Source organism: Chrysemys picta, chromosome 4, assembly GCF_011386835.1.
Source record: "Chrysemys picta bellii isolate R12L10 chromosome 4, ASM1138683v2, whole genome shotgun sequence".
NCBI lineage: Eukaryota > Metazoa > Chordata > Testudines > Emydidae > Chrysemys > Chrysemys picta.
The window spans coordinates 33,137,566-33,425,923 of NC_088794.1; the positions used below are offsets into that span (position 1 = coordinate 33,137,566).

At 44.9% G+C, this 288,358-nt stretch overlaps 5 protein-coding genes and 1 non-coding gene across 52 annotated transcripts; 3 read left to right on the top strand and 3 right to left on the bottom strand.

Annotated features, from left to right (window-relative positions):
- The first annotated feature begins 10,756 nt into the window (after positions 1-10,756).
- LOC135983248 (uncharacterized) lies at positions 10,757-34,494 on the top strand. Its single transcript, XM_065594049.1, has 2 exons — positions 10,757-10,761; positions 33,704-34,494. Exons 1-2 carry the CDS (start codon positions 10,757-10,759, stop codon positions 34,362-34,364), a joined length of 666 nt encoding a protein of 221 aa, XP_065450121.1. The 3' UTR covers positions 34,365-34,494.
- Positions 34,495-52,023: 17,529 nt separating this feature from the next.
- TRNAA-AGC (transfer RNA alanine (anticodon AGC)) lies at positions 52,024-52,096 on the bottom strand. Its single transcript has one exon. It is a non-coding gene; the product is annotated as a tRNA-Ala (tRNA).
- Positions 52,097-52,470: 374 nt separating this feature from the next.
- PPP6R3 (protein phosphatase 6 regulatory subunit 3) lies at positions 52,471-183,930 on the top strand. 47 transcript variants are annotated; one of them, XM_065594606.1, is made up of 27 exons: positions 52,678-52,809; positions 75,301-75,432; positions 86,629-86,790; positions 94,087-94,214; positions 97,586-97,818; positions 100,150-100,336; positions 103,443-103,580; positions 108,975-109,040; positions 109,525-109,637; positions 110,127-110,240; positions 112,591-112,720; positions 122,306-122,458; positions 128,028-128,177; positions 128,944-129,008; positions 136,911-137,026; positions 138,473-138,558; positions 144,190-144,276; positions 148,401-148,498; positions 150,756-150,810; positions 161,495-161,625; positions 162,883-163,001; positions 164,740-164,893; positions 167,301-167,407; positions 168,424-168,574; positions 172,252-172,269; positions 172,571-172,693; positions 182,447-183,930. In XM_065594606.1, the coding sequence occupies exons 4-27, from the start codon at positions 94,203-94,205 to the stop codon at positions 182,496-182,498; spliced, it is 2,658 nt and encodes an 885-aa protein (XP_065450678.1). In that variant the 5' UTR covers positions 52,678-52,809; positions 75,301-75,432; positions 86,629-86,790; positions 94,087-94,202; the 3' UTR covers positions 182,499-183,930. The 47 variants fall into 47 exon arrangements, with proteins under 47 accessions (XP_065450682.1, XP_065450689.1, XP_065450690.1 ...); XM_065594611.1 differs by lacking the exon at positions 75,301-75,432 and having other exon boundaries at positions 52,660-52,809; positions 94,087-94,293; XM_065594605.1 differs by lacking the exon at positions 75,301-75,432 and having other exon boundaries at positions 52,671-52,809; positions 94,030-94,214.
- Positions 155,151-157,361, bottom strand: LOC135983359 (uncharacterized). Its single transcript, XM_065594652.1, has 2 exons — positions 156,686-157,361; positions 155,151-155,731 (listed from the first exon to the last, which is right to left on the bottom strand). Exons 1-2 carry the CDS (start codon positions 157,230-157,232, stop codon positions 155,241-155,243), a joined length of 1,038 nt encoding a protein of 345 aa, XP_065450724.1. The 5' UTR covers positions 157,233-157,361; the 3' UTR covers positions 155,151-155,240.
- A 4,445-nt stretch (positions 183,931-188,375) lies between the features above and the next one.
- On the bottom strand, positions 188,376-205,685 carry LOC122173346 (sodium/hydrogen exchanger 11-like). The gene is made up of 5 exons (XM_065594050.1): positions 205,626-205,685; positions 203,066-203,236; positions 200,385-200,513; positions 191,553-191,614; positions 188,376-189,783 (listed from the first exon to the last, which is right to left on the bottom strand). Exons 1-5 carry the CDS (start codon positions 205,683-205,685, stop codon positions 189,672-189,674), a joined length of 534 nt encoding a protein of 177 aa, XP_065450122.1. The 3' UTR covers positions 188,376-189,671.
- Positions 205,686-271,948: 66,263 nt separating this feature from the next.
- Positions 271,949-274,476, top strand: LOC135982975 (uncharacterized). The gene is made up of 2 exons (XM_065592000.1): positions 271,949-272,907; positions 273,875-274,476. Exons 1-2 carry the CDS (start codon positions 272,331-272,333, stop codon positions 274,348-274,350), a joined length of 1,053 nt encoding a protein of 350 aa, XP_065448072.1. The 5' UTR covers positions 271,949-272,330; the 3' UTR covers positions 274,351-274,476.
- The last annotated feature ends 13,882 nt before the right edge of the window (positions 274,477-288,358 follow it).

The following is a 288,358-nucleotide window of genomic DNA, read 5'->3' on the forward strand; positions in this document are numbered from 1 at the left end:
CTTTTTTGCTGATATAAGCAGCATCTACACTAGAAGGGTTCACTGGTATCCCAGCAAACCTTTTCTAGTGCAGACATGGGCCTTGCTAGCTGTGACTGAGTTGGATACATGGGACTGATGCAGCTTTGCATTAGAACTGCTTTTGAACTCACAAAACAACTGCTTGTTCTTTCTGGGTAGCATATGTGCAGGCTCGGAAACCCAGGAAGGCAGCTGGTTTTAGAAATGAGTGAAACATACAAGTACAATAAGGGATTGCTGAAGAAGCAAGATGTCCTTTTCAGAGGATCTTCCTAGGAGAGATTTGAGGAGCTAATGCCACTGAGAGAGAGCGCCTTTCTAAAAGGAATCCTGGGACATGTGTTCTCTCCCCCTGTAAGATAAGTGCAGGCAAGCTCTGTTGGCCTTGGTTAAGTTTGCTTGCAGGCTGTGAGCTTCTCTGTTCTATTTGATTGCATCTGGAAATCATTTCCCTCATGTGGACTGTTTGTTTTGCTTGCCTCTAGCAGGAAACATGACAGCATCTGACCTGCCCATTGCCTGTGAACAGCTCTTCCCTTCAGTCTGGAATTGCTCGTGCTCTGCTGTTTATTTCCTAGGGAAGATATTGACGTTAGACTTGCCCTTTTGTTCACAGCCATAGCGGGTATCTCAACAAGCACCTGATCTTCAAACAGTTTGGCTGTTAGTAGGTGTCCTTTGGTGGCACTGAAGGTAAGTTTATGCTTAGCTGTACCTGGTGGGGATTTGGGAACACAGTGGGGTTAATTAACCTCTGGAGATCTGAGTTCTTGAGTGACACGTAGTGATGGGCCCCAAGGAACAAAATGTGCATCCAGAACACCACAGTTTCAGCAACGTTCATCTGTGGATTCAAGTCCACCTCTAATCACAAGTGAAAATGACTTTGCTGGCCTGGCCCTGTGGGTGGCGTGCAGGACAGGAGTAACGGGGTGCTGGAAGTCAGGCTTGAGGTGCGCTGACAGAACAGAGTGGAGAGGAGAGCGGGACTGGAAGAGCAGGATTGAGGTGCACCTGCAGATTATGTGGAGAGTCAGAACTGGAGCAGCAGGGGGTGCTGCAGGACTGTGCTGTAGAGTTAGCAGAGCTATGATTGGATGGTTGCACAAAGTCTATCTGCATTAGGCCTGCTCTAGTCAGCTCTATTTATTGCTCGGTTGCACAAGCACCAAATTTACCCAAACAAGAGAGAGAGAGACTGCCCAAGCCCGGGAGTTTCATTGCTCTAGTAACTGCCTCTCTTGAAAACCTGGCAAGCCACCACCTCCTCAAGAGGACTGGGATTCAAAACATTTGTGTTTTGCTGTGCAGGATCCGTGTGTTGTTCTGATTGGTGAAGTGATTGGAGACATCCTTCTTATAAAGCACAGCAGAGGCTGGAAGTGACTGTAAACAACCCCATATCCTGAATATGTGGGTTAGGCCCAGCCTCTTCAGACTCACCAAATCCAATGAGAATACATAAATAACCAGAGCCGTATCTGCTCCTGGCCTCTGTATTTAGACAGGTGTTCATCCCAGAGAGCTGTTTTCCTTCTACACCTTTCACCAGCTCATGCCATAAATCCCCCTTCTCTGCAGAGGTCTAATAGGTATAAGCAACAAATCAACATGAGCAAACCTCCAAAGGTTTGACAGCTTGAATGTTAAACTCATACAAAGTGGCCGTTTCCTCCCCATTTTCTCCCTTCATCCTACCCTCCTTACTCTCATTTGCCAATCTAAACAGATCCTGCTCTGTGTCTTTGACCCGGATCTGATCCCTCTCTCTACAGCAACTCTTTTCCACCAGGCTTCCTACCTTTAGGGTTGTTGCATCCAGCAAGGAGGGAGTCCTTGAGTCTAGTAGACTCTGCCTTCTTCTCGGGGTCCCTGGATCATATTTGTTCCTGGAACAAATTGCCCAGTTGCCCACCAACTAACTTGAACATGCTCAGATCTGGCGATGATACTGCAGTAACAAGCCAGGCCACACTTATACAAACCCATAATGGGGAAAGGATGGCAGTAAACATGACAGCAGAATGGGTTCTTCGAGTGACTGCTCATGTGTATTCCACAATAGGTGTGCATACTCACCACATGCACCAGTGCTGGAAGTTTTTCCCCTAGCAGTACCCATAGGGGAGCGCCCCGAGTGACCCCTGGAGTGGCGCCGCCATGACGCAGTATAAGGGGCGCTGCATGCTCCCCCCACCCTCAGTTCCTTCTTGGCACTAGTGAAGGTGTGTCTAAACTGTTCTGCTCCAGCTTTGCTGTAGCTTCCCTCTTGGACTTTGTTAGTTCATAGCTAGTAGTACCTGTAGTCGAAGTAGTTTTTAGTTAGATTAGTGCGCCCAGGTCGGGGCATGCCCTGTGCCCCGGCTTTAAGTTATGCGACACTTGCAAGGGCCGATGCCAGTGAGTGATCCGCACACGGACTGTTTATGCTGTCTGGGAGAGACCCATCTCAGCGATTACTGCAAGATTTGCAGATCCTTGAAGCCTCGGACCAAGAAGAAGCAGGACATCTGGCTCCGAGCCATTTTGATGGAGTTGGCCTTGACCCCGGCACCGTTGCGCCGCTCCAAGTCGGTGCCGAACACCACGGCGTCGGTGTGCGGTGACCCTTCGGGGCCCTCCACCAGGCGGCACCACTCCCCATCCACGGGGCACTCCAAGAAGAGGTCTTCTTCGCCGAGACACCAGAGCAAGACTGGGGGAGAGACTAGACCTGCGTTGGGCAGTTCTTGGTCCCCATTGGCCTCCCAGTCTCCAACTCAAGTTGAGTGGAGTAGCCCGGCCCACTCTGAGCCTGCCTCCCTGGATGTCTGGATGCCCTCCATGCCGGAGGCCCTGCAGGCAGTCTGGGACGTTATGTCTCTGCCGGTACCAGGGGTACCAGCATCACTGGCTCCCCGGTCCAGAGGCAAGCAGCCGCTTGGATCCCCACAGTCGCTGCCTGGATGGTACCAGTCATGGTCTAGGAAAGGTTCCCGATGCCATTCCCTGCCCAGGGACCACCCCGTGCGCAGTCCGCGCTGGTCCCCACCGACCCCCACCAGGTTGTCTGGCTGGGTACCGACTGGCAGGGGTAGACCTCGCGAGGAAAGCATGTCCCGTCGACACCGGGTCAGCCGGCACTGGAGGTCCTCATCTCCGAGAGGCCACCGTAGCCCATTGCAGTATGGGTATCAATGCCATTCCCGTTCTTTGTCTCACTCAAGGTCTCCGCCGCGGCACCGCTGGCACCTTGCCGTCGCGGATCCGCCCATCGGAGCCGATTGCGGAGCAGCTGCTACTGGCAGTACTCTTGCTCCTCCATGCCGGGATCATGATCTCATGGTCGGCACCGTTCCCAACGCCACCACTCCTCCTGGTCCTGGGATAGCAGCAAGTCGTATGCCAGCCTGGCCTCCCTTCGCAGTCGTCAGTTGTTGGGACAGGCTAGTCAGGCTGAACAGCCTGCTCCCCCGGTGCCACAGCAGGTGCAGTGGCACCGGGCTCCTTGGCCGGCACCATGGTACCAACGGGCCCCGTGGCCCCTGACGCAGCCCCCGGTGGTGGCTCGCTCAGTGGCCGGAGCCTCTGAGGCACTGTCAGCCTCCCAATCTCAGCCTCCCAGGAAGGATTCGGTGGAGCGCTCATCTCTAGTCTCGCAACCAGAGGGGGACCTAGTGGTGGGACCTACGGCACCGGTGGGTAAGCAGAGTACCCCACCCCCATCCTCATCTTCCCTGGATGAGGCGATCACGGCCCCTCCTCTGCCTGTCCCACAGGAGGATGCTAAAGCCCACCAAGAACAACTGAAAAGGGTGACATCAAGTCTTAACTTTCAAGCCGAGGAGGTGGAGGAACCCTCGGACTCCCTCTTCAACGTCCTCTCGGCTTCGGCGCCGGGAAGGGTAGATCTCCCACACCATGAAGGGGTGGCAAAGATTTCCAACATCTTGTGATAAACCCTGGTTTCTTTGCCCCCCATTTCTAAGCGGGCAGAATGGAAATACTTTGTACCTGCCAAGGGCATGAATTCCTGTACACCCACCCTGCCCCCAACTCCCTAGCGATGGAGTCGGTCAACCGCAAGGAGATGCAAGGTCAACCAGCCCCTACTCCTAAAAATAAGGACTCACAGAGGCTGGATCTATTTGGTAGAAAAGTTTATTCATCCTCCAGTTTCCAACTAAGGACAGCGAACCACCAAATTCATGGACTCCCTCCAAGAGCGCAACAAAAAGGAGTTCAAGGCTCTGGTGGAAGAGGATACGGCTGCTGCAGGCAGATTCTGATGCCATAGATACGGCTGCAAGGTCCATGGCCTCCGCGGTGTCCATGAGGAGGGCGTCGTAGCTCCTGCTGTCTGGGTTGTCCAGTGAGGTGCAGAACTCGTTACAGGATCTTCCGTTCGCTGGCAAGGCCCTGGTTGCGGAACAGATGGACATGAAATTGCACGGCCTGAAAGATTCCTGTAGAACGCTAAAGACCCTCAGCCTCTATGTCCTGGCACCGGCCAGGACCAAGTTTAAGCTGCAGCAGACTCCCACCCAGGCCACCCACTCTAAATATGAGCCCCCTTATAAAAGGCCAAGGGACTATAAGAAACGCCCACAGTGGCAATCCCGGTCTGCACCCCAACCCAGGCCCTCCAATAAAGCTTCCCTTCTCCAACCGGTTTACCTCTACCCCACCCACCCTCCTCAGGGACCCCTCTCATGAGACCCTGCTCGAGCAGGAGGTGAGGCGGCTCCTTGGCTTAGGAGCAGTGGAGGTGGTACCAGCAGAGACCTGGACCAGTACGTGGAAAAGTTCAAGTTTTGCATGGTCTCTCTGGCCTCCATCATCCCCTCCCGGGATCCCAGGGACTGGTACGCCACCCTCGATCTGCAGGACACGTATTTCCATATTCATATATTTCACGGTTGGGCAGGAACAGTACCAGTTTACGGTACTCCCATTTGGCTCCCTCAGATGTCAGGGAGTCCAGATCTTCCCCTATCTCGATGACTGGCTGGTCAAGGGCAGCTCCAGGTCGCAGGTGCGGGAGCACATGGCGCTCCTTCTGTCCACATGTGCCACTCTGGGCCTGCTGGTAAACGACACCAAGTCCACGTTAGTCCCCATGCAGCACATAGAGTTTGTCGGGGCAGTTCTGGACGTGGTGTCGGTTTGGGCATCCCTTCCACCAGATAGATTCCAGACCCTAAGGGGGCTCATCAGCACAGTCACAAGGTTCCCCGTGACCACAGCCAGAGCGTGCCTATCGGCATACATATATCGGCGTACACGTATGTGGTTCATCACCAAAGACTCAGGATGCAGCCCTTCCAGCTCTGGTTGGCCTTGTTGTTCTCCCAGTCCAGGGACAGGATGGACAAAGTCCTCACTGTGCCCGAACCAGTGATCGCCTCTCTGCGATGGTGGTCCTCCCCGGGGAACATGCTCCATGGAGTTCCGTTCAGAGGCCGGCCTCCATCTGTGGAGCTCATGTCTGACGTGTCAGGCCTGGGGCGGGGAGCCCATGTGGGGAACTTCAGACCCAAGGTCTGTTGTCCATGCAGGACCTTGCCCTGCATATAAATGTCAAGGAACTCAGGGCAGTCCGTCTGGCATGTGTGGCCTTCTGCTTGCACCTGGAGGGCAGAGTGGTCAGGGTTCTCATGGACAACATGGCCTCAATGTTCTACATCAACAGGCAAGGCGGGGCCCGTTCCTCAGCCCTCTGCCAGGAAGCCCTCAGGCTGTGGGACTTCTGCATAGCCCACGATATTTACCTGGAAGTCCACCACTTACCTGGTGCCCGGAATTCCCAGGTGGCTCTCCTGAGCCAGGACTTCTCCTCTCAGCACGAGTGGTCACTACACCCAGAGGTGGTGCACAGGCTTTTCCAAATGTGGGGCACTCCCCAGGTGGACCTGTTTGCAACCTGGCAGAACCGCCGGTGTCCCTGCTTCTGCTCCAGGGAGGGTTGGGCGTGGGCGCCATCTCTGATGCTTTCCTCCTGTCCTGGTCCAGCCGGCTGCTCTATGCCTTTCCCCGGATCCTGCTGATCGGCAAGGACTTGCAAAAGATAAAAACAGACAGGGCCCGGGTCCTCCTGATCGCCCCGGCATGGCCCAGGCAACATTGGTATGGGACTGTCACGAGCCTGGCAGTCGCTCTGCCGTGATCATTGCCGTCCCACCCAGACCTGCTATTCCAGGACAAGGGCTGCCTCCTCCACCCCAACCTAGTGGCATTCCACCTCACGGCATGGCTGCTCAATGGTTAGGCCTGGAGGAGAGGACGTGCTCGGAAGGGGTTCAGCATGTCCTGCTGGAAAGTAGATGCCCCTCCACATGTTGGGCCTATCTGGCTAAGTAGTCTCGGTTTTCCCGCTGGGCAGCTGATCGGGGCGTTTCGCTTGTGGCTGCTCCGATTCAGCTCATTTTAGACTATCTCCTTCACCTTAGAGCCCAAGGTCTAGTGCCCTCATCTGTCAAGGTGAACTTGGCAGCCATATCGGCCTTCCACCCACCGGTGCAGGGCCACACGGTGTTCTCCCATGGTATGACTGGCTGATCCCTTAAGATATTGGATTGTCTCTTCCCATACGTTAGGCCCCCAGTCCCGCAGTGGGATCTGAACTTGGTGCTCACCAGGTTGACCCCCCCCCCATTTGAGCCACTAGTTACCTGCTCCAGGTAGCACCTCTCGTGGAAGATAGCCTTCCTGGTGGTGATCACATCCACTAGATGGGTCTCAGAGCTCCGGGCCCTGACCTCTGAGCCCCCGTCAGAGGTGGCTCCAGGCACCAGCGCAGCAAGCGCGTGCGTGGGGTGGCAAGCCGTGGGGGGCGGCGTGCCAGTCACCGTGAGGGCGGCAATCAGGCAGTCTTTGGTGGCATGCCTGTGGGAGGTCCGCCGGTCCTGCGGCTTCAGCGGCAATTCAGTGGCGGGTACGCCGAAGGCGTGGGACCGGCAGTTCACCCGCAGAAATACTGCCGAAAGCTGCCTGACTGCCGTGCTTGGAGCGGCAAAAAACATAGAGCCACCCCTGACCCCCATACATGGTGTTCAATAAGGATAAGGTCCAGCTCCAACCACATCCTTCGTTCCTCCCCACAGTGGTCTCTGCCTACCATATAAGTCAGGACATTTTCCTGCCAGTGCTCTGTCCCAAACCCCATGCATCCAGTGAGGAGCGCCGCCTCCACATGCTGGATGTGAGATGGGCTCTGGCCTTTTACCTGGGCTGTACAAAGCCGTTCAGGAAGTCCTCGTAGCTGTTCATCGCCTCGGCCGAGCGCATGAGAGGTTGGTTGATCTCCAGTCAGCGGCTCTCCAACTGGATCACCTCATGTATTCATACCTGTTGTGAGGGCGCACTCGACTAGGGCGCAAGCCTCGTCAGCTGCATTTGTGGCCCATGTCCCCATCCAGGACATTTGAAGGACTGCCACATGGTCTTTGGTCCACACGTTCACCTCACATTATGCGATCAGCTCCCAAACCGGGGAGGACGCTGGTTTCGGCAGTGCTGTACTCCATCCCGAGAGTCTGTGAACTCCTACCCACCGCCAACAGATATAGCTTGGAATCACCTATTGTGGAATACACATAAGCAATCACTCGAAGAAGAAAAGACAGTTACCTTTTCCATAACTGGTATTCTTCAAGATGTGTTGCTCATGTCTATTCCACATCCTGCCCTCCTTCCCCTCTGTCGGAGTTGTCTGGCAAGAAGGAACTGAGGGTGGGGGGAGCACGCCGCGCCCCTTATACCGCGCCATGGCGGCGCCACTCCAAGGGTCGCTACGGGTACTGCTAGGGGAAAAACTTCCAGCACCGGTGCACATGGTGAGCACGCGCACACCTATTATGGAATAGACATGAGCAACACATCTCGAAGAACACCAGTTATGGAAAAGGTAACTGTCTTTTCCACTGTGTAATTCATCTGCCAACCCAACTAGATCTTGTTTTGAGGTGAAAGAGTAATTGCATTCCTGATCCGAAATCACCAATCACTGTTATTGTCAGAGTTGAAATGCGATTGTAAATAGATGAAGGATCTTTGAACAGACCAATGCAAGAAATAACTAAACGAAGGGCCCTTCTACATTACAAAAGCAGCCAACGGGACTAGACACCACATGGTTAAAATCTGTACAGGATCTAACCACCCTGATTCAGGAATCACTGGGTGAGATTCTGTGACCTGTGTTATGTAGGAGATCACACTCCATGATTATAATGATCCCTTCTGGCTTTAGATCTATGAACTGCATTGTGTCACAAGACTGACACTTTAGAGGCGCCATGTACCCTGCATCTATAACCAGAGATCTGGTTACAATCCAGCCAGCTCTTGAATTAGTTACACTGCAGTTAAGGACCTATTCCTAGCACAAGACTAACCCATGCCAGTGCACATTCAAGGGTTCTAACTCAGCGGGGGGAGGGCTGGAGAGGATGAATGGGACAACATGGTTATGGAATCATGTGGGGGCATCAAGGTATAATTCTGATAATGCTAAGTGACTCTCTTCTCAACACAGAAAAGCTCAGGTGCCTCTCTGTAAAAGGTTTCTCCGCCCTTGAGGTTTCCTTAACAGAATCTGGATTGGGAACAGCAGCATTTTGAATGCAGTTGTTTTTTTTTTCTGACACTGGCCTCTGGTAACCACTAACCACATACTGCGAGCTTAACTAGTCTGAGGAGATTCTGCATGTGGCACCTCCAAGTGTTGACAGTGCTAGGGAAAGAAAAGGCTCTCCAAAGCACATTGTATTGGAAGGGACTAGCATGAGGTGATTGGTCCCAAGTCTATTCTGGGGAAATGGATGGAGTTAAACCAGTGCTGAAATGGACCCATCATTATTTGGGGAGGAAACCTTGCTTTCCCAGAAGTCTCTGTTCCCTTAGTTTCTGGGGAAGTTAATTAGGAAGCCTGGAGCACCCCATAAGCAGCAGAGGTAAGTGGGGTGGGGGGACTACAGCAATACCTCTAAACTAGGGATAAGTAAGCGTCAAAAGATTTGGAGGTTTGGTTCAGAGGAGTTAGGCTCCACAATATTCAGATCAGCATCCATTCTCCTCCCTTCTCCTCAGCTTTCTTTCCTCTGACTAGTGTCAGCTCTTTGGCCCTAGGGCAGGGGTTCTCGCAACAAATTTTTTGGTGGCCTCAGAGTGCAGCCACCAACTCTTGCTGATGGCCGCACTGACACTTTTTCCTAAAATTATTTATTTTTCCTAAAGTTAATAAAGTAATATGCACATATGTAACCCTTCTGGCAGGTGGAGCCAGCAGCAACAAGGGCCGGGTTCAGTATCTAGGGGTTCCTTTTCAACAATACAACACAAAACCGGCTCGACAATTGCACACTACCCCCTGGGTGCCTCTAAGAGGCAATACTTCCCCTCTCGCAAGCACAGAGTCTGAGTGTAGCAAAAACTTTTAATAAAAGGAGGGAAGTAACTCGGCATTAATTTGGGAAAACACTGCAACTAGGGTTCATAAACCTAAACCATGAGCAAAAGACCCACCCCCAAGTAAGTTGGGCAGTGTCCTTTTCCCTTCAGGTTCTTAAGTCCAGTAACCCAAAAGTCCCTTTAATGTGCCCATCCCTACTCTGTACCTCACTCACAGTTGCTGTCTTTGGCCAGTGCAGCCCCAGAATTCAAAGGTTCATCCGTAGAGTTCACCTCCCACCCTGGGTGCAGAAGGAGGAGGAGGCACCTTACATGCTCTACTGCTCTGGCACTCGCTTGTTGCCCCAACGGCCAATTGCCGCACTTCTCTGTGGGGCTCTGCTCTGTCCCTCTCCACGAGTGTCCCTGATGGCCACTTGTCATACCTCTCCGCCAGCCGCCCTGCTGGCCGCTTGCTGCACCTATCCACCAGCTTCCCGCTGGCCACTCACCAAGATTTCTTCAGGGCTCCCCACTTAACACAGCTCTCAGTGATTTCAACTGTTAGTGGGGGAGCCCCACTGCTGGTGCACACTGGGCAGTCTCTTGCAATAGAGACACTGTCCCAAAGTAGGTCTAATATTTAGAACTAGGTATCAGTGATTTCAGCTCTGCAGCATGTAACAAGACTCTTATTTGGATCTAAATTAGCTCTTTTATTATACCATGGAGAGAGGAAGGGTCAAATGGTGTCTAGGACCCTTAAGCAGGAGTCCACACCACCAGGTACAAGCACCTGTCCCCACCCTCTCTCAGCTTATTGGGCTTTGGAACCCATGTCCCCTGCCTAGCGAGTGCTGTTCAGTTGAGGGTGAGTCCCTCCATTGGGGTATGCCAGGTACTGTTCTGCTGCCCTCGATGCACACAGCAAGGATAACAACCCTTTATTACTCCTGCCCCAATAACAAGATTGGGGATCCAACTGTGACACTCTGTATTGCGGGGGAACACCCTGCACCCCCATGTTCATCCTTTAATATGACTGTGTAGTATCCAATGCAAAGTTTGTCACGTTGGGTGTCTTTGGAAGGCTCATGATGCACTGAGCATTGTTGTTATAGTGATGTTATAGGTTGTAATTTCATGTATATAGTTATGAGGCTGAAAATGTGTTCTCATGGCTTAAAACAAGCCCAGGCAAAACTCTCCAGGAGCAGAGGGGCAGTTCACACCTCATCGGGGCATGTATGGGACAAACCCAGCCCAGCCTCACAGGAACAAAGGATATTGGCCTAAGCAGCAACAAAGGATCTGTTGGACTCCCGAGTGATTCACCCCCCGTTCCCTTGGTCAGTTTGGGACTACGATGAGGTAATGGTCACCTGATTCTGAAGGGCAGGGGGCAAAGCCAAGAGGGAAGAAAGAACATGATAAAAGGGAGAGACGTTTGCCATGCTCTCTCTCTCTCCCACCTCCATCTACAGACATCACCACCAAGTGACTGAAGTGCTGATCAAAGGGGAGAGCCTGGCTGAAGGTGAGAACCATCGAAGTTTGTAAGGGCACTGAAAGTGTTAAGATCAGCTTAGAATGTGTTTTGCTTTCATTTCATTTGACCAAATCTGACTTGTTGTGCTTTGACTTATAATCACTTAAAATCTAACTTTGTAGTTAATAATTTTGTTTGTTTATTCTACCTGAAGCAGTGTGTTTGGTTTGAAGCGTGTCAGAGACTCCCCTTGGGGTAACAAGCCTGGTACATTGTCAATTTAACAAAGAAATTGACAAACTCATAAGCTTAAAGCATCCAGCGGGCATAATTGGACACTGCAAGATGGAGGTTCCTAGGGTTATGTCTGGGACCAGAGATATTGGCTAGTGTCATTCAGTTGCACAATCCAAGCAGCAGCTGGCCAAAAGTGCTCACTCATGTAGCTGGGAGCAGCTTACATGCCAGAGGCTGTGCGGGAACAACCTGGGAGTGGGGGTTCTTACAGCAGAGCAGGGTAAGACTGGCTCCCAGAGTCGAGGATTGGAGTGACCTAGCAGATCACCGGTCCAGATAACACCAGAGGGGAACGTCACACCAACACCAGCCATAAGTGATCATTTGGGCAAGCAATCCCATCATACTGAGCACCTAGGCAGGGTGGGTGTGTCCATGCAAACAAGATCAGCTCCTGAAGTCCTTTTCCACGGCTCACCACTAGATGTCAGGGGAGAGCTCATTCAGACTCTGCTTAGACCTATATACATCCAAATCATTGTAATGTATTTATGTAAGGTTTAGGGTTGTTGTTTTTCAGACTCAATAATAAAAGTCATGCACAGTTATCTCTATTCTTTACTGAACCTAACAGAATAGAAACACAAATAAGGTGCTTTGCACATTCTTGCCTTTTTTATTATTGTTTCTTTTGATTTTTTGGTAAAAGTGGTTGTCTGTATAACAATTCTGAAGTAAATTTAAAAATGCTTGACATAATAGAAGTCCAAATAATAATGAAAAACATATCTGGGTGGCTTGAGTCTGGGGAGGGGAGAGGAGAGAAGGCATGGCTGCGGCTGGCCCGGGACTCCTCCGGGCAGGTGGGGGGGCTCGGTGTTTCGTCTGGCCCAGAGCTCCTCCGGATGAGGTGTGGGGGGGCGCTTCAGGCTTTGGCCAGCCTGGGGCTCCTCCAGGCAGGTGGGGGGCCAGGTCTCGGGGCTTTGGCCAACCCAGGGCTTCTTCAGCCACGGGGCACAGGGGTATCATTCAGGGCTTCTCTGGGTGGGGGCTTGTAGCTCCAGGCACAGGGGGTCCTGGGGCTCCAGCTGCCGGGGGGGAGTGCAGACAGAAAGGGGTGGAGTGACGCGCTAGCCTCCCCAAAGGGAGGCTCCACGCACTGCCCATGTGCCAGCCACTCACCTCCTGTGGCCCTCCCTCCTCACTCCCCAACCTGCCACTCACCTCCTCACTCCCCTGCCACAAACACCCCCCTGCCCATCACGAGAACTCCTGCTCGCTGGTGACTCACTACTCACCTCCTCACTGCCCCGCTCACTGCCAGACCCCCCTGCTCACCTCGTCACCCTGCCACTGGCTCGCCTCTTTATTCCTCCGCCAGAGCTCCCCCGCCACTCGCCTCGCCGCTCGCCTCCTCACCCTCCCCACGCCCCTGCTACTCACCTCCTCACCCCCTGCTCACCTCCTCACTCCCCCGCTCACAGCCAGACCACCACCCTCCCTCCTCAGCCTGCTGCTGGGTCACTGCTCGCCTCCTTTCTCCTCTGCCAGCCCCCCCACGCCACTCACCTCACCACTTGCCTCCCCACCCCCCCGTCCAGCCCCCACTTGCCTCCTAACTCCCCCTCTGCTCGCAGCCAGACCCCCACCTGCCCTCCTCACCCTGCTGCTGGCTCACAGCTCACCTCCTTACTCCTCTGCCAGGACCCCCCTGCCACTCGCCTCTTGCCTCCTCGCCCCCTCACCCACCACTTGCCTCACTGCTCGCTTCCTCACACACACCCCTGCTCGCTTCCTCACTCCCCTGCTCGCAGCCAGCCTTCCCCCCCCACCTCCTCACCCTGCTGCTGACTCACCGCGCACCTCCTTACTCCCCCTTCCCACTGCTCGCCTCGCCGCTTGCCTCACCTCCTGCCTGCTGCTCGCCTTGCCGCTCGCCTTCTCGCCCATCTTGCCGCCTCACCTTGCTCCTTAAGCATTGTGTGTCCCACCTGTGTCTCCAGAGATGCAGCGCATGCAGGAGCAATAGGGAGAAAGGGGAGGAGATGATGATCCCTCACCCCCACTGCCCAGGAAACTGCCGTTGGCTGCAGGGAAACCCCTCTGGTGGTCACGGCCACGGTGGCTGCATTTGAGAAATGGCACCCTAGGGTGTGGGGGATATCAGTCAGTGACCTCTGTTCTGCCTCTTCTCCCCTCCCCTCCATCCCTGTCCGCAAGCCTCCAAATCCCCTGCCTAATCCCCTCCTTCTCACAGAGAGCTGGCCTTGCAATTGTAGAGCTGTAAACTACTGGAAGGGAGGGAAAACCAAGCAATTAATTGTCTCTCCTTCCCCTCTCCCCTGCTGGATGGGGAAACTGAGCCTGCCCATGAGCTGCAAGTGATGCAAGGCCACAAACATTTGTTTGAATTGCTCAGGCTGGTCTCACCAATCCCTACCCAAGCTTTGTTCTGCTTCCTATATTCTTCAGCGAATATTCCTAGCTCACTATTCGGTGTCCACTTTCAGCAGTTCTTGCTGTGTTTGGCCCACGCTGGAAGAAGGGTGATAAGGGGCAGTGCTGTAAACACTTTGTGGTTCCCTGGGGATGTGGTTATCATTGGCAATCACAGCTACTTTCTTTTCCACTTCTGCCTGAGTTTGGGACATCCAAGTTTCTCAGCGTGAGGCAATAAACAGTAACAGTTTCTTACATCATGCCTCAAGGACAGTGCTTTCAATGGAGGCACTGCAGCGCTAGAGATGCCGATGGGCTGGCTCGGAGACTCCATCCCTGCCAGGGCAGACAGGATTACAGCCTGGAGAAATGGGCATTAACCCCAATGTGCACAAAAAGGAAACTGGAAAACAGAGCACATCCCATCTGGCTTTTCTCTCCCGTTTGCACCGGATTCCAGGAAGGCTTTGGCAGATGGGATTGTGGTGCCCCCTAGTGGCAAATGAGCAGCACTTTGGCCATGTTTTATGCATGTATTTTTAACATTTACCTATTAAATAAGCTAACCACCTTTTCCCTGAAACATAGGAAGAAACTTTGCAAACAAAAAGCTAAAAAAAACCCCAAACAAACAAAAAAAAAACCCTCCAACAATTGGCTCAGAGCTGCCACCATTCATCAGGGAGCACCATAAGCTATATAGCAGTTCTCTCTGTGAGTTGTGAGAGTTTTAAGATGCAGTGGGGGTGAAGGTAGGGAAGAAAGGGTTAAAGGATTGGGGGAGGGACGAGTTAGAGTTACCAGATGTCCACAGCTAAAATCTAGGTCACCTATTTCTGCCTGGTGGGATTTGGAAATTGACACTACGTATATGCACAAACAAAGGCAAATAATATGACAAGGGTAAAACTGTTCTAGTTTTAGGGTATTTCTATCAGGCTTCTGAGCACAAAGGGCTCATACAACAATCTGGCATGTATTTGTTCCAAGTGAATACAAGCGTAGCAATTAAATTGGAATATCTAGTACAAAGTAAATGTTCTTTAGCTATACATATATGAGCATGTTTTTTAAAAAAAAATAGTGTGCTAACAGCACTGGAAACAGCTCTTATTTCAAAGAGGAAATGAGATTGTGTGGTTGCAGCATTGGACTAGGACTTAGAAGATCTGGGTTTAATTCCTGGGTCTGCTATAGATTCTTTGTAGGTCTCTGGTCATTTCAACTCTCTGTGTCTCAGTTCTCCATCTGAAAAATGAGGTTAATAGTACTGCCTTACCTCACAGGAGAGTTATGGGGTTCTATGGTGATGGGAGCCATATAAGTAGATAGATAATTGCAAGTGCTTATGGCTTTCCGGGAAGTTTACCCTTTTGATTGAAATTCAATGAGAGTTTTGGAGAGGGAGAAAAGGAAATTTTGGCATAATGCTCTTTGGCCAGTTTGGAGCAGAGCATTTTGTGTATAGTTATGGTCTCCCATCTGTGCAGCAAAATAAACATGAGAACTGATTGTGATTGACATGGAAGCTGCTTCCTTGGCTGGCTTAATTGGTACTGAAGCGTCTAGAAACTCTTTCGTATGGTAAAGTGGTGAAGAAGAAAGTGCTACGGAACTTCGATACTGAGAGGTTTCAATTGTTAGATTGACTACAATAGGAATGATCTCATGAGTGCCCTAAAAAGCCCTTTTACTTTGTAAATTTAAAGAGTGAAAATGGTACCAGCTGTTTGAAATTTCAAACAATTTGGAATGGGTCTATTATTAATCAGTGTCCAGATAGACTTTTGTATCGAGCCTAAGCTTGGTAAGCATTTGTACAGTTATCAGTAGCTCTTTAGAGGGGAACTGCTTTAGAGCTTTGCTGGTGTGACTTCCTTTAGAACCCCAAACTACAGTCCTTATGATGATAACAGCTGAAGCATAGAGTCCTAACTGTACTAAAATGTGAAGAACCTTTTAACATTTGACTAGCCTGGACTTTAAAATTTCACACTGGCTGTAAATCAATGCGCATGATGGTTATCCAAATTCCTGATACAGGTTGTCAATGAGGATAACCTGCCAAAGATCTGGAGAATGTCAAAAGTGACCACCCTTCTAAAACCCAGAAAGGACCCATACAATGCAGCAAGCTACCAATCAGTCTCTCTGCTGTTTGTCATCTTCAAAGTCCTGGAGTGGTTTATCCTCCAATGTATATGTCCAGAAGTGGAGGCAATTCTCAGCGTCAACCAAGCTGAGTTCCAGAAGGGTTGAAGCACACGTAATCAAGTTCTAGCCCTCGCTACATATATAAAAAATGGGTTTCAACAGAACTTGAAGACAGGAGCCATTTTCTGGAAGGTGATAGCAGCCTACAACACAGTATGGCACTCTGGTCTTCTGATAAAACTATCAAGAGCTCTCCCAGTATGGGTGGTGGACATTGCTGAACTTCTACTTCATGACAGGTGTTTTTGGGTACATAGGGGAGATAGAACAAGTGCATGGAGAAGACAATCCAATGGCTTACCCAAAGGCGCCGTGTTTGTACCCACCCTGTTCAATCTGTACACAAATGGCCTGCCACTGACTCAGTCACACAAGTTTATCTATGCGGATGAAATCTGCTGTGGTATCCAGTTGCACTCTTTCACCAAATTGGAGAACATCTTGAACACTGACCTGGCCAAGATGGCAGACTACTATAGCAGTTGACAACTTCAACCAAGTGGGACCAAGACAGTTTCGAGCATCTTCCACATCCACAACACAAGCATTAAATGTGAGTTAGACATCTTCCTCAATGGAAAATGACAAACACGAGGCAAAACCGGTCTACCTTAGTGTCACACTGGACTGCTCTTTGACTTAACATGACTATCTAAAAAAGACTGCTGCCAAAATCAGGACCAGGAATAATCTAATAAACAAATTAGCCAGTGTGACCTGGGGCACAGATACTTTGCATATCGGTTGTGCTATTCCTCAGCGGAATACTGTGACCCTCTGTGGGGTCATTCACCTCACACTGAATTTGGTTGATGTCGACTTGAATTTGACCATGCATATTATCACAGGCACACTGCGCCCGACTCCTATTCCATAGCAAGCAGTTCTGAGCAACATAGCCCCTCTACACATTTGTTGCAGAGATTCAGCCAGACTGATGGAAAAGCTATGGGCCAATCCAGGTCTGCCACTGTGCACGGACATTTTCAGTCACCCCAGATCATGACTTACGTTGAGGAGTCCAATGTGGTCTCAACTCCCAGATCAGAATCTGACAGCAGCAATCCTATAGCACTATGAAATGTTTGGAATGGTTTCCTTGTCGCTGATCCAACCGTTTGACTGCCAGGATTGACCTGCCACGTCACTTGTGGATTCTGCTGAACAAGTTCCAAACTGGCCAAGGAATATGTGCAGCCAACCTCTACACAAAGTCTGCGTGATGATCCTCTTTGTCAATGTGGTCTCTGTCAGTCAATGGTGCATGATGTCAACGAGTGTCAACTAACCAGACTTCATGGTGGCCTTAGGGCCCTTCATTCTGTTGATGAAGCTGCTGTTGGGTGGGTTGGCAAGCACTGCAAACACTAGAACAGGGCTGGCCAAACGTACTGACCCTCCAAGCCGCATATGACAATCTTCAGAAGTTCGAGAGCTGGGGCACGCTTGCGGGGCTCAGGCCTTCAGCCCTGCTGGAAGTGAGGTCTCGAGGCTTCAGCCCAGCAGGCATGCCCCGCAGGGCTGAAGCCCCGAGACCCCCCTCCCCATTGGGAAGAAGCCAGAGGGGATGTAGGTGGGGCACATATGGGGTCACATTTTTGCCAGGATTTGCTGGCCCCGCTTGGTCACATGGTGCTGCCAGGCCCCGTCCCTGCAGGGCAGCTACTGGAGCCGGCAAGCTGGGAGCTGTGGCCATGGGGAGAGGCAGTTGCAAACAGCCGGGAGCTGCAGGGAGAGCTGCTGCCTCTTCTCACTGAGAGCTCAACCTTCCCCCCCACATCCCCAATAGCTTAAGTCATGTCCCCCCTAGGGTTACCATTCGTCTGGATTCCCCCGGACATGTCCGGCTTTTTAAGCTAAAAATAGCATCTGGGGGGAATTTGTAAATGTCCGGACTTCCTCCCCCCCCCCCCCCATGCAGAGCACGCGCGGCTAACAGTGCAGCCGGCCGGATGGTGCCACTTACATGGGGCTCCGACAGCCAGAGAGAGCCCCTCCTCCGCCTTCCCTGCAGCAGAGATCACTCCCTCCCTCACTCTCTCCCTGCATTTGCAGATCGGCTCCGGCAGTCTGGAGCTCCTCCCCCACTGCTGCCCAGCGTGCTGGACGAGCGGCTCAGGCAGTTCCTGAGCAAGTTCACCGAGACATTAGGCGAAGAAAGGCCAACAACAAGGGGGCCAGGGGGTCGGAGAAGGGGCAGGGAGGTTTTGGAGGGGGCAGTCAAGAGATGGGGGGGTCGGGAGTTCGGGGGGGGCTTTCTGGGGGTGTGGATAAGGTTTTGGGCAGTCAGGGTACAGGTAGGGGGTAGGGTCCTGGGGGGCATTGGGGGGGGTCTTAGGAGGGGGCAGTTAGGGGACAAGGAACAGGGAGGCTTAGGTGGGGGGGGGGTTCTGGAGGGCAGTTAGGAACAGGGGTCCCAGGAGGGGACAGTCAGGGGACAAGGAGCGGGGGGGGGGGATGTTTGGGAGTTCTGGGGGGGGGGGCTGTCAGGGGGCAGGAGTGGGGAGAGGGATTGGAGCAGTCAGGGGACAGGGAGCAGAGGGGTTTAGATGGGTCGGGAGTTTTGGGGGGGGCTGTCAGGGGGTGGAGAGTGGTTGGATGGGGCGTGGGAGTCCCAGGGGTCTGTCTGGGGGTGGGGGTGTGGATAAGAGTTGGGACAGTCAGGGTACAGGTAGGGGGTAGAGTCCTAGGGGGCCAGTTAGGATGGGGGGAGGGTTTCAGGAGGGGGCAGTCAGGGGACAAGAGGCAGGGAGGCTTAGGTAGGAGTCCTGGGGGGCAGTTAGGGGTAGGGGTCCCAGGAGGGGGCAGTCAGGAGACAAGGAGCGGGGGGAGGGTTGAGGGTTCTGAGGGGGGGGAAGTGGGAGGGGCAGAGGCGGGGCTAGGGTAGGATGGGGCGAGGCTAGGGCAGGACAGGGGCGGGGCTCCTCCCGTCCTCTTTTTTGCTTGCTGGATTATGGTAACCTTAGTCCCCCCCTTACCCTCAGTGGCCCCTCCTGCAGCTCCCAACTGTTTGCCGCTGCCTCTCTACATGGAGCTAACATCTGGGAGCTGCAGGAAAGGGCTACTGAAGGTAAGGGGAAGGCATGACACAAGCTGGTGGGGCAGACAAACTTTTAAATTGTGCCCCTCCACTCTCAGCAGGCACCAGTTGTCTATGGCAGAAGCGCCTAGCCCCATCATCCTGCCTGAGGGCAGAAGCCCTGAGCTCCCCACACCCCAGTCTGGTAGACAGAGAGCGAGGGGGGGCGGGAGGCTGCTCTGTAAGCCACACTTTAACTGTAAAAGAGCCGCATGTGGCTCGCAAGCCAAGGTTTGGCCACCTCTGTGCTAGAAGAAGAAGAATGCGCATGATCACTTGTGGAGATATTTGTTTATGGAATTCTAAAAAGTTAATTGGAAAATGGTCTGGCCCTGCCACTGGCCTGTTGTGTGACCTTGGCTGAGTCATTAATCTTCTCTGTTTCCTTGCAGAAAACAAAAGGAATGAAGCCTCCTTTCCCTGATCTCATCAGAACCTATGTGCAGTTCTGAAGCTCCTATTCAAAGTGTAAGATTTTTAAAAATCGATTAGTCAGATAATCTTCAGTCTTAGGTTGTATATCAGAGATTCTCAAACTGTGGTCTGCGAGCTCCATTCAGGTGGTTCATGGATAATTCCCTCTAAGGTGTGCACCTGGGCAGCTGCACATGAGAGAATGAAGGGCCACGCACCTATTAGTGGAGCCATGCCTGTTCAGCTCCACTAATTAGGTGCCTGGACCCTGGAGAAGATACACATGTAAGGTGAGGTGGTGGCCTTGGGGGAATAGGGGGTAGGTGGGAGGGGGTAGTGGGGTGAGAAGAGGGGGTGGGGGGAATTTGGGACATGCAGGGCTGCGGCGGCCAGAGAAAGAGGCAACTTCCCCCAGCTCCAGGGCTGTGGCTGCCAGGGAGAGACGGCCCTCCTTCCCAGCCTCAGCTTGGGGGCTGTCACGGTGGGGGAGAGAGGAAGAAACCCCCCTTCCTTCCCAGCCCCAGCTCGGGGGCTGCTGTGGCAGGGGAGAGAGGGCACAACCATCACATTAGAAAGGTAAGACTCCTGATATTAAAATATGAGTTGTGTGCTTTTATTTGTAGAACAAAAAAAAAGTTAATTATTATTAAGGTTTTTTTATATAGCGCTTTTATCCAAAGCACTTTACAATAGTTAGCTAACAGTACAAACAACATTTGGAAAGATCATTAAGTAGTCTGCCGAGACCCTTGGCAATTTTCAAGTGGTCCGTGGAAAAAAAAAGTTTGAGAACCACTGCTCTATATTAAGACTAGATGAACCCATAAAGCTAGTAGTCCCTTTTGGCCTTTTTTTTTTATGTCTCTGCTTTGTTCTTTTGCCACATGGTGGCAAAAAAAACCTACCACCACCATGAAAAAAAAAAACCTATATTTTTAATGTTTCATAATTTAAATCTGGTAGAAAATTCTACCTTGGCCATAGACCTCAATACTAAGGCAAATATTTCTTTTTTGTGTGGATTTTAAAGGGGAAAGTGGGGACCAGAACAACAACAAAAGCTTTCAATCTCTGCTTCATAAGATGCCCTTAGGTGACTATTTCCTGTCTTTGCAGGAAGTTGGCGTGATGATCTACTTGGCGTATCTAGATACTCTAATCCTATGCTACAGTTACACAAATGTATGAACCAAACTGCTGACCTGCAGGCAATCTGGCCAGGGAGCTAACGGGCACATAATGTATACTATTTCCAGATTTGGAAACCACCTTCATTTTTCTTGAGAAGCAGCAGCAATAAGGTAATTTTTCCAGTTTGTTTTTCTCCTCACTTATTTAATCATTTTAGCTATTAAAATATTATAATTTAGGTTTAGGACTGTCAATTTATATTGGTCATGTGATCATAGAAGTAATTAGCACTGCTGCCAAACTTGAAATTTATTTTTCTAGAGGTAACCAGGTCACGATAATCAATATACACCCTACATGTAAAGGAGATGACGGCATCAGAATAAGTAAGGGTTTCCCCTCAAGTCTGTTTTTACACTATGGTAAATATATCAGAGAGAGTTACATCTAGATTAATTTGTCCATTTGCCTCCCAACCATCTTCAGCTGCTCTCCTCTTTGTATTATCTTTAACTGAGAATTGAAGGGCTGCTTCTTTTTTATTCTGCTCCCGCATTGCCTTATACTATAATCCTTTTAGATCTCATCAAGTAGGAGAGAACTTGGATGAGAGACATCTGGAACTCTCAGCTGCTGAAGGAAGGAGCAATGATCTTCCCTCAGAGCCAATAGTGAACCAATGTCTCAGCATAATAAGGCATTTTGCACTGCTGGATGTGCCATCTTTCAAATGAGATGTTAAATTGTGATCATTTAAGATCATATAGGGATTCTTATAAGAGAAGCCATGTCTTAATCCCAGTATACTAGTCAAATTACATCACTACATCCAGTTTACCTAAATTCTACTTATAATTTAATTGGATATCATACTCTTTTCATTTCCAGCCTTAAATCATTATGTAGCGTTAAACAGCGGCCACATTTCAGCTCAGAAGTGGCTGCACTGCAGTGATAGTTGACATCTGGGTGTTGTGAGGTTTAATTAGTTCATGGTTTTTCAAGGCGCTTTAATAGCTTCAGCTGGAAGGCGTTAGAGAAGAATAGAGACTGCGATTTTCAAAGGGAGTTAAGACAATGGGAGTTGGGTGCCTAACTCCCTTAAACCCCTTTGAAAATCTTCATGTAAGTGTTGTTATTTCAAGTGTCTTTGATTCATGTCCCAGCAAGAATGGATTTTAACACTGAGCTCCTCCCCAATAAAAGGGGGTAAGGAATTATTTAAAAAGCAATACAAACAACCTTCCCACCAGAAAATGAAACTATAAAACAGGCAAATAAAGCAGCCTTCTCAGAATGAGAATATCCATCAGAAATGAGTGAAGGTAGGAACACGTCTAGCACCAGCTGGATCACAATCTCAAAGGCCAAAGCGATTCATAGCCCAAAGAGATTTTTCTTTCGCTATTTGGAGAAGAGAGGGGAGAGGTAGTGAAGGACTGAACCATAAGAAAAACATAATCTCTGTCTTTAAGAAATTGACGTAGGAATGAGCCTGGAAGTTCTAGATCAGTAAATCTGACCTTGATATTAACAAAACCCAGAAGACAATGAGTTCACTGACATCAAGAAAACCATGAAGTTGAGAACTCACCAGTATTACAATCCCTTAAGGGGAAAATTTCTAAGATGGAAGACACACAAGGACAATCTGAAAGGATTTTGACATGGTGATGTAGATCATCAATGCATGAAGCTTATGTAAGTAAGGTGTAAGGCTTCCATGACTAGAGAAAGAAGTGAATGGCACATAACAGGAAACTGGAGCAGGACCAATCCTTTCTGTCCAGCACATAAATGACTTGAAGGACACGACCATTAAAGGGGGGGAAGTGTGGTCTAATGGCCAGGATACTAAACTGGGACTAATGAGCCCTAGATTCACTTCCTGGCTCTGCCACTGACCTGCTGTGTGACCTTGGGCACATCACTTCACCTCTGCACCTCTGATTCCCCTCTCACTCTTTGCCAGTTTAAAGGGTGCAGTCTCTTCAGGGCATGGGCTGTCTCTCACTATTGATTTGTACAGTGCCTAGCACAATGGGGGCCCCAGGCTCAGCTGCTATGCTGTCCTATTTGTGATAGGTACATGGCATTCCTTGAGAGGTATTGCCAGCTTTGAATAAAAGCCAGATGCCTGTATTCTGCAGAAAGTTTAAACTACATCCTGTGGCCAGGCCCTTTAGATTTCTGTGGCACTTTTGTGCATCAGACTAGAAATTTTCAGGCAGCTTCAGATAAATTAAAATTGTGGTTTATTAAATACAAGAACAAATAATGCCTTCACTAGAGCAGTGGTTCTTAATCTTTACTGCAGCCTGCACCCCTTTGGTTCTCAAAATACGTTCTCGCACCCCTTATCGAAAATCAAAATATGTTCTCGCACCCTTTAAACCTAGATATATTTTTGTTTGTATATTACAGTAATCGTTAAAAATGTATAATGTTAATAAATACATAGTTTGATGAAACAAAGGAGTTGTACTTACATGCCTGTGCTTAATTTGTGCACTATAGTATTCACGGTGTTATTTAGTCTAACGTTGAACTCAAGTTCATTGTGCCTCCAATTTTCAATGCGTCACACACAGATTTTCGTACGGGCAATTCATAACTGTGTTATAGAAATTGTCATAGGGGAAGCTGGAGGTTTGGGCAGTTGCACAGATGGCATTTGGGGATTCTGGCACCCAAGAAAGGCAGCATTTTTATGAACTCCCTAGATTTTTACAGACCTTTATTTTTAAAACTCACCTCACAGGGCAGCACCTGTTGCCTGCAATACAGCATGTATGCCAATAGCTGCAAGAGAGGAACAGGTCACCTCACGTCTCTCTCTCTGGCTACATCTATACCTGGTGCTAGGGCTGTGATTCCCAACTCACGTAGACATATTCATGCTAACTCTCCTCAAGCTACCATGCTAAAATAATAGTGCAGCCACTGTAGCACAGGCAGTGGTCATCGATGGAACAGGCTTGCCACACCAAGTATAGACCCACAGGTCCAGGTGTGTTTGTACTCAGGGCAGATAGCCTGTGCCACCATTTGCCACTGCCCATGCTATCACAGCCACACGACTATTGTTAGCGGGCTAGTTCAATGAGAGCTAGTGTGAACGTGTGCACAAGCTGGGAATCATGCCCCAATTCCAAATGTAGGTGTAGCCTTTGCTATAACAGGGATGTACATTTTTCTAAAAACCCATCTGGATTGCTCTATGTAGCTCCCTTCCTGCTATTCTGATTTAGCCATCTTGTTAGAAAACCTTAAGTTATAGCTTAACCACTGGACCATGTGGAGAGTTCCCATGGGCATCTCATCCTTGGAGTCACTCCAGTTAGGAGCAGTGATGGAAGTCGATGCACGTGCTGCTTGCTGCCTCATCACCTATTACAAATCAATAGGACAGCTCAGAAAGGCAAACATCAGGAACTCAGGCCTATCAGCAAATGAAGGATACCCAGTTAAGGGCTCCAATGCTACACAATGCAAAGTGCCACAGGCTACAGCACCTAGTTCTGCCTAAGGCGAAAAACCCAGGATTTCAGGACTGTGCAGACTACAGAAAAATGTTAAGTGGGTTTTATTTAAAGGCATTTCTAGCTTTCTCATTATTGTAATATCTGAGCAAAAAAATTAAAATCAATGGAGTGCTCAGGTTCTATAGTCTATTTGGGTGTGCTGTCTTTAGTATGTAAAGGTTCTGTGAAAGTGAAATGAATTATATTAAAGAAATAGAATGAATTAAAGAATGCTGTATGTACCTTTAAGTAGAAATGAGAAATGCTGCAAGCCAGGGGGGCAGGAAAGCAGACATTAACTGCTTAACTTGCCATTTAAGGGCAATTGGTGAAGCATTAGTCTTAGATCGATAAGAGTTAACAAGGAAGCAGGATATGCATATTGTGCTCCATGCATATTTTACAATTTTGCTCTCTGTCCCTTTGTTTAGTTCGCACCCTTTTATCTGTATAAATAAGACTGTTTGAATCTTGCATGGAGGCTCACATTATCTGAATGTATTAGCAGAGCGCTGTGCTAATAAAACAGAGTGGTCTGACAAACTATGAGTCCCGAGTCTAACTTTGACAATTTGGAGGTTCCACCGAGATGGCAACCGTCTTCACTGGGGCTGTGTGATTCCTGACCGTTTTGTAGGACGACCGTGGTAGCCGGCACCTGGGCATTTGGCCCGAGCGGTCCTTCTCCTGAACGGAAGGGTGCACGACCACAGTGAGGTCTACGCCATCGAACCTATTGGTTCCAAATAGCGAAAGAAAAATCTGTTCTGGTAGGGATCCCGGGATCTGACATCAGGAATCTGGTCAGGTAATTATTTCTGTGTTTTGTCCGGACTGAGGACTGTCCTGTCTCTGTGTCTATCCGTCCTCCTGTGGAGTGTTTGAGTCTGGGTGCCATCTCCGTCCGGGGATCGGCTGACCAATGGGTTCCTGTCCCTGCGGTCTGAGTGAGTGAAATCTGCACAATCGCAGCCGCATCGCACCTTGGGTAAAACCCTTGGTGTGAAAGCAAGGGCGATTGAGTCAGTAGCCTGTGAGGTCCTTTTGTGTGTTGCACCGGGCATCGCTCTGACGAACCCGAATTTCCTTCTTGTGTGATTGGTGTGTGTAAAGTCCTCTTGTATTGGTAACCAGACGTCTAAGTCGGGACAGTTCCCTAAAGGAATGCCGGCTCAGTTTTAGGAAGGGTCCGGACTCCTGTAAATTTCTGGAAAAATGGTCTAGGCTAACTCAGGGAGATCCCAAAACTCAGTGGCCACTGTTAAAACCTTGGAACAAGGACCGAGTGGACATCTTAAAAAACAAACTCGTTCAGCCTAAAACTAAATTGGCTAAAGGAGAGGTTAATTGTTTCATGCAGTGGTGGGAAGAGGCAAATCGTAGGTGGACAAAATCAAAACTCGCCTCTCTCAAATATTCAAATAATAAATTAAAAGCTTTATTAAAAGACTCCTCTCCCACCACCAGACTGAGCGCTCCCCTTCACCCTGTTCTCTGACAAAAAAAACCAACCCCGGATCGATCCCAACTCCCTTCATACTCCCCTCTCATTGTAAAAAGGATAAAATGCCCCTTGTTCTGTTCCCCTTCATTGTCTGCCTCAGAAACTGATTCTTTAGTGTTCCATTACCAATTCAGCAAGGAGGGTGGGCTCCTCAACTAGCCCCCAGCCTTCCTGGTCCCTTTCCTTAAGCATTTCTTTCAAAATTGTGAAATGACCACAATATCACTCACAAAAATGGTTCATTGGAAAAAGCAGGATTGGGCCCAGACAAGCAGGCAAGCAACAGATAAAGAAACTAAAAAAAAAAAAAAACAGGTTGGAAGCCCTAAGGGCATAGTGTCAGGAGTAAGTGCAAGTATGAACCCCTGGAACAATACTTAAAATGGTGAAATCTGAGTTGATAAAGGTGTCATTTTGGGAAATAAACAAGTGATTTAAGGAAAGAGAGTGAAAAGTTAACTCTACAGAGGCTGGAGAGAATTAAACAGTTAAACTTTGTGAAAATGTTAAAAAGGATCTTGTTAAAAGAATTCTTGGTTTCTTTGCAGCCATTCTAAAGGAAAAATGGGCCCTTTTCCAGAGGAATGTCTGTAAATAATCCAGGTAAAGAGACTATCTAATTAAAATCATTTGACTATGGACAATTGAGTCAAATTTGCTAAAAGAACATAGGGGGGGTTCTATTGGAACTTAACTGCCCCAAATGTATAAAGGTAATGTAATCTATGTACAGCTATGTAAAAACAAAGCAGTGTAAGAGGGATGTTAAGGGAGAGAAAATGTGTATATATCTGTCTGTCTGTGGGAATATGTGAGGTTTGTAAAACTCCTGTTTTGTAAGTTTAAGATAAATTGGTTTTGTTTTGTTTATAATGCCACTAAAAATCCATTTGACTCTTTAATTCAAAGTTGCAAAACTGACAGACCTTTTTGCCAGACACAGGTAATCAGTGTTGGTTGACTTTGAGATTTGGTATTTAACCCTTAAGGGGTAACTTGATTCTTTACAACATTTAAATGTTTTCAAATAAAGACCAAGTCATGACTGCAGCAGGACAGTCAAAATCAGAAAAATAGGGAGAGATTCTGGATTCTGTTTGTTTGTTTGTTTTTGTAACAAAATAGCAAATGAAAGCTGTAGGAAAAGAATAAAGACAGTGGCCCTCTGAAGCAACAGCAGGGGTGAGGTGCACAAAACAAAAAGAAGCAATGTTAGAAACACTGAGCCTTAAAATGGCTCTGTGTAATCAGACTGTCACTTTGATAAGGGTACATAAAACTCTGTAAGAACAAAAGAAACAGTTACACCTTATGTAAAAATTAATATGGCTAATGTTTTAAAAGTTAAAGTATAGAAGGAATGTGCAGACTTGTGCAGTGTATATTATAGAGGGGGTAAAAGAAATGCAAACGAAACATGCTACTTAATTAAAATCCTATTAGGGCTCCAAAGGAGCCACAATAGACTGTGTTTTCTTTTTCAGATCTGTGTGTGTTTTGGAAGCAAGAGTTAAAAGTAATCAAAACTCTGGTAAAAGTTAATTGTGTTCCTTTTAAGACAGAGTCTCTGAGCTCTGCTAATGGTTTTGAATCCAAAAGCCAAGCCTGTGTGGATGCAAATTATCTAACTGATAAAGGAAGTGAGAGAACTGCCAGCACAAAGAAGTTGCAGATAAAGAACATACCTGGTCAGCAAACAAATTGTCTAAATAAAAGGCACCGTATAACAAGATACCTTTAATTAAAATAAATTTAATGTTAATAAGTACCCCTGTAACAATGTATAGTGTGTATGATTTTTGGAAAAAAAAAATCCTTTATGGTAATGATGCTTTTCAGCTGTTACCTGTGAACAAACTTAAAGCTTAATACAGCAGGAAAGACATTGTAACCTTGGTCTGCTGTAAAGGGAAAACTGAGGTACACCACCTCATGGATTTAATGACTGAACAGTGGGATAATTTCCCCATAACTCTTAAAAGATAGAAGCCATTAAAACCTGGCCTGCCTATAGAACAAAAACACAGGAAAATATGGAGGTAATTCCTCTTGTTTTGCCTGCAATCAGCAAGGGTATTTGTAAAAGAAAGGAATATTTTAAGCAATAATGAATGCCACCCCAAAAGGGGTAGAAAAATGTTATTTTTGTCTTTCAGAAAAAGCTAATATCAGCTACAGGACAACCTAATAAGAAACAAATAAAAGTGGGTATGCTTATCCATGCATGTTGCTCCAAAGCCCTGTAGTAAAGACATCTCACTAGGATCCTGTATGTGGGATAAAATGAATAATGAGACCAAAGTACTGTATAATGGGCTATGTGTATGTGTTAATTCTTGGGGGGGGGGGGGGGGGAGGGGGGGAAGTGTTTTAAAAGAATGGAAGTGTTAGCAACCTTCCAATAGACAAATGTAAATGTAATGCAAGTAATGTGTTTACAAAAGGTAAAAAGGTAACATAGTTCCTAAAACAAACAAAAGGGCAATGTGGGAAACCGAACCATTCATATTATACATGCAAATGGCAACATGTTAAGAATTGCCACTGCAGAAAGACATAATAGCTTACCATTGGTATAATATATTTTCTGAATGGTCTCCCACAACTACTGGCGTACTAATGTTACTAACCCTAATTGTTTTTGATTTTAAATTGTCTGTGTTTAATTGGAATGTTTGCAATGTGCTGTTGGATAAAACAAATGTATGCAAAGCTAGAGCCACAGGCCCAAATCACCTCCCAGTATTTTCTATTACGTGGACTAAATAAGAAGTGACACTGGCGATTAATAATCTTAGTGTCAAAAGGGGGATATGTAGGAGCAGGATCTTATAATGTCCCATAAGAATTAATGTATGATTTGATTTCATCCCTGTCAGCCACCCTTTTTGAATAGCAGAAAGGAATGACAGACCAGAACAATCCTTATGACTGATTATGGTCACCCTTTTGTTTTAGAATAAGTTATAATGTCTACTATGGTTTCCTATATGTATTACAAAGTAGGCCTCTAGTTAAATATACATTTCTTTGTTTTAAGGTTTAGTAAGTAAGAAACAGGATTCTCTATTGTGTCTATGTTAAGTAGATTAGAGGAACATTGAAGGCCTGGGTCTCAATGTAAATTGTCTTGGTTATTGATTGTAAAACTTAGCAAGGTTTAATTTGCAATGCCTTTTTGCTCCATATAAAATACTATTGTTTGTATTCTCAATCTGTGTGAATAAGGAATGTCTGCATCAGGAAAAGATAAGGTGTGAAGGCCATTGTTATAGCCAGAGTCAAGGAAGAAGAAGTAAAGAGACTTAAAGGACATCAAAGGATCATCAGGTACTGCTTATTATCCAGATGGCTGTTAAACTGTCTGGCATCACAGCATGCATACATGCTTCGCAGTGTAAGAAGGCACCCCCCAGCAAACCAATCACCTCAGGACCACGCTGTTAGGTAAAAAAGCAAGTCCTCACTCACCTCTCCAGCACCCGAGTTCGTGCGGAGTTGGTATGGGCTCACAATCTGTCAGAAACCAGACACCAATTCGTTGATCAACGGGCTCACACTATCCTTAGCTTGAAAGGCTTCAGAGTAAGTGTGGCAAATTTATTAGGGGTGAGCATCAATATTTATACACAGAAGTAAACAAAGTGATTAACAGATCAAAATGGTCATGCATAATCAAACAAGATTTTACAGGATAAAACAGGTTAAAATGTAAATTCAAAAAGAGAAAAGGGGAGATGGCTACTTAAGGGGAGGGGAGGTGTCATGAGTAGTTCGCAGGTCAGAGCTTCGGTTAAAAGTTCAGACAGAGACATCAAGTCTGGGTTAAGTTTAAGCTCATCAAAAGTTCAGACTCAACAACGCAGAGTCAATTTTGACTCCAGAAGAAGACGTAGAGGAACAGCCTGCAATACCTTACCATCTACGCTCTCGTAAGGGTTGCCAGAAGCAGACGAGGATCTAAAGCAAGGCCCAGAAAGAAGCAGTAGTGAGCCTAGCGCCTGCTGCCCGGTGGATGTAAAACCGTGACTGCGGTTCCCTCAGTTGAGGTTGTCAGAACCGGAAGGGCCTTGCCTCCAACATGAGCCTCTGGTGGCGCCTGTTCCTCGGCTGCTGGTGTCTTAAGGTCTGGGGAGTCCACAATGACAATTCTTTTATCCAGCACCAAGTGTGGATAGCTCAGACTCTTAATATTTCTAATTGCTGGATCTGCAGCCACATCCCAGCTCACTCTCAAGCTGGTGTTCCTGTCCTGGCAATCCCACTCAATTCCCCAGACCTCACTGAAGGACTTCATCCATTTAACAAAACATGGAACAATAATGACACTTGGGAAGCAGTGGGAATAAATGTATCTAAATGGATAAGTGTGGTGGAGGGAAAAGGTCATTGGTGTTGGGTGTGTAATGGGACAGGGCTGGATCTGGGAAAAAGTCATTGCCTTCAGCATATTGTGGCCAATGGTGTATGGGATTATTCGAACAAAACTAAAGAGTGGCGGGCCGGGTATGGGGATATGAATATTTTCTCGACCTGGGATCAAACAGAAAAATCAATGTTAGTGAAAACAATACAATCTTTCAATGCCATGCAAATAACACCACTCCTCGTAAGGAGAATTACCCTGTGCCCTTCGGCGGATATTACTCCTCCTTTGTAGGCACCTATGTGACAAATGGGTGCAACCGACCCTTCCCAGCCTTAATAGGCCATCATTGGGTTTGTGGGACCAAAGCTTATATTGTGTTACCAGCTAACTGGTCAGGTATCTGTTATCCCACCCGACTCTTCCCACAATTCCGAGTGCTAGGGTCTTTCCCACGAGAACATCTTCGTAATTTCAGGCGAAGAAGGGACTTATCAGATGCCCAATGGTATGTAAATAACATAAGCCCCTTGACCTGGGAAGAGGCCATTGGCGGTTCCCTTATCCCACCTGGGGGAGTAATACACCATGCAAAAAGGCTCCTAAGGTTACAAGCAGTAGTTGAAATAATGGCAAATGAAACCGGAGAGAGTTTAAAGACCCTGGCCAAAGAAACAGGGGCGATCCAACAGATGGCCCTCCAAAACCGTCAGGCATTGGACATAGTGCTGGCGGCCAAAGGAGGGACCTGTGCTCTCATTGGAAAATAATGTTGTGTGTTCATACCTGACGACACCAATGAGGTAATAGATTGTGCTAGTCACTTAGAACAAATTGCATATCTTCCCCATGAAGAGCCAAGTTCTTTATGGAAGTGGCTAAGTAACCTATTCAATTTCTCTGGCATAGGAAACTGGTTGTTTCAGGGAGCCCTGACTATCCTGTGTGGAATCCTAATGATTTTTGTATGTTTTCAGTTAATCTCCTGTTGTATCCAGAATTGTGTAAGGTATGCCACCCAGGAGACTGCATCAAAACAGAGTGCTAATATGATGATGTTAAATATCACTGATGAACGAAGAGATAAAGAACTATTAATATGTGGAACCCAGTAATTGTTGGTCTTTGCATAAGCTTGACCAAAAGGAGGGATTGTGAAAGTGAAATGAATTATATTAAAGAAATAGAATGAATTAAAGAATGCTGTATGTACCTTTAAGTAGAAATGAGAAATGCTGCAAGCCAGGGGGGCAGGAAAGCAGACATTAACTGCTTAACTTGCCACTTAAGGGCAATTGGTGAAGCATTAGTCTTAGATCGATAAGAGTTAACAAGGAAGCAGGATATGCATATTGTGCTCCATGCATATTTTACAATTTTGCTCTCTGTCCCTTTGTTTAGTTCGAACCCTTTTATCTGTATAAATAAGACTGTTTGAATCTTGCATGGAGGCTCACATTATCTGAATGTATTAGCAGAGCGCTGTGCTAATAAAACAGTGTGGTCTGACAAACTATGAGTCCCGAGTCTAACTTTGACAGTTCCTTATTAAAGTGTGATTAGGTGACCAGAGGTCTTTGGTCATCTGGTGTTGATAAATAACATATCTAAGTTTTGTTTTGTTAATAATTTGTCTAGGTTTCTAGGAGGTCACTAATTACTACGATATCTGATGATTTTTACTACTGTATAATGAATAGTGTCTTGAATGGGCAGTGAAATTTTAATATCCAGTTTTCCAGACTCCAAGACAAAAGCGTGTTTATCACGACAGCTAATTACACTTAGGGTATGTCTATACTACAAAATTAGGTTGAATTTATAGAAGCTGGTTTTATAGAAATCGGTTTTATACAGTCGATTGGGTGTGTCCCCACATAAAATGCTCTAAGTGCATTAAGTCGGTGGACCGCGTCAACTTCCGGAGCGTTGCACTGTGGGTAGCTATTGCACAGTTCCCGCAGTCTCCGCCGCCCATTGGAATTCTGGGTTGAGATCCCAATGCCTGATGATGCAAAAACAGTGTCACGGGGGGTTCTGGGTACATGTCATCAGGCCCCTACCCCTCCATCAGAGCAACGGCAGACAATCGATTCGCGCCTTTTTACCTGGGTTACCTGTGCAGACAACATACCATGGCAAGCATGGAGCCCGCTCAGCTCAACTCAGCTCACCATCACCATATGTCATCTGGGTTCCGGCAGACGTGGTACTGCATTGCTACACAGCAGCAGCTCCTTGCCTTTTGGCAGTGGATGGTGTATTACGACTGGTATCCGTCGTTGTCGTATTCCTCAGTGAGTTCAGTCAGAGGCACCTGGGCAGACATGTTTTGTCTCCTGGAGACTCAGTCCTGCTGGCAGTCCTATTGAACCGTCCTGACGATGATGGCTAGCAGTCGTAATACAGCATCTCCTGCCAAGCACCCAGAAGATGCCGATGGCTATCAGTCATGCTGCACTGTCTGCTGCCAGCTTAAGATGTAAAAAATAGATGGACCAGATTTGTTCTGTATTAATTTGCTTCCCCCTCCCTCCATGAAATCAACGGCCTGCTAAACCCAGGGTTTTGAGTTCAATCTTTGGGGGGCCCATTCTGTGTGACAGTTGTTTGTGTTTCTCCCTGATGCACAGCCACCTTTGTTGATTTTAATTCCCTGTAAGCCATGTCGTCACTTGCCCCTCCCTCCCTCCCTCCGTCAGACAATAGTTTTGCGCCTTTTTTCAGCCCAGACGCCATAACACTGGGATCATGGAGCCCGCTCAGATCACCGCGGCAATTATGAGCACTATGAACCCCACACGTATTGTCCTGGAGTATATGCAGAGCCAGAACATGCCAAAGCAAAACCAGGCAAGGAGGCGATTGCAGCGATTGCAGCGCGGCGACGAGAGTGATGAGGAAATTGACATGGACATAGACCTCTCACAAAGTACAGGCCCCAGCAATGTGCAAATCACGGTGTTACTGGGGCAGGTTCATGCCGTGGAACGCCGATTCTGGGCCCGGGAAACAAGCACAGACTGGTGGGACCACATCGTGTTGCAGGTGTGGGACGATTCCCAGTGGCTGCGAAACTTTTGCATGCATAAGGGCACTTTCATGGAACTTTGTGACTTGCTTTCCCCTGCCCTGAAGTGCCAGAATACCAGGATGAGAGCAGCCCTCACAGTTGAGAAGCGCGTGGCGATAGCCCTGTGGAAGCTTGCAACGCCAGACAGCTACCGGTCAGTCGTGAATCAATTTGGAGTGGGCAAATCTACTGTGGGGGCTGCTGTGATCTAAGTAGCCAACGCAATCAAAGACCTGGTGATATCAAGGGTAGTGACTCTGGGAAACGTGCAGGTCATAGTGGATGGCTTTGCTGCAATGGGATTCCCAAACTGTGGTGGGGCGATAGACGGAACCCATATCCCTATCTTGTCACCGGAGCACCAAGCCACCGAGTACATAAACCGCAAGGGGTACTTTTCAATGCTGCTGCAAGCCCTGGTGGATCACAAGGGATGTTTCACTAACATCAATGTGGGATGGCCGGGAAAGGTACACGATGCTTGCGTCTTCAGGAACTCTGGTCTGTTTCAAAAGCTGAAGGAAGGGACTTTCTTCCCGGACCAGAAAATAACCGCTGGGGATGTTGAAATGCCTATCGTGATCCTTGGGGACCCAGCCTACCCCTTAATGCCATGGCTCATGAAGCCGTACACAGGCAGCCTGGACAGTAGTCAGGACCTGTTCAACTATAGGCTGAGCAACTGCCGAATGGTGGTAGAATGTGCATTTGGATGTTTAAAAGCTTGCTGGCGCAGTTTCCTGACTCAGATAGACCTCAGCGAAGCCAATATTCCAATTGTTATTGCTGCTTGCTGTGCGCTCCACAATATCTGTGAGAGTAAGGGGGAGACATTTATGGCAGGGTGGCCAGATTGAAGCTGAAGCTGATAGACTCGTCAGATAGAAGAGCGAAGTACAATGTCAGCCTTTTGAAGGATCATAAGATCAAGGAAGATTTTGGACTGACGCTGAAGAATAAGTTTTCAGTACTACAGGATCGGTCTGAGGAAGAGGAAGACAGTGTATCCAACAGATGGCAGAAAATGAGAGACACACTTAGGTCAGCATGCCAGGAAGTGCTTGGAATCAAGAAATACCAGCAGAAAGAGTGGATCACAGCAGAGACCTTGACTAAGATAGAAGATAGAAAGAAGAAGAAGGCAGTAGTTAATAACAGCAGGACTAGAGCAGCAAAGGCTAAAGCGCAAGAAGAGTATGCTGAAGCCCATAAAGTAGTGAAGAGGAATATTAGGAAGGATAAGAGAGATTATGTGGATGGACTGGCAGCAGAAGCGGAACAGGCAGCATACAATGGTAATATGAAACAGCTGTATGACATCACCAAGCGACTGTCTGGAAAGTTCAGCAAGCCAGAACGCCCCGTCAAAGACAAGCAGGGAAAGTCTATAACAGAAATAGAACAACAGATGAATAGATGGGCGGAGCACTTTGAGGAACTTCTAAATAGACCAGCACCACTAAATCCACCAGACATTGACCCAGCCAACGAAGATCAATTGTGATAGACCTACCAGAGATGAGATCAGAAAAGCCATCACTATGATGATGAACAGGAAGGCGGCTGGACCTGACAATATTCCAGCAGAGGCCCTGAAAGTAGATCTGGATGCTTCAGTGGAAATGCTGTACCCCCTTTTTGAGAAGATATGGGAAGAAGAAGTGATTCCGGCAGACTGGAAAGAGGGATACCTTATTAAAATCCCCAAGAAAGGAGACCTCAGCGATTGTGCTAACTACAGAGGAATCACATTTCTGTCGGTGCCAGGGAAGGTCTTCAACTGAGTTCTCTTAGAGAGAATGAAGGATGCCATCGATCCACAGCTACGAGATGAGCAGGCAGGTTTCCGGCAAAATAGATCATGCACGGACCAGATAGCAACGCTCCGCATCATAGTCGAGCAGTCTATGGAATGGAACTCCTCGTTGTACATCAACTTTGTTGACTATGAGAAAGCATTCGATAGCGTGGATCGAGAGACTCTCTGGAAGGTCCTTCGGCACTATGGCATCTCAGCAAAGGTGGTTAACTTGATTAAGAACTTATATGACGGCATACACTGTAGAGTGATCCATGGAGGGCAGTTTACAAACAGCTTCCAGGTGCGAACCAGAGTCAGACAAGGATGTTTGTTGTCACCATTTCTCTTTCTCCTTGTCATTGATCGGATTATGAAGACATCCACTTATGAGCGCAGGAACGGAATCCAGTGGACGTTGTGGACCCAGCTTGATGACCTGGACTTTGCCGATGTCTTTGCACTCCTTTCGCATAGTAAACAGCAGATGCAAGAGAAGACCAACATAGTGGCAGCCACGTCATCACAGGTTGGCCTCAACATCCACAAGGACAAGACCAAGATCCTCAAGATTAACTCCATCAGTAATGACCCAGTCACACTGAATGGAAGCCCTCTGGAAGAAGTGCAGTCCTTCACCTACCTAGGCAGCATCATCGACCAACAGGGTGGCACGGATGCAGACATCAAAGCAAGGATCGGTAAGGCAAGAGCAGCTTTCTTACAGCTCAAGAACCTCTGGAGCTCCAGAGAGCTGTCTTTGGCAACAAAGATTAGACTGTTCAATTCCAACGTGAAATCAGTCTTATTGTATGGAGCTGAAACCTGGAGGACAACTAAAACAACCACCAGGAAGATCCAGACCTTCATAAATAGTTGCCTTAGAAGGATTCTCCAGATCCACTGGCCAGACACAATCAGCAACATCTACCTCTTGGAGAGGACCCGTCAACTTCCAGCAGAGGAAGAAATTAGAAGGAGAAGGTGGGGCTGGATTGGACACACACTACGCAAGCAGCCAACCAACATCACTAGACAGGCATTGCAGTGGAACCCCCAAGGCAAGCGGAAAAGAGGCCGTTCAAGAAACACCTGGCGACGCGACCTTCAGGCTGATAGCATAAAAATGGGCTATACCTGGAACCAGCTAGAGCAAATGGCCCAGGACAGAGGACTCTGGAGATCTGTGGTTGACGGCCCATACCCCGATTGGGGTGACGGGCATGAGTGAGTGAGTGGGAGGTTGAGGCAAATCGCCTGGCCGCTGATTACGCGCAGCCATACACCAGGGCGGTTAGAAGAGTACAGCAGGGTGAGGTGTGCATCAGAGAAGCTTTGAAAACCAGTTTTGTGACTGGCCAGGCTATAGTGTGAACCTTCTGTTTGTTTCTCCTTGATGAACCCTCTCCCCCCACCCCCCGGTTCACTCTACTTCCCTGTAAACTAACCACCCTCCCCTCCCCCCTTCGAGCACCACTTGCTAGGCAATAAAGTCATTGTTACTTCACATTCATTCATTCTTTATTAATTCATTACACAACTAGGGGGATAACTGCCAAGGTAGCCCAGGAGGGGTGGGGGAGGAGGGAAGGAAAAGGACACACTGCAGTTTAAAACTTTAAAACTTTAACACTTATTGAAGGCCAGCCTTCTGATGCTTGGGCAATCATCTGGGGTGGAGTGGCTGGGTGGACGGAGGCCCCCGCACCGTGTTCTTGGGCATCTGGGTGAGGAGGCTATGGAACTTGGGGAGGAGGGCTGTTGGTTACACAGGGGCTGTAGCGGCGGTCTCTGCTCCTGCTGCCTCTCCTGCAGCTCAACCATACGCTGGAGCATTTCAGTTTGATGCTCCAGCAGCCGGAGCATCGACTCTTGCCTTCTGTCAGCAAACTGACGCCACCTATCCTCTTCAGCCCGCCACTTGCTCTCTTCAGCCCGCGATTCAGCCCACCACCTCTCCTCTCGTTCATATTGTGCTTTTTTGCACTCTGACATTGACTGCCTCCACACATTCTGCTGTGCTCTGTCAGCGTGGGAGGACATCTGGAGCTCCGAGAACATATCATCCCGAGTCTGCCATTTTCTCCTTCTAATCTTCATTAGCCTCTGTGAAGGAGAAACATTTGCAGCTGTTGGAGGAGAAGGGAGAGGTGGTTAAAAAAGACACATTTTAGAGAACAATGGGTACACTCTTTCACGTTAAATTTTGCTGTTCACATTACACAGCACGTATGCTTTCGTTACAAGGTTGCATTTTTCCTCTTATATAGAGGGCCTGCCGGTTTGGTGTGAAGGATCACTCACACAGTGCCAGGCAACAGAATTCGGCTTGCAGGCAGCCATGGTAAGCCACAGTCTTTTGGTTTTTTTAACCTTCATAACATGTGGGAATGGTTTCAAACCACAGCAGCCTCATTTCCCATACCAAGCACCCGTTTGGTTGGCCATTTAAAATAGGTTTGCAATGTAAAAGGAGGGGCTGCGGTTTCCGGGTTAACATGCAGCACAAACCCAACTACCCCCTCCCCCCCCCCCACACACCCAATTCTATGGGATGATCACTTCACCCCTCCCCCACAACGCATGGCTAACAGCGGGGAACATTTCTGTTCATTCGAGTAGGAACGGGCACCTCTGAATGTCCCCTTAATAAAATCACCCCATTTCAACCAGGTGACCCTGAATGATATCACTCTCCTGAGGATAACAAAGAGAGATAAGGAATGGATGTTGTCTGCAGGCCAGCAAACACCGGGACCATACGCTGCCATGCTTTGTTATGCAATGATTCCAGACTATGTGCTACTGGCTTGGGTTGGTAAAGTGTCCTACCATGGCGGACGGGATAAGGCAGCCCTACCCAGAAACCTTTTGCAAAGGCTTTGGGAGTACATGGAGGAGAGCTTTCTGGAGGATTTCCGCTCCATCCCCATACACGTTAACAGACTTTTCCAGTAGCTGTACTGGCCACGATTGCCAGGGCAAATTCATCATTAATCATTAAACATGCTTGCTTTTAAACCATGTGTAATATTTACAAAGGTACACTCACCAGAGGTCCCTTGTGTGCCCTCAGGGTCTGGGAGCACGCCTTGGGTGAGGTCAGGGGTTACTGGTTCCAGGTCTAGGGTGATAAACATATCCTGGCAGTTGGGGAAACTGGTTTCTCCGCTTCCTTGCTGTGAGCTATCTTCATTGTCTTCATCATCATCTTCCTTGTACCCCGAACCCGCTTCCCTGTTGCGTGATTCTCCATTGATGGAGTCAAAGCACACGGTTGGGGTAGTGGTGGCTGCACCTCCTAGCATGGCATGCAGCTCCGCGTAGAAGCGGCATGTTTGCGGCTCTGCCCCAGACCTTCTGTTTGCCTCTCTGGCTTTGTGGTAGGCTTGCCTTAGCTCCTTAATTTTCACGCGGCACTGCTGTGCGTCCCTGTTATGGCCTCTATCCTTCATGGCCTTTGAGACTTTTTCTAATATTTTGCCATTTCGTTTACTGCTACGGAGTTCAGCTAGCACTAATTAGTCTCCCCATATGGCGAGCAGATCCCGTACCTCCCGTTTGGTCCATGCTGGAGCTCTTTTGCGATCCTGGGACTCCATCATGGTTACCTGTGCTGATGAGCTCTGCGTGGTCACCTGTGCTCTCCACGCTGGGAAAACAGGAAATGAAATTCAAAAGTTTGCGGGGCTTTTCCTGTCTACCTGGTCAGTGCATCTGAGTTGAGAGTGCTGTCCAGAGCGGTCACTATGAAGCACTGTGGGATAGCTCCCGGAGACCAATAAAGTCGAATTCTGTCCACACTACCCCAAATCCGACCCGCAAAGGCCGATTTCAGCGCTAATCCCCTCGTCGGAGGTGGAGTAAAGAAACCAGTTTAAAGGGCCCTTTAAGTCGAAAAAAAGGGCTTTGTCGTGTGGACGTGTCCAGGCTTAATTCGATTTAACGCTGCTAAATCCGACCTAAACTCGTAGTGTAGACCAAGCCTTAGTATAATGTACCTAAAAATTAACTTACCACTAACATTGTTTAGAAGGGATCTGCTGGGTATGCCTAAATGATATTTGCTGACTGGATAATACAAACATTTTTAGCAGGGAAATATGTTTGGGACCTGCTACACTTTTCCTTTTTTCCCTTTTTTCTTTTTTTCCAATTGCTTTATTGGGATAAGGGCCAAATACTGTACCTAGCTTACACACTAATAAGGGACAAGCAAGCTCCCACATGCCACATGAACTGGCCATATGCTGGGTGAATCATCCTGAATGATGACTAGTCCACTAAAAAAGGGGATTGTTGCATCTTTTGCTTGTTACATGAAAATGACAATAAGAAACTGTCACAGGTCCACAGTTGGGTCCCAGATAATCATGTTTACTAAATATATACAAGTAAGGCCTAGTTAGATATACACAGTCTAAATGCCACTAGAGGGTTCACAAGTTATTTAAAGGTATTCTAAACTACAGGCATGGTAATAGGAACAACACCTATTCCACACTTGTGAACTGCTGTGGCAGGGGAATAACCCCTGTAAGTAAGACATACTCAAAGACTTGTCAGCTGATTTGGGCTCAGAGGCTTGGGCTGCGAGGCTGTAAAATAGCAGCGTAGATGTCCACGCTCAGACATCCAAGCTCAGACGTCTGTGCTGCAATCTTGTAGCCACACAGTGTGAACCCAAGTCAGCTGACATGGGCCAGTCATGGGTGTTTTGTTGCAGGGTAGAGATACCCTTTTGTTATCTCACCTCCATGCTCCCCAGCCCTAAGGCTTTTGAAGATGTAGCAGACCTCCCCTGGATAGTTCTGGATGCTGACCCATTATGGTTCTCCTCAGCCTCGCAAGATGTTTGGATGTTTTTTGGCTCTCCAGCCAATTCAAAGTCTTCTCCTTCTGGGCAGGGAAAAAATAAAAATACAAGAGTCCAAATAAACAGGCCTTCTGAAACTAAGTTTTTCAGCGCTCAATGTAGATGTTTTTGTTCTCCCCAGGGCTGACCACAGTCCCTATTACAGGGTTCAATAGTCTTTTACCTTCCTCAGGTTATCTATCCTTTTTCCTTAAGTGCAGAATCCACTGCACTACCTCTCCATGTGGCATCACAGGCTCCCCATAGGTACTGCCTCTACTATAAGTACCAGCCCCAGGACCTGGAGTCATGGGGAGTATTCTATCCTGAGCTCAAGATGGCCCTGCTCCAACTTTTCCCCAGGGGTACCGCCCACAACACCTGTCTCTGGTTACGCCCTTTTTCTGTTAAGGCACCTCCAACCTCCCTAAGACCTTTCTCTGGCTCCCTTTACACAGCAAACCCAGCATAGGTTCTACCCAAATCCTGGCATCCTTGTCATTCAAGAGCCATTTAACACACTGCTCCTCTCTCCAAATCTGCTACTTCACACACCTTCACACTATATAGTCTTATGTCCTGCTTCTGAAGCAGGCCTTGCTCCTTCCCAGCCACTTGCTTCTGAAGGCCTGACCTTAAAGGAGCTGTTACCTTGTAACAATAGCACTAGCCAAGCCTTTCCTGTAAAAAGGCATTTTGTTAGCTGAAGGTAACAGGTAGATGGAGTGTCCTAAGGTGGTGCTGGAGGGTTTACCACTGCCGTTGGGTTGGGAGTGCAGCTGTTCTGCTTATGACTGTCTCTACTTACTTATTTCCCCTTCAACAGCAACCACTCCCTACTGTAAAGCAGGAGCAGAATGGACTTCAAAGCTTATAGAGGGAGAAGACCTACACCAGTAAGAAGGAGAACTTCAGCTCCCTCTTCAGCCTACTTTCCCCCATCCACTAGAACCCATCTTTTATTACTTCTCTGATACTGCCTGAAGCTCCAGGCTTAGCAAATCAGTTTTTTTCTCCTTGCACCACTCAGTTATAATAAAACCCAACTGCTAGTCCTCCTGGACCATCAGCCCCTCACTTGCCAAAACCTCCAGAGGAGTAAATTCTGAATCACCTTTTTGCAAGCTTCAGCCTTGTCCAACTACCACCACCCTGGGCTGCTACATCTATCCATGCTCCCTGTAATCTTCCCCATCCCTTTCTAGGCTTATTTTTGATCCCCTCCAAATTTGCTCCCAACCATACATCTTAGATCACCTGAAAATCCACACTTCCTTTCCCCATTACTTCAGCTGCCCTGGCTTAGGTGGGACTCATGCATTGCATGATGACATCAGAGATGATGTGCCAGGGAGGGAGCCCAGGCTAGTTTTGACACAAGCCATCTCAGTAATTAGTCACCATGGTAAGAAACAGAGGGGTAGCCATGTTAGTTTGTATGCAGAAAAACAAGAAGAAGTCCAGTGGCACCTTAAAGACTAACAGATTTATTTGGGCATACGCTTTTGTGGGTAAAAAACCCCACTTCAGATGCATAGAGTGAAAATTACAGACGTGAGTTACCTTACAAGTGGAGAACCAGTGTTGACAAGGCTAATTCAGTCAGGGTGGATGTGGTCCACTCCCAATAATTGATGAGGAGGTGTCAATACCAAGAGAGGGAAAATTGCTTTTGTAGTGAGCCAGCCACTCCCAGTCTGTATTCAAGCCCAAATTAATGGTGTTAAGTTTGCAAATGAATTGTAGCTATGCAGTTTCTCTTTGAAGTCTGTTTTTGAAGTTTTGTTGTTGAAGGATGGCTACTTTTAAATCTGTTATTGAATGTCCAGGGAGATTGAAGTGTTCTCCTATTGGCTTTTTTATGTTACCGTTCCTGATGTCTGATTTTTGTCCATTTATTCTTTTACGTAGAGACTGTCCGGTTTGGCCAATGTACATGGCAGAGGGGCATTGCTGGCACATGATGGCATATATCACATTAGTAGATGTGCAGGTGAATGAGCTTCTGATGGTGTGGCTGATGTGGTTGTGTCCTCTGATGGTGTCGCTAAGTAGATATGGGAACAGAGTAGGCAACGGGGTTTGTTACAGGGATTGGTTCCTGGGTTCGTGTTTCTGTGGTGTGGTGTGTATTTGCTTCAGGTTGGGGGGGCTGTCTGTAAGCGAGAACTGGCCTGCCTCCAAAGGTCAGTGGGAGTGAGGGATCATTTTCCAGGATAGGTTGTAGATCATTGATGATGTGCTGGAGAGGTTTTTGCAGGGGGCTGTTCTCACTACAAAACGTGGCTGGCTACAAAAGTGTCTGGCTCACTACAAAAGCAATTTTCCCTCTCTTGGTATTGACACCTCCTCATCAATTATTGGGAGTGGACCACATCCACTCTGACTGAATTGGCCTTGTCAACACTGGGTCTCCACTTGTAAGGTAACTCCCTTCTGTAATTTTCACTCCATGCATCTGAAGAAGTGGGGGGTTTTACCCATGAAAGCTTATGCCCAAATAAATCTGTTAGTCTTTAAGGTGCCACCGGACTCCTCATTGTTTTCATGATAAGAAAGCATCTGAAAACCAGGCAATAATGAACTGGACTGGTGTGAAAGTTTCCTCAGGCTAATGTGTGCCTTGTTGGATATGAGAAGAGTGTCTTTATGCAGGTCCTGTCCCAGCCAACCCCACCAAGCCACTTTGCCTTAGAAGTGATAATAGGATCAGTGTTAGAAATGAGATTAGAGAACTGAATTTGAACATTTTGTTACAACTAAATGGATTAACTGGTAGGTTTAGTGAAGCTAAGCAGCCATGTTTCCCCCTGAAACATAACTATAAAATCATTGTTTAGAAGCTCTCCTCCCATTCCTTTCAAAGCTGCTTAGTTTACACATTTTTAATAAGACATTGGGCTAAATATTAAATCATTAAAATTCTTTAAAGGGCTCCTTCCCCCCTTAGTGGTTACAGGGCAAAGCCTTTAGTAGGGGTTGAGGTTAAATTGAAGGTGCTGTGTCTCCAGCTAACCTTGCTGTACAGCTGGTTTTAACAGATAAATTAGAGCAAACTCCACTCAGCTGGTAGACTTTTTTGTATGATAGCAGCTAATTATAAGAACCCTTAGAGGTTAGTTCCTTTTATACCTGTGTTTACCAAGAGTAACTCTAATTTTGTCTACACATATAAAGTTCAACTTAAATCAGTTTAAAAGAAATTTAATTAACCAATTTAACTTCCTATATGGACACTCTCATGTTGGTTTACTTTAAACAGATAAGGCTGGTTTTAACCAATATGAGTATCCAGTTGTGATGGCCACCCTCACAGGTAACAAACACAATAGGGATTGAACCAGGGACATTCAGAGCTAAAAATCACAAACTGCTAACTGCTTGAACTAAAGTTTGCCACAGTTTGTATCCTCTATTGATAGGCATAAAAGGGGACTTGTAACATATGCTGACCAGTGAGTTGCACATTCACAAAGTTGCACCAGTTTAACTAAATTGGCTTAAAATCTTTAGTTAAATTGGTGCTGCTTTCTGTGTGGACCAGATCTCTGTTAAAGTCACTGTAGTTACATGAAGCCTAAATTGCTATAATAAGGCACACTTTTCCACCACAAGCAAAGGTGAGTGGAGTTCTTACACCAACTGAACTAAATCTATTTTCACATCAGTACCACTTTTTTCTGTAGACAAGGCCTGTAAGGAGAATCTCTTTCTGTCTCAGGTACTTACATAGCCCCATCATGGTAGAATCTGAGCCTTGCACAATCTTTACTGTATTTATCCTCACAACACCTCCATGAGGTAGGCGCATGGTATCATCTCCATTTTACAGATGGGGAATTGAGGGTCAGCGAGATTGAGGCCCAGATACACAAAGGGACACTAAATCTCTGATTTACTCTCCACTGCAATCCACAAAACTCCAGCTCAGCTGCCACATAACCATATAGGCACCTAATCTCACTCAGCCCCTAAATTTTCCACTGTAAAAATTCCCTAAGTGTCTAAATTTCTGCCTCTGGGCATGTGCACTGCTTCCTCGCTCTAATCTCCTGCGATCTCTCTAGCTGAAAGTGTTCCACTTTGGGTAAATACAGTACTGAGAAAGAGAGACATAGGGAGACCCAGGGTCCAGTCTCCCTGCTCCAATGACTATTTAATTATTTATTCAAAGGGGAACAGCTTTAGTACGAGAAACTGAGGGAGCCTTACACCAAAAATATCCCATGCACAGTGGTTAGAGCACTCCCTTGAGAGATGTGCGAGACCTTTGTTCAAATGTTTTCTCCCCTGCAGGCAGAGGGGTAATTGAATCCAGATCTCCCATATCCCAGATGAAGTGCTCTAGTCACTGGGCTAAAACATATAAGGTGAGCAGTAACACCCCTTCCTCCAGCCTAAGTCCCTTTGTGGACCAGGTCTTAGTGATTTTTCCAAGGTTAGACAAAAAGTCTGTGGCAGCGGAGGGAACTGAACCTCAGTTTCCTAAGTGTCCTAGGCTAGCATCCTAATAAATGGACGGGTTCTTCCTCAGGCTCTTAGGATAACTGCACGTCACAGTTTGGCAGTTCCAGACAATTATGTTGGAAGACAATCTTGTCCGTTTCACTATAAGAGTGGGGAATGTCCCCATGAGCGGCATACCAGTTAGCGTCATTGCTGCTATGCTGTGTGAACTTGCAGCACTACCTCCCCTGACCAAAGACAGATTTCCATTCCTCAAAACTGCTTATCACTGCTACTCAAGTAGAGTGTGGAAATTACATCCACACACATGGGTAAGAACTGGAGTGAATCAAAATGAAGAGCCCTACAAGGCAGTGCTCCCCTCACTCTCCAGAGGGGTTGAGCTGGAAATGGCGGTGACCAAAATGGGGGCGGATGAGAAAGAAATTAAGCAACGTATCTAAATAATAAGAATAACCCAACATGGTTCTTGTTAGGGTAAATCCATGCTCTCATTAAAACCTTGGTTAAGCCAATTAATAACTAGATACAACACTACACACGATATTGCCACTAAGGCTATATCTGCTGATCCAGGGGTTCTTGGGAGCTTATAGCAAACTTACTGTATATGCAGCCTTTTATGCAACAGGCATTATGAAATAAAGCACCTGATGTGCTGGCAAGAGTTCCCGCTGTGTGAGTATCTGCCATAAACACACAGGTCAGGACATGCTAGTCAATTTGCAGTTATTGAAATCATGATGACTGCTTTTTCTTTTAAAAATTCCACCCCCCACCGCCCAGGTTTAAAGTAGTAAAACCCTGAGGAGCCAAAAGGACCTTGAGGCCTATAGCCCTATCTACATTAGCACCATTTTCAGGAACTTTAAAGTGGGTAAAAATGTTTGGTTTTGAAATGCAGATTTGATACAACACTGAATCAGAATTCAACCCCTACTCTAAGGAGTGGAGTGGCAGAGAAATTGTATGTACAGCCTTACCTCTCCCTCCTACCTTGTCTGTACAACATTCCATTGACATGTCAACAACCCCAGATATGGATACCCCACAATATGCAGCTTGAGCTCATTTCTGTTTTTTTTCCTCATTATTTACATCTTCCACCATCCATTCCCTTCCAAAAATGAAATTCACTCAATTTTGCTTATCTACTTTTAAAAAAATACCCAGAACTTTTATGGCAAAGAAGTTGGACTTATAGCATTACGGTGAGCACAATTAATATGCAGTCTGCTGTAATGTACGACTAGAAATTCACAGGGTTAAATTTTATACATATAGGAGAAGCACACAAGGAAATACATTATTGAAAATATTCTTGCTTTATTCTAGACAGTTGGTTCATGACAAGGTCCAGTCGTGTAGGACAACTGTTGATTCACCATCCTTTTGGTATGAATGGACAGCACACAGATCCAGAATGTCCTGTTATAAGTGTGTCCCATATGATGAGTTCAACAGAACTATCCTATCACTGAGTAATGTCTTCTCAGATCTGTTTTTTCTTTAAAATAATTAAATGATCTTTGTCTTTTAAATCTAATTAATATGGTTTAACTTCTTAGAAATCTTAGGACTCATGCAATTATAATAACAAATATAAACAAGAAAACAAAGAATCCAGCACCCCATTTCACAGTTGCGTTGTAATCCATAGACCACATTGCCTCCATTTACAAATGTGTAACTGAGCTACAAAAAGCCAAGACTACCCTCATAATTTTAAGGGAAGGCAAATGCTAAAGTTACACAAAGTTAAGCTCACAAAGCCTGTAATCCTCCACACAACATCCAAACATTTCATTATCCAACATCACAAAAAGCCTGCTGAGCACTAAGAGCAAGTTATTACTGCATGCCAGAACCTTGGGGGCACACAGTCAAATGGTCCACCAACGAAAATGAAATGCCATGACATGCAAAAAGAAGAGGATTTCACACAGTGAAATCACAAACTTGCTGCCAGTGTTGAGCTGTACTAAAGAAAGATACTTTGAAGAAGGGAGGTGGGGAGGTGACACAGCCCCAAGTTCTAGAATATGGGCCAGATTCTCTACTGACTTGAACCTGGTGTTGTCATTTACATCCATACAAAGTGGGTGTGAAATGCCATAGATCACAATGTTTACCTGCTGCGTCCGCAGATTTGGCCGATTGCGGCTCCCACTGGCCGCGGTTCGCTGCTCCAAGCCAATGGGGACTGCGGGAAGCGGCGCGGGCCGAGGGACCGACTTTGAGAAGCACTGATATAGAGCACTGTGGAGATGTGTACAGTAGGAGAGACCCTCAGACCATATCCTCACTAAGGCAAATGTTGCATATGGGGCAGGCTAACTGAACACTTAGATCAGTGGTCTCCAAACTTTTTTGATCGCGCACCCCTATCATTAAAAAAATTTTGAGCACACACCCCCATATATGTATATTTATTTATGTATAAATTGTGTACATGTACTACAGTACTAATATATTATGTAAATTATAAAACATACACAAAAATAGAAATTAAAAAAAGATGAGATAAAGATGAAATAAACAATATTTTAAAAATATTTTTTATTTTATTTATGAATGGTACAAAAAAACTTTTTACTCTCACTAAAAAGAATATTATTATTATTAATAATATTTTTAGTGAGAGCAATGTGACTGAATATGTGTAATTATTTTTGAAAATCTAGGTTTAATACTTTGTGATACAGCGATTCGAAGGTCTGGTTCTAAGTTCAGTTTATTTTGCACCTTGGTTTTAATGGCTGTTATAGCTGAAAAAGATGCCTCACAAAGATACGTAGATCCAAATGGAAGAAGTGCACCGTTGCCTGCACTTACTAAATCATGATACTCATTTTTCAATCCCATCCACCAATTATGCAAAGGTTTTTGTTGAAATTCGGCTAGTACATTTCCATCTTCCCTGATGTCAATCAGTTGTTCTTGCAAACTAATCAGAAGGTGTTGCATTTTTATATTTTTAACAAATGGGTTCAAACCCACTGAAACTCTTCCTTTGGAAGATTTTTAAACAGGTTAGAAAATTCTGTTTCCAAGTTTTTTAAGTGAGCAGATATGAGAGTTTTTATAGGTGACACACTTACATTGTTTTCGGCAACAACATCACATAACGATGGAAACATTTCCAAACATCCGTTTTCAAAATGCTCTCTCCATAGCACGGGTTTCTTTCAAAAAGCAGTTACTTTCTCACTCATTGTTAAAATGTCACCTTTACCTTGAAGGAACAGATTAAGTATGTTTATTTTTTCGAAAATATATGCTAGGTAGCATACTACTGACAGCCACTTGTCATCGCAGAAAAGGTCAGCAAATTTGGAACACTTGTCTTTTTGTAAAAGAAAAATGCATAACTCATCTTTAAGTTCGACAACTCCTTTAAGCACTTTGCTACGAGATAACCAGCGAACCTCTGTGTGGTACAAAAGATTTTCATGGTCACTCCCCATCTCATTACAAAGTATTGTAAAGATTCTACTATTTAAAGGTCTTGTTTTTATAAAATTAACTACATCGATAATATCCTGTAGCACTTTGTGCACTTCTGGCTCCAACTTCTTTGCTGCAATAGCTTGCCTATGAATGATGCAGTGAATGAATTTCATGCTATCTCTGTAACCTTACCCCGGAATCCTTTCTTTATTCCAGTCAAAGCAGCCGCTCCATCAGTGGTTACACTTGCACAGTTTTTCCATAAAAATTGTTTTTATTAAAGAAGTCATTTACTGTTGCGAATATATCTTCTCCGGTACATCTTTCCTTTAGTGGCTCACAAAAAAGTAGTTATTTGTGTATTTCATTATTGAAACAGAATCTAGCAAATACCGTAAGCTGAGACATGTTAGAAACATCTGTACTTTCATCCAACTGTATAGCAAACCTCCCACACTGCGTAATTTGTTCTAATACTTGTTTCTTCAAATCTTTAGCAATGTTTTCTATGCGTCTTCCAACAGTATTTGCTGACAAAGGAATGCATTTTAGTTTGTCACCTTATTGTTTTCCATGTGTTATTTCATCCATTTTTACCGCAGCAGGAAGAACAAGTGTTTCCCCAATAGTATGTGGCTTTTTGTCTTTCGCTATTAAGTAAGAAACCTCAAAAGAGGCTTCTAAACATTTATCATTAAGTTTAGTGAAATTTTGTAAAGTACAGGATTGAGTATCGCATGACTTTAAACATCGCTGAAAAAATTGTAGAGGTTTGTCTTCATGTTATGGATGTTTAGCTTTTAAATGTCTTGCTAATCGTGATGACTTCATACTATCATTAGCTAATATCTCAAGGCACAATATACACTTAGGGCGAGGTTCATCGTTAACGATAATGGATGTAAATCCATATTTCAAATAGTCTTCTTGATAATTTCAAATTTTTTTGGCCGACTTCTTGTCAGATCTGATTAGATCGTCATTGTTTCTACCTTGTAATGTGGCTGACGAAGAGCTTGTACTAGGAGTAGGAGAACTGTCAGCTCTGCCATTTTCTTGTTGTTTGCTTGTGCTCGCATTATTAGTATTATCTTCAATCCACGGTTTCTTTGCAGGAATCTTTTTAAGCCACTTGTCCATTTTGTGAGGGTTACTTTAGTTAAAACTAGATAATATAATCTGTAAATCCATTTAAGTCCGTAAATCCGGGCACACGTAAACTGCAATACGTCGCAATACGTTGAAAGCGAACGAACGAGTGAGGATGCCACTGTCAACCCCTCCGCATTGTGGAACTCCCACTCTTCCCTCAGGATACCTCGCAGGGCTGGCTCCAGGCACCAGCGTAGGAAGCACGTGCCTGGGGTTGCACACCGTAAGGGGTGGCATTCCAGCCAATCTTAGGGTGGCGCTCCTCCGGCCGCCCTTTTTTTATTTTTTCTCCGGCGGTGCTCTTCCTGCTGCGCCCCCCACTGGATCATCTTCCGCACCCCCCACTTTGGAGACCACTGCACTAGATTGCTACACCTAGTCTATACTTGACCATTTCTTCTATTCTGCACAAACCAATCCAGAGCTGCCTGATGTTACCACCCTTGAACTTTGTCCTAGGAAGTCCCTCTGAACATCATGCACACTTACCTCTGTCCGCTAGTGCAGTGTCATGAATACTACTGGCCTCATACTGATTCTCCAGGGCAAGAATGAAGTATACAGTAGCCTTACCTGTGTCCCCAACAGTTGACAAAAGCCACTGATATACTTGCCAATTTGGGGACTTCAAAAAGCAGCTTGCACAGAGGCAGAGAAATTTGTAGCCAGAAGCTGAAATTAAGACTCAGCTACTGGCTGATATTTCTTATTCCCATCACTACTCTTTTCTCATCCACTTTATCAAGGCCCTGAATCAGTAAGTAGCATACACACAGCGCTAGTAGAGCTCTCCCTGGCTTGATACTCATCAAGCTGCTGTGTTTGGGGCCCACCTCACTGGGCCCCATGTGGTTTAAGCCTTTTGAGTCTGAACAGATCCAGGCATTGCTTTGACTGGTCTCTCTAGGCAAACTATCGGGGTACAGATCCTCTGTCTTGCACCCCCTTCTGAAAGCTGGGGCCATGTAGTCCAACTGCCTAGCCCCTAGGATGAGTGCTGACCCCTCAGACTCTTCTGTAGCTTAAGCACACCCTCCCCCAGAACTCCAGCCGTGTGGGCACTCTGGGTTTACAGTTCATCTTTTCAGGGGCATGTGATAGTGAAGCAAACATGCACACACAGACTTTGCACAGAATTCTAAAACACCATTGCATTGTACTTAGATAAAAATGAGAGATCACAGATCTAGGCAAAGTAATATACACAACTGTATGCATTTGCTTGTCTTAGTTTCCTCATCATCGCAGAGTTCTTTGGCCTTAGCAGAACTATCAGAGGTGTCCAGGATCCCCCCTTCTGCACCTTTTCTCTTGAGAATCATGGAGTCTCTCCCTCTCTCTACTCCAAGTCAGCTTCCTTCCTTTCACCTTGGCTGGTTCCATAGTTAAACAGGGCCCCATACTATGAAAGCATGCCTGCCTCATCCTCTTTTCTACTAAAGCTTCCTGTGTCTGAGTCTTCTTTAAACTTCTGCTTTTCATCCCTATTTCTTTGTTCTGCTGCTAGGAATTGTCCACTCTCCACTTCCCCAGTACCCTATAGAAAAACTTAGTTGCATTGGTTTCCCTGGGCTTTCAGCCAAACCATTGTCCGAAAGTGTTTCCACCTGAACAAGCAACCAATAAAGGTCTAATGACCTACCATTGTCTCTGGTCTGTAGCTGGTTCTACAGCCCTGATAACAGATGGCTGTCTCCACATCCAGTGCTGTATGCAAGGATACAATAAGTTCATAACAATTTCATAGCATCAACCAGAAGTCATAAATTGTACTGTTACTTGATCTTGCAGTCTCATTCTTGGGTTAGCATAAAAACAGGTAGAATCTCTATAATGATTACCTGGGCATAGCTCAGTAACAGCAGAACATATATTATTACTGGAAGAGCAGACAGTAGGAGTTCCCCTCCTGCAGCTAGTGCTGACTCCAAAAAACACATTCACTTTTCTCCAATCCCTAGGCAGAAGGACCTTACTTGATCCCACTTACTTGGTCAGGGGACCTTGCCTTTTAGATAGGCAGGAAACACACCCTTTAGGGGATGTCTATGGATGTGCCCTTCCACTCCCAACTCTTAGCCAGCACAGTAACTCAGGTCCAGTACATAAACTGATTCTCCAAATCATCACAGTAAGCTATTTAAACATGTGCCTAGTTTTACACAATCTGACTAGTATGTAAAATTAATCATATATGTAATTGTTTTCAGGATCAGGGTCTTCAAACGTTCTGAGATGTGGTTCGGCAATTAGCTCCCTTTACTTTCTATCATACCCCTGATTTTTAAAATGTTAATTTAATATTTTTGTAGTTTCTTAAAATATCAAGTAAACTTTTAGTCCATTGACTTTTGTCCTAATAATATATCATGGTTTAAAAAATAGTGATAATACAGAATGGATCCTAAATACAAAACCATCCCATTATGAAAGAATAAGCTATTAAAAATACCTATCATGGTATCATAAAGTAGTACGCTAATCAAATATATTTTTTCACATGTCAATTAAATGTTTCATAGTGATATATTAGTTGACAAAACAAAATTAAAATTTTTGCCAAAATTGCAAAGCTGAGCTTCTCAGTGACTGCACTCATAAAATATACACTCAGTATGCCAGCTTTCTTTGCACAGTATGGATAACATAGTATGGCCACATCAAGTGTTTACAAATCATGAATCAGGCTCCCCAAAATCATGAGTTTAAAAAAATGCTCTTTTGTGCTCTTTTTATTTGCCTTCTGGTTTTCGAGCCTTAACATTTCATTTTTTTTTTCAAGGTTTTCTCTGTAACCATGATGATTGGAACCCTTTTTAAAAAATGAAAACTAAGATTCTCATGTAATCACGTCTCCAGGAGTTGGGGCTTTAAGAAAAACACCAAATATTGTTAAACTTGTGATAAAAATTGTGAGAGCTGGCAACAATGTGCTGCTTATGCCTGCAATTACCTGATTTAGGTATGGAAATCTGGGATCTGCAAGTGCAATTGGTGTGTGTGTATTAGAGAGATCCATTTATTTTAACAGGAGTGCACAGTACTGTTAAAAAATGCAACTAGCCCATGCCCATTTTTGCAGAACCCATTGAACCCAGGGGCTATTTTTTCAATATGATGCAACGGATATGGGAAAATTATTTTCAGTAGCCACTTGAGAGTTTTTCCTTAGGGCAAAATGTGCATGTGCAAATTGTTGTTATTGTTATTTTGTAGGACTCAATGGGGCACATGTGTATTTGTAAAGTTTCAGCTACTTTAGCTGTGGTTTGTCAAGGCATAGTCAGTTTAACAATCTATATGGGGAAATAATTAAATTAAACATCTGCAATCCATGGCTCATGGACTTTTAAACAACTAATTGAAGTCACGTTTTTTAGTGTATTCATAAGCAGGAAAGGAATTTCTTGAAAACCCGATTGTGAAAAACATACCACCTTCTGGAGAATGCGGGCATCGATCCCGCTACCTCTCGCATGCTAAGCGAGCGCTCTACCATTTGAGCTAATTCCCCAGGCCATTAAGCACCGTCTCAGCCACTCACACATAAGCAACCCCCTCATCGCGTGATCTACTCCTTTCCCCCTGATTCCATGAGCAGCAAGTTGTTGTCAGGCAGTTTCGCTACCTCCCTTCTCTGCTGAGGGCGTGGTTTCTTCCGTTGGCCAATGGGAAAGGGCGATGGGAGAGGCTAGTTTTGTGTTTGCGGCCCTCGGCTTCCATCCCGCCCTCTGTGTACCCCCATTGGTCGCACATCGGTCTGAGTCTTTTACCAGCTGATTGGTCTAACCCGGTTTATTTTTAAACTGTACTCGCGGCTCTGATTGGGTAAAAAACACGCCTGTCACCGTGACGTTAAGCTGTTGCTAAGGCGTGAAGGTGGGAACCAGAGGGGCCCACCCGGATGCCCTGATTGGCCTTCAGGATCCCGTTCAGCCCGCCCTCAATCCCCATGTAGTCCACTGGTGCTGTCGTTCATATGTTATTGGCGGCCAAAGGAAAGCCAATGGGAGACGGAATTTATGCTATTGTCCAATGGAAGTGTGATCGGTGGGGACCTGGGCGTGTCAGGGAAGTGTGATTGGCAGGCGAGGAGGGGGAGCGAAGGAGAGCTCATAGGGTCTGATATGTCTGCCATCTTGAAGTGTCGGTGATGGTGGCGAGCGCTCGCTTTCCCGTCTGAGCCGAGGCAGACCGGGACCCGTGACGGGAGACGCGCTCGCCGAGGTAGGGAGATCCGGGGGCCCCCGGCCTGAGTCAACTACCGCCGGGGGTTATTCCCCCTCCCTGACGCTCTGCTCCAATGCACGGGCCCGGTGAGCGCTCTCCTCCCCCCGCCCTGCGCAGGGGCTGGGGGGGGGGGGCGTCTTCCTGTTCCCCGGAGTCTGCGGGCTGGTCTTTGAGGCCTCCTCCCGCGATTGGGGGCCGTTTCCCGCCCCTCTCCCCGGTTTGCGCCTGAGGGGGGGGGGGCGGCCTTGTTTGCTCGCTTCCCGCCCCTAGCAGCGGCCTGGCTGAGTTGTTTTGCTTCCTGTGTAATAGGACTGTGTCGACCCCCTCTCCCCCCAAGTCCCAGGTCATGCCTTGGGCGTCACTGAGCGTGGGGTGGGGGCTTCCTAGGGTACCTTTTCCTCTGCGTCCCTCATATGCCTCGTTGGAGGGGCACTGACTTTACCCCCATATGGCTGCATGTGCGACCCCCCCCCGCCCCCACTTGCTTTCCAGCGATACTCAGAGGGAGGTACTGAATCACTAGAGACCCGGTGTTACTTTTACCGCCTGTTGCCTCAGTTAAAGGGATCCAGCTGTGTTCTCTCTGCTTGTCTTCTTACTACAGCTCTTCTCTCAAATTACTAGTTAGAACTGGGCGTGTTAGTTTGAGTTGCGGTCTTTCTGCGAACACCTGAACAACCTTTGAGCTTTGTCTCGAGGAAGGTGCGTAAAGGCCTGTCTCCACAGCGTAGCCAGCTCCCTGAGTCAGTCTATGTGTCCCAAGCCTGCAGACGCATGTTTCCTCGCTGAGTTGCACAGGTCAGGTGTGGATTTCATCTCTGGGTCAGGGATAGCTGCACAAGATAGATGTTGAAGTTGGGTAGGAGGAGGTGTGTTGTTATAACTGTCTTATGGGGTGTCATAGGATTTTAACATCTATTTTCCTTAGTACAAATGTCTTTATTATTCAACTAGCAGAATCCCTGAGTAATGCTGTTTTTTAATGGGCCCATAAACATTATTTTAAACCCCTCAAAATAAGAAACTTTACTTTCTTATTGTTTTGGTTCTTAGTAATTGTTGGGAAACTAGATGAATTATCAGAGGGACACTGTCAGGTTAAAAGAACAGGAGTACTTGTGGCACCTTAGAGACTAACAAATTTATTAGAGCATAAGCTTTCGTGGGCAGCCCACGTCTTCGGATGCATTATGCTGTAATAAATTTGTTAGTCTCTAAGGTGCCACAAGTACTCCTGTTCTTTTTACGGATACAGACTAACAGGGCTGCTACTCTGAAACCTGTCAGGTTAAAGTGTTCTTTCTAAAAGCATTCCGAATGCTCCTTAATTTGAAACTTGGTTTCCTCTTTGCTGTTATGCTCCTCAGTTTGGACAGTGAAAACAGACTAGTTATTGCTCTTATTCACACTTAATTTTGCTCTTTGTGTTTTAAATTAGTGCCTCAGTGGTTCATGTGCTCATTCTTAAAATCGTGGCAACATTTTGGCTAGTTCTAACTTAAAAAAAAAAAAAAAACCCTTGGGTTTTTAGTTCTCTTACAAAAAGTGAATTTTAGGCTGTACTGAACATGACAGTGTTTCCCTTTTAATTTTGACCTTTTCTTTAGTGCCTCAGAGTGCTTTCTGAGTAGAAAAGTGAATTGGAGCTCCAAGACTGTCCCATGATGTGCCTGGAGATTAGTATAGATGGGTATAAAAAGTAAGAAATAAACCTTTTCAAAATACCTGATTCTTTGGTATTATGTTGGAACTGTTTGGGATGTGTAACCAGTGAAAGCTGTTATAGAAGGCTTAGCTCTCTTCTGAGTAGATGTTAACTGGGTAAAGGAAACATGCCTCTACTCCTGGAACTTACTAGTTACAGAAAAGTTTCTGGATGCTGTTAGCTTAAAAATCAGAGGTTAAAACCTTTAACAGTGTTACTCTTGTTGAATCTTGAATGGAAGGAATTCTGATTATTCTTTACTATTTATGCTCTTCATTTACTTGTAAAACTAATTTTTCATTGATAAAAAATACTTTCAAGTTCACTGTTGTGTTTGAATTGCAAACACTGCATGAGCGCTTGTTTCTACTGGAATGTTAAAGCTAGGGAAAGGTCTCTAGCATTCTTTTTTAAAGGTATCAATTGATATTTTTTTCATAAAATATACTTTATAATGTATGTGTATGCATGATCATTTGGCTGTACATAATTTATTTGCCACCTAATAAGATTTGGATTGGAGTTGCAGTTTTAAAACTGAAGGGAATCTTAAAATTGTTCATTGGTGTCTAATTCTTTTCTTGTAACTACCAGATCCTTCAATACATAGTGTCTTTAAGGGGGGGGCTCTGCTCAGGCACAGTAGGCCACCTGCATGTTACGCATTGTAGGATTGGGGTGTAAATCACAAACATGTTTTTAGAAATTCAAGGAAAAAATAAGGAATCTCTTTATACGAGTGATTTCTTTCCTGTATCTGTAAGGCTCCTTGAACTTGTATGTTCATTTTGCAAAAAACGATAATTTGTGTATGAAATAACAGGGTGGATTAGTGATTTAAATCAAATTCATTTAAATCACTAGTCAGGAAGACTCAATTTAATCATGGATTTCTACATAAAAGTGCATTCTTGTTGGTTGTTATAACCTTAATATATATTCTTCACAATTCAGAGACAGATGTAGGTTTTATTTTTAGAAGGTACACACTATACATTTTTAAAGTGATTTATTTTGAAAACTTTTCAGATTAGTTTTACAGCTATATCAGAAAATGAATGATTGGTTATTTCATTTACCAAAGGTAATTGAAGCAGATAGTTCACCTCCCAATGACTTCATAAATATCTCCAATTCAACAGGTTAATCATTAATATTTGGAGGATTTTCTTGCCTGCTGTATTAGGAAGAGAACATCACCAGACAGACATTTAAATTGTTTTATTTAACTAAAACAATGATGTTATGTATTCTGGATTTTTTTCCTTCAACAGCAAACATATAATATTATAACAAAACAAGCATATGAATTTTTGAATTTAGTTAAACATTCAAGTTTTTTAAAATGGGGCTTGTTTTTGTTAATATTGTTTTTAACTAAAATAGTTAAATAAAATATTAAAAAAAACCCAAAAATTAAATCGACTATGTCAGTCAGGTCAATATGAGAAACTTGGCTCCTGCAGCTAACTCAGTCCTCTTACCTTCATTTTCCTGTTTGTTCCTAATCTGGAAAGGAAAAACAAGCTTTCCTGCTTTTTCAGGTCCCAAACGATTTCTCAATTTGGAATGAATTAGTCCAAAGGGAAAAAAATATTCTTCCAACACCGGCAGAAGAAGCGACTGCTGTTAAAAGTGAAATCATCACTTCAACAGTCTCTGAATCCAAGTGCTTAAGTGACTTCCACCAGTTCACTGGGGTGACTTTCTTTAGAACATCATCAGCAAACATATATTTCTTGAATGGTTCTTATTCCCAAACTGGGTCTCTTTTACAGCCTGCTGCCATTATAGGTTTTCCCTTCTAGTGAGAAAATGGTATGGTAGATCTCAAATCAATGAAGGCTACATTCAGAAAGACCTCAAGACTTCTGGAATTTGCCGCTCAAACAGTTTCACTTTTGTTTCTACTGCCTGTCCCTCCCTTCTCACATTTATCTCCAGAGTTGTTCTCCTTGTCCATATCTATTCCGCCCCAACAATCTATTCATTAAACTTTTTGAAACTTTGCACTTTTAGAGAGAGGTAAGGGATTGACTCTGTGTACACAAATTTGCAGAGGGACAATAGGATTTAGGTCTGTTATTTCTCACCTCTCTATTTATTTAAAAACATTTTTGCTGTTAACAAGCATGTTATCTCTGGAGAACAAATCCACAGTTTGAGAACTGCAAAACTAAGCATCTCTGATGGTATCTTCTAGACCAGTTGTAGGCAACCTATGGGGATGCAAGCTGATTTTCAGTGGCACTCACACTGCCTGGGTCCTGGCCACTGGTCTGTGGGGCTCTGCATTTTCATTTAATTTTAAATGAAGCTTCTTAAACATTTGAAAAACTTTATTTGCTTTACATACAACGATAGTTTAGTTATATATTCTAGACCAGAGGTCGGCAAACTTTCAGAAGTGGTGTGCCGCGTCTTCATTTAATCACTCTAATTTAAGGTCTCGAATGCCAGTAATATATTTTAACGTTTTTAGAAGGTCGCTTTCTATAAGTCTATAATATATAACTAAACTATCGTATGTAAAGTAAATAAGTTTTAAAAATGTTTAAGAAGCTTCCATTTAAAATTTAATTAAAATGCAGAGCCCCCCAGACTGGTGGCCAGGACCCAGGCAGTGTGAGTGCCACTGAAAATCTTCTTGCGTGCCGCAGATTGCCTACCCCTGTTATAGACTTATAGAAAGAGCTTCTAAAAACATTAAAATGTATTACTGGCAAGCAAAACCTTTAAATTAGAGGTTGCTAACCCCTGTTCTAGACTGAGCATGGAGTCCCATTCAGTAGATAGAAAGATTAACCTAAATAATCTATACGGAAGCCCCCGGAATCCCATAAGATTGGGGTCTCTAATCCATGAACTGTTGGAACTCATTTACAAAACTTTTCTTAAACATTACACGAATATATTATCTCATACTATAGAATTAGAATTTATAATCCCTATTCCATGATGAGACATTATAACTCAGATATATCTTAATTAAAACTATCTTTAGATAGCTTTTTTCCTCAAACATTTTATCAAAAAATCTGATTTAAATAAAAAAATTGGATTTTTTTTTAAAGTCATTGATTTTTATTCACCCTGTGAAATAATGACTTGTGCTACCGGCGTGGTTAAAGTCATTTTTGCCTGTAACACTACAGTAAAATTTTATTTCAGCTAAAAATGACAGTCACTGTAGAGTTTAGGTTAGAGATCCTTAAACTTCAGGAAAACATCCAGTTAAGCTAAAACATGTGAGATCAGGAATTTGGTGAAAGAGCTTTTTAGTCTCAAATGCTAATGTATTTAGGAAGACTAGTTAGAACTGAGCATGCATAATGTCTTGTAGTTTATGTGCGAACAAGTTAGGTTTACGCATAAATTAAGGCTAGCATATGTTATACTGTAATTTAGGCTATCATTCATAAATTCAGTGCAAGACAAATTGAACAGATTATTTTCTGAAGTGTAACTAGACATGTTAATTTTTTTTTTTTTTTGAGAACAGAGAACGTTATCTGAAAAATGTGCCATGCTTAAAATGACCTCCAAAGGGGAGAAACAGCTTGTAGAGACCTGGGCTCATTCAGAACATTTTCTGTTTGTTTTATACTAAAAATGATGCTTTGTTGGAAGGTCCTGTGGTGACTAGAGAATGACTCAAATAACGTCTCAAAACACTGAAACTTGAGCAACTAAAGGAGAAGGGATTGTCCCTTTAGTCTAACCATTTAAAATGCTTTGGTCATTAAAGTCAGAAGTGTTAAACTAAATGAATGCTTTGGCAAGGTGATTTCTTTAAATGTTCAACATCTTTGCCTCTTCAGTTAAGTTGAGAGCTCACAATATACAATGAGTAACTGGCTTGAATTCAACCTGTAAAACATTGAAATGTTAATCACAAGTGGGAAATGCTTTGAAGAACTACCTGGGTCACTCTTTCCCTAATTGAATCTGCCCTCTTTCATCAAAGTGGTGAAAAGCACTGGGGCTCTGTTTAACTCAGCAGTTAACCTAGAGTACTGGGTAGCATCAGTTCCGAAAAACGTCATCTTCGAACTCTATCTTTCCAGGAAACTTTACCATTCTTCCTAGATGAGGATTGGGCCATATGCAGATTGAATCCACTCTGTATCTGGAAGGGAAGGTGGAAGCAGCAGTATGCAGGATCCCATCACTTTAATTGGATGGCTTTCCTTAATGCATCCCCTGTGACCCGTTTCCTTCACTTGCTACTAGCCTGCTTCTGATCTTTAAGGCCATCAGTAGGTCAGGGTCCAGGTCCATCAGCAGTTCTACCTTCATCTGCGATTCTCTTCTCTCTTCTCTTCTCTCTCTCTCTTCCCCCCCCCCCCCCCCCCGATTAGTGTGCTCCTCTGAAACAACGTGACTTGCAAAACCTCGGATAAAGTGTATGAAAGCTGGAGATAAATTGTTCTTGAATGTTAGGCTGTGGAATGAGCTTTCAGTGGAGGCCAGACTTATCTAGTCAGACCACCGTAAGGACATGATGGAAAGCTTTGTCAGAAGGAATGGTTTTTCCACAATCACAAGATTGGTAGGGGGAAGGAACAAAGGAAACCCCACTTGTAACCCAAACAGAACCTCCTTTAGCAGGGGATGGAGAAAACTGAAAGCTCTTGAAATCACTCATTAATCTTGCTTGATATTCCTGTTATTTCTCACATGAGAGAACTGTTCAGACCTCTCTACATCAAAAAGAACCTTAAAGTATACAAGCACAATTTTTAAGTGCTCTGCAAATCATATTTAAAATAGAAATTTTTGTTGCAGATATTAATGTTCTCTCTGCCCCTGCCAGGAAAGCCATAGGGTACCTAACACTCAAGTAGGTTCAGGCTTTTACTATCATGGTCCAGTACAGACGTCCTGAAGGAATAAAGTTGCAATGGGCTGGGAAGTTTGCTGTCAGAGAGCAGGGCAATCAAGTAGAATGTATTGGTGAGCATGTTGTTCTACTGTCTTATTTGTCGATTGGGGGGGGGGAATGCTGGTATCCCTCCATGACAGTTTGCCTTTTAACTCTGGTGTATTTCATGTTGGATTGAAGAAATTGTTGGCTCTCATAAATTACCAGATCTTGTTGCCTTGCTTTCTAGTATATTTCTGAAAGCACATTCAAAATGGATTGGCTTCTGCGGTGGCTTGAAAGCAGATTTGAAAATATACGTGTTGGCTGGAAAGATGAGTTCCTAACCAATCAGCCTCCCTGTCTCTCTTTAAATTGCCTTCCCATCTGTTCCTCAATTTTCCCCCGTCTCTTCCTTTTGAATGCAAAAACTAATGCTGTGAGTGCTGTCTGAATTGTACTGTTGCACACTAGTGATGGCCGGGAGAGGTTTACTCAATAGAAGGGAGATTCAGTAAAAGCTGTGTTATCTGGCACTTTACCTACCAGAAAGCTCTAAAACTGGCATTTCTGATCTTCAGTAGGGTTGCCAGATGTCCAGTTTTCGCCTGGAACACTTGGTCAAAAAGGACCCTGGTGGCCATTAAAAGTCCAGTTGGCATGGGACTGGCAGGCTCCATACCTGGCTTCACGTGGCTCCCTGGAAGCGGTGACATGTCCCTGATGCTCCTAGGCAGAGGAACGGCCACAGCGATTCCGTGTGCTGCCACCGTCCCAAGCTCTGGCTCCACAGCTAACATTGGCCGGAAACCACAGCCAATGGGAGCTGTGCGGGCAGCGCCTGTGGGCGGAGACACCGCACAGAGATGCCTGGCAGCGCTTCCGCCTAGGAGCAGAAGGGACATGTTGCCGTTTGTGGGGAGCCGCCCGAGGTGAGCACCCCCTGGATCTAGCACCCTGAAGCCCCTCCCGTGCCCTGAGCCGCCTCCTGCACCACACCCCATCCTGCATCTCAGCCCCAAGCCCCCTCCCGCACCCAAACTACCTCCCTTTAAGTTAAATTTAATTTTTGACTTACTGGCACCCCACATTCCCCCAATATGCCGGATAACAAAGCTTTTACGGTACTTGGGGAATATGAGGCTGAAAAAGACCTAGGGATGAAACTGGACAGAACTAAGGAGTTGCTGTGCAATCTGTTGGCAAAATGGCAGTGCTATTTTGAGTACATTCAGAGATCCCAAAATGCAGACCAGTTGGCACCAAGGAGACTGAAATTCTTCATCTGAGGGCAGTTCAGTACTAGAAAACTATTGCTAAACAGTTAAGGAGAGATAAACAATCCATTGCAGTTTTAAATCTTATGGTCTAAGAAGGATCCTTTTAATATTCTTACGCACTTCTCAGCTTTATTAGGTTTCTCACTGCTGTACTGCTTTAAAATTTAATTGTCCAGTTAACTTGGAATCTTTAATGTCTTGGACTGTAATTCACTTGTATTAATGTCTTGACAAACTTGTTGGATAGCTACACGCGTTCAGAAGCAAATGCCTCAGGAAAATAGTAGGTATTTAATGGAAAGAGTATATAACAAATGCCAAGATTCGTCAATGTTCAACTTCTTATCTCTAAAATTATCAGGAAACATGAACATATCTGGGACATGTTAAAATAGAACCAGACCATCTGCTATGGCAGGCATCCCATTGGGCAGCTGTAAGAATATGTCAAAGAAGCTGACCAAAAGAATCTCTTCATTGACAAAAACTTAAAGGGAAAACTCATGGAGCTTAACATTGAGGATGTGCAAAGAGCAGCCTAGGATAGATCTGGATGGCACAGACTTGTTTTTGCCCTAAGAAACACTAGATAGTGTGGGAAGGATTGAGATTAGATTACATTCCTAACCCCAAGAGCAGATACTAGATGCCTGCTGAATTCTGGGGCATCCATTTAGGTGAGAAGACAGCATGCCTCCTCCAGCTGCTAGAAGTGTCTGCAGGCGTGCATGCACATGTGCTGGGCTTCTCACTGTGGTGCTATGTCTGTATTCTACAGAGGAGCTCCTGTCTTTCAGGTTAGCTTTAGTTAGTGCATGTCTGAAATTGGAGTTCTGTCTGTTTCTGCAAAGTGACAAATCGTCTATCGATTCTTTCCTTCTGCAGCTGCTTTTTTGTATCATCCTCTCCTGAAGTTCCTTCCTGGCTGCTGGGCGGGGAGCTCCCTTTACTTCCTGTAATCTTTCTCCAATAAATGAATGAATTATCAGTGTCTCTCTGCTTCCTATGGGAAGCAACAGCAGAAATCATACTAACTAATTCTAGGTAGTCTCACTCTACAGTCAGCCTCATTCCTGCTGTCAGCCATAGCAAGCAGTAGCATGATTGTCCTTCATCATATGTAGAGTGTGAAGCGTTATGGGGACCTGATCTTGGTTGGTGCCTCAGGGAACTGCTGCATTAAATAACTGTCTAGTAAGCTAATTGCTGGTGGTCAAGATTTGTCTGCTTCTGAGTAAAAGAAGGTGGTCAAGAAACTTGGCATGAGAATAAATGCAAATACATATGTTTCCTGAACCATGGTATAAAACTACTTTTAAGCTGTACTTTTGCTTGGCTCAGCCTATACCAGTTACTTCATTGTTTCCATTGTAACTAATGTATTTCAAGGTGGGAAACAGGAAGAACGGAAGAAGCAAAACCAAAATTTAGCTGAGGATTATGAGGGGTACTATAAAGCTATTGCCTTTCTGGGAGAACTGCATTAACTGGTTTGGCTCTACCATTTTAGTAGGATCATTAAACTGATGGCAATAATACTAATATTTAGCACTTAGGTTTTCTTCAGGGTCTCTCAAATGTCAACTAATTAAAACTTTACAGCTTCCCCTGCCATCTGGAGCCCTTCCTGTCGCCTTATATATGGTGGTGTAAGAATCCTTTGAGTGAGGAAGGCAGTTTATCCCAGCCTGTAAAAGCTACATTGTTGCAAGTATAGTGCTCTGACTGTCCTTTCAGGAACAAGACAAAATTCTAGAGTCCTTATTTATATACCTACATCTTCTTGTCTTGTAACATCAGTGCCATACAATCAGGGATGGAATTTGCCTTTTTACTCTGTCCATATAAACATTTGATAACTTTTATTTCTCAATGGCTGTGGCAGGTGCAGTTGTGCTTCCACTTCAGACAGCTTGGTTCTAAGCTGCCTAATACTCTCTTAGAAGGCATAAATGTTATCTTTTTTTCTTCTCCATTATACTCCAGACTGTAATAATCTCCTTTTATAGTGAGACTAAAACTATAGTTTTAGTTCCTTGTTTTGAAGAGAAGGTGATTCCCCCTCACTTCCTATTGGCTGGGAGAGATTTAACGTTTTTCTAATCTACAAAGCAAGTTGTTGTTGTCTTCCCCACCTAAAGTTTTTCTTTATATTGTCTACCATGGATTATGCCAATGATTACTGAAATGCAGTCATGCTTTGGGATAGAAAATGCCATTGTTCACCACTACCAGGAATACACTGAGAGGTAAAAAATACTTACTACTTTCCTGCCCCACAGTTTGGGGGTCTGATGGATAATCAACTGAACATGAGCTCCCAGTACTACACTGTAACCAGAAGGAGTAATGTGATCCAGATCCATAAATGGGAATCTCAAGTAGGAGTAGAAGTTATTTTACCTTTGTATTTGGCACTGGGCAACCACTGCTGGAATACTTCATCCAGTTCTAATGTCCACAGTTCCAGAAGGATGTTGATAATTGGAGGGGTTTAGAGAAGAGCCATGAAAATGATTAAAGGATTAGAAAACTTGTCTATAGTGATAGAGGGAAAGAACTCAATTTACTTAGCTTAACAGAGACAAAGTTTAGGGGTGTCTTGATCAGTCTGTGAGTACCTGTATGGGGAACAATCATAGGGACTGGACAGGACTTCAGGAGGTCATCTAGTCCAGTCCCCTGCACTCATGGCAGGACTAATTATTATTTAGACCAGTGGTCCCCAACCTTTTTGTGGCTAGTAGCACATTCATATTTTCAGAAGAGTGTGGCAGGCGCCAACAATTTTTCAAGGCTTATTTTGCATTTGAACATTAAACAATATGAAAAACATCATATATTTAATATTACATAATATATGAATCCAGAGAGAAGCCGCGAGGACAGAGAACACCGGTGCCTGCAGCCCCGGAGTACTCTGTCCCCAGCAGGCGCGGGGCCCTGGCTTCTCTCCCCTGCTGGGCACTAGGCGGGCCCTGCGCCTGCCGGGGACAGAGAACACTGGCACCCGCAGCCCTGGAGTTCTCTGTCCCCAGCAGGCGCAGGGCCGTGGCTTTTCTCCGGCTTAAGCCGCGGCCTCGCGCCTGCCAGGGACCGAGAACACTGGCGCCTGCAGCCCCGGAGTTCTCTGTCCCCGGCAGGCACAGGGCCGCAGCTTCTCTCCCCTGCTGGGCACTAGGTGGGTGCACATAAATGCCACGGCGGGCGCAATGGTGCCCTTGGGTACCGCTTTAGGGACCACTGATCTAGACCATCCCAGACAGGTGTTTGTCTAACCTGCTCTTAGAAATCTCCAATGATGAAGACTCCACAACCTCCCTAGGCAATTTATTCCAGGGAGATTGTGGAATGTCCCCTCTCAGTCTTCTCTTCTCCAGACTAAACAAACCCAATTTTTTCAGTCTTCCCTGATAGGTCATGTTTTCTAGGCCTTTAATCATTTTTGTTGCTTTGCTCTGGACTTTCTCCAATTTGTCCACATCTTTCCTGAAATGTGGTGATCTGAACTGGACACCATACTCCAGTTGAGGCCGTATCCACGTGGAGTAGAGCAGAAGAATTGCTGCTTGTGTCTTGCTTACAACACTCCTGTTAATACATCCCAGACCGATGATGTTTGTCTTTTTTGCAACAGTGTTACATTGACTCATATTTAGCTTGTGAGCCACTATGACCCTCCAATCCATTTCTGCAGTACTTCTTCCTAGGCAGTCACTTCCTATTTTGTATGTGTGCAACTGATTGTTCTTTCCTAAGTAGAGTACTTTGCATTTGTCATTCAATTTCAACCTATTTTCTTCAGATCATTTCTCTAGTTTGTCCTTATTTAGAATATTAATCCTATCCTCCAAAGCACTTGCAACCCCTCCCAGAGTGGTATCATCCACAGACTTTATCAGCGTGCCTTCTATGCTATTATCTAAATCATTGATGAAAATGTTGAACAGAACCAAACCCAGAACTGATCCCTGTGGCACCCCAATCGATATGCCCTTCCAATGTGACTGTAACCCACTGATAAGTAGTCTCAGGGAACAGTTTTCCAACCGATTAGGCACCCGTCTTATAGTAGCTCCATCTAGGTTGTATTTCCCTAGTTTGTTTAGGAAGTTGAGACCATATCAGAAGCCTTACTAAAGTCAAGATATACCACATCTACCACTTCCTCCCTATCCACAAAGTTTGTTATCCTGTCAAAGCTTTTAGATTCGTTTGACACATCCATGCTGACTGTTACTTATCACCTTATTATATTCTAGTTTTCAAATTGATTGCTTATTTGCTCCATTATTTTTCCAGATACTGAAGTTAAGCTGACTGGTCTGTAGTTCCCCAGGTTGTCCTTATTTCCCTTTTTATAGATTGGCACTATATTTTCCCTTTTCCAGTCATTTGGAATGTCCCTGGTCTTCCATGGCTTTTCAAAGATAATTGCTAATGGCTCAGATATCTCCTCAGTTGGCTCCTTGAGTATTCTAGGATGCATTTCATCAGCCCCTGGTGACTTGAAGACATCTAACTTGTCTAAGTAATTAACTTGTTCTTTCCCTATTTTAGCCTCTGATCCTAATTTATTTTCACTGTCATTCACTATGTCCCCTCCCCACCCCCCCCTTGAGTAACAGCCTCACCTAGCCTTGGTCGTCGTCTTGCTTCTAATGTATTTGTAGAATGTTTGCTTGTTACCCTTTATGTCTCTAGCTAGTTTATTATCATTTTGTGCCTTGGCCTTTCTCATTTTTACTTGTTTGTTTATATTCATCCTTTGTAATTTGACCTAGTTTCTGCTTTTTGTTTGACTCTCTTGAGGTTCAAATAATTGAAGATCTCCTGGTTATGTCAGGATGGTCTCTTGCCATACTTCCTATCTTTCCTATGAAGTGGGATAGTTTGCTCTTGTGCCCTTAATAATGTCTCTCTGAAAAATTGCCAACTCTTGAACTGTTTTTTCCCCTTACACTTGCTTCCCGTGGGATCTTACCTACCAACTTACATATGATGATTGGCTCTTCAATCTAGCAGAGAAGAGTATAACGCAATGCAGTGGCTGGAAGTTTGACAAATTCAGACTGGAAATAAGGGTGTAAACTTTTAGCAGTGAGAGTAATTAATCACTGGAACAACTTACCAAGAGCTGAAGTGGATTCTCAGTGACTGGCAATTTTTTTAAACAAGGTTCTCTCTCTTTTTTTAAATTAAAGATGTGCTCTAATTCCAACAGGAAATTATTCCAGGGAAGTTCTGCACCCTGCTTTATACAGGAGGTCACAGTAGATGATCACAACAGTACCTTCTGGCCTTGGAATCTATATGAAATCTTTTCAGCAAGAAACTTGCCACAGCTAGTTATGGGATCTGTACTATCAGTGTCTGCATAATTTGAGCTTAAAAGCAAACAACTCCATAGTTCTCAGGGTTATAAAGATAATGTCCAGATATAAACAATGAGGTCTGAGACTTGGGTCACTTCAGACAGCTCCAGTGTTCTTGACAGCTCATAGTTTCACACCACTGCTTAAAAAAAATCTAACAAGACTGATCCATTTTTTTGCTGCTATTTAGAGCTGGTGACAAAAAGCAAAAAATCAAGACTGATCACTTTTGTGCTGCTGCTCTGGGAAAACTGAACAGCAGCAAAAGTGAGCATTTTACAGAGCCAAATTGTAGTCTACAAAGATTTGCCAGCATAGCTATCTTGGTCAGGATTGTGGAAGATCACATCACTAACTGATATAACTATGCCAATGAAACCCCCTTTGTAGATGCAGCTTACACTGGCAGGAATCCTTTTGAGAGTAGAACTTATGAGGTTTGTGGAAGTGGCTAACTATGCCAGCAAAAACTCCTTTTGCTGCAGCTGCATTAGGGGGCATTGCTGGCATAGCTATACAGGCAAAGACTTTGTGGTGTATGCTAGCCCTCGTGGATAACAAAGCAAAATTGCTGGGGGAATAGTAGAAAAGAGATATAAAGCTTCCCCTTCCTGCAGCTATAGGAAGAGTTTCAAACCTTTAAGCCAAAGTCTGATACAAAAGAGTGAACTCTGAACAAATTCTAAAAACAGACTCTTGATAGAAATCCTAGTAACCTGCCCATTGTTGGCAGCTTGTGACATCTGGGTCCATTCAGTAGGCTATGGCTATTAGCTCTTGCTGGGGACACTCCCTGTGGTGGTTCTATTTATGGGTTTCTAGGTGTCTGGTAAATTTCGTAAACGATAGGTAGGGCTTGTCTACCCTACCATTTAAGTCGATGTAACTTATGTCACTCGGGTGTGAAAATCCACCCCTCCGAGCGACGTAAGTTACATTGACTTAAAAGTGGTGTCCACTCTCCCACCAGCATTGCTTCTGCCTCTTGTTAAGGTATAGTAATTATGCCGACAGGAGAGTACTGTCCTGTCAGCATAGTGCATCTTCACCAGATGCGCTACAGTGGTGCGATAGTGTAGACTTTTGCTTTTTGCATTTGCTTTTTAAGACCGTTGACTCACAAGGCCCATGACTCGAAATTGATAAAACAAATCAGAGTTCTAAACGGTCTTCTCAATATACAGCATAGATTTTCCTTTAAAGCTGCAACCCTCTTCCAAATCCTGGACTAGTCAGATGGCTTGGAAGTACCAGTGTGATACCCAGTGACTATTCCTCTTGCTTTTGGGCTGGTAATAATCTCCTGTTGCTTCAGTAATGAACACGTGATCTAGGAGTAACACCTCCTGTTTCTGCAGGCAGTTCAGTCCTGTTTCCAGTGACTGGAGAAAGCTGGCTACAAATAAGGTGGAAAGCAGAGGAAAGACTGTAGGGAGGGGTATAAGATAGGGTTAGAAAGCCCTGTCTTGATGAGGTTTGTGAGGAGTAGTAGGTCACTAGGACTAGTCAAGGTGAATCTTTCTGTGGCTTTTTGGAGGACATGCTGGCCCTAATTTAAGAAGAGACACTCCTAGGTTCTGTCTTGTGAATGGCTTGTATTCACTGAGCCTGTATGAAAATTGTTGCTCCAATGATTCCTTCAGAATGGTTTTCTTCTTCTGGAAACTATCTTTGTGTACAAAGGGATGTAGGTGCATACCATTTATTAGAAAGTGGATTTTTTTGTAAACTAAGGTGTAACTTCAGTATGTGTGTGTGTGTGTGTGTGTGTGTGTATATGTATATGTATATATATATATATATGTGTATATGTGTATATATATATATATATGTGTATATGTGTATATATATATATATATGTGTATATGTGTATATATATATATATATGTGTATATGTGTATATATATATATATATGTGTATATGTGTATATATATATATATATGTGTATATGTGTATATATATATATATATGTGTATATGTGTATATATATATATATGTGTATATGTGTATATATATATATATGTGTATATGTATATATATATATATATGTGTATATGTATATATATATATATATGTGTATATGTATATATGTATATATATATATAAAATGTTTAAGCAATGACAGATCCATTTTGCTGTAACATCCAAACTAAAATACTCCAGGATTTGTGAGCAAAATTCTGCCATCCGTAGCAGGATGTTCAGTACATCTTACCATCTGCCATTGTGCTATAATCTTAAACTGTAGCACACAAACACTATTTGATAGAGGAACAGAAGGGAATGAGGATCCTTTTAAATGAAACTCTTGAAAAGGCCTGTTTGTAGACCACTAACTTGTGGAATAGTACTTTAGACTATATATATATTTTTTTGTATATTCATGGAACCTGTTTTCTCTTCTAGAGATGGTAGGCATTATTTAATAACCTGCCTGTTTGGATTGGGTCTCAGGTATAGCTTTGTGTGGGTTGTAATGTTCATATTGATTCAGACTGCTGTAAGAAGTCTCTCTATATCATGCAGTCAGCAGATTATCAGATCTCCTGGGGGATGCTGTGCTGTCTTAAATATCCATTAATTGTATCCCAAAAGGGGTGTGTGCTTGACTTCAGAGATGTGATCAGACTGTTTCCACCTAGGGAAACTCTTTCTAATACCCTAAAAGTACTGACCCCAACCATTATTCTGGAGACCCCCACGTACAGGCTTGTGAAACTGTACCTCTGATATCCGAGAACTTGGCAAAAGGTTTAACTACCCTCTCAGCGGGTTATAGAACGGTAGTTGAATGTTCTTTAGGCAGATTGAAATCCTGCTGGAGATGTCTACAGACTTGTTTGTATTCCAGTGTTGTCAGTGCTGTGTGCATTACTGTGGCTTGCTGCGCTCGTCACAATCTTTGTGAAGCCAAATATGAGCCGTTTCCCCCTGAATGGACTTATGACAGGGATGGACTGCTGAACCAGTACACTAAGCTGGAAGGTGCACTTCCCACAGCTAGAGCTGGATGTACCTGGGCAACAAAAGTCAGGGATGCTTTGCGCTCCCACAGTATGGACTTACCTAGGCCAATGGAAGAAGGAGAATAGTACCTTTATGAATGTGCTTGTGTTGGGAAAGGGTTGATTGCTTGGGGGTTAGGAGGATTGATTGCCATGCAGTGTGTACTTATGGATCAAATGGGGGAGCGAGTTGAATCACAGTATAGATTGCTGTAAGGAATGTATGGATTGATGCAGCTAACTGTGTATTGAGAAAGTGTTTGCATACAAATTTCCACTTGTCCCAGATCGTGTGTTTACCTTTATTTGAAATACACTTTGTATGATGTGATGTGGTGGTAAGCTTTTTATTTTAAGAAGGTTTATAACCAACAAATACTTATTAGAAAAGCACATTAACCCGTTGCCAGACAGGCCAGCTGCCATTACCACACCAAAACACCAGTAACAAACAAGCTTTTTTTTTTTTTTTTTTTTTAAAAAAAGAACAAAGTGCATGAACAAGTATGTGGTTTCACTGTTTGAGCCAAGACAGAAACCACCTACTGTTGCATGTCCCTGGCCATTCTCCCATTCTTCTTTTCCTTTGCTGTGCACTTGGCACCAGGGGTGTGTGTGTGTGGGGGGGATAGAGATGTCCACAGGGGAGGGGGTCAGTATGGAGGACTGCAAGGGGCACAGTTGCCTTGCCCAACTGCTGAGGGACCTGATTGCATGGACCATCCATCCATAGAGTTGTCCAAGCTGTTCTTGGGCTGCAGCAGAGGGTACTGCAGTAGACACTTATGCTATGGTGCAGCAGGAACCGGTACTCTGGTAGGCATTAATGATAGCAGCCGCTCAAACAGCTTTCGGCTGAGATTTGTCATCCTCCTGTAGCTGCTGTTGCTGTTCTAGGAACTGTGAAGCAAATGTCTGCTCCCATGCTGCAATCCTATCCTCAAGCTGTGCAATCTTTCTGCTTGCCTCTCGCCTTACCTGTCCTCTAGCCATAAATCCCTCTGTCTTTGGTATTGGAGCTGCTTGTTGGCTCTTTCCAGTACTTCAACCATAAGTTAATCACAAATTCTTCTCTAGGAATGGTCTGCAAAGGTACGTTGACCCAGGCTTCTGCTGCACTGTGGGCATGCTGTGGAGTTACTGCAACTTGTTGAGGTCAAGGGGCTGGAATAGGACAAGACAAATAGCTCAGTGCAGGAGCACGGAAAAAATACTTGTGGAATTTCAAGGGCATTAAATCTTACTTTTTAAAACTGGACTTCAGGATATTGAGAGTGATGTTTCAGACCACAGAAGCTCCCTGGACACAGTCAGGTTAATCACAGCAAAAAATGGCAAGTTAAAAATCACAGCTGCTTTTTTTCCTACATGCTACAAAAGGCTTCTCTTTCATTTCAGGCATTCCACATTTTGGAGGACATAAGTTCTTGTGGTTGGCAGAGAAGTTATTCCAAGCTGCTGGTGGGAAGACAGCAGTGCATGCCACAAAGTATTCAAACATATAGCGCGTGAACAGCACATCTGTAAATGGAGTGGGGTGGCTAGTTACTGAGGTGGCCCTGGAAAATATGCCTATTCTCAGAAATGTGGCTACCTCTCTGGAGTTCCTGTTACAGGAAAAGCTTGAAGCTATCACTCCACAGGATTGGGTCAGAATTTGAGGCAATCAACTGGATGCTGTTAGATTCCATATGCCTTAGCTTGTTGTTACTGCATGCAAACACACAGTTCTGCTGTCATCCTGGTTAGTCCCCCTCCCCAGCATGTATCTGGACAAAATTCAAACCCCCAGTTGTATTTAGGAGAAATTTAATGACCTATGGACTAGATTTGTAAAGGGAACCCATTCCCACACCTCCACCCAGGTTTTCACTGTTTTCAGGTGGCTCGTTGCACAGTTGGGTGATTACAAATGGGCATGCTTATGGGAATGGCAATGTAAGGTTGCTGTTTGTTAAAAAATAATGTCCTAGCAAAAAATATGCCTTTTTGTGAAAATTCACTTTTCAAGGAGTTTTTTTTAACTGTTTGCATTTCCCAGTTGCCATTTTGAATTCCACAGGGAGAGAGGGGACAGTGATGGAGGGATGCCACAGTGCTGGCATGTAATCCTCCATTAGTGGAAACACACTATCTGGGGCTTGTAATATCTTTTGCAATGGTTCATAGAAAGGAAAGCCTTCCCATTCCTGTATTAATAAACATTAAAATGGAGCCAGAAACTTACCAGGCTCTGGGCAGCTGCTGCCTCTTTCATTTTTGCTGCCAGTTCCGTGGCCGTTCTTTCCTCGGGGGATGGGGGGCATCAAAAAGCTCTTCCAAGTACAGCTCCAGAATGTACTGCAGCTCCTACAGCAAAATCTCCTTTGGGACCAGTGTCATAGCAGAGTCACTCACTGGTCTCAGTTGGCGACTGCTGCTGGTTCCCCATAGTTCCCATGCTAGATTCCGGGGGCCCCAGGTTGCCATCCCAGCTGCCTAGGTCATCAGCACTGCTGTTAGCGCTGTACTCGGTGCAATGCCCAACAAACTCATCATAAAATGGATATAACGTCAGTAAGTTATCCAGGGTGTGCTTCTGGTCCCTGGTTTTCCAGTACTCTGGCTTGAGCTGTTTAATCTGCTCTCTGCACTGGTATGGTAAATTTCCAGTGCTGCCAGCTTCTTCATTGTTTGCTGGTATGTGTGGTCATTACTGGTACTCTTGCTAAAATCTACTATTTTTGCTTGCCTCGCACCAGAGATTAATCAAAATCAGGCTGTGTTCCCACAAGCATGAAGCAGCACGCTTTGCAAAGGACTTTCCTGGTCAGTATCCATTGCCAAAGCAGAAGATTCTCCCAAAATGTGTTTGCAACTTGCCGGGCAGAATAAATGGAAGGTTAAACACTGACTTGCCAAGCTGCTGTACTACAACAAGGGGGTTGCTTCCGTTTCCCTGGAGTCGACTGGTGACTCTTGGGGGAGAGAGGACAAAGGAAGAGGGCCCATGGGATTGTAGGATACTTCTGGTGGACTCCCAGGACCCAAGTTTGGGGAGGTCTGCATCTACCCTGCAGAGTGATAGGGCTCGAACCCTCTAACCTCATGGAGTCCTAGGACCTTGGGTCTGAACCTGAGAGATTCGTGTGTGGTTGGAAGGGGCATTTGTGCTCAAGCCTGAGTCTGAGCCCAGGCTTACATTGCAACATAGATATACTCCTATAGGCTGCAACTTCAGCTGCCAACCTGAGTTAAAAGCAGATTTGCCGTCTCTTCACTGTTTTAACTCGTTAGCTAACCTGAATTAAGAACACACTTTTCCCCTCCATGTAGCCATAATCTGAGAAGAACCACCACAAAATGACACATTTACCCATTTTGGGAAAGAGGCCTACCATCTGGGAGGGTAAACTCAGATCAGAAAAGGGACAGGTATTTTCTCATAAAACATGACAGCACCCTATATTTAAAATTTGTTTTCAAGCTGACATGCAAAGATTTTTTTTTTAAAATAGGCTTGTCTGTTTAGTCTAAAGGTGAATTGTTAGAGGAATTTTTTGTTTTGTTTTATCTGGATCAGTCATTGAAGCTTAGGTGTTAATATCCCTCCCTTCTCCCCCGCTAAATCCTCTCATCTCTCCATTGCTCAGTTTTCACTCAAGTTTTACGGTGGTAGCATTTCACTGGCTCTCCATCATAGTCTTTTGGGCCAGACAAGATCTGCATTTTTAATGTAAAATACGTATATGGTTTTCACAAAAAAAAAAAATCTTTTCAGGCAGGGCCGTTCTTACCCATAGGCAAAGTAGACAGCTGTGTAGGGCACCACTAGTGCTGCCCCAGCCCCACCTGTTCCTGCCCCCGCCCTGCCCCCACTCCCCTGAAGATTGCAGCCAGGCCCGACCCTGCACTCACCGGGAAGTGGAGTGACCCGGCCCCAGCCTGCTCTGCTCCCAGGCTTGGGGGGAGGGGGGAACTGCCCCCCAGCACTCGCCGCCAGCATGGTTGGGAGCCAGGCTGTGGCCGGGTCACTCCACTTCCTGCAGGAAGTGGCCAGCCCCCCTTTCTCCTCCCGTCCCCCACGGAGGACTGGGACCAGCCCCCCCTCCCGTGGAGGCCTGGGGCGGGGCCCCACACAGCCCCCCTGCGGAGGCCTGGGGCGGGGCCCCACACAGCCCCCCTGCGGAGGCCTGGGGCGGGGCCCCACACAGCCCCCCTGCGGAGGCCTGGGGCGGGGCCCCACACAGCCCCCCTGCGGAGGCCTGGGGCGGGGCCCCACACAGCCCCCCTGCGGAGGCCTGGGGCGGGGCCCCACACAGCCCCCCTGCGGAGGCCTGGGGCGGGGCCCCACACAGCCCCCCTGCGGAGGCCTGGGGCGGGGCCCCACACAGCCCCCCTGCGGAGGCCTGGGGCCGGGCCCCTCTCCCCGCTCCCACCAGCGGAGGCCTGGGGCCGGGCCCCTCTCCCCGCTCCCACCAGCGGAGGCCTGGGGCCCCACACAGCCTCCCTCCCCCCCCCGACAGGGCTGCGTAACGCACCAAAATAGCTAGGGACGGCCCTGCTTAGACAAAAGGACATAGGCCAACTCCTTTTTCCTTTAAGGGCTATTCCTGAATAATGCCATGTATAGACAACTCTTAATAGATCTGTTTAGTGAAGGTCAGTAAAGAAAAACTTGTATGAATTCAGGAAGACATAAACTCATTTCCTCCCCCTGCCCTCCCCTCCAAAGCTTTGTGCACCCACAGCTCCCATTTACTGCAACTGCATTTGAGTGTTCAAGTGTAGGAAAGATGGTTCAGTGGATAGAGCACTGACCTGAGACTCGGAGATCTAGATTTAATTCCTAACTCAGCCACAGACCTGTTACATGCATTCAAGAGATTTGCTTAATGTACCCTGTCCCTCAGTGCTCCATTTCACAAATGGGGATAATTGAGCAATTTATGTAGCTAAATGCTTTCTGTACTTCCTTTGCTTTGAACATGCATCTTTAGTGTAGCTCAGCATCATTAGAATGATATCCTGTTTTCACTAGCTTGTTACCATTGTGGAGTAAGTTAAACATGAGGGATAACAGAGCCCCTGGTCTGTGGCGGAGGAATTGTGAGGAGTGCATAGCACGGAGAGGATTCTAGGGGGTCTCTAAAATAAAGGGGGATGGGAGGGTGGGACACAGAACACTTTTGGGAAAGGGCAATGGCTAGGGCCCTACTAAATTCACAGCTGTGAAAAATGCATCACGGACCGTGAAATCTGGTCTCTCGTGTACTTTTACCCTATAATATACAGATTTCATGGGAGAGACTAGCATTTCTCAAACTGGGGTCCCGACCCAAAAAAGGATTTTTTTGCGGGGGAGGGTCGCACAGTTATTGTAGGAGGTTGCGGTATTGCCACCCTTCTGCACTGCCTTCAGAGCTGGGTGGCCAGAGAGCGGTGGCAGCTGACCAGGCTCCCAGCTCTGAAGGCGGTGCCCCACCAATAGCAGTGCAGCAATACCGTACCATGCTGCCCTTACTTCAGCCCTGCTGCCTTCAGAGTTCGGTCAGGACCCCTACAGTTACAACACCGTGAAATTTCATATTTAAATATCTGAAATAATGAAATTTACTACACCTCTACCCCGATATAACGTGACCCGATAACACGGTAAGATTTTTTTTTGTCTCCCGAGGACAGCGTTATATCGGGGTAGAGGTATTTTTAAATTCCTGTGACCCTGAAATTGGCCAAAATGGACCGTGAATTTGGTAGAGCCCTGTGAATAAAGCTTGCTGCTAAGTAAGTTGCAAGGAGATGTTGGGTCTTCTTTTTGAGAGGCGCTTCAGCATTGTGACTCTTGTATTTCCAGCAATATAGAGTTGTGTGTTTTATCTTAGATATTAAAGACCATTCTTAGGGCTTATCTACACATGAAAGTTAACTCTGATTAAGGTAGAGTGCACATTTAAAGTGAAGTAGCTGTTTCTGATTGTCTCCATGCATAGAAAAGATCATAGTGTTCCCACTGAGGGTTTGTCTAAGCTTATAGTGGTGCCGATGGGAGAGCTTCTCCCAGTGGCATAGGTACTCCACCTCCCTGAGAGATGGTAGCTGTGTCAATGGGAGAAGCCCTTCCCTCGACATAGCAGGGTCTACATGAGGAGTTGGGTTGGTATAACTGCATTTCTGAAGGGTATGAATTTTCCATACCCTGAGCAGCATAATTATACTGACATAAGTTGGTAGTGTAGACCAAGCCTCACTCTTAAACTGTTGTTGGTTTCTTTAAAGGTGACCTGAAAAGAACATTTGGCTTGTGCCTTCTTTGCTGCTTCAGGGGTTATAAAAACCTGAATGGTGTTTGGATCCGTGTTTCCTTATCTCTTGGATGAATCATTGACTGGAAGCTTTCACAGCTTTTAGGTGAAGAGGTAGGGGTGTTAGAACCATTCACAAAGAACTTTACTTCCACCAATTGTCTAAAACTCTTTAAGACTGTCAGAATAAAAATCGCTTCTCTCAATCAGGTCTCACTTCCTTGGTATATTTAAAAAAAATATATAACCAAACTCAAAAACGACTAGTTCTCTAGTCACCTATAGTCTTCTAGGATAGAGAAGACTTGAATTTCTGATGTAAAATAAAGTAGAAAAACTTCTTTTGGGGCTTTGTAAAACTTAATTTGTAAGCAATAAAGAGTACAAATTCAGTTTCTTTTTTGTTAGATTACCTTCAAAATAAGCTTTTTAGGTTTTCCATTTTCTCACTGCATTAGTTGGACCACTATCGGTTGGATGAATTTTTTTTTGATAAAAGGGTACTTATAAAAGTACCTCCTAGTCTGATTGAAGGCATCTAAATTAATACACAACAATACACATTAATACATCTGAATTAATACACAACCGTGCCCCAGTGCCAGATTTCTGGCAAGGAGTGTGTGTTTTCAAAAGGGCAACACTTAGTTCAGATGGCACCTTATTATAAATCCTGTTTTAGAGAGTTTTTAGACTTAGATCCATAAGACTGTCTTTAAAAAACAAAACAAAAAAACCCCAATGCTTCTGGACACCATCTAACAAATATTTCACTGCAGAGCTTGAAGCCCCAAAATTGCAGGCTTGTGCCTGTGCATGTGACCTCGAGAGTAGAAGTACTATTACTACTAAAAGTACATCACTAGCCCTATGACCTGCTGAACACCCTAGACTTCCATGACAGTGGAGGGTGCTTATCGCTTTTGCAGGTGGCAGTCAATAGCTTCCAAAGTCAGGTCTGTAAAGTCACATTTTACATATTTTGTGTGTGTGGTTTTAGAAAAAAAAAAAGGGGGGGGGCGAGCAAATTCTCTGAACTTCATTTGGCAGCAAATCGAATGATCACTATTCTTGTTTAGATTGGTGACAAAGTAATTGCAAGGCACACAGTTGCCACCTTAATTTGGATCAGTTTGCTTTTGATTTTTTTTTCTATTGCGCTTTCCTTACATCACCTTCTGATACTTTCTTGCTTATTAGCCAAAATGGTCAGGGACAACTCCATGCTCTGTGTCCCTAAACCTCTGTCTGCCAGAAGCTGGAACTGGACAACAGAATGGATCACTTGCTAAATTGCTCTATTCTGTCCATTCCCTCTGAAGCATGTGGCATTGGCTGCTGTTGGAAGACTCAATATTGGGCTAGAGGAACCATTGTTCTGACACAGCATGGCCATTCTTAACATGCATGGAGATGATTCTGATTGTGCACACCATTATTAACTAAGGCTACCTTCACCTTTGACCTTGACCTACACAAGATATGGTTTTAAGCCTTGTCTACGCTGTGTGATTTTTTAACCTGGATATAAGCTGCGGGGGTGGGCGGGGAGAGAAGAGAGTCATGATTTGCATTCTATCTATGCTAGGTATTTGCATTAGTGTAGCTATTCTGATGGGTAAAAACCCATTGTAGACAATGTCTTTGACTCTAGGAGAAACTACTGAATTCAGATGCTGTTACCACAGTTTCTTTTCCTTCTCTTGGTCATCATTTGATTAAGTGACTGGAAAATGTATATGACACTCAGAAATGAAGGTTTAAAGAGGGCGGAACAGATTCTTGACCTTATTGTAATATTTTGACAGTAATTTTGACTGCCTTCAGTATAAGTGTCTGTTACCTTCTTCAAGACTATTTTAGTAAGTATGCAAGTGTTTGCATACTGTGAAGCCTTGGGTCTTAGTGCTACATTTCTTAGTCTAAACAAATTGGAAATAGTGGGTTTTGTTTCTAAAACCTTGTGTGTAAGCTACAAAATATCTTGGTATTTGGAACTGGCTACCTTTTCTGCTAGAATTTTGATATAACCTCTTGTACACGTTAACTTCAAATATATTTAAAAGTCCCTGCTCGCTCAGCAAGTTCAGAAGACAGAACTATTAAAATGCTTAATGGGTTATTTGTTTTGTAGTATCTTTCTCTAGGCTGATATGCCTGTTGTTGGCATTATTAAAGGGGACCTACAAAAGATTTAAAGGTTTTCATAATGAAAATTCCAAAAAATCCTGCTCATCCTACTTGACCATAGAATATCAAGATTGTAAGGTCAGAACGTCTGTGTCTTTGCAGGAGGACTACTTAGGGCTCATGTGTGAGTTCTCATTTTAATGAAAGGGACAGAAGTGGTTAAAACTTCAACAATGCCTTCTTTAACAAAGTGTTAGGCGTGGACATCAGTTTTCAAGACCACAAATTTGCTTCTGTTTTAAAACATTCCTTTCCCCTCTACTTGGTGAGTTTTCAGCTTTTCTTTATGCCCTAATTGCACTACTTCCCTAGTTAGCACAGAAATCAGGTCTTGTCTAACCTGGTAGAGGCTTAAATTAAAACAAAACAAAACCGGGGAAACATCTTTGCGACTGCTATTATGTCATAAACAAAAGTGGACAAGGTAATACTTTACTCTGTTGCATGTCAATTTTGACATTCCTTCGCGTCTTGTCAAGATTGCTAAAAGCAAAAGTGATTGATAGATGGTTGTGATGTGTCATATACCTGAAAGGGATAGATCACCCTCAGATTTGCTTTTATTAAAATATAAGTTGACTGGATGAGTTGGTTTCCCTAGCACTCTCACTAGCAGTCCAGCGCTTCCCACAGTTTTTGATATCTGGCTTGCTCGCTGTTCCCTGCAGCTCACAGAGACAAATCAGTCTTGGAGCCCCATGCTCTGGCCATGCCCCTTCAAACTTCTGCTTCTTGCTTCCAGTTTCTCTGCCTCTGTGGTAGCATGTGGACAGCAGTTTTTACAGATCTCGCCTTGACATTTGTCTAAGGGTTTTTTGTCAAAATTTTGGACAGTGGTGAGCACTCTTCTCCTTCCCAGCCCTTCCTTCCCCTGGACTAGTTTTTTACCTGGGTGTTGGAAAAACCCTGGAGTCTCAGCTGTCATGCCTCCCTGCTGGCTCCTCTGCACCTTCCAGGTATGGTAGAGCAGCCAAAAAAGCACTGAAAGAAATCCAAATGGTGCTCCATCTGGGAGACTGCCCTCCCAGGCTCAGCAGACAGTAAGTTTTGCCCAGCCTGCACCCAGCATCCATAGCAGCTGCAACTCCCATTTGGGGAAAAATGGACAAGGAGTCTGGGCAGAGCAGGGAGAGACTCCAAGGACAAGGAGGACTCCAGTCAGCTGACGTAGGAGTTCCTATGAACCTCTGGAGAACACAGGGCAGACTTGCGAAGTCTCAAATTCCCCACTGCCCAGTCCTAAAATGAGTCCTGGGAAAAAACATTTTCCCAGTCTCCCTTCCTAGGGGAATGGGACTAGGAGGTGAGGCTCCAAAGCGATCTCATAAGAGGATTTCAGGCTCTCAGCAAGGCTAACTGCAAAAATCTCACCCAAGCTGGGAGAGAGCTTGTATGCTCTCTCTAAGTGAGCTAAAAAATAAGAGAGCAAAAGAAGGGAAGAAAGCATAAAAGCTCTAGGAGGTACGAGTCCTCTGACTCCCTTGTATCCTGCACAAAGGATGTTAAAATGTCAGGCTCTGATGCCAATCAGGACTGTGGAAAGACTCAGCAAAGGTTCCTCCCCCGCTGAGAAGTTCAAGGCTGCGTTCAACAAGGTTGGATCCACTGTTCAGGTTAGTGATGAATCTGAACAAAATCCCAAGAGTAAGCCTGAGCAAATGTCTCCCCTCAAAATCCTCCCCTGAGGTAATGATTCCCTTACGCTCCTCCATTGAGGAAGTAATTAGGGATGAATGAGATAAGCCAAACGAAGGCAAGCATGTTCACAAAAATGATCCTAGTTTTTATAGGATCCAGGACCCCAAAGTCCCAATTACTGAGATACCCAGGGATAATGCTGCCATAGGTTTCCTGGCTAAATATATGGTTATCTCCTCAAAAGGGGAGTTCTGTCCTAAGAACCCCACAAATAGGAAAAGAGGCCAATTTCAAAAAAGACTTTGAGGTCTCCTCAGCCTCCATCAGGGCATTCCTCGCAGCTACTTGCTTTGCCAAGGACATCTCTCTCCTGGCTGGAAATCTGAGTCCTCAAGGATCACACTGACTTTGGCTCTGTTTTAAAGAGAGTTTCCCTGCCAACAACATTTGTTGTGATGCCTCAATGGATGTGATGAGATTCTCAGCCAAAGCCATGACTTCTAGCTCAATGACCAGGTGCCACCTGTGGCTTTGTCCCTGGAAGGTGAATAGCCACTCTAGCAGGTGCTGTGCTCTGCCAAATTCAAGGGAGCCTTGGTTTTTTGGAGAGAAGCTAGTCAATGCTGCAAAATCTAGACAGTCCCTTCCGCACCATGCATTTGAGAGAGTGCAGACCGGCCTTTAGACAAGTGTTCCTTTCAGCCTTCATCCTCGCACAAATACCAGTGAAGGGGCAGCATGTTTTCCAGAGGAAAAAACATGGAATTTTGGCTTGGGGGAAATGCCCAAGGAAACTCTGCTGCTCCCAAGCCTCTTTATGAAAAAGACCATGGTTGTCTCCACCTAGAGCTGAAGCTTGGGGGCAGGATTTCCCATTTCCTGGAGTGATGGGTTGCTTTGAACATGGACCAGTGGGTCAGGGAGGCAGTTAATCTGTGATACTCCCTTGAGTTATAGGTGCCAGCCCATCCATTTTTCCTCCAGTCCCATATCTTGAATGACCCTATAAAGCGCAATCTAATACAGAAAGATTTCTCACCTGCTGGATATGGGAATAATAGCCTTCCCTCTGAAGAGAGATCCTTGGGGTTCTACTCAATCTTCTTTATTGTTCAGAAGTATACAGGAAGAATTAGAACTATTCTAGATCTCAAAAGATTCAAATGAAGAAAATAAAGTTTTGGATGGGAACCCTAACTTCTATTGTGTCATCCCTGACCCAGGGGGATTTTGTGATTTTTTTTTTTTTTTTTTTTTTTTTTTTTTTTTTTTTTTTACTGGATCTGGTGGATGCATACCTCAACATCTCTATCAGACTGTGCCATCACTGGTTCCTAAGGTTTGGATATCCGTATCCAATGCTTCCATTCAGCTTGTCCTTGGCCCTGAGGGTCTTTAAAAAGATGATCTTGGTAATAATACCAAGACTCAGGCCACAGGGGATTCATTTGTACTGCTTCCTGATGACCTCTTAATCAGAGCTCCATCCCCAAAAAAGGCACACAGAGCTACGTCCCCAACTTTGAATCTCATGTAGATGCATGGCTTTATTATCCACCCAGATAACTCTCTTGGGAGTGGACATAGACCCCTCAATTGTATGAATAAATCCATCTCTAAAGAGGTTCCAGAAGGTTAAAGATTGCCTCTTGTTGTTTTGGAACTGCAAGAGGCCCACTATTGCACTGATCTTCAACTGCTAGGCCTCCTAGTTTCATGCATACAGATGGTTCAATGGATGCAACCATACATCAGATACTTTTGAGGCTCCATCTTAAAGGTATGGAATTACTCTTTGGAATGTGTGAAAGATAAGTGAGGGTTCTGGCCCAGGTGATCAATTCCTTAAAATGGTGGTCAGCCATGGCATTTGTCCTCAAGGGCATGCCCATATGTGTTGCAGAATTTTTGATCCTCACAACTGACACCAGTCTGGAAGGTTGGAGAGCACACCTGGGGTCCCACACAGCTCAAGGCATCTGGAACCTGGAGAAAAGGATCCACAACAGAAACCACCTAGAACCAAGAGCAGTCAGGCTGGTACTGCAAAGGCTCCAGTCCAGCCTGGAGGGGAACCGCATTCTGATTCAGTCAGATAACGAGCATGGTTGCATATGTAAACAGGGAAGGAACAAGAACCTCAGCACTACACCATGAAGTAATGGAAATCATATGATGAGTGGAGCATTCTCTCCTCACCTTCACATAAAGGGAGACCTGAACAAGGTGGAAGGGCTCAGCAGACACAAGGTGCGCAACTCTGAGGGGTGCCTGAATCAAGAAGTCTGAGTTAATCATCCAATCATTTGGCCTGTCCTCAACTAACCTATTTGCAAACCACATAACTGTTAGAGACCAAAGTACGTCACTAAGGAAGTGGACCCCAGATCCAGGCAAACAGATGCCCTATCACACAGATGGGCACAAGGCGATCTGTCTGTTTTTTTTCCATCCTTCCTGTTACATTGCTTCTGAAATAAATGTAGTAAAACTTTACTAATTCTGGGTCACTGAGAATGAAAATGATGCTTAAAATTGTTGATTGGCTCTAGTTTTCAAGATATGCTATTGGGTCAGTATATACGACCCTTGACTTGGGAATGGCGGAGGATAAGTGAGTTGTAAAGGGAAGGGATCTCAATTTAAACCAGAAATGACTAAAATACATCTTTGACTGGATCTATGAATAAATCCATGACTGGGTTTGGACAGTACTTGCTTTTTAGGCAAAACAATGAATGATGCAATCTGAAGCTGGTATTGCGTCATACCTGATATGAATTGCATCATGTTATTCCTAGAAGTCATGGATGATGCAGTCATAACGAAGCTTACATCACTCTGCTGAACAAATTGCCCTATATCAGCTCTAGAAATCATACAGTGTCATGCTCTTATTTGTCAGTGTTTGATTTTGCAAAGGGACACACTTCTGTTTAGCCAAAGTGAGCAGAGATGCCTCGTACTTGTGTGAACAGTGCAGATAACTTCTGCTATGTTTGTGGTGAAGTGACTTTTGCATCACAAAAGCGCAGTATAGCCACTATGGTTAAGAAAGCCTATCACCTTTATTTTGGCTGCAAAATTGGAGATCAGAACAAGAGGTGGGCCCCACACATATGCTGCAACACTTGTGCAACAAATCTTCGCCAGTGGTTGAACAGGAAAAGGAAATCTATGCCTTTTGCAGTGCCAATGATTTGGAGAGAGCCAACAGATCATACCAGCAATTGTTACTTCTGCATGGTGCCTCCAGTTGGGAAAGGGGTGTCAACGAAGAAAAAGTGGACTGTGCATTATCCAAACATTCCATCAGCTATACGCCCAGTACCCCACGGAGAAGGACTGCCGGTTCCTGATGCACCAGAATCATTTTCACTTGAGTCAGACGAGGAAGAGGATGAAACTTCTGGTCCTGAACCATCAGTGTCACAGGACCCACATTTTCTCCCATCCTCCTTCTCTGAACCACACCTCATAACACAAGGTGAACTGAATGACCTTGTCAGGGATTTGGAACTACCCAAGAGTAAAGCAGAGCTGTTGGGCTCCAGACTACAGAAGTGGAATCTCTTGGCAGCTGATGTTAGGGTTTCCATGTTCCGTGACCGTCAAAAGGATCTTGTCCCATTCTTCTTCATGGAAGGTGATCTTGTAACCTGCAACAACATCTATGGTGTGATGGCAGCCCTCAACGTCGTTCACGATCCAGATGAGTGGAGACTTCATTAATTCATCGAAGACGAGTCTTAAAGCTGTTTTACTGCATAATGGCAATGTTTGGCCATCAATTCCAGTTGGTCATGCAGTCCATATGAAGGAAACCTATGACAACATGAAACAACTTTTGAGGTGCATAAACTATGACCAACATCAGTGGCAGCTTTGTGGCGATTTGAAGGTTGTTGCTCTCTTGCTTGGTCTGCAGACTGGATACACAAAGTACTGCTGTTTTCTCTGCGAATGGGATAGTCGTTCAAGAGATTCCCACTACATCAAGAAAGATTGGCCACTCCGACAGTCATTGGAGCCTGGGAGGAAAAGTGTTCAGCATCCACCACTTGTTGAATCAAGGAAGATTTTGTTACCACCCTTACACATCAAGCTGGGTCTGATGAAGAACTTTGTCAAGGCCATTGACAAAACACAAGCAGCTTTCAAGTACCTCTGTGGAAAATTTCCAAGGTTAAGTGAAGCTAAGATAAAGGAAGGTGTCTTTGTTGGTCCTCAGATTCGTGAACTTCTTCGAGATGATGCATTTGACCATGCACTGCGTGTCAAGGAAAAGACGGCATGGAAAGCCTTCCAGTTAGTGGCAATACATTTTCTCGGAAACAACAAGGCAGACAACTACAGGTTGTTGGTGGAAAACCTCCTCAAGGCATACAAAAGGCTTGGCTGCAACATGTCACTAAAGATACATTTTTTGCATTGTCATCTAGATTTTTTTTTCCACCGAACTGTGGAGCAGTGAGCGACGAGCATGGGAAGCGATTTCACCAAGACATTACAACAATGAAGAAACGCTATCAGGGCAAATGGAGCCCATCAATGCTTGCAGACTATTGCTGGACAGTGACAAGAGATGCTCCATTTAATGAATACAAGAGACAAGCCAAGAAGTGCCAAATAGACACTGAATAGGACTAAACTATGTACATAATAGTTTTTTGCCTTTTGTTTCATAATCAATTTTATTTATATAACCCTTTTGCTGATTTTGAAAGTGTTACATAAACAGGACAGGTGAAATATTATCATGTAAAGAACCATAAACACATGTGAAGACCTAGATTTACAATTTATGATTAAAACTCTATCTACACAATATACATAGACATAAAATTTAAAAACGTAAATACCTTAGAAATAGTAGCAAATCAGTTTTAATTGTCATATTTGAATTCAGCACATCAAATTACATAATAAATAGCACATTTTATCTCTGAAGCAGACGACTTCTCAAAAATTGTAGACCAGTGTTATTTTCTGGACCACCTTCCCGAATAAAACTAGAACAGACTACAGTAACATGGATGACACTGCATTGCCTGAGGACACCCTGATTTTTGGACTTAATAGAGCTGAAATTGGGACTGCCATTGCAGCTCCCAAAGATTTAGGACATCTCATAAGGTGGTCTGCTTCATCTATACATGAACTGGCTGCATCTAATAGCCTGCCTGACAGAAGAGAACTGCAGTATTGTTGGGTCTATCCTCCAAAGTCATTAGAACACTTCCTTCTTCTAGAAGAGTATCTGCCTTGAAAGCGTACTCCTTTATCTGGTCCAAGTTTTGCAAATGGTGACAGGAGCACAAAGCAAATCTTAGAAATCCAGGAATTCCATCTATCTTGGATTTTTCTCTAATAAGGCTTCAGCAGAGATCTCCAGCCCAGCACCATTGAATGTCAGGTGTCTGCGGTTTTTGTTCATCCAAACTTGCTTTCTAATAGCCATCACATCCTCCAGATGAGTGTCAGAGCTGGCAACATGCTCGATGCAGGAACCTTTAGTGTGTGTTTCATAAGAACAAAGTGGTGTTCAGAACTCTAGAATCATTTATCCTGAAGATGAGCTCTTCTTTCCACAGTTCTCAAGAGATGGTTCTTCCTTCCTTCTGTCCAAGGCCACAGCATTCCACTGAGGAGAGGTGGCACATCTCTGATGCCAGAAGGGCTCTGAAAATTTACCTCAGAGTCCACAAGGAAATTGGGGGCCCCGTTTGTATCCTTCCATTTAAAATGCCAAGGAATCAGAACTTCCAAATCCTCTACTGCGAGATGGATTAGACCATTCACCGTGAAAGAGCACAAGGCATTGGAGATTCCAGTTCCAGAATGTGTCAGGGCACACTCCATGTGATCCCTGGAGACCTCTTGAGCAGAAAGAGCTAATGCATCCACTGTGGAAATTTTGTAAGGTGGTCACCTGGGCAAATGCTACCATTTTTTGTCAAAACACTACAAGGTGGACTTCCTGTTCTCTGCAGAGGTATCCTTTTGGCAGGAAGGTACTGCAGGTAGTGACCTGGAAATTGTTTTGCCTTTGGAGCCAATATTCTAGATGGGGAGGGATGCTGTTTTTCCTTTCCTTTCTGATCTTTTCTATAACCCTCTCTCCCTCTGCTTGCTACTTCCCATTGGTCAAGAATTGTGGGAGATGCTGGGCTGCAGAATGGAAAATTTCTTACTGATTTCCTTTCTGATAGCAGTCTCTCCCACAATTCTACCCACCCCTGGATGGCTCATGAGTCAAGGGTTGAGTATAAAGTGAAATTGTTACCATGAGATCATCTTCCTTGGTCTAATATACGTTACTTTATCTCTAGAATATTTGTTAATGATAGGCAAGTTTTACAGTGTGAGAATAAATCTCCTGGAAGCAAGCAGGAGTTGAGGGGACATGGCCAGACCGTGCAGCTCCAAAATGCTGATCCGCCTGCAGGAGCTGCAGAGAGAGGAAAGCAGCCCCGATATTAAGAACTGTGGGCGATGCTGCTAACAAAAGAAATTATTTGTAAGAAATTTTCCATTTGTCACTTTGAGGCACAAGCAGGTGAGCCTTGTTCTGAGACCAACTGCCGGTGCCTCAGTATCTGTATTCCTTTGAGTGGCAAATTAAGAACTCTCCCAATTCTAAGGACTGGTCACTTAGGAGACCTGGCTTACACCAATTTAACAAAACCTGTTTTAAAACATGGTTTTTGTTCAGTGCAAATCTGTGTGGCCACCCTTACTTCATAATAAGTGGCTAAAATTGATTTGTCCAACCTTAGGTGAACTAACTTTAGCCACTTTTATTTTATTCTGAAGTGCCCACGCAGACTTGTGCCAAAATAACTAAATCTCTTTTTAATGTGCATCTCTTTATTTTCATACAAGTTTGTGTAGATCAGCACTTCATATAATAGATTCTCAAACATAGTCATGATAGAGCAAGACCATAAAAAAAAGTAGAAAATCTTGCTCTGCTCCCTACATCTGAGGGAATGCAGGCAGGTGAGTATAAATTCAGTCAGATGAGATCCTCAAAGACACACAACTACAGGTATTGACCAGATTTTTTTCCTTTTTGAAGGTAAAAAGCAGTGTCTTAAATACATAGTCTTCAATCATGGAGGGTCAAAATTGTTCAAGATAGTTTCATATACCCACAACAATATGAAAAATACCCAAATCCTTGTTCAAAACAGGAGATGGCAGAGAAAAGGGGGAATATTGAACAGACTAGGAACAGCCACAACAGCTTTCTTCTAGGATTGTTCAAAAGACCATCTATGTAAAAAATATGATTTACGGGATCAGGATCAATTTCTTCCAAACAAGTCTCCTCCCTCCCTCTCTTCCTTCATATTCTCAATCCCCAGTAGCTTGGAACTCAGCACCTTCATGTTATTACTGGTATTTGAGCTGTTTAATGGAAACCTGTTAACATTATGAAATTATAAAATGTTTTGTTTTTTTCTTATAGGAAGAAATCTACTTCATCTTAACCTAATTCAGTCCTGCTAATCTGCTAATATTGTAGATTGAAAGATTTTTGCTGTTGCCAGGATATCCTGTAATGGGCAAGGAGCCACAGAGAATACAAATCGTTTTGTTTTCTTAACCTTTTTAAAACTTTTGTTAACAGGTAAGAAACATTCCTATTACATTTCATCTATGGGGACAACTTCTCTCCCTCCTCCCCTTCTCTCCCCTCCTGCCACCATAAGGCATCGGTTTAAACATTTGGTGGTTCCTAAGTGCTTTAGTCTGTCATCTTTTCTTTCTCCCTGATACCTCTCCCCGTCAGAAAGGCTTACTTACATTATTTTTGTAGGACTCAACTGTTTTCCTTTAGCTGTTTTTCCCTTTTTGCAGTTTCTCTTCTGTAGCCAAGCCCTTCCTTCTTTCCTTTGCAGCTTTCTTCAAGTCATTTTTCTCTTTCTTCCTAGCTGGCTGTTTTCCTTTGTATCCTATACCACTGTCACCACTACCACATCTGGATGACCCCATCCACGTTGTCACAAATGTAGCATTGTGATGACCTTACTATTGGTTTTACAATGGATATTTTAAACTATTGGGGTTTGTGCTAGGAAGTTTCACAGTTGCCACTGGTATCTGGCATGGGGTACCAAGACTGTTAATGCAGATTCAGTTTGTTTACTCTGTTTTGTTGTGGGTCCCCCCCCCCCCAATTGTGAGGTATTTGTTTTAAACTAAGCCAGGCATAGTGCTCAAGTTTTGGGGAAATTTGGGGACTTCAGGAAGGTCACTTGAATCTCTTTCAAAGCAGTGACTGGGGGAGAGGGAAGGAATTTTACCATCTTTTGGTCCAGTAGTGTAGGGAGCGCCAGTAAATCTATATTTTTAAACAGCCCATTTTAAAAAGTCAGTTGTTCTTTGACTTCATTTGAGAACACAACGCTCATGTTTCAGTACTGTGTAATCAAATCCTTTACTAGTTCTTTTGCTATTGGTTCTATCACAGAAGAAATGGTAGCTATCCAGCATTCACAGCATCCATTCTCTGTGTGCTGGAAGAAATTGTTTCTGAACAAACGTGTTCATGGATTGATGCACACTTTTGTGGACAACTCTTCCATCAGAGGGTCTTGCTATCAACATTTGAAATAATAGTGATATTCCAGTCTACTTCTGCATCTGAATTCACTTTTTGCAGCAACCTGTACACACACTAAACTGAGACTACTGACAAATTGTAAAATTACTTAGACTGCATAGCTAAGCACCTTGCACACCTCTAAAACATAAATGAACAGTCTGCTTAGCAGAAGGCACTGTGATACTTTATTCCCATTAGTAGACTATATTATTGTATTAGTTGGTGGGAAAGCAAAAATGTTCTAAACCTTGCAAATAGCATTTCTTAATTTCTCATAGCATTTCTCATATTTTTTTTATTGCTACTAGTGAACCAGCCATGTTCACATCTGGAGTGGGTGATTCAGTTTTTACTTACACTTGTGTTTAAATTAAGAGTCCAGACTAATTCAGCATCTTTGCCAGTAGCTTTGAAGATACTGGGGTGGAGTGGGGGGATTAACAAAGAGACATTTGATTCTTTTGTCTCAAAACTCATATTGTAAGTTCATTGATAACATAGTAATAGTGAAGAAAAGGTAGATTATTACAACTTGTTATGTAATCTAAATATCCAATACTTTTGTTAGTAAATATTAACTAGTTTGGACTGTGTTTGTATACTTATTAGGTCAGAGCAGTGTATATTTGGGGGCTTCAGCAATAAGTCTTAATGAGGGTCTGTATACACTTATACAGAGTTGTGATCTAGCTAGAAGATCAGCTGCTGTTCAACTGGGAAAATACATACTCACTCACATTAGGAAGTAACCACGTTCTTTCTAAGCAACCTGTTGAATATTCCACGAACATAGCAGGACAGAGCAAGAGTGTCTTCTTTTAAGAGAATGGTATTCAACCATATATCTGTGGAATGTGCCTGTTCTGTCTTTTTAGCATTTTTAATAGAGGCATATTTTCCTAGTTCAGTCTGAACAATGGAGCCAAATAGGAGTTTTTCATTCTCAATTTGCTTAAGAGCAGCTAGGTACATTTTAAGGGGAAAGCTTTTGAGTGCAGAAATTATGCAGTTAAAGATGAGATATATGATAAATTGTGATTAAAGGTCAAACTTAAGAGACAGTTCAGTCAACAAAACTAATAAAGGCTTCACAATGTGGGACTAGAAAACGCTTCGCCTACATAACCAAAGGCAGCTCTGGAATCATAAGGATTTTGGACTCCGCTGGAAAGAGGATGCAGTACTTTCACTTGATTATATCCAATATTTTAACACTGCAACCAGAGCAGTACACTTGAATATGTATTAACCACTTTGTGTGAAGCAGAACATATCCTGTGGTTTCCTAGAATGCAAAGAGCTTGAACTCTTTTTCATCATAGTAACAGAGAATAGCATGTTCTTTTTATCACCTCGCTTCTGTGTACCCAATAAGATTGAACTATAAAAACTCCACTATACATGACTATTTTTCTTAAGGTACAAGTTACATTTATTTGCTAAGAATGAAGGACTCCTGAACACATTGTAAATCAGTACAGCTGTATCTTGGAATTTGAAACCGTAGCTATGGTTTTAATATTGAATAATACTTTAGGAGCCTTACTCTAGGATCCTCACTATTTTCTTTTCCTGTTCTGTAGAATGTAACAGAGGAGAAAATGTAATCATTTTAATTTGAGAAGCATAATATAAAAATTGACCATAGCATTGCTTTCTTTTATGTAAAAAAAGAAAAATTGTTTAAAAAAATCATACTAAGGGTTCTGGGTAAGTAATTTTTCAATCACTTAAGAAATTTGGATGAAAAGCAAGGAAATGAATAGCTTCAGTCAACATCTGTACCAGGGGTGGGCAAACTATGGCCTGTGGGCCAGATCTGGGCCACCAGCCGTTTTAATCCAGTCCTTGAGCTTCTGCTGGGGAATGGGGTCTGGGGCTTGCCCTGCTCCGGCGCTCCAGCCAGGGAGCACAGTTGGAGGCTGCTCCACACGGCTCCTGAAGCAGCGGACATGGTCCCTCTCTGGCTCCTACGCGTAGGGGAAGCCAGGGGGCTCTGCTCTGGACGCTGCCCCCACCCCAGGCGCTGCACCCAGAGCTCCCATTGGCCAGGAACCGCAGCCAATGGGACCTGCAGGGGTGGTGCCTGTGGACGGGCCAGCATGCAGAGCCGCCTGGCTGTGCCTCTGCGTAGGAGCCGGAGAAGGGACATGCTACTGCTTTTGGGAGTCGCTTGAGGTAAGCGCTGCCCCGAGCCTGCACCCCTGATCCTCCCCTGTGCCCCAACCCCCTGCCCCAGTCCTGACCCCCCCCATCTGCCCTCCTAACCCCTCGGTCCAAGCCCAGAGCACCCTCCTGCACCCCAAACTCCTCATCCCCAGCTCAGAGCCCTCACCCCCACCCCCCAATCCCCAGCCCAGAGCCCCCTCCCGCACTCTGCACTCCTCATGTCTGGCCCCACCCCGGAGCCCGCACCCCAACCAGACCACTTACCCCCTCCTGCACCCCAACCCCAATTTTCTGAGCATTCATGGCCCGTCATACAATTTCTATTCCCAGATGTGGCCCTCCGGCCAAAAAGTTTGCCCACCTCTGTGCTACACCCATCAAGTATAATGAAGTGCATACTTCAGGGGTCAGAATTGTGTTGTGATGAACGAAAGCTTATGCTCAAATAAATTTTAGTCTCTAAGGTGCCACAAGTACTCCTGTTGTTTTTACTTGGATTTTGGTTGTCTGTATTTCCATTTAAGGGATAGTTAACTGTGAAATTCAGTTACTTAAGATAGCAATGATTTCTTTACCAAAAATTCTGTTTCTTGAATGTAAAATAATCTGTATGTATGGACTTGAAAAGTTAGGGAGTTTTGAGTTTTGTAGTCAGTTGACATTCATGAAAGAGTAGCATTTATTTTTGGGTCATAGTTTAATTAGCGGTGACTTGTGAGAATATGCATTTCTAAATGCATTGTTAATATTTGTGGGAGTTGTAACTGGTAATCAACAATTCACTTTTTGTTTGTGTTTAAGCATGGTGAGTAAGTACATGTCGTCATCTAATGGCCTTAACTGGTGATTCAAATAAAATTTGATTGGATTTTTTGGAAGCTTCTGGTAGCCTTTGCATCGAACTTTTTTTGCATCTTGGGTGACCCATACTTATGTTTAAAGGTGTGATGGGCACTGGCCAAAATACAATAAATGCTGGAAACCAGTAGCCATATTTACCCTAGTGATCTCAAAATTGCTATAGGGGAGTGGGGAATCTGTCAGTGAAAATGTACTGCTTATAGACAGCATTACCCCAATGTCCTTACTGAAAAAAATTGGTAATTAGTGGCAGTTGTAGAATGTATTCTCTGGCTTTTTCTTGTCAGCTTTACTAATAAGCATTTATCTAATTTTCAAATAATATCCATTAAAAATCTGATTATGCTTGCTTTTAAAAATTCTCACAAGCCAGTTCAAAACATATCTGCTTAATAAGCATTTATAAAGCATTTATCACTGTGCTATCTAATTACTGTTAATGGATTTTAAATACAGTGAGGCTGCCCAGCATTAGTGAATAAAATCTACTTGTGGAGAACCATTGGGCTGGCAAAGGGACATAAACATTTAAAACTTCGAAAAGGAGCTACTTTATACATCTCTCTAACTTAGTATATTCAGAAATGTCAGTTCAAATTCTAGTTGATGAAAACCCCCGAGAATTTTTTTGGGGGTGGGGGGTAATGGGAGAGGGGGAGAACTTTCTTTACAATAGGACACAGATTGTAACCTTAACCCTGTAAAAGCTACTGCATCTCCAGAATATCATGCAACCTTCTTTAGGTATGCAGTAGTGGAGTTCCTCTCCTCTTAACTTCCATGGCCTCTTCTGTCCCTCCTGTGGGCTGTTTGAAAGTTATCTGCACTCTGCAAAGCTAGCAGTCATGTTTTCCTCAACTAGTTGATCTGCAAGGAGGGTAAGAACCTGAGGCTGCCCTGAGCTAGAGATAGTGATTCTTTAGTCTATGGGTTAGGGTCTGTCATTAGTAGTAAGTTCCAGTGTCTAGCGTGACTGGTGACAGGTTGTTTCATGCACACTTGCATGTGTATAGGAGGTGGGGAGGAATTTGTATGATATCTTGTACCATAAGATAAGTAGTTGTGTGATCATACAAGACCATTGTAATGCATATATATTATTGTTGAATGTGCAATCATAGTTTTCACACTTCCTGACTCATGAATGTGTAGCCATGCAACTTTTTAATACAGCTTTCTGTATGGTCAGTCCTACTCTTCTAAAAATTCCAATTTTTTTATGGGATTATGGGATCTCTGGCTAGAGAGTTGAAATAGTTTCCTTCTCACCTTGGTTGATCTGAGATGGGGCCTTCTGTGGAGACCCATCTTGTTCAGTCCTGATGTGCTAGGCTGTGTAGTTAACATGCACATCTTATCTCCATGTTAAATGCGGATTTTTAAAAAGAGATCCTATCAAGTTAGCAGATGCAGGACATAGAGTAGTCTCTGTCTGTCGAACCCTTTTAGGTTTCAGTGTTTCCTATTCAAGAGAATGTCTGTCTGTCTGTGTGTGTCTCTCTCTCTCTCTCTCTCTCTCGCCTTTAGTTACTCAGAAAAATGGAGTGGCTAATCATGCTTTGCACTTGTATAGGAGATTTCAATGCACTTTCAAATTTAGGTAAGCATTACTGACTTTTACAGCAGACCTAATTAGAGATTTGAATAAAATTGCCTGAGAGGCACCAGTCTAGTACTTGAGACATGGGCCTACTACTTGAGATTGGGGTTCTGTTCCCAGTTCTGCCACAGACTTACTCCCTTTGTCAAGACACTGCAAAACTTGAGGAGCCATTTTTGTCTTAAAATGCTCACCTTATTCAAAGCTTTTGTTGAAAAGGAATGTGGTCTGAATCTTAAACATTTGCAAGTATGAGGATATTTTATTTTTTAGAGGATCAAAATCAGCCAACTACGGGAAGGCTTCCATCTAACATTAATAAACCGCACACATCTGCCACACCTGGTCCTATAACTCCAAAACATGGGTGGCTATCTCTTGAAGTGAAAGAAAATCTTTGGCTCTTACGTCTTTTCTAAGCTTCTACCACCCAATGGAAGGTAACATACTGATGCACGTAGTTACCAATCTTGCTCCCACTGAAGACCATGGCAAACTCTCATTGACCACACAGGGAGCAAGACAGAGCCGCAAACCACTCTCAGTAAAAATTATTAACTTTGCCTGATTGCAATACCCTTTCTTCAGCTACAACAGGCATGTGAATTTTCCAGGAGACTCTGCTGTATGGAATGTTTGAAGGGATAATTGCTTTGCTAAAGGGAAGCAAATAAACATCAGCAAGTTAAAATTTCAAACCAGCCTAACTTCTTAATGATCTATAATTCAGATAGTGACACTTTCTTCGCAGTTTGTAGGTACTGTCTCTCTTCCTTTCAGAGTAAATTGGGCAATTTCCTGGCCAAACCAATTTTGGAAGTTAAGTTGGTTGAAATCTTTACTAGTAGAGAAGCTGCAGCTTCTTCAAACATTTGATTCCAGTTCATTTGGGATTTTGAACTACGTTATTTTGCACTAACTTGGTCTGTTTTTAAAAAAAGTGAGTTAAGAGAACTTCTGAAAAACACACACTACAAGTTTATGGTGACACATAGGCATCTTATTGGGCTTGTGTATGTAGTCTGTCTGAAAAGAGACAACAAACAAAGCTAACTAGCGAAATGTTATAGGCGATGTTAATCATGCTCTAAGAGCTATTTTGCCAGCTGTCGACTTCCATGGTATTCATTTTTTTTTTAAAAAAAAAAACCTTCTCAATTCTAAGAGTGACTCTTATAAAGTTATCCTGAAGCAGTTGCTTGTTTTGATACTTACTTTTGAGCATGCTTCATGTTTAAAGTCTCAAATTTTGCATCTTGAATTGAAAGCAACAAACATGTTTTCAGGCGCTCTCACTGATACTGAGAGCAACTTTGAGTACAAATTGGGCTTTGGAGATGGTTGAAAATCTAAAGAGCAAGCTATAATGAATGGCTCTTTTTGGGCTGTGGATGTATTGGGCCTAATTCTACTCCTATTGCGGTCAATGGGAGTAGGATTGTGTAATCATACATGAAAGTTCCCCTTTAAAGAATAGGAATCTTTGGTGGGGGAGGAGGTAGAAGAAAACTATCAGTAGAGATGGAATTGTCACTTGCCTGTTTTTCAAAGTTGCTGTGCTCATTTGGAACTGCTCTAAGTCCTCTAGGTAACTGCCAATCATACTTTTAAGAAAGTTCTCTTCTCTTCAGGGTTCCTGGACTTCCCCTTTGGCACATTTTACGGTGTTTATTTTTCCTTATTCCAAGGGACCTGGGCTCCTGTTGGAAAGTGATGGAATAATCTCTGCTCAGCACCTGCCATGTTGAGGGAGCACCCCTAACACAGCTTGCCTGGGAGACAGTTTGTGAAATAACGCAGTAACATGTTTGCAGTAGTATGCCTTTTCTCTTATTATCCATTGTTAAATTTATTTTCAATGAAATTATTGAAACAGATTTTGAAAGGAGGCTTGGGTGAGTGTCTCTTCGTCAGTCATTGCAGAGGGATTTATGCCTGGCATTCTTAACACTCTAATAGCTGCTACTTGCAAAGCTCCAACTTGTATTAATTGGGGGGGGGGGGGGGGGGTGTATGGGTAGTTGATCCTATGTAATGGGATTGAAATATACATTTGCTGCTGGGTCAACAATACACCTGTTATATTTGTCCATAGTAAAGGGTTGCAGAGCTGTAACAACAAATAAGCCAATGTTTTTGAAAACAATTATATAATAAACTTAAGTCAAATTACAAGCTAACACATCTATTGTAAATAAAATCAAATGTATGGATTCTGACTACTCTTGTAAACTTACTAATGTAACTGGTAGGTAAGATTGTTCTTCTGTCTAATTGATTCTTAACATCTTATCTGTACTTGCTTTTTTAATTCTTGCATGGGGACTCAGATGATTCAAAATGATAGTATATGTTAAATTAAAACTTTCATTTACTGCTTTCCCGTGTCAGTTTCAATGACCCCAGTAAATTTTTTTAACCAGGAAACAAAAGTTTAATTTTTTGTTGGATGCTGTAAACATTCTTAAGATTAATATGGGGTGTTTAAGAGATATTTGCATGTTACACTGGAAAACAATATTGCCCTGGCTAAATATATTTAAAATAGGCATGGTGTACACACAAAACCTTATTGTAACGTAATTTAGTAGTAACAATACCTAATGACCCTGTTATGCTAGGTGTTGTAAAAAATATTTGCCTTGATATATATACTGTGATGCTGAACTCTGACACTTTGTGTCAGCTAGACTTGATTTACATGCTAAATCCTTAACTTTTTTCCAGAAGTTACTATATATACAGATTTTATTTGTAAGTAAATTGACTGCATTCTAGGTATTGTGGATGAAATGTGTAATTTAAATTTTTTGTAGGCTCTATTAGGCGCATGTCTGACAAATGTATAATATACAGTTTGGGTTTGTTGCCTGTGCACTCTAAAACTGATTTTGAATACCAAAAAGTATAGCTCACAGGACACTTCTGCTAAAGTATACGTGTCTCTGTATGGTTTCAGAGTGGTAGCTGTTAGTCTGTATCAGCAAAAAACAATGAGTCCTTGTGGCACCTTAGAGACTAACAGATTGATTTGGACATTAGCTTTCATGGGCTAGAACCCACCAGATGCATAGAGTGGAAAATACAGGAGCAGGTATAAATACATGAAAAGATGTGAATTGTCTTACCAAGTGAGAGGTTAGTCTAACGAGACAGTTCAATTGACAGCAGGATACCAAGGGAGGAAAAATAACTTTTTAAGTGGTAATGAGAGTGGCCATTTCAGACAGTTGACAAGAAGGTGTGAGTAATAGTAGGGGGAAATTAGGTTTAGGTTTTGTAATGACCCAACCACTCCCAGTCTTTATTCAGGCCTAATCTGATGGAGTCTAGTTTGCAAATTAATTCCAGTTCTGCAGTTTCACGTTGGGAGTCTGTGTTTTTGAAGTTTTTTTGTTGGTCTGACCTAAAAGTGGCAATTCTTCAACAAAAACTTGAAATACAGAACTGGAATTAATTTGCAAACTGGACACCATCAGATTAGGCCTGAATAAAGACTGGGAGTGGTTTGGGTCATTACAAAACCTAAACCTAATTTCCCCCTATTGTTACTCACATCTTGTCAACTGTCTGAAATGGCCACTCTCATTACCACTTAAAAAGTTATTTTTCCTCCCTTGGTATCCTGCTGTCAATTGAACTGTCTCGTTAGACTAACCTCACACTTGGTAAGACAATTCACATCTTCATGTATTTATACCTGCTCCTGTATTTTCCACTCTATGCATCTGATGAAGTGGGTTCTAGCCCACAAAAGCTTATGCCCAAATAAATCTGTGTCTCTAAGATGCCACAAGGACTCCTCATTGTTTCTCTGTATATCCCTCATCCCTTAAGAAAGCTAAAACTGTTGCCACTAATGTACTGCAGTAGTGAAAATTTGGTGCTAAGGCCTCTTAATTGTAAAGGTACCTGTTATAAAATTTTAATGTTTCATACTGTTCTCTATAGACTGACTGTTTAAAACCATGCTACTACAGACTCAATTTGGCCGGAAAAAAACCTTTATTTTAATTACTGGTTCTAGCTTTAAAATCCCCTTGAGTCTACTTCCTTCATTGTATGTGAATGAAAAAGGATTTCCTTTAAGACCAGATGATGTCTTATGGAAATAACTCTAGTAATAGTTTCAAATCCTACAGTCATAACTTGTTGGGGACGGCGTGCTTGTGGTGGTTTACTAAGGATATATGCATAAAAGCAGGAGTTTTTTATCCTGTCCCTCTGAAGTTGTAATTCCTTCTTTGATTATCACAATTGCCTTAACAGCATTTGTATGCAAGATCACTTAGGGCCAGAGTACGAGCCTGAGGGTACCAAGGGCAATATCCTATCCTATCTCCTAGAACTGGAAGGGACCTTAAAAGGTCATCGAGTCCAGCCCCCTGCCTTCACTAGCAGGACCAAGTACTGATTTTGTCCCAGATCCCTAAGTGGCCCCCTCAAGGATTGAACTCACAACCCTGGGTTTAGCAGGCCAATGCTCAAACCACTGAGCTATCCCTCCCCCCATCCGTGCAACAAGCCTGAGTTCTGGCTGGAGCACCTATGAAACATTCTTGCTGTCAATGAAAATTCCTTCTGTAGCCTCCTAGGGAGTATGTGTGTGTGCCAGAGCATTAGCTCTGCCAGTCTTAGGCAGTATTGGGGGAAGTTTCTGGCACCTTCCTCTGTCCAAAAAAGAGCCCTGTCAGCTGCTCAGCAGGCGGTCTGAATTTGACCCTTACTGAAGATTGTGATTGAAATGGGGGCATAAGCAACTGGACCAATGAACAAAACCCCTGTTTTTATACAAATATAACAGAGTACAAGAGAAATCAAAAAAATTAGGAACAGTTAACTTTTTCTTTCACACAGCATTAACATGTCATGTCCTTGTAGAATCTTCAAATTCTGGATCTAGATAATTTTTTTGAAGAGTTAAAACATTGGCTTATCATTCAGCACTTGTGAATTACAGTGAAATCCCCCAGCTATAGTCCATGCAAAATCTTTCAGCATCTGATAATGTGTCTTGTTCAAGCTTTAGAGGTGTCTTTATTATGCATTCAGGTTCCTTTGGGGTTTAGAGGCTATGAAATGGATATAATGGAGTTCATGGCTTTTTGTTGGGGAGAACTACAAGTTATTAACTGTTAAAATAAATTAGTAAATTAACACTCTACATATGCTTTTCTTCTTGTCCAGACCAGCATGTTTTGGAAATTTGATCTCCATTCGTCATCCCACATAGACACACTTCTAGAAAGAGAAGATGTAACGCTGAAGGAATTGATGGACGAGGAGGACGTTTTGCAGGAATGCAAAGCTCAGAATCGCAAACTTATAGAGTTTCTGTTGAAATCAGAATGTCTGGAAGATTTAGTTTCATTTATTATAGAAGAACCACCTCAAGACATGGATGAAAAGATCAGATACAAGTAGGAAAATACTACTTATCTGTGAGATTGGGGAGGGGTAGAGAGAAGAAAAATCTGTATTTAATTCCTGTAGGCCAGTCTGTAGTGGCACTGGTATGCTCTTAAAGGTTCTGTCTTCTGCTTTATAGTAAGTCTTGCATTTTCAGAGTGTTTTGTGCTACTTAACATCATGACTCCTATTAATGCTTATACATTTAGTATGGTTAAGCTCCCCTCTTCCTCTGAAAACTCCCCCTAAATTAGGGTTACCATACGTCCGGTTTTTCGGCACTCAAACCCCCGTCCGGGGGGAATTGCCAAAAAGCCGAACATGTCCGGGAAAATGCCGGCCGGGCACTTCCCCTCCTGCGGCTGCTCTGCTCCTCCCCTGACTCTTCGGCTCTGTTTAAGAGCCGAGCTGCCCGAGCGCTACCGGCTTTGGGCAGCCCCCATGCCGCCGGAGCCCGGGAGGGGAAGTGCCCGACCGGGGGCGCAGGGTCCAGAGGCATAGGGGCTGCCCGAAGCCCAAGCACTACTGGCTTCACGGTTTGCCGGGCAGCCTCCAGACCCTGCGCCCCCGGCTGGGCGCTTCCCCCTCCCGGGCTCCAGCTGCGCTGGGGAAGCGTCGGCTGGGGGCGCAGGGCCTGGGGGCTACCCGGCAAACCGTGAAGCCGGTAGCGCTCGGGCAGCCCTTTTCGCGTGGCTGGGAGTGGGAGGGAGGAGGGGGCGGGGTTGGAGCGGGGAAGGGGCGCAGTTGGGGCAGGGCTGGGGGTGGGAAATGGGCAGGGCCAGGGCCCCGTGGAGGGTCGTCTTTTTTTTTTTTTTTTTTTTTTTTTTTTTATTTGTTAAATATGGTAACCCTACCTAAATTGATTTGGTGCCCAAAAGGTGAAAGGGTCCATTGAAGGGAATATCTCAAGTGACTGTCTAGAAAGCCTCACTCCTTGTTGTATCATTAGAAATAGTGATACAAATAGGGATTTGTGAGGAATATACCACCCAATCAAACACTTGTACCCATGTTGTTAATGGCTAGTGAAGATCATTGGGGATGAATGGTAGAGATTCTATTACCGTTGTAAGGGAATGTGGTTAATCTCTAATTATGAACCTTCAGTGTGGAGATATGAACCTGCAGATGTGGCCAAGAACCGTTTTTCGTGAGTTTGGCAAAAAAGGGTTCAGACTTTTATTTATATACCTTGCTACAGTTATCGAAGCACTTCTCCCATCTGGCTTAGGCTATTTCAGTGCAATGTACATGGAGCTGCACCTGATGATCACTTGAAAACTAAGGGCATAATGTGGCTGCCATCTTAATAAGCAGTATTTCAGGCAAAGAGTATGTTACGTCAGGCCTCCATAGTTTGCTGTGGCTTCTAGTTAAGTTTTGGGCAGAGATTAAGGTATATTTAACTAAAGTAACTGAGATGCTGTCCCACAGCTCTTACTGTGTGATATCCATGCATTTAAAATAAGTCCATATGCTAACTATTGGTTTCTTTAAATTTGTTTTTAAAGCACTTAGAGGCATTTTTTAAAAGAAATAAACTTAAGTGAATAAATGCACAGGACTGTGGGTCTGCATACCTTTGTTACTAAAATACTGGAAAATTGTTCTTTGCTATATAGCTACCCAGTGTAAAGTGGATAAAGCCTTATGTTGTTTTGCATGTAGATATTGTGTATGTTGTAGTATTTTAGATTAAACTATCCAAAGACTGTCCGTTTTTTTTGTTTCTAACTTGGCATGAGGCAATCTAGTCAACTTGGTAGGGTTTTGAGAGAGATGCTGCTGCCTGAATTAGGGAGACTTTTAACAAACATATTAAAAACGTTAGAAATATTATTGATCCAAAAATCATCATGCTGACTTTGTGGTCTTCATATGAACTCTGGGAATAAAACAGAGTATCAGGACTATCTGTTCTTTGCTTGCTGACACGTGAATCGATCCCACCTTCCCCCTCCCCCCCAAGACAAAATGGGAAATGGTTTCTGAAGTGGGGAGGTTAGTGCTCAGACAGGAGGGCTAACCAGTAGATATTAAGCTAAAAGCCCACCATATACTATTTGTATTGCTTCTGACTCTCAACTTGTGTGATATCTGTACTGCTGCAGTATTGTGGGAGACTGGAGAAGCCTGATCTCAGAATAAAAGCATAAAACCTTTTTACAGACCAGTAAATTTATATTTAGACTAATTTACCCAACTCTCTGCAAATCAGCAGCCTTACCGTTTTCCATATCTATCCAACAAGCCCACCAAACTGCTTCATTTTGATTCCATATTTTACTGTGTAATATTTGTTTTATAAGCATGAGTGATGGAAGGTGTCCCTTTTTTTCTAGGTATCCAAACATATCTTGTGAGCTTCTTACGTCAGATGTCTCGCAGATCAATGATAGACTGGGAGAAGAAGAATCCTTACTTATGAAACTGTACAGCTTCCTATTAAATGAATCCCCTCTCAACCCTTTATTGGCCAGTTTCTTCAGCAAGGTGCTAAGTATTCTTATCAGCAGAAAACCGGAACAGGTAAATATTTACAAGCTCTTCCGTTTGTAGCATGTGCTTCAATAGCTGCAATATTGAGATGTGCTCCTCTGTAGGGCTTCCATTTTAAAAGGTTGTAGCTGAATCAAGCAACCGGATTCACTTTTCCCATGACAATTGAAAGTTTTCTAGTAGAGATGAACACTTTAAGAATATAACAAAATCTGGGTAACTCACACTGGCTTATCTTGTCCTAACTTTGTTTATCAGAACAGCTGTCTGGTCAGAAATGTGTTACTAAGGGGAAGTATTTTCTTCCGTCCGTTCCTGAATTGACTTCTTGCTGTCACCATCCCTTAGTTAAAGAGGTTTAATAGGTTTTTTAAGGCCAGAAGGGACTATCATGATCATCTAGTCCTCTTTGTAAAATTATTGTATAGTGCAACCTTTACAAAATATTTGAAAATAACATCTTCAGTTTGTCTTAGTTCAATAAGATTCCTTTTCTGTATATTCAAATCCATCCTCTCCATTATAGGCAATGTCATTAGCACTGCTAGAAATCACCCATTCTGTGTCTTGTTACTTAGTCTCTTGTGCTTAATGATCTGATGATAGCAGCAGTGTATCACTAGTAGTCTGTTTAGGCCTATTCACAGACCACAGATAGAGCCTACTTAAATTTTCGCATGGTTCTGATAACTGTAGCTAACTGTTTGCAGAGTGAACAAAGCATTTTTCATTGTACTGTTGTGTGTGAAGAGCCATGGCCTATCCATGCTTACCACACTAGTTATTCTTGTATTAGTAGATTCTGGGTAGCTTTTCTATATTGCCTGAGCTGCTATTGCCAGAAAGAGAATTGTTTTTGTGGGTTTTTTGTTTTTTTTCCATAGTGCAATGCACTTTTTATTTTCCTCCCAGAAAGAGACCTTGAAAGTGGACTGACTGGATAACCCTATTACTTGTACAAAATTGTGGGTGGCCTCAATTAAACAGGAAATCCTGTTAGATGGAGCCCAACTGGATGTAGCTTGGTTCTAATTATAGTAAAGTGTTGGATCAGGGTATAGGAAGGTTGTCCCTGGTGTAGATAAAGTAGTTCTTTTTTTAGTAGTGTGGACAGTACTTTAAAGCTAAACCTGTACATGGTCCATGACTCCAGCATGGTTCATACTAAATGATGTGGCCTACACTAGATAATGGAACCCTATCGTAAAAAAAATTCCCTGTAAGGTTCTACTTATAGAATAGATGTGCCTTTTGCCTTCTCTCTGGGCAATATTTGGGGGTGTAATTCACCACCAGTATAGCTCGGCTGGTGGAAGCTGTAATGTATAGACAGGGCTCAGGGTTTTCCCACCAGGTCATCTAATCGTGCCTGAGCTCAGTCTGCACTACAGCTTCCTTTGTTGCTATTACCAGTGGAGTTGGAGCAGTGATGAATTATGCAATTCAATTTGTGGCTGTGTAGACACAGCCACAGTATAGCTTTCAGACCTGTTTTTTTCCAGCATGGATGTTTGTGGTTCCAATAGTATGTTAAAGGAGTGGTGGCGGAGAAAGAAGAGCGTTGCTGCAGGAAATGTGAGGGCTGCAGTACTATCTTACAGCTCACTATTGCTATCACCATTTGTTTAGCTTATTGCTTTGCAGAGGTAAGATGGGCACGACAGCTCTTATAGGGGCCTCCCATCTTACTCATCTCCTTCTCCCCTCCATTTTCTTTTCTTTTTTTCTTTTTCTTTTTTAAAGCTCTTTGTGTGAAGAGTTCTGTGCGCAAGCAAGAACTTGGTCTAAAGTGGAGCAGACCACAGAACTGTAACTGGTCCCAGCAGCTGGGATCCTCTACCTCTGACTCCTTAAATATCATAGAGAAGCTATCAAGAATAAGTGTCCTCTTTCTCCTGTGATGCCAGGACAATATCCTGTTCCATTGGGGTTCTATCCTCCTTCCCCTTGTGGTTCAGTACTGTCTGCTCCCCCAACACATACCACATCTCCCTAGGAAAACTTGCTCTTTCCTGACACTCTTCAAGAACAGTTTTGGGTAAAATTATCTGATTATTATCGGCCTTATGGGTGAAGGAGCATCTTCCTTATAAAAATAAAAAAGCCTATTGATAAATCTCTCTGTGGGTTTCCACAACCGTTATAAAAATTTTGCTGTAGCTAGTGGAACCATATTTTGTGAAGCAATTTTCAAGAACTTAAGTTTTTGGGAAAGGGCAAATTTTGGGACTTAGCTGAAGTAAGTGCCAGACAAATTTAATGACTTCTGATACTGATCTAATGCATTGGATTTCAGTGGCTAGATAACATTCATAGTGGTATCTGGTTACCTGTTAACAGGTGTGAACTAGTCTGTTACAAAGTACTCTCACAATGCAGTTCTGTTCATGCTGCTTCCCTTAATGTTTTAAATGCTTTGTTTCAATGCTTGCTTTAATTTTATGAATTGCTTTAGAAACTATCCTCAGCATAAAGGATTCCCATAATCTTCTAACAGTCATGATAACTTAATTTGTGTTTCCACTGAGTGCCAAGTGAGATTTACAGTATTCTTCTCTTATTCAAATTATTGCTCTGGGAAGACTCTAAAGAAATCTACTTATTTGACTCAGCACCACCAAAAAAACTCCTTGGTCCACATTTCTATTTGTCATGCATAACTTCTTAAATTTTGTAGATAAGCCAAATAAAAATAAGAAATGCTTCCACACTTTGCAATTCCAATGAAAAGTTTTTAAATAATCCCCTGCAGTGTTTAAAATCCAAATAATGCAGCACTAAGAATCTGAAAGTGGAATAGGCTTGGTTTTCATTGTCCAAGCTAAATGAAATGCAACAAGTAAATGACTAAATAAAAAAAAGAGAAATAAGGTGTTAATAACACAACTAAAGATCTGCTTGAAGTGCTTTAAACTGTTCTTCTTTAGTTTAAAAGGACAGTGTTAAAAAGTCTGCCTAATTTTGGATTGCCCACTCTAGATAGGTGAACATTTTGTTCAGGAATCTCTTCTCCTGCCTTCACCACTCTCAAAACTTGTGAAACAGAACATATTTGAAATACTAATCTACTAGGGGAAATAAAGAAAAAGTACTTGCAGCAAAATGTAAACTTTGTTTTTTTTATTATTTCTTCTAGATTGTGGATTTCTTAAAGAAAAAACATGATTTTGTAGACCTCATTATAAAGCACATAGGGACCTCTGCTATTATGGACTTGTTGCTCAGGCTGCTTACTTGTATAGAACCTCCACAGCCCAGGCAAGAAGTATTAAATGTAAGTAAAACTATATGACTTGTTATAGTGGTTGGCATGGGTGAACTCTTAGAACCTGTCTGTTACGCTAGTCTAGTTTAACTTCATGTGGTTTAAACATATATGGTGGCACTGGTATAAACTCCTGTGTTTAAATAAAAATTGCAAGAGTGACTAATCTCTCACAAGACTTCTCTTCTCCCAGTTTGTTTTTAACATCTGTTTAACTCAGACCCTTGTGTTTTTAAACTGCCTTCTAAAGGTTGGCCTAAACAGTTTGTGGTCATTTTAATTGTTGTTTTTAAACCAATTAGGCCTTGTCTACACTTAAATTCTGCTGGTTTAACTATGCCAATATAGTTAAAGCAGCAAAAACCCTGTTGTAGATGCAGTTCTACTGGTATAGCTAGTGTAGATGAAGTTAAGTTGGTATAGCTTATTTCACTTTATTAAACTGAAATAAGATAGGTCAGTATAATTACATCTACATTAGGGGAGTTTTGCTGGCGTAAAATTAATTTAATTAACTATATTGGTAGTGGTTTTTTTTTTTTTTATGCTGGAAAAACAGTGTTAGACCAGGTCATGGTTAAACTGGTGCAAACCCCAAGTGTGGTCACACTTATATCAGTTTAAAACTGTTACTGGTTTAGCTTGTCAGTTTTAAACTGGTATGAGTTTGCACCAGTTTCATTAAGTCAGTCTTCAAACTTGCACTGTAAATTGGTCAGGTTCTACTTTTTTATCTCTTGGTGGCCATGCTAAGCAAGGCCCTGCCCTTGATGGCATTTCTCTGATTGGTCAGGTCTGCACTACAAATGTATGCCAGCATAGTAGTTATCTTGCTCAGGAGTGTGAGATGTGGGTTTTGTGACCTGGTATATCAACACTAGCAACACTTTGCCACTATTATATACTGATATACCAGTACCAGCAAAGCACTTCTGAGACCTGGCCTCTGTTTTGGATGTAACACAATAATAAGGGGAACTTGTATGGGAGAATGGAGGGATTCTGGGAGCCCCTCGTGTGTGCAAAGCATTGTTCCTACAGAAGCAACAAAATGTACAACCCTTTATTAATGTTACCTTGATACTCTGAGAAACTATGTATGCTTTTTTTCCTGATGTTGTTCATGTAAAGAAGGCTTTTTTTGAAAGCCTCATATATTGGTGGCGGTGGTTTCTTTGACGTAATTGTTTCTTTGCATCTTTAAAGTTCATCTTTGGGCCTTTTGTAAAATATAGTTCTGATCTCCATTGTAACTGGAACTATAGCTTTTTGTATTAGGAAGCCTAATGTTTCAAACATGTGCATGAGTTAGGATTGCACAACTATGAGATGCAGCGTGACCTGTTTAAAGCCTCAATTAAATACGTGGTATCTAGATGTAGTTCCATAGTCTGTAAAACTCTAGAAATTCAGGAATACCGTGAACTTTTTAAATATTATGCTGAGTATTTCACAACTGTTCATTTTGGAGTCTTGTATTTGAATTGCTGTGTATTTGTGGCAGGTTGCCACAAATGTGGCTTTTTTAGAAACAAACAAAACTTGTGTGATACTAGTGCTTGAAAGAGGTACTAATAACATGACCTGAATCAGGTACTGTGTAGGCAAGATACTGTACTATGTTTCTGGGTACTGTAGTACTCCTACAACTAAGTTGTGGGCTTTTTAAAAAGTGACTGCGAATTGATTGTATGGTAACTCCTCGCTTAACTTTGTAGTTATGTTCTTGAAAAACGCGAGTTTAAGTGAAACGATATTAAGCGAATCCAATATCCCCATAAGAATTAATGTAAATGGGGGGGGGGGGGAGGGGTTAGGTTCCAGGGAATTTTTTTCCTGCCATACAAAAGACAAAAAGTATAAATTTTAAACAATTTTAAACAATTTAATACTGTAATCAGCAATGATGATAATGAACTTGGTCGAGGTAGTGGAGTCCGAGGATGGAAGAGGGTGGATCGTCTGGCTGCTCCTCTTGCTGTTTTTGCTGAACCTTTCCAACTCGAAAAAGCACATCTAGAGATTGTTGTTTTGCTTCCCTTCTGCCCCCCCCCCGGTAAATTTCTTTATAGCAATTCATTGCATGACCAGCTCCCCTAACCACTTTGGAGCTGTGTTCCCTGTTAGGATCATCATCACTAAGGATTTGCAAGCCAGCAGCTTCAATCATTTGGAAAGCTTCAGAAAGATGTTTGGCAGTCAAATTTCGATGGTTTGGTTCTTTTTACTTCTTGGCCCTCTTGTTTCATTGCTCTCATTACCTCTAGTTGCATCAGATCTTCATTGGTTAGCTCTTCTCTTTGTGATTGCAGAAGCTGTGTAACATCAGCTTCTTCCACCTCATCAAAATCTGCTTTCATGGCCAAGCCAAGGATAACTTCCTTCATAGCGGGGACAACATCTTTAAATCCTGTTAAGTCTTTGCCACGTTCAGGCCACAGCTTTACCCACACACCATTCATGCATGCCTGAGTAACTTCAGCCGAGGACTTACCGATGTTATCGATGCACTTGCGGATGTTGTTATCACGCCAAAATTTCCGAATTGTAGGCTTGCCTTCCCTTCCCCATCAGTGCCTCTGATGAGCTGGTCAAAAGTACGGTGTAAGAATACCCTTTAAATGCAGCAATGGCACCTTGGTCCGTGGGTTGGATGAGTGATGTGGTGGTAGGTGGCAGAAAGACAACTTTAACGTTTTCACACAGGTCGTCCAGGTTGATTGGATGAGCTGGTGCATTATCAATAAGTAATAAAATCTGGAAATCAAGATTTTCTTTGGCACAGTATTCCTTCCATGCAGGGACGGCATAGAGAGTCGGCCATTTTGAAAAAAAAGTTATCCATACCGCCTTATTGGATGTCCAAATGACCAGAAGGTGTTCCTTTGAAAATCTCTTGAGAGCTTGTGGTGTTTCAGATTGGTACACTGTCAGCGGTTTCATCTTCATGTCTCCGGTAGCATTACCACCTAAAAGCAAGGTTAGGCGGTCTTTAGCTGCTTTAAATCTGGGCACTGTCTTCTCTTGGGAAATTTAAGTCCGTTCAGGCATCCTCGTCCAGTAGAGGCCCATTTCATCGACATTGAAGACTTGCTTAGGTGAATAGCCACCTTACTTGATTATTTTCTTGAGATAGTTGGGGAATTTTTTAGCTGCTGCAGTGTCTGCATTAGCCGCTTCACTGAACATCTTGATGTTATGGAGGTGGGAAGCGCCTCTTGAACTGATCAAACCATCCCCGACTTGCCGTGAACATCTCTGGCTGTGATCCTTCACCGTGGTCTCTCTTCAAATTGTCATACAAACTTTTTGCCTTAGCTTGTATCACTAGCAAACTTAGAGGCAAGTTCTGCTGGTTTTGGTCCTCTATCCACACTTAGAGAAGACGCTGAGCACTAGCCCATATCTTGTTGGCATTACTCCGAATTGTTCTCACGGTGATCGGAGTAAGACCAGAGCGATGCCAATGTCTACCGCAAGCTCGCCTACATCAAAACGCCTTAAAATGTCTGATTTAGTACACAAACTAATCGTTTTCCTGGTTTTCTTACTGCTAGTGGTACTGCTCCTGCTAGGCACTCCACTATCAATTACTGAGCGTTTTTGACTCATGATGCTGGGTGATATTGTACAATCACAACGAGCTAGAAATGTTCAGGGAATATTCTACTTGTACAGACACAATGTAAACAACGAGTGTTTACTATAGTCTAGTATGTCTGTTGCTATAGTAGTTTCCGCCTGATCTGCATGAAGAGCGATACATAGCCCTCCACCATTACATTTAAAACAGACTTGCACAGGGCCACTGGAGCAATGTCCTATCTCAGCTCCTTGTAGCTGAGTGTACTTCCCAAGCAAATCAACAGAGCCAGACGTGTACCCAGAAACCTCCTGCTACAAGACAGGCCCCAAAAAGAAACCAACAGAACTCCACTGGCCATCACCTACAGTCCTCAGCTTAAACCTCTCCAACGCATCATCAGTGTTCTACAATCCATCCTGGACAATGATCCCTCACTTTCACAGCCTTGGGAGGCAGGCCAGTCCTTGCCCACAGACAACCTACCAACCTTAAGCATATTCTCACCAGCAACCACACACCGCACCATAACAACTCTAACTCAGGAACCAACCCATGCAACAAAACTCGATGCCAACTCTGCCCACATATCTACACCAGCAACACCATCACTGGACCTAACCAGATCAGCTACAACATCACCGGCTCATTCACCTGCACGTCCACCAATGTTATATATGCCATCATATGCCAGCAATGCCCCTCTGCTATGTACATTGGCCAAACTGGACAGTCACTACACAAGAGGATAAATGGACACAAGTCAGATATCAGGAATGGCAATATACAAAAACCTGTAGGAGAACACTTCAGCCTCCCTGGCCACACAATAGCAGATGTAAAGGTAGCCATCTTACAGCAAAAAAACTTCAGGACCAGACTCCAAAGAGAACCTGCTGAGCTCCAGTTCATTTGCAAATTTGACACCATCAGATCAGGATTAAACAAAGACTGTGAATGGCTATCCATCTACAGAAGCAGTTTCTCCACACTTGGTGTTCACACCTCAACTGCTAGCAGAGCACCTCACCCTCCCTGATTGAACTAACCTCGTTATCTCCATACTGATTTATACCTGCCTCTGGAAATTTCCATTACTTGCATCTGAAGAAGTGAGGTTCTTACCCACGAAAGCTTATGCTCCCTATACTTCTGTTAGTCTTAAAGGTACCACAGGACCCTCTGTTGCTTTTTACAGATTCAGACTAACACGGCTACCCCTCTGATAGTTTGGTAACATGTTCCTCAGAGGGCTACATTGACCGTTTTAGCTATTTGCACTAATACATTGGAGTTTGGGGATATGTGTACACATCCAGTATGTGAAGAAGTCTTCTGGGGTCCGAAGGCCTGTACATGGTATTGCTTTTTTCTTCAGGTCCAGTACTGTAATCTATTTTTCTCATAGAGAAGAGTTCTTTCCTATAAGTTGAGAAAATAAGCAAGAAAGTTTGGAAGATATGGAGCCAGTATCTCTCAACATTGTTATTCAGTATCTAGTTATAATGCAAAATGGCAAGTGTGATGCCACTATCTCCAAGCAAATAGAATACCTTTTTCATAAATTGTATTTAATTACTTTCCACAAAAGATTATAGTAGGCCAGCAGTAGTCACTGGCACTACACATTTCTGTTCTATTCTTGGTATCTACTCTGAAAATTTTGAATTTATTATACAAAAATATTTTGAAGAATAAGAATGCTACTAAAGAAATTGTGATAGATGACCTTCAACATGCTCAGGTTATGCTTTGTATATTTCTCTAATTTAAAGGAAAAATACTGCATTTTTATTCAATATCACTAATTTTTTTTACAGTGGTTAAATGAGGAGAGAATTATCCAGCGGCTTGTAGAAATTGTACATCCGTCTCAAGATGAAGATGTAAGTACTATTTTGTGCTTGTCAAGATCCAGCTGTTTAGCTTATTAATTACTACTGTTACAAGCAGTTATGATTCTAGTAGGCCTATCTTAGCTGACAGAAAATCTTAAAGCAATATTGTAATCAGAAATAGGACTTTAATATCAGTATTGACTTTGCTTATTTATGGAATTAGTACTTATTATCTGACCTGCATCAAAGTCTGGCCCCTGAAATTCTTGAGGGGATGAAATAGGATGGCAGGAATCTCCTAGCAGTGCTATTCTGCCATGTTGGTGGCAGTGGAATGGAGTCCTGTCTAAAGGCATTTGATGTTTAGAAATGTGTTGAAAAAAACTTTTACCTTCCCCTGTAAAATAACATAAATTGCTTGGCATCTGGTCGTGTTTTTTGTGCACAACTTCATAATTTCTGGGATGGAAGGATTCTTTAGATAGTGTGTAGTCCTATACTGCTCTTACAACATTTTTTTTTTCTTTTTCAGAGGCATTCAAATGCATCACAGTCGCTCTGTGAAATTATTCGCCTGAGCAGAGACCAGATGTTACAAATACAGAACAGCTCAGAACCAGATCCGCTGCTTGCAACTCTAGAAAAGTATGTTGGACAGTTTAACTTCTGATTTATTTGCCTTGTACTTCTGAGAATGGTGGCATTTATTTTTAGTTATTTGAAGCCTTTTGGAAATAATTACTTTCCCATTACATGCATCCAACAAAATGTATGGGTGTTTCCTGAAGTAACTAAATTTATGAAAGTGAGCAAAGCTGAATTTAAATTGACATCACACAGTTTTATGCATGGTAGGTCTGGTCTGATAGTTGTGCATTATGCTGGCACTTAACAGATGTCTGGATTTAAAACACTTAGATCTGCTGCTGTGAGCTAATAACTGCCAGAAAAATGGTGAAGGAAACCAGTTTGATATTGTGGAAGGAGGGGAAAAATGTGAAAATGGCTCTGAACCTCCATCCAATCTTGACCAGCAGTTTTATAAAGAAACACTGTAGCTACTTGTCTCTGTATAAACACTTATTTGTATTTTTAAAAGTTGTATGTCTAACTTTATTGATGTTTTCTCTCTAGGCAAGAAATTATAGAACAGCTACTATCAAATATTTTTCATAAAGAGAAAAATGAATCTGCAATAGTCAGTGCAATCCAAATATTACTGACCTTACTTGAGACAAGACGACCAACGTAAGACTTTTCCCCCTGATCTGTGATCACATCCTTTGTGAGATTTGTGCTGCTGCTGAATTGACCTTTTGTAGAGGTGGCATGATTTGCATCCTTCCATGAACTGCAGGAAGTATTATGCACTTCCCCCACCCCCACTCCCCAACAGGTGTCTGCCAGCTTCACATCTGGAAGGGTCCTCTTGATCTAATGTAAAAACGTAGCCATATAAACTTTTAGATTGCATCCTTAAATACCAGCTTTATTTCTCAGCTTTTGAAATCCTTTATCCCGGCCTTCATATCAGCTTATGTTTAGATCCTACAGTGATGGAATTATAAGTGTCTGAGCACATCAGTGTTCTCAGTTGTGGTCTGGTCCCAAGATTCTCAGATTCTATGAAAAGCATGATATGAAATGTTTGACGTGTTCCTACATTTTACAGCCTTGTTTTGATAGCTGATGATGGCTCCCATCTGAGTGTCCCTTATGACTGTTCACCACAAGCCATTTCTGTGTCTGGTCTTGCTTTCCTTGTGTTTCAACTTCTGCTCTTAGCTGATGCTAACAGGTGCGGTCTTTAATATCTGTTGTGGTTGGATCCAGCCCAAGGGCCTATTTTGACCCCAAAGCATCTGCAACCTAGTCTTCAGCAGACTTGAACTTCTTTCTTTTTTTTCTTTTATTTTTTTCTCATCAGTCTGTTCTTTTTTCGAGAACTGAAAGAGGAGGAAGATGATGCACACTCCTTGATCACTTCCCTATCTGTTTGCTCATACTTGCCTCTCTTTAATGTTTGAATTTTTTACTTGTTGATTCCTCTGCCAGAGGCACAGGGTTTAAGTTGGTAGAAGATCTGCTTTGTATTGGGCTCGTGACATTACAATTTACAGCTGTCGCGCTGCAGGCATACATTGTGTCTCAAAACTTTAAGCTGTGAAGAAACAAATTCTTCTAAATATTTTTAGTAATCTTGATGAAAAATTTTAAAAGTGACATAGGAGCTTAAGTGACTGTCAGTGAAAGTTATTGGGGACTTACGGCATATCTACACTACAATCTTAAATTGGCCTAAGTTAAGAATTCTAACTCCTCGTCAACCTAGCCCAGGATTGGCAAACTATGGCCCACGGGCCGCGTCTGGCCTGTCAGACCTTTTAATCCACCCCTTGAGCTCCCGCCAGGGAGTGGGGTCGAGGGCTTGCCCCACTCCGCATGTGCCGTGGCTCTGCGTGGCTCCTGGAAGCAGCGACATGTTTCTCCCTCCGGCCCCTACGCGTAGGGATAGCTGGGGGCTATGCAAGTGCAAGCTCTGCAACTCCGCGTAGGAGCCAGAGGGGGGACAAACCACTGCTTCCAGGAGCTGCTTGAGTTAAGCGCTGCTGGGAGTCTGCACCCCTGACCTCCTCCCACACCCCAATTCCCCCCATCCCTGATCCCCTCCCACCCTCCAAACCCCTCAGTCCCAGCCCAGAGCACCCTCCTGCACCCCAAACCCCTCATCCCCAGCTCCACCCCAGAGCCTGCACCTCCAGCTGGAGCCCTCACCCCCCTCCCACACCCTGAACTCCTAATTTCTGGACCCATCGCAGAGCCTGCACCCCCGCCAGAGCCCTCACCCTCTCCCGCACCCCAACCTCCAGTTTCATGAGCATTCCTGGCCTGCAATACAGTTTCCATACCCAAATGTGGCCCTCAGACCAAAATGTTTGCCCACCCCTGACGTAGCCATATCTATGCCAGGAGTTAGATTGACCTAACTGTGTCTCACAGGGCATGAAATTGTTCACATCCCTGAGCTATGCCACTAGGTTGATCTAATTTTTAAGTGTAGGCCAGGCTTTACATGCTTTTAAAACTTGTAATGTTTGGCATAAAGCATTTCCTAGGGATTGATGATGACTTGCTATTAACCAGTGTTGTGAACTCCACACAGCAGGAAGAGACCAGACAAACCCTGAGGACGGGGGGAACGAAGACTGAGCCTGCCTGAGCCCCACTACCTCGGGTGGGGAAGCTGAAGCCCAAGAGCTTCAACTCCAGGCTGGGGGCCTGTAACCTGAGCCCCACCGCCCAGGGCTGAAGCTCTCTGGCTTTGGCTTCAGCCCTGGGTGGCAGGGCTCGGGCTTCAGCTTTGGTTCCAGCACATCTAAGCCTGCCCTGGCAACCCCGTTAAAATGGGGCCGTGACCCACTTTGGGGTCCCGACCCACAGTTTGAGAACCGCTGCTCTAGATTTACCCCTTTGTGTATAGTCTTTTTTCTAGTTATAGGTTTACAGAGCTGGTGCTATGTTAAGATTGTCTCTAACTTGAGTTAATATTGTAACTAATCCTGCAATATACTCATCAAACTCTTCTTTGTATATTTAGATTTGAAGGTCATATAGAGATCTGTCCTCCAGGCATGAGCCATTCAACATATTCAGTCAACAAAAGTGTTTTAGAAGCCATAAAAGCACGACTTGCATCCTTCCATGAGCTACTGCTTGAGCCCCCGAAAGTAAGTGGAATTGTAACGCTACCAAATGAAAATGGAGACAGATTACAGGCTGTCATTTAGCGATAAAGGCTTTAAAAATAATAGTTTTTCTTCAAGTGCTTTCTCATGTCCATTCCATGTTAGATGTGTGTGCATGGCATGCACCATTGCCAGAGATTTTTTTTCCCCCTCAGTGGTATCCATTGGGCTGGCTCTAGCACCCTCTGGTGCCATGCGCTTGTGGACCACTATAAAGGGCTTGGGTTGTTTAGTCTGACAAAGCGAAGGCTGAGGGGGGATATGATTGCTATCTTTAAATATATTAGAGGGATTAATACAAGGGAGGGAGAAGAATTATTCCAGCTTAGTACTAATGTGGATACAAGAACGAATGGATATAAACTGGCCGTGGGGAAGTTCAGGCTTGGAATTAGACGAAGGTTTCTGACCGTCAGAGGGGTGAAATATTGGAACGGCCTTCCGAGGGAAACGGGGGGGGCGACGGACCTGTCTGGTTTTAAGATTAAGTTAGATAAGTTTATGGAGGGAATGGTTTAATGGTAAAACATAGTAGTCAAGGAAAACCAAGCAATGGTAGGTAAATAGTATAATGGCTAACAGGGGTCAGGCTGGAGACTCTTGCCTATATGCTCGGGGTCTTACTGATCGCCATATTTGGGGTCGGGAAGGAATTTTCCTCCAGGGCAGATTGGCTGAGCCTCTGGAGGTTTTTCGCCTTCCTCCGCAGCATGGGGCAGGGATCTCTAGCAGGAGGGTCTCTGCCGATTGAAGTCACTAAAAACAGGATTGGGGACTTCAACAGCAGAGTCCAGGGAAGGGGTAGGGACGGTTTTATGGCCTGCAGCATGCAGGGGGTCAGACCAGATGATCATAATGGTCCCTTCTGACCTTAAAGTCTATGAGTCAGTCCCCCATACCATCTCAGTTTCTTCTTAACGCCCAGGATGGTCACTGGAACACCTTCTCTTGCTTCGGCAAGGGATTCATTAAGGGCTTTTTCTGTTATTCTCTAGTTTAGTTATTTTCCATTTTAATTTCTAGTAGTAATGTAGATAATATTACTGTATATAGTGAGACCCCCCCCCCCCCCTTTTGCCTCAGGGGCTGGGCATGCCCTGGTCTCTGGGCTAAAAACCCTGCGCCTCCTGCAGCAAGCCTGTGCTGGTGGGCAACCCACACTCTGAAAAGTCTGGAAGAAGCTCACATATAAGGGTGTGCCAAATCTGCCGCAACTTCAAGTCTTGTACAAAAAGGAGAGGGAGGCTTGACGAAGAGCTGTCCTAATGGAAGCCACATGTAGACCTGCATCAGAGCCAAGCAAGTTGGACTCAGCGCCTCAGCTTCGATGTAAAGCACTCTCTGGCGCTGCATGTTTCTCAGCACCTGTCCAGTACTGAGAGAGAAGCACAAGAAACTGATCCGAGAGAGGACACTGCCCAATATTGAGGAAAGCCAGGACCCTGATGGGACAACTACTGGCTCTGATGAGCGTGTCGAACAGAATGGAGCATGTTGCCCCGAGCTCATATCCAGCACCAGGCCCTTCGGTACTGACCAGAGGAAACCTGGCCCTTCTGTCGTCGGCAAAGATGTCTCTGGTACGGCACCGGTCGATGAAAACAAAGGGTACTGCTACCCCATGGTCTCCTGAAGAGTTCTCTTCCTCAGAGTCAGAGGTGGAGCCCTGTGCAGAGCCAAAGGGCCACTGCCAATATCTGTCCTACATCCCGCTGGTTCTTGGTGTCTTCAAGCTGGCACCGATCCCCCTCCCTGGCTCTAACCAGGAAGCCAAAGAAAACCATGAGGGGAAGATCCCCCTATTTCCCATAAGGACTCTCCTCCACCCTGTCCTTTCCAAGACCCGTGCCGGGCGACTTGACACCTCCATCACGGAGTTGGGCCCCAGCTCAAGTAGAGCGGTCCAGCCCATCCTGCACTATGCCTGCCATCCCAGACAGTGATGAGGTCCTCTGTCATCTAGAAGTCCCGTCGACACCGGAGGCCCTGCAGGCAGCGCAGGAGATCCTGACACTACCAGTGCCTCCCTCACCAGCTCTGGTGGTACCCTGGTCAAAGGGTAAACCCGCCTTGGGTCCTTACTGTGTGTCCCTACCTCAGCGGCACCACTCCCCATCACGGGGGATGTCCTGCCAATGCTCGCCCACTCGGAGCCGTCACATCAGGGAGGCAGGCTCAACGAAGCCGTCTTCGGTCTCCGGGCCCTTGGCGCTGACACGCACCCCCCCAGCAAGAGCATCGCGACCGCTGTTCGTGTCTCCAAGGCCTCTGCACCGGTCATGTGAACCATCATTTGAACGCGGCCACGGGTAACTGATGCCCATTGCTGACATGCGGATCCCCGCTTTCAGGAAATCAGACAACCCGGTACCAGTTGGGCAGCGTGCGGCGTAGATCGCAGGTCTACCAATGCCAATCTGCTGAACACCAACGGTCCCTGAGTTCCCGCACGAGGGACTGGTCTCGGTCGGTCAGGTCGACGTTGAGGCGTAGCGGCTGGCACCGCATGGAGAAGGAACGCCGGTCCACTCAATCATGATTGCCTGGTAGCGACCATTCTGCCTTGGGCTCCAGAACTAAGCAGGAGTCTTTGACAAGCCCCGGCACCAGCGGTACCATCCAGTCGTTGGGAAGGCAACCTACCCCGTGGCCCCAAAGCCAGTGGCTACCAGCTGCCTGGTACCCCTGGAACCTGTGGGGGTTTCCCCAGCTCTCGGAGACAGTCCGCTTGGTGGCGGAGTCCTCGGATAGGCCATCAGCCTCAGCATCCCGCCCTCCAAGAGAAATAGAGGTCCTGTAAGGCAGGACACCTAGGCCCACGAGCAGACAGGGGAGCAGTCTGGACCACCAGGGGATGTGGTGGCTCCCACAGCACTGGCTTCGTCCTCATCGTTGCCCAACGAAGCCATCACGGGTCCCCCTCACCCAGTTCCACAAAATGATGCTAAGGCTCATCAGGAGCTTTTGAAGAGGGTTGCCTCCAACCTGGGGCTCCAGGCGGAGGAGCTAGAGGAGCCCTCAGACTCCCTATTTGACATCCTCTGCTCCACGGCACCTGCTAGGATGGCTTTGCCCCTACACTAAGGGGTATCAAAAATTAATGCCCTATGGCAAACTCCCTCCTCCCTGCCCCCCCATTACAAAAAGGGCTGAATGGCCATGAGTATCTCTACACCCACCTGGCTCAAAACTCTGTCGTAGTTGAGGCAGTTAATCGAAGAGAGAGGCGGGGCAACCCGGGCCCACACCGGAAAATAGAGATTGGATCTGTTTGGGCAAAAAGTTTGTCTTCCAGCCTCCAATTGAGGGTGGCCAGCCACCAGGCCCTTCTCTGCTGCTACAATTACAACATGTGGTAGGCCATGGCCAAGTGTGAGGTTTCGCTTCCCGAAGAGTTCAGGAAGGAATTCCTGGTGATCCTTGGAGGGCACAGCTGTGGCCAGGGTGGCCCTCCAGGAGGTTCGGACGCGACGGACTCCGCAGCTGGCACCATGGCCTCGGCCATCTCCATGCAGCGGGCATCCTGGCTGCTTCTCTCTGGCCTGTTGACAGAGGCTCAGCAGTCAATGCAGGACCTCCCATTCGACGGCCAGGCCCTGTTTGCAGAACAGATGGACAGTAAGCTGCATGAGCTAAAGGACTCCTGCCCCACCCTGAAAACTCTAAGGCTGTACATCCTCAGTCCAGCCTGTAAGTGCTTCAAACCGCACCCAGCTCAGGGGTCAAGGGAGCCAACCCCAACAGGGCCGCCCCCCAAAAAGAGCAGGGGCTACAAACACCGTCTGAGCTACCTACCTTCTCCCTTCGCCCAATCGTGTTCGACCTGCAATAAGCAGGGGAGCAAGTGGGCGTTTTGAGGGTGGGCCCGAGGGCGACCTATCTGACTATACCCTGGATCTATCTTTCCCGCCTTTCTCCAATCGCCTTTCTTTTTTCTTCCCGGCATGGACCACCATAACTTCGGACCGCTGGGTCTTCAGTACAGTGGCGCAGGGTTATACCTTCCAGTTTCTATCTCCCCCCCCCCCCCCCCTTCCACACCCTTCTTCCCCGTCCCTCTTTAGGGACTCCCCTCATGAGAATCTCCTCGCACAGGAGGTAGAAGGGTTGCTGCAGCTGGGTGCGGTGGAAGAGGTTCCTCATGAATACAGGAACAAGGGGTTCTATTCCCAGTACTACTTAATCCCAAAGGCCAGGGGTGGTCTACGGCCCATCCTGGACCTGCAAGACCTCAGCAAATACCTAAAGAAGTTGAAGTTTCACATGGTCTCCCTGACCTCCATCATCCTCTCCCTGGATCCAGGAGACTGGTATGCCACTCTCGACTTGAAGGACATGTATTTTCATACAGCGATCTTCCAAGCGCACAGGCACTTCCTACACTTCACTACCAGTTTGCGGTCCTCCCTTTCGGCTTAGCAAAAGCACCAAGGGTGTTTACCAAGTGCATGTCGGTAGTAGCTCAGGTGTCGGGCTATCCAGATCTACCTGTACCTTGACCACTGGCTGGTCAAAGGTTGATCCAAGTCCAAAGGGCTGTTGCGGTGCTGTAGGCCACATGCCGATCCCTGGGCCTGCTGGTAAACAACAAAAAGTAGACGTCAGTTCCAGTGCAAAGGACAGAGTTTGTCGGAGCGGTGCTTAACTCCACCTGCGCCAGAGCTGGCTGACCAAGGGCCGCTCAGTGGCTCAGGTGAGAAACAGCATCCACCTGATCCAAGTCACCTTCTGTGCCCTGGGCCTATTGATAAGCAAAGGTTGACTCTTGTCCCTGTCCAGAGAATAGTTTGAGGGTTGTGCTCAATTAGACTCTGGCCAGAGTCGTCCTCCTGAAGTCTCTGTTCCAGATAATGTCAGTTTTGATGTCGAAGGTCAAGGCTCACCTGGTCACGACAGCCTGGTTTTGCCTCAGACTTTTGGGAAACATGGCTGTGTGCAATTACATGGTGCAGCATGCAAGACTACGCCTCAGGCCCATTCAGGCTTGGCTGGCCTCTGTGTACTTACTGAACTGTCACTACTTGGATTCTGTGCTTACCGTTCCTGTTCCGGACCTTGTCTCCCTTGACTGGTGTAAGGATCCCTGATCAAGGATGAATATAGGCAAACAACACAGGAATGCAGGGGCAAGATTAGAAAGGCAAAGGCACAAAATGAGCCCAAATTAGCTACGGGAATAAAGGGAAACAGGAAGACTTTTTAATCAATACATTAGAAGCAAGAGGAAGACCAAAGACAGGGTAGGCCCACTGCTTAGTGAAGAGGTAGAAACAGTAACAGAAAACTTGGAAATGGCAGAGATGCTTAATGACTGCTTTGTTTCGGTCTTCACCGAGAAGTCTGAAGGAATGCCTAACCTAGTGAATGCTAATGGGAAGGGGGTAGGTTTAGCAGATAAAATAAAAAAAAGTTAAAAATCACTTAGAAAAGTTAGATGCCTGCAAGTCACCAGGGCCTGATGAAATGCATCCTAGAATACTCAAGGAGCTAATAGAGGAGGTATCTGAGCCTCTAGCTATTATCTTTGGAAAGTCATGGGAGATGGGAGAGATTCCAGAAGACTGGAAAAGGGGCAAATATAGTGCCCATCTATAAAAAAGGAAATAAAAACAACCCAAGAAACTACAGACCAGTTAGTTTAACTTCTGTGCCAGGGAAGATAATGGAGCAAGTAATTAAGGAAATCCTCTGCAAACACTTGGAAGGCGGTAAGGTGATAGGGAATAGCCAGCATGGATTTGTAAAGAACAAATCGTGTCAAACCAATCTGATAGCTTTCTTTGATAGGATAACGAGCCTTGTGGATAAAGGAGAAGCTGTGGATGTGGTATACCTAGACTTTAGTAAGGTATTTGATATGGTCTTGCATGATATTCTTATCGATAAACTAGACAAATACAATTTAGATGGGGCTACTAAAAGGCGGGTGCATAACTGGCTGGATAACTGTACTCAGAGAGTTATTAATGGTTCCCATCCTGCTGGAAAGGCATAACAGGTGGGGTTCCGCAGGGGTCTGTTTTGGGACCGGCTCTGTTCAATATCTTCATTAACGACTTAGATATTGGCATAGAAAGTACGCTTATTAAGTTTGTGGATGATACCAAACTGGGAGGGATTGCAACCGCTTTGGAGGGCAGGGTCATAATTCAAAATGATCTGGACAAATTGGAGAAATGGTCTGAGGTAAACAGGATGAAGTTTAATAAAGACAAATGCAAAGTGCTCCACTTAGGAAGGAACAATCAGTTTCACACATACAGAATGGGAAGAGACTGTCTAGGAAGGAGTACGGCAGAAAGGGATCTAGGGGTTATAGTGGACCACAAGCTAAATATGAGTCAACAGTGTGATGCTGTTGCAAAAAAAGCAAACATGATTCTGGGATGTATTAACAGGTGTGTTCTGAGCAAGACACGAGAAGTCATTCTTCCGCTCTACTCTGCGCTGGTTAGGCCTCAGCTGGAGTATTGTGTCTAGTTCTGGGCACTGCATTTCAAGAAAGATGTGGAGAAATTGGAGAGGGTCCAGAGAAGAGCAGCAAGAATGATTAAAGGTCTTGAGAACATGACCTATGAAGGAAGGCTGAAAGAATTGGGTTTCTTTAGTTTGGAAAAGAGAAGACTGAGAGGGGACAGATCACAGCTGTTTACTCCTCTTGAACCTCAGGGCCCTCCACCTGATCATGTGAATGTGCCATGGTTGATCCCAGCAGAACAGGCCTGTTCAGAACAAGTCTGCCAGGTTTTGCTAGGTAATGGGTAACTGTCTACTAAAGTGACTTACCTAGCCAAGTGGAAGCACTTCTGTGTGGTCTTCCCAACGAGGTCTCTCTCCGACTTGGTTGCCCCTCCGGTCTGTGCTGGAATACCCGCTCCATCTGAAACAGGGACTAGCTTTTTCATCGATCACAGTGCGTCTAAGAGCAGTCCTAGCCTTCCACCCTCTGATGGTCAGTATGTTGATCTTCTCTCATGAAATGTCCATCCTCTTCCTGAAGGGATTGGAAAGATTTTATCCTCAGATTCACAAACTGATTCCACCTAAACCTGGTCTTATGAAGACTCATGGGCCTCCCCTTTGAGCCACTGGCATTGTTCCCGCTCTTGTATCTCTCCTGGAAGGTTGGCTTCCTGGTAACAATTACTTTGGCCAGGAGGGTCTCAGAAATCAGGGCTCTTACATCAGAACCTCCGTATATGGTGTTCTTTAAGGACAAGATTCAACTGCGTCCCCACCCAGCATTCCTTCCAAAGGTGGTCTCATCGTTTCATAGTAATCGGGCTGTTTCCTGCCAGTTTTCTTCCTGAAACCGCACAGGAACGCAGAGGAGTGGTGTCTCCACTAGCTGGATGTTAGACGCGCCCTGGCCTTCTACGTGGAGAGGACCAAACTGGTCTGTAAACTATGCAGCACTTTTGTGTCAGAAGACAGGATGAAAGGCCTATCGATTTCAACCCAGAGAATTTAATCCTGGATCACTCCCTGTATGTGCACGTGCTACAAGCAGGTGGGCAGTCCAACCTCTTGCCATCTTTACCGTCCATTCGACCAGGGCTCAGGCCTCAGCAGCAGCATTTCTGGCCCAGTCCAAGACCTCTGCAGATCAGCGACCTGGTCGTCAGTTCATACCTTCTCCATCCACTACGCTATCACCCAGCAGGCCAGAGATGATGCCAGGTTTGGCAGAGCAGTGTTGCAGTCTGCATGTCCATGAACTCTGAACCTATCTCCTTGGGCACCGCTTGTCATCTAATGTGAAATGGACATGAGCAAGCACTCGGAGAAGAAAAAACGATTACTAACCTTTCCGTTAGTCTTGCATCTGAAGAAGTGAGGTTCTTACCCACGAAAGCTTATGCTCCCAATACTTCTGTTAGTCTCAAAGGTGCCACAGGACCCTCTGTTGCTTTTAACCTTTCCGTAACTCTTGTTCTTCAAGATGTGTTCCTCATGTCCGTTCCCCAACCTCCTGTCCCCCTGTTGGAGTTAGCTGGCAAGAAGGAACTGAGAGGGTGTGGGACTGTTAGGCCCCTTTATGCTGGCGCATGAGCTCACGGCACCAGAGGATGCTAGTTGCCTTGATAGATACCACTGAGGGAAAAATCTTCAGCAATGGTGAACGTGGCGTGCGCACACCTAATGTGGAATGGACATGAGCCACACATCTTGAAGAACAGTGGTGACAGCAAGGTTAGTAACTTTTTTATTCAGAAACCAGTTTAATGAAAGCTAAAAAGTACATTTTAGCCTGTTTAACGCACAGACTATAAGCCTTTTTCTGAGCCACCTATACTTTGGCTATTCATTAGTGATTAACTACTTCTGTAATGTATTGGCGTTCATATTTTCAACTGTTTGACTTTGTTTAATGGAGCAAAATAGAGAAAAAGCAATTGCACTAAAATGCAACAAAATATCCTTTCCTTTCTTTGGAAAGGAGCATACCAAAATAAAGCAGAAATAAATGGTCCAGAAGAAGGATGTATCATGGAGGGGCAAGACAAAGCTTCCATATACACTGTGGAAAAGATTGGGAAAGCTCACTTTAGAGAGATGCTTTAAGAAGACATGAGGTCTATAAAAAGACAGAGGAGAAAAGGTAGATCATTTGTAGATCACCAGGGACATCTGGTGAAATTGAAAGGCTCCAGATGTATTAAAAAAGTGCATTTTTCATAAGGAAACCTGCAGAACTCATTGTTCTACGATATAATTGTGGTCAAGAGCATAGAATTTGAAGGATAATGAGAATATCCATATTTGTAGTAGGTAGGTAGGATGCTTTCTTAGAAAGGAGATAAAATCTCCATTCAGGGCACAACTGAACCACTAAATGACGGGGACACTTCTTCCTTAATCCCTGTTTGCTGTTTATTGCATAACTGTCCACTATGAGGTTTTTGCCTTCCTTGGAAGCAGCTGGTATTGACCACTGTCAGACAGTTTATCTGAGTACACAAACCACTGGTCTGATCTGGTATCGCAATTCCTAAATTCCTGTGCAAGTATGCTGGCATTTATATGACAGCAGTAGGGACCATTAAACTTTTACAATATTCTCTTCACTAAAACAAACATAATTATTCTGAAGTCTGCAGCTAAGGTTTATTTCTCTCTTCTGACTTTAGAAAATTTACCACAATAATTATTTTTCTTGCCTGGATAAATACAAAAACTGCTTAACTAGATACACTGGACTTGAATAGTTAGAGCTTGATAAAGTGTGTTCTAAATCACTGTTCTCTCCGGTAAATGTCCGTTGTGGGCCTGAATGCAGTTCCTTTTACGTGTCCATAATGCCACTAAGTTTGTACACTCCATATCTTTTTATTTCCCCCAGCCTAATTGTCTTCTCATTGTTCCCAGTCCATAGTGCTAGAAAATAAGTGTTAACGTATGGAACTAAAACATGCTGTCCCACAACATAATGTCATGCTACTACTGCCAAATTGGCCATACAAGATTCTTACCACATTTTCTGTTTGTGGATAAATAACACTGAGCTGACTTGAAATAAATGTGTACTTTTAAAAAAAATTGTTCCGATGGACTTTTTTTGTCTAGAAAAGTGTTATGAAGACAACATGGGGCGTATTGGATCCACCTGTGGGAAACACTCGCTTAAATGTGATTAGGTTGATATCCAGCCTTCTACAGACTAACACAAACAATGTGAACTTGGAACTTATGGAGTTGAACAGCATAGGAGTTATATTGGTAAGAATAATTTACTTACACTGTTAAAACCTCTACACTACCCTCTTCATTTTTATAAAATCACAGAAATTAGATGGCAAAGTCCTGTTAAGATATCACAATGTCTATTCATTTTGTCAGTGCAGATTGTGCCCTAGAGTGTTTTGCAGTAAGCCATGTGATGAGGCTTTCACCACTTTCCTTGTGAGACTATTCCACCATCTGGATTTTGTTAAACTTTCTTCCTGATTGTAACGGAAAATTTTCCTCAGCTCTGCTTAATTGTTTACTCTTTAGTCCTCTATACAGTACATGGCTTTTCATACTCCTTGGTGTTTACACTCTACAGACAGATCTAGATTTCTACCTTATCTTTGCTATCTCCCCATGCTCAAATTCTTTCAGCCAACCTACGTAAACGTACTTTGCTTTTATTCTTTCTTTCCAAGTCATTCCTTAATTTTTTTTGTGCTTTTAATTCCTTTTAAATGTGTCAACTGTATATAGTGCATTAAGTACAGTCCCATCAGTGACATTAAGGACTGGTTATCTCCCTGGTCTGAAATGGTATCTCTCTGTATGCTGCCAAACCTGTGGTGGTTTTGCTACTGTATTGTACTTGAAAACCTGTATCTAGTTGGCGATCTTCTTGCCACATAGATTTTCCCACGGAATGTGTATTTTTGCCTTATGTTCTAGCATGCATTTTTTCCAGGTTGACTTTTATTTCCTACTTATGCTTCAAACTTTTTATTACCATTATTTTTTGTCCTCCTTGGCTTTGCATACACCTCCATTTTATATAAACTTAATTTGGTATGCTGTTTGTATAATACATTGTATTAGTGTAGGGTGTAAAATAAAACTAGGCCTAAGCCATTTAAACGTTCTTCATATTCTGCAGTGGATGCCATTTTAAAATGATTTTACAAATGCAAAGTTTACTATGGTATTCCCTATACTTGGAATGGGAAATACCATAAATCTCGTGGTAGGCTTAATTACTGTGAGTAGTAACCATCCAGTTTTAATAGCACCTTCTTAAGGAAGACTGTTGCATTCCTAAAGACATTTTGAATGATATATTGTCACAGTTCAGGGCAACTGCACCTGTATTCCCTCTCTATGGTCCCTTGTGGACACCCACTCTAGGCTTCCTCAGCAGTCACATCTCTTGGGCAGAGACCCAGGTCTGCACTCCCTCCTGATTAGGGTTTTTCCAGGCTGCACAGTCCCCTTCTTACATTGTGTGATATTCCCGGCAAGCAGCGTTTGCACTTAGCTGTTTATATCATTTGGAGAGAAAGCAAAGTGCCCACACAACCCTGTCTAAGCAAGCACACTTATTCTTAAGGTGAAAGTATTACAGAAAAAAATATTAAACAATAAAAACCTACGTGCATGCTAATAAGCTTACCCGAGATCACCCCAACTAACCTCGGGCTCGGATAGGTTTCTTCAAAACCCACAACTAAGTTTTTTCTCCATGGTTACAAGGTCAGAACTGTCTCAGATTCAGAACCACCATGAATAGTTTGGTCTTTCCTTTATTCAGCTTGGGTCTTTGATCTTCAGGTTCCAGGAACAGGTAATCAACAATATTGTCTCCTCGGGGTAGCTTCAAAAATCTGGGTTTTTGCATAACTTTATGTGGGAAATTTACATTCACGTCCCCCTAGAGATTCCCAGGAGAACCACTTAACACGGTATGTCCTTAAAATCCATTCTTATCTGGCACATAGTTTAATACGGTCATTTGAAGTTCATAACACTTGCCAGGATTCACATAACATTCTCTTTCCCTTCCCCCCAGCCCCAGGCTATAAACAATACATATTGGGGAGACTACAATGGGTCATATTGGAAGGTGAACTGTTAAGCTGGAGGGAGGTTACCAGTGGAGTTCCTCAGGGATCAGTCTTGGGACCAATCTTCATTCACATTTTTATTAATGACCTTCCCACAAAAAGTGGGAGTGTGCTAATAAAATTTGCAGATGACACAAAGTTGAGAGATATTGCCAGTAGAGGAGAGGACTGGAATATCCTACAAAAAGATCTGGATTTCCTTAAAAACTGGACTAATAGAAATGGGATGAAATTTAATAGTGTAAAGTGCAAGGTCATGCACTTAGGGACTAACAATAACAGTTTTTGCTCTAAGCTGGGGATTTATCAGTTGAAGCATCAGAGGCGAAAGACCTGGATGTATAGGTTGATCACAGGATAAGGCTGGTAAGCCTAATTGGTTGAAACTGTAGTACAGAACAGAATTATCAGACACCTAGATGAATACAGTTTGTTTGGGAAGAGTCAACATGGTTTTTGTAAAGGGAAATCATGCTTCACCCATCTATTAGAATTCTTTGAGGAGGTTAACAAGCATGTGGACACGGGAGATCCAGTGAATATAGTGTACTTAAATTTTCAGAAAGCCTTTGACAAGGTCCTTCATCAAAGGCTCTTAAGCAAAGTAAGGTGTCATGGGATAAGAGGGAAGGTCCTCTATGGATCAGTAACTGGTTAAAAGATAGGAAACAAATGGTAGGAATAAACGGTCAGTTTTCAGAATGGAGAGAGGTAAATAGCGGTGTTCCCCAGGAGTCTGTACTGGGACCAGTCCTATTCAACTTATTCATAAATGATCTGGAAAAAGGGGTAAACAGTTGTGGCAAAATTTGCAGATAACTATTTTGAGTAGTTGGGTAAGTCCAAAGCAGACTGTGAAGAGTTACAAAAGGATCTCACAAAACTGAGTGACTGGGCAACAAAATGGCAGATGAAATTCAGTGTTGTTAAATGCAAAGTAATGCACATTGGAAAACATAATCCCAACTATACATATAAAATTATAGGGTCTAAATTAGCTGTTACCACTCAAGAAAGAGATCTTGGAGTCATTGTGGATAGTTCACTGAAAACATCTATTCAGTGTGCAGTGACAATCAAAAAGAATGTTGGGAATCATTAGGAAAGGGATAGATAAGACAGAAAATATCATATTGCCTCCATATAAATCCATGGTACACCCACGTTTTGAATACTGCATGTAGATTGGTTGCCTCATCTCAAAGATGTATTGGAATTGGAAAAGGTACAGAAAAGGGCAATAAAAATGATAAGGGATATGGATCAGCTTCCCTCTGAGGAGAGATGAATAAGACTGGGACTCTTCAGCTTGGTAGAGAGATGACGGGGGGGGGGGGGGGGATATGATAGAGGTCTATGAAATCATGACTGGTGTGAAGAAAGTAAATAAGGAAATGTTATTTGCTCCTTCTCATAAGACAAGAACTAGGGGTCACCAAATGAAATTAATAGGCAGCAGGTTTAAAACAAACAAAAGGAAGTATTTCTTCAGACAATGCAGTGTCAGCCTGTGGAACTCTTTGCCAGAGGCCTGTTGTGAAGGCCAAGACTATAACAGGGTTCAAAAAAACTAGATAAATTCATGGAGGATATGTCTATCAGTGACTATTAGCCACGATGAGCAGGGATGGTGTCCCTAGCCTCTGTTTGCCAGAAGCTGGGAATGGGTGATGGGATGGATCACTTGATTACCTCTCTGTTCATTCCGTCTGAAGCATCTGGCATTGGCCACTGTTGGAAGACAGGATACTGAGCTAGATAGACCATTGCTCTGACCCAATATGGCCGCTTTTATGTTCTTATGATGACTGTGAGCCACCAATGAGCTGCGGCCGTGAAAAAGTAATGCAGACCTAGGATCCATCAGGCGAGGTATTTCCAGTAGACACAGGGAAGTGTTAATACCATTATACAAAGCATTGGTGAGACCTCATCCGGAATACTGTGTGCTATTTTGGTCTCCCATGTTTAAGAAAGATGAATTCAAACTGGAACAGGTGCAGGGAAGGGCTACTAGGATGATCTGAGGAATGGAAAACCTATCTCATGAGAGGAGACTCAACGAGCTTGGCTGAGGGGAGATATGATTGCTCTCTATATATACTTCAGAGGGATAAACACCAGGGAGGGAGAGGAGTTATTTAAGCTAAGCGCCAGTGTGGACCTGACAAAAATGGATATAAACTGGCCATCAACAAGTTTAGGCTGAAATTAGACCAAGGTTTCTAAGGCCTTGTCTTCACTTACCGGAGGGTCCGGCGGCACGCAATCGATGTTCTGGGATCGATTTATCGCGTCTGATTAAGACGCGATAAATCGATCCCGGATCGATCCCGGAAGTGCTCACAGTCAGCGCCGGTACTCCAGCTCGCCGAGAGGAGTACGTGGCATCGACTGGGGGAGACTTCCTGCCGCGTCTGGACCGCGGTAAGTTCGGACTAAGGTACTTCGAATTCAGCTACGTTATTAACGTAGCTGAATTTGCGTACCTTAGTCCGAAGTGGGGACTTAGTGGGGACCAGGCCTAACTGTCAGAGAAGTAAAGTTCTGGAGCAGCCTTCCAAGGGGAGCAGTGGGGGCAAAAAAACTGACGTCCAGCCTGAGCTTGATACATTTATGGAGGGGATGGTATGATGAGACTGCCTACAATGGCATGTAGCCGATCTGTAACAAACATCTCCAATGGCTGGTGATGGGATACTAGACGGGTAGGGCTCTGAGTTACTACAGAGATTTCTTTCCCAGGTGGGTGTCTGGTGGGTCTTACCCACATACTCAGGGTCTAGCTGATCGCCATATTTGGGGTCGAGAAGGAATTTTGTCCTGGGTCGATTGGTAGACCCTGGGGGTGTTTTGTCTTCCTCTGCGTCATGGGCCACAGGTTGCTTGTAGGTTTAAAATAATGTAAATAGTGGATTCTCTGTAACTTCAAGTCTTTAAATCATGATTTGAAGACTTCAGTAACTCAGCGAGAGGTAGGGGTCTATTACCAGAGCAGGTGGGTGAGGTTCTGTGGTCTGCAGTATGCCGGAGGTCAGACTAGATGATCATGATGGTCCCTTCTGGCCTTAAAGTCTGAGTACCTTTTGGACTCCAAGTTACTTAATTTTAATTAAATAATGTTTTTCAAGTATATTACAGGAAGATGCCATGTCTGTCACACATAATGGCATTGCTAAATTTTATTAAAAAATCTCAGATCATTGAGTATTTCTAAGAACTCTCTCATAATTCTGAATGTTGCCAGTGACTGCTGCCGAATTTCTTGTTTCCATATAAGAAACATAATGGATCTAAATCAGAGAGACAGAAAATTAACATTTAAATGTATATTTTTTTCACTATGTGCCTTTGTGTAGCCAGTACTTGAACATAAAAATATGGAAGTATTGTAGGGAATGAAGGGTAGGATTGGAAGTATGGACATCTGGGTTGTCTTTCTGACTCCACTTTTGTCCCTCTATTTCCCTATCTATAAATTGACCAGTACTGATCTACATCATATGGCAACTATGGGTTGTAAAATTGCTATTTAGGTGCCAAATGTGTGTAGATTTATCTTTCTAAAACAATAAATTGCTATCTAAGCCATATACAAAATTTTAAAGTATTTAAGAGATTGCCAGTTACTGTCTGACTTTCTAGAACTACACTGCTGCTTGTTGTGTTCAGTGAAAAGACCCCAGTATGTGTAATCAAATCCTTTTGAATTTGTCTTGCAGGATATGTTCTTTAAATACACATGGAATAACTTCTTGCATACTCAAGTAGAAATCTGTATTGCATTGATTCTTGCAAGTCCCCTTGAGAGCACAGAAAATGGCACAATTACAGATCAGGACTCCATTGGGGACAATCTCTTACTGAAACATGTAAGTTATGCTTTTGTGGACATTTTGACATTGTAAGCCTTGTTCTTAACTATTGTAACTGTTTCTCTTTCTAGTGGAAATAAAACCGTGTCTTATTAAATAGAGGCATGGAATAAAAAAAAGATTTAGTGACAGTTCACTACCCATGTTGAAGGCATGGTTTTGTTGATGCATGGTAGATTGCTCTCCAGTCTGCTAGGGGCTGGGAGGGCTGCAGCAGTAGCTCATCCATCCCTAGGATGAGACTGTTGTGCGGGACAACTAGTGTCTTGGGTCTGTCTGAAGAGGAATCCGTTTAACTTAAGAGTAGATTTGACTAGCTCTGAAGAGAATCCTTTCTGGTTTGCTGGGAGGCTTGTAAACGTATGATTTGGGACCCAACGTTAGGGTAATCTGGACGTTCTGGACTATTAATTTTGTCATTCATGAAAATAGATTTTCTGAATATAGCTCATAGTTCACTTATGGACAGATTTTCAAAAATGTTCAGTACTCAGCAGATTGTGTTGAGAACAAAGGGACCTGAACACTCATTTAGGTGCCTAAATAGGAGTTGTAAGGTGCTGATCTCAAGAATTTTTGTCTTTAATATAGTGAAAAGGGCTTAATGCACTTTGAGATTTGTTTTGTGAACTTAAAAACACATTATGTGATCTAATAGTTTTCTGCCTGAAACTAATTGCTACTTCTATTTGAAATTATCTTAATATATGATACTTTGTAATTAAGCTTCTAGAAACACTAAGCAAACACTTTTTTTTAATAGCTTTTTCTTAAGTGCCAATTAGTGGAACGAGTACTTGAAGCATGGGAAATGAATGAGAAGAAACAGTGAGTAACAAAGCCTTTACTACTTTCCCAGAAATTGAAGTGCTACATTAGATTTGATGTAACTGATCAGTGCGTGATCAGTTTAGAATTGAGTCTACTACAGTAAAAGCTTTGTTATCCAGCATGTTGGGGGAATGGGGAGGGGGTGTCGGTAAGTCAAAAATTCCAGTTAATTAAGAGGGAGAGTGTTTGGGTGCAGGAGGGGGCTCAGAGCTGGAGGTTCGGGGGCAGGAGGGGGTGTGGGCTGCTGGATCCAGGCGGTGCTCACCTCTGGTGGCTCCCCACAAGCGGTGACATCCCTTCTGCTCCTAGGCAGAGGCGTGCCTCTCCCCTCAGGCGCTGCCCCCGCAGCTCCAATTGGCCGCATTTCCCGACCAATGGGAGCAGCGGAGCCAGTGCTCAGGGTGGGGTGGAGGCAGTGCACAGAGCTGCCTAGCCTCTGTCTAGGAGCGACAGGGACATGGGCGGCTCCCTGCAAGCGGCAACAAAGTGAGCACCGCCCTCCGACTCCCGAACCCCCTGCCCTGAGCCCTCTCCCGCACCCAAACTCCGTCCCACAGCCCGAGCCGCGCAACTTCTCCCACACTCCGACCCCCTCGTGGCTGTTCCTCCACCTAGGAACAGCAGGGACATGTCGCCCCTTCCAGGGAGCCACGTGGAGTCAGGTAGGGAGCTTGCTGGCCTCGTGCCAGCCCGACTATAAATCAGACTTTCAATGAAGATCAGAAATGCTGGTTTATAGAGCTTTCCAGTTGGTAAAGTGCTGGATAACACAGCTTTTACTCTAATGTGTTCTTCCCCACCTCACCTTAAAACAAATTTTACAAGAGGCATAAACAAACATGGAATATGTTGAACATGCTTTTCTCCTTTTGTCAGTAGGTGTGAGGTGTAATTATCTTTTGTACATGAATAAAAAAGAATACAAGTTAAGCTGGTAAAATAACTTGGGCAAGGAAGCACACTGACACTTGGACTAGAGCTTCTGTTGGCCTTTAAGTTTCTGATTTCAATTCCTTACACTTTTCTTCCCCTGGCAATGTTGATCTTTCCCAGACTGAACCTGTTGGTCCAATAAGTATAGGGTTTGGAAATTCCTAACGGATCCTGATGTGAGCCCTTGGTCCAACTCTGGTCCATCAGACCCTCCTGTACATCAGGAAGAGGTACTGAGAAGTGCCATTCCTGGCACTATGACCTCCAGGTCTGGGGTTCACAGGAGTAGAGCAAAGGCTCTCATCCAAAAAGAGGGCCTCTTCTCCAACCACTTTCAAGTTGAGTGAGAGGCCATGCCCTGGTACAGGAGTGTTAGGATCTCACAAGGAGAATGCTACCATTCTCCCAGCTCTGATGGGCAAAAGCACTCTGAAACCAGCACTATGTGTAGGGGTGGGGCAATCCCTGGTACGGGCAAGAGAAAAACAAAAGTGGGTACCTCCTACACACAATTGTAATGAGTCATTGGTACCAAAGACTGCAATGAGACTGATGCTGGCGGCGCCATGAAAAGAAGGGAGCCCATCCCATTCCCTTGAGTCTAGGGCTAGGTATGCTGCCCAGAGGACATGGCCATCTTCACTAACCTGGAATCCTGTCAGAACAGATCCTGAACAGGGACATCTCCGCACCATTGGTCCAGGGCATGCAGGAAAGGGAGTGTCGCTCACTGATACCATCTACCAGATGGTGTATAAGGATCCAAGGATCAACGGCACCGCCCATGGATTTTGAATCTGCTACCTCATCTGATGAGTGTTAGGGGGCGAGTGCCATCATTGAGACAAGGGGTCAGTCCAGACAGAGGATCCAGAGTCTCTTGGGCATAGTCTGTATCTCATAAGAGAGATTGTGCACCTCAGAACTAATGGTACGCTACTCCATGGAGACCACCCCAGTTCCCTTTTGTCTCCTCACGTTAGCCTTACTGGGGTCCATGGGATCCATACATGCGACATCCTGAATTCTTACAGTACCACAGGGAATCCAGACAGCCCTCCCTTTGCAGAGAAGATCCTGAACCACAAAAACTAATGGAGGGAAGAGGAGGAACCACCAGCTCAAATGGGGTTGGAATCTTCAAGCACAGGCGAGGTGGTTGCACCAACCTCCTCATTACCATGTGATGACTACAGACAATTTAAAGACCAACTGAGGAGGACAACTGACAGACTTTTCCACATGTTCCACTTTTACCTCAGGTTCTGAGGAATGTGAAGCAACAGGTAGTATCAATGATTCTGACTTGCTCCCAGATGGCCCAGGCAATTCTGGTTTCCCAGCATTCACCGGATATCAGCATGCCCATGCATCCATATTCAGCTCGTCCCAGACCTGTTGACGAAGGACAGAGGCAAGATCAGACATCCCACTCCAGCATCCCTCCACCTGATAGCCTGGTATTTGGATGGGCAACAAACCTAGAAAAGGCATGTTCAGAAGCATTACAATCTGGCCTTAGCAACAGTAGGAAGGATTCCATACAAGTGCTACAGAGAAAAGTGGAAAGGAGTTTTCGGCTTGGCACCAACATTGTCTAATAACCCCGAAAGATGACAACATCCCTGTCATTTTGAACTACCTTTTCTCCTGAAAGACTTTGGAAGTAGCTCTTAGCTCTATGTGGATGCACTTAGCACTTATCAAGACCTGTCACCCTCTGGAGAACAACCAGAGGGGTGAAGAATGTTTTTTAAAAGATAGTGTTGGTGTTAGAACCTCTGATAACAAAACTTACCTTGACTGGAACCTCAGTCTAGTCCTGTCAGCATTAACAAAGACTGTGTGAACCCTTGGCATCATGTTCATCTGTCGATGAAGGTTGCCTTTCTGGCTGATATCACCTCAGCCAGAGGAGTAGGTAAGCTGGGGGCCCTCCTGGCTGATCTGCCTTACACTTTTTCTTCCACAGACAAAATTTTGCTAAGACTACTTTGGAAGTGAATTTTTGATGTAATCTCTGAGTTCCATCTAAATCAGAATATTCTCTTAATCTGTTTTCTTTCCAAAGCTTCATGGCACCAGTGAAGGATAGGAGACTTCACTCTGGACATCTGTTGGACCTTGGCTTTCTACCTACAAAGGACAAAGTGCTATTTAAATCCTTTGTGGAATGTAAGGGAGGGGAAGTTATCTCCTCTGACCCTTTCCAAATGGATTTTGGGCTCCATCCTGCTTTGAGTTAACGATGCCCCTTCTCCACCATTGTGTGCGGACTCACTCAACTAAAGTTGAGGCTGCATTAGTAGGTTCACTTCAAGACATCCCTCTCCTCAAAATCTGTAAAGCGACAATGTGGGGCTCTGTTCGTACCTTTACAAGACATTACAGCCTGGTGCAAGCTCCTTCATCTGATGCTTTCTTCAGCAGAGCAGTCCTCTGATCGGTGGTGCAGCAGATGTCTTTGCACCCCCCTTCTTAATCAATACTGCTTGTTAGTCATCCACAGGAATTACACATATAGACCATTACTTGAAGGAATGTTACCTATCTTGTATAGTAATTGGAGTTGTTCAAGATGTGTGGTTCTTATCTCTGTTCTGCAACTGCCCTCCCCCTTTGAAGTCTTAGGGCTATTTGTGGTAGAAGTTGTTGGTCTGCACCACTCCTTATGCCCTCAGTTCACCACATGAGGAGGAAAAGGGCACAGGCACAGACCAATGGACACAGCTGGCAAGAATCTTCTGGTATTTGGCTCATGGAGCGCATGCATACCAGCAGTGGAATACCAATAAAGACCCATATTTTGAAGAACTCAGTTACTGTATAAGCTAAGTAACTTTTCATTCTGCAAAGATCTTGGTGTGCTTTGTTTGACAGTGTTGTTGACACTGAACTCTCATGAGGAAGTAGTATGGAAAATGACTCCCTACAGATCTACTAACCTCAAGCTCCCATTAAAAGATGTGCAGACTTTCTCAAAGATGAACCAGTATTTAGCACACAGGCCAGTTCTCTGACTTTTTCTTGTAAAGCAGCTTCATAGCTGTGGCTGGTAACCTACTACAGTAAAGAACGGAGAATGTATTGTGAACACATGGAAGTGACTCGTGTAAGAAATATGCAGACCCATCTTTAACTCTTATTGCACGCTGTAGTAAATGTAACGAAAGAAATCCCAGTTTTTGTTCTTCAGTAAGTTCCCCCCCCCCTAAAGATTATTAAAATTGGGAGCCTAATGTGAGACTTACATCCTGTGACAGGACACCAATTAATTAATATTACACACTATTTATATAGCACCAAAAATTATGCCTGACACTTCAGACAAGGACCTTCAAGCGCTTACAATCTAAACTTCACGAGAGTTGTTTTGGGGGAGGGGATGCACTATAAAGCAAAATTACTGAGGAGCTGTTCTTGGCTTGGTTCTTTAACTTCTACAATCTTTTTGTCTTTATAATAGAACATAGTCTCTCATTTTTTGATGTTGAATCCATATTCTTCCTCCTTTCTTTGTTTTTATTCCTGGCCAAATGCTCTGGTCTTGTGGAGTCTGCTTCTCTTTTTGATATAGATAGAAATGAGAGACCAGCTATTAGTTAGGTTTTCATACTATGCCCATTTCCGTGATATCCAAATACTTCCAAACCCACAATAGGAAGTAGTACCTCCAACCGCCAAAATAGACCATGATTTAAATGGGGAGAGAAACTGCCGGTCATTTCTCTGCCTCATATATGGACAGTTATAAGGATAACAAGTCATCTGTTATGCTAATTTATACATGTTTTAGGCTGATAGGTGTACTGTAGGAATGAGGGAGAGGGAGGAAATGGTAATTAAATAAACAAAAGCAGTCACTCACTTCAGGCCTTCAGTCTCCTTAATTCATTACCAAAAAATAAATAAATTAAATAAAAAAAATCCTAAACCCTGAGCAATCACTCCTGTAGGATTTATAGAGCACCAGATAGAAAGGGAGAGGTAAAACAATGAGCCGAATAATGTTTACGCCTGAGGGCATTCTGTGCCAAAATATTAAAAATTCTGCACCAAAAAAATTAAAATTCTGTACACTATTTTAAAATGCTGCAAAATTCTTTAAATGTTATTTGTCAGATAAATGTGGAGGCTCCAGCATGGCACTGGGGAGCACAGGCCACTGGCTGCACAGAAGTGAGAGATTACTGTGCAGCTCCCTCCACCCCCATCCCAGACAGACTCAGCAGTGAGGCTGCACCCAATCCTAACACAGTGCAAGGAGGGGGCCTGCCCCAGAAACACCCCAGAGCCCCGCCCCTCTGTGCTCAGTCGGGTATCTGGGTGTGGAGGGGATCTGGATGCAGAGGGGCTTGTTGAGGGGGGTTCTTGGTGCAGTAGTAATGGGACTCTGCAGGGGGTCCAGGTAAAGGTGGTTGAGGCTCAACGGGCTCTGGGTGTGGGAGGCTCAGTGGGGTGAGGTGGGGGTCCAGATGCTGAGGGAGTGGGGCTCAGTGGGGTGGGTATTGAGGTGCAACTGGTTGGGGCTTGGTAGGGTGGAGATCTGAGTGTGGGTGGCTCGGGGCTCATCGGGAGGGTTCTGAGTGCAGGGGATGGGGGGTTAGGTTCGGCAGGAGGGTCTGGGTACGAAGGCGTCTGGATGCACAGGGCTTGGGCAGATGAGGGAGCAGCTCCTTGTACAGAGATCCTTCCCCCTGCAGCTGAGGAGCGATGGGTGCAGGAAGCAGAGGGAGAGGGTGCGCGAGTTTGCAGAGCTTTCTGCAGCTGGGGGAGAAATCTGTGGGTGGGTCTGACCTAGCCGCGAATGCTGTCCAGGGGAAGAGGAAGTCCCGTCCTCCCTAGTCCAGCCCGGACTAGCAGTTGAGCCTGCACACCTTAGGAGCCACCAGCTGGGTCTTCCTTAGGTCCACCTCCTGCTTCCTTAGGTCCTACCTCTCTGCTGGCACCCAAAACATACTGCTAGGAAGGGTTGCTTGACCGCTCCTGTGGCTTCCCTTTGCTTCCCCATCAGAGAGTAATTTTTCTGCAGGGAAGCAAAGAAATTTGCAGGGGACATAAATTCTTTGCATGTGCAGTATTCCCCCAGGAGTAAATGTTGTGCAGATTAATTCTGTAAGAACACCACACTTGGCTGCAAGTGTGCGCACAGTGTATGTCAGTGCTTAAGCTTGCCATGCTTAAATATTTTCTCCGCTTTCACAATGCTCAAGGAGGTTCTGCTTGATGGCTGTGTTTCTCCATTGATGGGCTTGTCGTGCTTCTCTAAATACAGTAACTGACAACACTCCATGTGGATCTCAGTGCTTTAATCAATTAACTTTAAAAGCAAGACCAAATGAGTTTTAAATTGGATTGAATTGTAGCTAAAAGACTCATGAGAACATCTTGTCTTGGTTCTTATTGTGGGTTGGGGTGGTGAAATATTCACTATAATCAGGTTTGATTCACATCAAGAAAGGGCATCAGTTAAGAGACTTTGATAAAAGTGTAACTCTTAATAAGGTGTCTAATATTAAAATGAGGTTGAGACCCACTTTGGGGTCGCAACCCACAGTTTGAGAACCCCTGCATTAAGCTATATTGAATTAAGGCCACTTCAGTTCCGAATGTCTCCACATAGGGGTTTAATGCAGTCTTTCAAACAGGGCTATGTTAATGTGAATTACGCATCTTTTAGTTTGTGCCAGCAGCATCCATGTGGGGCAGTTAGAGCATAACATTTTGGTGTACTCTGCTTTTCACACCTCCGTAGTGTGCATTGTGGCACAGTGTAGACAAGTCTTTAATTCATTAAACAAAACCTAATTAAGGTCACTTTAATTCTGCATCAGTTTCCACACAGGTTTAATGCATTTTAACTAATCCACTTTAACACCTTTAGTTAATTTGGATTAATTTTCCTTAGTGTCCCTATGTAGACAAGCTCTTTTTGCAAGATATGGCTTGTAAGTTTTCTTTCTCCTGAGCTGCCCATCTAGTTGCTTTTATAACTGAGAAGCTCATTTGAATAGCAGACTGGATGCCTGCCTGCCCAATCGGGCAAGTGGTTCCTTAACCCAATCTCGCTTTTCCTCAAATGCAGCCAATATGTCCAGACTGAGGACAGATATCCCTGTCCTGCAACCAGCTGCTGGTATTTGGCAGTGCAGCTCAGATCTAGATGTTTTGTCTAACTTTCAGTTTCTCAAGGCTAGGCCAGCTCCGGCTAGTCTTAACTGTTATCCTTCAGCCCTGCAAGGTGTCATACTGGGAGCTGCTATTTCCACTTCCTTGTCAGGCACGTTAGCTTTGGCAGCGGAACACTTTGGACAAAGACCTAGGAATTTCTAGTAATGTCCTGAATGCCAGTCTCAAACTACAGTCCCAACTAATCTAGTACGTAGAAGTTTGTTAGCCCTTGTGTTAGGCTAGCCCTGAGACAGAGTTTACAAAATCTGGGAATATTTTATTGTAGCCTGAATTAGTGAATTGTCTTAGCACTTTTAGAGACTCAAAACTCCCTTTCTGGAATATTTTGAAGTATTAAGTATTAGTTTGCAGGAAAGGTGTCTGAACATCCTATGTGAGGTAGGTTCTCCAAACCTGTTGGCAAATTGGATTTAATATTAAATGGATTTTCGCTCTTGTTCTGACCATACGAACTTCCCTCAAAACTATGTAGAAGCAGGAGAATAACTTGATGACTAAACATGCTTCTCTTTCTTTATGGATAGCGTTATGCATTTTAGAAACAGTTCAGAGAGGGAGCCCAAAAAACATGTTTTAGCAGCCCAAAAACGTTTTGGTTTGAAGTATACATTACTCATTCTCCTTATGAGTATTTAAAGTACTTTGTTTTCTCGCTTGACTTGTCTAACTTTTTGTGTTGCTTCCTTGGATTTATAGGCTTAGCATTCCATAACTACAAAATACTTCAACAGACAGCTATTTGGGAAGATGAACATTTGAACTTCTCTTTTTCAGGGCTGAAGGAGGAAGGCGGCATGGTTATATGGGTCATTTAACAAGGATAGCTAACTGTATTGTGCACAGTACTGATAAGGGGCCAAACAGCGCACTAGTACAACAGCTTATTAAAGGTAACATTAAACTTCTGCAGGTTTGTTTCACCATTCTGTTAGTTGGATTTGTACAATTAAATCATGCTAGGTATTTAAAAGGCAGCTTTTAATAGGGGCTTTGCTTCTTTCCCTTGGACAAACAGCTTTTGGAAAGAAGCGGCTTACTGTTTGTGCAAGTTCAGGTAACCTATTAAATTAGGATACCCTTAAATATATGACTTGCTCTCCCCAAACTTAGGGAAACAGTGCTCTGGCTTCTTAAAATAAATGTGAGTGGGGGTTGCCTGCTAAATTCCCTGTGAGCTGCGTGGCCACGCAGCAGCCTATTAAGCACTGCGCAGGGGCTTAGGAAACCCAGCCCCGGCGAACCTGCTGCAGCCAGGGGACAGGTGCTCCTCCCCCAACCTGAACCCAGCTCTGGCCTGGACCTGCCGTGGCGGGGGGACAGGTGCTCCTCTCCCGGCCCCCACCTAGCCTGACCCCTCCCCCCCAACTGCCATGGCCAGAGGATAGGTGCCAATCTCCTGGCCCCAGCCCACCCCTCGACCTGCCGTGGCTGGGGGAGAGGGACCTATCCCATGGCCCCAGTCCTGGAGCTGCTGCAGCAGGGAGAGGTGCCTCTCCCTTCCCAGCCCAGATGCTGCTGTGGAGAGAGAGAGAGAGAGAGAGCTGGGAGGAATCCTCACTCCCTGCCATAGCCCTGGGGCACCCTGCACCCCAAACGCCTCATCCCCGGCCCCACCCCAGAGCCCTCACACACCCCTCCAGCCCTGAGCCCCTCATCTCCACCCCACCCCAGAGCCCACACCCCCAGCTGGAGCTCTCACACCCCTGCACCTCAACCCACTGTCCCAGCCCTGAGTCCCCTCCCACACTCCAAACCCCTTGGCCCCACCTCTACCACATTAATTTTGTTATGTGCACCAATGTGAAGGTGATACGTTACATATCTCCTCCATACTGGTGCACATAACAAAATTCATTCTGCACATGTGGGGAAAAATTAGAGCGAACACTGGTGGCCTGCCCTAATGAAAACTACACTGAATCAAGTATCTTCTTCTGGAGAATGGCTTATTTACACAGGTACTTCTAGAATAATTACTCTCCAGCATAGGCCTTCTCAGTCTCAGCTATCCCTTGTGTTCTTTCATGCAGTGTTAATCTTTCCCAAGTCCTCACGTGCTCGAGGTTATTCCCACATTCCTTATACTCCTGTACAGTTACAGGCTTACTGCACCGGTGAGCCATTGAGATTGTCATCTAATAGACTGGAAATGTCTGCCTGAAAACCACACCTTGTTAGAATAAACAATACCTGAGGAAATTTTCAATTGTATGTATAGCAGAACATGTTCTGCAGTGATTTTTTGCAAGTTTAATTTTGGGAGCTGAGAAGAGAGTGAAAACTAACTGCCTTGAGTGATATTGCTACTAAAACTTTTTTCCTCCATTTTACTCTAGAGCTTCCAGATGATGTCAGGGAGCGATGGGAGACCTTCTGTACAAACTCCTTAGGAGAAACTAACAAAAGGAACACAGTGGATCTAGTAGGTTTTGTAAGATGAAGTTTGAAAAGTTACTGCAATTATAAGGGCATCCTTTTCCCTTCCCATGTGTCAGGGATACAGTTGCACTGCAGCCTTTTCAGCCATCATGCTTCTCAGACAGAATGTCTGCAAACCTCTCCAGTAGCTGCACTGTGGAATTGGCACCTCCCTGTTTCCTTTGCAAATATGGCTGCCTTATTGACAATTTAATATGGTTTTGCAAGGGTGTTTGGAGTTTGGCTCATATTGTATTGCACCTCACTCTTAAAGCACCACCCAACAGGAAGATGTCACTTTGGGGTCTTTGCAAGTCCAAAACTGCTTGAAGAATTGAGACTAAAATTGCTGAAGCTGGGGGTTTTCATATGCAGTATGTAAGCAAGCCTACATACAGTTAAAGTGAAACTGCTTCCTGCATCATTGAACGATGCACACAAATACCTACCTCACTTCTAATGAAGAAATATAATTTTGCCTTGATTACAGTCCTGTTATGACTATTCTGTTCTGCACTGAATGATTCAGAGATTACATTGGCCTTTTAAAGGCTAAACACATCTAATTGTGAGGTGCAGAAATAGTCTTAAACAGAGGCAGCATTTTCTGTTTGTTATATTTAAAGTCAGCGTCAAGTGTATCAGCAGTCAGGTCCCTCAATTCAAAATAGGACACACGTGTTTTTTTTTTTTTTTTTAACTGAGGTGGTTGCCTACTTAGGCCTCATTATAATTGTGTTTTTGTTTTTTTTAAATTTCTCCAAGAATCACTGGTTTATTTGTGGGTTCACTAAGTGGCAATTATACATCACTAATTTGGACCAAAAAATGAATAAAGATTGTTAAATCTCTTCTTAATTTATTAAAATTTTCACGTGAGAGTACAACAATGCAAGATTCGCAGCAGAAGGCCATGTGTGATATAAAAATAATTTAGAACCCTAGAGTTGCCTAACAAAGGCATAAAAACAATGAATTCATGGGGTTTTCTGATATCTGTAATGGATACTAGTCAGAACTGCATTGGATATTTATTCAAGAAAACAATGCATCCTACTGGGGAAGAAACATGATTTTTTTTGGATCTATAGCCTTATTGGAAATGGCCCACAGGTCTGCAGTGTGATTCTGATCCAACTTACCTTGATAGCCTCCTGACATTTAGAAATGTTGCATGGTTTAGGTAAATGTGTGGAACCATTAAATTTCTTTGTTTGAGAAAAGCTTTTTCTTGATCCTGGGGTAAAACAATCTGCCATGATTAATAATAACCTAATCTGAGAAACATTAATCCAAAATATAGATTACTAGTGTTGTGCGGTCAGAGCCTCCAGCAGGTTTTCTTACAAGTTTTCTCTAGGTCAGTCTAAATTTTTAAGCCAGGTAGAATATTGGATTATTAACTTTCTTTGATATAGATATGCCCCATTCCTTTTAAAACTGTATCCAACAGAATTCCAGTCAAAGTGGGGCCAGCAAAGTTTAATGCTGAACCGTCTCACATTCAGTTTAAGTTTCTTGAATTAACTGCAAGACTCCTAGCTCTTCTGTAGTAGATCCCCTTGATTCTGACAACTGCAAGTCTCTCACAAATGGGGGTCTGATCTCTCCAGGTACACTAACTGGTCTGACATAAGCTCTAATTAAAATAGCACTTTTAAGCAAGTTTGCTGTTGGAAGTTCATTGAAATAACTAATCATCGTAAAGATCTCCAATTTTTCATGATTATGGTATCCCTTCCATCAAAAATAAAAAGCCTTTCTTACATTATTACTTTGGGGCCTTTAACACAATTCTTATTTTGAAAATCTTAACTAGTTAAGGAAAGTGAACCCAGCCTCTCTCGTCTTATACACCATAAGTCGGAAATTGGCTACAGTGAGTAACTTAGTGTTTCTGCAGTTGTAGTGATTCACTCATGTCTTATTTAGGCTGGTTTATTTAATTTGACTTTTTAAAAATAATTTAAGAATCATAGTATCATAGAATCCTAGAAGATTAGGGTTGGAATAGACATCAGGAAGTCATCTAGTCCAACCCCCTGTTGCTCAAAGCAGGACGAACCCCCAACTAAATCATCCCAGCCAGGGCTTTGTCAAACCAGGCCTTAAAAACCTCTAAGGAAATTCCACTACCTCCCTACGTAACCTATTCCAGTGCTTCACCACCCTCCTAGTGAAATAGTTTTGCCTAATAGCCAACCTAGACTTTCCCCTGCAACTTGAAACCATTGCTCCTTGTTCTGTCATCTGCCACCACTGAGAACAGCCTTAGTTCATCCTGTTTGGAACCCCCCCCTTCAGGTAGTTGAAGGCTGCTTTCAAATCCCCCCTCACTTTTTTCTTCTGCAGACTAAATAAGCCCAGGTCCCTCAGCCTCTCCTCGTAAGTCATGTGCCGCAGCCCCCTAATCATTTTCATTGTGCTCTGCTAGACTCTCCAATATATCCACATCTTTTTTGTAGTGGGGGGCCGAAAACTGGACGCAGTACTCCAGATGTGGCCTCACCAGTGCCAAATAGAGGGGAATAATCACTTCCCTCAATCTGCTGGCAATGCTCCTACTAACGTAGCCCAATATGCCATTAGCCTTTTTGGCAACAAGGGCACACTGTTGACTCACATCCAGCTTCTCATCCACTGTAATCCCCAGGTCCTTTTCTGCAGAACTGCCTCTTAGCCAGTTGGTCCCCAGCTTGTAGCAGTGCATGGGATTCTTCCTTCCTAAGTGCTGGATCTGCACTTGTCCTTGTTGAACATCATCAAATTTCTTTTGGCCCAATCCTCCAATTTGTCTAAGTCACTCTGGACCCTATCCCTACTCTCCAGCATATATACCTCTCCCCCCAGTGTAGTGGATAAGGTCTATATTTTTAAGCTTTTCTAACTTTTTAATCAATTTCAGTTTTCACAGTTGTGCAAAATGGTGGGTTTTAAGCATTCTTTTCCAATTCTCTCTTTAAATTTTCACAGTTTTGGTAAATTATGGAAGGGTTGGACAAGGGGGGGATCAGACAATTAAATGAAAAATACTGAGCTTCAAAAAGATGAAACTTCGTAACCGTTAGAACACAAATTATCACCATCATATGTCTAAATATAGAACATAAATGTCCTTAAATTCAGCTCCAAATTCTCAGCAGCATTTTTCTTAATTTGCCTATCTGTAAATTTTGTTTATTAATAGAAATATTTTTTCATTGGTTTGTGTGTAATGAAATTGCAGTTTACTGACATTTACTGATTTTAAAAAAGAAATCTAATCCTTCCAAGCCTAGTCTTATGATGATAGTGATTGTTAGTAGGCCATACTGACTTTTTTTAGCTCAATAAATTGGTTAATATACTAGATTTCTATGGAGAAAAGGTAGGCATTTAAAGATTAATTTGTGTATTCTAATGGTAAATTGCTCCATTCATGAGACATGAAAAATCTCAAGAAGAAAGACATTAGAACTGGTAGTGAATACACAATGGGTACTTGTAAACAACATTAGTAGCTTCTAATTTTTCTTCTCAAACTGTAAAAACTGTTTTGCTATTGTCTTTGATAACTACTAGAGAAAGAGTTCAGATACTGGTCTTTTAATCTAGTACTTCATTTAACACAGACAGTAGCTTGATAAGAACTTGATAAGAATCCTGAAGTGTTTTTCTTGCAGATATGCCTAAATTACCGCTCATTCAGTTAGCTGGAATTTTGACTTAAATCCTCAAGTGTTTACTTTGGTTTGATTTTATTTGTGTTTTAGTTACCTGTTATTTACAGATTTACTAGTTAGAATTTAAGAAACCTGAAGTTGAACAAAAGTGATTGGGATTGTCTTTAATCCTGAACAGATGGTTTTGGTAGACTAGAAAGCAAGATCAGATGACATGATTTACTCAGTTCCATATTATAATGCCTAATTGAGGCCTAAAAGAATTTTTCAACTGAAAAATATGCTATATGCACAATCCACACTATAATTTATAAGTAATTTGCAGTTTACTGTTGAATTGTTCCAAAGATTCATTTGGTTACTTAAGTTGTTTAAAACAAGTAGTATTCCATTCCCCTGTGGGGCCGTGAATTCAAAAACATTGCACAGAAAAATCTTGCTGTTTTATTTCTACACTTCTATAATTCTTTCTTTGATCTCAGATTATGGGTAGTTTTTAGGGGGTGAAACTGATTTGTTATGCGTGAATTGAATGTTAAAGGTACTCTTTTTTAGGCTGTCATATTTATTTTAGAAAGTGGATAATTTGTTTCAAAATAACAAATAAAAGAATTGGTCCCTTTTCTCTATGCCAGGGTTTTCAACCTTTTTTCATTGCTGACCCTTAAAGTTTGAATGGAGGTGCTGGACCCCTTTGGAAGTTCAACCTGTGGTCTGTTGGCTCCTACTGTAAAAATCATAGACTGAAAACTGATTGAACAAAATGCAATTATAAACATTGCATGTTCTCAGCACAGCATTTGACACCGAGTGAGAGAGAGGACACTAAACTGTGGGCTTCTCCAGTAATGACAACACTTCTGGGGTTTGACCTGTAGGTGGGGGTATTCACACACCTTTTATCAGATAAACGGAACACCTTTTCTTGGATTTGAAACTTTATTTTCATAGTCACCTTTCGCGGACCCCTTAGCAGGGCCTTAACCAGAGTGGAATAGCTGCCCAGGGTGCAAAATCATGAAGGTGAACAAATGGGGTGGGAAAATAATGAAAAATGGCAGGGGGCGCAAATGTGCTTGCTCACCTCGGACACTAAAATGCCTAGTTTTGGCTCTCCCCCTTAGACACAGTCTGTGGACCCCCACGGGTCCGCAGACCACAGGTTGAAAACAACTGCGCTATACAGTGTTTTAGTTTTCGTAGAAAGCATTACTAAGCCTGATCTTAGTAAAGTTACCAGGTTCTGAGAATTAATTAGGAGTTGTGGGCACTCAGCACTTCTGAGGATCAAGACCCTGATGTGTAACTGTAAAAATGTGGGGTTTTGGTTTTTTACATCTGTTTTTTTCCCCCTTGTTAAATCGTCTCCAGATTTATGGGCACATAACAATTGCTATATTGGACACTGGTGAGGCAAGACGGGCTGACTCCAGCAGTGGCCAGTGCTTCAGTGGAAAGCAAATTCAGCTTCCACCCTCAAAAGCAGTGTTCTTATTCAGCTGTATAGTGCTGTAACTGGGTAAAAAGTGTTTTGATTCACAGTGGATGACTACTACACTTAATTGGTAGAATTGTTAGTAAGCACACCTTCACTGAAGAACTTCCTTATTAACCAGAATAATTTCATATTGTATCTAAATGGTAAGATACAGTTTTATTCCTGTGTTGTCCTGTTTGGCCAGTTTGGACCTATTAAGTAGCATCCACTGAAGGAACTCTAGAGTTAGTTTTGCTAGGTGTTAAAGATGGAATTATTCACCAAAAGTGTCAAACACTAAATGTAATGACTGGTGACATGCAAATATAATGTTAGTGGATGAAATATATGCATTTACAGTTGAAATAGTGTGTTTGCTGGGCTAAAAATCTTCTAGTTCATATTTTTGTGCTGAAATTAATGACCTTGCATAATAATTCTAATTTACACTAAGTCTTTTGTTTAATTAAATAGGTGTCTAAACTTTTTTGTCTAGGTTACTACCTGCCACATTCATTCATCCAGCGATGACGAAATTGACTTTAAAGAAACTGGTTTTTCACAGGATTCTTCTTTGCAGCAAGTGAGTTAAATTCATTTAACAGTGTTGTTCACAGGTGTGCCTTCTTTGTAAAAGTAGCTTTTCTGTGGGATTTTTGTATTTGGGGATGGGTGGTTGCATTTGATGCAAAACACCATTTGGAGAATTCGGTGGTGAAACTGGAAAGTGTATTAAAAAAAAATGTAGGTAGTGTGCAGTTTAAAGTTCTATACATATTTATAGTTTGCTAATTGACAGTGTTACAGGATTTAATATGGTAATGCCACACAAGTGAGTGGTGTTTTTCAGAGCACCAACTAACTGTATAGCGGTCTACTTGAGTTAGCACTTTCATTTAGAAAATAGTTTTTGGAAGCACTTTTAATACTTTGCCATTTTTGATGGGTGAAGGGTGACAGCTATTCCGTACTAGCCTCATTCCATTTGCAATGTACGTCTTCTTTATTCCTCTGTTGGCACTGGAGGAAAGTGAAAGTTGTCAAAATCTGCATACAGTGTACATTGATTTAGATCTCCAATCCTGAAGGTGCTATAGATTCAAGTTACTAAACAAGTTATTTAAATCGCTGCTTGTACCATTAGCTGTTTGTAACTGCCTCAACCCAAGTACTACAATCTGTAGTTCTTAAAGTTTATATACCTTTATCATTTATATAAAGTGCAGTTGTTCCAAAAGTTTGGTTGAGGTTTTTGTTAATTTTAGAAACTATAGTTAACTTTTTCATGTCTGATATTTCAGTGATTTATTGCATCTTAGTTGCACCAATCTAGATTTGATGGGGTTGGTGTCTTCAGCAAGGTAGCAGCTTCTGTAGGAACGTGGAATCTTTTAGAAAGCCCTTCATAGTCTTCAAGCACCATCTTCTGACTGTATTCTTTAGTGTGAGCTCTGTCTAGACTGTCACAGCAACTGCATGTGTTTAGGTAGTTAATCCAACAGAGAACTGCAGATGGACCACTGCTGTTGCATGCTATATGGGGTAATGGTGGAACACAATATTTTTAGTGTCTTAGCAGAGTTTGTCATGAGGCTTGACAATAGAATAGAGAACTGTACCTTGGTATTGTCTTCTGTAGAAAGCGGAGTATGACGTGAAAGACAGTAGACTGGAGACACCATTGTGAGGAAGAGCAGATCAGTTTTCCAGAATAAGTGGAGGCACTGTAATGTCTAGCGCACTGGTAGTCTTTTCCTTCCACTCTTCTGATCTTCTGGGAACCTATTAACCTTTCTTAGGTGGGTTTGCTTTGTTTGCCAGCTTTACTGAGGCCCAGACTAAAACAGGCAGCCTCCAGCTTTCTTTTCTTCAGCTTCCTTACTAAGTCCCATTCTAATTTTCGATTTCTCTCTAATGAAGAATTCTCAGTCCAGAAGTGTCTTCATTCTGTTGATCTCTGATCAGTGGAATGCCTCAGTCAGTTCAGTCGTCAGAAATAATTTTAAAACTGTCATTTTGAAAGAAACTTTCATTAATTCATTCTCAGGACAGTTTTTTTGAAAGACCTTCCTTATTTTAAATATTAGGGGGAGAGTCTGCTGCCTCATAACTGGAAATTGGTTCTCCCAATTTGCAAAGCATGCGACAGGAAAGATTTCATTTGTAATGCACACACAAGTAATCATAAACATTGAGCTCTTTGGGCAAAATTTAAGACTCCATCTAATCTAGTGCTGGTAAGAGTGGGAGTGATACTGTAGACCAGCTGCTGGCATTTTTACTATTGTGTTGTCTGGACCTGCTGTGAGCAAAGTTAGATGACATAGTGGTAAAAATTCTGACAACCAACCAGTGTACACTAATGCTCCTACAATTGCTAGCACCAGAGGAGCTGTGCTGATGTTTGTGCAGTGTCGAGATCTCCAGAAAGTTGCTGCTGTAGGCAGAGTTAAGGAATAAATGCAAGTCTGCATAACTGAATATGAAAAGTGGTGTTTTCCTTTTAATGGAAATCTCTCCAAATTTATCTTCAAAGACCTACGTAAAATCTCAGGCTGCCCTAGATAACACCTAAAGTAGATTTGATCATGATGACTCAGGCAAAAGAGGTCTTTTGCAAATTTTCTTTACGGGCCCTGGTTAAGAAATTAATGCTTATAATCACTTAGGTGACTTTTTTTTTTACTTGCCAACCGTTTTTAACTGTATTTACATAGCCTGTGCAGGCAAAATGTTTTTCTTTGTTGGCTGGAGAAATCCATTCCTTTTTATAAAGTAAATCTTCAGACATGTTTCATAACTTTTCACACCTGACTTCTAACTTAATTTATGATGCCATAAAGATGTTAGACCTGCTCTGCTACCTTTTTTAGCATTTTTAAAGGTAAAATTGACACACACCCCCTCTTGCTTGATGAGCTTTGTTTAGGGAAGTTCATGACAAACCCTAGAGGTGGTACCCCCAAGAAGGGTCTCATGCTGTAAATCTTTCTGCCGATCCCTTTATTTTAAGGGCAACAAGCAGAAGTATGTCAGTGATTGCATTCATTTTCCACCTTGCAAAACTTGCCTTTGGCCTGTCAAAATGTCAGCAGGTTCTGACTCTTGGCTGACTATTGCTTGGAACGCTTCTCTAGTGCGCTCTTTCCCACTATTAGGCTTTAAAAGATACTGTCACTAGGATGACGTATATATTTGATAAAACAGAAGTTGCTGCCTGCACTTATTTCACTTGAAAACTGGTAGAATTTTAAAAATCGAATTGACTTTTCACCATTAATTTAGTTCTTTCATCATTCCATTTATCATTAACATAACACCTTTATGAATGTCGTCTCATCCACATGCATTCAGTAATAAGTTCTCTTCATCCATAGCTATCAAAGTACTTTACAGAGGAAGTGTTTAGTGCCTTTCTACAACCCAATAATGCTTGATATGGACAGTCAGCGCAGGAAGAACAAAGGTCTAATATTACTAGGCCAGCCATATGTTTTGCCCAACGTAGTGCTGTTTACTGTAAAAGACTTGAGGGATTGATTGGCACTTGTGAATGTTTCAGTCAAAATTCTACCTGAAACACATGCAAAAAGGCAGGCTTCTCCAGTGGCTGCTTGGATGGAGGTTCCCCTTATTCACTCCCAATCCCAGGAGTGTGGAAAGCTGCCATTGTATCCCTCTCCTTCCTCATCACTGCCCTGTTTTAGCTTCCTCCAAGCTCCTCCCTAATTTCCTCTCCCCAACCCAACCCTGTATTTTTTTTCCCTCTGCCATCACCTATTCCTCTATACCTTACCTTCTCAGCACCTTGCTCACCTGCTCCTTTTTAGGCCATCTCTGGCTTCCCATATTTCCATGTCCTGTCTAGCTGACTAACCACACAGTCCAGAGAGCGGCTATTTTCCCTGAGGGTAACCTGGGTTCAGTTTCATTAAAAACAATGAGTTTGCAGTCTCCCTTCAACATGCAAAGTCTGTAGAGAATGGTGACTGTTTTGGCAGAGAGCAGTTTGGCTTCAGCCCCACTGAAAATAATAGTTATTTTAAATAAGGGAAATTTCACAAGTTTTAAAGCCAGTAATCTGAGGTCAGTTGAGACTTTATTTAAAAACAAAAAGAACCTTAAACCCCCCAAATCTCATGAGATTTTTGATAAAATTGTGAGAGTTGGCAACATTAAATTTAGATGTGTGGTATGTCTGCATTAACTCTTTTGGTTTCCACTTGTGTTTTCTTTTGGGTAATCGAGAGATACTGTTAGATCTTGTAGTTGAGATTGATAACTTCTTACCCACACATTTTTTTCCTATTTATAACAATGCCCTGCTCTCCCCTCTTCCATGAGTCATGTGGTTTTAAAAGTTTCATGTTGACAAGGTTGAAGGCAGCTTTTCTCCTGTACCTAATAAGCTGTCCTGTCATACAGTGTGTCCTGGGAAATGCATTTGGAAAAGTGGTATTTAAGACCACATGTACAGTGAAGATTAACTTTCCTATTAGAGCTGCTACCAAGCTGGCATCAAAGCCATCAAATGTGGGTCAGTGTATATTCAGTGGCTGAGATAATTTATAGATTTAAAACAAATTAACTTTTTATAATCCCCTGTGTTTAGATTAACAAAATTTATTTCTGGAGCAAAATGGGCAAATAGTATTCAGAGTATTATTAGAATCTTTATATCACTGTCGTTGGTCCTGGGATTGCCAGGCCTTTTCTGATTATCAGATGCAACAAATGACGTCCAATTTTATTGACCAGTTTGGCTTCAACGATGAGAAGTTTGCCGATCAAGATGACATCGGGAAGTGAGTATGACTTTATGCTGGTTTTAACTTGGGATTTTCTTCTTTATTGCATCATTTCACATTTGACTGTGTCCCAGTGATTAATTGCAGCCTTGACTGATGCCGAGCTGTCTGCATTTGGCTTTGTTTATCAGCACTAACGTGGTCAGTTCTTACACTGAGTGCTCCAGGAAGAGCAGATTAGCTTCCCTGAGCAATTTTTCAGAGCAACACTATTTCTTTCCTCCCCCCAACCCACAGTAGCTACATAAGAGAACACATTGCTTGTGACTATATAATTAGATCTCTTAATGTCAGACTTAACCTATGGATCTGTTCTCTTATTCACAAGACCATTGGCACATGGCTCTGGTGTGGGCAGAATTCATAGGTGGGATAGTTTTTAGGCATAGGAGATAGACATGGGGTATATTCTACACCATGGTGCATAGCATAAATTTACTTTTCCTGGCCAAGTTGGCAGGAGCAACACATCCATGTGTGTTCTTTTCTGTAGGGGACAGTAAGGAAGGGCTTCATAAATCTATCTATGGTGAAGAGCAAAGCAGTTCAGAGATACCCTAACTGTAGAAATGTAAGTGAAGAACTTTGAAAAGAATCCAAGACAGCAGTTAAATATTAAAGGCAGATTAGTGTTGTCATACTGATTATTGATACTATTTTGTAGGACAAGCTACAGTAAGGTAGGGGAAACTAATTGAGGTTGACTCCTGCCTTCTCAACAGGGAAGGGAATTGTATATGAAACCTCTGAGTGTAGAGATGAAGATTCACTTTCAGGAGGTGGGATTCTGTAGAAAAGAAGTCAATTTAAATTAATTAAATATACTTGGGTAGCAGTATTTTTGGTATACACCTGCCATAGGAGCTAGTTTACTATACTGCTTGGGTGAGTCTGTCAAGAAGATGACACATAATTAACAAGATGCTTATATAAATATAATGCAGATCCCTTGAGGTGTGCACTCTGCCTAGATGTTATGCCTCTAGTTACCACTTATGAATTTGGTCCCTGATATCGCCCATCAGAAACCACACGGCTCTCATAAAAAAAAAAATGAGTAACTTCATTGCTTGGAATCTTACCTACTTTCTAGCTGTAAATGCTGGCTATTCTTTAGTTACTTGCATGGTGGTTCAATTATGTGATTCTAGTCCTTTTATGTAAAAGGAATATTGTTAAAATTGTTGGGCCTAAAATTGATCTGCTTTGACTTTGAAGGTCATATCTAACGAACTGTAAATGCTGTTTCTCTTCTACCCCCTCCTCCAACAGATCTTTAATGCAGTGAGGATTTAGGGGAAGATTAACAAATGCACAGCTAACTTTAAACTCACTCACATACGTGCTTAAAGAGAGAATACCTGTGAATTGTCCTGAAAGGCTGGCAGACTTTCCCCCCTATTTCACATCTGCAGGAAGGGTATTTTAGACATGAGGAATACTGAATGTTTGCAGTCCTTAAGATGAAACTCTGCAGGTGGGCTCACTGTGGAGAGGTCAGTTTTTAGGTCTAAAGGGACAATAAATGTTAGTTTTTGAACTTAGTATTTCACATGTGAAATTTGTTTTCCTTGCTGTTCACTAGTCAGTAAGAAAAGGGTCATCAGGTTTTTTTGCTTAGGAAATAAGTTTAAAATTAGTTTTGACACTTTACATTTAGGGTCCAGTCTTGCAAAAGAATCTGCCTTGGTGGACCATTATGTCTTCAGAATCTCCCTGAAGTCAGTGGGCAGGTGTAAAATCTGCCTGCATAGATCTCTTTGATGGACTTAAGGCCTTAGTTGACAACTTATTTTTAAAAATTTATTCTGTCAGTTTGGTAGACATTCCTTGGAACTGTGTACTCACTATTTTTCTATTGTAAAAAGAGAAAAAGAAATTGAGATGTGTGGTGTTCGACCACATGATATGCATTTAGTTAGTTTATTTGGATTTATTTTGTCCATGTATCTGATAAGAGAGCCATTTTTATATTATTGGCTTAACTGTCTTGTAAGATTTTGTGCATGGAAAACATCCCATGATTTAATAAATTGTTTAACTGAATGATAGTAGGAGGCATGTTTCTCCTAAACACAAGTTAAAACTATTTTCTTGTGTGGGAAATTACTACTTAAGTTTTATAGTTTCTGGTCCTCTTAGTATTCTTGCGCAGTAAAGAGTTCAGAATATGAAATGTCTCTTTATTTGTTGTGTAAATTGCAGCATCTTTTTTGCTTTTAGTGCATAAATCTGTACTTTTTTTTTTTTGCAGTGTCTCTTTTGATCGAGTGTCAGACATCAACTTTACCCTCAATACAAATGAAAGTGTGAGTATACGTTCCTGCTGCTATCATGACTTTTGTCCTTGAGAGAGTGGACTGATAAATAATAAAACTTTAACACTTCTACTTGTCTTCAACCTGTAGGATGATGGTGAGTCAAATGATTCTTTTCAATATTATCTTTGAGGACTAGCTCATCCACCCACTTTCTTGTAATGATGTAAAGCCTTTGTGTCATTGGGAAACTTGGTCACTGCTTTCTATATCAACTTCTGAGCAGAGCCATTTTCACTTTAAGGTATGACCAGATACAAGTGCTTCTGTTAGCCGGCTCCAAAGGAAATGCAGTAAAAAGCTGCCTGTTTGCTGTGGTAGAGGTGCCTCAGAGCTCGTCTGCACAGTGCAGCATAGCGTACTAGAGGGGTGTGTGTCAATGTGTTATGTGCTAACTGGCCCGTGTAGATCCATGCTGGCATGCTCTAGGACAGAGGTGCTCAAACTTTTCCAAGTGCGCTGCCCTGTCTGCACCCCCCACCCCACCCGCATTACTGCCCAGTCAAGGTTTCCTCAGCGGCAGAGCTTGGACTGAAGGCAGAGCTGCAGGAGGAGCTGGGGTTAGAGGCGGCGCTGGTCTGGGGATGGAGAGGGAATGAGGGCAGAGCTGGGCTGGGGCCGGAGCAGCGTGTGGAGTGGAGCTGTGGGTGAGAGCAGAGCTGGGCCTAGCAGTGGAGCAGGACTGTGATCTGAACAGGGTTGGAGACCAGACATCTGATCTGGGGGTGGAGCAGGGCTCGAAGCATGGCATTCCGTTCCCACCCTCCTTTCCCCGCAAATGTTTCTCTGTGCCCCACACTTTGAGAACCACTGCTGCTTCTTCGAGAGATGTCCCTGTGGGTGCTCCATTCCAGGTATTGGTGCGTCCCTGCGCCTTTGCTCGGAGATTTTTGTAGCAGTACTCGTACCGGCCACGCATGCGCAGAGGCTGCCCCCCGCTGTGAGTCTAGCTTAATAGTACGCATGCGTGGCCGGTCTCCTCAGTTCCTTCTCTACCGTCCCCAGCCTGAGACGGAGCTCAGCAGACTCGTTAGGAAATTCCTTTCTCTTGCTACAATTACCCTTTTAGTTAGTTAGTTTGTTGTTAGTTATAGTTAGTTACCATTTTTATCTTTAAAAAAAAAAAAAAAAAAAAAAAATAATCCTGTCAGCTGCAGCCGCTTCAGACAGGCTTGGCTCCACAGGCTTTAAATGCTGTTCTAACTGCAAGGAGGCTATCCCACTGTCAGATGGCCCCTCACACTGTATAAAATGTTTGGGGGAGACCCACATTCCTCAAAAATGTGCCCACTGCAGCAAACTTAGCTCCAGGGCACAGAAGGACAGGGAGCTTAGACTGAAACTGCTCCTCCTCCAGAAATCCCTAGCTGCGGCTTCAGACCCAGGCGCTGATTCCGGCTCCGCTGCCCACCACAGCCCCCCCGCCTCAAAGAAATACAAGAAATCTGCAAAGAAAGGGAACCTTTTGTCATCTTCAAAGGAAACCCTGAGACACAAGCCCTCCCCGGGCAGATCTACCGCTTCCCTGCCTGTGCTACCCCGCTTGAGCACATTTGACAAGCTGGGCTCCTCTGGCAACGCGTGAAAACAGCCTGAGGCTGCAGCGGCGGCGCAAAGCTCTGGTGCCGAGGCTTCGGGCTTTCAGCTACTTGCCTCTCTTCTGGCACTGGTCGGCACCGCGACGGACGCAGTGCTGACATTCCACACCCTGCCTGACCCCCTGCAGGCTGATGCTGCCCTCCCGGCACCGGCCACGGCACCGGCACCCGTGGAACTGATTGGCAGGGAGCCAAGAAGCAAAACCCCAGCTCAGAGGAATGTTCCCTCATTGCAACTTCCTCCTGCACAGCCTTCACCTCACGCAGGAGCCTCACCACTCCAATTTACTCAGGCAAGAGATCTGCTGGTGTCACCTATCCTGCAGTCTCCCCTGCTGAATGCCTGTTTCTCTTCAATGGCAGAGTCAGGTTCTGAACAACCTTCCTCCAGGAAGGAGGAAACTGGACCACAGGAGGGTTTTTCTCCGCATCAACTCTTGCATCCCCAGACCCCAGTCAACAGAGGTTTTAGAAAAATTACCTCATCCTATTCTCAGGATCCTGCCTCCTGAGGGGTGAACCCCTGGATGGCACCACCTATGCCCTACCCACCACCATGGCAATATTGGGCACCATGGGCATCTTACCCTCGAGAACACACGCGCTACGCCACCTTAACCAGGCGCAACACCGGTCTAGCACCACCACCTGACAAACCTGCCAATGACAAGACACCAGGCAGCACCGTCACACTTGCAGGATCAACCTAGTCCTGCTCCTATTCCAGTAGAGCTGGAGGTAATGCCTGAAGAAGCCTTACTTCCCCCTCCTCCAACACGGTCGGATGACTACGCAAAATTCCAAGACCTCTTTAAAAGAGTTGCCAATGACTTGAGAATTAACTTGGAGGAAGTCACTGAACAACAGCATGAGTTAACGGACATCCTACAGCCCTCTTCTTCCACTAAGGGTATGTCTACACTATGGGATTAATCCGAATTTATATAATTCGGATTTGAAAAACAGGTTGTATAAAGTCGAAATGTATGCGACCACACTAAGCACATTAATTCGGTGGTGTGCGTCCAAGTACCGGGGCTAGCGTCGATTTCTGCAGCGTTGCACTGTGGGTAGCTATCCCATAGCTATCGCATAGTTCCCGCAGTCTCCCGCGCTCATTGGGATTGTGGGTTAAGATCCCAGTGCCTGATGGGACAAAAAACATCGTCGCAGGTGGTTCTGGGTACAGCCTCACCTCCTCCCTCCCTCCCTGCATGAAAGCAACGGACGGCAGACAACCATTTTCGCACCTTTTTTCCTGGGTGGGTGAACACTGCAGACTCCATACCACGGCAAGCATGGAGCCCGCTGAGCTCAAGACAGCAGTCATGAACATTGTAAACACCTCGCGCGTTCTCGTGGAGTTTATGCTCAGCCAGGACCAGAAAAACGAGGCGAGGAGGCAGCGGCGGCGGCAGCGCAGCGACAAGCATGATGAGGACATGAACACGGACACGGATGCAGAATTCTGTGAAACCACGGGCCCCGGTGCTTTGGAGATCATGTTGTTAATGGGGCAGATTCTATCCATGGAATGCCGATTCTGGGCAAGGGAAACAAGCACAGACTGGTGGGACCGCATAGTGTTGCAGGTCTGGGACGATTCCCAGTGGCTGCGGAACTTTCGCATGCGTAAGGGCACTTTCATGGAACTTTGTGACTTGCTGTGCCCTGCCCTGAAACGCCAGAATACCAAGATGAGAGCAGCCCTCACAGTTGAGAAGCGCGTGGCGATAGCCCTGTGGAAGCTTGCAACGCCAGACAGCTACCGGTCAGTCGGGAATCAATTTGGAGTGGGCAAATCTACTGTGGGGGCTGCTGTGATGCAAGTAGCCAAAGCAATCACTCAGGTGCTGCTACGAAAGTTAGTGACTCTGGGAAATGTGCAGGCTATAGTGGATGGTTTTGCTGCAATGGGATTCCCTAACTGTGGTGGGGCGATAGACGGAACCCATATCCCTATCTTGGCACCGGAGCACCAAGCCACCGAGTACATAAACCGCAAGGGGTACTTTTCAATGGTGCTGCAAGCACTTGTGGATCACAAGGGACGTTTCACCAACATCAACGCGGGCTGGGCAGGAAGGGTTCATGACGCTCGCGTCTTCAGGAACACTACTCTGTTTAAAGGGCTGCAGCAAGGGACTTACTTTCCGGACCAGAAAATAACCGTTGGGGATGTTGAGATGCCAATAGTTATTCTTGGGGACCCAGCCTACCCCTTAATGCCATGGCTCATGAAGCCGTACACAGGCAGCCTGGACAGGAGTCAGGAGCTGTTTAACTACAGGCTAAGCAAGTGCAGAATGGTGGTAGAATGTGCATTTGGCCGTTTAAAAGGTCGCTGGCGATCATTATTGACTCGCTCTGATCTCAGCCAAAGAAATCTCCCCATTGTTATTTCTGCTTGCTGTGTGCTCCACAATCTCTGTGAAAGTAAGGGGGAGACCTTTATGGCGGGGTGGGAGGCTGAGGCAAATAGCCTGGCTGCTGATTACGCGCAGCCAGACACCAGGGCGATTAGAAGAGCACACCAGGAAGCGCTGTGCATCAGAGAAGCTTTAAAAACCAGTTTCATGACTGGCCAGGCTACAGTGTGAAATATCGGTTTGTTTCTCCTTCATGAAAACCCGCCCCCTTTATTGACTGATTTTCTGTAAGGAACCCACCCTCCCCCTTCCCCCAGCTTTCTTTCAAACCAAATAAAGTCACTATCATTTAAAAATCATTTATTCTTTATTAATAGATTAGAAAAAGAGGGAGGGAACCCGGGTGGTATTTGGGAGGAGGATTGCTGGGAAGGAAAAAGCCACAAAGAAAAGGTTAAAAAAATGACAGCCTTTTGCTTGGGCTGTCTACTGGGGTGGAATGGGAAGGTGTACGGAGCCTCCCCCGCGTTCTTACATGTCTGGGTGAGGAGGATACGGAACATGGGGAGGGGGGAGGGTGGAACAGGGGCTGAAGCGGCAGTCTGTTTTCCAGCAGCCGTTCCTGAAGCTCCACCAGACGCCGGAGCATGTCTGTTTGCTCACGCAGCAGCCCCAGCGTTGCATCCTGCCTCCTCTGGTCTTCCTGCTGCCACCTCTCATCTCGAGCGTCCCTCCTGTCCTCACGTTGGTCCCTCCTGTCCTCACGTTCACTGGCTTCTTTCCTATACTTTGAAACTGTTTCCTTCCACTCATTCAGATGAGCTCTGTCACTGCGGCTGGATTCCATAATTTCAGAAAACATCTCGTCTCGCGTTCTCTTCTTACGACGCCTTATCTGTGATAACCTTCGGGATGGAGGAGGGAGGCTTGAGGAATTTGCAGCTGCTGTAGGGAGGGGAAAAAAGAGAGAATTGTTTAAAAAGCTACATTTTGCAGAACAATGCTTATACTCTTTCACGGTGACCAACACTATTCACATTACATAGCACATGTGATTTCTGTGCAAGGTCGCATTTTGCCTCTTAATGCTGAGTGCCTGTGGCTTTGCTGCTAGAGATCACAGGTCTGGGCAACAGAATTCGGCTTGCATGCGGCCATGGTAAGCCATTGTCTTACAGCTTCTGCGCCCTCCTTTCCCACATACCAAGCATAACCTGTAGAGTGCTGCGGTTTTTCTGTTAACATTCAGCAGCAGCAGAAAACAAACTAACCCCCCCCCCCCTCTTGCCATGAATTCTCTGGGATGATCGCTGTACCCCTCCCCCCCACCGCGTGGCTGGTAACAGGGAAGATCCCTGCTAGTCAAACGCGAAAAACTCAGGGCCAATTTCCCATCTGCGCTTGGCTAACTGCAGGGAAGGATTTATTTTCCGCCACAGGCAAACAGCCCAGTAGGAACGGCCACCTCTGTCCCCTTAATTAAGTTCCCGTATTTCAACCAGGTTACCAGGAGTGATATCACTCTCCTGAGGATTACACAACAAGATAAAGAACGGATGTTGCTTGAATGCCAGCAAACACCGGGACCATACGCTGCCAGGCTTTGTCAGGCAATGATACCAGATTACTTGCTGCAAGCATGGCGTGGTCAAGTGTCCTACCATGGAGGAGGGAATAAGGATGCACTGCCCAAAAACCTTGTGGCAAGGCTTTTGGAGTACCTCCAGGAGAGCTTCATGGAGATGTCCCTGGAGGATTTCCGCTCCATCCCCAGACACGTTAACAGACTTTTCCAGTAGCTGAACTGACCGCGAATGCATCCCAAGTCCTCAGGGCAAAGTAATCATTAAAAACCGTTTGCTTTTAAAACAAGTTTTATATTTTAAAAGGTAAACTCACCTGAGGTCCCTTCCATGGGGTCAGAGTCTTGGGTACTGGCTTGGGAGGGTACTTCAGTCAGGGTGATAAAAAGATCCTGGCTGTTGGGGAGAACGGAGTGCTGTGTGCTCTCTGCAAGCTCATCCTCCTCCTCATCCTCCTCCTCCTCCTCCTCTCCCCCATCGGCAGAATCCTCAGGCGTCGCTGATGAGACTATCCCCGACCCAGAATCCACGATCACAGGTGGGGTAGTGGTGGCAGCCCCCCCTAGAATTGCATGCAGCTCGGCGTAGAAGCGGCATGTCCGCGGCTCTGACCCGGAGCGACCGTTTGCCTCCTTTGTTTTTTGATAGGCTTGTCTGAGCTCCTTGACTTTCACGCGGCACTGTAGTGAGTCTCTATTGTGGCCTCTCTCCATCATGCCCTTGGAGATTTTTTCAAAAGTTTTTGCATTTCGTCTTTTAGAATGAAGTTCTGCAAGCACTGAATCCTCTCCCCATACAGCGATCAGATCCAGTACCTCCCTCACGGTCCATGCTGGTGCTCTTTTTCGATTATCAGCCTGCATGGTTACCTGTGCTGATGAGCTATCTGTGGTCACCTGTGCTCTCCACGCTGGGCAAACAGGAAATGAAATTCAAATGTTCGCGGGGCTTTTCCTGTCTACCTGGCCAGTGCATCCGAGTTTAGATTGCTGTCCAGAGCGGTCACGATGCACTGTGGGATAGCTCCCGGAGGCCAATACCATCGAATTGCGGCCACACTATCCCTAATTCGAAATGTTAAAATCGATTTTGGCGCTACTCCGCTCGTCGGGGTGGAGTACAGAAATCGATTTAAAGGGCCCTTTACATCGAAATAAATAGCGTCGTTGTGTGGACGGTTGCAGGGTAAATTCGAATTAAAGCTGATAAATACGAATTAAAGTCGTAGTGTAGACCAGGCCGAAGGTTGCATTACCAATCAACGTAGCCCTTTTAGAACCCGCTAAGTCCATCTGGCACGCTCCAGCTACAAGCCTGCCTACCTACCTGTAAACAAGCGGACCGGAAGTACTTCATCCTTTCTAAGGGCTCTGAATTCCTTTTTACCTATCTGGTGCCAAACTCGTTAGTAGTAGATGCAGTGAACCAAAGGGCCAAACAGTATTCCCGCTCCACCCCAGCCAACAAGGAAAGTAAACGCTTGTCCTCTTTGGTCGTAAAGTATATGCATCCTCGACATTACAATTTCATATAGCTAATTATACTGCAGTTCTTGCAAAATATGACCACAGAAACTATAATAAATTCATGGACTTTATTGACGACCTCCCAGAACAGAAAAAACAATAATTCACATCTCTGGTTTCCAAGGGACAAATCATATCACGTACCGCTCTTCAAGCGGCCCTCGATGTAGCCAACACTGCAGCAAGATCGACCGCCACAGCAGTGGTCATCCGCCAAGGTTCACGGCTCTCCTCCTCTTTCTTTCCATTGAAGATCTTCCCTTTGACGGTGAAAAACTTTTTGCTTCCACCATGAACAACGTGCTTCACTCAATGAAGGACTCAAGGGCAACCATCCGGTCCTTAGGTCTCCAGACACCTACGACAAGAAGACGGCAATATAGATACCAACCTTACCAACGTCCACGCTACCCCGCATATACACAACACTGCCATAGACTACAGGAGCAACAACAACAACACCAGAGACCAAGATTCCAGTGTCGTCGTCCCAATTCTGCGGGGGCGCCTCAACCCCCTCCAACTAATAGGCAGATTTGAAGCCTTGGTCGAGGGTTTAGAAAACAGCGTTCCCACTTCAGCCATCACACACATCTTTGGATACTGCCTACGACCATTCTCCCACCAATGGCAGAACATTACCTCCGACAAGTGGGTTATAGAGGTGGTTACAATTGGATACGTCATCCCGTTCCTCTCCTTGCCACCCACCCTCCCTGTCCCTCTTCAGGGACCCTTCTCACGAGTGACTACTCCTCCAAGAAGTGCAACATCTCCTTCAAGTGGGAGCAATAGAAATTGTGCCAGAACGACACAAAGGGAAGGGTTTTTACTCCCATTATTTCTTAACAGAAAAGAAAACTGGGGGATGGCGACCAATCCTCGACCTCAGGTGGCTCAACAAATTTGTCAAAAATCAAAAGTTCAAGATGGTTACTCTCACCACCATAATCCCAGTGCTGGAGCAGGGCGATTGGTTTTCAGCCCTCGACCTACAGGACGCCTATTTTCATGTGACTATACACCCGGCCCACAGACGCTTCCTACGTTTTACTCTTGTCCCACGTCGGTATCTCTCTCGCTCATACTTGACTATCTATTGGATCTTAAGCGATCCAGCCTTTCTTTCAGCTCCATCAGAGTCCATTTAGCTACTATTACAACTTTTCATGACAAAATTGATGATACTTCTGTTTTTGCTCATCCAATCACTAAGCGTTTCCTCAAGGGACTCCAAGCCCTATACCCAGACATTAAACCACCTACCACCCCATGGGACCTTCATTTAGTACTAGCTTGTCTAACTCAACAACCATTTGAACCCCTAGCCACGTGCTCCCTTTTACACCTTTCGATGAAAACTGCATTTTTAGTGGCAATTACCTCCGCCAGACGGACAGGAGAAATAGCAGCTCTTATGGCAGACCCACCATATACGCTATTTTTCAAAGACAAGGTTACCCTCAGATTACATCCCAAATTTCTTCCAAAGGTGCATTCGTCATTCCACATTAATGAGCCGATACACCTACCAACCTTTTTTCCGAAACCACATGCGAACTCATTCGAAGCCACAATGCATACATTAGATGTACGCAGGGCCTTGTCCTTCTATTTGGATAGAACAAAACCTTTTAGAAACTCTTCTAGACTTTTTGTCTCCATCGTGGAGCATTCCAAAGGTACTCCTATTTCTACCCAGAGACTTTCAAACTGGATTTCTCAGTGCATCTGGTTGTGCTATCAGATGAAGAAGGTGACACCTCCAGACGGCATCAGAACGCACTCCACTAGATCTCTGGCTGCCTCTGTAGCTTTCTTATGCAAAGTTCCCCTGGCTGATACCTGTAAAGCAGCCACTTGGTCCTCTGAACACACATTTGTTAAACGCTATGCCCTTACTCAAGGCCCTCTCTCTGATATACGTTTGCGTTTAGGGATGACTAACAACAGAAGTAACGGAAGAGGAGAAGGACCTAGGGGTTCTTGTAGACCGGAGGTGACTATGAGTCGACAATGTGACGTGGCGGTGAAAAAAGCCAATGCGGTCTTGGGATGCATTAGGCGAGGTATATCTAGTAGGGATAAGGAGGTGCTGCTTCCGTTGTAAAAGGCGCTGGTGAGACCTCATTTGGAGTACTGCGTGCAGTTCTGGTCTCCCATGTTTAAAAAAGATGAACTCAAATTGGAACGGGTGCAGAGAAGGGCCACTAGGATGATCAGAGGAATGAAAGGAGACTGTCGTATGAAAGGAGACTGGAGGAGCTCGGGTTGTTTAGTCTGACAAAACGAAGGCTGAGGGGGGATATGATTGCTCTCTTTAAATATATCAGAGGGATAAATACAAGGGAGGGAGAGGAATTATTCCATCTTAGTACTAATGTGGACACGAGAACGAATGGATATAAACTGGCCGTGGGGAAGTTTAGGCTTGAAATTAGACGAAGGTTTCTGACCGTCAGAGGGGTGAAATATTGGAACGGCCTTCCGAGGGAAACGGTGGGGGCGAGGGACTTGTCTGGTTTTAAGATTAAGTTAGATAAGTTTATGGAGGGAATGGTTTAATGGTAAAACATATTAGCTGAGGAATACCGAGCAATGGTAGGTAAATAGTATAATGGCTAACAAGGGTCAGGCTGGAGACTCTTGCCTACATGCTCGGGGTCTTACTGATCGCCATATTTGGGGTTGGGAAGGAATTTTCCTCCAGGGTAGATTGGCTGAGGCCCTGGAGGTTTTTCGCCTTCCTCCGCAGCATGGGGCAGGGATCACTAGCAGGAGGGTTCTCTGCCAATTGAAGTCACTAAGACACAGGATTTGGGGACTTCATCAGCAGAGTCAAGGGAAGGGTAGGGACGGTTTTGTGGCCTGCAGCATGCAGGGGGTCAGACCAGATGATCATAATGGTCCCTTCTGACCTTAAAGTCTATGAGTCTATGTATTTTAGAAATCACACTGCTCTAGTGCATATTGCTGCACTGGGTAGACAAGCCCTCAGATTCAGGAATAGACTCAGATCTCATTCTCTGGGTCTGTGTTGTTTGCTTATTCAGTTTAAAGTGTGTGGGTAGTAGCTGCTCAATCTTCCACCAAAATGCAAAGTATGGTCTTAGCCAGCAAGGTAAAAGGAATAAGGGGACAGAAGTGTAAAGATCTTTCCCCAGAAAACGTTTCTCTGGTGTGCTAACCTCTCCCTCCTTGAGTGTATGTGCCTCTCCCTTTAACCTCCCACCACTCCCCCCAAAAATCTGGAGCATTCTTTGGTGCAGTGAGCGGAGAGAGAATCCACAATGGGAAAAAGTCACGAAAACGTTGAGATGTTCTTTAGCTATGCCCAGGGAGGGAGCAGGAAATGGTAAAACAGGCACCCCTGTCAGGCAGAGTTTTCTGAACTGTCCTCATAGAAAACTTAGTCAAAGCTGATTAATCCAGATCTGGGTGCATATCTCATTCATGGGATATAGTGTGGTCTCCTTATATGCACCTTTATCCTTTTCTGAGACTATATTAAAATTGTTTAACCATAGAAATAAGGGGTAGTGTACAGTTTGTGAATGGTCTTTACCCCGTTCATATTTTTGCTTTGTGTTCTGCTGTAGGGGAATATTGCATTGTTTGAGGCATGCTGTAAGGAGAGAATACAGCAGTTTGATGATGGTGGTTCTGATGAAGAAGATATATGGGAAGAAAAACACATTGCGTTTACACCGGAATCCCAGAGACGATCCAGGTGAATAGTGTTTGTTTTCCATCCAATTTGTACTACAGAAGAACCTCACTGTTCTCACTGAGTACATCTGTTGATGCAGATTCTTGACTGCTTGGAAAGCCTGCGTAACAAAGAGAATTCAGAGACAAATTGAGTAGTTGCTGCTGTTCTTGGTTAACTTATTAGAGGATATGCCCAGCACCTGTCCCTTCCAATCTTCTGCCTCTGTAAGAGGTTTAGGCATCAGCCCTCTTTGCTACTCAGCACTTCTTCAGCTTTCCTTTTTTCTTCCATCCTTGCTCCTTTCCTCCACTGCCTCTTGGGCCAAACCTCCGCAGTCGTCCTCCTGGTTATGATTTTCAGAGGCACTGAGCTGTCCAGCCCAAGCAGCCTGCCTTCCCTTCAGCATGCTACACCAGCAGGAGGCTAGTGTACTCAGGCTCTATAGTGCCAGGGTCCCCCTCCTTGTGCTGCAGTAATGGAGATTTTTTTTCAAAGAGCAGGTTGAGGGGAATCTGTTGTCCCCGGTGCTTCCACTGCCCCTTCAGCTTTCTACTGTCATCCAGAATTTCCTTTCAGGGATCCCTTTGGAATGTCTCCTCTGACCTTTGCTCAATAGCACCATATACCCTGTTGTCAGTTCTCCCTCCACTTGCAAATACCTGTGACCAGGAATTTATGTGCCAGACCATTATGTTGCTGCTGCATTTAGGAATGTGTATAGGGCCAGGTTATCAATGCTCTGATGTCCATGCAGAAGTGAAGGAACAACCTGGATGTCCGTCTGGAAGGGAGGAGGAGTGGGGAAGCTGTTGCTCTGCTCTCCTTAGGACTACTTCTGGGCTTCCTCTGGCATTTGCAGCAGCCCATGTGGAGCAAATGAAGTCCATCTCTGCTTTTTTGCCTGTTGTTGTTTGGCCTGGCCCGTAGCTATACTCCCTCCACTTTCCTATTTACCCTTGCATGAGGGCAGTGGCAGCCATCTTTCCTTTCCCTTGTTGCTGTGGGAGAGGAGATGGGTCAGTTAACTTTGTCAAGTCAAAAAACACCCTAAAATCTTCATCCTTTCTGGCAGTGCTGAAGAGTAAGTTTAATAGCTAATGCTGCAGTGTAGTTCCAGCTGATCCCTCAGTGTTTATGGTCAGACTTGCCTCATTCCTACATGCTAACTTGATTTGCAGTTCTGTTTTAATCTTGGGAAAACTTCACTAGCCAATGCACCCCAGGGAATTCCTTCTAAGTATTGAATGTAAACAATCCCTTTATATTTTTTTGAAGCTCGGGCAGTACGGACAGTGAAGAAAGTACAGACTCTGAAGAAGAGGATGGAACAAAACAAGACTTGTTTGAATCAAATACTAATACAGAAGACAAAATGGAAGTGGACTTAAATGAACGTAGGTGGTTTTTATCCTACTGCCTCCATCTGCTTAGATTACCTGATGGAGGAATTAGATTGCAAGTTATCAGTGTGGGAAAATGTAATGGTCATTCAGTTAAGTGGTAGAGCATAGTTCAATTTTGTCTTCCTTACCACTTTATTGAGGTCCCTGAAGTTTAATATCTCACCTTTGCAAAAAGAGATTTTCTGAATAAAGTCCTCATAGCAGGATGTGAGTGTTGTCAAGTCTGAGCACCTCAGGTGCCTGGCTGAGTCAGACACCTGATTGTGTAGGCTCTCTGTGAGCTAGGAGGTGAAAACATTCCCATTTATAAAATGGGTTTGGGTTTTTTTTAAAGAAATTGTTTTTCCTCCAAAAGGGATGAGTAGTTTTAAACAAGTTTGAATCTGTTTAAAACTGATAAAAGCTTTGGAGACCATCAGTCTAAACCATTTGATATCTTCACTAAAACTAGTGAAAATAAAAATTTGACTGTGAGCAGAAAATATGTACCCGTTTCAGACAAACTTTTACTCCATGCTGGTTCTTTTTTAATAGTTTTACACAGGAGCCAACAAGTGACTTGGGCAGTAGATAAAGACAGTTAATGTTTTAAGGCATTAGACTTCTAGGGGTTCTTAAGCCTGGTCTGAACACACAGTTGTACCTGTTTTACTAAAGGGCACGACTTTATTTTATACTGATTTAGTAAAAGTGGTGCAATTTTGTTTGTAGATAATCATATCAGTTTAAACATGGCTTAGGTCAGTTTGGGTCGCATCAGTAAATTCACAGGTGCAAGCTAAACCGATATAACCTCTTTTAAATTGAGAGTCCACACATACAAGTTGCACTGGTTTAATAAAACTGATTTAAATTAAACCAGTGCAACTTCTGTGTGTAGAAAAATCCTAAGCGTTTTTTATATTGATTATAAGGAATTATAAAAACAAAATAAAATGAGGGTTTTTTCTCTTTTTTCCTTTTGTCAGATTGGTGTCCCTGGCATCTGTGTCTCAAAGTTTTGATCCTTGTGGATATCTTCCCATATCTGTCTAGACTGGGATTTCCTATTAACATTTTAGTTAGTCACAGAGCTTCCTTTTCAGCCTGTTTTATGTATGTAAATACTAATGAAAACAAATATTTGCTTATGGGAAGATGAAGTACCTTGAATGAGTACTCTAAGTTAGACACCTATTTTCAAAATGGGAAGAATTTTAAAATGTTAAGTCCTCATTTGTTTTTTTGCAGCACTGTGCTAGTGAACTGATTAATTTATTTTCTTTGTTGAAGCTAAGAAAAACACACCTAGTAAACAGAAGCTAAACCGTGAGAACAACACTCAGTTTTAAAGAACTTTCATTTTTAGAAACAGGTGTTGACAGTAACAAATACATATTTTTTCTGTAAAATGGTGACTATATTAATCCCTGGTGTAACTCCATTAAATTATTTTAAATTAAGTGTAATTTGGTAGATTGGCTTGATTGCAGAATGCCATGAGTTATAGTGATATTTTGCTCTAGCTTCATAGACCAAATTAATTTTGTACTTGTGAATTGCATTCATTTTCTAACTTTGCATAGTGTATATTCTTTTATATGTACATTATGTAAGCCCCTATTACAATTAGGGAGTTTGCAGTGTTTCAGGATAGCTATATGTGCAGGTATAGAGTCATAACGTATTAAGAAAAGTGAATTATATCAATTTCTAAATATCTTATCATTGAAATTGTCACTGTTTCTAGCACCGAACTGGTCAGCTAACTTTGACGTACCTATGGAAACTGCACATGGTACCAATTTGGATTCTGTTGGGTCTGATGTATGGAGCACAGAAGAACCTATGCCAGGAAAAGAAACTGGCTGGGCTTCTTTTTCAGAGTTTACATCTTCTTTAAGGTAAAATAATTTTATTATTCTTCAGCCCAGGCTACCAGCTGCCAATGATAATGGAAGCTGGTACTAGTCCCTTTCAGTGGGCATATGCATGTCTTTTGCAGAAGTGTTTGCATAATACATTATGGAGTTCTGCTTTAAACATAATTAGTGTTACTTGTAGTTTGCTGTACCATGTTGTTGGGGATTTTTTGTGGAGTTGAAAGGTATATTGTGCGTAAGGGTGTCATCTACTCTACAACTATAATCTACTCAGGAGACCCAGATACGGTCCATTTCTGGTGTAGATGGTATCTAATCATACATATCTTGCTAATCAATTTGGTTGATTGCTAGGATGTTTGAGTCCTAGCCACACTTTATTTTTTTATGCCTTTTTTTTTTTTTAAATAAGTGGACTATGGCTGTAGATTGGGCCTAAGTGACACATGCAGCTGTTTAATGTGAAATAAATTGAAAGACTCTGATGGCTCTGTTTTGTGATGTAAAAAGAAAAGTTTTGTATATGTCTGAAAAATCTATCCACTCCATGAAGCCCATGGTGACTTGCTTAGACAGTCCCATAGTACTTTGAAGTGCTTGGCACTTTTTTGCTGTGTATTGGTTTACATCAGAAATAGTCAGAGCCCTAGGTATAATGGGATTGTAGCCATGTAAATATCCCCATAAATGTGAATCTTTAAAAAATTGCCAAATTATTGTGCTCCAGAATGTACTTTTTTATTTAGGGCTGGTCTATACTTGAAACACTACAGCAGCACAGTTGCAGCCAACAGCTGCCCTGCTGTAGCACTTCAGCGTAGACACTGCCTACAGCAACAGCTTCTCCTGTCTGCATAGGTAATGCACCTCACTGAGAGGGGTGGCAGCTAGGTTGATGGAAGAATTTTTCCATTGACAGATTGTTAGCTACACTTGGGGTTAGGTCAGCTTAACTGCGTTGCTCAGGGTTAGCTGGGTTGACCTAACTTTGTAGTGTAAACCATGCCTTTAGTCTCTTGCCTGCATGGTTGGTGAAGATAATATTCAGAATATAAATCAATTAAACAGATGCAGTGATGTCTGCCTGAGTCTGCAGCTGCCCTGAAGCAACTGGTCCAAGAGATGTGAACTGCACCATTCATCTCCATTGGGTTGTTATAATGAAGTCTCGTATTATTTCAAATGTCACCATTACAGCTCTTCAATGCAATGCCCGAAATGGGGGCAGGGTGCAATTGGCAGCTAGCTTGTCAAGAATTACTGGTGTGAGGACCAAGTAATTCAAACTGCCCTCCCAAATTTAAAATGAACTCTGCTCATAGATGATGGGAAAGAGATGTATTCCCTCTCTGTAACAAGTGTCCAACTATTTAATAGGTAACAAAACCAAAAACTGTTCCTTACCTACCTGCCAATATCTGTATTATTTCCTGTAGCTTCTGCAATGCAATTAAACATTAACAGTACCAAAATCTACAGCACATTTCAAAATTGAAAATTTGGGGGCAATGTACAATAAATTGAATTTAATATCAAATTAAATAACACAAGGGATATTGTCTGACCTGGACTGCTTGGAAGTAAAAATGAACAATGCTGCATAATTTCAAGGTTTCTGCTGCAGTTTTGGGATCCCAGTCCCTACTGTGTAAATTGCATCTTGTGCCCTTGGAATAGTAAAGGAATGAACCCACTATTGTTTCAAATTCACTTCAAAATGAGACCCTAATTCTTCAGTTGATAGCATGTGGGTGGACTGCTATCCTGCACGGAGCATTGCCTTTTATGGGACTTAAAAGCATGCTTTCATGAATAGTGATATTTTTGCTGAATCAGGGCAAGAAATCATTTACAATTATTTCAGATTGGAAGTGGCAGAAATGTGGTGTCTGGGGTTCTGTGGGATGTATACATTTTGAGAACTTAATCCAGATACCAATGGCCAAGCCTCCATGTTATAAAGACCACCTTTGTGATTGATCAACCTCGTTGGCAGGGATGGCATTGGTTTGATTTGGATATAGAGATTGAGCAACCCTCTTGCCCAGATACCATTACCTTGAAAGGGACAACATATAGCTGAAAATATATTTAAAAGGAAACTGCAAGGGGCAAAAAAATTAGGCTTGTCCTTTTTATCCAATGCCCCCCTCTCTCACACACGCGCACACTCTTCATGATAGTAAACCAGGAAATCTTAATTCTGGCTTTTCCTAACTTTTTAGTGCTTGACTTTGCATCCTTAAAATTCCTTTAACATTTCTTGGATGAGTTTTAGTATAGTTGATTTCAGTAGGATTCTGGAGTAGATAGTATTCACAGAAATAGAAACATTATTTTAAAAGGTTCTGGTTGCATGTGAGCAAATTTCATTTTAATGTTTAGAAATCTTTTTCCAAAATGTAATTCACTTTCATTTGTATTTAAGTTCGAAAGAGTCTTTAAGAAGTAATTCTCCTGTGGAAATGGAAACAAACACAGAACCAATGGATCCCCTGAGTGCAAATGTATCTGCACTTGCAACACAGCCAGAGGGTAAGTGCACTGAAATTACTCAAATTATGTGCAAACGAATAACTTAGAAGCAGAGTGGCTTAAATGAGTAGCGCATTGGACTTCCTGGTTCTACCACGGGCTTCCTGGGAGATCTTGGGCAAGTCATTTCCCCTCTTAGCACCTCTGTACCCCCATTGGTAAACTGAGGGTAAGGATACTGACCTCTTCTGAAACGAGTTTTGAGATCCATGGAAGAAAAGCACTGTATAAAAGCAAGCTATTAGTGTTAATATTAGCTTTACTTTTTATTAGTCAGTGAGACTTGGGCAGAGCTTTAGTTAATTAAGATGGCCTTTAGCATCTTGAGTCTTTGGATGCAGCAGTGAACAGTCTGTGTGCCCTTCTCTCCCTCCTGTCATCTAGCTTTTCCAACACATGGTCAAAGTTGATTAAAAATTACCAGATCAAACCCATGTTACCCCACTTCCCAATTGCATTGTTAACGAACATAACAAGTGCTGGAAGTCCGGGATCTTCAGACCTAACTATGGGCTTGTCTACGTCAGAAACTTACCAGGAGACCTGTACCAGTATGATAATACCAGTATAACTCCCCATGTGAATACTCTTGTTCCAGAATAAGTGTCAAAATGGGGAGTTATATCAGTAAATTTCCCTGTGTGGACAAGCCCGAACTACGATCTGTAGCTGCTGCAAATTATCTACATTGCTAATTGATTTGGAAAATGAAAAGATTATTATGAAACATGTATGTTTTCTTCAGTAGCTATTAAATATTTTAAAATATTTGATTAGTGTGTGTGTGTGTGTGTGTGTGTGTGTGTGTGTGTGTGTGTGTGTGTACACACACAGAGCTGAGGATGCAGAAAATTGATATTTTACCTGCCATGTAGGATTTGCAAAGTAAACAAAACTGCAGGGAGATTATGTATGATTACAGTAGACATTATCCTCCTACACATCCTCACTGATTTGTATTTGCTCATTAACTATAAAAATCATTAGCAATATCCTAATTTGTTTCACTGTATCAGCCCAAGGAAGTGTTGCTATGGAGGCCAGTTCAGATGGAGAAGATGATGTGGAAAATGCAGACAAGGTAACTGAGACAGTAATGAATGGCAGCATGAAGGAAACACTGAGCCTTACTGTAGATGCTAAAACTGAAACAGCTGTCTTCAAAAGGTGAGGAAACCTAGTTCATTTCTCTTATTCACTCAGGGTGTACACATTTTTTTGTTCCTCCTTTAAAAATGTTTTAAATGTTGACTGAGCATTTTATTCAGTCCTTTTGGAAGTATTTCATAGAACTAATGATTTCCAAGACGCTAATTAGACATCTGCATGCAGAGATTTTAAACTTAACAGTCTGACTCCAGTTTTCTGTTATCTGAGCTTTCATTCGTATGTAAATTTCGATAGAGGTTATGGAGCTAGGTTATGTTATGCATTGGGACAAAAACAAAACCTTTTGAACTATTAACCAAATTGTGTTGAGATGTCAGTTTTTAGATTGAGACTTGTTTTTTCAATTAGGGAAGGTTTTGTGTGACCAGGGCATTTGGGTGAGTGAGCTGCTTCTTCGAGTATTGGTCCCTACGTGTCTTCCACTGTGGGTGAATTCTTTCAATTAGTGTCCTTTGGTCCATATATACACCCGTGCCTTCTGTGTGCTTTCAACCAAAGGAATTTAAGGGTGGAGCGAAGAGGACTGGACTAACTGCCTCTCCAGTTCCTTCTTACTGCCATATGGCCTGGATCAGAATGTCCAGTGTCTGGAGCTTTCCTTCGATTTTTCTGATCTGTAAATATTCCAAAACTTGCTTTTGCCTATAGTTCTTTAAACCACAGGTGTTTTCTCAGTTTCATTGTGAGCCCTGACCACTTTCAATGTAAAGTGCTCTCTTTTGGCCTTGCCACTGCCTTAGTTAGTTTTTTAATAGTTTTATAGCTTTTAGCAGAGTTTTCTAGTTAGATTTCCTACCTCAGGAGACTCCCCTTTTCCCCTCCCCCGCCCATATCCCTTCCAGCACTATGATAATTGTTGCTGCTCTTCTGAATTTCTTCTAGTTTGAAAGTGTATTTCTGATCATGAGGTGTCTAAAACTGAATGCAAAATTGCTTGTGCAATAGCAGCAGAACTGTTTAGAGCGTATATCCCCTAAATTGCTACATGATGGTGATGTTTTTCTATATATAACAAAATATGACTCTTTTTGGCCAGTGTTTGAGTAAATCGCACATCTAACTATTCTCCTAGTCTATCCCTGTTTCACTGAATTTTATAGTCCGTTTTTATTTTGACTGGTCCTTACTTTTTGATCCATGCAGCGTGAAGTCAATTCCTACTATTATGGTTCTTTTACCTCCAGCCTAAGCTGCTTCCATTCACAAGTACTTTGCTATAGAATTGTGAATTCTGAGAGCCATAGAAGAGTGAAAAAAACAAACTCATTGTAGAAAGATACCTTGACTTCTAACCCTCTGAAGGAGACTATATAGTTAGACCTGAGCTTCAGATGAAAGTCCCAAAATACCTTTAATTTGAAAGGAAAGTCCCCTAGACTAATAGCATGCCTAGTAAGACAGAGATCAGGTCAATGTGAAAGATGGGAGAGTAGCTTGGAATAGGAAAACATGTAACTTGTAATCCCACAAACCGGGGGAATGTTCCAGAATGCAGTATGGCAAGCTTTGATCAAATCAACTCTCTGACAATTGTAATCATGTGCCTTTTCATTCCTTGTAATCCTAATCTGTAAATATTTCAAAGCAGTGCACAGAATTTTGTGGGAGCGGTAGAACTCCCATTAGAATCAATATTTGTGTGGCTAAAACCCCATTTGTTGCTTTGGAAAGCTTTGGGATGTGGGGATGTCCAGAAGTAGTGAGGATATAGAAATTTGCATCAGTCCTTCTGACTTGTTCCTCCCTGAGTTAGGCACTGTATACAAATTCTTACCATATTCTCTCATTTTGAATTTATTTAGGCTGCTGCTGATAGAAAATTGGTATAATGAAATTGACAGGATCCCAGAGAGACTTGGGTGTTCAGATCAGTCTCCCTCTTTTTCTCTGAACCATGGGAGCGAAACTTGAGATTGCACAAGGGGTTTTCAGTAAATGTATTTAGGGCTTACTTTAGGTCAGCTAATTTATTATTACTAACTGTTGTTTGAATTGAGGTAGCACGTGGAGGCTGTAATCAGAATTGGGCCCCTTTCGTGCTAAAATACACACATGGAGGTACATATAGTTCCTACCCCAAAGAATTTTAATTTTAAAGGAGGTATCAAAAACATTTGGGGGAGAAGATGGGGAAAATAGTTATAGGCGTGTTTATTTGCAAAGACAAAACAAATACCAGAAATCCCTCTTGGGCATCTGTCATCAGTTGGGGTTGTTGTTTGTTTTTTGGTAGGCATCTTGGGAAAAGTTGCTCTTGAGGAAAGATTTAAAGGAGAACAGAGTAATAGCTTTATGGACTAGTTAGGAAGGGTGTTTCATGCACTCTTTTTAGTGTTGCTCTTTATGGCAATGCTTATGGAAGAAACTGTTAAATGGGTAATGAAAGCTGACAGAGTAGAGGTACTTAAGTTGTGAAGGTCTATAAAGACCAGAAGTTTCAATTTCAAACAGTGAAGAAAGAAGAGGAAGTGGAGAGACCCAGAAGTGGGAGAAAATTCTGGCCATGTCACAACCTATCTGAGAGGAGAAGATCCAGACAAGAATTTTAGTGGTATGAAGAAAAAAGGGATTAGCTATGTTAGGGAGTCAATATTAGGAAGATTTGGACATGGCCTGGATGTTGTGCAGGTCTTGAACAAAGGTGGAGTCAAAGCTGACAGCCATATTATGGACCAGTGTGACAGGAAGGATAGCAGGTGTCAGGTGTGATGGAGAATGGGTGGAGTGGGGAGGGCTTTGGAGGAGACAGACTTGAGTTAAGTTTTGGTTATATTACATTTAAGTTAGTGACAAAACATCTAAAAGGAGATGCCAGTTTAGATGGATGAGCTCTTAGGTGCTACTGTAATGCAAACAAATGATAATGGAGGGAGATGGGTCAGTGGTAGAGAGATGTCAGTATGATTGGCACAGAGGTGGTAGCGGGATCTGAAAGTGTCAGTGAGCCCATCTATAGATGGGATCTTCAGGAAGAAAGGAAGTGGGCCAAGGACAGAGCCTTGTGGGATGGGATACCTGGATAAAGTGAGATATGAAAGCAGGAGGATCCACTGAAAGAACAACCAAAGTAGTAGGACAACTGGGAGAGGAGAGTCTCTCAAATCTTGAGAGAAAAAGGACTTTGTCAGATGACTTACGTCATATGGTGGCAGGCTTACAGTTTGAGAGGTGTGGTGTTGGCTGACATCTTCTGGGTATGAACATACCCATAACAGAGTAGCTAGCAAAAAAAGAACATGTAGCATTGGAGTGCAAATGGGAAGGGTGAAAACTTTTTAATAAATATAGATGTTTCCTCCTCACCCCCTCGTAGGCTTCACGACTGTAAGGGAAATTCACACGTTTCATGTGTAGTTCTAGCTGAATAAAAACCCTACCCAACTACATAAATGATCATTTTTTCTCAAATGTGTGCTGTTCATTGTCCGTCTGTTTTAGTGCTATGCAACATATGCCAGTTGTACTTTAGCCTCCAAATGAAAAGATGTCTTCTTTAGGAATTTTGAATGAGTAGAGTGTAATATAAATAAGTGGCTTTATAAAAAGAGAAATATAAGGCTGGTTTTGCTGATGTGCTTTTCCATGGACAAATTTAGTCAAAGTGCTAATTTTGAAAGGAACCTCAAGTCTTTTATACTTTTCTCCTTCTATTTTTTGCATACTTTTGGCTTCAGAGTGTTGAAATCCTATCGGTATGTACGGTAAAGGCTGTGATTGTTCTCACTTCAGGCACCAAGCACATTCTTTATTCCCTCCTTGCACTTGTATGTAATCATTGTATTTCATGCATTTTTTCAATCCAGTTTGTGTGCAGAACACTGATGTGCTAATGGATGTCTACAGAGTCCAGATTCCCGTACTTGATTTCCATGCTTCAATCATAATTCAAAAACCATTTGCATGTAGTCTGGACTCTTCCCTCAGTCTCCAACTATTGCATGAAATTCCCTACATCCATAACTAAAGTTAAATTGTAACCTGCTTTTTATTTAGTGAGGAAGGAAAATTGTCTACCTCGCAAGATGTTTCTTGTAAATATGTGGTGGAGGAGAACACAGAAGCTGTAGAAGAAAATCCTGCTACTCCACAGCCTGATAGCAGCAGTCCAGAACAGAGGTAACCTTATTACAGGCTGCTTTCAAGCCTATTACCAGCTGTTTATAGCATGTTTTTCTAATAGAACTGATCCATATATCTACAATTTCTGGTTCCAGAATCCATTTATCAGCTCTTGGTGTTAAGGGTCTTTTCTGCACACATTAATCTATTCTTTGTACCTGTTATGTGCATTCTTATGAGTTGTATTTTTCTATTAGTTTTTTCAGAACTCCAGACATGATTTCCTCTGAAGTATTTCATCCAAATCCCTTTTACCCAGTACTGTGTGCGTTGTGCTCAGTATACTGTAGCTAAAATGAGCTGTTTCCATTATTTTGCGAGAAAAGGTGGGTAAGGTAGTCTTTTACTGGACAATCTTCCGTTGGTGAAAGACAAGCTTTTGAACTACACAGAGCTCTTCAGCCTGAGACCTGTAAAGCAGTTCTGTGTAGCTTGAAAGCTTGCATCTTTCACCAGCAGAAGTTGATCCAGTAAAAGATACTACCTCCCCCACCTTGTCTTTCTAATACCCTGGGACCAACATGGCTACAACAACACTACAAAGAACATTGTTTTGCAGGCAGTTTATTGGGTTGAAAATATAAAAGGCTTTAATGGTCAAACAATTTCCAAAAGATGGGGAAAACCTTAGTCTTCTCAAATGAAATTAATATTCAAATTCAATTAGTTGGAAACTGAAGTACCTAACATATTCGTAGGTACTGTAGTGGTAACTGACACTGAATGATGCAAGAAACTGACATGACTTCACCTAACCTGATGTTGTTTAAAAATGGAGTTAACTTTGGGTGGAATTAACCCCTAAGAGGCAGCACAAGGCTTTATTTACGACTTATTTTGAGGGCATAACATGACAATTGTGATGAATAGGTCTTGTGATGGCCTTACACACAAGAGTGACTAATTCCTTTTGACTTACTGTGGAATATCCTGGAGTCTAGAAGCAGAGAGATACTGGGAAACCTTGAATTTATCACAGAAAGCAGTTTTATCTTTTGACTTCAGACTCTCCATTTAAAATGTGATATACAGCAATTTAATCTGTGGTGTATTTAAATCCACTTTATTCACCTTTTGTTCATTTTGTGAGGTGCTTAAGATATCCATCTTCATTTTGTGTTGTAATAGTTTTTTCAGGATTATATTTTGAACCATGAGTTGATATGGTGGCATAAAATGTAAAATAGTCATTTAGAAAATGACAGTTAATTTTACTCTTAGCTCCTCTGTCCTATCCTGCACAATAACCATATTTGACTCTTTAGCACAGTAAGCATGAGCTCACAAATGCTGCAAACATGGAGAAAGGAAAATAGCGCATTATAAATCTTGCTGTTTCAGTTCTCATGGATTGGTGAAAGTGCCAGTAATCCAACATCCCTCCTTACTTTATTGTAATTTATCAATTTATGCTGATAACTCCCATCTTTATAAATGATGATTTTGAATATATGGCTTCCCTGGACAAAAATGTTCAAAACATGTACAAATCATTTGTCTTTATTTGTCCCCTTAAATCATCGTGAACCTACCGTTGGTCTCCGGCTCCACGTTCGCAGTTGCCGCCTTCTTGACATGATTCATCAAGAGAGAGGCGCCAGTCCCCCATTATCGACATCAGTCCCAGTTACTGATGCCGTGGGAATGATCTCCCTCCTGCCCCGGCACCACAGCTGCTCCCTGCACCAGCAATACCGGTCACCTCGGGAGGGGTACCGGTCTCCAATGACGGTGGTCTCAAAGCAAACTCAGGCCTTGACAGCCCCTCCGTGGTCCCCAGGAGGGGGCTCCTCCGGAACACAGGGACATTTGAGCCCATCACCTCAACCTTAGCAGCGAGATTGGGCATCCGAGCCAGTGGCGGCACTGGGGCAGTGGCAATCAGGACAGCGGCCTGTTCAGTGGCCATGTTAGAACACTTGGGAGGTTCTGGTCACGGTATTGCCCCCATCGGCTCAATCGCCTGCAGCAGCCACGGAGCAGCAACCGCTGGCACCGTCAGTACCAGCCCCAGCGCCGGAGGCACACCCAGTGACCGAGGCTACACCTATGCCTAAGCCAGCCTCCCCAGCAGAGGACAACGACAAAGCCCCCCCTCCATTGGTTCAGTCCTTCTTATCACCTATCGAGATTGTCATGGGGCCCTCCAGTGCCAGCCCACCTGACGACTTTAAGGACCCCCAGGCCTTGTTCTGACAGGGCGGACAACCTGGGCCTGCAGGTGGAGATGGCCGAGCAAGAGGACACGTTCTTCAATGTCCTTCAGCCTACGCGTATTGCACTACCCATTCACGAAGGGGTCCTGAAAATTGCCAAGGGTATCTGGCAGATGCCTCCTACATCCCTCCCGCCTCAAAGCGGGCTGAGAAAAAATACTTTGTGCCGGCCAAAAACTTTGAATGTCTTCATATCCACCCTTTTCCAGGCTTGCTGGTGATCTCTGCTGTCAATGAAAAGGAGAAGCAGGGACACACCAGCGCCACCCCGCGAAATAAGGAGGCCAAAAGACTCTACTTGTTCGGAAGGAAAATTTATTCCACTGCAAGTCTACAGTTTTGTGTGGCAAACTACCAAGCCCTCCTGAGCCGCTGTTACTTCAATTTATGGGACTCTCTCCATAAATTCAAGGACTGACTCCCCATAGGACCAGGCCAAGGAGTTGGTTGCATTGGTGCAGGAGGGCACTTCGGCAGCCTGCTGTGCCCTTCAGATGGCCTGGGACACGGCGGACTCGGCAGCCAGGGTGGTGGCGTCCTCAGTGGTTGAGGTGCAGCTCCTGGCTTCAGATCGCAGGTCTCTCCCAGGAGATGCAGACCTCTATACAAGACCTTCCTTTGACGGAAGTGGTCTGTTTTCTGAGCATCTTCTGAGATGTGAGGCTGCATGGGATGAAGGACACCCAGGCTACCTCTGTTTGCTGGGTATCCACACACTGCAGTCGGTGCATAAACCATTCTGGCCGCCCCCTCCGTTGAGGTCATGGCAGTCTCACCCTGGACCTGCAAAAAGAAAGGACAGGGACACTACTTTTAGTCATTGCCGCCCTTCTACCTCCCGCTTGCCTGTGTAAACCGGCCAGACCAAGCATTCTGCAGGGCAGAAACACTCATTTTGATGGCATGGTCGAGAGTGACGCCCCAGTCAATTCTCCAGATCCACTGCTACCTTTCCTCAACCGCCTGTTCCCCTACCCTCAGCCCGGTTGCAGGTTATGTCAGATGGCTGGGTTCTGGATATAATATCAGTGGGCTATACCCTGAAATTTTTGACCGCTGCCCCCGCCCCCCCACTTCCCCGTCCCTCTTCAGGGACCCTTCTCACGAGCAGTTCCTCGTTCAGGAGGTCAAGAACCTCCTGTGTCTAGGGGCCATGGTGGAGGTTCCTCAGGACATGACAGGAAAGGGGTTCTACTCCTGGTACTTACTAATCTCGAAAGTGAAAGGAGGCCTTGGATCAGGGGTGGGCAAACTACGACCCACAGGCCGTGTCCGACCCATCAGCATTTTTAATCTGGCCCTCGAGCTCCCGACGGGGAGCAGGGTCGAGGGCCGCTCCGCATGGCTCCCGGAAGCAGCAGCATGTTCGCCCGCCGCACCGCTCCGCCAATGGGAGCTGCAGGGGCGGCGCCGCATAGGAGCCGGAAAGGGGCATGCTGCTGCTTCCGAGAACTGCTCAAGGTAAGCGCTGCCTGGAGCCTGCACCTCCTGAGCCGCGCCCCCCCCCCCGCCCCAACCTCCAGCCCTGATCTCCCTCCCACCTTCCAAACCCCTCGGTCCCAGCCCGGAGCACCCTCCTGCACCCCGAAACTCATCATAAGCCCCACCCCAGAGCCTGCCCCCACAGCCAGAGCCCTCAATGCTCCAGCCCCCTGCCCCAGCCCTGATTCCCCTCCTGTCCTCTGAACCCATCCATCCCAGCCCAGGACACCCTCCTGCACCCCAAATCCCTCATCCCCAGCCCCACCCTAGAGCCTGCCTGCCTCCCCAGCTGGAGCCCTCACCCCCCCCCCCCCCACACACACACACCCCAGACTCCAATTTCATGAGCACTCATGGTCTGCTATACAATTTCTGTACCCAGATGTGGCCCTCAGGCCAAAAAGTTTGCCCACCTCTGCCTCAGACCCATCCTGGACGTGCGCCGCCTCAACAAGTCTCTCATGAAGCTGAAGTTTTGCATGGTCTCCCTGGCCCCCATCATCCCCTCCCTGGATTTGGGAGACTGATACACTGCCTTTGACTTGGAAGACGCTTACTTCTGCATTTCTATATTCCCGGGCCACAGGCGCTTCCTCCGTTTTGTAGTGGGAGGACGCCATTCCCAAGTCATGGCACTACCCTTTGGCCTCTCTTGGTCCCCAGGGTGTTTACAAAGTGCAGGCGCAGGTTGCCGCTTACCTCAGATGTGGGGGTTGAGGAGTCCATCTGTTCCCGTACCTCGACGACTGGCTCATCAAGGGCACGTCTCCGGAGCAGGTGCAGCGAAGTCTCGACTTGGTGCACTCTAACTGCTGCGACCTGGGCCTGTTAGAAAACCCAGAAAAATCCACATTAACGGCAGCTCAACACACAGAGTTCATCGGGACTGTTCTCGACTCCACGTGGGGCCAGAGCCTTCCTCTCAGAAACACGGTTTCAGGCTATCGCGGACCTGATTTGCCATTTAAGAAGGCACCCGCTCACTACACCCCACACCTGTCTTCATCTGGTGGGGCACATGGCCGCATGTGCATACGTGGTCAGCCATGCTAGTCTTCATCTGTGGCCACTGCAGGCATTGCCGGTCTTGGTTTATATCCTCAACAGACACTCCCTGGACAGATTGGTCACGGTACCAAACCACGTCCTTTTGTCCCTGAGCTTGTGGTTGCACCCCAGGTTGATGCTGCAGGGGGTTTCCTTCGCGGCCCCATCCCTGTCGTTGACCCTGGTCTCCGACACCTCAGATCTGGGCTGGGGAGCCCACCTGGGTGAGTTCAGCATTCAGGGCCGCTGGATGCGGGACAACCTGGCCCTCCAGCTCAATGTCAGGGAACTCAGAGCGGTTCGCCTGGCCTGCTAGGCATTCTTACCTCGCTTGAAAGGCAAGGTGGTGCAGGTACTGACAGATAATACTGCAGCGATGTACTACATCAAGAGGCAGGGAGGAGCCAGGCGCTTACCCTATAGGACTTCTGTGTGCAGCACGCCATTCATCTGGTTGCCACCCATCTGCATGGCTCCAGGAACGTCCTTGCAGATCGCCTCAGCAGGATCTTCTTGTCTCACCACTAGTGGTCCCTCCATCCGGAGATGGTCAGCGTAATTTTCCAACGGTGGGGAACTCCCCAGGTAGACCTGATCGCGTCCAGGCAGAACAGGAAGTGCCACCATCTGCTCCATCCACAGTCCGAAAGGGGTTCCCTCTCGGACGCCTTCCTCATTCTGTGGACGGGGTGCTTATGTATGTCTTTCCACCAGTGCCATTGATCCACAGGGTCCCTGTGAAGGTCAACCAGGACAGAGCGAAAGTCATCCTCTTGGCTCTGGCGTGGCCCCGTCAGCACTGGTTCAGCAGCCACCCCCTCCCGCTGCCTCTTTGACGGGATCTACTGTCTCAGAACCATGGCAACCTGCTGCACCCAAACCTGGCGGCGCTGCATCTGATGGCATGTCTGAATGCAGATGAAAGAGCATGTTCGGCCCATGTTCAACACGTGTTGCTTGGCAGCAGAAACCCTCGACCAGGGCAACCTACCTGGCAAAGTGGAAAAGGTTTGAGTGCTGGGCTGCAGAGAGACGTCTTCGGGCCAAGCAAGCCTCGCTCCAGGACATCCTGGATTACTTGTTGCATCTGAGACTTCAGGGGTTGTCCTTTTCCTCCATCAAGGTCCACCTGGCGGCCATCTCGGAGCTGCACCCCCCCCCCCCCCCCAGGGTGGGTCCCTCTTCGCCCATCCTATGATGGTTCCTTCCTTAAAGGGCTGGAACACCTCTACCCGCAGATCCGGCAGCTGGTCGCCCCTTGGGACTTGAACATAGTGCTGTCCAGACTCCTGGGTCCTCCTTTTGAACCCTTGGCTTCCTGCTCCCTCCTCCTCCTGTCCTGGAAGGTCTCCCTTTTTGATCGCTATAACGTCGGCCCTTGAAGAAAAAGCGGTTACCCACCTTTTGTAAGTGTTCTTCGAGATGTGTTGCTCTTGTCCATTCCATTAGCCCCCCTCCTGCCCCTCTGTTGTATTGTTGGCAAGAAGGACCCGAGAGGGCATAGGGCCGGCAGTGCTTGATATACCAGCGCATGAATGCGGCACTCAAGGGGGCAACACAGCCGGCCCTACGGATACTGCTAAGGCAAAGATCTCTGATGAATGGAATGGACATGAGCAACACATCTCAAACAGCCACAGTTACAAAAGGTGGGTAACTGTGTTTTTTATTGAGTTGCGATTTTTTACTTTTATAAATATTTTATATATAAGAAGAGTAAATAACACATGTAGGGGTTCTCTTTTACACTCCACTGTGGGTGTTTAAAAACAAACAACAAAAAAACCCTCAACTATTTGACCTTTACATGCACTCTTAGTAGATTTTAAGTTTTGAACATTTCTTTGATTTCCAACTGTTTATCTGAAATGTAAAAACTGAAATGCTGTAATGCTGCACCATTTTAAAAATAGCTTTGCAAAGCTTGTCAGATGTTTGCCAAGACACACAGTATTAGCCTGTGAATAAAGAATTACCAGCATAAACCAGAAGAGGGCTCTCAAAGCTAGCAATTCTTTGCATTGTTGCTGATTTCAGTAAATGTTTTGTTTTAGATATCCTTGTTTCTAAATCGCTTTTTGGCCTCTAATGACAAATTTTAGAATGGACAAGGTATTTTAAAATACTCTCTCTAAAGGTGGCAGTCACAGTAGTTTTCATCAGATTCATCACAAGTGCAATATAAATACGTAGATAGACCTATAGTTGGTGGGAGTCCCCTAGGTAAGTCATGCGCCCCCCCCCCCCCAAGTCAATAATAGGTCTGTGCTAGGAGTCCCAGAATGTCCCAGTGGTTAGTTTTTCAATCAATTAGTGAAGGTCACTGCTACAGCTGTGATGACTGTGTAGAACAGACTCTTGCCCATCTTGTTTTTTTCTATTTTACCTCCCAGATTTTTCCTGAAAAGTTGATGATAATTTTCTATCTAGTGCGGTCTGTCCCTTCTCTAATGTATAGATTTTTTTTAAAAAATGTTTTTAGTGATTGGCAGCCAAAGACTTAGCTAGGGGACTCCTACTGGTCATGTGCATGTAGAGCACGGACCCAAGAGTGTGGCTTCTCTGTGATTGTACACCACCAGAGAACAAGCGTTACAGGTAATTTTTCTTTGTGTGCTGTGCAGAATGGTCATTTATTTTCCCGTTTAAAAAAAATTCTTGACAAGCTTTCAGTGGATTAGTTATCGCACTGGATGAAAGTGGGGTGGATTTTTTTGTATTGCCTGAATTAGCAGGGAGAATGTTTACACTAAAACTGTTCTTGCCATAATAGGGCTTTTGCTTTTTTTTTTTCTGCTTTTTACTTTCTTCCCTCCTTGCCCCCAAACTGTTCCTGATCCTTTTACCATAGTGGAGTGAATGAAATTCAGAATGCTCCTAAAACAGCAGCTCCTAGGTCAGATTAGCACACAGCACAGTTTTTAAAAACATTGCATTTATTTACTTTGTACTTTTTGACTCTGCAAATATTACTTATATATGAAAAATAATTGATGTGAGATGTACTTAAGTAATATTTTGGCAAGCTGAAGCCCTAATACACCTAGTACAGAATGAGAAGCAGAGGAACTCTCTAAAGGAAATAGAAACGTACTTTGTGAGGAGACGCTGTACCTTACAATATCACTACTGTTATGTGCGTTCCATCAGTGACTGAAGCCAGTTGCCTTTTGTTAAAGACCAAATGCAACTTCTATTAGCTGTGCTTACTTCATCAGTTGTCTTCATTAAAGTGCTAAATATAATTAGTGGGAGTAATTAAATGGCAAAACCTTTGCTAATGGGGATTTAAGGTTGCTCAGTGATAGCCTGTGCCTTTCAGAACGTTAGACAAAGCCTAAGGCTAAGCCTACACTACAGTTTGTCAGCATAACTTACTTTGCTCGGGTGTGAATAAACCACCCCCCCTGAGCGACCTAAGTTACACCGACATAAGCACTCGTGCACAGTGCTATGTTGGCAGGAGAGCTTCTCCCAACAACATAGCTTCAGCCGTTCACGGAGGTGATTTTATTCTGCTTTTTCACCAGACGTGCTGCTGCAGCGCAGCTGCATCGGTACAACTGCGTTGCTGCAGTGCTGTAGGTGTGGAGAATTTCTGATGTGTTGGTCTTACCTCTTCTTAGCTGCTCACCCCAGTGTCAACAGAATGTTCTGGGTGCATGCTTATGGCATCCCTGTTCTTAGCTCCCTAGCCAGAGGGGGGCAGGGCTTCCCCAGAGTCTGGCTCGCATTGGGGTGGGGGGACAGGGATGAAGGTGAGAACCCCATTGGTGGGCAGGAGCCCCCAGCTTCTGCCACACACCTGGAGGCACAGGGATTGGGGCTCAGACATTACCAGAACAGACCCTTAATCCCAGCTCACGGTGGTCAGGGCTCAAACCCCCAGAAGAGCAAGCACCCCGAACCGGCTCACTTGAGGGGGCCTGGGAAGGGGGGGGTCCCCAGAGTGTGGTGAGCACACGTGCCCCTGCCCCATTCTCCTCTCCCCTTGTCTGTCACTCCCAGTCTCCTTTCCTCGTGTCTCACTTACTTCCTCTCTCCCCATTCCCACCTATTCTCCAACCCCTAATCACTTCCCCTCCTGGTGAGCAATAGCTTGTGTGGTTTCTTTTCAGAAACTAACTTCAACACCTCCTGAATGATCTGCTGTGCTCAGATTACATTCCCCCAAAATAAAATTTCCCCTGTGATAGAGGTAGATTGGAACTATGTACCTGTTTTTATTTTTGGGCTGGTGTTCAGATTTTATGACCGTAACACATCGCCAGAGCCACCCAGGTCTTATGTTGTAGCGGTAGTTTTCCAGACAGTTAGCCTCTCACGCTGCACATGCTCAGTATAATCCACTAGGAACACAAATAGGTGTGCAAGCCGTCTCATGTACATAACCAGAGTTTTTTGTAGTAATGTTTTAATTTGATTTCCCCCAAAGGGGTGGTAGGTGTCACGCATTCTTTTGGGGGTAACCCTCACACATTTAACACCCTCATGCAATGATCTAGGCCCTGGCTTGATCTGTCTATGAGCAAAATTAGGTGGCAAGAATCTGTCAATTTCAAGTAAAGTTGTTTTCTTCCAGGTGTTCTATCTTGGGAACCCCCTTGATCAGATGGCCCCAAATTTGGATCAATAACAGAACCCTACAGCCCCACTAAACATACCAAATTTCAAGGCAATCCCAGTAACCATGTAGATTTTAGAGCAGTTAGAAAAGGAACCTTTAAACAGAAAGCTGGTCTTAACCTTAACTAGAGTAGAGCTGCTAATCTACTTCTGTGATTAACAAGAAAATGAAAATAGGGCATAGCAGGGTGTGTTTTTTATTTTGTTTCAGTGTTATGGATGCATTGTCTCTTTGCCATGACCCCAATTCTAAATTAGTATATTTTGACAAGGCTTTGGAAGTCCATGTTCTTGCTTTGACCCCCAAACTTGATTGTAGTGATTTTATAAGCGTGCATTGGTTTCTTATACACTTATCCTTCTCCTTTTGACTTCTTAGGACTGATCAACAAACCCTTTTAGGAGAGGCAGCTGTTAATGGCCCTGTATGATATGTGATGTCTGCTGCTGTTGGCTGAAGAACACGAACTGATATCCAGGGGGTTTAGTGTTTCTCAAGGATTTCATCTAGAGCCTGTCAAAGCCAGTCACTGCTGCACTAATTTCGCAAGGGATCAGGACCAGCAACATTTATATTCTAGATTTTAAGACATTGTACAGAAATTCATAAGTGTAAAAAAATTGCACATTGAGAAATACCAATACTTTTTGCGTATGTTTATATTGTATTGTTCTAAATAATGGGTGGCCTGTGAAATAAGATCTTGCCACCCAGGTAATGATAGTAGTGATACTATAGTTAAAATGGCTGTAAGAATAGTTTTATAAAAAAGTGAATACACAAATCTAATGTATTTGAGACATAACTATTTGACAATTAGTGTGACCAAAGTATTTAGCAGTTTTCATACATTTTTTCACCTTGTAAAAATAAAATTAAAAAATTCATGTTTCTTCCAGGTTGGCGAAGAATTGTAGAACTGAAATGCCCTATAAATGTTATTTTGGTTGTTTTAGCTTACGAAAGTGATTTAAATAAGAATTTTTGGTGTTCAGCATTTTACAACAGGTTTTTAATTGGTAATTGTTTTCTGTATTGTTTAAATCAGATCAAAAATGTAAGTCTATTGGTAGAGATTTTAAGTATTTATTACTACAACTTAGGTGACAAATTGATGTTACTGTAAAGCCATATGTTCTGTTAGTCTTGTTTGCTTGAAACAATACCTTACAGGTGAAACACTAGAATATTTGAAGTGCACATGGCTTGTTGTGTTTTTTAAAGTGATTCACCTACCTTTGAACCCATTCACCGAGATTTACTTTAATACCAAGCATTCTACAATTGAACAATTTAGAACAATCTACATATTTAAAACACCATAATCCTGTTAGACAAGTCAACTAAGTGAAATGCCTGTGCTGCTAATGTAATTACAGTACATGCATTTTAAAAATATAGTATTTTTAAAGTACAAATCAAAATTTGGCACCTGAGCATGTTAATTGTTACTTTCACTGTATTGATCTGTGTGAGGCTTTCATTTGTAAGTTCTAAACCATTTTTTTTCACAGCTGGTTTGTATATATATAGTGATTATGGAAACTAATTCTGCGTAATTTATAATTTTCTATGTCAGTATGAAATTCCAACAGCCTTCTCAAACAAACAGAAGCAATATACTGTATATTGCCACATTGGTGAAAGGGTTAAAGTACTTCACCTCTTGCACTTTTAGATGCAAATCCATTTTTATTTCTGTAATAGGAAGTTAGTCATTTATTTTTACATTGTTTGTTTTCCTGACCAGTATTTAAAGCCAAAAGGATACTCTAAACAATGGCCAATGATTTATTTTAGAAAGTGTCCCAAGCAACGTGCCTAAACATTACATTGCATACAGAAATAAAAAAACAAATGTATAATGGTATTTCTTTTAATTCTTCCTGTCTTGCATTTCATACAATATAATGCTAGAATATCTCCAAAGAGAGATTCCAAATGGTAAACCCCAAGAAATTACTTGATCCATCTGGTCAAAATAGAGGCAAACCACAACAATCTTCAGGGTAAAAAAGGACAACCACTGTTACTTGTTTGTGCCTAAATGATGCAGGAACCCACTCACTTTAAAGAGGGAAAAAAAGTGTCCCATTCTATAAAATGGAATATTCTTACTTTGTCTTACTTCCAAGTGAGCACTCCTGAATATATTTCACATGTTGGTATCAGAGTATTTTTAATGCACTACTGCTAACTTTATCTGCTATCTTGAGGATGTCCTATGTTGTATTTTTGTGATTGTTACTGAACCAGTTATTTCAGTACCAAAACCACCAACTTTGGCTCCAGATGTCTGGATTCCAGGTATGGTGTCCTTGGGGGAAGTAGCACTGCTTGTTTCCTCTAGTGATCTCCTGTTCCCTAGCAAGCAAGGAGAAATGCATGCAGATACCCGCTGAAAAGTTTTGCAGTAAGATGGGGGCATTTACAGGGATTACGAAGATCTGATGAGGTTTGAAGCATTCTGTGTTACATTCAAATTACAAAAGGTGATAGTTCTAATTTTCTGTTGTATATTACCTACACCAGAAATGCTGAATCATGAAATGGAAGTTATAGAAAATAAGTAAATTTATAATACCCAGATTGTGCTAAGTTTCCAGAAGTATTTTTCTTGTGTTCCCTCCCTCCCTCTTGGGTTAGGACATAGTGGGGTTTAAAGGTATAGTTGGAGAATCCAACTGCCCATTTGTGAGATTTGAATGGGCTCCATCTTAATCACCCTATATGTACTGATTGAGATTTTAACTTTTTATGGTAAAAAATTGTAAATATGCCCCTTTCCAATTTTTTCTCTATCACCTGTATTGAGAGTTTAGTTCTTAGCGGCAAACTTTTCTTTCATCTATTACCCAGTTACAGCAGAGTATTGTCCAACAATGCTGCTTTTATGAGAGAGTGCCAAAGGTTCAACAATTGTTAGTGTACACTGTGAAGGACAATAGTGATGTCGAGTATAATTAAAGGATGACTCAGCCAAACTGGTCTTTCTCTGGTATAAGGTATTTACTCCAACAACAGGGAATTTCCTTACTTATCTCTTTGTGAATTCCAGATGCATGTTCAGAGCTTCAACTCATAGTTATCTAGCAATGAGGACAAGCCCATCCTCTTGGCAGGCTGCAACCTTCCAAAAGGGAGGGAGGGATAGCTCAATGATTTGAGCATTGGCCTGCTAAACCCAGGGTTGAGAGTTCAGCCCTTGAGGGGGCCACTTAGGGATCTGGGACAAAATCAGTACTTGGTCCTGCTAGTGAAGGCAGGGGGCTGGACTCAATGGCCTTTTTGGGGTACCTTCCAGTTCTATGAGATAGGTATATCTTCATATATCAAAACTCAGTCTATAAACATGAGCCATATACAAATTAATTATAACAGCTATAGGGGTAGGACTTTTAAGCTCACATAGATACCTGGGATCATACTGCATTTCTGATTCCTGGTCCAGGAATCAGGAATTTCCTGGTCCAGGAAAGCTTTCTGGTCCAATTAAGTGTTCTTAGCCTTGGTTGCAGGATCAAGCCATAGGCCCTTACTTCAGTGGAACTAAATAGCATGCTAAAGTACCTTGCTGAATAAAGGTCTTAAAGATCAGATCATTCAGATACTTTCTGGAGATGTCTGTTCCACCACAGATGGGTAGCTCTTTCCCTTCTTACATTGTAGGAGGTAGTTATAGCTGTAAATTGCTGGAAAAGTACCTCGTTGCATTCCTGCCCTAGAACATTGTCTCCCTGACAGTGCAGAGCAGCAAGGGAGTACCTTTTTTTACCTGCATAATTTTTTATTTTGCGCATTTATTATTTTACTACAATTATCAAATTTCTTGTCGTTTTCTCTTTCGATTTTTCTCCTTGTTCTTCACTGAGAGACACGTATAGAAGGAAGGGAGTGCCTCTTTTATTACCTGGTCAGAATCTCTTTCAAATATAGAGGTTAAAACCAGGGTATCTCTAGATCCTCTGCAGTGGATCTTCCGTAGTGTTCAGAGCAATCTCAGCACAGTTAGAACCAGTGCAGCCCATCCTTCAAGGTATGTGTATGATGGGCCAGAATAAGAGGAGGGTAAGCAAAGCCATGCAGCTCTCTTCTGCTCTCTCAGAAGTGCAGCCTCTGCAAACAGATCGATTGAGACAAACAGCCCGTTGTAACAGCTTAGTTTTGTTCTTTGGGCTGCTCCCGGTGTGACTACACTAGGGACCTCTCCTCTGACATGTTTCTTTTTTGAGTGATTGCTCATGTTTATTCCACAATAGGTGTGCGTGCTCGCCACATGCACCAGTGCTGGAAGTTTTTCCCCTAGCAGTACCCATAGGGGAGGGCCCCAGCGACCCCTCCATGGCACGGTAAAAGGGGCACTCCCCCCACCCTCAGTTCCTTCTTGCCACCAGTGAAGCTGCTTTTGGAACTGCTCTGCTCCAGTTTTGCTGTAGGTTGTCCCCAAAACTGCTTGTTCATTCAGTGTATGGTACCTGTAGTTAGTTTAGTTTAGCTACAGTGCCTGGGCCGGGGCATGCCCCGGGCCCCAGGTTTTAAGTCGTTCGACATTTGTAGGTGTTATATGCCACTGCGTGATCTGCACGCAGACTGTCTGTGCTGTTTGGGGGAAACCAACTCAGCGATTGCTGCAAGATTTGCAAGTTGTTTAAGCCTTGGACCGAGAAAGGGACATTAGGCTCCGGGCTATTCTGATGGCATTGGCGCTGACCCCGGCTCCGGTGCGCCGCTCCGAGTCGGCACTGGGCACCGCCGTGTTGGTGCGTGTTGACCTTTCGGCGCCATCGACTAGTCGGCACTGCTCCCTGTCCGCGCGGTACACCAAGAAGGCTAGAAAGGTGCCTTCTTCACCGTGGCACCAGAGTAAACCTGGGACAGAGGCTAGACCCATGTCGGGCAGTTCTTGATCCCCACCAGCCACTAGGCCTCCAACTCAAGTCGAGCGGAGTAGCCCAGCCAAGTTGGAGCAGGCCTCCCTGGATGTCCGGATGCTCTCCATGCCGGAGGCTCTGCAGGCGGCCCGGGATGTTATGTCCATGCTGGTACCAGGTACACCACCGATGTCGGCCCCGCGCTCCTGAGGCAAGCCACCGCTGGGATCTCCGCAGTCGCCCCCAGCTCAGTACCGGTCTCAGTCGAGGTAACGTTCCTGATGCCGTTCGCCGCCCAGTGACGGCTCAGGGCAAAGTCTACGTGGATCACCCTCGATGCCCACCAGGCTGTCTGATTGTGTTCCATCTGACCGAGACTCTCGGTACCACTCTGCCTCAAGGAGCGAACACCAACGGGACCGAGACAGACGTTGCCAAAGGTCCTCATCTCGGAGGGGTTATCGTAGCTGGTCATGGCATGCACATCGATATCATACCTGTTTGACATCCTGCTCCAGGACCCCGCCATGGCACTGCCTCCGCAGCCCCGGGCATCGATCGCTGGCGTCTTGCTGTCGCAGGTCCACCCGCCGGAGCTGATCGCGGAGCAACTGTTACGGATGGTACCGGTCCTCCATGTTGGGATTGCAGTCCTGTGGCCGGCACCGCTCCCAGCACCGCCACTCCTCCCGGTCTGGGGACAGCAGCAGGTCATATGTCAGCCCGACCTCCCTTCGAAGTCGTCCACGGATGGGCGAGGCCAGCCAGGCCAAACAGCTGGTCCTGCTGGTGCCACAGCAGATGCAGTGGCACCAGGCCCCAGGGGTGGCCCAATGGTACCAGTGGGCACCGTGGCCTCTGACGCAGCCCCCAGTGGCTGGAGCCTCAGAAGGGCCATCGGCCTCCCTCTCCAGACCTCCGAGGAAGGAGTTGTGGGATGTACATCCTCGGCATCATGCCCGGAGACCGACCAGGCGGTGGACCCTCGGGTGCTGGTGGACACCCAAAGTACCGTACAGTCTCCTCGCCCTTCCCAGATGAGGCGATTACAGCCCCTCCTTCCCCCAGGAGGACTTTAGGCCCCACCAAGAACTCTTAAAAAGGGTGGCATCAAGCCTCCACCTCCAAGCAGAGGAGAGGGAGGAGCCCTCGGGTTCCATGTTTAATGTGCTGTCCTTTTCAGCACTGGACAGGGTGGCCTTGCCTCTCCATGAAGGGGTGGCAAAAATTTCAAATGCCCCGTGGCAAACACCGGCCTCATTGGCCCCCATCTCAAAGAGAGCGGAACGCAAATATATTGTACCCACCAAGGGGCATGAATACTTATACACCCACCCTGCTCCTAACTCCCTGGTAGTCGAGTCGGTCAACTACAGCGAGCAGCAGGGCCAGCCAGCCCATACCCCGAAAAATAAAGATTTACAGAAGCTGTATTCTTTTGGAAGGAAAATTTATTTATCCTCGAGCTTCCAGTTACAGGTGGCAAACCACCAGGCTCTCCTGTGCCAGTATGAGTTCAATCTGTGGGGCCCCCTGTCCAAGTTTGAGGACTCCCTCCAGGAGCGTGACAGGAAGGAGTTCAAAGCGCTGGTGGAGGAGGGTACAGCAGCTGCCAGGGCAACCTTGCAGGCAGCTTCGCGTACAGAAGACACAGCCACGCGGTCCATGGGCTCAGCGGTGTCCATGAGAAGGGTGTCGTGGCTCCTGCTCTCTGGACTGTCCAGTGAGGCGCAGACCTCCCTGCAGGACCTCCCGTTTGATGGCAAAGCTTTGTTTGCGGAACAAACGGATGCAAAGCAGCATGGCCTGAAAGACTTGCGCACGACTCTCCAGACTCTGGGTCTCCAAACTCCGGCTGAAACTAAATTCAAGCCGCAGTAGACTCCTGCTCAGGCCACCCACCCAAAATATGAGACCGCTTCTAAGAAGTCGTTTGACTATAAGAGGTGCCCACAGAGGCAGTCTTGCCCTGCCTCCCAGCTTGGGTCCTCCAAGGGCAAGCCGGTGGGGGAAAAGGCGGTTTTGATGGGACGCCTAGGGGCACCCTGCCAGTTCTCATCAGGGATCCACCCCCAATAAAGCTTCCTTTCACCAGTCGGCTGTGGGCTTGAGTGGCCGTGGCTGACCTTGGACCGATGGGGTCCTCAACACCATTTCCTCGGGCTACACCCTCCAGTTTACTTCCTCCTTGCCCCCGTCCTTCCTGGGGGATCCCTTGCATGTAGCCCTGCTTGAGCAGGAGGTGGGGCGGCTCCTGGGCCTAGGAGCAGTGGAAGTGGTAACCGGGGAGTTCAAAGGCAAGGCAAACTATTTCTTATTGCTGCATAAGTATGTAGCTTTTGAAATTTTGCTTTCATTGTCAAGTTCTCCCATTGAGTGAAAGTGTCCTGCAATAACTAGGAAAGGACTTTCAGTGGGTATGTGTAACCTCCATTGCCATAGAAAAGGCTTCTTGATGGTAAAAGGATTGTTTTCTATTACTAACTGCCACTAAGTCATGGTATGGGTTTGGGTTACTGGAAAAAAGCGCTTTGTGCAAATGAGGTGCAGTGCTCAAACTTGTTTCATAAAAATTGTAATAACACTATATGTTGTCAGTAGAACAACAGAACAACACTAAAGGAGATAAACCTGAACAAACTAGATTTCACAATAAAAAGGGAAATCAATTATACCAACAACAAAAAATCCATTAGGGTATTTGGGTATAGTAGACTCTAAACTCTTCTCCTTCAAAGACTTCTGCCTGGATTTCTTGTGTGGTAGCTGATGGTGCTGGAGCACTTTAACCCTTCATAAGACTGACTCAGCAATGGATTGTCCTTGAGCTGCCAAAGAAGTATTCTGTTTGAAGAGGGGAAAATTTTAAAAATACATTTCACATGAATTTAATGTAATTGATATGATATATGACATTTCTATACTTTGAAACAAAAATTTAACTGGTAGTGCTTCAGCCGGTGGTTTAGGTGTTGCCAAAAAAAGAAAAAAGAGAAAAAAAGTGCAGTCCGCCTAGTTGAAAGACTTCAAAACCAATACCACCCACACTTACCACAGATCAATTCCTAGCATTTCTACATCCAAGCCTCCAGGAAACCATGTATCATCTGCCCCCCACCAAAAAAACTGGGAAAAGGTGTGTTTTGAACCAAGTTTGGAAGGTCATCAAACAATGCAATTCTTTAGTCTGAAAGATTTCTTTAGGAGGAATGATATTTAGTTGTCATAACCTGAGGTGGAGATCCCAGCAAATTGAAGAAATAAGTGTTTTTCAGGAACACAAGAGATTCTGATGCCCTTCAAATGACTAGCTATGGCACTGTGATTCATGTGCCAGGGAACGGGGACATTATTATGAGTGAAACTGGATGAGGTACACCATCCGTTGTGGTAGGCATACGTTGGACTCGTGAATCTTGGAAGGCTATAGGAGTACCTTCTTAGCCAATATCTCCTGTGACCTACATAGCATTTAGAAACTGGCACATCTTCCATAGTAATTTATGTTGGTGCTGCTGGTGGCCGCTACTTTATTAAGTACTAGAGTTAGAGTGTAAGACTCACTGTCACAAATGTCTTTTTCCTCCTTTTTTAAATGAGGTTCCTGTCATGAGCGAAGCACTGCAAGAATGGGGCAGAGTAAGGACCCCCTGAAGGTCTGGGTGGGTAAGAGACTGACACTACCAGAATCATAAAGGCACTCTGGAATGATTAGGATCATCAGGGACAATTGGAAGAGAAGGGTTGATTTCACCAACAGCCTTAATCTGTATTTTCTTCTTTGTTGTGGCTGTTGACAACAGTGCTACGTTGTCTATTCTTATCAAAATATGATGGCTCTTCCAGAATAAACTGAGGGACAGAAGTGGAAAATTTGCAGGTTATGGCATGTTGACAGCTATCGGATGAGGTGTTATAATTGGACTTTATATTAAAATATAGTTTTATTCCTATTTTTAAATAAAAACCAGGATTTGGGGGGGGGAGAAATAGTATGCTTAAATAAATAAGCAGAATATTGTGAACTCCAACTTGTGGTAACAGAGAAAGTATGTGCCATTCTATTACTTTTAAGACTCACTAAAGGAATATTAAGGGGTTGTGTGTAGGTATAATTCCTTTTTTTTACTATAGAATTAGTGTTAATTCTCTCTTCATCTGTCCATATATATACAATGGCAGATGAAGACAACTTAGACACTGGTTAAAAAAAATCTCTACATCTGGAATGTCTGGAGCTGAGGAATTCCTACGAGAGGACCCTCAGTTTGGATATTTACTAACAGAGCCAGAGTCTACTGACTCAAGGCATGATGCAAAGCACATCTCTTTTCTCAGCCTTTTGCCTGATGAAGGAATGGAGGGATGTAGCTATTACACTATATAGTTAAATATTAAAGAGGGCAACAATCTTTTTGTTTTCTTAGTCACTATGTTGTCTTATTCCTCTACATTCACTCAGATATTTGTGATGACCACTTTTGGAAATGTAAAAATAAGTATAATCCCCTTACAGTGAACATTCTTGTCTTTTGTCTTGTACAGTATTCTTAAGGTTAAATTGAAAGTGCTCACTTCAAAACAGATTTATATTTGGTATGTTTCAAACTTACAGAATCTGAGCATAGTGAATGATGACTGCTACCATCTGTTTCCACAATATTTCCAATGGTAACTGTATGTGCAAAAAATATTGTATTAGCGATACTATAAAAACAATCTATTCAACTTCAATTGTAAAATTTTTTTTGGGGGGTGGGGGTGTTATAGAGGGCAGTGTGTCCCTTGCTGGCAACAGATGGTACATAGTTATGTCCATGCTAGGCTAGTCCCTTGGTATAGACTCATGAGTCCTTTGTAATTGTCATCTTCACGTTTTCCATGTGTAGTTTGTATAGTAATTTGTTTACTTCCTGCCAAAATCCTCAACTTTATAGTACACTGCACATACACTGGTCCCTGATGTGTCACTTCAGCACATCACTGGTGCTCTAACTCAGGGTAGCACAGAGACAAGCAAGAGAATGAATAAGGGCTCATCCCCCATTGAGAGGTTATACAAGCTGGGAATAGAACACAGATCTCTAATATGGCAGACAAGTCTCGGCCACTTAACCACGCCGTCTGACAATTTTTTCCCCTGGGTTAGACTGTCTAACTGTTAGATTGTAGCTACTCCTACACATGTACCTACTATTTGTGTATTACACTTCCCGTTCTATTGGCTACTTCCTAGAGAAGATCCCTGCTGGTGACACATTATGGAGGGAGGGGTTTGTTACAGATGCACATAGTAGAATTTGGTTGTTTTTTAAAAACCTAGAACATTACAATTTAAAAAAAAAAGTACAATTAATATTGAAAGATCATTCACTCAAAAGTTAAGAATTGCTAGAATACAGATTACCTCTTCATGGATGGCAGATATAGAATGGTGGAAGGGTGGCTCGGAGGCAGATGCATAGCATAATGCCAGAAGAGACCATTAGATCATCAGTCTGTCCCCCATTCAATGCAGGCCATAGAATTTCACTCATGGTAAGTGTACACTACAGTGCTACGTTGGCACAACTGCGCCACTGTAGTGCGTCTGGTGAAGACGCTATGCCAATGGGAGAGTGCTCTCCTATTGGCATAATTACTCCACCTTGGTGAGATGGGGGAGAGGCTTTTTCACACCCCTGAGTGACATAGGTTAGATCGACTTTAGCAGTAATGTAGACCTGCCCTCAGTTACCTCTGTTCAAACCAAAAACTTGTATTTGACTGAAGCAGGTGGGGAGAGAGGGAGTTATAGTTACTTAATTTTAATACTTTTTCCATCTAGATGCCTCTTGAAAATGGTTTGTTTTGGTACGTTACCAGGAGTATTCTACTTCCAATTCCTAATGTAGCTGCAACTAGTCTAGATAATTAAGTGCTAAATATCATGCATTTTTACACATTTTTAAAGTATTACATGCACGTGAGAGAGAGAGAGAGACTCTTCCTCACCCTGTCTCCGATGAGATGAATTATATTGATCCACATTACTGCATCTTCTACTACTTTTCCTCTCCATAGTGGTAGTAGTTGGTATAATTAGCAGTTTTGTTACTAAAATATTGCCAGAACCAAAACTTAGCATAGGAAACCACACCACTACAATCCTCCTTACAAAACCCATTCACTGCACCTCACTTCTGTCTTGCAGCAACCTGTCCTCATCCTTTCTGTAGTACATACTGCTTATCATACTGCGTTTTGTCAAATTATGTGTCGGACTTCACATGTCTGAGGCATAAACAGCTAGACTCAAGACTACCTGATTTATTTTTACTAGTGACCCAATCCATGTTTGAAACATCTGAAATTCACCCCTTCTGTCCCTTTTGTCAGATCTAGTTTTAAACCATAAACTATAGTATAACCATTAAACCTTTAAATATCTCATGCACGCAGTTTCAGCAAAGTATAGTTAATTCTTAAACACTGATTGCTCCAGCAGCTTCAAACCCAGAGCTAAATATTTAAGCTTGTAAACTTCATGTAACCCAACAGGTATCGAAAGTTCCTCAATATTTCTTCCCTGCCCTTAGCTCAGCATGCCTGCTGAGCTCCCAAATTCTGCAAGTTTTCCTTGGTTCTACCACATCCTGCAACTCTCCTGGGCATACAGTTTTCTTGCCTGAGTCACCTGCCACATACTTCATAGCTCTCCCAGGTGCCATACCTCAATCCTTCCTCTTAGTTCCATTTTTTTTAGTCCATGTAGACTTTAAAGGCTGTAGGAGCTGTTGTAGTGCCTGCTGACTCACTAAAGTCTGCCGATAGGTCCTGTGGACATTAAAAGTCCAGAAGGAGCAAGAATCAAGGTATGGTGTGTGGGGAAGAAAGGGAGGCTGGGGAGTAGAGTGGGAAGCTGACTTGAAAAGGTTTCCTGGCTGGGGAGCCAAGCACCCAGTGTTATGCAGAGCTCTTCAGTGCCACAATGTTCCTTGGGTCTCAATGCCCTGCAAAGTGTTTTGGCTCACATGCCCCCCTCTAAAGATTTTGGGTTCTACAGTACATGCAATCAGGGAAAAAAAAATCCCGTACAAAAAACTTTCTCTAACTGAAGTTAAGATTTAGAGCACATACCAAAGAAATATGAGCCATACTATACAACAATTAAATTGACAATAAAACGAAAACAGGAACAAGATTTTAATATGTTCGAAGTAAGAAGGTGGCAGATTTTATATCACAATCTATTAAAAAAAATTAAAATATTGAAATGAGAAGAAAACACAAATCACTGGTGTTAAATATTAGGATGGTTAAAAAACACAGTGAAAGAATTAATCAGAACAAACAATCCTACAACATTTCCTGAACCATTGTGTAGTAGCCACTTTAGAAACAAATTATTTTTCAAAGTTGATACTTGTGACACATCTAAATATTAGCATTTAAAGGCAAGTATTTAAATAGTAAATATATATGTTGTATAGTTTAAAATATTTTATATTTTTATAAAAATATTTTATAAACTTGAAATAAATATTTCTAAGTGAATTTTTAAATTAAACTTTAATGTAACTTGATGGATGCATCTTTATATTCATAATTGCATAGTGTAGCACTTAAACAAAAATCCAGTGCGATCCCAGTGCAATAGTTATATTGTGCTCAAATACAACAAATTCTATCACAGACTACATCATAGCCGATTAACAATTTATAAAAAGCACTATCTTCACGTACATAATCGATTACACTTATAAACAAGCATCCAACCAAAACTACTTTAACTACTGCCCCCTGTAGTCAGCAAGAGTAATATATGAAAAGCCAAGCAATTTTCTTCATTTGCAGCAACAAGTTGGAAATTATCAGTGATCAAGCACACTGGAATATTTTACTCTTGGTTGTTCAGACATTCTGCAAATTCTAGCCTTGCAAAAAGACAAGCTTTAATTAATGAATAAATAGCATGCTGAAAGATCTAATTAAAAGCCAAAATTAAAGATAACTTCAGCAATAGTATAGTATATCCCTTAGAACTCTTATTAGATATAAAAAATAACACATCATTAAAAGTAGAGATGTGACCATGAAAATCCTTAATTGTGTGAATCAACGGTTTTTAAAACAAGGTTGTGGCTGTAGATAAGAAAGGGATAAAAATTAGAATTGTAAGATAACATTCTAGAGCCAGAGTTAATGTCATTTTGATTGACCATTTGCTGTAGATGATATACATGAATACTGAATGAGACCAGATGAAAACCTGCCCTTGCTGTATAGTGTGTTTGATATCACTCTGGATTTCATAGGGTTTTTTATGTTTGGGTTGGTTGTACCTGCCAGCTATCTTAACTGTTACAAAATTTAGTGTTTTTGTTCGGAATTTTACCTATGGCATGGCAATTATTAAGTAAGTATGGTGGAGCAGGAGCATTAGAGTTAAAGTTGCATTAGTGTTTTCATTGTAGCATGGACATTAGTTTCCTCAATTTTGTGTTGTGATTTGCCAGATTAATTTGAAATAATTTTCGTTTGTAAATCGCTCATATAAAAAGAGTTGGTCTCCAAACAGAGTTTGAACTAACCCAAACAAAAGCTCAGCTATGGCAATACAAGACATTCAAATAAGATTCTGATTAAATATCTGTGCTTTACATTATGTTCTCTACTTGAAAGGAGGAGTCTCTCTCATTATTTTCTAAGAATCTGAAAGCATCTTGTAACATTCCTGTTATTTTTGGTGCTCTGATGATTATTTTGTGGAGGAGAGAGATTTCTGAGGATGTCACTTTTTATTTTCCAGATTGTAGACTTTTTATAAGAATAATGCTTCTTACCTGATGGCAAGTTTTAGGTAAAATACAGGGTGCAAAATAAGGTTGCAGTTGTTGACAATCTTGTACACTTCCATGTACAAGAACAACATCATCCATGGATCCATCATAAATATCGCATTTGCTGTGGGTTGGTACATCCAGCACATAAACATAAGGCAACTTTTTACATGACCAATCCTGCACTTAGAAGCCATGTAAAATGTATTATTTTTTCCATAAGTAAGAACATAACAAAAAGCCTTGTACTGTACATTTTTTAAACATTTGATTTGTCCAAAATAAATTACATTCCATAAGAGGAGAATCCAAATATGTAATGTATTTTAGCTATGTAGATATATTTTTTGAGAAAGGAATCTTATCTGATAATCAGTTTGTGTGTCAGTACACACAAATAGAGATTCTCCTTTAACCTAAGGAAGAGCTGGCAACAGCGCCACAATAATTTTCCTGCCTTTCAGTTTGAAAGTTTTACTTTTTCTTTTACTCCGCATCTGAAAGTTGATCTGGAAGGAGTACATAATTTTTGATTCGAGCCAGTCTTGCTGCAGGCTATCAAGCACAGAACCTCAAAGGTATTTAGGCTCCTAGTTTCCATCTGGGCATCAGTGCTAGCTTTACCAGAGGTAGTGGGAGCAGGGTTCTCAAAATAAAATAAAATAAAATGCATACACCAGCATGCAGAGGAAGCTAGCTTTTCCGTGCACATTTTTTTGTTTTGTTGGTACAATCAGATAGTGTCCTGATCCCAGCATAGCAAAAATGGTCCTAACATGGCTGGATAAATAGCCAGAAGTTCACATTTCTATCTGAACTATCCAAATGTAGGGCTATCCTACCAACCTTCATTGTTCTCCATCTCTACATAGTCCAATCCCCTTCTTACAGAAAAGCCAGGAAATCGCTTCCCTTGGTAACTCCTCTTTCAAATCTATCTGGAGGTGTCTTTTTTGAATGGAAGGTCCACTGGCTTTCTAACCCATTGCAGCCTCTGCGCAGGCGTGTGCAAACACCCCAAAAAACCCCAACCTTCTAGCCAGATGCTAGAAGGCTTATTCCATTCATTCTACAAACAGTACAGAAAAGTAGGAAATCATAATTTCAAAGAGTTTAATGCCAGAAGGAACCATTAAATCATCTCGTCCGACCTTCTGTATAACATGATAGAAGCTAGTAATTTTCACTTAGAGCCCCCATAGTATGCACAAAGACTTTTAATTAGACTAAAATATTTCAGTCCTCAGGGGATTAAATTGTGTCCGCAGGCAGAGAACAGCAGAGAGACCAAGCTGTCACCAATGCCGAAGGCTTGTGCAATGGCAGGGAATTGATTAGGCAGGATGAACCCAGCTACTCCCAGCAGGTGAATCAAATCACATGCTCTGACTAAGGGAAATTCTGCCACAGCCCCAAATCTAGCAATCAATATGACTCTGTGCATATGAAGAAGACACACGAGCCAGGCATCTAGAAAAAGGATTCTCTGTATCACCTCATAGGACAGGTCCACCCTTATCTGGTGTCCCATCTCCAGCTGTAGCCAATCTCTGATGTTTCAGAGGAAGATGGAAAATAGACTACCTACCCCGACTCCCTGCTCTGCAAGAGATGCGTCTGATGAAGTGGGCATTCACCCACGAAAGCTTATGCTCCAATACTTCTGTTAGTCTTAAAGGTGCCACAGGACCCTCTGTTGCTTTTTACCTTGTAGTTGGCTGTATTAAAATGCATTTGGTTGGATTGTGACCATTTAACTAGGTGATACAAAATGATCTGAAATAGCAACCTGTCTTCCCTTCACTACCCCACCAATCTGTTTATCCACAAACTTTACCAGCAAGATGTTTTATATCATTATTATCATGGTTGATACAAACATTAAATATCATTCAACCAAGAACTGATCCCTGGAGGGAACCCCACTGATATCTCCCCATTTGCAACTGAGATCTGACAGTGAGCCACTTTTCAATCTATCTAATGTAGGGGTTCCCAAACTGGGGGGGGGGTCAGACCCCTCAGGGGGTTGCGAGGTTATTACATGGGGGTGGGGAGGTCATAATAAATATATTAAATCATAGAATCATAGACCATCAGGGTTGGAAGGGACCTCAGGAGGTCATCTAGTCCAACCCCCTGCTCAAAGCAGGACCAATCCCCAACTAAATCAAAAGTGTTTTTAATTTGTAAGGGGGCTGTCACACTCAGAGGCTTGCTATGTGAAAGGGGTCACCAGTACAAAAGTTTGAGAACCACTGATCTAATGTGTACCCTGTTAATGCCACATAATGCAAGTCTTTTAAACAAAATGTCACATTGTATTAAGTCAGAGCTTCATAGATATTGAGGCCAGAAGGGACCATTGTAATCAACTAGTCAGACTTCCTGTACAACACAGGCCATAGAACTTCCTCAAAATAATTCAACGTATCTTTTGTAATACATCTAATCTTGATTTTAAAATGGTCGGTGATGAAGAATCCACCATGAGCCTTGGAAAATTGTTCCAATGGTTAATAATGATCACCGTTAAAAATGTAAAAAACGATCACCTTATTTCCGGTCTGAATTTGTTTAGCTTTAACTTCCAACCATTGGCTTGTGTTATATCTTTCTCTGCTAGATTGAAGAGCCCATTATTAAACATCTGTTCCCCATATGGATACGTTAATCAAGTCACTCCTTAACCTTCTGTATGTTAAATTAAATAGCATCAGCTCTTTGAGTCTATCACTATAAGGCATGTTTTATAATCCTTTAATCATTCCCTCCAACTCAAATGCCTTGGAGAAATCCTTGTCAACACATTGCCTTTGTAATCTGAGTAGGGGGGCGGAAAGCATAGGCACCGACTTCCTGAGTTCCCAGGGGGTGCTTAACCCCCCCTGCTCTGCCCGAGGCCCTGCCCTTTCCCCCAGGCTCCCACCCCCCCACCCTGCCTCTTCCTGCCCCCACTCTTCCCCCTCCTCCCCAGTGCCTCCTGCATGCTGCTGAACAGCTGATTGGGGAGGCACTGGGAGGGAGGAGAGGAGCTGATCGGCAGGGACTGCCGGTGGGTGGGAGGCACTGGGGGGAAGGGGGAGGAGCTGATCCACAGGGCTACCAGTAGGTAGGGTGACCAGATGTCCCGATTTTATTGGGACTGTCCCAATATTTGCCTGTTTGTCCCGCGTCCCGACCAATGTGCGGTCGGGACACTGGACAAACAAGCAATTTTGCCCTCCCTGGAGGGCTCTCGCCCCCCCCGACTCCATCCCCTCCTTCTCCCATTGGCTCCCTCCCCAAATCCCCGCCTCTTCCCCAAGCATGTGGCATTCCTCCTCCCTCCCAGGCTTGTTGCTGTAATGGCAGCAAGCCTGGAGGGAGGGGGTGGTGGCCGGCTTCCAGTTCCTGCTCCACACCCCAGCAGGGGAGAGCGGCTCGGGGCCGCACGAGTGGCCATGTAAAGTTTATTGGCTTGGGGGGGGACCCCGGCCAGTTCGTTGCCCCTGTAGGGGGGGTAGCATCCACCCCTCCCTCCTCAGCTGAGCACCTCTAGCTCCAGCGGCTCATTCCCCGCCAGGCGGAGGGACGTGAGGCATGTGCCAGGGGCCCTGGGGGGGACAGGGCTACGGCGCGGCCAGGGCCTGCTAATTCCCCCGGCACCTGCAAAACGGCCTTTTTTGTTTGTTTGTTTTTTGCTCCCCCCTCCCCCCTGCGTCCTGATATTTCCTGTCAGTGAGCACCCACTTTTTTCCCCCATGGACTGGAGCACTCACAGATTTGACGCCTATGGCGGGAAGCAACCTTCCATGAAACTATGCTGACTAGCCTTAATTAGAGGCTAAAAATATAATTCTTTGTTGATACAGTCCCGAATTAACCATTCCATTATTTTACTCAGGGTTGACATAAGTCGATAGTTCCCGGATCATCTCATTTACCTACTTAAATATTGGAACTATGCTGGCAGTCCTTTGGAATTTCCTCAGTTTTCTTATTAATAAATATACACTATAGATTGTGTTTTATGTTTTTTATTTTACCTGTAACCTTATGTTTCCAAACCCTTATACTTGCTTTTATTTGAATTTCTATCTCAAGTTCTGTTAAATAAACATCAGTTTGATTTTATTATAGACTGAGATGAAACCTGTGAACCGGGGTGCACTGCTTCCTCAGAGTTAGTGGATTGGTGTACATGGTGGGTCTCTAGCATATAAGTACTAAGCCCTTGAGTGTAACAAACTGGGGTGTGTAAATTGCTAGCCTGTATTGGGAAAGAGTGGGGCTTGTAGACCCTCGAGCAGAACTTGTGTTGCCAACTAGCTGGTAGTTGGCAAGGGTTTCCCTTGGCAAGCACAGACAAAATTCCCTCCTGCTGTGAGCAGGTGGTAGCGATTCACCCCAGACAGCTCGGCTAACCCCGAAAAATGTCAAGCCCACGAACTCTCTTTGTACGGATCCCTGGATTACTAGAGAATCCTCCACTGGGTCTGGTGAGATGGGTGAGCTCCCTTTCGTGCAAAAGTGGGCAGGCTGACATGCAGAAGATCCTTCCTGCAGAATGCTCTGTGTAGCAGGATCGGACTCCAAATGAATATATCTTTGTCATTATTACAGCTACAGTAGATTATTTACCTGGCAAGCAAGGTTTTCCTTGAAAATTTTACTAGTGATCTCAAGAGCAAGTTTTAACCATATTTTATATTCCAAAGATGGGTATTGTAAAAACGCTTCAAACAAGTCGTCCATAGAAATAAAACACGTCTGAAATAAAACCACAATAAAATTAATTTCTACAACAGCACATCTCTTTTAAATGATTTAACAAAGAAATTATATTTTTAATTAATCAAACTAATTATTCAAACAAACTATGCACTTTTTAAGGCAGGTTCCTGGTGATCTGTACCTGTCTTTAGAGCACTAGTATACTAGTAGTGCTATAAAACTAATGAATAATCATAATTTACATAATTATAAGTTAATACAATCATGTATAATATGTTAATGCAATCCATTTGAATGAAAATTATGCTTTTCATTATTATATAGGGCATTACAGCAATGGATGCTTTACAAATGCATAATAATAACAAAAAGAGGAACCTTTTCAGATAAGAACTCTAAGACAGTTCCTGGTTTACTTTGATGATAATGAGAAATTTCAACAAAAAAGTGATACCACACCATTTTTATTGCTGTTAGCTATAGATGAGGTCATAAATGTTTTCAATCACTGCATCCGATGAAGTGGGCTGTAGACCACGAAAGCTTATGCTCAAATAAATTTGTTAGTCTCTAAGGTGCCACAAGTACTCCTGTTCTTTTTTCAACCACTTAGGTTCCAAAGACCTTTTAATGTTAAGTTTAAACTAAATGTCTTTGCAAAATTTAAAGTATTAGCTACCAGTTTGTGTTTGTATAGTGCCTAGAACAATTGTACTTTAGTGGCTGGAAGGGCTGGCTAAGGAATTCTACAACATTCATCAGATGAGACCTGGACTCCCTTTTCATAGCTGATAATTTGCCAAGCCTATAGCCATCCTGATAGAGGAAGACTTATTGCTAAATGACCAACATAGAGTTATCAAGAACAATGAGGCTACCTCAGAGGTTTTACAGCCTTCAGCAGCTGTTATCTCTTTCACTTGAGCAATGACAACCAAAATTGCCTCTTTATCTGAAATAACCTTTCCGATCAGAAAATGGTACAGTCTGGGGGGCACTGCTAGTATATATCACTATGCTGACTTATTTCACTCATTCAGTAGACAATATAGGAATTGGGAAATCATAACAATGTAGTTTACCTTAGCAGTTATCTCAAAAGTGGACTTCATATCATCAATCCACCTCAAGGAGGCATACTTTGAGTATACCACTAGTATCTGCACATAGGAAATGGGTTCACTTTGCCTACAATGGATACCACTTCCAGTACAAGTCAATATTCTTTGACCTGGTGTCCATTTGGGGGTATTCACAAACTGTGTTAACTACTGTAGATTACCTCAGACAGGAAGGAACACAAAATCAGCAACTCCAAAAGACCCCAGATAAAGCCTTAGATGTCTGTCAGGGTTCCCTCCCCACTCTGAACTCTGGGGTACAGACGTGGGGACCCGCATGAAAGGCCCCCTAAGCTTATTTCTACCAGCTTAGGTTAAAACTTCCCCAAGGCACAAATCCTTTCCTTGTCTTTGGACGGTATTGCTGTCACCACCAAGTGATTTAGACAAAAAATCCAGAAAAAAGGGCCATTTGGAGTCCCTGTTTCCCAAAAATATGCCCCAAAGCCCCTTCACCCCCTTTCCTGCAGTGGCTTGAGAATAATATACTAACCAATTGGTTACAAAGTGAGCAAAGACCAAACCCCTGGGTTTTTAGGACACTGAAAACCAATCAGGTTCTTAAAAGAAGAATTTTATTTAAAAAAAAAGTAAAAGAACCACACCTGCAAAATCAGGATGGAAGGTAACTTTACAGGATAAATAAAAAGATTTAAAAAACAGAGGATTCCCCTCTAGGCTTAGTTTCAAAGTTAAAAAAAAAACAGGAAGAAAACTCCCTCTTAGCAGAGGGAAAATTCACAAGCTAAAACAAAAGCTAATCTAATGCATTTCCTTGCCTTTACTTACAATTTCTGTAATGTTAGATGTATCCTTTCAGGTATCTTTTCAAGAGATGGTTTACATGCTTGGTCTCTCTCTATATATATATCCAGAGAGGGAACAAACAAAGAGAGCACAAACAAAACCTCTCCCCCACCCCAATTTGAAAGTATCTTCTTTCCTTATTGGTCCTTTTGGTCAGGTGCCAACCAGGTTATTTGAGCTTCTTAACCCCTTACAGGTAAAGGGATTCTGTACCTCTGGCCAGAAAGGATTTTATGTTACTGCATACATAAAGGTTTTTACCCTTCCCTTTATATTTATGACAATGTCCATGATGGAAATTATGGTATCCTCCATAGAAACCATTCTGTGGACACGATTTCACAGGGCCCTTTCTGAAACTTTCCCCTAACTTTGACCTATCCATGCCAGCAATTTTCACTATCACTGCATGTTGTATACTTAATCTGTACAGTGATTTAAGAATGGTTTAATAATTATATACATAACTTAACCAGGTTAGAACATTTTGGCCTTTAATTCTTAAAGTTAGGGCCAAAATTTTCAAACTTGGAAGTCAATGGGAGCTATGGGCTATTTTGGTCTAAATCATTTCATTATAAATAGCAATGTAAAAATTTCTGATTTATTAGATAGAAGAACATTCTGATACAGATAAAGCTTAAAGTCCTATTCACTGACCTGAACAGCAGTTTCACAGATAACTGTATATTCCATTTCTTGGGTAGTTAGGCAGTTCAACTCTCCTATTATTGCTCCACTGACCAGGTAGTCAGTATATGGCACCGGTGTAGGATCTCTCTGTTCATATATATCTTTATCAACTCCATAGTAGGGACTGGAACCATAAAGCTGTTACATAATAAAAAAAAAGACAAATAAAAATACATAGCTCAAAATGAAAAAAGTAATACAATGAAACAAAAGGAAGAGAGATCAGCCAGAAATTAAATATTAATTATAGCCTTTCACCAATAGTGAAATCCAAACATAAGTGAATATAACCAACACCTACATTGGTCCATAAATCCAGAAAAATATGACCTGGAAGGTCTGCTTAAATTTTTATTTTGCTCTGGAGTTATCAGAATGCAGATCAGCTTTTTTAACACTGCAATTTGCAGAAGTAGTCTCTAGAAAGGAATGCCCATTGGAGCTGTCATAAACATACAGCTAAGGGTAGCATAAAATCCCCCCTTTACTTGTAAAGGGTTAAGAAGCTCAAATAACCTGGTTGGCACCTGACCAAAAGGACCAATGAGGGGAGAAGATGGTTTCAAATCTGTGGGGGAAGGTTTTTGTTTTGTCTCTGTTGTCTCTGGGTCAGCAAGGAACCAGTGCAGGGAAAATACATCTCCTAAAGCCGTACCCGAACTAAGCATCTAGGATTACAAATTGTAAGTAATAGGCAGGCAATGCCTTAGATTATCTTTTATTTTAGCTTGTGAATTTTCCCTATGATAAGTGGGAGGTTTATTCCTGGTTTTTGGTAACTTTAAAGTTTTGCCTAGAGGGGAATCCTCTGTGTTATAAATCTTATTACCCTGTAAAAGTACCTTCCATCCTGATTTTACAGAGGTGCTTCTTTTACTTTTTTCTTTATAATAAAGTTCTGTTTTTAAGAATCTGATTGGGTTTTTAGTGTCCTAAAAACCCAAGGGTCTGGTCTGTGCTCACCTTGGTTACCTATTCGGTTGGTATATTATTCTCAAGCCTCCCCAGGAAAGGGCGTGAAGGGGCTTGGGAGGATATTTTGGGGAAATAGGAACTCCAAGTGGTCCTTTTCCTGAATCTTTGTCAAAGGGTACGTCTTCACTACCTGCCGTATCGGCGGGTAGCAATCGATTTATCCGGGATTGCTATATCGCGGCTCGTTAAGACGCGATATATCGATCCCCGAACGCGCTCACCTCCGGAACTCCACCATAGCAAGCAGCGGTAGCGCAGTTGACGGGGGAGCCGTGGCTGTCGATCCCGCGCAGTGTGGACCCCAGGAAATTCGATATAAGATATTTCGACTTCAGCTACGCTATTCGTGTAGCTGAAGTTGCGTATCTTAGATCGATTCCCCCCCCAATGTAGACCAGCTCCAACTCACTTGGTGGTGGCAGCATACTATCCAAGAGCAAGGAAGAATTTGTGACTTGGGGAAGTTTTTAACCTAAGCTTGTGGAATATAAGCTTAGGGGGTCTTTCATGCGGATCCTCACATCTGTACCCCAGAGTTCAGAGTGGGGAAGGAACACTGACAGGAGCATTCAGCTCCCCTCCCCCAAGGCTCCAAGTGCTCAGAAAGTGAAGGTATAAAAATGGGTGGAGCACACCAACCTCCTAAATTCCTTCCACTGCCTCCACAAAATTTGTTAAATTACTAGGCTTCCAAGGAAGAAGAGAAAGTGGGCGGGGGAGTGTGAATGTGCAAAGTCCATCTCAAAGAACTCCAGTTACTGGTAAATAATCTCCATTCCTTCTTCAAGTTGCCTCTGCACATTCCCACTCCTATACAGGTGAGATGAGTAACAGTTAAACAGTGATTCCAGTACTGCTTTGCCAAACTCTGCATCAGACTTTGAGGCCAGGTCAAGGGAATAATATTTTGTGAATGTATATGGAGAACTCTGAATGGCTATCCTATATATTTCTGTAACAGAATGTGTCTAAGGCCAGGTCTACACTAACCCCCTAATTCGAACTAAGGTACAGAACTTCAGCTACGTGAATAACATAGCTGAAGTTCGAAGTACCTTAGTTCGAACTTACCTTGGTCCACACTCGGCAGGCAGGCTCCCCTGTCGACTCCGCGGTACTCCTCTCGCCGAGCTGGAGTACCGCAGTCGACGGCGAGCACTTCCGGGTTCGACTTATCGCGTCCAGACTAGACGCAATAAGTCGAACCCAGAAGTTCGATCGCTCGCCGCCGAACTACCGGGTAAGTGTAGCCAAGGCCTAAGGCAACCCATAAATGTTGTCTTGGTCCAAGACCTAAGACCCTCTAGCAAAGACATGTTGGTTTTCTTATAAGATTCTTCAATGAAGAGTCTGACCCATTTTAAAAGGTGCTGTGCATGGTAACTTAGCATTTGTATGTTACAAACAAGTTAGAATCTTTCCTGTGTTCTTTTGACCTCTTTGGAGATAACAGAAGGCAAAAGCTCTTCTCCTCTTGTGTGTGCAGTCTAGCCTAACCTAGATAAGAGAGAAATCTAAGCAAGAATACCAACAGGTTAACTGATTGGCTCACATGGAAGTCAGTTATTACTTTAGGCAAAAACTTAGACTGAGGGCATACAAACAACTTCATCTTTGCGAAACACTGTGAAGGAAGGTCAGCCATAAGGGCCCATAGCTCTCACATACTCTTAGCTGATGTTATGGCTATAATAAAAACTGTTTTGATGGATAGAGAACATACAGAATATTTTCCCATGGGCTTGAAAGGAGTCCCTATTAATTGGGTGAGTACCAGAATACGATCTCAAATAGGAATCTGGTCTCTGAAGGAAGGTCAAGTATTGATGTGATCCTTCAAAATCCTTTTAACCACAGAGTGGCTAAATCGTCTTTTGCTCTACTGGAACATGATGGGCAGAAATTGCGGCGAGATGTACTCTGACTGAAGAGATAGAGAAGCCTTGGGATTTTAGATATAATATATACTCAGTTGCAGATGGAGTAATAATGTCATCTGCTCATGAGGAGAACCTTCTCCTTTTACGTGTACAGGGCTGGCTCTGGCTTTTTTGCCACCCCAAGCAAAAAAAAAAATACTGTGGGGGGGGGGGGGGGGGCCCGGAGTGGCAAAGCAAAAAACAAAACAAAATTGCAGGGTGGCCAGAGCCAGGGTGCAGGGGGACTCCCTGTGCTGCAAACGTGCAGCGGAGTGTGCGCCCGGTCTAGCAGGGGGGGGAGGGAGCAGGGGGGAGGAGGGAGAGAGAGAAGGGTGGCGGCCAGGGCTTCAGCGGGGCGCTTGCCACGCAGCCCCTCCCTCTGTGCCGCCTGCCAGGAGGGCTCTGCGCCGCTCCGGTCGGCTGGAAGGGAAGGACGCAGGCTGCCCTGCCAAGTTTGATGCTGGGCGCTCCCCTCCTCCGCACCGCTGCTTCCTACAGGGCGGACGGAGCGGCAAACCAAAAAGAAAAAGAGAAAGAAAGGGCGGCCGGAATGCCGCCCCTTGGAATCTGCCGCCCCAAGCACGAGCTTGCTCGGCTGGTGCCTGGAGCCAGCCCTGATGTCAACCTAGCATGGGTATAAACAACAGCATAAATAATGGGGCACTACTTAGGCAAGTAAAGTAAAGACACATTAGAACCTTAGAATATATACCCTATATAGTTCTCTACACAACCAATGTTCACACTATTGATGTTCCCACTACTATTTTTAGCAGAGTAGTGTACCACTTCATCCCTGCCACTGGAGCCTCTCTATGCCACAGGGAAAGACTCCAGCAGGGAAAGACAGCAAGGAAAGGCTCTGGCAGTCCCCGCTGCCTCCCCCCTGCCAGAACCTTCCACTGTCATGGGTAGCTATACACCACAGTGTGGACAAGCCTGCTTTTTTTCACTGTGGCATATAGCTACATGTACCTTACACATCACCACCAGTTTAGACAAGACCTTTGAAAGAGGCCATTTTCCATGTAAAAACTACAAGGATCTTTTAGAGGAGCTACTGCTGATTTGTCTTCCCCACTAGCAAAATCGTACAGAGTAATTGCTGGTGGGCCCCCTCCCACACCAGGGAGTTCTTCAGAGCATCCAATAGGGAGAATCTAAATCTTTGCACTTCCATATTTTAAGCACTATTCATGTTTGTTGACCTTTAAAGCCCTAAACGAGAGATCATTTGGGACATTTTTGCTATCAGTTTTCAGAATAGAAATTTCTAGAATCAGCAGCAGTGTGTTCTCTGTATCCTTGATTATGGAGCTCCCTTTCTCTAACTATCCACCAGAACCTAAATTTCATAACGTTCAGGGAATGGTGTCAGCATAGCTGACTACTGACATGAATGCACGGCTCTGTTTTTCTCAGTAAGAGGTGGCTGACTTTTTGGCCACCCACATTAAGTACTTTATGTATTTATTTAATTTTAAGTAGTGTATGGTGGCAGATGCTATAGCAATTGACAATGAAAATAATAAAAATCAAATAAAAATCTGAGGAGATATAGATAAAAATGGGGTGGGAATAAAATAAAAATAATTATTCCTAATTTTTCCCCATGTTATCCAAATACATAATTGAGACAAGTGTTTACATCATGTCATTACTACTGAGACATTTACAGAAGTGGTTATTTTAAATTAGAGAATACTGACTAGAAATCTGAATTCTTCTAAGAGCACTATACAACAAATGCACTATTCTAATAGAATCTTTTGCTCTTAAAGTGCTAATATACACCGTTTACCTTTTCAAGACAGAAGATATCTAATACACAACAGATATAAGTATTTTAATACTCCATAATGTTTCTTGCTTTTTCAGTACATACAAGGTTCATTTGATAATTGTTATTCAATTATAAAAGAAAACTAGTGAGCTAGCTGTCTGCCAGGCATATTTCTGCTTTTTTCTAGTTTATTTAATTTGCCTTATTAAATTATTTAGGGTAAATGGAGCCTGCAAATTTTCAGTAATAACTGAACTGTTAAGCTCTCATGAAATTAGAAGAAAATAAACAAAACACCCAGGGATGAGTATCCAAACAACAGGATCAATTACATTGAAAAATATAACATTCAATTTGCTTTATTTCTCCTTTTAACATTTTTAGAGCATTTATAACTTTTGCTGAAGAATGAATGTACTTTATAAATTCCAGGCTAAAGCAAGAACTAAAACAATGTTGGAAATTAAGAAGTCCGTCTCTCAGAAGTCAGACAATACTGGCTTAAGGGTGAAAGTCACTTAGGCACTTACATTTTTTTTCCCTAAATCTCCATCCCAATGATTGTTAAGATAGCCATCAAAATATGAGCCACATGTAAATCAGTGTAGTAATGACTTCTTGAATCTGCAAGCAGCCTGAAACAATAGCTCTGAGGTATGAACCAATCTTAGCCCTGTCAGTTCTGAAACCACATGATTATAATTTTAAATGCCAAGATTGGTAACTATTTTATTGCCAGTCAAAAAAAAATGAAAGAAAGGAAAAGGTTGGTCATAGCATGGAATTCTGAGGTGGTGATTAGCAAAATAGTACTTTTTTTGTTTGACAACTGAGAAATTCAAAGCTATAGTTCTAGATCAAGACAAGCAGAAACGTATGACTTCTGCAAACCTGCTGATGGTATTTCTACTGTACTAGTAAACAGATTAACAAAAGCTGATAAAAGTATTCACTAGACTGGTAGTTCTAAACTCTCCAGTTACATATCCTGTCCCCAAACTGTACAAACAAAACAAAACTCTCAAACAAAAACACTCCCCACAAATAAACCATTTGGCTGAAGATTCTCAGGTGCTGCATAGTGGAAGAAAACAGGGGTATATTAACATTAGCATAACTTTTGCTGTGATTGATAGAATAAGACTTAAGACATTTCTTACTAATAATTTCTCCTTCCATTAGCAGCTTCTCGTCTCATTCATAATAATGGCTAATACGGCTCAGCTTTGGAATTCAGAGGCCATTCAGCATAGTTATTGCTGCAGGTTCCAGAAAAGACAGTTACCTTTTCCATAACTGGTGTTCTTCAAGATGTGTTGCTCATGTCTATTCCACAATATGCGTGCGTGCTTGCCACGTGCACCGGTGCCAGAAGTTTTCCCCCTAGCAGTACTCGTAGGGGGGAGCGCCCCCCGCGACCCCTGGAGTGGCACCTGCCTGGCATGGTATAAGGGGAGCTGTGCGCTCCCCCCACCTTCTTGCCAGACAACTCTGACAGAGGGGAAGGAGGGTGGGATGTGGAATAGACATGAGCAACACATCTCGATGAACACCAGTTACGGAAAAGGTAACTATGTTTTCTTTTTCGAGTGATTGCTCATGTGTATTCCACAATAGGTGATTCCAAGTTATATCTGTTGGAGGTGGGTAGGAGTTCACAAGCTTCCAGGATGGAGGACAGCCCTGCCAAACCCAGCATCATCCCTGGTTTGGGGGACGATCGCATAGTGCGAGGTGAACGTGTGAACCGAAGACCACGTGGCGGCCCTACAAATATCCTGGATGGGGACGTGGGCCATGAAGGCAGCCGACGAGGCCTGTGCCCGAGTCGAGTGTGCTCTAACAATGGGCAGTGGGGGAACACCCACCAGTTCATAACAGGAACGGATGTACAAAGTGATCCAATTGGACAGCCTCTGAGTGGAAATCGGCTGGCCCCTCACGCGCTCAGCTGAGGCAACGAACAGTTGCAAGGACTCTCTGAACAGCTTAGTCCAGTAGAGGTAGAAAGCCAGAGCCCGCCGCATATTGAGTGTGTGGAGAGGGCGCTCCTCACTGGACGCTTGAGGCTTGGGGCAGAGGACTGGTAGAAAAATGTCCTGACCCATGTGTTAGGCGGAGACCACCGTCGGGAGTAACGAGGGATGTGGGCGGAGCTGGACCTTGTCCTTATGAAAGACCGTGTATGGTGGCTCGGAGGTCAGGGCCCTGAGCTTCGACACCCGCCTGGCCATTCTGATTGCAACCAGGAAGGCCACCTTCCACGAGAGGTGAGACCAGGAGCACGTGGCAGAGGTTAAAATGGGGGCCCTGTGAGACAAGCCAACAGCAGGTTTAGGTCCCACTGTGGGACTGGGGTTCTAGAAAATGGAAAAAGATGGTCCAAACCCTTAAGGAACCAGCCAAGCATAGCATGGGAAAATACTGTGTGCCCTTGCACCAGTGGATGGAAGGCTGATATGGCTGCCAGGTGCACCCTGTCTGACGAGGGCGCCACGCCCTGGGTCCTCAGGTGGAGGAGGTAATCAAGGATAAGCTGGATTGGGGCGGTCACTGGGGAGACGCCCTGGTCCGCCACCCACCTAGAAAATCAGAACCACTTTGCCAAATAAGCGCGGCGAGTGGAGGGCCGTCTACTTTCGAGGAGGACGTGCTGAACCTGGTCCAAGCACGTCCGTTCCTCTCCACCTAACCACTGAGCAGCCACGCCGTGAGGTGAAGAGCCGCTAGGTTTGGGTGGAGGGGGCAGTCCCGGTCCTGAGAGAGCAGGTCTGGGCAGAACGGCTACGGCCATGGCGGAGCTACTGCCAGGTCCGTGAGGGTCCCATACCAATGCTGCCTGGGCCACGCCAGAGCAATCAGGAGGACCCGGGCCTTGTCCGACTTTATCTTCTCCAGGACCCTGCTGATTAGGGAGAATGGGAGAAAGGAGTAGAGAAGCTAGCCTGACAGGAGAAGGGTATCAGAGATAGCGCCTCTTCCCAGGCACCCCTGGAGCAGAACCAGGGGCATCGCCGGTTCTGCTGAGGCGCGAATAGGTCCACCTGGGGAGTTCCCCACCTTCGGAAGAGCCGGTGGGCCACTTCCGGGTGGAGGGACCACTTGTGTTGCAAGGAAAAGTCCCTGCTCAGGCGATCCTCCCTCTAATTCCAGGCGCTTGGTAGGTGGAAGGCCTTCAGGTGATGTCATGGGCTATCCAGAAGTGCCACAGCCTGGGGGCTTCGTGGCAGAGGATCGGGCCCTGCCTTGCCTGTTGATATAGAATATCAAGGCCGTGTTGTCCTTGAGGACCCTATCTTGCCCTCTAGGTGCGAACGGAAGGCCATACACGCCAGCCGCACTGCCCTGAGCTCCTTGACATTTATACGTAGGGTCAGGTCTTGAGCTGACTAAAGACCTTGGGTCTGAAAGTTCCCCACGTGGGCCCCTCAACCCAGGTCCGACACATCAGACACCAGCTCCAACGATGGGGCCCCGTCCCTGAACGAGACCCCTTGCAGCATGTTATTTGGGGCGGACCACCACCGTAGGGAGGCGATCACAGAGTCCGGCATGGTGAGGACCTTGTCCATCCTGTCCATGGCCTTGGAGAACTTCGAGGCCAACCAGAGCTGGAGGGGCCTCATCCTGAGTCTGGCGTGACAGACCACGTATGTGCATGCCGACATGTGACCCAAGAGTTGCAGGCAAACCCTGGCTGTTGTCACTGGGAACCTTGTGACTGAGTCTATGAGACCTTTCAGGGTCTCGAACCTGTCTGGCGGGAGAGAGGCCCTGGCCGATTCTGCGTCCAGAAGCACCCCAATAAACTCTATGCGTTGGACTGAGACTAATGTGGACTTGGTGTTGTTTACCAACAGGCCCAAGACGGTGCACGTGGACAGGAGGAGTGCCATGTGATCCCTCGCCCACGACCGGGAGGTGCCCTTAACAAGTCAATTGTCCAGATAGGGGAATATCTGGACCTCTCACCGTCTGAGATAGGCTGCTACCACCAACATGCATTTTGTCAACACCTTGCAGGCAGTGGACAGACCAAATGGAAGGACTGTGAATTGGTAATGATTCTGTCCCACCACGAAACAGAGGAAGCGTCTGTGTCCCTCAAATATGTGGATGTGGAAGTACGCATCCTGTAGATCGAGGGCAGCATACCAGTCCCCGGGATCTAGGGAGGGGATGATGGAGGCCAGGGAGACCATGCGGAACTTGAGCTTCACCATGTACTGGTTCAGACCTTGGAGGTTCAGGATGGGCCTGAGCCCCTTTGGCCTTCAGGATAAGGAAATAACGGGAGTAATACCCCTTGCCCATGAACTCCTCGGACACCGCCTGTATCGCTCCTAATCTTAGGAGCCACCCCACCTCCTGCTCGAGCAGAGCTTCATGTGAGGGGTCCCTAAGAAGAACGGGGGTGGAGGGTGGTTGGACGGGGAGGAAGTAAACTGGAGGGTGTAACCCGGGAAATGGTGTTGAGGACCCATTGGTCCGAGTTTAGCTGCGACCATTCCGGGAGGAAAGCACACAATCGGTTGGAGAAGGGAAGCTTTATTGGGGGTGGATCCCTGATGAGGACTGGCAGGGTGCCCCCGAGCGTCCCATCAAAAACGCCTTTTCCCCTCCTGCTTGCCCTTGGAGGACCTAGGCTGAGGGGCAGGCCGAGACCACCTCTGAGGGCGTCTCTATAGTTCCGCTACTTCTTATGGGCGGCCTCATACTTCGGAAGGGCAGCCTGGGCGGGAGTCTGCCACAGCTTGAATTTAGGTTTTGCCGGAGCCGGGACGTAGAGGCCCAGAGTCTGGAGGGTCGTGCGGGAGTCTTTCATGCCATGCAGCCTTGAATCTGTTTCCTCTCCAAACAGAACTTTCCCGTCAAATGGAAGATCCTCCATGGAAGACTGCGCCTCACTGGACAGCCCAGAGGGTAGGAACCACGACACCAGTCTCATGGACACCGCGGAGGCCATTGATCATGCGGCCGTGTCTGCGGCATCCGAGGCTGCCTGCAGGGACACCCTAGCAGCCGCTGTCCCTTCCTCCACTAGCACCTTAAATTCCTTCCTATCGCGCTCCTGGAGGGAGTCCTCAAACTTAGTCAGGGGGCCCCACAGATTGAATTCGTACCAGCCTAGGAGAGCCACTCATAACTGGAAGCTCAAAGATGAATAAATTTTTCTTCTTGCGGGACACAGGGGGGCGGGGCTGCAATCGCCTCCTCCAGGCGGGGTGAAGAGGCCGGCGCGGTGCTCTGGGTGTCGGCCGGCACCGGAGGGTCCACCACCTGGTCGGACTCCGGGCACGGTGCTGAGGATGTGAGGGTGCAGTGCAGTGCAGATCCTTCCTCGGGGATCTGGAAAGGGAGGCCCACTGGGGGCTGCGCTGGCGGCCACGGTGCCCACTGGTACCATTCAGCTGGCCATGATGCTCAGTGCCACTGCACCTGCGATGACAATGGCGGGACCGGCTGTCCGGGCTGGCTGGCCTGGCCCATCGAGGGACGGCTACGGCTGGAGACCGGGCTGGCATAAGATCTGCTGCTGTCTCTGGACTGGGAGGAGCAGCAGTGCTGGGATCTACGATGGCCACAGGACCACGATCTCGACGTGGAGGACTGGTACTGGAGGACGGTAATAGCTGCTCCGCGAACAGCCTTGACGGGCAGACCCGTGACGGCGAGACACCGGTGATCAACGCCCGGGGCTGCGATGTCTTGGCAGAGACATCTGAGTGGGAACTGCGTCGACGATCATGTCATGACCGACTGTGGTACCCTCTCCGAGACAAGGACCAACGGCGATGCCCGCCGCGGTCCGGTCGATATTCGCTCCTTGAGGTCGAGCGGTGCCACGAGTCCTGGACAGACGGAATTCAGCCAGCCAGTCTAGTCGGCGTCGAGGGCGATCCAACTGGACTCTGCCCTGAGCGGTTGCTGGGCAGTGTTTGGCGTCGGGAACGTTCCCTCGACTGAGACTGATACCAGGCCGGAGGCGGCTGCGGGGATCCCAGCGGCAGCTTGCCTCTGGAGCGCGGGGCCGACATTGGCGGCGTTCCAGGCACCAGTATGGACATGACGTCCCGGGCCGCCTGGAGGGCTTCAGGCGTGGAAGGCATCTAGATATCTGGAGAGGCCTGTTCCGAAGGGGCCGGGCTACTCCGCTCAGCTTGAGTCAGAGGCCTGGGGCCCAGTGAGGATCGAGGACTGCCCAACATGGGCCTAGACTCTGTCCCAGATTTCCATCCGTGCCGCTGCTAGACGGAGTCTTCTTGGCCCTCTTGGCGTGCCCTGTCGACGAGGAGTGGTGCCGACTGGTTGATGGTACCGGAGGGTCGTCGCGTACCAATGCTGCGGTGTCAGATACCGGTTCGGAGCAGCGTGCCGGGGTCAGGGTCAGCGCCAACTCCATCAGGATGGCCCGGAGCCTAATGTCCCTTTCTCTTTTGGTCCAAGGCTTAAACGACTTGCAAATCTTGCACCTTTCGCTGATATGGGTTTCTCCCAAGCAGCGCAAACAGTCTGCATGCAGGTCGCTCCTTGGCAAAAAACGCCTGCAAGAGCTGCACAACTTAAACCCCGGGGCGTGGGGCATGCCCCGGCACGGGCTCACTGACTAACTAAACAGCTAACTAACTACAGGTACTAACGTTGAACGAACGAACAGTTCTGGGGACAAGCTACAGCAAAGCTGGCGCAGAGCAGTTCCGCCGCACCTTCACTGGCGGCAAGAAGGAACTGAGGGTGGGGGAAGCGCGCAGCTTCACTTATACTGCGCCAGGCAGGGGGCGCTCCCCCCAACGGGTACTGCTAGGGAAAAAACTTCCAGAACAGGTGCATGTGGCAAGCACGTACACCTATTGTGGAATACACATGAGCAATCACTCGAAGAAGAACTAAGCCCATGCCCTTTACCTCAGGACACCAGAAGCCTTCTTTCAAAGCTGCAGAAACATTCCAGCATCCAATAATCTGCCTTAAGACAAGAAGTTGAAATTATATTAACTAATCTTGAGACTATTATGTGTCTAAGTTCCCTTTAGAGAAAAATTTCTATTTGTTACAAATAGTATTCCAGTCATTTACCAAACTACTAGTGTGGGTTGAATGAGGAGAGAAGCTGCTAACAGAAAGAAAATTATTAGGTACGAAATTTCACATTCTTCTGCACAGGGTCTCTCCTAATTCATAATAAATAGGAAGTAGTGAGCAATGAATCACAGATGTAAGGGGGAAGGGATAAGCAGAATTTTAAATTATTATTTTTACACTAGAATAGGCAGAAGTACTAGTCCCCCCACCCACAGCAAACAAAAGCTTTGTAACATAAGGAATAATTTGGGAACCAACCCAGTAACATCATCTTACCAAAGTATGCCTCTGTAGAAGAATGGAAATCTATTCTGAAAATCTTCCTCAAACAAAGCTCTGAGACTTTCTTCCTACAATGTCACTAGGACCCTGAGAACCTTGTTTCCATCGATGAATGGTTTCCCAGATGCCTAGCACGCCAACTAGTGCTGGATTTTAACATCTTGCCTGCAGCAACTTTGAGGCCCTAAGGCTCTTGCATTTTGAAGTGAACGAGATGAACAGGATGCGACTGGCATGTGTACACCGTATGCCTGAGATCAGAGCTGAGTGAAATCAAAGTGAGGATCATACCCCTAGATTATGCACCATTTGCTTGCCACCAAGTAGGTTTTCTTTCTAAGTTTAGGGAATGTTTTTGATCTGAGTGGCCACAGTTGAGGCTTTGAAATTTCTCCAAAAAGTTTCTTCATTCTTATGCTCTTTAGGATCTTTTGCTATAAAATCCTCTTTTAAAGGTGTGACTATGTCTTTTACAAATTTAGCTACTACTGCATGAACTTTAGGTTTCCAAAACTTATGACATTTCCTTATACTTTTAATTATAACATTTTAGTTTAACAATAAGTTTTAACCAGAAGTTTTGATTCAGAACTTATGAAGTCTTCAAAAGCTGAAGAATATGGAAATCTAATATTTCATTTTACTTGAAGGGGAGACAAATTAATCATTATTATGGTTAATGAGTTCCATGCAATCCACTGGCTTCTTGTCATAGGAGAGTTGTGCAGGTTTTGGGGTTTTTTGGTGGTGTGTACCTATGGTCCCTTAAAGGAGGTAACATGCTACTCAACCTAGTCTGGGGACCATTCAACTGAAGTAGGATACTGGGACAAATACCCTGATTGTGAGAATAGCTTGATAGCCCCAAAAGCTTGAAAGAACTCCTGTCTGCCATTCTGGTCCAGGCTGGCTAGAAGAGAAAGTTACTCACCTTGCAGTAACTGAGGTTCTTTGAGATTTGTGTCCCTGTGGGTGCTCCACTCCAGGTGATGGTAGCAGTGCCTGATCGGGATGCCCGCACCCAGTTGCTGTCTCGCGGTCTTGTTAGAGTCTGCCTGAGTGTGCGCGTCCTGCGCCCCCCTCAGTTCCTTCTCTACCGTGGAGAAGTCAGTATAGAACTCCAAAGTAGAGGGGAGGTGGGTGGGGAGTGGAGAACTCACAGGGACACACATCTCGAAGAACCTCAGTTACTGCAAGGTGAGTAACTTTCTCTTCTTCTTCAAGTGCTGTCCCTGTGGGTGTTCCACTCCAGGTGAGTGTGAAGCAGTACCCACTAAGGCTGGTGGGACTTTGGAGTTGCGGCAGAGTACTGTAGACAGTACTGTATAGCCTACTATCATGTCTGCTGTGGTATCCTGTGTGACAATATAGTGTTTAGTAAATGTGTGTTCAGATGACCATGTGGCCGCCTTACAGATATCAGGAATGGGTACATTATGGAGGAAAGCAACGGATGTTGACATGGCTCGAGTAGAATGACTTCTGATGCCTTCGGGCAGTTGAGCATTTTGAATGCAATAACAGGATCTGATGCAGTCAGAGATCCACTTGGAATGTCGTTGTTTAGAAAGTGCTGCACCCTTTGATTGCTCGGTAGTGGAGACAAATAAGTGGGAGGACTTACGAAATGGTTTAGTCCTGTCTAAATAGAAGGCCAGTGCTCATCTGACATCGAGAGTGTGCAGCGTTGCCTTGTGTGGAGTCTCGTGAGGTTTGGGATAGAATGTAGGTAAGTATATTGGTTGGTTAAGGTGGAAAGTTGATACTACCTTAGGGAGAAATTTAGGGTTGGGTCACAGGGTAACTTTGTCTTTGGAGAAGGTTGTGTAGGGAGGGTAGGCCATCAGGGCACTGATTTCGTCTACCCTCCTTGCTGATGTTATGGCAACCAAGAAAGCTACCTTCATGGACATATGAAGAAGAGATGAAGTAGCTAAGGGCTCGAATGGAGGTTTCATAAGACCGCAAAGAACGAGATTGAGCTTCCATGCAGTAAACGTTTTATGGTGGGGTGGGCAAAGAGTGAATATTCGTCTAATGAATCATGGAACATAGTAAGGGCCGTTAGGTGTACCCTGATGGAGCTGAGAGTCTGTCCTGTTTTAGTTTCAGGAGGTAGCCTAGGATGTTAGGAAGGGTCATGATATGGGGTGATAAATGTTTGTTTGAACACCACAGGGAAAACCGCTTCCACTTCTGCAGGTAAGTTTTACAAGTGGAGTCTTTTCTACTATTCAGGACGACATATCGGACTTGCTCAGAACAGGCTAATTTGTGGGTCTGGAACCATGAAGGAACCATGCTGTCAGGTGGAGTTTCTGGAGCTGGGGGTGAAGAATTCGTCCGTTGTCCTGGGAAAGGAGATCTGGTCTGTTGGGGAGAGTCCATGGAGGACGAGAGGATATGTGGAGCAGGTAAGGATACCATGTCTGTCTCGGCCAGGCTGGGGCAATGAGTATGACCCGGGCCTTGTTGTCTCTGATCTTGCGTAGGACCCTGTGTATCAGAGGGATCGGTAGAAAGGCATACAGGAGAGAGTTGTTCCACGGGATGAGGAATGCATCTCCTAGGGATGCGGTCCTGAATCCCGCTCTGGAGCAAAAGAGGTGACATTTGCGATTCTGGGTTGTGACAAAGAGGTATATTGACGGGCTGCCCCATTGGGAGAAGAGCTACTGTAGTATCGTGGGGTGCAATTCCCACTTGTGGTCTTTGGAGAAGTGTCTGCTGAGTGTATTGGCGGTAGTGTTGTGACAGTGGGTAGGTACGACGCAACAATTTGTATATGGTGCTGTATGCATCAATTCCATAATCGGATGGCTTCCATGCGTAGGGAGTGCGATCGTGCTCCCCCTTGTCTGTTGATGTAAAACATACACACTATATTGTCCGTTAGGACCTGGATAGATTTGTTCTTTATGAGGGGAAGAAAGTGGAGGCAGGCTTGTCTCACAGCTCTGAGCTCTAGGAGGTTTATGGGTAGACGCGTCTCTGGCGCGAACAGCGGCCTTGCGCCGTGTGTCCCCCCAGATGCGCTCCCCAACTGATCAGGGAAGCGTCCATGGTGAGCATGAGCATGGGGGATTGTTGTTGAAAGGGAACACCTATGCAAAGGTTCTCTGGTCTTGTCCACTATTGGAGTGAAGCTAGTACATTCGCTGGAGGAGTCAGCAGCGTGCAGAGGCTGTGCCTGCTGGGTTTGTAATTTGAGTTGAGCCAACCCTGAAGACATGTCATGTGCAACCTGATGTACTTGACTATGAAGGTGGTGGCTGCCATGTGTCCAAGGAGCTGTAGGCAAATTCTTGCCTGTATCCTGGGATGAACAGAGAGCGTATGTATGAGGTGAAAGATAGTGAGGAATCTGTTGTCTGGTTTGAACTGAGTCCAGGTGAGCTCCAATGAATTTGATCTGCTGTGTAGGTGTCAGGGTGGATTTTTGGACATTTATTTGTAGGCCCAAGCTGTGGAAGAGTGAGATGGTGAAATAGGTAACTTGAAGCGTCTCATCGTATGAATTGTCCTTGATGAGGCAATCGTCTAGGTAGGGGAAAAGTATGATCCCGTGTCTGCGGAGGTGGGCCACGACTACGGCTAGGGTTTTGGAGAATACTCTCGGTGCTGTGGAGAATCCAAAAGGGAGTACCCTGTATTGGAAATGGTTGTGTCCGACTGTGAAGTGTAGGGGGCCGGATGAATAGATATGTGAAAATAGGCATCATGTAGGTCAAGTGCTGTGAACCAGTCACCTTGTTCCAGCGCAGGTATTATTGTGCCCAGTGTGACCAGCTTGAATTTTTGTACTCTTATGAATTTGTTCAGTCGGCGTAGGTCTAGTATAGGCCTCCATCCCCTTGTCTTTTTCTGGGTCAGAAAGTAGTGGGAGTAGAACCCTTTTCCTCAATGTCATGTCGGCACGGGTTCCACTGCACCTATCTGTAGAAGGTGATCCACTTCTACGCAAAGTAGGTGCTCGTGAGAGAGGTCCCTGAAGAGGGACGGGGAAGAGGGAAGGGTAGGAGGGTGGGATATAAAAGGGATGGAGTAGCCAGACTGAACTATTTCTAGGACCCAACAGTCCTGTATAATCTGCTGCCAGGCATGGTGGAAAGCCTGGAGGCAGTGGCCAAATGGGCAAGTAGGCGGTGGAGTCAAGGAGTGGTCCTGAAGACCTTCGACCAACGGTTCAAATTTGTTGTTTATTTCCTGGTGGGCGGGAAGTAGCTGTTCGCGCTACTTGCGCTAAGGTGATTCCTAGGCACGTCTTAGGGTCTGTTCTGAGACCGGTGATACTGTTGTGTATATGGCCTGTGGTAAGATTGATACTGTTGTCTCCTGGGAATTAATGGGTAAATGCCCAGCGTGCGTAGGGTTGTTCTAGAGTCTTTCATGGTGTGAAGGACCTCGTCTGTTATTTTGGAAAAAAGTTTGTCTTTCTCAAAGGGGAGGTCCTCCACTTTGGTCTGCAGGTCTTCGGGGATACCTGATGCAGAGAGCGAGGAAGCTCTGCACATAACCACAGCAGTTGCAGTAGTACGGGCAGCAGTATCGGCCATGTCTAGAGATGCTTGTAAGGCCGTTCTGGAAACAAATTGGCCTTCGACAAGGACTGACTTGAAGTCTGCTCTCCTGTCCTCTGGAATATGGGAAGTAAAGTCAAAGAGTTTATTGTAGTTATCAAAGTCATAGCTTGCAAGTAGGGCGCAGTAGTTTGCAATTCTCAATTGCAGAGTGGAGGAGGTATAAACCTTGCGGCCCAAGGTGTCAAGACGTTTGAGGTCCTTGTCTTGTGGGGCGGACTGGTAGTGTGGCTGTTTTGTCCTGTGAGTCGCTGCATCCACTACAAGAGAATTCGGTTGTGGGTGAGAGAATAAAAAGTCTCCGTCCTTAGCAGGAACATAATATTTGTGTTCAGCCTTTTTGCAAGTTGGTAAGATAGAGGCTGGAGTTTGCCAGAGAGTGTCAGCTGGTTCTAGGAGTGCGTCATTTATGGGAAGCACAATCTTTGAGAGTGCAGAGGGTTGAAGAATTTTGAGGAGTTTGTGTTTTGTCTCCTGGACGTCTTCTAAAGGGATGTCTTGGCTGAGTGCCACCCTCTTGAAAAGTTCCTGGAACTGTTTCAGGTCGTTCACATTCTGTGAAGGCGGAGGCATGAGGGCTCCGTCTGGAGCTGATGGAGAGTTGGGGTTCAGCGAATCAGGGTATGGTCCCTGGCCCACGTCTTCAGGGGGGGTTCAGGCGCTCTAGAAGTAGATGGAGCTGGAGCTGGAGGCGCAGAAGGAGCTTGTGGTCCGGTGGAAGAAGCATGAGGGCAAGTGGCAGTAGGAGCTGGCCAAGTGTACCAATAAGGCCAAGGCATTGGATAAGAGAAGTTAGATGCAGCCCACGGGGGGGGTAGGGTGACCAGATAACAAGTGTAAAAAATCAGGACAGGGAGTGGGGGGTAATAGGAGCTTATATAAGAAAAAGCCCCCAAAACCGGGACTGTCCCTATAAAATTGGGACATCTGGTCACCCTACGGGGGGACAAAGTAGGGAAACTGAGGCTGGTGGTTGTTCACCGTGGTCTGAGGTGTAAAAGGTTCCAGTGCAGGAGGGGAGGCAAGTGGGGAGAGAACGCCTGCTGTTGCGTATCAGGCTCGCTGTCAGTAAAAGTGGTCAAGTCAGGTGGGGAGAGCGGCTGGTCAAAGAGTGAGTACTGTGTGTCCAGGAGTGGAGAGTTAGGCTCAGGTGCCAGTGAAAGGTTGTCTTGACTCAGGAACTGTTGTTGCTGTTCCCTAGGGTCTGAGTGCGTTGCGCATGGTCTGTGCTCAGAGGCATGCACAGATTTTTGTTTAGTTTTCCCCGGTGCTGCGGGTCTTTTGTGTGGGAGGTCCGCTGCTGCTGCATTAGCGGTGGGGAGACTCGGTGCTGACGTTCTTGTCGGCACCGGGGTAGAGTGCGCTGTCGGCATCAGGTCTATTTTTGGTGCTGAAGGGACTGGTGCCGAGGAGCTTTTCCCTGCACGGGAAGTCGGGTCCCTGCCTCTGCACTCTGCGAAAGCTGCTGAAGTGCTGGGACGGTCGGAGGCTCCTGCCTTCGGCGCTAACATCACTGAGGGTAAGGATCTCGCAGGAGACCCTTTACCCTTGTGAAAGTCTCCACTTGAAGACTATTGGGCTTCTTGCCTCTCTGCCTGAGAGGGTGAAGCCATGCTCCCAATAGGTTCGGACCTGGCCAGGGAGCATGAGGGAGGGCTAATCTACACTGGTGGGGGGGGGGGATCGATATAAGATACGCAAACTTCAGCTACGCGAATAGCTGAAGTCGAAGTATCTTATTCGACTTACCCCGCTGTGAGGACGGCGGCAAATTGACCGCCGCGGCTCCCCCGTCGACGCCGCTTACTCCTCCTGACGAGGTGGAGTACGCGCGTCGATTTGGGGATCAATTTATCGCGTCTAGACAAGACACGATAAATGGATCCCCGATAGATTGATTTCTACCCGCCGATCCAGGCGGGTAGTGTAGACGTACCCGGAGAGGGTTTAATAGTGCCCTTCTCTGGAGGTGGCTGCAGGGATTTCTGCATAAGAATCATTTTCAGCTGCAGGTCCCTGTCACAATGAGCCCTGGTTTTGAGGCTTGTGCAATGGAGGCACTTAGCAGGGATATTTTTCTCGCCTAGGCACTTCACGCAGCGTGAATGTCTATTGGACTTTGGCATAGAGTCCTGACAGGAGACACATTTCTTAAATCCTGAAGCCCCTGGCATTATTGAACTTGGAGTCCCGGGGGAGAGCGTCTCCGCGGGAGACGAGCTTGAGGAATTTTTTTTTTTAAACTAAGTAACTATTCTAAAGGAAGGGAAACAACTGGGATGTTACTAACTAACTATCAGGGCCGGCTTTAAGCCGATTCGGCCAATTCCCTGGAATGGGGCCCCGCACCTAAGAGGGCCCCGCAACATCCAGGGCTGCTGGCGGAGCGGGGAAAAAAAAAAGCCTCGTCCTGCTTCTCCCCCCTCCCTCCAGCGCTTGCGCCGCCATACAGCTGATCAGCGCAAGCCTGGGAGGGAGGAGTGAGAAGGAGGAATGCGGCATGCTCGGGGAAGACGCGGGGCCAGGGCGGGGATTTGGGGAGGGATCCAATGGGGCAGGGAGGTGGCAGGGCTGGGGGCGGGGCCAGGGTGGGGATTTGGGGAGGGATCCAATGGGACAGGGAGGGGCGGAGTCGGGGCGGGGGGGCGCGAGACAATTCGCGTCCCGGCGTGGGGCCCCGCACCTGCTAAAGCCGGCCCTGCTAACTATTTCTATATTTTTGTGATTGTTTCCTTCAGAGACCAGGGAAGAGTGTTAGCACTGCCCTGAGTCCCGTCTTCAGCCGAGGACGGTTGAGAAAGAACTGAGGGGGGCGCGGGACACGTGCGCTCAGGCAGACTCTAACGAGACCAAGACAGCAGCTGAGTGCGTGTGTCCCGACCAGGCACTGCTACCAAAGATCTCCAATCAAAGGCACCGGGACGCAACGGCACCTGGAGTGGAGCACCCACAGGGACAGCACTCGACGAAGAACTATATTTGTGTACTTTAAGAGAGACCTATCACCACTCAAGGCTCTGCTCACTAAATCAGGAGAAAATTAGAACATGGACAGGGATTTCTTACTTTCACCCCTATAATCTCATGGTGGTGCAGCTGTGTGGTGAATGGAGTCCTTATGTGCCTTTGTTCTGGACACAGACTGCCTGAAGTATTCCTTACTTTCTAATGTGGAGCCAGGATATGGAGTGGGGGGGGAGGAGCGGAAAGAAACATCTTCCAACTTTCAGATGCTGAGTCTCTTTCCCTGGCAAAGTGAGAGGGTCCAGGAACAGAAGCCAGACAGGCAGAATTCCCATTACACTGCTGCTGGAGTCTGGCTTCACAGGAATAAGAGACTCCTCTGCATGTCCAGACTTACTGCAAGGTGGAGGAGGGGCAGTGAACCTGATACAGAGCACTGTGATGTAATCCCTGTATAGGAGAAAAGACCCAACAAATACTCTCTGAGGATGCAATGGGGAAAAGGTTTAAATGCTGAGATTTACAATGCTTGCTCATTAATTATATAAGTTACTTTCTTCTGAAGGAGAAACTTACTTTTGATAGTTTTTTTGTTGTTATTTTTGGATCCTGAGCTTCTGGAGTCTTCAAGACTCCCCCCGGGCGGGCTGCAAGAGGTTCTCATCTCCTTGGAAACATCTATGTTCCGGATTGATCCTTCCCATGGCAGAATTAGGTCATTGGGCGGGGGCAAGGCCCTGCTATGCCAGTCAGACTGAAAGCCCCATGCCCTGGTTGAGTGAGGGATGATGGCTTGTGGCAGCAGGATTTAGCTGGCCCTTTCAGACTCCGAAAAAAACTACCTATAACACCTCTTGCATTTGGCTTTATGTTTGCAGGACTTCTCTGATGCTGTTGTCAGGGGCAGAAGGAGCCAGCTAGAGCAATGCTGAGTGGGAGGAGCCAGTGGATTAACAAATGTTGTGACAATTGGGCCTATAAATTTACTCTACATGTGAGTTTAACTGTAAAAAGGGAGTCTCACAATAACGTATAACAAAAAATTTGGATGAGAACAGGTGCAAGAAAACCAGACAGATAAACTGGATTAATCTAAACCAAAAGGCCACACTGATATAATCTAAGGACTGTTGAAATTATGCTTGTTAAAAACAGAAGATGTGGAACCAGAAATTAATGAACTAAAATCGGTGTGTTGGAGATTAGGCCAAGTTGGTGGACAAAATAATGAGAGAATAGGCTACTCCCTTTTTGCGTCCTTTTCTACGACAAGTTTTCAAAAGAATAAAAAGAACAACGGGGAAGAACAGATGGAGGATACTGAAGCAAGCTTCAACATCATTGCTGCCACCTGTAACATTTCCTGGGACCCCCAGCCTTCATTATTCTGATCCTGAGAAATATCCTGACCCGACTGGGGCAGAGAGAGGGAGCCAGATGACACTGCCAACCCTATCAGCTCCAGCTGAATCCCAAACACCACCTGGAATTAAAGGACTTTAACAACTGCAGCAAGAACAGCAGCTCCAGCTCATCTCAACTAACTGCTTTTCCCAAAATGACAATTATTACCATCTTTAACACCATCTAAGAGACTGTCAAACAAAGGGGTTTTTCCTTCTAAAACTTTCTCCAGCTAAAGGGAAAGGGAACCCAGGGTGTTGATAAAATGAAAGCCTTATTTAATACTTTACATTTCAAATATTTTGACTGCTTTTCCTCCTTTTCTGTACCTTTAATAAAAGGTTAAAAAGATTTTTAATGTTGCATTTGCCATGGTACTAAGCATGCTGTCTCCGTATACAAAATCCTGGACTTTGTTTAACACTGTTTAATGTTGGACAATGACTGGATTATAACAACACCTTTGGCTATATTTCCCATCTAAATTAATAGAACATGCCTCTGTATTCTGGTAATTCCACAGCAAGAGAGGGAGAGTGGAGCTAGAAGTTTAAATGGAGTTACTACTGCACAAAAATGAAAAAAAAAATTAAAGATACATTAATACAATAATACCTAGGTCTTACACAGTACTCTTCAGCCATAGATCCTTTACAAAGGAGATAAGTATCATCATCCCCATTTTACAGAAGGGAACACTGAGACACAGAGTGGAAATGACTTACCAATGGTGACCCTCTTGGTCGGTGGCAGATCCATTTTATAAAACAAAAGTGATGGGGAGAAAATAAACTGCCAACTTGTTCTGTCATCGGAAGCACAATTTCTGGTAACCTGAGGTGAAGGCTTAGTCCTGAAGCCTCCAGCAACAACACTAGACTGACTGCCTCTGAATTCCATGTGACAATATTACCCATTTGTTATCACTTAGTAGAGAAGCTGTGCAGATGAATGGGTTTCAGTACTTAATTAAAAACATGTTCAAAACCTACATAATTTGAACCTACTACTTAAAATGTTAAGGCAAATATATGTCATCATGTATTTTTTTGCACTGAATTAAATTTATAACAGTTAAATGAGACATGACCATAATACACACATATGGCCAGGATTCTGTGAACAGCTGCATTCCTTGAACTCCCACTGAAGTCAATGGAAATTAAGGGTACTCAACTACTTATGAGATGAGGCTCATAAAGATAATTGCAAATAGCCAAATATTTTTCATAAAAACAATAGCAAAGTATATTCCCGCTTTGGTTCCATAAAACAACACTTCTGCAAAAAATCAGAGAAAATCCAAATATAGTACTGTATTTTATACTGTAGATAGAGAGATATTTTATGACTTGGTTCAAAAGAGTACCATGATGCTTAATATGGTGGAATAACATAAAGCAGTTCAACTAAGAAAAAAATATTTCTGAAACCCAGGCTTTTATATTCTGAACATTCAAAAGTAAAATACTTTCTTGTTTCTGTATATTTTGAAACTATCTAAACATGATCTTTTTTTCAGTTTATAGTGTACTTAAAACTGTATGCATGACCAATCTATAGTTAAAATCACATATTATAATAAAAATTTGAGAGATCAGTTTGTTAACTTAAAGTACAGCTACACTACAATTGGAGATGTGATTGCAGCTTGTGTAGGCATACCCACATTACCTTTAATCTAACGCGGCTAGAAATAGCATTGAAGATGCAGCGGCATGAATCTGGGCACAAGGTATACAAACCTGCCCAGACCCTTGAGTACATATTCACATAGTAGCCTGTGCAGGGATGCAGCTTGTGTATCCCTTCACAAGCTGCAATCTTATCTCTGCTTGCAGTGTAGACATCTCCTAGTAGCTGGCTGCATTAGAGCCTGTGTGGAAGCTCAAGTACTGACAATGCCGAAGAGTCTGTGCTCTCCATCTCCAAACGTGGGTGAGAAACATTTAAAGAAAGTATGATTTAGGGCTGTCAATTAATCGCAGTTAACATACGCGATTAGCTTAAAAATGAATCGTGATTAATCGAAGTTTTAATCGCACTGTAAAACAATAGAATACCAATTGAAATTTATTAAATATTTTGGATGTTTTTCTACATTTTCATATATATGGTATTCTGTGTTGTAACTGAAATTGAAGTGTATATTATTTTTTATTACAAATATTTGCATTGTAAAAATTATAAACAAAAAAAAAATAGTATTTTTAAGTTCACCTCATACAAGTACTGTAGTGCAATCTCTGTCGTAAAATTGCAACTTACACATGTAGATTTTTTTTGTTACATAACTGCACTCAAAAACAAAAACAATGTAAAACTTCAGAGCCTATAAGTCCACTCAGTCCTACTTCTTGTTCAGCCAATTGCTACGACAAACAAGTTTGCTTACATTTACAGGAGATAATGCTGCCCTCTTCTAATTTACAATGTCACCTGAATGTGAGAACAAGTATTTGCATGACACTTTTGTAGCCAGCACTGCAGGGTAGTTATGTGCCAGATATGCTAAACATTTGTATGCCCCTTCATGCTTCGGCCACCATTCCAGAGGACATGCTTCCATGCTGATGACGCTCATTAAAAAATAATACGTTAATTAAATTTGTGTCTGAACTCCTTGGGGGAGAACTGTATGTTCCCTGCTCGGTTTTACATGCATTCTGCCATATATATCATATTATAGCAGTCTCGGATGTCTAGTGAGGAATGAATTTTGTTATGTGCACCAATATGGAGGTGATATGTGACACATCACCTTCATATTGCTGAACATAACAAAATTCATGTGATGGGGTGGGGCTGAGGGGTTTGGAGTATGGGAGGGGCTTCAGGGCTAGGGCAGAGGGTTGGAGTGCAGACTCCGGCTGAGGGTGCAGGCTCTGGGGTGGGGCCGAGGAGGAGGGGTTCAGGGCTGGGGCAGAGATTTGGTGTGCGGGGGGCTGCGGGCTCTGGCTGGGGTTGCGGACTCTGGGGTGGAGCTGGGGATGAGGGTTTGGGGTGCAGGCTGAGGGGCTACAGAGGGGAGAGAGGACTCCCCCCAGATCTCTTTCCCTGCAGCAGCACCTGGGCTGGGGGGAAGGCGCCTGTCCCCACCGCAGCAGCTCCGGGGCAGGTGCTGTGGGATAGGCACCTCTCCCCTGTCCATGGCAGGTCCGGGCTGGGACTGGGTTGGGGCTGGGGCGCCTCTCCTCTGGCCACGGCAGGTCTGGGGATGGGCTGGGTTAGGGCCGTGGGACAGGCACCTCTCCCACAGCCGCAGGAGGTCCAGACAGGGGTTGGATTGGGGGCAGGGCGCCTCTCCTGCGGCCGTGGCAGGTCTGGGCTGGGGCTGCGGGATAGGTACCTCTCCCCCAGCTGCAGCAGGTCCAGGCAGGGGCTGGGTTAGGGCCAGGGGAAGGGCACTTTTATTTCGGCTGCAGAAGGCCCAGGCTGGGGCTGGCTTGGGGCCGGGGCGCCTCTCCTCTGGCCACGGCAAGTACGGGGATGGGCTGAGTTGGGGCTGCGGGATGGGCGCCTCTCCCACTAGGCGCTGCAGATCCAGGTAGGGACTGGGTTGGGGCTGGAGGAGATGCGCCTCTCTCCTGGACATGGCGGCTCCAGGCCCAGGCCGGGACCAGGGGAGGGATGCCTCTCCCCCCGGCCATGTCAGGTGCGGGGCTGGACTGGGGCCAGCGGGGAGAGTCACCTCTCCCTGCCTCGGCAGGTCCAGGGCTGAGGGAGAGGCATCTCTCTTCGCTGAAGCCCTGAGTGCCTGTGCAGTGTTTAATAGGCTGCTGTGCCACTTGTTACCTAGCAACTCTGTGTTCTTGGGGAACCAGGGCGCAGTGTCCAGCTTGTCTGACTCGCAACTTTCCCCTCCAAACATTTGTATGCCCCTTTCGTTTTTGAACCAAAACCTATTAGGAGAAAGATTTACAAAAAGCAATGAAAAGGCAGTGGGAGACGCACCTAAACCCCTGGAGTAAAGGTGACAGGATTAAGGAAACTCCCCTAGCCCCATTTGCATTGAAGATGAGACAAGGAGGCATCTCCATTAGCATACAGAATGGAGAACAGAGATTTCAAGGCAAGAACTGCACGTAACTCTGGGGCCAGAAAAGCAGGGAAGCACTGCATGATGGGGGATCTCTGCTCTAGATGTTAATGAACCCACGCCTGCACACACCCAGCTCAGTAGTTATCAGACCAATTCTAGTAATCCTTTATTGGTATCCAAAATAGTAAAGCTCCCTAACTGCATTGTGAGCTCCCTCCAAGGAACACGGCCCACAGCCAGAAATGATCAGCTCCCATTATCTAGCCTGAACAAAACAACTTTGGTATATTCCCTTGAGCCATTGGTTTACACTAAACAAATCTAGTGTTCTCCCTTGAACCGTTGTTGTTTCTATACAAAAACCCCTACCCATGCTCAAGTAAGTGTTCTGATGCCTGGATCCAAAATCTGCATCAGTTCCACTGGGACTTCATCTTCTCCTGACTGATCATGCTGGGGGCTCTGCCTGTTTCCAACACTCCGGACCCCCAGCTACCACCACCACCTGGGACCCCTGATCAATTCAAGCTTCACGGAGTGGTGAGAATCCATCTCTCTTTCTCAGTATATCCTTCTGACCCTGACTTGTGTGATCGGTTATCTGACTTTTATAATCAAATTTCAGTTAGATTTAATATTATAACTGTTTTGTTTGTTTGGCTCCCCTATGGTTATTACCAAGGCCGGCTCTAGGATTTTTGCCGCCCCAAGCAAAAAAAATTTTGGCTGCCGCCCCCCGTCCCAGCCCTGGGCTCCTCACCGCACCCCCCCTGCTGCCCCAGCTCTGAGCTCCCCCCTACCTCCCCACCACTGCCCTACACACACACCTCCTGCCGCCCCAGCCCTGGGCTCTCTCTCCCCCTCCCCCCACAGCCTCCTTCCGCTGCAGCCCTGGGTCACTGGTAACTTTTTTGGATGTGCACAGAACACAGACAGGATTGGTTCCCATATGGTTACAGAACTGCAGTAAAGTGGAACAATTTTCAGCTTGTGTGATTGGGGGATATCTGGATGCATATTATAAGACTGTCCTACATAAATGAGGAAATGTTGAGGTGCCTTCATTATTCTTTTGCTCCATTCTTTCTTTCTATGGGGAATTTGCCAATGCAATATCACTGTCTTCCTTTTAAACAAACAAACAAACAAACAAACAAAAGGCAATGGCTATTGAAAATAGCAATTCCAGTCCTAATAACCACTGGGAAGCATTTCTTGCTCAATTTTATCCTATTTTTTCTACAGCAAGTTACAGTGGATCAGTATATTTGATTTGGGAGAAATGAAGTAACAGCTGCCCAAACTGAGCTTGAGCACTCCTGAATTTTGAGGTGTCCAAATCTGGAAGGCAGGTGCTGGGGGGGGGAGGGGGGACTGTGGCTCCGCGGGGGAGCACGGCAGCATGTATGCAGCAGCGTGTCTGGAGCTGTGCGAAGCCAGACACGCTGGTCTGTGTGGCACAGTAAGGGGACTGGGGGGTTGGAGAAGGGGTAGGGGGTTCTGGGGGGGGCAGTCAAGGGACAAGGAGAAGGGGGGTTAGATGGGTCAGGGGTTTGGGGGGGCAGTCAGGGGACAGGCAGCGGTTGGATAGGCATGGGAGTCCCAGGGGTTTGTCAGGGGACAGGTTGGGGGTGAGGTCCTAGGGGGAAGTTGGGGGGTCCCAGGAGGGGGCAATCAGGGGACAAGGACCAGTGGGGCTTAGATAGGGGGTGGAGTCCTGGGGGGCAGTTGGGGCAGGGGTCCCAGGAGGGGATGATCAGGGGACAGGGAGCAGGGGGGGTTGGATGGGTTGGGGTTTCTGTGGGGGGTAGTTGGAGGGAGTGGATGGAGTGTCCTATTTTTTGAATGTTAAAATATGGTATCCCTACCCTTCAGAGTGCAGCTCTCCATTCAAAGCAGGCTGCAGCATGAGGTCTCGGCTTCCTCACTCCCTCCCCCTCTTTCCTGTTGGTAGTGGCCAAGGGAATGCTGGGAAATGTAGTTCTTTCCCTGCTCCAGGGCTGGCTCTATAGGCAGGGAGCTAACCAAGGAACTACAGCTCCCAGGGCCCCCTGTTGGTTCTCAGCTCCCAGACTGGATCCCTGCCGCCCCTGCAAATGGGCTGCCCCAAGCACGTGCTTGCTTTGCTGGTGCCTAGAGCCGCCCCTGGTTATTACCTGGCAATAAATAACTTTCATGATTAAGCTGGTTGCTTCCCTCTCTCTCCCCGTCATGGGTGTTTTTGGTTTCCTCATTCGCTCTGCAGCAACGCTCCTTGTACCTAAGCTAAAAGATCCCTGCAGTGCCCAAAAATCCTGTGAGGTTTGCTCATCAAGTGGGTTGCTACCAGAACAATTGTAATGTGAAAGTGGGGGTAGGGACGTGCTGAACCTTGGACATATGAGGGTGACAGCTGGGAGATGCTGTTCGACCCAGCCTGCTGAGTCCAAGGACATATAAGGGGTCAGGTTGGGAGTGCTGATTAACCTGGTCCTCTCAGATGCACTCTGTTAATATGTGTGTGTGTGTTCGTCTGATTCTGGGGCTGGAAGAACCCAGCCCTGGGGAACCTAGGTCCTGCAGGATAGCTCCACTGGGAGGGAACTTCCAGCAGGGAGAAGTAGAGCTCCGTATGAGAACACAAGTGACACAAGCAGTACATTGATAGTACAGAACTCCACCCCCACCCCAGAAGAGTAACCCTAATAAATGAGCATACCACAAAGTAACGGGCAAAGCTGGTAACATGCCTCATGGCCACGCAGCTTACCGGGAACTTAGATGATGATCCAGCACATGTTGTTCATTTTAAGAACACTTTTACTGCAGATTTCACAAAACGCAAAGAAGATACCAATGTGAGATTTCTAAAGATAGCTAGAGCACTCGACCCCGAATCTGAAATGCCTTCCAAAATCTGAGAGGGACAAGGTGTGGAGCATGCTTTCAGAAGTCTTAAAAGAGCAACACTCTGATGCGGAAACTACAGAATCTGAACCACCAAAAAAGAAAATCAACCTTCTGCTGGTGGCATCTGATTCAGATAATCAAAATGAGCATGGATCGGTCTGCACTGCTTTGGATGGTTATCGAGCAGAACCCATCATCAGCATGGACGCATGTCCCCTGGAATGGTGGTTGAAGCATGAAGGGATATATGAATCTTTAGCGCATCTGGCATGTAAATATCTTGTATTCTGTGTTGTAATTGAAATCAATATATTTGAAAATGTGGAAAACATCCAAAATATTTAAATAAATGGTATTCTATTATTGTATAACAGTGTGATTAATCGCAATTAATTTTTTTAATTGCACGATTAATCGTGATTAATTTTTTAATCGCTTGACAGCCCTAGTATGCAATGATAATTCATCATTTATTTATCAATCTGATAACCTAGAATGGTGTGTACGAAAAAGTAAATTCAGTACAATACAACAAAACCTACTTTAGGTCACAATGCACTTCTGAATTTTTGACCGAGACTAGCTATTTATCATAAAAGCCATTGACTACAATACGAAGGATAATAATCAATGCAAAGTGAAGGATGAAGATGTATAAGTAAGATTACAGTTTGCTACCAGTCAATTTGGGGAACTATCTATTTTTTACTGGCTTTATGCGATTTAGATATTATAATGATCGAATTTCTGGAGAAAGCTTTGACAAGTGCATTTTTCTTTTTCTAAAGTTGATGCTTTTTTGTTGTTGTTGCATTTGAAAGGAATTTTAAACAATATACCTTTATTTTCCCCCCAGTTATCCTGAAGTATGCCAGTGATCTTATAATGCACATACAGTCTGATTTTACCTTACTGTTGAGTATTCCCATTTTTTACATCACTGCTATACAAGAGATATTTGGAAGAGTTATTTGGGACACTTGTTCTCAACAGATCAGATGTTATTCCCATTTGGAACACGATCTTATATAAAGAATGGGGAGACCTGCTCTTCGGTAAGGCCAATAATGTTATTTTCAATCAAGAAAGTCCAAACTAGTAGCAACAAATAGGGTCCATGCCCTAAAAGAACTATGAAAATAATTCTATGTGAACAACAATGGCTTGCAATGAGCACAACTTGTCGGCTCTGAATGATGTAAACTGTTATAAACTTATCATTTTAAGGATTCTCCATCAAATCTTACCTCTCCTCTCCCCGCCCTGCCTTTTACTTGTTTAGTATTGTCTGTTCCATTTCCTAACCCTATTCTTGGAAAAAAAATTACCTGGGTTTGCTCTATATTATTTTTATTTGTTGTCTCTCCTTTCCCCTTTTATACAGACTATCCTCAAACCACCTCTTTACCTAACATCATTACCTAGCATCATAATAGCTCCTTTTATCAGAACAATATAAAACTATCACTGCAGCTCCTTCAGACGATGTCCCCCCCACGAATTTCCACACACATGTGCTGTCCAGAGGATAGGGCTGGGACTCAGATAAAATTCCACTGATCAGTTATGGGGCATGCCTTTTCATACTACTGCTATCAAGGGCTGTGAAAATGCTGTCAAGAGTCTACCCAATTACTTAACCTCCTTTTCCACATCACCAATACCTATTAGTTAATTTCCCAATTCCACAAAACATTGTTGCCCATGACATCATTGTGGCTCCTAAGGTTATAATAGCTAATTACCCTCAACACTGCTGCTGCAGTATCTTTGCTTACTAGAAGATTAATAAAAATATATTTAGACAGAAGAGCTTGGTAACTAGCCACTCTCATCTGAAGAGTGGCAATGGAATAATCCTTTTGGTCATGCAAGTCTAGTCTCTAAAATTCCTTATCCTTTGGGGTGGCTTTAGGATAGGATTGATGAGACTGCTTGTTAGTGGGTGTGACCACCCAGGAATCTGGAACTGGGTAGGATAGCTGAGATCTTGATGAGGGACTTGATATTGTCTGTCCCCTCACTTGGCTGTAGGAGGTAAAGGCCAGGATCTCCCTGAGGGTTTTCACTGGTTCTGTTGGTTTCTTTTTTGGGCCTGTCTTGTAGCAGGAGGCTTCTGGGTACATGTCTGGCTCTGTTTATTTGTTTCTTTATTTCCTTGTGTGGGTATCGTAGTTTTGAGAATGCTTGGTGAAGATCTTGTAGGTGTTGGTCTCTGTCTGAGGGGTTGGAGCAGATGAGATTGTACCTCAGTGCTTGGCTGTAGACGATGGATCGTGTGGTGTGACCGGGCAGAAAAGGGCTAAGCCAGGGGTTCTCAAACTGGGGGTCGGGACCCCTCAGGGGGTCACGAGGTTATTGCATGCGGGGTCGCGAGCTGTCAGCCTCCACCCCAAACCCCACTTTGCCTCCAGCATTTATAATGGTGTTAAATATATTAAAAAGTGTTTTTAATGTATAAGGTGGGTCACACTCAGGGGTTTGGTATGTGAAAGGGGTCACCAGTACAAACGTTTGAGAACCCCTGGGCTAAGCAATTCCTCAAAAGGGGCGAATGAGAGTTTGGGGTCAGTTTCAAGCTCTCAAGGGTCCTGTCAAAAGGGATGATTCCAAGAAGCAAACAGCTACATGAAGTCAGATGGGGCTGCAGGTTATCTGCCACCTCTGGAACCATTGTCTCTTTCTGGGAGGCTCAAAAGGCCATTGGTGGAAGAAGAACTAATTGTTGTGGTACATATGGCTGTTTCATGTGCTTCCTTTTAGGGGTCAGTGTGTAGATCCCAAGAGAATGCAGGGTAGCTCATGAATCTTTCAAAGTATGAAGGGTCTCCTCAGACTTTAAGCAGACCAGCTCTGCCCCTTCAAAAGGGAAGTCTTCCACTGGCACCAATATCCCATGGGGAAAGTCTGACCCCCTGAAACAACGATGAGTGCTTTATTATTACTGCTGTTGCCATCAATCTGGTGGTGGTGTCTGCTGCATTAGAACTGCCTAGAGGCTTGCTTTAGCCACCTTTAGAACAAAGACCCAAGCTCTTCTTTCAAGTCTGTCAGGAGCTTGTCCACAAAAGACTGGATTTTCTTGTAGCTCCTGAAAATCATTTTTGGGCTGTCAAGGCTTGGTAATTGGTAACCCTGAATTGTAGGCTTGCCGATGAGTAAACTTTTCAACCCAATAAAGCTAGTCTCTTTAAATCTTTGCACCATGATGCTTATGTATTCTGGCAGGATTTCTTATTGGCTGCCTGTTAAGGTGCAGGCAATCCCTCCATGCTCCCATGTGGCCCAATGTGGTGCTGCAGATATGCCCCACCTTAATTTTCCCTGGATGGAGTGGAAATAGCTTAATTTAAACAGCCTGAGGAAAAAGGGGGAGAAGCCCACACATGCTAACAAAACAGCATGTCCTCTTTTAGTAAGACTTCAGGGGAGGAGTAATTCAAATTAGCAGTTCATAAAGTCCTCACCTCAGAACCCTGGTTCAGCTCCCAAACTTAAAGTTCACAAACAAAGCCTCTGGTTAGGCTGTTCTCTTTTAGCCTGAGGGAAAATAACAACCACCCACAGCAGCCTGCATGGCTTCTACTTCCTTCTCTCTTGCTCAGCTTCCGCTTCCTGTTTATATTGCCCAGCCCTAAAGTGAGACATGGTCTTCTTGTTTCAGAGTAGCAGCCGTGTTAGTTTGTATCAGCAAAAAGAACAGGAGTACTTGTGGCACCATAGAGACTATATATCTATATCTATATACCAATGTGATATATGCCATCATGTGCCAGCAATGCCTCTCTGCCATGTACATTGACCAAACCGGACAGTCTCTACGCAAAAGAATAAATGGACACAAATCTGACATCAGGAATCATAACATTAAAAAAACAGTAGGAGAACACTGCAACCTCTCTAATCACTCAGTGACAGACATTAAGGTGGCAATTTTGCAACAGAAAAGCTTCAAAAACAGACTCCAACGAGAAGCTGCTGAACTTGAATTAATATGCAAACTAGATACCATTAACTTAGGTTTGAACGGAGACTGGGAATGGCTCAGTCATTACACTAATTGAATCTATTTCCCCATGTTAAAGTATCCTCACACCTTCATATCAACTGTCCGAAATGGGCCATCTTGATTATCACTTCAAAAGTTTTTCTCCCCTGCTGATAATAGCTTTTCTTAATTAATTAGCCTCTTACAGTTGGTATGGGTACTTCCACCTTTTCATGTTCTCTGTATATATAAATATCTTCTTACTTTATGTTCCATTCTATGCATCCAATGAAGTGGGCTGTAGCCCAGGAAAGCTTATGCTCAAATAAATTTGTTAGTCTCTAAGGTTGGAGTTGGTACTGCTTTGAGCAGGGGTTTGGACTAGATGACCTCCTGAGGTTTCTTCCAACTCTAATCTTCTATGATTCTATCCCAGAGGACTGGAAAAGGGCAAATATAGTACCTATCTATCTATAAAATGGAGAATAAGGACAACCCAGGGAATTATAAACCTATCAGCTTAACTTCAATACCCGGAAAGATAATGGAGTAACTAATCAAATTGTAAGGACCTACAGTATAAGGTGATAAGTAACAATCAGCATGGATTTGTCAAGAACAAATCATGTCAAACCAACCTAATATTCTTCTTTGACAGGGTAACAAGCCTTGTGGATAGGGGAGAAGCAGTAGATGTGATATATCTAAAATTTAGTAAGGTTTTTGATACTATTTCACTGTGACAAAATGGGGATTTTCCCTTGTTATGTTGTATGTGTCTTACTGTTGAGCCAATGTGATATTTACTGTTTTGCATGAATACTGTGTATGTCTCCGTTTCCCTGTGTGCTGCACCAATACCTCGGTGGTGGGAATAGCGGTGTGTGACTTTGGCTGAGACCTCTGGGGCAGGTGAGGCTGCTCCATTTGCCTGCACCTATGCTATGACTGGTACCCTTCATAACCTGAGACCCAGAAGGGGGATGCAACCAGGTGACTCTTTGCCCGGGAAGTGAAACAAAGACAAGGAGGAGGAGCAACGGGGGTATCCGAGGTCGGGTTGCTGGAAGCTGGCAGTCTGCTTGGAGGGACTGGAAGAGGGCGAGTCCAGGGCTTCTGGCCCAGCATTCCCCAAGATGGACTTGGCTGAAGGTCACTGATTTCCGTGCTAACAAGCTCTGTTCTATGCTGTGTTCCTGTCTACTAATAAACTCTTCTGTTCTACATGCTGGCTGAGAGTCACTGCTGACTGCGGAGCTGGGGTGCAGAGCCCTCTGGCTTCCCCAGGAGCCCCGCCCAGGCGGACTTGCCGTGGGAAGCGCACGGTGTGGAGGGTGATGCTAAATGCTCCGAGGTCAGACCCAGGAAGGTTGAAGCTGTGTAAGCTTCTTGCCCTGGCGACAGTATGCTCAGAGAGAGGAGGCATGCTTCCCCAGAGTCCTGGCTGGCTTCATACGGAGTAGTTCCAGAGCATCGCCCTGGTGACTCCGTGACAACCACATGACTTTCTCATAAGCATACTAGGGAAATACAGTCTAGATGAACCTACTATAACACAACTGGTTGGAAAAGCATACTCAGAGAGCAGTTAACAATGGTTCATAGTCAAGCTGGAAGGGAATATTGAGTGGGGTCCCACAGGGATCTGTGTAGGGTCTGGCTCTCTTTAGTATCTTCATCATTGATTTGGATAATGGCATAGAGGGTATACTTATAAAGTTTTAGGATGATACCAATCTGGGAGAGATTGCAAGCACTTTGGAGGACAGAGTTAGAATGATCTTGACAAATTAGAAAAATGGCTGGAAATAAATAGGATGAAATTCCCTAAGGAAAAATACAAAGTACCACTCTTAGGAAGGAATAGTCAATTGCACACATACAAAATGGGAAATGACTGCCTAGGAAGCGGTACTGCAGAAAAAGATCTGGAGGTTATAGTGGATCAAAAACTAAATGAGAGTCAACAATGTAAAACAAAAAAGTGAACATCATTATGGGTTATATTAGCAGAAGTGTTGCAAGCAAGACAAGAGAAGTAATTCTTCTACTCTACTCAGCATTGATAAGGCCGCAGCTAGAGCACTGTTCAGTGCTGGGCACCACATTTTGGGAAAGATGTGGACAAACTGCAGAAAGTCCAGAGGAGAGTAACAAAAATGATTAAATGTTCTAGAAAATGTGACCTATGAGAAAAGATTGAAAAAATTGGATTTGTTTAATCTAAAGAAGCAAAGGCTGAAGGGGGACATGGCAAGAGTCTTCAAGTACTTAAAAAATTGTTATAAAGAGGATGATGATAAATTGTTCTCCTTAACTGCTGAAAAGAGGACAAGAAGTAATAGGCTTAAATTGCAGCAAGGGAGTTTTAGGTTAGACACTGTAAGGGTAGCTAAGTACTGGAACAAATTATCTAAAGATGTTGTGGATTCGCTGTCATTAGAGGTTTTTAAGAACAGGTCATACAAAAACCTGTCAGGGATGGTCTAGATAAAACTTAGTCCTGCCTTAGTGCAGGGGACTGGACTACATGATCTATCAACGTCCCTTCGAGTCCTACATTCTATGATTCTAAAACTAAAGAGCAACTGCACTGATCATTACACTAATAAAATCTAAAATATTTCCTGTGAGATTCCTTTATTAGGTTGAGAGGAAAGGTATCCTGAAAGTGAATCCTGAGGAAGCTTATAGGCTTGATATGAAGGGTCACCATATAGGAATCATTTTTATTTATTTATTTATTTATTAAGGAACCTGCTGAGACTTCTTAGATCAGGGGTGGGCAAACTTTTTGGTGCGAGGGCCACATCTGGGTATAGAAATTGTATGGAAAATACCTAAGACAAAACTCCCTGACCTTATGAGAGGATGGAACATGTTCTTTTATTTGCAAAACCTTGTGAAGGCAACTTCTGCCTAGGTAAATTCTCATGAGAAGATTTCCCTGAAAAAGGAAGTGGAGATGACAGGATATCATAATGACATACTAAAGGATATAGCCCTTCTCTATAATTTTAAGGACACAGTGTTATAAATTGATTAAAAAAACCACATTATGATTTTTACATACAATGTTTAGAGGCTAAGGAAATTCTAGAGAGCATTTTAAGATTGCTCATTTGGTCAGATTTGAAGACCTCAGCAGTAGGGGAGCTCCTCAACCCTCAGGTGGAAAGGTGGCACAAGCTACCTTAGAAGAGTGCTCCTTACCCAAGAACAATTAGTACTAACTTCTAAGTAAGCAGAAAACTCCTGACTTCTGAAAGAGAATAACAACAAGACCAGCAGTTGTAAGATTTGTTGGCAGATGGAAAAAATAGGAATTTAGCATTGCGTTTTTATAACCTTTCCACATCATTGAGCATGTATTGAAATGCACAGCCTCAACAAGACAAACTGCTATTAATTATTCCAGAGTTCATGTGGCAGGTACACAATTCCAAGATCTAGGAAGACAATTTAATTAAGGTGAACTTTGAAAATTTTCAAATAGAGTTTAAAAAGATAACTCCAGCATTTGATTTCCCTTGAGACTACCAACTGGAAATTTCACAATACATTTTGAGCAGTAAACGTAACTTACCTTTGTCATTCCAGAAATAATTAGGTGGATTCCTTGTGGCATTTCATGTTGCTCACATATAATGTCTCCATAGTCATAACAAAGGATCCTTGCTTTTTTCTAAAAACCACAACAAGTAGATTCATTGTAAGTTTAAAGACAGGTTTCAGAGTAGCAGCCGTGTTAGTCTGTATCCGCAAAAAGAACAGGAGTACTTGTGGCACCTTAGAGGCTAACAAATTTGTTAGTCTCTAAGGTGCCACAAGTACTCCTGTTCTTTTTATAGTTACAGTGAATTCCAAGGAGGAAAACACCAACTAAATCAATTAAAGACTATCATTGCTGTGAGTAAAAATTCTTTGATTGTTGCCTGCCAACTAAATAAACAGCTTCCTTCTTGAGCTTCCTGTTTTAGAATCAATAAGTGATTATTTGCTATGTTAGCAGCAATATTGGGGTAAAACCATCAAGTTAACTGTCATTATTTTCAACCTTAGAATTTGTTATAGTTTTTTTATTTTAGTCTTGAATGTTTACTTTTAATAAAATTCATAAAGCACAGAAACATTTTTCCTTTAATTAGCAATTTGGATCAGAACCCTCCAGAACCTAGGTGAATCAGTCAATCCACCTATGAGCCTAGATAGCTTTCCTTAAATTAAACCCTTTGGTTTTGACAATAGCTCACTGCACTAAGTGGAGGAAAAAACGGTTACCCACCTTTCATAACTGTTGTTCTTCGAGATGTGTTGCTCATGTCCATTCCATTCTAGTTCATGTGCATGGAGGTCGGAGACTTTTGCCTTAGCGGTTTCCATAGGGCCGATGTGGCGCCCTCTGGGGTGACTCGCTCATGCTGCGGTATATCAGGTGCTGCCAGCCCTACGCCCTCTCTGTTCCTTATTGCTGACAACTCCAACAGAGGGGTAGGAGGGCAGGTAATGGCCGAACTAGTGCTGATGAGGCCACGCTGGGACTATGAGGATGATTGTTGCTTTGTCTTGCTTCACCTTGAGCAGGACTCTGTGGATTAATGGCACTGGCAGGAAGGCGTACATCAGAGCTCCTGAACATAGAATCATGAAGGCGTCTGAAAGGGAGCCCTTGTCCCTGCCCTGCAGAGAATAGAACACGTGGCACTTTCTGTTCTGCCTGGATACAAACAGGTCCACCTGGGGAGTCCCCCACCTATGGAAGATTAGGCTGACCACCTCCGGATGGAGCAACCATTCATGGCGAGACAAGACGGTCCTGCTGAAGTGATCTGCCAGGACGTTCTTGGCTCCGGGCAGGTGGATAGCTACCAGATGAATGGCATATCGCACACAAAAATCCCAGAGGCTGAGCGCTTCCCGACAAAGGGCTGAAGACCTGGCGCTGCCCTGCCTGTTGATGTAATATATCGCAGCGGTATTTTCTGTGAGGACCTGCACCACCTTGCCTTTCAGGTGGGGCAAGAAGGCCTGGCAGGCTAGGCGAACTGCTTTGAGCTCCCTGACACTGATATGAAGGGAGAGATCGTTGTGGAGCCAGCGGCCCTGGGTGCTGAGCTAACGCCCCGATGGGCTCCCCAACCCAGATCCGACACATCCGAGACCAGGATGATCGACGGAGACAGGATTGCAAAGGGGACTCCCTGAAGCACTGACCTGGTATTCCAACACCAATCCAGAGACAGGAGGACATGGTTCAACACTGTGACCACATGGTCCAGGGTGTGCCTGCTGGGGGTGTAGACCGAGGCTAGCTACACTTGCAGAGGCCGCAGATGAAGATGGGCATAGCTAACCACATATGTGCACATGGTCATGTGGCCCATCATTCGCAGGCACACGTGGGCCATAGTGAGTGGGTGGCTCTTTATGTGGGGGATTAAGCTTGACATGGCCTGAAAATGTGCTTCCGGAAGGAAGGCCCTGGCCCAGGTGGAGTCAAGGACTGCTCCGATAAACTCTATCCTTTGGACTGGCGTTAACATGGACTTTTCTGTGTTTATCAATAGACCCGGGTTGCTGCACGTGGACCGCACCAGATCAAGGCTCTTGCGCACCTTCCCCATAGACCTGCCCTTGATGAGCCACTCGTTGAGATACGGGAAGATCGGGACCCCTCGACTTCTCAGTGCCATGCATTTCGTGAACACCCTGGGGGCCGAAGACAGGCCACAGGGTAGCAACGTGAAATGGAAGTGGCACTCGACCACTATGAAATGCAGGAAATGCCTGTGCCACAGGAATATGGAGACATGAAAGCCAGCGTCCTTTAAGTCGAGAGCGGCGTACCAGTCCCCCGGATCCAGGGATGGATCATGCAGAACTTGAACTTCTTGAGAGACTTGTTGAGGCCAACCAGGTCCAGAATGCGTCTGAGACCCCCCCCCCTTTGCCTTCGGGATTAGGAAGTAGCGGGAGTAGAATCCTCTTCCTTCCATATCTCGAGGAACTTCCTCCACAGCCCCCAAGACCAGGAGATTTTCGACCTCCTGAACGAGGAGTTGCTTGTGAGAAGGGTCCCTGAAGAGGGATGGGGAAGGTGTGTGTGTGTGTGTGTGTGGGAGGGAGGGGTGGCTAAAAATTGCAGAGTATAGCCCCGAGCTACTATGTCCAGGAACCAATGGTCTGATGTAATCCGCGACCAGGCCGAGAGGTAGGGAAAAAGGCAGCTGAGGAAAAGGCGGGAAGGATCCAGGCAGTTGGCTGGTGCATTGCTCCCGAGCACACCCTCAAAATGAGCACTTCTGGCCCCCTTGGTGTTTCACCAGGCCAGGCTGCGCAGCAGATTGGGATGACAAATGATGACAGTGACTAAACCCTACATCCCTTTTCCTTGCAGGTGCCTGCCGAGGCTGCCACTGTCGAAGTGGCAGAGGAGGCCGGAACGGCTGTCTCAATGCCTGAGGAATATGCATCCCCAGAGAGTTGCCCGCATGTCTTTCGGGCCGTGCAGACGAGCACCCATTTGGTTGGAAAAAAGGCCAACACCGTCAAACAGGAGATCCTGAATAGAGGCCTGCATCTTCTGAGACTGGTCTGTGGTCTGGAGCCAGGAACTTCGCTGCATGACCACTGCCAAGGCGACCACTAGGGCAGCTGAATCGGCTGTGTCCCAGGCCATTTGGAGGGAGCACCGAGCTGCCGCAGTACCCTCCTCCACCAGAGTTGTGAACTCCTGGGCCATCTCCTGGGTCATGGAGTCCTTGAACTTGAGGAGAGAGTCCCACAAGTTAAAGTTATAGCGACCCAGACAAAGACCGATGCCAGGGAGATCGTCTATGGCTGGGCAAGTCCCGGCGCGAAGATGGGGATATAGAGCACGGAGCTGATGACTCATAGCAGCAAGCCAGAGCCATGGGCTGACGCGGAGACCAATGGCGACCGAGGGCTCTGTCTTGGCTCCGGAGACCGGTGGTGCTCGCTTGATTTGTGCAAGGCCTTGCCAGCAGGCTTGCCCTCTCGGGGAACCATAGTCAGATCCATATCTCCACATGGTGCCATCTGCAGTGGGGGCGCTCTCTGCTCTCCCTATGCCAGGAGCTGGGAGAGTGTCAACTGCGCCATCAGCATGGGCCCTTTACTGTTCCCTGGAGTCAGTGATGGATCCTTTCGGGGGGAGGAACTCCCTGGGGCTGAGCCCTTTTGCGGGTCTGAAGAGGGCATAAGGCCCGAACAAGGTCCTTTGCCTGGAGCCCCCCTGGTTGGACTTGCTCGGTGCCATCTTCTTAGGTTTCTTCTTCGGCACTAGCAACGGGGATTGGTGCCGGGAGGAACCTGGTGCCGGGTGTGCGCTCCACACCGAAGTCAAAGCGCTAGGTGCCACATCGGACCGCTCTGGCTCCAAAGCTGGGTATAGGGCAGCCTGCATGCCCTGAGATGTATGCTGTGCTCCCTCTGAGTCTGAGGATCAACGTTTTTACAGATGTCACAGCACTTCTTTATGTGGGATTCCCTGAGACAGCTTAGACAACTATCATGCGGGTCACTAACAGGCATAGGCCTGTTACACATGGAGCACGGCTTAAAACCCAGGGACCAGGGCATGCCCCACCTGGGGCATGTCCCCACTGGGACACTATCTAACACTGAACAGCTATTTAACGACTAACTAACAATGGTTAAACTATTTACAGCTAGAAGCACAAGGCTGAGATAGAAAAAAAAAACAGCTGGTCACTTGCGAAGCAAGGGACAAAGGCGTTCTGACTGACCACCACGGTTGATAAGAAGGAACTTAGAGGGCATAGGGCCCGCTGTGCCTGAAATACCATGGCATGAGCGCAGCACCCCAGAGGGCGCCACAGTTGGCCCTATGGATACTGTTAAGGCAAAAATCTCCGACGTCCGCATATGTGGGCACACACACACCTAGAATGAACTAAAATGGAATCGACATGAGCAAGCACTCGAAGAAGAATTTTTGTGGACATCTGTGTTGAAACGAGAAATAATTCACTGATTAGTCATGTCTCCCAGGTAATAACACTTTCACTGATGCAAATAGCACTCCCCCAGCACCAAGAGCACCAATTTGCTGCATCAGGGCAGCATGGCCTCACACTGGAGATGATACACAAGTCTCCAAAGAACAGGCAAAACGTGCTTAAAAGACTGACATGTATAAGGCAACATGCACTGCTGCCACCTGGACAATCACTTTATACAAAGAAAAAGAAGAAACTTATATTGTCTTAGTAGAAAGGATGTTGAGACTATCAGATACACAAACTCCTGTCTCCAAATAATAGGTCTGAATACAAAGGATGATCCATTAAGAGCGTGTCTGCTCTGAAAGAGTCCCATTCGGCCCCTTCTCCAAATGCAACAAAACAATCCAGATGACTTGAAAAACCATGGCCTCATCCTGGTTGCAAATAAGTCTGCTCACTTTAGATCCAACTTGTGGAGCAAAGTTACCCAAGTGAATCATGTGATCAGGAAAATTTGTTCAGGTGAGAAAACCAGAAATCTCTTGCAGCTACAACTTTTAGCATGATAGTAGTTCAGGGAATACATTGTAGCGGACATATCTATGAGCACTTGCACTATATGACTCCTGATGATAAGGCTAGCTAAATATGTTGGACTTATAACAAATTTACATGTTATCTAGCTTCAAGGGGATTTCACAGATTGAGGGTCTGGTGACCTCCTCAAATGATGTAGGCAAAATAATTCCCTGTGATGGTGCACAGGGGCTGAATAAAGTGAACCCTATCAAGGCTAATTCCCCACTCTGGCACTTCGAGTACAGAAGGTGGGGGCCCGCAAGGATTCTAAAAAATTAATACTGCCACTCCAGGCTTGTATTAAACTCTCAAGGTTACAGCTTTTCTCTGACCTTGGATGGGTAGATGCTGCACCACCCAAGTGCAAAAAAAACCTTTTAGAACCCAGGAAGGCCCACTTGGGAATTCCTTCCTGTGGGTACCCTCAAGCCCTTTCACCCCCCCCCCCCCGCCGTGGAAGAGTTGAGAAAGAAAACAAAGGAAATCAGCTATTGCCACCAGCTAATTAAACAACATATGCACAAATCTCTTAGGGACACAAAAATTCAATCCTGTTCTTAAAAAAGGTAAATTTTATTAAAAACAAAAAGGAAGAAAAAATACATTTGCTAGGTTTTAAAAACCACAATTACAAGGATTAAGCATCAAGATAGCTTCTTGAGGTCCAGCTTAAAGGTTACAAGCAAAACAAAAGCATCTGGGGTTAGCACAGAGGAGTCCGCAAGCCAGGGCCACCTCGGGGGGGGAGGGGGCAAGTGGGGCAATTTGCCCCGGGCCCCGGGAGCCCTGGCCCAGCGGCGGTCTGGGTTTTCGGCGGCATTTCGGCAGCGGGGGGCCCTTCAGTGCTGCCAAAGACGCAGAGCGATTGAAGGGCCCCCCGCCGCCGAAAATCCACCGAAGACCCGGACCACCGCTGGGTGAGTACAAGCGCCACAGCTCCCCCGCTTTGCCCCAGGCCCCCTGAATCCTCTGGGCAGCCCTGCCGCAAGCCATAAAGAAATAAAAGAGATAAACCTAAGCGTGTCTTCCTAGACATTTCCTGATCTACTTACATATCTGGGGTTTCAAATGAGTAGTTTCTAGGTATGATTTGATCATTTTCCATACCTGGCGCAAACTCTTACAGCATAGTTCCAGCCCTGTCCCTGCTCTCTGGGAGAATAACACAGAAGACAAAGGGGAATTTTTTTCCCCAATTTTAAAAAGTTCTAGCCTTCCCATTGGCTCTTTTGGTCAGATACCCACTCCTTTCCTTTTACCTATGGACTTTTTAACCCTTTACATGTAAAGCAAGTAGAGAACAGCTACTAACAGGGATTTTATAGCTAACTGGCTGGCTGGGTATCCATAAAAGGGAGCAACCCCGCCCCCCTTCATTTATCACAACCCCTCTTAGGATTTTAGATGGGAAAGTACACCACAAAGTTGTTGTTTTTTCATCCCAGTTCCAGCAGTCACAATAAGAGTCCTGAACAAAGCCTGAGCTTGTGAGCATATGAAGCATATGTATTGATGCTACACTTTCTGACACTTTTAACCATGGTGGCTGAAAGCAACAGAGATTAGAAAAGTACTTTAATACTATGCATTAATATAAGGACTTTGTAGTGGGGGGAAAGGATGAAGAAAACTTTCCTCATAAATTAGAATTTAAAAAACAAAACACAAGAAGAACAATGTCGGGTCAGCAACCCTCAGATTGTCTGATTTTTCTTAAATAGCAGAATAAACAGGATTTGAGAGGAAAAGGTAGGTTGTGCACCCCTAGCCCTCAATGCTGACATGTGGACTATTATGCCCCTCTCCTAAAGTACAGTGCATTCAATTGTTCCACAGATCATGTGATATACCATATAAAATGTAAGAGCAGACGTGGGGAGGCAGTTTTATGAGGAAGAAACACGGTTTTATCTTAGCTCTATAAGCATTCCACATACTCCTATGCTCTCAGTGCAGAATGCTGTGAGATATCACCAGCAAAGCACATAAGGAGATGTCACATCAAGGAGAAGCCACACAGATTTAAAACAATAACATTTAAGAATTTGGTTTACATTTTATTTTACTGAACCTAAAAATAAAATACAAAGCTGCATGCTTTTATAGTTCCTTGTTAAAAGTTAAAAAAATCTTTATCTTTACCTTCAAAAGACGCAGAACTCTAATAAGGCGAATGACTCCGAATACCTTGATAGTCTTAATCATATGGTATGTTTGGTGAAGTGGCTTAAAGATATTAATAATCATGATATCTATGAGTCCAACTATTATGATTACTAGTTCAAACTGATTCCAACGATGAAAGATGTAAGCCCTCCTCATGGCTAAAGCCTGTTATTAAAAAGAAACATACAATATTTATTTAGATTCATTACTACATTTACATTATAAAACAAGAGAATATATTAAGCTTTTACTCAAATCTGAAAACAATTATAATGCATCTTTCAACACTGCCCAGGCTTGATAAATCCACTATTAACAGCGCATAAAATTCCCCATTGGTCTTACCAACCAATTTATGCAGAATTAAAACCTTTAACTAAAAAACAAACATCATATTTCTAGCCCTTCTGGTCTCAAAGGTAACCTTTGAAAGGTAAGTATTACCTTTCTGCAACTGCAGGGAGGCAGATTGAAACAGATATGTAAACTGTTTAAGACTTAAATTCTGCTCCAGAACACAGCAGGAGCAGCTGAGTTATCCATGGGTCAGTTACTTCAGAGGTGAATATTGGGGGGAAGAAATCCTTCCCCCTACCTAGGACACTCTCTCTTTCTGGCCCGATGAATATTTATATAAATAATTAAAGTGGAACAGCTCCAACAGGAAAGGCATTCACTCAGGATGTGGGAGAGCTGCGTTCACATCCCTCCTCCAAATCAAGCAGAACAAGGACTTGAACTTGGTTCTCCCATGTCTCCTGCACCCTAGAGTGCCGCCATAGCCAATGGACTATTGGTTATTCTGGAGTATCTTTCTCTGATTTTTTTGTGAAAAATATCAAAAGGTCTCAGGATCATCCTGATGTGGAAGGGGAAATTTTTCAAAATCTCAATTGTTTTCATGGAAATAGGAAAGCGGTTTCCCACTTAGCTCTACTTTCAAGACATGATTAGAAGGTCAGAAAAAAATCTTAAGACTTTCCAATTTACCATGTTCCACTCCATTTTTTTCAACGGATAATTATTTTATTGAAAATATTAAGTTTGCTGGTAAGTAAATGTCTTGACCAGTGTGGAACTGGGAGATGACCTTGGGCACAAAAGCCAGGTATGGACACAGATGGACCTTGTCCTTATAGAAGACCGTATAAGGCTACTCGGACATGAGAGTCCTGATCTCGGACACCCCACAGGCCAAAGTTATAGCAAGCAAGAAGGGGACCTTCCAGGAGAGAAGCAGGAGGGGGCAGGAAGCCAAGGGTTCAAAGGGGGGACCCATGAGCCTCAACAGCACAAGATTCAGGTCCCAAAGGAGGACTGGGTCCTGGAGATGTGGGTTAAGGCACTCCAAACTTTTCAGGAACTGCGCTGTCATGAGATGTGCGAAGACCAACCAGCCTTGAAATGGAGGGTGGAATGCCGAAATGGCCGCCTGATGTATCTTGATCGAAGATAGCGACAGGCCCTGGAGCTTAAGGTGCAGTAAATAGTCTAGGATGTCCTGCTGCGAGGCCTCTTCCACACAAATGTATTGGTCTGAGGCTCAACACATGAACCGCTTCCACTTTGCCACTTAGCCCTGGTGGAAGGTTTCCTGCTGCCCAGCAGGACCTGTTGGACACCAGCGGAGCACTCCCATTCATTCATATTTAGCCACACAGCAGCCAAGCTGTCAAGTGCACTACACCAGGTTCCGGTGCAGCAGATTACTGTGGTTCTGGGACAGCAAATCCGTCCAGAGAGGTAGCTGCAATGGAGTGACTGCCGAAAGACTCAGCAGCATGCCAAACCAGTGTTGACGAGACCACACTGGGCAGTGTTCCCTCTAATTTTTCCTATACCTGTGCGGAATGAATTTTGTTATGTGCACCAATATGGAGTGATGTGTGACACTTCACCTTCATATTGGTGCACATAATAAAATTAATGTGGTGAGGGTGGGGCCAAGGGGTTCGGAGTGTGGGAGGGGGCTCAGGGCTGGGGAAGAGGGTGCAGGGGTGTGATAGCTCCGGCTGGGCGTGTGTGCTTTTGGGTGGGGCCGGGGATGAGGGGTTCAGGGCTGCGGCAGAGGGTTGGGGTGCATAGGGTGAAGGCTCCGTCCAGGAGGGTGTGCTCGGGTGGGGGGGCTGGGGATGAGGGGTTTGGTGTGCAGAAGGGTGCTCTGGTGCTACAGCAGGGAGAGAGGACTCCCCCCAGCTGCAGCAGGACTTGGGCTGGTGGGGAGAGGTGCCTCTCCCTGCCGCACCAGCTCCGGGGCTGGAGCCGCGGGATAGTCACCCCAGCTGTGGCAGGTCCAGGCCGGGGCTAGGTTTGGGCCGCCCCTCCCCTGGCCGCAGCAGGTCCGGGGCTGAGTTGGGGCTGCGGGAGGGGCACCCTATAGGCACCAATTCCATGGATGCTCCAGTGCTGGAGCACTCACAGAGAAATATTAGCGGGTGCTGCTCAGTAGCACGCACCAGCAGCCAAGCTCCTCCTGCCCTCCAGCGCCTCACCTGCTGGTGGCCCCGCTGACCAGCTCCTGCCCCGCCCTCCCAGCGCCTCCTACCCACCGCGAATAGCTGTTTCGTGGCATGTAGGAAGCTGCAAGAGGGAGGGGGAGGAGCAGGACCGGGTGCGCTCGGGAAAGGAGGGGGGAAGAGGCAGGAGCGGGGACATGGAGGAAGGGGTTCAGTGGGGCAGGGCATGGGGCGGAAGGGGGGGGTTGAGCATCCCCCGACTATGGGGGAAGTTGGCGCCTATGGCGCACCCCTCCCCTGGTAGGATGGCTGGGCAGGTTCCACAAGCGCCTGTGTGGCGCTAAATAGGCTGCTGTGCAGCCGCATGGCTTACAGGGAATTTAGATGCTGGGGCTATGAGGATAACCGAGGCATTGTCTTGCTTCACCTTTAGCAGGACCTTGTGGATCAACAGAATCAGCAGGAAGACGTACATCAGTGCTCCAACCATGGAACCAGGAAGGCATCTGACAGGGAGCTCTTGTCCCTGCCCTGCAGAGAACAGAACACCTGAAACTTTCTGTTCTGCCTGGAAGCAAACAGGTGCACCTGGGGAGTCCCCCACCTGCAGAAGATTAGGCTGACCACCTCCGGATGAAGCGACCATTTGTTGCGAGACAAAAAGTTCCTGCTGAGATGATCTGCCAGGACATTCCTGGTTCCCGGCAGGTGGGCGGCTACCAGATGAACATCATGCCACACAAAAGTCCCAGAGGCTGAGCGTCTCCTAACAAAGGGCCAAAGACCTGGTGCTGCTCTACCTGTTGATGTAAAACATTGCGGCTATATTGTCCGTCGGACCCACACCACCCTGCCCTTCAGGTGGGGCAAGAACGCCAGGCAGGCCAGGTGAACTGCTCTGAGCTCCCTGACATTGATATGAAGGGCCAGATGGTTGTGGAGCCAGCGGCCCTGGGTGCTGAGCTTGCCCAGATGAACTGGAAGTGGCACCCAGCTACTATGAAACGCAGGAAACACCTGTGCCCTGGGAATATGGAGACATGAAAGTAAGCATCCTTTAAGTCAAGATCAGCGTACCAGTCCCCTGGATCCAGGGAAGGAATGATAGAGACCAGGGAGACCATTCGGAACTTCAATTTCTTGAGAGACTTGTTAAGGCCACGCAAGTCCAGGATGGGTCTGAGGCCGCCGTTTGCCTTCGGGATTAGGAAGTAGCAGGAGTAGAATCCTCTTCCTTCCATGTCCCGAGGAATCTCCTTCACAGCCCCCAAACACAGGAGCTTCTCGACCTCCTGAACAAAGAGTTTCTCATGAGAAGAGTCCCTGAAGAGGGACAGGAAATGGGGTGGGGGCAGGATGGAGGGGCAGACTAGTATTGCAGGGTATAGCCCCAAGCTACTATGTCCAGAACCCAGTGGTCTGCCGTAACCCGCAACCAGGCTGAGTGGTAGAGAGAGGGGCGGTTGAGGAAAAGGTGCATAGGATCTGGTTGACTGACAGGGGCATTGCTCTCGGGCACACGTTCAAAATGATCACTTCAGGCCCCCTGGATGTTTGGCAGGTCCGGATTAGGCTGGCGAGTGGGGGGAAGAAGGGTGACGATGACTAAAACCAGTGTCCCTTCTCCTTGTAGATCACTGATGGGAGCTTGCCAGGGTCTTGGCGGCGGTGGTGGCTGAAAGAGCTTCCTGGCTGATTGCGGCATGTGCATGCCCAACGAGTGAAGGGTAGCCCCAGTGTCCTTCAACTCATGCAGCCTGGCATCTGTTTGATTGGAGAACAGACCAACTCTGTCAAAAGGGAAGTTCTGGAACGGGGCCTGCATCTCCTGGGAGAGGTCCGCCGTTTGGAGCCAGGAGCTGCATCACATCACCACCACCAATGCAACCACCCTTGCTGCCGAGTCTGCCGTGTCCCATGCCATCTGCAGGGAACATCTGGCTGCCACAGTACCCTCCTCCATTAGGGTGCCAAATTCTTGGGCCAGACCCTGAGAGAGGGATTCCTGGAACTTCTTAAGATTGTCCCAGAGATTAAAATTCTACTGTCCCAGCAGGGCCTGATGGTTCGCCACCCAGAATTGCAGATTGGCGATCAAATAATTTTTTCTCCCAAATAAATTGAGTTTTTTGGCCTCTTTGTTTTTGGAAGTTGAGGCAATGGAAACCTGCTTGTCCTCGTTGGCTGCAGACACAACCAGTGAGCCCAGGGTGGGTGGGTATAAAGGTATTCGAAACCTTCGGCTGGCACAAAGTACTTTTTCTCAGCCCGTTTTGAAGTGGGAGGGATGGAGGAGGGGGTCTGCCACAGGGTCTTGGCTATCTTGAGGACCCCATCATGTACAGGCAGGGTGACCTGGGCGGGCATAGAGACCAAGAGGACATTGAAGAGGGTGTCCTCCCTGCTCTGCCTTCTCCTGAAGCCCAAAGTTGTCGGCCACGTGCTGGAAAAGGGCTTGAGGCTCCCTAAAGTCATCTGTCAGGCTAGCTCTGGAAGGTTCCGCGACTGCCTCCGCGACTGTTCCAGGAATAACAAGGAAGACTGGACCACTGGTGGAGGTACCGGAGTCTCAACCACTGACGGAAAAGGAGGCTTGGAATGGGCACAGGTTCCTCCGTGCCGACCTCAGAATAGGCTTTCGGTACCGGGCCCGGCACCGGTCGAGCCACCAACTGATGCTCCGCTGCGGCAACCGAGAAGTACTGTGAAGGAGGCATCGTCACCACTGGTATGCCCCACGCGCTCCAATATGGCCACTGCGTTAGCCACTGGCCGTGCTGTCACTGTGGTGCAGTAGATGAGGAAGCGGGCTCCAGGGCCCAATGACACTGATGGGACCTGGGCGATGGGCTGAACTGGCCCTCTGTACAGGAGGAACCACTTTCTGGTGACCAGGGAGGAGCTGTCGATGCCTACGTTTGCTTACTGGTTGTGGCTACCGGCAACCATGGACCAGGAGTTATTGACCGGTGACTGTACCGGGGAGAGCAGCACCAGGGAGATCGGAGCCAGGGAGACCGTAGCTGCGGAACGTTCTCACTGCACTGGCGATCGGGACCGATGCCTAGAGGACGACTGACAAGAGAGTGAGCGGAGAAACTGCTAGCTCTTGCTAAGCAAGAAAGGCGCTCCGATTGACCACCATGGGCGGTAAGAAGGAACTGAGAGGGCGTAAGGCCAGCGGTGCCTGATATACCACAGCATGAGTGTGGAACTCCAGAGGGCGTGACAGGCGGCCCTATGGGTACCTCTAAGGCAAAAATTTCCGACGGCCACGCACATGGGCGCGCGCGCACCTAGAATGAAATCAACATGAGCAAGCACTCGAAGAAGAACATAGCTACAGGCACTGATATGAAGTGTTCCATTATCAGAACTGCATCACCAGCTCATCCCAAAAGTGAGAACTTGCAGAGGCCACTTGAAGATTCTGCTGATACTGAAGCTCAATGTTCGGAAACTAGCATATATGAGTTGGGATAAAAATTACTTCCCCTTTCTTTATCACTAGGTCTCTTACAAAAATGACTGTTGTCTCATAGGAAGCAACTCAATACTTTCACGACTAAGTGATACAGAGTATATCTAAGCAGTCATACACAAAGCACAAGACATAATAGTGCAGCTCTGTGCAAAAAGCAAGAATCATCCATTAATAAGCTCAGAAAAAAGTTAATGATTTTATGCTGCCGTGTGGAAAAATTCAAATTAATCTAAAGAAAACTTCATTAATATAATAGAAGAACATTTAAGAATTAATGTAATAGAAGAAGCCATTGACTTTTATAACAGAGAATCCCTTTTGTAAAATATTTATAAGCATCTATAATTAAATAGAATTTTGCACTTTGAAGAAAAAACAACAAGAAGCATTACCATTCATGGGGAAAAATATAATTCATAAGTACCTTTAATGATGCCTCCAGTATATACAAACCGAGGAAATAGTAGTTACAGATTTTTAGTTCTCTAATATATGTTTCCTCTGGATGTGTGATAAAATCCATTGGAATGGGAAATAAATTCAATAATATTATAATGTAACTTGTGTACTCAAATTCATCCATAAATACAATATGATGACACAGCTTCAGAATCTTGTTCCTGGAAAAAAAAGTCGAGAAAAAATTTTTAAGAACTTTTTGTTATGATATTAATTTTGTTTTGTCTAAAAAAGGTGAATATGGATTTTCTATATATTTCAGCAAGAAACTGATTGAAACAATAGTACACCAATTAGTTGATATTCTAGTAATAAGTATGTAATTTAATAACTATTAATAATAGTTAATTGTAATTAATAATTACTAATTTTCTAAGTAACAGTTTATGTAAATTAAGCTATTATATACTAATAAAATATATAAGGCATTGTTCACCCAAAAAATGGTTATTTACCATTGCAGTAATGTTTTTCAAGATGCATTGTGCACATATACATTCCACTTCAGATATATGTGCTTCCAAAGCACTCGAGTCAGAAACTTTTGCCAACAGAACCGTTCAAACTGTGCATGTGCCCTTAATGTCCTTGTGCAAAGGGCATAAAGGGCTGAGCCGCCCCAACTCCTCAGTTCCTTCACATTGCAAAATTACCATACTTCTGAAGTAGGGGGGAAGTAGAGAGGGTCGTGAAATGCATATATGCACAATACATCTTGAGGAACAACAGTTACTGTACAGGTGAGTAATGGTTTTTTCCTCCTTCAAGAGATTATGCATATATATATTTTACTCCAGGGGACTCATCAGCAGTTCTCTTGTAAGTGGTGGGATTTCTGAATTGAACAACAAAGTACCAACTTGCCAAAGTCTGCATCAGCACAAGACGCCTGAGTGATGGCATAATGCTTACAGAAAGTGTGTACAGATGACCACATCACAGAGTTGCAGATGTCTATAATGGGTATGTTCCTTAAATGGCTGATGAAATAGATTAAGCTCTTGTTCAATGAGCAGTTATGTAAGATCATAACAGTATTCTATGCATGAAAATATTCTGTGGGACAATCTCTGAGCTGAGATTGATTGCCCTTTACCCTTTCAATGTATGCTACAAAGAGCCTTGGAGACACTCTGAAAAGTTTAGTTCGAAGAATATAAAATTATGAGGTCCTATGTACATCAAAGATATGCAGTTTTTCTTCACCCTTGTTAGTGTGTGGCTTAGGAAAAACTGCAGGCAACTGAATGGTTAGGTTTAAATGAAAGGCGACTCACTTTTGGACAGGGTCTCAACAAGACACTGTCCTTGTGAAAATGGTGAATGGAAGTCAGCTAAGAATGCTTGTAACTCAGATACCCTCTTAGCCAATGTAATTGCTACTACAAATGCCATTTTCATAGAAAGGACCAATAAAAAGAAAGTTGCCATTTGCTCAAAAGGAGGCCCCATTGCCCCAATAGTACCAGATTTAGCTCCCAAGGGCAAACTGGATCACTGATGGGGGGATACACCCAAATGAGAACTTTAAGGATCACCACCACCATCAGATGCGAGAAAACTGAGGAACCTTCAGTAGGCTGTGGTGATGTGAAAGGCTGAAACACAGCCAAATTAACTATGATCAAGCTAGTGGAGAGTCCTGTAGATTTCAGTTTAGCGACTATTCCTAAATGCACCAAATTTTGGTGTAAGCAGCAGAGAGATGATGAAACACAGTTGAAAACCTCTTCCTCTTTGCTAAATATGTATCTTTTGTGGAATCTTTTCTACCACTAATCAGGAAGGCTTGGACCGCCTGTGAACAGTCTCTCTGTAGATTTTAACAATTGACCAGCCAGGCTGTAAGACGCAAGCTTTGTATGTCTGGATGCAGAGCTCAGCCTTGATCTTGAGACAGTGGACCTTCAACCAGATGCAGAGTGATTGGTATTTGGACAATGCAGATAGGTGTACCAGTACTGCCTTGGCCAAGCTGGTGCTATCAGAAGTAACATTTTGTGATTTTGTTTCTTTTTCCTCATCACCATTGGAATCAAGGGAACTGGAGAGAAGGCATAAAGAAGCTGTTTCAGCCAGGAGATGAGATATGCATTAGTTATAGAATCTGGACTGTGACCTACTCTGGAGCAGAATCTCCAGTTCTTCTTGATATGTGTTGCAAAGATGTACCCCACTTGATAAATATGAATTGTTTTATCTCTGTCTTTAAGTACCACTTGTGATGATAAACAAAGTTCCTACTGAAAGAATCCACTATGGTGTTTCTGATCCCAGGCAGACAAAAGGCCTTCAGCAAAAGGTTGTTTTGTATGGAAAAATTCTCTAGATTAATTGCTTCCTGGAACAATCAAATCGACCTGGCTCCACCTTGCCTGTTCGAGTAAAACATAGAGGTGGTTTTATCCATGAGTATCTGATAGCATGACCGTTGACTGTGGCCAGGAATGCTTTGTAGGCATCAGGGACAGCATGCAGCTGAAGTGCTCTCAGATATACCTATGTCATAGAACTGGAAGGGACCCTGAAAGGTCATCATCCTGCCTTCACTAGCAGGACCAAGTACTGATTTTTGCCCCCTCAAGGATTGAACTCACATCCCTGGGTTTAGCAGGCTAATGCTCAAATCACTGAGCTATCCCTCCCCCCAGATGACCCTAGAGCTTGGTCAAGGAATCTGACTAGAGTCACTGTTGGTTCGGAAGAAGAGACGGGAGCTCCTCTGGAGACACTGTGAGGGTCAATCCACCAATCCAGAGAGGCAAGTGCTTTTGCAGATATGCAAATCATGCTCAGTGAGTGCCTGATTAGTTGATAAACAGAGTGGAGTCCAGCTTGCATACAACTGAAGTGGTCTGGCATGCTGAGCCATGTGTGCACAATGCCATGTGCCCGAGAAGTTGAAGGCAGAACAGAGCCATTGCCCTGTGCTCAGCCTTGAGGTTCCTGCACAAGGTGACAATGGTCTCTAGAGCAGTGGTTCTCAACCCATGGCCCTCTTGTGGCTCAATCAGCACACAGCTGTGGCCTACATGACAACCTCAGGGCCACACTGTTAGTATATATATTGTGTGGATGCAGCCCACATAACACAGAGAGCTGCATATGTAGCCCACAATGGTAAATAGGTTGAGAGTCACTGGTCTAGAGCCTGTCTCAAGGTAGGTAGGCTGTTGCTGTAGATGTGTTGAGAATGGTGCCTATAAAGTCTGTCTTCTGGAGTAGAAGCAAAGTTGACTTCTTTGTGTTTATTCTCAGCCCGCGATGAGCGAACAATTGGATTTGTCTGACACTGTTCTTTTCTTGTCTCTTTTGACTGGCATCAGATGAATAAATCATTCAGACAAGGGAAAAATCTGCATATAAGAAAGGAGGAGGTGGGCAGTCACTACTCCCTAGGGCTGATGATAGGCCAAAGGGTACTACTTTGTATTGGTAGTGAGAGACTCTGACCGTGGATCTCAAATATTTCTTGTGGCCTGGATGTATCGCCACATAAAAATAAGTGTTTTGTAGACAAGGAAAGCATATCAGTCTTTTAGATCCAGGGAAGCGATAATGGAAGAAAGAAAAATCACCCTGAATTTCAATTTCTTGATGGACTCGTTTAATTTTGTCATGTCCAGAATTGAAAATCAGGAATTGGCAGGTATAAAATCATTTCCCTCTGTGTTGTACGGGTACTTCCTCTATAGGTCCCATATCCTAAAGAGATTGTACTTCCTGAAGGTGGGTTGGTAAGGAAGGGATCAGAATTGTATGATGTATCCCTCTTCCAAAGCTGAGGACCCATTTGTCAGATGTTAAGGTGGCCCAAGTACTGCAAAAGTGGGACAATTTCCAAAATGAAGTATTGGGCTTGGAGAAACTGACATGCTGGTACTCAAAATCACCATCAAAACAATTGTTTAGCTGATGATGTCTAGTGAGAGTATCCCGTGGCTGAAGATGTCAAAGGCATCTGGAGGTTTTGTTTGCCTCTTAGCAGCATCCTGATGTCTAGTCTGGTAGAAAGATAATCTATATTGAACATGATGTTTAAACTGTTTTCTCTTTGGGGCAGGTGGGTAAACCTCCAAAGAGTGCAACATAGCCCTAATATCTTTTGGGGTATGTATAGCATTGTTAGTCTTTTCAGAAAATAAGTTTGAACCCTCAAAGTGGAGAACCTCAATAGTATTTTGCAACTCATTAGGGATCCCCAAGGCCTGAAACCAGGAGGAATGCCTCAGGGAGTTCAGGTTTCAGGGTGGTAGCCGTGTTAGTTTATATCAGCAAAAACTATAAGGAGTCCTTGTGGCACCTTAGAGACACACAAATTTATTTGGGCATAAGCTTTCGTGGGCTAGAACCCACTTCATCAGATGCATGGAGTGGAGAATACAGGAGTGGGTATAAATACATGAAAAGATGTGAGCTGCCTTACCAAGTGTGAGGTCAGTCTAACGAGACAATTCAATTAACAGTAGGATACCCAGGGAGGAAAAATAACTTTTGTAGTGGTAATGAGAGTGGCCCATTTCAAACAGTTGACAAGAAGGTGAGAGTAACAGTAGGGGAAAATTAGTATGGGGGAAATTAGGTTTATGTTTTGTAATGACCCAACCACTCCCAGTCTTGATTCAGGCCTAATTTGATGGTGTCCAGTTTGCAAATTAATTCCAGTTCTGCAGTTTCACATTGGAGTCTGTTTTTGAAGTTTTTTTGTTGAAGAATTGCCACTTTTAGGTCTGTTATTCTGTGATCAGGGAGATTAACGTGTTCACCTACTCGTTTTTGAATGTTATAATTCCTGATGTCAGATTTGTGTCTATTTATTCTTTTGCATAGAGAAAAGAGAGCTGCATATGGTTTGGTTTGGTCACCGTACATGGCAGAAGCGCATTGCTGGCACACGATGGCATATATCACATTGGTAGATGTGCAGGTGAACGAGCCCCTGATGGTGTGGCGGATGTGGTTAGGTCCTATGATGGTGTCTCTTGAATAGATATGTGGACATTGTTGGCACCAGGGTTTGTTGCAGGGTTTGGTTCCTGGGTTGGTGTTTTTGTTGTGTGGTGTGTAGTCACTGGTGAATATTTGCTTCAGGTTGGGGGGCTGTCTGTAAGCGAGGACTGGCCTCTCTCCCAAGGTCTGTGAGAGTGAGGGATCGTCCTTCAGGTTAGGTTGTAGATCCTTGATGATGCGCTGGAGAGGTTTTAGTTGGGGGCTATAGGTGATGGCTAGTGGCAATCTGTTCCTTTCTTTGTTGGGTCTGTCTTGTAGTAGGTGACTTCTGGGTACCCTTCTGGCTCTGTCAATCTGTTTTTTCACTTCAGCTGGTGGGTATTGTAGTTTTAAGAACGCTTGATAGAGATCCTGTAAGTGTTTGTCTCTGTCTGAGGGATTGGAGCAAATGCGGTTGTATCTTAGAGCTTGGCTGTAGACAATGGATCGTGTGATATGTTATGGATGAAAGCTGGAGGCATGTAGGTAAGTATAGCGGTCAGTAGGTTTCCAGTATAGGGTGGTGTTTATGTGACCATTTCTTATTAGCACTGTAGTGTCTAGGAAGTGGACCTCTTGTGTGGACTGGTCCAGGCTGAGGTTGATGGTGGGGTGGAAAGTGTTGAAATTTTACTGACTGCCTGGAGAGAACTTCTCATCATTAGATGACTTTCAGCTACTATGGAGATAAGTTGTTCTTTATATTCCTCAGGCGGTTTGTTAGATCTGGCTGTTGAAGCCTGCCTGTTGTAATCCAACTCTGAAGAGGATATATAACTTTCCTCTGGAAATGGAGGAGCAGTCCCAGTTGGAGTCAAAAGTAGTCTCAGTACCAGGGACGTATGTCCCAGCATCAGCACTTGTACTGATGTCGACTCAGAGTATGTTGCTAAAGTAGCTGATATTGATGACTGCTGCCTAGGATGTAAAGACCTGGCCAGTACCTAGGCATCATTACCAATGTCTTGTTTGTAACAGGTACCATGTGATATAATGTATATGAATCCAGAACCAACAGACATAGTAAGTCTCTAGCCACCAAGAAAGTTTGCAGTGTTGAGGGCACTGAAACAAATGGCAACACGCTGCTAGACAACAAGAGCAGTATCAGACTCAATGGAACTAGTATAGATATAGCCAACAGAGCTTGCTTGGATAAAGCCACTGAAGTCGGTACTGGTGCTGGTAGCATCTTGAAAGCTGAAAGAAGAAGTTACTCACCTTGTGCAGTAATGATGGTTCTTCAAGATGTGTGCTGATGATCTGGACCACAAGATCAACCGAATAGAGTTCCATAAATATAGTATTAAGACCAAAGTATTATCATCAATTTTGTACGTCTATTAAAATCCATGAAATTATATACAGACCAAATTCTGCACTTATATTTGTATGTGCTTCCCACTGAAGTAAAGGGAAATGTCGTATGTACATTCAAGGGCAAAATATAAAACACTCCTTTTTTAAGAAGTACCTTAGTATGATATCCACAGACCTCAGTATCCAAGAACTTTTCTCTGACTACTACTGTGTGGAAGGATGGTCTTGTGGCTAAAGCATCTGGACAGGGACTCAGGAAATCTGGGTTCAGTTTCCAGGCCTTTCACAAATTTACTGTCTTATCTTGGGAAAGTCATTTAGAGTAAAATTGTCAAGAAAGCCCCCCAAAAACAACGAGGAGTCCGGTGACACCTTAAAGACTAACAGATTTATTTGGGCATAAGCTTTCATGGGTAAAAAACCCCACTTCTTCAGATGAACGCCCCACTGATTTTCTGTGGCACTTAGGCACTTTGTTTACTTACAATGTAAGTTATTCAGTATAAGGACTATTTTTTACTGTGTTTGCTCAACATCTAGCACAATGTGGCATCTAGGCACTACTGTAATATCAGTCATAAGTAAAGCTGCGAGTTTGTCATGGATTCTGTGACTTTCCAGGACATCCATGCAGCCCCGGCTGCTGCTGGGGCAGTCTTGGGACACTGCCCCACCCCCAGCAGAAGGAATTTAGGTGTGGGAGGGGGCTCAGGGCGGCGCTTATCTTGGGGGGGCTACCTAGAAGCAGCGACATGTCCCTCCCTCCCTCAGCTCCTAGTTCCACATGCTGCCTCTGTCCACAGGCACCGCCCTCACAGCTGCCATTGGCCGCGGTTCCTGGCCAATGGGAGCTGCGGACCCAGCGCTTGGGGTGGGGGCAGTGCGCAGAGCTAGGAGCTGAGGGAGGGACATGTCCCCGCTTCCAGGGAGCCGCGAGGAGCCAGGTAGGGAGCCTGCGAGCCTCCCCAATCCCCCAGCATTAGTGGGGGGCCCGGGCTGTGTGCCCCACAAGATTTACTCAGGGATATATAGTACAAGTCATGGACAGGTCCCAGGCCATGAATTTTTGACTTTTACTAAAAATACCCATGACTACAACGTAGCCTTAGTTATAAGCAACAGCATTTGTAATTCACTACCATTCACTCCAGACTAGATTATTGTAATTCACTGTATCTGAATCTACATATGAAAAAAATGCAAAGTCTCCCCCCACTTGTGCAAAACCTAGCTGATACCTCCTCCACAGGTTGGACTGCTTTGAACATTCCCCCCCTGTAATTTGGACCCTTCACAGACTACCTCTACGTCCAATGTGGAGCTTTGGTCTTGATCTCAATCTTCAGACCCATTAATGAATCAGTTCCCAGTTACATTATTTATCTTGGGTACCTATATGGCCTACAATATTATAGGAACTGTGGACCTCAAAATTTCTAATATATTTATCCTCACTATAACCATGTGAGGCAAGGAAGGAACATTATCCCCATTTTACAGATTAAGAATTGAGACGGAGAGAGACTAAGGGTATGTCTTCACTACTGGCTGGATCAGCGGGCAGCGATCGATCCAGCGGGGATCGATTTATTGCATCTAGTCAAGATGCGATAAATCGATCCCCGAGCACTCTCCCATCGACTCCTGTACTCCAGCTTGGTGAGAGGCACAGGCAGAGTCCACGGGGGAGCAGCAGCAGTCGACTCACCACGGTGAAGACACCACAGTAAGTACATTGACTTCAGCTACGTTATTCAGCTACGTAGCTGAAGTTGTGCAACTTAGATTGATCCCTCCCCCAGGCCTAAGTGGCTTGCCCAAAATCACACAGGAATAGGGTTGCCAACTTTCTAATCCCTGAAAACCAAACAACCATGCCTCTTCCCCGGAGTCCCGCCCCTGCCCTGCCTCTTCCTCTGAGGCCCCATCCCCTACCCCACCTGTCCCCCGCATCGCTCACTCTCCATCCCTGCCCCATCACTCACTCTCCCATCCCCCAGGACTCACCCGCCGCCTGCAGAGCCGGACTGGGAGGAGCTGATGCGGAGCCTGCCCAATTGCAGTACAGCAGGGCACGGCAGGGGTCAGTCCCCATAGCGAGGGACCGAGGTGGGGAAATTGGGGCACAGCGGGGCAGGAGAGAGATTGGTATGTGGAGTGAGGCCAAGGTGAAGAAATTCGGGCACAGGGTGAGGCAGTCCATTCCCGGAGCAAAGGGGCTGGGGAAATTGGGACATAGTGGGGCAAAGGGGGGCAGACAGGAAACACCCCCCCCCCCGATGGTGTTGGTACCCATTTTGGAGCTTGGTCCAAGAGCCAGCCAGTTCTCACCATCAGGCTGGGGGGGCGGGAAGAGCAGCATGTGCTAAGCAGAGCCTCTCCTCCAGGCTCCAGCAGCAGCTGCTGCTCTTTCTGCACCTCCTCCCCGGTGGCAGAGGCCGGTTACTACTGGATTTTTAGCTTCCAATCAGCTGCCAGACGTTCCAGTTGAAAACTGGACACATGGCAACCCTACACAGGAAGTCTGTGGCAGAACTGGGAATTGAATCCATTTGTCCTTAGTCCCAGGTTAGTGCCCTAACTACTGTACCATCTTCCCTGTCTAGAGAGAGACTGCATGTCTTTCTAAGAACTGCCAAGACAGTTATCTGCATTGTTCCAGAGGAGTGTAAGAAAAAACAGGGCTAAGTGCATAAAGGTCAGAGATAAGGCATTTTCAACTGCAGGAATCTGGCTGTTAAATGAACTTCCAGAGGAGACTGAACTAATCCAAACCAGCAATCTTTCTATGGTAATCTAATCTAATTAGAGGCATTCAGATACTTTGGTGACAGATGCTAGTACATAATACTATGATGGACAGATAAAAGTGGCATGGAGATGAAATTCCTGTCTCACTTCTAAAGGTGGTGCTTCTAAAAGAGGGTCAAGGATGGTTTAAGTCAGCTTACAATGCTGTTGCCCGTGCTGTATTTGTTATGTAAATAATAGAGTACATCAGTTACAAGGCTATAATGTCTGGCAACTTTCACGATGACTAATTTGCACCAAAAATTGTTTTAAAAATTACTAAACTACTTTGATTAGATTATTCACTGTTTTTTAAAACAAAACTTCCCCTTTTAGACTATTCATATGTAGAACATGTACAGTAGGAGCACGTTTTCAAAACAATGAATATGCCTATAAAATTCTATACCAGCCATTAAGTTATGTGACTGCTTGCACATCAAGTAACTGCATCTACAGGCTGCTCACTTGTAAGTACAAGTCTAGGGATTAGTGAATGCAATGGGTGTACATTTCCTCTGTTACACCCATATTTGAACATATGGCACATACTGTCTGATATCCAACTAATTTCAATTTTAAAAATTAAAGTAAATGAAGCACTTACTTTCCTCTAATATCAACATAGCTTTCTGCTGCACCTATTAATGTTTGGGCAGCATCTTCATTAAGCATTCCAGTGTGGTATTGTTTCTGATAACTAGCCTAGATAAAAACAAAAAATCCTCAAAAACATGAATTAACATAAAAATTGCTACAAAGTAAATGATGAAAAAAGATTTGCTAACTTTTTCTCTATTCTTGCTAGAATAAAAATATTTTACAACATATCAATATCATTAAGTACAAAAATAAATTCATTTTACATACCTACATTTATATTATGTGGATAATTCCAAATAAATAATTCTTCCTGCGGATTATCAGGGAGTGCACCTGCCTTCAGCTGTAAGGCCCTGGAACTGAACTCCTCTTAAGGGGGGGTACATGTATGGGGTTCCCACACAGACCTTGTGAGGCTCCTTCCACCAATTGGTGGAGTCAAGAACCTTCTGCAGAATAGATACCCTCTTGGTCAAGCAGTGTTTGCTGGGTGTGCAGACCATCCTGAGCCAGGGTTGGGGACACCTTGAATGCAGTCTGGTGTGGGGTGTAATGAACGTGGAGGCTGCCATATGGCCTAATAGTGCAGGCAGACCCATGCTTTGGTTTAAGGCAGTGGTTCTCAACCTGCAGGCTGCTTTCAGCCCAATCAGCATACAGCTGTGGCCTATATAGCCTCAGGGCCATAGTTAGTATATATATGGTGTCTTTGGGGCATCTTCCATTCTTCTTCAACTCCCTAACAAGGGATTTGTGCCTTCTCTTTTTTGGAGTGAAAGGCTGATGTACGGTGTGGGAGGGCGCAGGTGTCAGGCTCTGAATCAGTAGCAGGTCTCAAGAAATGAGAGAAATAATTTGATTTTGTCTTTCCTCTGCTTTCTAGATCTGCTCTTGAAGCTAGTGCAGAATTTACACTTAGATAGAATATGGGCCTCCCTGAGGCAATGGAAGCAGATGGAAGAAGAAGTTACTCACCTTGTTCAGTAACGATGATTCTTCGAGATCTGTGTCCCTGGGGGTGCTCCACTCTAGGTGTCAGTGTGTCCCTGCACTGGAGATCAGAGATTTCTCACAGCAGTACTCAGCCAGGGGAAGGGTGCGCACAGGCGTCGTCTCGTGCAGCCATTGGCACCTCCTGTAGCGCGCTCCCCTGACCGTCCCCTCCGCTCCTTCTCTACTGCAGAGCTCGGCTGTGTGAACTCAGAAGTAGAGGGGAGGAGGGTGGGTAGTGGAGCACCCACAGGGACACACATCTCGAAGAACCATCGTTACTGCACAAGGTGAGTAACTTCTTCTTCATCGAGTGGTGTCCCTGTGGGTGCTCCACTCTAGGTGCTTGTAGAGCAGTACCCCACCAAGGGTGGTAGGGGGTCGGAGTTATGTATAAGTGTGTGATGAGAGCACTGAGACAAGGCCTAGGGTAATAGCGTAATGCTTTGCAAAAGGCTGTTCTGATGTCCACGTTGCAGCTCTACGAATATCTATTAAAGGGGACATTGTTCAAGAATGCAATCGAAGTTGCCATGGCTCGCATTGAGTGGGATCTGATGCCCACGGGGGGTTCTTTGTGATGCAGGCGGTAGCAAGTTTGAATACAGGTAGAGACCCATTTGGAGAATCTCTGGGTCAATATTGTAGAGCCCTTGGAGCGCTCTGCTGTAGAGACGAATAGGCTTGGTGACTTGTGAAATGGTTTAGTTCTGTCCAAATAGAAGGTTACAGCCTGTCTTACATCCAGTATGTGCAACGTTGCTTCTTGAGAGTCGTTATGTGGCTTGGGATAGAAGGCAGGTAAGTGTATGGTTTAGTTAATATGAAAATTTGTAGCCACTTTGGGCAAGAATTTTGGGTGAGGACGTAACATGATTTTGTCTTTGGTAAATACAGTGTACGGTGGTTCAGCCATCAATGCTCCTATTTCGCTGACACGTCTGGCAGACGTGATTGCCACTAGGAATGGGACCTTCATTGACATATGAAAGAGCGAGCAGGTTGCTAGAGGCTTGAAGGGTGGTCTTGTGAGACATTTGAGCACATAATTGAGATCCCATGGTGGTGCAGGTAGGCGTACTTCTGGGTACATGTTCTGTATACCTGCTAGACAATGACGTGTAATTACGTTATATCAGGGTAGAGGTGTAATTGAGATGTCTAGGACTGACTCAGCAACATGCAACATCTAAACCCCTCTGGACAAGGGTGACAGGATTAATGAAACTCCCCCAGCCTCATTTGCATCAAGAATGGGACAGGGAGGCATCCCCATTAGCATACAGAATGGAGAACAGAGATTCCAAGGCAAGAACCGCAATGAACTCTGGGGGATCTCTGCTTCAGATGTTAATGAACCCATGTCTGCACACACCCAGCTCAGTAGTTACCAGACCAATTCTAGTAATAAATCCTTTATTGGTATTCAAAATACTGAAGCTGCCTAATTGCATTGTGAGCTCCCTCAAAGGAACACCGCCCATAGCCAGGAATGAGAAATCCCTATTGACTAGCATGAACAAAACAATTTTGGTATATCCCTTGAGCCATCAGTTTACCCATAAACAAATCTAGTGTTCTCCCTTGAATCATTGTTCTTTCCCTACAAAAACCCCTACCCATGCTCAAGTAAGTGCTCTGATGCCTGGATCCAAAATTGCATCAGTTCCACTGGGACTTCATCTTCTCCTGACTGATCGTACTGGGGGCTCTGCCTGTCTCCAGCACTCCAGACCCTCAGCTACCACCACCACACGGGAACCCTGAGCGATTCAAGCTTCACAGAGTGGTGAGACCCCAGCTCTCTCTCTCTCTCTTTCTAGATATAGCCTTCTGACCCTGACTTGTGTGATCAGTTATAGTTTTCTAAACCTGACTTTTATAATTTTTCGGGGAGACGGTTGGGAGATGTACAGTTAATCTCCACGCCAGATTCCAACATTGAAATAGTGAGTGAGATAAGAGGAGATATAGCCGGGGAGATGAGATGGGACACAAGAAGGATAAGGGGGAAGGACATAAAGAGGTCTGTAACATATAGTGTTACTAATGGGAGACAGGCGAAACAACATACATTAGGATGCTTATACACCAATGCAAGAAGCCTAGGTAACAAAATGGAGGAATTGGAGCTCTTGGTCCGAGAATTGCAACCGGATATCGTAGGAATAACTGAAACGTGGTGGAACGGCAGTCACGACTGGAATACAGGTATGGAGGGGTATGCGCTGGTTAGGAAAGACTGGAACATAGGTAAAGGTGGCGGGGTGGCATTGTATGTCAATAGTGAGATAAGCTGTAAAGAAATAATAGTTGATGGAATAGATAACACGGAATCCGTCTGGGCAATAATCACACTGGGTAAAAGGACTACTAGAGTCTCCCCAGAGATAGTGCTTGGGGTGTGCTATAGACCGCCGGGATTGACCCAGGATATGGATAAAGAACTATTTAATGTGTTTAGAGAAGTAAATACTAATAGGAACTGTGTAATTAAGGGGGACTTTAACTTCCCCGATATAGATTGGGGAACAAACGCTAGTAGCAATAATAGGGCTCAGATGTTCCTAGATGTGCTTGCTGATCATTTCCTTCATCAAGTGGTAGCAGAACCGACGAGGGGGGAGGCCATTTTACATTTGATTTTGGTGAGTAGTGAGGACCTCGTTGAGGAAGTGGTAGTAGGGGACAACTTGGGCTCCAGTGATCATGAGCTAATCCAGTTTAAACTAAACAGAAGGAGTAACAGAATTAAATCAAAGACTAGGGTTTATAATTTTAAAAAGGCTAATTTTAATAAACTAAGGGGACTGGTAAGGGAAGTGGATTGGGCAAACATATTAATGAATCTTAAGGCAGATAAAGCCTGGGATTACTTTAAGTTAAAGATGCATGAGCTGTCAGAGGCCTGTATCCCAAAAAAGGGAAAAAAAATTACTAAGCAAGAGATTTAGACCGAGCTGGATGAGCGACCGACTCAAAGGGGCGATTAGGAAAAAACAGAAAGCTTACAAAGACTGGAAGAGGGGAGTGATCAGTAAGGAAACTTACCTTAGTGAAGTCAGAGAATGTAGAGATAGAGTGAGAAAGGCCAAAAGCCGTGTAGAGTTGGACTTAGCGAGGGGAATTAAAAGCAATAGTAAGAGGTTTTACAGCCATATAAATAGGAAGAAAGCAAAGAAGGAAGAAGTAGGACCGCTGAAGACTATAGCCGGAGAGGAGATTAAAGATAACCTAGGCATGGCGCAATATCTCAACGAATATTTTGCATCGGTGTTTAATGAGGCCAATGAAGGTATTAGGGATACTAGCACCGTGACAGAGGGGCAAACAGAATGGGGGATTACCGTTTCCGAGGTAGAAACAAAACTCGAACGCCTTGATGGGGCTAAGTCGGGAGGACCGGACGATCTTCATCCGAGAATATTGAAGGAATTGGCGCGGGAAATAGCAGGCCCATTAGCGATAATATTTAATGAATCTGTAAACTCGGGGGTGGTTCCGTTAGACTGGAGAATAGCTAATGTGGTTCCTATTTTCAAGAAAGGGAAAAAAAGTGATCCAGGTAACTACAGGCCTGTTAGTTTAACATCTGTAGTGTGCAAGGTGCTGGAGAAAATTCTGAAAGAGAAAGTAGTTGAGGACCTCGAGGTTAATGGCAAGTGCGATAAATTACAACATGGTTTTACGAAGGGCAGATCGTGCCAAACGAATCTGATCTCCTTCTTCGAGAAAGTAACGGACTTATTAGATAAGGGAAATGCGGTGGACCTAATATACCTGGATTTCAGTAAAGCGTTTGATACTGTACCCCATGAGGAACTATTGGTTAAACTGGAAAAGATGGGGATCCATATGAAGATTCAGAGGTGGATAAGGAATTGGTTAATGGGGAGAATGCAGCGGGTGGTATTGAAGGGTGAACTGTCAAGTTGGAGGGAGGTTACCAGTGGAGTTCCTCAGGGATCGGTTTTGGGACCCATTTTATTTAATCTATTTATAACTGACCTCGGAACCGATTGCAGGAGTGGACTGATAAAGTTTGCGGATGATATGAAGGTGGGAGGCGTTGCCAATTCGGAGGAGGATAGGGATATTCTGCAGGGAGACTTGAATGAGCTTGTGAATTGGAGTATCAGAAATAGGATGAAATTTAATAGTGAAAAGTGTAAGGTGATGCATTTAGGGATGACTAAGAACAATTTTAGCTACAAGCTGGGGACGCATTGGTTAGAAGTAACGGAAGAGGAGAAGGACCTAGGGGTTCTTGTAGACCGCAGGATGACTATGAGTCGACAATGTGACGCGGCGGTGAAAAAAGCCAATGCGGTCTTGGGATGCATTAGGCGAGGTATATCTAGTAGGGATAAGGAAGTGCTGCTTCCGTTGTATAAGGCGCTGGTGAGACCTCATTTGGAGTACTGTGTGCAGTTCTGGTCTCCCATGTTTAAAAAAGATGAACTTAAATTGGAACGGGTGCAGAGAAGGGCCAGTAGGATGATCAGAGGAATGGAAAACCTGTCGTATGAAAGGAGACTGGAGGCGCTTGGGTTGTTTAGTCTGACAAAACGAAGGTTGAGGGGGGATATGATTGCTCTCTTTAAATATATCAGAGGGATAAATACAAGGGAGGGAGAGGAATTATTCCAGCTTAGTACTAATGTGGACACGAGAACGAATGGATATAAACTGGCCGTGGGGAAGTTTAGGCTTGAAATTAGACGAAGGTTTCTGACCGTCAGAGGGGTGAAATATTGGAACGGCCTTCCGAGGGAAACGGTGGGGGCGAGGGACCTGTCTGGTTTTAAGATTAAGTTAGACAAGTTTATGGAGGGAATGGTTTAATGGTAAAACATATTAGCTGAGGAATACCGAGCAATGGTAGGTAAACAGCATAATGGCTAACAAGGGTCAGGCTGGAGACTCTTGCCTACATGCTCGGGGTCTTACTGATCGTCATATTTGGGGTCGGGAAGGAATTTTCCTCCAGGGTAGATTGGCTGAGGCCCTGGAGGTTTTTCGCCTTCCTCCGCAGCATGGGGCAGGGATCTCTAGCAGGAGGGTTCTCTGCCAATTGAAGTCACTAAGACACAGGATTTGGGGACTTCAGCAGCAGAGTCCAGGGAAGGGGTAGGGATGGTTTTGTGGCCTGCAGCATGCAGGGGGTCAGACCAGATGATCATAATGGTCCCTTCTGACCTTAAAGTCTATGAGTCTATGAGTCTATGAGAATCAAATTAAAGTTAGATTTAATATTATAACTGTTTTGTTTGTTTGGCTCCCCTTGTATGGTTATTACCTGGCAGTAAATAACTGGTTAAGCTGGTTGTTTCTCTCTCTCTTTCTCTTCTCCCTCCCCCCACATACACTCCTCATACCTACGCTAAAGATCCCTGCAGCACCCAAAAATCTGGTGGGGTTTGCTCATCAAGTGGGTTACTACCAGAACAATTGTAATGTGAAAGTGGGGACAGGGACGTGCTGAACCTGGGGCATATGAGGGAGGCAACTTGAAAGTGCTGCTCGACCCAGCCTGCTCATGCATACTCTATTCCAGGGCTGTGCCCGTGGCATATGAAGGTGACAGCCTGGAGGTGCTGTTCAACCCAGCCTGCTGAGTCCAAGGGCCTATGAGGGTGACAGCTTGGAGGTGCTGCTCAACCCAGCCTACTGAGTCTAGGCACATATAAGGGGTCAGCTTGGGAGTGCTAATGAACCCAGTCCTCTCAGATGTGCTCTGTTAATGTGTGTGTTCGTCTGATTCTGGAGCTGGAAGAACCCAGCCCTGGGGAACCTAGGTCCTGCAGGATAGCTCCATTGGGAGGGAAGAAGGGAGAAGTAGGGCTCCGTATGAGAACACAAATGACACAAGCAGTACATTGATAGAATTACAGAACCCCACCCCTGCAAAAGAGTAACCCTAATAAATGAGTGTACCACAAAGTAAGGGTCAAATCTGGTATCATCAGAGAGAAAGCAAAGCCCAGATGCTGGCCTTTAGGCAAACTGGCCTGCTGGGGATATCATAGTATAATGTAAGGCTCAGAGAAGCCTTAAAACTCCTGGTCAGAAGGGAGTGGGACAAAGGGCCCTGCCCTGGGATAGGTGATGCCTGGAGCCCTAAAACCTGACTGGGAACTCCTGCAGTGGACCATGGAGGAGGAAATACAGGTGCAGTTACACTGAAACTGTGACAGTCTGCATAAAAGGCCACCTGAATTTGGTATTTGGCAAGGTCCATGTCTTATTGTCTTAAACTCAGTGTGTTTCACCTGAGTAAGAATATGAGCAAAGGCATAACTCTCCTTCCACACTGCATCTGATCTGAAAATCATTTTTCCTTTATTTATCTATCAAGATTAAGAGTTCAGGTTTCTCTGATCTCTAGAAACAGTTACTCACATCACTAATACTTAAGGCGGGAAAGCTGAAAATACTGCTTTATTTTAGGTGTTAGTACTGCCAATAAGTGTTATGCAGAAAATCAGATCTTTCAGCACATGTCTTGGAAGGTAAAAAGATTCTAAGTTTATCCTTAATTCAGTGAAGCCCAACTTTTTCAGCTGGACAGCCAAACATATTTCAAAAAGATCAAGAGACCACAATCAGTACATTGAGGTGGATTCTCTATCCTGCTCCACTCACACAACACAAAGGGAGCAGAAACTATCAGTAAGTCCCCCATATATGCGAGAGCCCTCAGTGGATGCAGAGCCACTGAATTCAGATCCCATGCCTCCCTGCCTGCAGCTCCTGATGTAAAGGGGCATGTGGAGGGCAGAGTAGCTGGTGTGTGCTGCACTCTTGACAATCCCTTGCTGGAGTATGGTCTCTTGAGGACTGAATCAAGCTGGAGCAAAGATTCTCTAGCCTGAGGTAGGGCAGAGAATCTGGGAGCCATAATCAGTTGTGGGTTCTCAGCTTCAGCTTTTCTAATCCTCTCCTGGGCTGCCCTGGGTGGCTGCATTGGGGAAAGGAGCCATCATTTGACAGATACTACCACAGGGCCAATATAGATGCACTCAAACTTCTATCTGGGCTTCCCAAAGCCTGGCAAGAAAGAAATTAATGCACAAGCCAGAATTATTCTCTCGTCCCTTCCCTAGGATGCAGCAGAGGACCAGTGGGGGAGCTGCTTAGCAGCTGCAACAAGGAAGGGACACAGATGCTGGTCAGAACACTCTAGGCTCACACCAGAGCTGCTCCTGAGGCTCCAAGGGAAACAGTGGGAGATAGATGGGAAAGCAGTGCCATCGATTTCCTCCTTGTAGTAATAGGGCTGATTCAAATGTTTCAGTTTAGAAGTCATATCACATAGCTGAGGGTATACATTTTCAGTTTATATTCAAGTACATTTCTTCTTAACACTGTCATCCTTGAAGGCCACAATTTAAAGCCTTGATGTCCAAAGTGGTCCACAGGTCACATTTGGATACCCATTCCTTAAATAATAATAGTACTAAAATTAAAATATGTGTGTTAATCAAGAAAAATAAGAATATAACCAAATAGAATGAATACTAACTATTTGTGCTGTTAAAAGACGTAACCTGGCTTCTTCCAGTATGTCAGCAATTTGTTGAGGTGTTGTCTCAGATGAAATTTCTGCATTACAATCTGGACATTCAAGTGTTCTAACATTTTGGGAAACTTCCTCTATGTCAAACTAAATAAGAGAAACAGAAACAAGTGAACTGATCGTAACATATTGGAAACATGAGAACCAAAAAGCTAACTAAGAGAACTATGTTTAAAAAACAAAGGCTAACATTAAATTAAAAATGCTAATTCAAATGAAAATTTAATCTCCATATGGAGTTAGACATAAACAGAAATTGTTACATCAAGACAAAGTCAGAAATTAAATTTGCAGTATTTCATCATAGCAAAGAAATCTAAGGATCTAAATTGTATGTTTATATTAAAAATTAAAACTTTTTTCAGAAAGATTCTGAACTATTTCTGTTCTTCCTTCTGTGAATCAAGGAGGATGACTGTGTCCCCTATTCTCAAGAAGCTTATTTATACTCCTATGAATAAATTACAATAAATAAATTATTTAAAACCAAAGTTATTAGAAAAAAGTATGACTTTGTTATGGTTTTCTTAAAATATATAAATGCTAAGAAACGTTGGAAAGAATGGCTATGAAGTATCATATTATAAAGATCTATACAATGTACTCTGAGTGACTGTTCATTTGTGTAGGCCTTGAACACCACAAGGATAAAAGGGTGCAATTGTTTTAATTTTTCTGAAGGGGAGGATCAATTTTCAAAAGTTTGGTAGATGCTACTGTAGATGCTCTTTGAGCACTAGAAGGAAATATATATTCTGGTTAGTGACCTACTGGATGATTAGTCAACTGCTGATACAGAGTTAACAAAATAAACTTGAATGAATTAACGGGTCACAAGAGTGGCATGGATTAATCTAATCATAGCCTGAATCCTAGCCCCAGTAAAACCCAAATAATGATCTGAACAATCTACCTCTAAGGATGTCTGTGCAGGATATCTAGCCCCTAATTTTTTGGTATATTAATTTTCCCCCCTTCATAAAAGCCCCATAATATTAATGGTAGATCAGATATTTCCATCAAACCGGAGACCTCATTTATCATTACAATTCTCTCCCACTAGCCTGTAAAACTTAATAGTGGAGAGTCTACCCTTCTTGCAATGGATGCCAGTGTAAATCAAAAGCTGTGAATCATTCTTTTGTTTCAAGCATTACTTTTGCCTCTTACATAATTTTCTTTGTAAGAAATATAATAAAGATAAATTACTCACTTTATAAGGGTAATCAATTTTAATTGCTTCTTCAGTCCCGGTCCAATTTGCATCAGCGAAAAATCTATCAAATTTCAACATGGAAAATGCGTTGGCCTCCATTTCTTTTATACGCTGAACAGCACTGTACATTGCCATGCGCTTTGGAAGAGTAATATTACATAGACCTATGGAAAGGAAGAAAATGAATACATTTAGGTTGTCAATATATTTGTAAGATGTGAAAGAGAATCCCTGACTGAGACTATGGGGTGACTGACTGGCTGAAAGGCCATTTCTGTAAAGTTGCTGGGAGCAGGGTAAAAGTCTTAATCTAAGACCTGGTCTACACTAGGCGTTTATGTCGAAGTTAGCGCCGTTACATCGAATTAACCCTGCACCCGTCCACACCGCGAAGCTATTTAGTTCGACATAGAGGTCTCTTAAATTCGACTTCTGTACTCCTCCCCGACGAGGGGAGTAGCGCTAAATTCGACATGGCCATGTCGAATTAGGCTAGGTGTGGATGGAAATCAACGCTAATAGCTCCGGGAGCTATCCCACAGTACACCACTCTGTTGACGCTCTGGACAGCAGTCCGAGCTCGGATGCTCTGACCAGCCACACAGGAAAAGCCCCGGGAAAATTTGAATTCCTTTTCCTGTCTAGCCAGTTTGAATCTCATTTCCTGTTTGGACATCGTGGCGAGCTCAGCAGCACTGGCAACGATGCAGAGCTCTCCAGCAGTGATGGCCGTGCAATCTCAGAATAGAAAGAGGGCCCCAGCATGGACTGATCGGGAAGTCTTGGATCTGATCGCTGTGTGGGGCGATGAGTCCGTGCTTTCCGAGCTGCGATCCAAAAGAAGGAATGCAAAGATCTACGAGAAGATCTCTAAAGACATGTCAGAGAGAGGATACAGCCGGGATGCAACGCAGTGCCGCGTGAAAATCAAGGAGCTGAGACAAGGCTACCAGAAGACCAAAGAGGCAAACGGACGCTCCGGATCCCATCCCCAGACATCCCGTTTCTACGAGGCACTGCATTCCATCCTAGGTGCGGCCGCCACCACTACCCCACCACTGACCGTGGACTCAGAGGATGGGATATTGTCCACGGCCGGTTCCTCGGACATGTTAGCGGACGGGGAAGATGAGGAAGGAGATGAGGAGGACGAGGCAGTCGACAGCGCTTACAACGCTGATTTCCCCGACAGCCAGGATCTCTTCATCACCCTTACAGAGATCCCCTACCAACCGTCCCCAGCCGTTAACCCGGACACAGAATCTGGAGAAGGATCAGCCAGTAAGTGTTTTAAACATCTAAACATTTATTTTTAACAGAACAGGAATATTAAGAATAACAACAATGGATTTCTCATTATTAGTTTGCCCTAGGCGCTTAACGTTTCAGTCCTGGGCAGTGCAACTATTGAAAAAAAATCTAACAATGTCCGGTTTAGCATGATTGTTCTGCCCAGTGCAGCTACAGTAAAATGCGGTCTATATGTCCGGGGATAGAGCAGAAATCCTCCTGTGACATCTCGAGGAAGCTCTCCTGGAGGTAATTGGAAAGCCTTTGCATCAGGTTCCTGGGGAGAGCGGCCTTATTGGGTCCTCCGTAGTATGAAAAGTTTCCGCGCCACGAGACAATCAAGTACTCAGGGATCATTGCCCTGCAGAGCAGGGCGGCATACGGCCCTGGTCTTTGGAGGCTTTCCCGAAGCATTCTTTCTTTCTCACTGTCTGAGATCCTCATCAGGGTGATGTCGCTCATGGTGACCTGCTTTGAATTAGGTAGGGGAATGTTAGTGTTGGGACTGCTTGCCCGTTCCTTTACAGAACTGTAACCGTTGGTTTGCAGCCACGCGGTGGAGGTGGGAGAGGGGCAGCATACAGGGATCTTTCCCGGGGACAGCCGCGAGGGGCTGGGACAGGGGCAGAGTTCCTGCTTGCCGGATTGCTGGCAGCAGGGACTGGCATTGCTTTCAATGTGAAAGGAGGCCAGTGCTACTATTAAAGTTTTAAGCTGCCACAAGTCTACGGCTTACCATGTCTGCCTGCTACACAAATTCCGGTGTCCTGCCCCGCTTCTCAGATCTGCAGTGCAAGACCCCAGGCAGTGAATGCGAAGGCCGAGAATTCGACCTTGTCCTGAGTGCGCATGTGATAGGTGCTGTGCATGGTCTTGTTCACAGAGAAAGACTATGTTCTTTGTTCACAACTACATTTATCTTTCTGAGGAATTCACTCCCTTTTTCCCATTCCCACAGCCACATCTGCGACTGTCTCACAACCTAGCCTGGCATCACACTCCCAGAGGCTAGCGCGGATTAGGCGTAGGAAGAAGAGGACACGGGAGGACATGTTTTCGGAACTTATGGGCTGCTCCCAAGCCCAGGCAGCACAGCAGACCCAGTGGCGGGAGAACTTGTCCCAAATGCACCAAGCACACATGGAACGGGAGGAGAAGTGGCGGCAGGAAGACCAGCAGGCGACTCAAACGCTGCTTGGACTAATGAGGGAGCAAACGGACACGCTCCGGCGCCTTGTGGATGTTCTGCAGGAACGGAGGCAGGAGGACAGAGCCCCGCTGCAGTCTATCTGTAACCGCCCTCCCCAGCCACCAAGTCCCATACCCCCCTCACCCAAAGTGCAAAGAAGGAGGGGCGGCAGAGTCCGTGCAAACTCTCACTCCACCCCTGCAGACAGCTCTAGTAGTAGAAGGCTCTCATTCCCCAAAATTTGACGAGTTCTTTCCTTCCCGCCTCACACAAGCCCCCGTCCAAGTTTCACCTCCCAGTTTCATGTGTAGTTGCTAATAAAAAATACGTTTCTGTTAATTACTGTTTCCATCATGTTCTTTTGGAGGAGGGGGGGAAGTTGGGGGGAAGGGGGTTGGTAATTGGACAGGACAGTCACCTTTAGCAGGGTACATAGGCAGGGGCAGGTCCAGCAGCAGGGCACATACACAGTGCAGTCACTAGTTACCCTGGTCAGTCTGGGAGGTGGTTTTCATGTTCTGTGGTGGGGGGTGGGTTGCTCTGTGACTTTGTGGTGGGGGAGGGCAGTTACAGATCTTATGCGGCGGTCCTTATCCTAGATCACAGAGCCACGCAGCAGGGGATCTGTAACCGTCCTCCCCCTGCCACAAAGTCACATAGCCCCCCCATACACACAGTCCCGATCAGGAGGGGTGACAGACTCCCTTGAAACAACCAGTCCACCACTGCGGAGCCTGTCAATCCTGGAGTTTAGAAGCGTCATTTGTGTCACTACACTACACCCGCTCCCTACCACAGTCTGCGTCCCTGGTTTAAAACATTCCCGCGAAAACAGTAATAAAGAAAATGGTGTTCATTAACAAAGTAGAAGTGATTTTATTTCTAAACGTGTGTTGGAAGGGAGTGAAGGGGGTATGTAACTGGAGAGGATAGTCAACATTAACTGGGTAAAGAAACGGGGGCAGGTTCAGCTTCTCTGTACACAAACTTAAAAGTCACAGGTTACCCTGCTCACTCAGGAACCTAGCTTTCAAAGCCTCCCGGATGCACAGCGCATCCCGCTGGGCTCTTCTAATCACCCGGCTGTCTGGCTGGGCGTAATCAGAAGCCAGGCTATTTGCCTCAACCTCCCACCCCGCCATAAAGGTCTCCCGCTTGCTCTCACAGAGATTGTGGAGCACACAGCAAGCTGCTATAACAATGGGGATATTGGTTTCGCTGAGATCACAGCGAGTCAGTAAGCTTCTCCATCTCCCCTTGAGACGGCCAAAAGCACACTCCACCACCATTCTGCACTTGCTCAGCCGGTAGTTGAAGAGTTCTTTTTCACTGTCCAGGGCGCCAGTATAGGGCTTCATGAGCCAGGGCATTAGCGGGTAGGCTGGGTCCCCGAGGATGACAATAGGCATCTCCACATCCCCAAGAGTTATTTTGTGGTCCGGGAAGTAAGTACCTTCCTGCAGCCGTCTAAACAGACCAGAGTTCCTGAAAACACGAGCGTCATGAACCTTGCCCAGCCATCCGACGTAGATGTTCGTAAAACGTCCCCTGTCGTCCACCAGTGCTTGCAGCACCATGGAAAAGTAGCCCTTTCTGTTAATGTACTGGCTGGCCTGGTGGTCCGGTGCCAGGATAGGGATGTGAGTTCCATCTATGGCCCCACCACAGTTTGGGAATCCCATCGCTGCGAAGCCATCTATGATCACCTCCACGTTTCTCAGGGTCACTACCTTTGACAGCAGTACATCAACGATTGCCTTGGCTACTTGCATCACAACAACCCCCACGGTAGATTTGCCCACGCCAAAGTGGTTCGCGACTGACCGGTAGCTGTCTGGCGTTGCAAGCTTCCATAGGGCTATGGCCACTCGCTTCTGGACAGTCAGGGCTGCTCGCATCCGGGTGTCATTGCGCTTCAGGGCAGGGGACAGCAACTCACAAAGTTCAAGGAAAGTTCCCTTCCGCATGCGAAAGTTTCGCAGCCACTGGGATTCATCCCAGACCTGCAGCACTATGCGGTCCCACCAGTCCGTGCTTGTTTCCCGGGCCCAGAATCGCCGTTCCACAACATCCACATGACCCATTGCCACCGTGATGTCCTCGGCGCTGGGTCCCGTGCTTTCTGACAGGTCTGTGCTACTCTCAGACTTCAGGCCCTCACCGCGGTGTCGTAGCCTCCTCGCCTGACTTATCTGCATCTGCCTCTGGGAAAGGTGGATGATAAGCTGCGAGGCGTTGAGAACGGCCACAACTGCAGCGATGGTCGCAGCGGGCTCCATGCTCGCAGTGCTGTGGCGTCCACGCTGTCACTGACTAGAAAAGTGCGCAAACTGATTTCCCGCCGGCGCTTTCAGGGAGGGAGAGCGGGAGTGATGGACGGATGATGACAGTTACCCAAAAGCACCCTCGACACATTTTTTTACCCAGAAGGCATTGGCGGCTCCACCCAGAATTCCAATGGGCAGCGGGGACTGCGGGAACTGTGGGATAGCTGCCCACAGTGCACCGCTTCCAATGTCGACGCTTTCCCCGTTAGTGTGGACTCACAAAGTCGAATTACTGTCCTTAGTGTGGACACACACGTTCGAATTTGCAATATCGATTCCAAAAATTCGATTTAAGTAAAATCGAACTACTCTCGTAGTGTAGACATACCCTAAGAAGCCATATGCTCAGACCATTGCCAGAAACCAGAGATTTCACTTTGTAACAGCAGCTGAATGCTGCTCTCACCAGCTCCTCTACTCTGCAGACCCATTTGTTTCCAGTGGCAACTGAATAGGACTATTGGGCTGTTCTTTTCCATAGGGTCTTTTACATGAATATTTATTGTGCTATTCCGAGCAATCCATTTCCCTCTTTTTAAGGTCTCTTTCTCATTAGTTAACTGAGGACTCTTTCAGATAGTGTTTGGTACTGTATTGTAATACTGTGAGTGTTAGAGATTTTTATAGAACTTCATCTTTTCTACAGTTCTGTTTTTCACTCTTCCTGTCTTTTATTTCACAACCACCTTCCTGAGAGGACGTCTACACTTGAAACTTGCTGTGGGTTTTGTTAAATGCCTTCACAACAACTGTTGTGTGAGCAGTATATACACAGCACACTGTGATCCTTCAAGTAAGGCACTTTTGCCTCGTATCACTGTGGCCACTTAGCACAGCAATGTTTTGAAATAAAGGTTTAGTATTCCTGGCAGACATCTAATGGTGCATTGTTTCACCGCTGTGCTGTGGGCATTCTGGGAGCTTTTTCACCACATATTGTGGGATACCTACCAGAAGGAAATAGGATTAGGGTATTTGGAGTCAAACTAAAAACTTCCCATGATTCCTCTCCTTTCATCCCAACATCCAAATGGCTTTGGTGAGACAGTGACATTTTCAAAGCACTGTCAAGCAGCAGGGAAGAAACATTGGTATATGCTACTATCTTCAAGGAGATGATACAAACAGGATGCTGCAAGCATATGTAAAATAGTGCAATGGCTTCAGAATCAGAGTGCTACAGTCACCTGAGGAGGAGGAGATGAAATCAAGCAGATGAGTCTCTTAGATCTTTCACTAGCACAACTTCACTCATTGGACCAACACTTTTAGGCTCGGACACATAGTACTGACTAGTGGGACAGGATAGTGCTGCAGGCCTGTGATGGCCAGCAGCAGTGACAGCACTTTCAGGATGTCAAAAGCCACATTCCTGGAGATGTGTGTAAAGCTTGCCCTAGAGCTCCAATGGTGGAAGAGCTGCATGCAAGCTCTCTTCACTGTGGAGAAGCATGTGACCATTGCCATCTGGAAGCTTACCACACTGGATTGCTAGCAGTCAGTAGCTAACCAGTCTGGTGTTAGTAGATCAATTGTCAAGACTGTTGTCATGGAGATGTGTGCTGCTTCCAAGAAGGTGTTGTCCCCTGGGTAATAAAGCAGGGCAATGCACAGGAGGTTATTAATGGTTATGCACAGTTGGGGTCACTGATGGGATCCAAATACCTATTCCTTGCCTACCCTGACCCCCCGGGCCTCTGAGGTCATCAGAAGAACAAGGTATTTCTCCCTGGTGCTGCAGATCTTGGTTAATCACCATGTTCACAAACATTAATGTGGGGTGGTCTGGAAAGGTCCATGATGCCAGGATCTTTAGAAACTCTGGATTGTTTTCTGTAATGAGAAATTGAACTTCTGCTCTCATGGTATCTATGTACAATAAAAGTGTTATGATTCCTCCAGTCATTCTGGGAGACCAAGGTTATTCCTACTTTCCTGGATTATGAAGCATTTTACTGGACTCCTGGATGGCAGAAAGGAATTGTATTTGCAGAAGGATAATGGAATGTACATTTGGAAGACTGAAAGGTAAACAGAGGAGCCCAATGTCAAGGCTGGATATAGATGAAAAGTATTTGCCTTTGATTATAGCTGCTTGCTGTGTTTTGCACAATTTTTGTGAAAGGAAGGGAGAGAGACTTACCGATGGAGGCAAGGAGGAGATTGGCAGACTTGCAGAAGGTTTTGAACAGCCAGAGGGAAGGCACCTATGAAATGATGCAACTGCTGAGGGGCACAGAGTCAGGAATCCATTGTGTTCCAACTCTGAAGCTACAGGCCACTTGTGAACAATAGATATGCTTTTGTACAAGGTTTTAATCAAGATTACTGCACAAGTATTGCTATGTATGTGCAGTCGTGCAAAGTTCTTAAGTTTCATGTGAGACATTTTAATGAACTGTTTAATGAATTTGTTCACTGAAAGTGAACTTTATAATGAATTGTACAAGATGCAGAAACACAACTGCAAAGACATTTTCAATTTACTTTTAATAAACACAATATACCAATTAAAATGTACTCCATAGTCACAGTAAAATAATTATTAAAAATACATAATTTGCAAATTTTAAAACCCATTCAAAAACTAAAAAAGTTATATAAAAGTGCAGTGGGCAGATCACTTTGTGGTTTCAAGGTCACAAGTGTGTATAAGCAAGGTGCTCAAAACTATTCTCTGCAGCTTGGAGGGTGGGATGGGGCAGAAGAGTCTATTCCTTGCAGGTGAGGGAAATAAGGGGGTTTCCTATTGTCCACTGTTCTCTTTGTTGTCCTGAAGCATGGAATGTCTAGAAAAAATGGTTACTAACCTTTTGTAACTGTTGTTCTTCAAGATGTGTTGCACAAGTCCATTCCAGTCTAGGTGTATTTGCACTCTGAGCACAGTCATCAGAAATTTTTCCCAGTGGTACCCCATCAGGGTAGCTTCAGGACCCTCTGGTGCCATGTATTCATAGCACTGGTTCAAAGCACCCAGCTGACCCTGCGCCACCTCAGTTCCTTCTTACTGTGTATGACAATTGCTGTAACTTCTATCATCCTTTCTTTGGCAAGCTCTCTCAGTGATCTTCTCTTTTGCATATTTGTACATGTTATTAGTGGCGAGTAGTTTTAGTGAAAGTTTGTAACTTACTGAGTTATTGGTGTTTTTATCCATTTCCCGGTACTGAGGCATGCCTTGGTGCCTCAGAGCGATCCGCACTCAAGCTGCCTGAAGTGCCTGCAAGAAGCACATGTAGGGGGACCACTGCCAGATCCACAGAGACTTTAAGCCTTGCATGAAGAAGGACCGGGAGACAGGCTGAAGTTTTTGTCTGGAAAATAACCTATTTCTGGGTGTTGTTGCAGTGAATGGTGTGTCCCAGAATGTGAAGGTATCAGAGGTAAAGGGGAATCATATGCTGTGGTACAGTCCTTGATCAATGAACCACCATGTTCTCCAGGAGGGTTGTTTACCTCTCCATCATTCCCAGCAACTCTGCCTATGAGGATCTAACCATTTCCCTGTCCTTTTCTCTCTTCTCTTTTTCATGTTTCAGGAACCCTTCCCTCTACTCTTTCACCTTTTTATCCTTCTCTTGGGATGCGCATACAATTTCTTTCAATAAGTTATCTCTTGAGCTCCTTTTACTCCTATGTAAATTGGACAGGTATTTAAATCAATGTTAGCACCCCTGTGTGTGTGATTGCCACAATGTGTCAGCTGCTACGGGGGGGAGAACAAGTTATTGTCAACATTGTAGTCACCATGTAAACATTGATAAAATGTTGCTTTTTGTTCGATTTTGGAATTCCACTCCCATAGGTTCTTCCCAGTCTTCAGCGACCTCTGAGATGGTAAGACATTTTCACAGACTTCCCCATGTGGGTAGGATCCCTGGACCTGTGTTGTAGGGCTGGGTGACATAAGAATGGTCATACTGGGTCAGACCAAAGGTCCATCTAGCCCAGTATCCTGTCTTCTGACAGTGGTCAATGCCAGGTGCCCCAGAGATAATGAATAGAACAGGTAATCATCAAGTGATCCATTCCCTGTTGCTCATTCCCAGCTTCTGGCAAACAGAGGCTAGGGACACCATCCCTGCCCATCCTGGCTAATAGCTATTGATGGACCTATCATCCAGGGTGTGTATACTTGTTCTGACAACTTAGGAAAGGTTAATAAGGACCAGGTGGGCCATGTGCATTAGGGGAATGTGGCTTATTTAAACACAGTGCAGAAGACACAGGCTAGTTATTGCATATTTACTTCTACAGGTTGCTGGTGGGATGGGAGTTGGTTGGTGAGAAGCCAACAGAGGGAGGCTAGTAATTGCATGTGTCCTTCTGCAGGCTGTCCTTACTTTGGATTAGGATGGATAAAAATCAATGATTTAAAAACAACAGATTCTTTTTATTTAAATCAGATTTTTTTGATAAAATGCTTTTTGAGGAAAAACGTTTCTAAAGCTGGTTTTAATTAAGATACATTATAGCTCAAAGATATCTCATCATGGAATGGGTATTATAAATTCTAATTCTATAGTATGAGACAATATATTCATGTAATGTTTAAGAAAAGTTTTGTAAATGAGTTCCAATAGTTCATGGATTAGGGACCCAATTTTATGGGGTTACAGGGGCTTCTGTATAGATTATTTAGGTTAATCTTTCTATCTACCCAATGGGACTCAGTGCTCAGTCTAGAAGATACCATCAGAGATGCTTAGTTTTGCAGCTCTTTTTCCTTGTTTTTAGATCCAAGGGGGTTGGATCTTGATCCACCAGGAGTTGGTGGGAGAAAGGAGGGGGGATGGTTAATTTCTCCTTGTTTTAAGATCCAAGGGGTTTGGATCTGTATTCACCAGGGAATTGGTGCAGAGTCTCTCAAGGCTACCCAGGGAAGGGAATTAGCATTTTGGGAGTGGTGGCAGCGGACCAGATCTAAGCTGGTAGTTAAGTTTAGAAGTTTTCATGCAGGCCCCCACATTTGTACCCTAAAGTTCAGAGTGGGGAAGCAGCCTTGACAATCCCTTACACTTGAACTCACTTAAACCCTCTTTTTCATTAAATACATTTTTTACTTTTATTCTAAATCAACCTAGTTCTGTGTTTGATCTTATGTGACTAACAACTTACTAGTTTAAAGCAACAAGCTGCTGTGCTTTTGTCACTTTAAAGGAGCAACAGATCTTATTACTCTTCTGAATGTTCAGGAGAGGGCTGGATATTTCAGGGGAAATATTTGGAGAATGTTTGGGGGAAATTCAGGACTGAGGGTTGTTGGGGTCACTTGGTTAGCAGTAACCAAGGCTGGCAGAGACCAGAGTGTGTCTGTGGTGAAAAAAGCAGTCTGCTGAAGTCAGAGTTGCTGAACTAGGGCTGCTCAACACACAGACACTCAGTGAATGCTTGTGTGCTGGCTGGGATCATCTAGTCAGAGAGCTACAGCAGCAGAGCATTTTAAAGCACTCAGGGTTACATGACACACAACCTCTCACTGGTCAGGGTTGAACGCCAAAACATGACAGTGAGGTACTGGAGATAGCAGAGGGTGTGGTATGGGGTGGTCTGGCATAGCCTTGAATTAGAGGACTGCCAGGAATAATACTCAGACAGCCAGTCCAGTGAGACTGGAAGGGGAAAACTATAATGACCAGAAGGCCAAGCCACAAAGAGGAAGCAACTGAGTCCAGAGAGAGAGAGAGAGACAGACAGACAGACAGACAGACTGACCACAAGGCAAACAACCAAAGGAGGAAGCACCAAATAGATCAAGAACTAATCCCAAGATGTGCCACAAGGAGGCACCCTAGCAGTGAGCTGTGACAATGCTATATTTTGTTTACACAGGGCAAATGTCATCAGATTGTGATCACTGGTACCTAGGAGATTGGTAATTTTTAATCTCAGTCACTAACTATTCTTTGCCCATCAGAATGGACTCCAACAGTGAGCTATCACCGTCTATGTTAATAAATCATCGTCTATTATTTTTAGAAACTGCAAGGAAGTTTTACTACTGGCTACATAAAATATTGAACCAATGTCCCCCAGGTTAAAGTCATCCATGATAAAAAACGGTTACTAACCTTCTGTAACTTGTTCTTGGAGTGTGTTGTACATGTCCATGCTGATGTAGGAGTATGCGCACCCTGAGCACAGTCGCTGGAAAATTTTCCCCTAATTGTGTCTGTTGGATTGGCTCTAGCGCCCTCTGGTGCTGCACGCTCATAGTACCAGTATAAAGGACCCTGCCAACCCCAGCCCCCCTCAGTTCCTTCTTCCGACCAACTCTGATAAAAGGGGAGGAGGAGCAGGTCTTGGAATGGACATGTGCAACACATTTTAAAGAACAACAGGTACAGAAGTTTAGCAACCATTTTTCTTCTTCAAGTGTTTGTACATGTCCTTTCCGATGTAGGTGAATCCCAAGCAGTCGTATAGGAGGTGAGCTGAGAGTTCATGGACGTGCTGACTGCAAGTCCGCTTGGCCAAAGCTGGCATCGTCCTTGGCCTGTTGGGTGATGTGTACCAAGAACGTGTGCACTGATGAGCAAATTGCTGCCCTGCAGATGTCCTGAATAGGCACCCGCACTAGGAAAGCAGCCAAGGAAGCTTACAATCTCATGGAATGAGTAGTTAGGTCAGTTGGAGGCAGAACTAACCTGATTGTAACCCGACCTGCCTGATTGTAGCACGTGCGAATGCAGGATGTGATCCAGGACAAAATTCTCTGAGCGGAGATAGGGAGGCCCTTCATCCTGTCAGCTACCACTATGAACAGCTGAGTAGATTTACAGAACGGCTTGGTCCTTTCTATGTAGAACACTAGGGCCCAACTGACATCTAAAGAGCGGAGACATTGCTCCTCCCTATTTGCATGTGGTTTTGGGAAGAAAACTGGTAGGAAGATTGCTTAACTGCAATAGAACTGTGAAACCATCTTCAGGAAGAAAGCAGGGTGCAGATACAACTGCACCTTATCCTTAAAGAAAACCATATATGGGGGCTCTGAGGTGAGGGCTTGAATCTCCAAAATCTTTTTTGGCTGAAGTGATGGCCACTCAAAAGGCCACCTTCCAGGAAAGATGTGTTAATGAGGACGTGGCTAGCAGCTCGAACGGGGGACCCATAATTCTTGATAAGACAAGGTTTAGGTCCAGGGAGGAACTGGTTCTCTACCCGGGGGGGATAATCTCTAGGCCCTTTAGGAAATGGATCGACATCTCATAGGAGAAGATGGAGTGTTTGTTGACTGGGGAATGGAAGGCCGATATCGCTGGAAGGTTAATCCTGACAGAAGAGATAGCTAGGCCTTGTTGCTTCCAATAGAAGAAGCACTCCAATATATGCTGTAGTGAAGAATGTGATAGCAAAACTCTGCATTGGGAAGACTAGAAGGAGAACCACTTCCACTTAGCAAGGTAAGTGGCCCTGGTGGAGGGCGTCCTACTACCTAACAGGACTTGACGAACATGTTCCGAGCAAGCTTGCTCTCCAATATTCAGCCATGGAGCCTCCACACAGTCTGATGAAAAGTTAAGATTTGGATGAAGCAGGCAAGAGATCTAATAGAGTGGCGAACCAGTGTTGCTTGGGCCATGCCGGGGCTACGAGAATGACTTGGTTCTGGTCCCGCTTGATCTTCACCAGAACCTTGCGCACTAGTGGGATGGGGGAAAAGCGTAATACAGATGATCTAGCCATGGTAGCAGGAATGCATTTGTAAAGACCCTGGGCTGTGGGCCTCACATGGAGGCAGAACTGGTGGCACTTCCTGTTGTTCTGGGTAGCAAATAGGTCTATTTGGAGAGTCCCCCACAGTTGGAAAATGTCCCTTGTGATGTCCAGCCAAAGGGACCACTCGTGGTGAGTGGAGAAAAACATACTGAGGCGATTCACTAACTCGTTCTGAACTCCCGGCAGGTGAGAAGCTTTGAGGTGGATTGAATGCATTATGCAGAACTCCCACAGCTAAACTGCCTCCTGGCAAAGGGGGAAGTGCGTGCACAGCTGTAGTGCTGTCTGTAAGAACCAACACATCCTTGCCCATAATGTGAGGCAGGAATGCCTGACAGGCCAGCTGAACTGCCCTGAACTCTCTGACAATGTGGAGAGAGAGCTCTTCTGGAGACCAGAGGCCTTTGAGTCCTGAAGGGCCCCAACTAGGCTCCCTAGTCCAGTTCCAACGCATCCAAGACCAGGGACATTGATGGCTGGTGCCATGAAAAGGGAACTCCCGCACAAATAATACACTGGTCTAGCCACCAATCCAGGGAAGCGAGGACTCAGGGAGGTATAGTGAGAACCAAGTCTAAATGGTGATGGCTTGGCAAGTACACCATGACCAGCTATGCCTGAAGGGGTCTAGGTGCAGGCGCGCATGTTTCACCACATAAGTGCAAGAATCTATGTGACCCAGGAGTCTTAGACAGCTCCGTGCTGTTGAAACTGGGTGGACCTTGAGGGACCTTACCAGGGCCATGATCGCCTCAAACTGGCCTCCTGGGAGAAAGGCTCTGGCCTGAGTGGAGTCGAGTACTGGTCTGATGAACTCTATCCTCTGTGCTGGGACGAAGGTAGACTTCTGAATGTTTATTAGTAAGCCTAAGGCCTGGAAAATCGACTGGATGAGTATCAGAGGGATAGCCGTGTTAGTCTGAATCTGTAAAAAGCAACAGAGGGTCCTGTGGCACCTTTGAGACTAACAGAAGTATTGGGAGCATAAGCTTTCGTGGGTAAGAACCTCACTTCTTCAGATGCAAGGGAAGTTGGACTCCACTTGAAACCTGGACTGGCCTCTAGACTCCCAGTTGTCAAGATATGGGAAGACCTGTACTCTGCATCTCCTCAGGAAGGCCACCACTACTGCCATACATTTGGTGAAGACCCACTGAGCAGCCAACAGGCCAAACGGAAGTACTGCAAACTGGTAGTGTGTATGGTTCAAGACAAATCTAAGGAACCTTCTGTGTCCTCAGAAAATCGATATGTGGAAATAGTCGTCCTTTAAATTGAGGGCAGTATATCAGTCCCCAGGATCCAGAGAGGGAATGATGGAAGTCAGGGACACCACGCAGAACTTTAAGTTCTTGAGGTAGTGCAGGTCTAGAATAGGCCCGAGACAACCTTGGGCTTTCAGAATTACGAAGTAACGGGAGTAGAACCCCTCTCATCTCCAGATTTGTGAAATCTCTTCCATGGCTCCCACCTGAAGGAGAGACTCTGGATCGTCTAGCCAGTGGTGGCACTCTGCTCTCAGAGACCACTGGGTAGGAGCATAAGAGGGAACCCTGGGCTTGGGTTATGTCAGGGTAGGAGTGCCTCAGAGAGTAGCACAGGTGGCTCCGAGGGTGAGAGGAGAACTCCCCTTCCATCTCTGAAGAGAGAGTCCCGTGCTGTCTGCCCAAAGACGGTACCTCTGGTGTCGGAGTCAGCAGGGCCTCTCGGGTCACTGGTACCAGCTGTTGCAGTGCTGAGTTTGAGGTGTAGCCTGACTTAGGTCTCACTCTGTCCCAGTCCCCATGCCTGGCCATCTTCAGCACTGGGGAATGACCCCTCTCAGATGGCTGCGTCTTGTGCTTCCTCTTGGGCACCAGGAATGGGGAATGGTGCAGAGACTCTCACACAGTGAGAGGAGCACTTTGCACCAATGCCGAGGTACTCGATGCCAGGGCCGGCTCTAGGATTTTTGCCGCCCAAAGCAAAAACAATTTTGGCCGCCCTCCCCCCTGTTCTTTAATTACCCCACCCCTCGCCCCACCTCAACTCCACCCCTTCCCCAAATCCCCAGCCCTGCCTCCTCCCCGCAGGCTCTCAAGCCTAGGAGGGAGGGAGGGGGAGAAGCGGCGCCCGCGCCGCAGCCACTCGGAGTCTCTCCCGCTCCCAGGTTTGAGAGCCTGGGAGGGAGGGGGAGACTCCGAGTGGCCGCGGCGCGGGCGCTGCTTCTCCCCCTCCCTCCCAGGCTCTCAAGCCTGGGACGGAGGGGGAGCAGCGGCGTGCGAAACGGCGACTCGGGATCTCCCCCTCCCTCCCCGGTTTGAGAGCCTGGGAGGGAGGGGGAGCAGCGGCGCACGAAACGGCCGCTCGGGATCTCCCTCTCCCTCCCAGGTTTGAGAGCCTGGGAGGAAGGGGGAGACCCCGAGCCGCCGCGGCGCGCGAAACAGCTGATTCGCGCGCCGCTGCTCCCCCTCCCTCCCAGTTTGAGAGCCTGGGAGCGAGGGCGAGTAGCGGCGCGTGAGTCAGCTGTTTCGTGCGCCGTGGCAGCAGCAGCGGAGGTGAGCTAGGGCGGCCGGGGCACATTTTTAGGGGCGGCATTCTGGCGCCGGCCATGCTGCCCCTAAAAATGTGCCGCCCCAAGCACCAGCTTGTTTTGCTGGTGCCTAGAGCCGGCCCTGCTTGGTGCCAAGTCAGAGAAGCTCAGTTCCAAAGTGAGTCTTAGCGCTGCTTCCATAAGAATGACCTTCAGTCTTGCCTAGGGTTACCATTCGTCCGGATTTACCCGGACATGTCCTCCTTTTTGTACTAAAAATAGCGTCCGGGGGGAATTTGTAAAGCACTCACAATGTCCGGGATTTCCCCCCTCCCCCGGCAGAGCAGACCGAGCGGCTGTGAGGGCTGCAGGAAAGTCCCGGGCTGGACTCCGGAGCAGCTGTAGAGGAGCTCAGCCCTGCATTCTGAGCAAGTGTATCAGCACAAAGTGCAGCCCTCCCCTTTTGCAACTGGGAGCGGTTTCTGCCATGCAGCGTAGCAAAACGGGAGCGAGAGCACTTTGTGCTGATACAAGGGCAGCTCTCCCCTGCAGCCCGGTCCGGGCCAGGGACCGGGTTTTGTTGTGCAGGGCCAGGGACCGGGTTTTGTTGTGCTGGGGAGCTCAGCCACGTGTCCGGCTCGCACAGAGCCCAACACCCTGTTCTGAGCAGCAGGGTAAGGGGGCCAGGGGGCAGGAAGGTTCTGGAGGTGGCAGTCAAGAAACGGGGGGGGGGGGCTTTTTGGGGGGAGTGGAGAAAGTTTTGGGCAGTCAGGGTACAGGTAGGGGGTAGGGTCCTGGGGGGCAGTTGGGGGGGTCTTAGGAGGGGGCAGTTAGGGGACAAGGAACAGGGAGTCTTAGGTAGGGGGTGGGGTTCTGGAGGGCAGTTAGGAACAGGGGTCCCAGGAGGGGGCAGTCAGGGGACAAGGAGCGGGGTGGGGGGCTGAGAGTTCTGGGGGGGAGCTGTCAGGGGGCAGGAGTGGGGAGAGGGATCGGAGCAGTCAGGGGACAGGGAGCAGAGGGGTTTAGATGGGTTGGGAGTTCTGGGGGGGGCTGTCAGGGGGCAGGAGTGCGGAGAGGGATCGGAGCAGTCAGGGGACAGGGAGCAGAGGGGTTTAGATGGGTTGGGAGTTCTGGGGAGGGCTGTCAGGGGGTGGGGAGTGGTTGGATGGGGCGTGGGAGTCCCAGGGGTCTGTCTGGGGGTGGGGTTGTGGATAAGGGTTGGGGCAGTCAGGGGACAAGAGGCAGGGAGGCTTAGATAGGGAGTGGAGTCCTGGGGGGCAGTTAGGGGCAGGGGTCCCAGGAGGGGGCAGTCAGGGGACAAGGAACGGGGGGAGGGTTGGGGGTTCTGGGGGGCGGGAAGTGGGAGGGGCAGGGGCGGGGCTAGGGCGGGGCTCCTCCCGTCCTCTTTTTTGCTTGCTGAAATATGGTAACCCTAGTCTTGCCTCTTGGTCCTTTTTTGTGTGAGATTTGAAGTTCTTGCAGATCTGGCAGTGATCTCTTATGTGAGTCTCTCCCAAGGCCTTGAGACAACTAGAGTCCAGGTCACTCAAGGGCACTGGTTTGCCACAGGGCTTGAAACCCAGTGACAGAGGCATGCCCCGGCATTGAGAAACTAACCTACTTCACTAACTGATGGAGAAAACTCCAAACATTTACTAACTAAAATTAAAAAAAAAAAAAAGACATACAACC

Bases quoted from the DNA above. Each gene is read 5' to 3' on its own strand.
- PPP6R3 (XM_065594605.1), top strand. The intron at 144,277-148,400 runs GTGAGTTAAATT...TGGGATTGCCAG, and splicing joins AGGATTCTTCTTTGCAGCAA to GCCTTTTCTGATTATCAGAT. The intron at 148,499-150,755 runs GTGAGTATGACT...TTTTTTTTGCAG, and splicing joins GATCAAGATGACATCGGGAA to TGTCTCTTTTGATCGAGTGT.
- LOC135983359 (XM_065594652.1), bottom strand. From the start codon at position 157,232: ATGCAGGCTGATAATCGAAAAAGAGCACCAGCATGGACCGTGAGGGAG. The intron at 155,732-156,685 runs GTGAGTTTACCT...CCCTCCCTACAG, and splicing joins CCCCATGGAAGGGACCTCAG to CAGCTGCAAATTCCTCAAGC.
- LOC122173346 (XM_065594050.1), bottom strand. From the start codon at position 205,685: ATGAAGTTGTTTGTATGCCCTCAGTCTAAGTTTTTGCCTAAAGTAATA. The intron at 203,237-205,625 runs GTGAGCCAATCA...ATTATGTAACAG, and splicing joins AAGTAATAACTGACTTCCAT to CTTTATGGTTCCAGTCCCTA. The intron at 189,784-191,552 runs GTAAGTTTGAAA...CTCTTCAAACAG, and splicing joins ATTCACTATGCTCAGATTCT to AATACTTCTTTGGCAGCTCA.
- LOC135982975 (XM_065592000.1), top strand. From the start codon at position 272,331: ATGCAGAGCTCTCCAGCAGTGATGGCCGTGCAATCTCAGAATAGAAAG. The intron at 272,908-273,874 runs GTAAGTGTTTTA...CCATTCCCACAG, and splicing joins ATCTGGAGAAGGATCAGCCA to CCACATCTGCGACTGTCTCA.